Source organism: Phyllostomus discolor, chromosome 6 (genome assembly GCF_004126475.2).
Source record: "Phyllostomus discolor isolate MPI-MPIP mPhyDis1 chromosome 6, mPhyDis1.pri.v3, whole genome shotgun sequence".
NCBI lineage: Eukaryota > Metazoa > Chordata > Mammalia > Chiroptera > Phyllostomidae > Phyllostomus > Phyllostomus discolor.
Genome location: NC_040908.2, coordinates 61,208,727 through 61,493,814, shown reverse-complemented (window position 1 = coordinate 61,493,814; position 285,088 = coordinate 61,208,727). Strand labels below are relative to the sequence as shown.

General features: G+C 48.5%; 6 protein-coding genes, 1 non-coding gene and 1 pseudogene across 15 annotated transcripts; 4 read left to right on the top strand and 4 right to left on the bottom strand.

The window, feature by feature from the left end:
• Positions 1–19,616: 19,616 nt before the first annotated feature.
• SH2D6 (SH2 domain containing 6) lies at positions 19,617–26,746 on the bottom strand. The gene is made up of 15 exons (XM_036028233.1): positions 26,534–26,746; positions 26,109–26,143; positions 25,633–25,703; positions 25,415–25,532; positions 24,769–24,827; positions 24,068–24,128; positions 23,203–23,225; positions 22,703–22,763; positions 22,238–22,316; positions 22,024–22,054; positions 21,877–21,901; positions 21,226–21,281; positions 20,865–20,948; positions 20,536–20,694; positions 19,617–19,895 (listed from the first exon to the last, which is right to left on the bottom strand). Exons 1-15 carry the CDS (start codon positions 26,689–26,691, stop codon positions 19,779–19,781), a joined length of 1,137 nt encoding a protein of 378 aa, XP_035884126.1. The 5' UTR covers positions 26,692–26,746; the 3' UTR covers positions 19,617–19,778.
• Positions 26,747–35,911: 9,165 nt separating this feature from the next.
• On the top strand, positions 35,912–67,907 carry CAPG (capping actin protein, gelsolin like). Of its 5 annotated transcripts, none has more exons than XM_036028229.1 (11): positions 35,912–35,929; positions 52,875–52,930; positions 60,481–60,516; positions 60,647–60,819; positions 60,908–61,062; positions 61,244–61,411; positions 62,560–62,709; positions 63,046–63,138; positions 64,091–64,223; positions 67,059–67,147; positions 67,720–67,907. In XM_036028229.1, the coding sequence occupies exons 3-11, from the start codon at positions 60,494–60,496 to the stop codon at positions 67,783–67,785; spliced, it is 1,050 nt and encodes a 349-aa protein (XP_035884122.1). In that variant the 5' UTR covers positions 35,912–35,929; positions 52,875–52,930; positions 60,481–60,493; the 3' UTR covers positions 67,786–67,907. The 5 variants fall into 5 exon arrangements, with proteins under 5 accessions (XP_035884122.1, XP_035884121.1, XP_028371438.1 ...); XM_036028228.1 differs by lacking the exon at positions 35,912–35,929 and adding an exon at positions 52,089–52,380; XM_028515637.2 differs by lacking the exon at positions 35,912–35,929 and having other exon boundaries at positions 52,873–52,930.
• Positions 38,921–39,486, top strand: LOC114500062 (annotated as a pseudogene).
• On the top strand, positions 53,762–53,864 carry LOC114501221. The gene has a single exon (XR_003684973.1). It is a non-coding gene; the product is annotated as a small nucleolar RNA U13 (small nucleolar RNA).
• A 2,485-nt stretch (positions 67,908–70,392) lies between the features above and the next one.
• ELMOD3 (ELMO domain containing 3) lies at positions 70,393–96,691 on the bottom strand. 4 transcript variants are annotated; one of them, XM_028516817.2, is made up of 13 exons: positions 96,455–96,691; positions 95,804–95,869; positions 92,637–92,923; positions 91,422–91,499; positions 90,857–90,926; positions 87,860–87,928; positions 86,853–86,944; positions 85,461–85,632; positions 85,162–85,284; positions 80,349–80,479; positions 72,190–72,266; positions 71,767–71,894; positions 70,393–71,323 (listed from the first exon to the last, which is right to left on the bottom strand). In XM_028516817.2, the coding sequence occupies exons 3-13, from the start codon at positions 92,688–92,690 to the stop codon at positions 71,121–71,123; spliced, it is 1,197 nt and encodes a 398-aa protein (XP_028372618.1). In that variant the 5' UTR covers positions 92,691–92,923; positions 95,804–95,869; positions 96,455–96,691; the 3' UTR covers positions 70,393–71,120. The 4 variants fall into 4 exon arrangements, with proteins under 4 accessions (XP_028372618.1, XP_028372619.1, XP_035884119.1 ...); XM_028516818.2 differs by having other exon boundaries at positions 85,509–85,632; XM_036028226.1 differs by having other exon boundaries at positions 96,103–96,688.
• Positions 96,692–96,784: 93 nt separating this feature from the next.
• Positions 96,785–115,376, top strand: RETSAT (retinol saturase). The gene is made up of 11 exons (XM_028516076.2): positions 96,785–97,108; positions 102,344–102,526; positions 102,863–103,104; positions 103,620–103,821; positions 104,481–104,678; positions 106,411–106,530; positions 110,062–110,200; positions 110,488–110,597; positions 110,675–110,841; positions 111,050–111,209; positions 111,466–115,376. Exons 1-11 carry the CDS (start codon positions 96,940–96,942, stop codon positions 111,603–111,605), a joined length of 1,830 nt encoding a protein of 609 aa, XP_028371877.1. The 5' UTR covers positions 96,785–96,939; the 3' UTR covers positions 111,606–115,376.
• On the bottom strand, positions 112,694–121,538 carry TGOLN2 (trans-golgi network protein 2). 2 transcript variants are annotated; one of them, XM_036028232.1, is made up of 5 exons: positions 121,187–121,300; positions 120,524–120,956; positions 120,049–120,481; positions 118,302–118,385; positions 113,350–116,978 (listed from the first exon to the last, which is right to left on the bottom strand). In XM_036028232.1, exons 1-5 carry the CDS (start codon positions 121,230–121,232, stop codon positions 116,973–116,975), a joined length of 1,002 nt encoding a protein of 333 aa, XP_035884125.1. In that variant the 5' UTR covers positions 121,233–121,300; the 3' UTR covers positions 113,350–116,972. The 2 variants fall into 2 exon arrangements, with proteins under 2 accessions (XP_028371878.1, XP_035884125.1); XM_028516077.2 differs by having other exon boundaries at positions 112,694–116,978; positions 120,049–120,956; positions 121,187–121,538.
• Positions 121,539–132,767: 11,229 nt separating this feature from the next.
• On the bottom strand, positions 132,768–282,817 carry TCF7L1 (transcription factor 7 like 1). Its single transcript, XM_028516029.2, has 12 exons — positions 282,333–282,817; positions 282,187–282,250; positions 281,823–281,950; positions 151,937–152,020; positions 139,677–139,809; positions 138,729–138,831; positions 138,398–138,481; positions 137,157–137,300; positions 136,355–136,514; positions 136,160–136,267; positions 135,380–135,455; positions 132,768–134,156 (listed from the first exon to the last, which is right to left on the bottom strand). The coding sequence occupies exons 1-12, from the start codon at positions 282,549–282,551 to the stop codon at positions 133,723–133,725; spliced, it is 1,737 nt and encodes a 578-aa protein (XP_028371830.1). The 5' UTR covers positions 282,552–282,817; the 3' UTR covers positions 132,768–133,722.
• Between the last annotated feature and the right edge of the window lie 2,271 nt (positions 282,818–285,088).

Below are 285,088 nucleotides of genomic sequence, written 5' to 3'. Positions count from 1 at the left end.
TGCAGGAATCTTTGGAAGTGTCCTTCTTGAGTTCACATTTCACAGGCTCAGCTACAGCTCATAGCTCTCCATTCCTTCCTCCCACTGACTATACTCACATTCCCTGGTACATCTGTTGAGACAGCCACCCCATCCCTCACCTCCTCCCCCTCAGATCCTTCCTGTCCATTCCTGCTTGTCTGCCACTACCTGGTGCTATCTCCTTTGGTCTCCTAAGACCTTTGGGTCTTCTATTCGAAGCCTGATTGTCTTTCTATGACCGTCATATGTGTTTGCTTCTTATGTTGGGATTTGTCAGAATGAAGGATTGTGACTAGTGGCCCAGATTATAATGATGTTTTTAATATGCACAATGTCATAGAAAAGACTGGAATAAAATAATAACATAGTAACCACAATGGTCTCTGGACTCTGGGCAATTGGTAAATATTTTCCTGCTTTTTAAAAATATTTTTCCAACTTCTAGGCAAGATGGCATCATAGGTAGAAATAGTACTCACATCCTCTCACAACCACATCAAAATTATAACTAAACTACAGAACAAAAATCATTCAGAACTGCCTGAAATCTGGATGAATGGAAGTCCTAAGACCAGAGAATTAAAGAAGAAGCCACATGGAGACTGGTAGGAGGAGTACAGACACAGACCAGGCTGGTCTCACACCCACATGTAATGGATAAAAATTAGAAGGAATATCTTGACTACAGAGGTCCCCCTGAGGAGCCTGGGGTCCCAGCCCTACACCAAGCACCCCAGCCCAGGGTTCCAGTGCCAGGAAGAAAAGCCTCCATAACTTCTGGCTATAAAAACCAGTATGGATTGAGACTCTGAGGGAAACAGAGGGCTTGGAGTCCCAGAAAGTTCCTCTTAAAGGGCCCTAAGGAACACAGACTTAGTCAGGTTCACTCCCTCTGAGCTCCAAAGTCACCAGAGACATATGGGGAAGAACTGAATTGTCTGGCATCAGGGCAAGAGCTGTGGGGACAGCTTTATCCCAGAGAGAAGTGGGCAGGTGGGTGCCATATCTGAGGCTCCATCAACCTGGCCCACACTGTTGATTACCTGAGGCCCCACCTCATCCAACTTTTGAGCCAACCCACGCTGTTTGCAGTGGCTGTCTTGGCTCATGCTCCAGACTTTCCTAAATCCTCTCATACAAGCATCATCTGGCCTCAGCATGCTCCGAACCTCTTGCTAAGTGAACCTCTTGCTAAGTGAACCTAGGCCTGTCACTAACAGCAGCTGGCCTTAGTTCACAGCTCATCCTCACCTGGGCACTTCCAAGCTTAGCGCAAGTAGCAGCCACCTGCAGATCCCTGTGCAGCTCATACTGGGAAGCCCAGGGCATAACACAGTCAGTGGTTGACCTTGGCCTGCACCTCCCAGGAGGCCCCAGAGCCAGCGCACCCAGTGGATAGATTCAGACCATTTAAAAGCTTCACCACCCAAACACCTCCACAAACAATACACTCAAAGGGTGGACTCAGTGGGCAACAGAGGCCTGCTGAAGTAAGTCCTGCTCTGTCAGGTGGGTCACTGCACAGTTGATCCTCCATGGTGGTTGGTGGTCAATGGTAGCAGCAGTCTTTGTAGTTGATTGGGTGGGGGCATAAATCCCGCCCATTGACATGCCAACAGCAATCAAGTCTCAACTACAAGAGGAGGGTGTACACAGCCCACACGGAGTGTGCACCTCAAGTGCCCAGTTTGGGTGATTGGGGAGTCTGTGCCACTGGACCCTAAAGAACACCTACTATATTAGGCCATACTACCAACCCTGGGATACATAGCAGGCCTACCTTATATGTAGAAATAAACATAGGGAGGCTGCCAAAATGAGGAGACAAAGAAATATGTGCTAAATGAAAGAAAGAAACAGGACTCCAGAAAAAGAAATAAACAAAATGGACACAAGCAATCTACTAGATTCAGAGTTCAAAACACGGGTTATAAGGATGCATAATGACCTTGGTGATAACCTTAATAGCATAAAAAAGGACCAGTCAGAAATCAAGGATACACTAAGTGAAAGGAATAATTTATAGGTAATTAACAGTTGAGTAGGTGAAACTGAGAATCAAATCAGCAATTTGGAACATAAGGAAGCAAAAAACACCCAATCAGAACAGCAAGAAGAAAAAAGAATCCAAAAAAATGAGGATAGTATAAGGAGCCTCTGGGACAACTTCAAGCATGCCAACATTCACATCATGGGGTGCCAGAAGAAGGGAGACAACAAGAAATTGAAAACCTATTGAAAAAATAATGACAGAAAACTTCCTTAATTTGGTGAAGGAAATGGACATACAAGTCCAAGAAGTGCAAGGAGTCTCAAACAAGATGAACCCAAGAGACCCACACCAAAACACATCATAATTAAAATGCCAAAGGTTAAAGACAAAGGGAGAATCTTAAAAACAGCAAGAGAAAAAAGCAGTTAGTTACCTACAAGACTGTAAGACTGTCAGCTGATTTCCCAAAAGAAACTTTGCAGGCCAGAAAGGTTTGGCAAGAAATATTCAAAGTGATGAAAAGCAAAGACCTACTAACCAAGATTACGCTACCCAGCAGAACTGTAATTTAGAATTGAGAAATAAAGATAAAGAGCTTCCCAGACAAGAAAAAGCTAAAAGAGTTCATCACCAGTAAACCTGTGTAAATAAAATGTTAAAGGGTCTTTTTAAAGAAGTATTAATAGGAAAAAAATACAAAAAATATGAACAATAGCCCTGACTGGTGTGGCTCACTTAGTCGGGCATCATTCCGCAAAGCAAAATATCACCAATTCAATTCCACGTCAGGGCACATGCCTGGGTTACCAGTTCATGTACGGTCCCAACATATGGTCCCAGGTCTGGGAACATGAGAGAGGCAACTGATTGATGTTTCTCTCTCACATCGATTTTTCTTTCTCTCATTCTCCCTTCCTTCCCCTCTCTCTATAAATAAATGTACAAAATCTTTAAAAATATATGAACAATATGTTAATAAACATATATCTATCAATAATTGGATCTAAAACACAAAATAAACAAACAAGGAGAGCAGAAATAGACTCTTAGAGGACATTTTGATGTCTGCCAGATGGGAGGGGGGTTGGGGAGATGAGTGAAAAAGATGAAGGGGTTAAGTACAAATTGGTAGTTACAGAATAGTCACAGAGATGTAAACTACAGCATAAGGAATATAGTCAATAATATTGTAATAACTATGTATGGTATCACATGGGTACTCAATTTATCAGGGCAATAACTTAGTAGGTTATATAATGTCTAGTCACTGGGGTGTATACCTGAAATCAATATAATAATATATGTCAACTGTGATCAAAAAATAAATAAATAAAATTTCTTTTTCCTATTTTCTTTTTTAAACAATTTTTTTTAGTTTTTAGAAAGACTTTATTTATTTATTTTTAGAGAAAGGGGAAGGGAAGGAGAAAGAGAGGGAGAGAGGGCACATCCCTCTCATACACCTCCCACCAGGGACCTGGTCTACAGTCCAAGCAGCTCATAGGGAATCGAACTGGGAATTCCCTATGACTGGGAATCGAACCAGCAACCCTTTGTTCACAGGGTGGCATTGAATCCACTGAGCCACACCAGCCAGGGCATATATTTTCCTATTTTCTAGGCAGAATACATATTATGCTATAATTATATAAAGAACATAAACTTTATTGTGCTTTCTAAAGACTGAATTGAACCTAGGGAGGGGCTAATACCCTGAAGAGCAGGGTATTGATCAGTAAGGTGTGGTTGGGGGGATCCAGCTATTTGGCCTTGGGAGAATCCAGTGGTTACAGATAGAGACTAACTCAGACCTGGACCTGAATCTCAGTTTTCCTCCTCATTCTGTGACTTGGGGAAGTTAGTGAACCCTCAGTTTATGTTTGCTAGTTGTGTGGCCTTGGCAAACTAATTTAACCTCTTTAAGCCTCATTCATTCAACAACTTTAATAACTGAGGAGCGATGTGCCATGAACTGTTCAAGATGCTGGTGTCTTGCAGTACACGTTTCAGACAAATTCTCCACCCTCAGAAAATTTCATATTCTAAAGGGGAGAGGCAGATAATAGAAAACCAAAAATATTTTTATGTGTACACATTCATGCACACACACACACACACACACACACAATATGCCAAGTTGTGATAAGCGCTATAAAATAAATGCAATGAGTGGCTTTCTTTACCAAGTACGCCAGCCCCTTCCCCCACCCTACCCCCCATGTGTTTTCCTTGCGCCTCTCTCCTAAGCCCCAAGGACTCTTCTCTTGCTTCTGTAACTGGTTTCCTGAGCTCATTTCTTCTAAGCTCACTTCTACCTCTGACTTTCTTCTTTGTTGTTGTTGTTGTTTTATTTTTTAAATATATTTTATTTATTATGCTATTACAGTTGTCCCATTTCCCCCTTCTCTCCCCTCCACCCTGTACCCCCTCTCCCACCCACGTTTCCCCCCTTTAGTTCATGTCCATGTGTCATACTTATGAGTTCTTTAGCTTCTACATTTCCCATGCTATTCTTGCCCTCCCCCTATCTATTTTCAACCTACATTCTATGCTACTTATTCTCTATACCTTTTCCCCCTCTCTCCTTCTCCCACCCCCCCCCCTGCTGCTAACCCTCCATGTGCCTTCCATTTCTGTGGTTCTGTTCCTGTTCTAGTTATTTACTTAGTTTCTTTTGGTTTTGCTTTAGGTGTGGTTGTTGATATTTGTGAGTTTGCTGTCCTTTTACTATACATGTCTTTTCTTTATCTTCTTTTCTTAGATAAGTCCCTTTAGCATTTCATAAAATAAGGGCTTGGTGATGATGAGCTCCTTTAACTTGACCTTATCTGAGAAGCACTTTATCTTCTCTTCCATTCTAAATGAGAGCTTTGCTGGGTAGAGCAATCTGGGTTGTAGGTCCTTGTCTTTCATGACTTGGAATATTTCTTTCCAGCCCCTTCTTGCCTGTAAGGTCTCTTTGGAGAAATCAGCTAACAGTCTGATGGGAACTCCTTTGTAGGTGACTGTCCCCTTATCTCTTGCTGCTTCTAGGATTCTCTCCTTCATTTTTACTTTGGCTAATGTAATTATGATGTGCCTTGGTGTGTTTCTTCTTGGGTCCAACTTCTTTGGGGCTCTCTGAGCTCCTTGGATTTCTTGGAAGACTGTTCCCTTTGCCAGATTGGGGAAGTTCTCCTTTATTATTTGTTCAAATACGTGCTCAATTTGTTGCTTTTCCCCTTCCCATTCTGGTACCCCTATAATTCGGATGTTGGAACGTTTAAAGGTGTCCTGGATGCTCTTAAGCTTTTCCTCATTTTTTTGAATTCTTATTTCATCATGCTTGTCTACTTGGTTGATTCTATCTTCCTTCTGGTCCACTGTATTGTTTTGAGACTCAGATTCCTTCCTTTCACTATTGGCTCTCCTCCGCGTATCTTCCTGCATCTCTTTTATGGTAACTTGCATCCTTTCATCTAAATTGCGCCCCAAATCAATCAATTCCATGAGCTTTCTGATCACCAGTGTTTTGAACTGTGCATCTGAAAAATTGGCTATTTCTTAGTCACTCAAAAGGATGAGTCCTGGGGGACTGATCTGTTCTGTTGGAAACATATCTTTCCCTGTCTCTCCTTTTTTTTTTCCCCGGTCTAGTCACTCTTGTTACGGTGGGGGGCAGAGCCTTAGGTGTTCACCGGGGCTGGGCACCCCAGTTGCTAGATTGTGACGTTATATGTGGGGGCGGGGGCGGGAGCGGGGACGGGAGGGAACAATGGCAGTAGTTCCATTCTCCTGGGCTCAGACCCTTCTCTGGGATCCTGGGCTGCAAGCTCTGTCCTGGTCCACAATCGCTGCCTCACTGGGTCCCCCAGCCACAGCTTGTGTACTCAGGGATCACCGCTGCATTCTTACGCCCCGGATGGCTGTCGTGCCGATTTCACACCAAATTTTCCCCGACCTCCGCACGCCGCCGATCGGCGCCAGCCCCAGGCCCGCCCGGCTCGTCTTCTCCTACCAGTCTGAATGTACGGGTCTACTTCAACTTCTTGGCTGTCCAACTTCCATTCAGATAAATCCTCTATCAGTTCTGGGTGTTATTCTATCTGTAAATTATTGTTGTTCTAATCTTGGTTGTGCGAGGAGGTATGGTGCATCCACCTATTCCTCCGTCTTGCTGGAAGTCCTCTGACTTTCTAAGTACACTTTCTCTTAGAGTTTGAAAAAAAAAATCAAAGGATCTAGAGTATGCAGCATGGAAGAGTTTGCTATCTTAAATAGGGTGGTCCAGGGAAGTCTTGCTGAAAAGGTGACATTTAAGCAAAGACTAGAAGGAAATGAGAGAGCAAGTGCCTGGAAGAGAAAACTGCAGGCCTGGAGGAGAGCTGTGCAGAGGCCTAGAGGCAAGAGTAGGCTAGGGTGTCAGAGGAGCAGCAAATAGGCCAGTGTGGCAGGAGCAAAGTAGGGGGAGTGGCAGGAGATGACACCAGGAAGGTGGCAGTGGGCCAGATGACACGGAACTTGGTAGGCTGCGTCAAGACTCAGTGCCTAGGAGTAGTGGCAGCAAGGGAAGTCGCAGATATATTCTGAAGGTAGAGCCGATGGTATTTACTGATGTATGTTGACTATGAAGTGTGAGCAAAAGAAGCACATCAGGGAAGAATCCTTGAACACTTGAATTCTTTTTTGGCCTGACCACTGGTTCCTGAGCTAGGGAAGGCTGTAGAAGGAGCAGGTTTAGGGAGAAAGTAAAGGTTTGATTTTGGATAGTGTGTTCGCCTGTCTACAAGACATCCAGGTCAAGTGCTGAGTAGGCAGCTCAAGCTTGGCGTTCCGGGAACAGACCAGGGATGGAGATATAAACTTGGGAGCTGTCCCCATAGAGAGATGGGCCTTAAATGTATTGACCTGGATGAGGTCATCTGAGTGTGAGCGAGGACAGAGTAGAGCAAAACTGAGTCCTGAGACCCTCCAGTGTAAAGACATCAGGAAAATGAAGAGAAACTAGAAAACTATACAGAGAAGGAGAGGCTAGTGAAAGAGAAGGGGAACCAAGAAAGGATGGAGACCCAGAGACCAAGTGAGGGTGTTCACCAGCTATGAACGCTTGTGTTGCTGTTGCAAGTATTATTGACGGACTAAGTCCCAGCTACAGGTGGGTGATTCTATTAGCATGTTATCAATAGTTTCTCTGGAGCAATGGTATCATTATGCTATGCTAAAGAGAGACTACCACTTTCAGTGGTCAATGGTTGACAAAACAATTCCGTCTAATTTAATCTAGCAGTCACCCCTCACTCGCAGTCAGGTTTAACTTGGCCTCACATAGGCAGCTGTGGTGGAAATTCAGAGGAAACAAGGCTGTGGAGTGTGGTGAGGAGCAGGGTTTGGCAGGAGGCTGTGGCTGGAATTCCAGGAAGGCAGGTGGGGTCTGAGATCCCACAAAAGTGCTTTGGTCCCTGGAGAGCTTGGTGACAGGTGAGATCCTGACCCCAGACCTGCTGCTGTGGCCTACCAGGATGGTGACATCTTGAGCAGAATGAGAACACAGGAAGGGGAAACAGTTGTGAGAGCAGACGAGTTGTTTTATGAGTAGATTGATTTTCAGGTGGCCCTCTCTGTAAGCCCTGCGGCTTCTTAGATTTGCCCCTCCCTCGCCCCTTCTCCGTGCTCAGGAAGCCCCTCTCTGATTCCAGCACCCCGACTTCTACCGTTCTCCCTCCAGCAGCCCAGCCCTCAGTGTGTCTCGAGTTAGCAGCCTCTCTGGTCCACAAGCCTCCCTGCCAGCCCCTCCCTCCCAGAGTCCCGCATCCCACTGACGTCCTCACACCCACACTAGAACTGAGACTGAATTCGCAAACCAGCCGTGGCAGATACTCGCTGTTCTCAGAAACAAATTATCTCCCCCTTGTTCCTGCTGCCTCACTTAATAGGTACAGCTCATACCTTCTGAAGCCACTGTCCCTTTTTATTACCCTGTTTCCTGAGAATCTAATTACTCTGGTCACTCTATGACCTTTAGAGTGAGACGTGCTTTGCTGAAGGGAGTCTTTACATAAAACATAAAATGGGCAGATGAACCAGACAAACCCCGAGGATCATAGAAGTGGGGGTGGGGAGGAGCAGGGAGGAGGAGAGAGTCACAGAGGAAGTCATCCCCTGAGCTCGAGAACCACACACTTTGCACTTTATGGAGGGAGAGGCTCTTTTTGTCATCTAGTTATAATTTGCAGCACTTGGTACAGTTCATGGTCAAGGAACAAAATGTTTTGCCTCAGGATTATTTGCCCAGAGGGAGCCAGCTGACAACCTTGGCCTTCTGAGCAAGGCCATACACTAAGCCAACCATGCAAGAAAAGGACTAATGAGGTTCGGGCCTGTGGGTCAGTGAGTTTGGCAGTCAGGGATGCGTGTATGTGTCCAGGTAGCAAACTTCAGGGTCTTGGGTGCCCCTGGAAGAACAGCATACCCTCCACTTCTGTCATGTGATTCAGGCCACACCGACTACTGCTGAGGGGGTGCACGGCTCAGAGTCCGGCTCAGAGCAGGTGGCGGAAAGAGTCCTTGACCCTGACCTTAAGATGTTCACATCTCAATCTAGTTATGGCAAAGAGACATTTAAGAATGCAGGTCATTTAGAAGGCAAAGAGAATATAATAGGGAGGTGGGATGATGGGATGGGAAAAGCAGGGTGCCCCAGCTTCCTGTGCCATCTTCAGTCCCCTAACAGCTCGGCTCCTCAGCTTCTTATCTAAGAAAAGGGGCCAATGCTATCCCCTCTCTTCACTTCTGCCTCAAGCATCCAGTGAAGTAACAGGTAGAAGGGCAGGGAAGGGGCGAGAACAGAAACCCGGGCCTGCTGTGGGGAGTTTATCTGTAGTTGCTTCCTGTCCATTCTCAAGCAGAAAAGTTCAGCAACACGTGACCTGGCTAAGTGAGCTGTGATCATCAAACACCACTATATTGGCCCTGACCGGTGTGGCTCTGTTGGTTGAGCATCATCCTGCAAAGCAAAAGGCCACCGGTTTGATTCTAGGTCAGAGCACATGCCTGGGTTGCAGGTTCAGTCCTGGTCGGCGCATAGGAGAGGCAACCGATCGATGTTTTTCCCTCACCTTGATGTTTCTCTCCCTCTCCTTCTCCCTCCCTTCCCTTCCCTACAAATTAATTAATTAATTAATTAATTAAAAAACCCAGTGGTTAATCTAACTTATCTCTGGAAAGACAAACAAGAAACTGGTACACTGCTTTTCTCTGGGGAGGAGGAAGGGCAGCTGAAAGAAAGGCGTGGGAGAGACGCTTGTTTTCTGTCTTATGCTCTTATACTTTTTAAATTTACTACCATGTGATTGTAATCTCTAATATAAAAATAAATATACTTCAAACTTAGAAATGATTCTAGCAGTTCTAGAAATGGGTTCGAGGCAGGGCAGAGCCGGGAGCTGGGTAGATGCTGCTCATCTGGTCACGAGGGCTTGGTGACAGGGTAGATAGGAGAGTCAACGAACAGGTTCGGAGTGCCCTGCAGGCCGGGCCGCATGGCCCCAGAGCTGGGTATCTCGCCTCTGAGTCCTTCCAATAAGAAGGGCACACCTGCCTCCCTCCTCACCTCCAGCTCCGCCAAAGTCTTTCCCGCCAAGCGGAAGCCCGAGTCGGGAGGGGCCGGTGCAGCTAGTACAGGCTGTACCTTCCAGTGGGTGCTGTGTGCTCACCTGCCAGGGAGCCTGGCAGCCTGAACTCACCGGCCTCAGCAGTTGCATCAGCAGCAGAAACTGCCTCTCAGGTTGTGAGGATGTGCGCCTGGCCACCCAGAGAGGTTCAGGCATGGTTGAGGAGAAAGGGCAGGCTCAAGGTGGGACGGGGCAGATGATGAGCAAGGTCTCGTTCAACCCTGTCATCCACAGGGAGGCCAGCGACGGCCGCTGCCTCAGCCCCAGGCAGCAGCCCCAGCCCAGTTGGTGCCAGCCCCAGGTTGGTGTGACCCAGAGCTGTTGTCTGAGTGAGCAGCACTGGCGCAGGGGTGCAAGTCCAGTGCCCCGGGTCCCTCCCCGTGTTCTCTCCCAGAACGTTTCTAGGCCTTCCCAGACAGGCTTGGCCCCAAGCTTGTACCCAAATCCACAAGTCCTATTCTCCCAGCCTTTTGCACCTAAGAAAAGTTTCTGTCTAAACTGGGTCCCCTAAAAGAACACACCTGTGGGACAGGACTTAGGCAGCATGAGGCTGTGGGAAGACCCCGTGGGTGTGACTCGGTTCTGCCACTGGAACTCCCTGGACTCCCTGGACCTCAGCTTCTTCACCTAGGGCCTCCTCGATGTCACAGCGCTGTTGCTGGGATCCCTCGAAGTACTAATTAGTCATGAAAGCACTTTGTAAAAGGAGGCACACGTGTTACCCATGTTATGTTGTTGTTATTATTATTATTATTACCTATTTTAGTAAATAGAAGCTGAATGGGATCCTCATTCCAACAATGAGCTGATGGTGCCCTGAGGGTCCTTGAGAAGGTGGTAGGATCCCAGCATTCCCACCTTAGGCCTGGGCTTCAGGAGTGAGAGGTGAGGGCAGGCAGAGGAAGGCCCACCCTTCTAATGGGATCAGAGGACCTGACTACTCCCTGAAGAGGAAATTGGCTCACATGGAAATAAGCTCCCTCAGGGCTGCCAGGTGCCTAGGCCCTCCATTCCACCAGACAGGCCCCCTAAAGTCAGGGCTCTGGCTTCTCACACTACTTACAGGCTGCCGTGCAGGGGAGCAAGGCTGACTGAGAAGTGCTCAGAGCCACCCCAGTTCCCCATCTTAGGTGGCCCTGCTATACTTCCAAAAGGAATAGAGGTAAAGATCTAGGAAGGCCAAGGTAGAAAGTAACAAACAGGTGTATTTTCTAGGCTGCAGTGAGGCGCAAGAAGCTCTGTGCTAGAGGCAGGCTGAGCTCATCCACCCCCCGCCTTGCATCAGCTGCAGAGCTGACTCCCAGGCCCTTGGAATTAGGCAGGAGGCTCCCAGGGACTACCTGGCCTTACCTCCTGGTCTCAGACAGAGGGTGTCAAGGCAAAGCAGTCAAGCCTGGGCACCCCATTTCTGGGTCACACAGCTGCCTCAGCTTCCAGCTTCCCAGGTAGCAGACGGCCTGTGTGATCAAGAGCAGGCACAACTGAGGGCCCTGGGAGAGTTCCCAGCCTGCCTGCGGTCTCCTTGCTGGAAGCCTTCCTAAAGTAGGTGGCATCTTTCAAGTCAATATGGGAACTTTGGGGCTGATTTCTCTCTGGCCCTTGACATTACTTCTATAAAAACCCTCTACCAACAGCTGCAGGTGCTACACACACGGGTGGAAAGTGTATGGGGAGAATTCCAGTGTGGCCTTTCATCTCACGCTTGATTTATTTATGATTCATCTCAGAATTGAACATGGCAGAAGGTTCACAGACATGCTCCTGGCTCTACTCTTCTCCCTTGAGCCCAGCCCCAGTATTTGGGGTTTATAGCATCCATGAAAGCTGCCTGGGCCCTGTCTGCCCCTGGATCCCCTTAGGACACAAAAGTGTAAGTTCGTGGGGGAGTGGAGTCTGCTCCAAGTGCAATGACAGTCCTTCTTTATCTCCCCTCTTCCCGCAGCTTCTTAACAAGGTGTGTGGAGTTTCCAAGCTCTCTGGAGAGCATCCGTCGGCTCTCCTTATTCTCTGGCTAGTGCTCGCCTGCCAGCCTCCCGCTCAAGCCCACTGGGGCCCATCTGTGATGTACTGAGAGCTGAGCTGTGGGCTGAGGGCAAACAAAAGGAGCCCCAAGAAGGCAGGGAGAGTGAGCAGGCTGGGGAGCAGGACACAGGGTTCCTGATGGGCCTGGGGCCTGGGTCAGCCCCAGTTTCATGCTTCTGGTCTCTCCTGGACTCAGTTTCCAAGTTCCCCTCTATTCCTTTCCATCTCTAGGTCTTAGTCCCAGCTGAGGTGGTGCAAGAGAAAGAAATGTATATAACTCCCACCTATCACAGACTCCTGCTCCCTCCCTGGCTCTTCATTTCCTCATCTGTAACATAAGGAGACAGCACAAGATGGCCTGCGGCTCCCAGCTCCGATGTTCTAAGTTCGTGATACCGTTCTTCAGCCAGAACTTCCATCCCTTTTGACGCTCCCCCTCTCCCCAGTCCCTGCGTTGGTGTTTATTCTTGGGTTTTTGCTCCTGGTCTCTGACGTCTGTTCTTCTGACTTCCAGGCCTGTGTGGAGGCTGGGCTTGATCCACCCCTTATCTCATGACAAACATTAGGCTATTCAAAACCACGTTTGCCTTTTATAAACAGTACCTCCTGGTTTATCATGTAATCCAGAGTACACTGAGGATGGGGCGCTTCTCCCAAGGAGCAGGCCGGAGAGCTCAGCCAAGACAGCCAGCTTTGTGGGGCTGAGCAGAGATCTGTGTGGGTGGAGATAGACAGTGTGGGAGAGGCCGGCCGGGCCGAGAGATACAGTCCAGGAAGCAGTGTACTTGGCCCAGGGCCTGAAGATCTTGGAACATTGAAGCTGGGGAGGCCCTCCGAGGCCATGTAGGCCAACCACCCTGTCCCTTCCACCCCATTTTAAAGATAAGGCTCAGGAGAATCAAGTGATCTGAAAGTATATATTAATACCAAAAAAGGAGGAAGAATTTTATGTCCCTTTAAAGAATGGTTCTTTGCTTCAGGAAAAGCTCCCTCAGTGGGTTGCATGTTTCCTTTTGTTACTGACCGGTGACATCATCATCTTGGTCCATGGTTGCTCTGAGGACCAGACTTGGAGACCGTGACCCTGAAGTCCTGCTCCTGTGCCCCTTTTTCTCCTCAGCCAGATTTGCAAAGCAAAGGAAAGGAACAGCTGGGAGAACTTAGGTCAAAAGCAATTTTATTGATTTTTTAAAAAAATATATTTTCTTGATTATGCTATTACAGTTGTCCCATTACCCCCTTTCATTCCCCTCCACCCTACACACCCTCTCCCACCCACATTCCTCCCTTTAGTTCACTTCCATGTGTCATATAAGTTCTTTAGCTTCTACCTTTCCCATACTATTCTTACCCTCCCCCTGTCTATTTTCTACCTACCATCTATGTTACTATTCTCTGTACCTTTTCCCCCTCTCTCCTCCTCCCACTCCCCTGTTGCTAAGCCTCCATGTGATCTCCATTTCTGTGGTTCTGTTCCTGTTCTAGTTGTTTGCTCAGTTTGTTTTTGTTTTGGTTTTAGGTGTGGTTGTTAATAATTGTGAGTTTACTGTCATTTTAGTATACATGTTTTTTATCTTCTTTTTCTTAGATAAGTCCCTTTAACATTTCATAAAATAAGGGCTTGGTGATGATGAACTCCTTGAACTTGACCTTATCTGAGAAGCACTTTATCTGCCCTTCCATTCTAAGTGAAAGCTTTGCTGAATAGAGCAATCTTGGATGTAGGTCCTTGCCTTTCATGACTTGGAGTACTTCTTTCCAGCTCCTTCTTGCCTGTAAGGTCTCTTTTGAGAAATCAGCTGTCAATCTGATGGGAACTCCTTTGTAGGTGACTATCCCCTTACCTCTTGCTGCTTCTAGAATTCTCTCCTTCATTTTTACCTTGGCTAATGTAATTATGATGTGCCTTGGTGTGTTCCTCCTTGGGTCCAACTTCTTTGGGACTCTCTGAGCTTTCTGGACTTCCTGGAAGTCTATTTCCTTTGCCAGATTGGGGAAGTTCTCCTTTATGATTTGTTCAAATAACTTTTGCACTTGTAGCTCTTCCTATTCTCCTTCTGGTACCCGTAGAATTCAGATATTAGAACATTTAAAGATGTCCTGGAGGTTCCTAAGCCTCTCCTCATTTTTTTGAATTCTTGTTGCTTCCTTCTTTTCTGTTTGGTTGTTTCTTTCTTCCTTCTGGTCCACTCCATTAATCTGAGTCCCAGTTTTCTTTCCATCACTATTGGTTCCCTGTGCATTTTCCTTCATTTCACTAAGTGTAGCCTTCATTTTTTCATTTAATTTGCAACCAAATTCAACCAATTCTTTGAGCATCCTGCTTACCAGTGCTTTGAACTATGCATCTGATAGGTTGGCTATCTTTTCATCGCTTAGTTGTATTTGCTGTGGAGCTTTGATCTGTTCCTCCGTTTGGGCCATTTGTGTGTGTGTATGTGTGTTTTGTTGTGCCTGTTACGTATGAGGGGCGGAGCTGTAGGTGTTCACCAGGGCAGGGCAACCCAGTCTCTGGGTTGTGATGCTATATGTGGGGGCGGGGCCCGAGAGGGAACAATGGTGCTTGGTCTGCTTTCTGTTGGATTTCAGTCCCTTCTGCTGTGTCCCCCAAGCAAACTGGGCCTTTCTGGTGCTAATTCCCATGTGGGCGGGCTTGTGCACATTCTAGGACCCTGTGGATCTCTCCAACAAACTCTCCTGTGCGTCTGAGAGTCTCTCCTGGCACCTCAACTCCCACAGGTGTTTTCAATCAGTGCCCTGAGGCTTTATTTCCCAGTGCTGGGACCCTGGGTTGCTTGCAGTGCCTCACTTCACAACCCCACCTTGCTGGGTCTTCTGGTTGCCATCCTGCACCCAGGATCCACCCACTGCAGTCTTGCGTGCCCAGGATGCCTTATGCTCCCAGTCCCACCGCTCTTTGTGCCTTGACCCCTCTCTGCCCCGGCTGCTGGACTCCGCCCCTCCTGCGGGTCTGGATGGACATGTCTATTTTAACTCCTTGTTTGTCCTACTTCCATATAGTTCAATTTTCTGTCAGTTCTGGTTGTTATTCTGTTTCTAAACTGTTGTCTCTATCTTGGTTGTGCAAGGAGGCACAGTGTGTCTACCTACGCCTCCATCTTGGCCAGAAGTCCCAATTTTATTGATTGATTGATTGAATTTAGAGAGAGGAAAGGAGAGAGAAAAACATCAATTTATTGTTCCACCTACCTCCACACTCATTGGTTGACTCTTGTATGTGCCCTGACTAGAGATTGAATCTGCAACTTTGGCATATCAAGATGATGTTCTAACCAACTGAATCACCTGGTCAGGGCTATCAAAAGCAACTTTAAAATGGCCTTAGTATCCCCATAAATGGTCACAGTGGCCATCAGGGCAGCAGGATTATAGATGCTTACAATGCAGTGCAGGCAGGGTCTCTGCCAGGGTGCCCGGGGCCAGAGCTAAGACTGGCTCCCTGCTCAGCAGACTCTGGCAGGCAGGCAGGCAGGCAGGCAGGTAGATGGATAGGTGGCTGGCTCCTCTCATATCTTTGGCACAGGAGGAGGGCTCTGGGAGTACTGATTCTGGAAAGACAGTGAGTATTCTGGGTTCTGTCTTGGTGGAGAAGAGCTGTTTTTTCTTAATATCTCCTGACTCGAGGGTCCTTGGAGAATGGGAATGAGGTGGGGAGGAGAGCCCTTGAGCGGGTGCTGGAGGAGGAATGAGAAGCTAGTTTGGTATCTGGCACAAAGTGCGCACTCAGTGAATATTTGTGAGTGATGTGTGGTATAGTTCCCGGAGGGTCTGGAACCAGGCACGCAAGTCAGAATTCTGGTTCCACCACTGACTCTGTGCTTTACGTGCTTCTTTAATGATCCCAGACTCCAAGGACACAAGGGCCTCCTGCACCAGGCAGTCATCTTCTTTTCAAATACCAGAGGCCACACTCCCCTAGTTTAGACTTAAAAAGAAATGTCTAGCTCACACAGCTGGGAGGGGCACTGTGGCAAAAACCAGAATTTTGGGGCAGTGTTCAGTGTCTCCGAGACTAATTTTTTACCAGTCTTTGCCTGCCTTCTGCAGACAGGCTCTGTCCACGTGGAGGGGAAGGTAACTGTTTGCAGCCCAAACTCAGGTTTGGAAAGGGGCCTTCTCAACATCAATAAATCCATCTCAAAGAAGGCTTTGATTGGCCCTGCTTTGGTCCTAGCCAGAAGTGGGTCACATGCCTGGTCCTATGCAGGGAGAAGTGGGTGGTGTTACCAGGAGGAGGGGAATGGGAAAGCCAGGTGAGCAAACAAAGCAGCAATCACAGTATCTATAATACCTAAAGGTCGCATGTACATGTGTGTGTTGGGGAAGCCCATGTCAAGGGGAGCCCCTGAATGTGGAGTGCTCAGGTGGGACCAGAATCGGGCTGGACCTACTCACGGTTAGGATTATTACTCAGTGTGAAGCATTTAGCCCCACTGTGTCAGCCTCTAGTTTGGCTAAGTATATCTCATACACATCATGTCTCATCCTCACAACAATCCAAAGAAATAGATGTTATTAGCCCCATTTTAAATGTGAAGAGACAGAGGTTAGGCTCATGCAAGCAGTGAGTGGGTGGGCCAGGTTCAAACCTGGGTCCTTTGGACTCGAGTGCCGGTTTTCCCCAAGGTTGAGAAACCACAGCTGAGAGCTTGCTAGGTGGTTGCAGAGCACACTCTGGCTCCTGCAGGTGTGGTCTTGCAAGGGTGGGTAACTGCAGCTTTCCTGTCCTTTCCCGCTACGCACTTCCTCGGCTCTCCCCAGTCCTACAGATCCTTCCTGGCCAATGGAGACAGGTAACCACTCTCAGTAATATATGGGCTTCTTCAGCAAATGGCATTTCTCCAAGAGTTGACCCCCCCAGTTGGTGACCCTGCCTGGAATTTTCTAAGGTCTGGCCTGCTGGATGAGAGAAGGTGGGGATGAGGTGTGTGCAGGGACACTGGCACGGCAAACCAATCAAGAGTATTGTCTCTCACCTGCTGATCACAGACTTATCAGCAGCCGCTCACTGTCCTCCCCGCTTCTCTGCTGCCCTCAACCCATTCAGCACTTCACAGCCGGAGCTCTCCTTCTAAAACACTGTTCCTCCTGTGCCCCCCTGCTCAGGGCCTCCACGGCTCCCCTTCACTCACACTCATTACAGCAGCCTCCCAGGCTCCTCCAGACCTACCTCCCCACCCTCCACCAGCATTTGCAGCCTACTCACCCACCCTGCCCCTCGCACTTGGGAAGGCAACAGACTTGGAACAGTAGGGTAGCATGAACCGTAAGTGGCTCCTTACATTAATTAAAATTAATTATATTATTATTAAATATTCAGTCCTGGCCCTGGCTGGCGTAGCTCAGTGGATTGAGTGTGGGCTGCAAACCAAAGTGTTGCAGGTTCGATTCCCAGTCAGGGTGAATGCCTGGGTTACAGGCCATGACCCCCAGCAACCGCACACTGATGTTTCTCTCTCTCTCTATCTCCCTCCCTTCCCTCTCTAAAAATAAATAAATAAATAAAATCTTTAAAAAAATATTCAGTTCCTCAGTCACACTAGTCACATTTCAAGTGCTTAATAACCTCTCATGGCTACTGTCCTGGATAACATGGATATAGAATGTTTCCGTCATCACAGAAACTTCTGTTGGGCAGCACTGGCTTTGACACATCTCTTTCCAAGGAAGCCCAAATCAAGGAATGTTATCAGCCCTGACGGGGCAGCCCAGTTGCTTCAAGCATCATCCCATACACCAAAAGGTCGCTGCCTCCAAGCCAGGGCACATGCCTAGGTTGCAGATCCATGCGTGGAAGGCAACCAAATGTCAGTATCTCTCTGTCTCTCTCCCTTCCTCTCTCTTCAAAATCAATACACATAACCTCACGTGAGGATTTTTTTTTTAATTTTTAAGGAATGTTATCAGCCTTAAAGAATCTAGGGTAGATTTGACCTATTCTTTGACTCAACAGACATTTGGCACCTACTATATTCCAGGCTCCGGATGCACAGCAGTGGAGCGAGTGAAAAGGCCATTGCTAGGGAGTGTCCCAAGTGCCTGCGCCCAGGCTGGTGGACCCATGAAAGATTCCTGGAAAAGGAGACATCGAAACACAGAACTGTGGGCCGGGGAGGCAGGAGCCAGGCTGAGTCACTCTCCAGACCATGCTCTTTTTGGCATTCAGGGTCCCTTACTGCAGACAGTCCCCACTGAGGGGACTGCTCCTTCTCTCTTTCTCCCAGGGAGGGAAGGCAAGGAGGCCGGCTAGTTCCTTGAACTTAGTCCCTCAACTGGGAGTGGGTCCTTGTAAAGGCCACTCCCCTGGAGTCAGTCTGAGGAAAATGTAGAGGAGAAGCCACTCCCGTACAGAACCTATAGGGAGCCAGAGCTGGCTGACAGAACTGAGGGGGGATGTCTTGAGGGTCTCCTATCCCCCTGCTTCTGCTACGGCCCCCAGCTGCTAATCCACTCCCCGCATATACGGCAGAGCTCATCCTCCCCCAGCCCTGTGCCAGCTGTTCCGTCCTGATCCTCTTCCTGGAGCCCTAGCAGAGAACTTCCCCCCTGCTGCGACTGGAAAGTGTTTATTTGGGTGAGAGGAGCTAGAGTACTGGGCATCAGGCCGGGCGCAATCCCGGTCCTTTTATGAGGAAAGCCTCACTTAAACTTCCTGACCCTGGGATAATTGGGTGGGGACGATTATCTATCTTCACCTCTGTAATGGAAATCAAGGCCCAGACAAGGTAATTTGCAAGAGCGGTAATGACGGCGGCAACATTCAACGCCCAATGGGCAGGCCCTGATCGAGATCGCTCCCAGCCTCACACTCGCACTCCACAGTGTCCTCGGCCATCTGTCCCGGTCTCCCCAGGGATCCCGCGCCTCCCGCCTGTCCAGAGCCCAGGGTCCATCGGGAGCCATGGCCTGGGGCCGAAGTGGGTAGGAGTGCAGGCCCTGTGTGCCAGCCTGTGCGCTGGGCGCCGCAGAGCCGCCCTTTGTTTCTGCGGAGTCACAGTCACATGGCGCTTCCGGCACCCGGTGTTCTGGGCGCCGAGCCAGGCCCGGACCCTCCCGCCTCCCCAAGTCCTGCCTCTCCCCGCCCCCGCCGCCCATCTCCGAGCTCCGAGCCTTGTTGGAGCGCGCTGGGCCTCGCGGACTGTGCCCTGCCGCCAGTGAAGCCCGGATGGCCTCTCCTGCTCTCGGAGCGCCGCCACTGGGCCACCCTTAGTACTCTAGGACTGGCGAGCCCAGTGTCCTGGGATTTCCTGGGGTCTGCCTGTACTTAACTCCATTCTCACCATTTACGGAGAGGCAGATACACACTGAGCCTCCCTCCCTAATCCTCTCTGACCACTGGCAAACAAAGCAAAACAAAAACCAGCCACCTTGGAGATGGTCCTCAGCACAGACCATGTAAGGGCAAAGGCCCCAGTCAGTGGGCAGAAATAGGGCTGGCCCTATTACCCTGGCCAGGCCACCGCTGCTGTCACTTCCAGCACTCGGCCATGCCCTGGGACACTTGAGGACCTGGAGCCTCATGGAAGCCACCTCTGCTTTGCTCAGCAAATTCAAGAATTTATTCAACAAGTATTTATTGAAAGCAAAATTTGTGCAGGGTAACCAAGTCCTTCCAAGATGCCAGCCCTGTATTAAGCCTTCAAAAGAATGTGAGAGGATTCTTTTCGTGTCCCAGCAGTGCCCATGCTGTCCCCAGGAGGCTCAGCTCCCCTGAGGCCTTCATCCAGAGCCGCTTGGGAAGCCCTAGCAACAGGATGAGCACAGCCATTCCTGGGACCTGGGAATGGGGGCCCCGCCTGACCTTTACTGACCAGCCTTGGGGATGAGAGGCAGCAGGGAGCACAGGGCTGGGCTCTGGGTGAGCACGGTATGGGGCCTCTGGGCAACCTTTTCCGGTGCCTCTCATCAGGGCCTGCAGGAACTGGGACAGCAGACAAGGAGGGCCTGGAAGGGTGGAGACCTTCCAAGGGTGGAAAGGTGAGAGAGAAGGGACATAGCCCAAGGTGGACAGGTGGATGGGGCAGGAGCAGCCCATGGGGCCAGAGGTGGGTGTGGACATCTGCTGGGGCGCATCAGGGCTTGGTGGGGAAGAGCAGACAGGTGAGTTGCCGGCTGCCATTGTGTCTGTCCACAAGGGGCAGGGGGTGCTGCATGTAGTGCTGGACCATGGCCACCACAGAGGAGAAGTGCTGGACAGAGAAGCGAGGCATCGGTGAGTCCCTGTGGCCTCGTGCTGGGAAAAACTTCCTGATGGAACTTCTGGCCTCTGGCAAGAGGGCTTGTTGACATTTTGTAAATATTTTCCTTCCTGTTGGTGTCACAAGGCTCCATTGCCACTGTGCTACCCAACTCCTGGCCTTGTGCAACTTACCTGTGACGGCACCCTGGGGCGTGCTGTTGACCAAATCATGTTTCCCAGGCCAAATGGAAATAACTCTGGGGACCTGCCTCTGCCCCTGTCCTCCAGCATGCGGAGCCGGGTGCTGGGTGACTGTCTCTAGTGTGCAGCCCAGCGAGTCCTGGGCACCAGCTGAGCCCTGGCACAGACAGGGGTCTGGACTACCTGGGCCCTGCCCTCCTCCCAGCTGATTCACTCCAGGTACAAATGCCCCCTCCTAGGCCCTGTGCAGGCTGAGACAGCAAGAGGAAGGGCCTTCTCCAGAGGAAAGTGGACCTCTGGCAACTGTCACTGGCTACTGTCATTTCCACCCACCCCAGAAAAACACAGAATGTGGGTTTTTCCCTAGGCAAACACCCCCGGCTAGGCCCAGGGCACTTCTTTGCTGTGTCCCTGTTACCCTTCAGTCCCCCACCTCATCCAGCACCCACCTCCTCGTGGTGCCTGCCCTCCCGGCCCAGGGCATAGTGGCGCCCACCGTCCAGCCGCCGGATGGGAATGTTGAAGACCCGGCCATGGAGAAGCACTGCCAGGGTGAGGGGCTGGGAGCCACGGGGGCCTGAGCTGGGGCGCACAGTGTAGGCCCCGTCCTGTGGGGGAGACCCTTCCATCAGCCTCATCTTCCACGCATGCACCTGCAGCCCTGACCCTTGATGGCCACCCCCCACGCCTTGCCCCACCATCCCTGCCTGCTCAGCCAGCCACAGACCATGAGCAGAAGAGGTTACGGAAAAGGCCCAGGGGCTCTGAGGTTGCCCACCTTTTGGCATTGGAGCAGAGCACTCTCAACAGCATGTCGGTCGCAGTTCCCTGAGTACCAAGGCTGATCCAGCAGGCCGCTGTCCTACACACACACACACACACACACACACACACACACTCAGAGCCTGCGTGCTGGCAAACTGGAGGGGGTGGGGAGCAGAGAACCCCAGGTGCAGTTATTTGTGTTCACAGCTGCGTTCCCCAGACTGAGTCTGTGCGAGCTGAACAAAGATGTGTCAGTGCCTGGTACCCAGCATGGTGCCACACGCGCGTGTTCAATGCGTGTTGCAGTGGTGGACACAGCCCAAGAGTGTGCCTGGCAGGCCTCCTCCCCCAGCCCTCTCCCAGCCCCTCCTCACCTCAGCAGCTGCAGTGCTTCTGGTGGGGGCTGCAGAGGACAGAGAGGAACTCCTTCCTGCTGGAAGAAGCAGATCATAGCGCTGGGGCTGGGAGGGGATTAGACAAAGGAGGCTTGGGGCCCAGCAGCAGGGGTGGGGGAGGTTGGAGGGGCGTGTGCATAGGGCGGAAACCCAAAGCAGGGCCCCCGGTGTTTCACCCCTCCTCTCCAGGTCTGGGGCTCTGGTGGGACCCACCAGTGAGGCCACATGGGGCCTCCAAGTGAGGGGTGGTCCTGAAGTACAGGCTGGGAGCCTTCTGCGTGTGTTGGTGGGGGTGGTGAGAAAAGACAAAGGAGGAAAATGGAGTCAGACATATGTGTCTTGCTGCGGGCAGCTGACGGCCTCAGGGTGTGATGGATCTGGGGCAGAGGGAGGTGTTCACCTGGGCTGGGCTCACACTCCAGGTAGATGTCCTCTTCAGGTTCCTTTGCAGACCCTAGAAAATGCCCAATTGGGTCTCAGGCTTGCTCTCAACTGGAGACAGAGCTGCGGGCACCCCCTCAGCAAAGTGGGGTGAGTGGGGCTGTGAGATGTCTGTGACTCGCTGGGCTGTGGCTGGGGTGGGAGCTGGCAGGACCCCCCAGGGTTTGTATTGAAGATGTCTCTACTCGCCTTTTGAGATGGCATTCGCGGCTTCCTGGGACACAGGAGGTCTGGTCAGAAGCTACTCGGCCATGCAGGCCTGCTGCTCTGGGCCTGAAGTCCCACCCCCAGTCTCCTTCCCTCCCAGCTCACTTCCCCCAACCACAAGCCTCTTACATTCCAGGCTTCTTGGGGGGCTCTGGTGGGCCTGGGGGGAGGAAATTGGAGAACAGAGGTCAAGGTCTTTACTTCCTTTACAAGGAAAGGCCCAGTGAACCCAGAGGTCCCAGGGTCAGGGCTGGGGAAGCCTGTGTACCTCCCTCTCTCTCTCTCTCACACACATACACATACTCACACTCACACACTCACATGCACCTGGTGGGGCACTTACCTGTGTACTACTGATGTCCTTGGCAGAGGGACTGGGGGCATCGGGCCCTGGGGGCTCAGCGTCTGAGGCAAAGCAGGGACTAAAACAGAGGGCAGGCCCTCCTGGGCTGGGAGCGAGGCTAGAACACCTCACCGGCCAGGGAGGGGCTGAGGCCAGCTGCAGGGCCTGGCCTGCCACTGCCCTGCAGCCTGGGCTTTCTGGGAACCTTCCAACCAGGCTGCAACCGCTGGGCAGTCCCCCCATAGCCCAGGCTCTATGGGGTCCCTCCCCTGCGGCCACTGCGGGGGCCAACCGGGACCAAAGGAGGAAGTATGTGTGCCCCTGCGTGTGTCCAAAGGCGAGCGTGTGTTGGTGGGGGTGGTGAGAAAAGACGAGGGAGGAAAATGGAGTCAGACATATGTGTCTTGCTGCGGGCAGCTGAGGGCCTCAGGGCGTGATGGATCTGGGGCAGAGGGAGGTGTTCACCTGGGCTGGGCTCACACTCCAGGTAGATGTCCTCTTCAGGTTCCTTTGCAGAGCCTGGCACCTAAGGGAGTGAGGGAGGGGTGTGTGGGACCTGCCGTTTGACAAGTGAGTAGGAGGGAGGGCAGAGCCCCCACTGGGGGTGGGGGGTAAACCTCTTTCTGGGAGCCAACTAGAATGATTAAAACTGCTCCCTGGCCTGGAAGGGGGGCACCCCACGATCATCTTCCCTCTCAGAGGTGCTCCCAGGCTCCAGTTCTCAGACTGTGTGTGGCCAGGGGGAGCTCTGGGCAAGGCCATCCCCAGTAGCTCTGGGCAGCACCCCCAGGACAAGTGGCTGACACCCTGCTAGGGGCCTGTGGCCAGCAGGGAGGGACTCAGCTCTGGGCCTTTTTCCTCGGTCTCAGGGACATTTCCCGGCCCTCCCAGGCACCCCACACCAACCCTGCCGGCTCCCTAGCCAGAACCCTAGAGTGTGAGTTGGGGATGGAAGGGCTGCTCACCACGCGGGCTGGTGCAGTCAGCTCTGGGAGGAAAAGGAGAGGAGTGTCAGTCATAAGCGTGGGGAGAAAGGAACTGAGTGACACAGGCTGGAGGAGTGGAGCATCCTTCAATCTTATCCGGGGGTGTCCTCAGAGCCAACACCAAAGCCCTGGTGGGAAGCCACCCTCACCACCATCACCTTACTTCCCAACCCCAGGGTGCTGCCTGACTTGACCTCCCAACTGATTTGCCAGGGTTGGCTCCAAATGACTTTGAGCTGTTCCAAAAATAAAACCCCCATCAAGGACATGAAGGTTTACCAACCACTGAGCATGTAAAACACAAATGTGCCTCAGGTTAGCTGACCTTGCGCAGGAGGAGGCTGCCCCTCCTGGGGCCCCTGTCAGACAATGTGCTGGCTAAGATCCCTCCCTGGTCTGACATCCAGGGCTCTGGCGTCATAGGCCTCCAGGCACTTACCTTAGGGGACAGTCTCTGGATGGTGGAGGCAATAATGACGTGAATGGAATCAGAGGGCCCCTTGGTGGGGGGTGACATTCAGATGTGTCTCAATAGTGAGGGTGCTTCAGGCAGAGCAGGCGCCCTGCGGGCCCCTCACCTGACTGGAGACCACAGCGGACTCTGCTTCTGTGTGATCTCAGGCAAAGCAGCTCGTGTCTGGGGCCTCAGTGCCCTCAACTGCCCACCTTAGCAGGGATCGGCAGGGCAGGTGAAAATAGGGAGCAGCTGGGGGTGTGCAGTGACTGGGTATAGCACGAGACCAACTGCAAGGCCACTCAGCTCTGCCCCTGTGGGGCCAGACTCCCCTCTTCTCAGGGCAGGGGGGAGTGTAGGTCTTGGAGAGAGAGAGGACGTCCCCATTACCTCGCCACCCGGAAGGCTGTCTCTGCCTCACGGCCTCCTGCAGGTTCAGGGCTGACTTCAGCTGTGGACACAACGAGTGGTGAGGGAGAACCGGGTGCGGAGGGGTGCAGAGGGGAAACAGGCACGGGGAGGCAAGGATGGCAGGGCAATGTATATCTATGCCAAAAACAGTGACACCAGAGTTAATGTGCAAAGGGGGTGACCTTCCCTTTGCCTCGATCCTGTGGCTCTTCGTCGTGAATCTCTCCTTGTTTTTCTTTTTGTTCCAATAAAAGTGAATGATGAGAACGGTAGCTTTCAAAGCCCAAAGCAGGATTGTGGAGGATGAGAGCTGGCCATGATTGGTGGCTAAGTAGGGGATTTCTTCCCTCTTCAGTGGGGCAGGGTCCTCGGGCCCTGGGGTCCCGGGAGGGGCAGCAGAGCCTGTTTTGTCTCCTTCCCCCCAACCTTCCCACCTCTGGCCAGAAGGCAAGTCCTGGGTGATGCCGACTGGGAGGGTGAAAGGACCAGGCCGGACAGAGGGAGCATTGACTATTCACAGGGTTCAGGCTTCTGATGCATTTAATTTTTCAGGGGTCTCTTGAATGCAGATGGTGGGGGGGGAGTCTTGCAAATGAGATGCCTCTTAGATTTATTCACAGGAAACGGTAGCCTGGGGTGGGGCAGACGGGAAAGGGGGAGCTTGTACAGAGATTGTTCACCTTTTCGGGCTCAGGCTCCAGTGCTGATGACTTGGATGGGCCCAGGGGGCCTGAGTGATCTGGAAAAGACCCCAAGCATTGTGAGTCACTAGTTCCTCCCAGGTAGGTTCCCATTTTCCTCCCGCCCCACACCTAGCCTCTGTTTCCTCCTCTCTCCCTCCTTGCCCTCCCAGCTCACTGGCTTCCCGACAGTCCTGTCTCCATGGCAACTGCAGACGGCCAGCTTCCCTGCCCCCATCTGGCCCAGCCTGGAGAGCTGCAGGGGTGGGGGTGGGATGCCCGTGGGTTCTCTGGGCACCTCTACCCTTGCTGTGAGACTGTGGGGATCTCTGAGAAGGAACACCAGGCCCCCGGGACTGAGTGGGGCCTCCAGCTTTCCCACTGTTGCCTTGGTTACGCTGCCCCTCCAGACTCCCCTCCCTTTCCCAACTTCCGCCTTCCTTCTCCCCTCCTCCTCTCTTCCTTTCTCCATTTTTCTCTCTCTCTGTCCCTGTTCATTCAAAAGGCCCCAGCAACTGCCAGCTGAGGCGCCCCATCACTGCCCGGCAGACACAGAAGAGAGCAGGTCTTCGGCCTCTGCCCTTGTGGGGACCCTCCTGTCCTGCCCGGCCACCCAAACTTTCTGCCTCCACTTCCCAGCCCTCACCCAGGTACAAAGAGTCCTCTTCGGTTCCAGGAAGGTGGGCAGGGACTAATTTCCTAAGCGGAGCCTCACAGGGGGGCAGCTCATACTCATCTTCCTCTTCTCCCTCCTCTTCCTGAGCCTTCGGGAAGGAGTAATGAGCACAGGGAGGGTGGAAGAAGTGCAGCAAGGGTGGCCCCTGCCTCCCGCACCCCAGCCCCAGGCTCAGCAGCTGGACTTACCCTGTGTCTCCAGGCCCGGGGGGTAGGCAGAGGAGACGGGCAGGAGACCTCTGTTCTCCACCCTGGAGAGTCTGGAGGGGAGACTGATGAGACTGGCCTCATCTCCTCCCAGCCCACCCCTGTCTAGCACAATGACTTTCTCTCCCCAATACAATAAACCATCTGCACTTCCACAGTGGGCCTCAATGCTTCATTCGGCTCCAAGGAACCATTCACGAATGGCCTTTCCAACACCGCAGCGGGGCCAGTGACTCAGGCATCGTGGAACGTCCCCCAGTGAGCTGCCTGCTGCACCTAGGCCAGTCCCTACCCACGTGCTTCTCATTCTGACCCAGGCAGATGGCAGAGCTAGGCCCCAGTGACTCAGCAGTGCTGGACTATGAGGGGCACGGATGGTGAAAAGGCCACTCAGGGGAGACTCAAAATTACAAGGGACCTTGTTCTGCCAGACCCCCCTCACCCACTGTGTCACTTACCTACACATTTGGGGGGTGGAAGGGGTGGTCCCAGCCTGCAATAAGACTGTAGTCAACTCTGCCCAAGCGACCCTTGAGTTTTTGTCAGCCAGGCACTGCACTGTCCCAGGCCATTCACATCCACGACCATGTGAATGGAACCCCTTGGAGCTGCGTGACAGCAGCCTGGGGCAGGGCAGCAGGAGTTAAGACCTGAGGACAGGGCTAGTGACCCTGGGTATACACTTGGGTGAGTTGGTGCCCAAGGGCAGCTGGTAGTGGGCAAGCCCTAGTGCTCACAGGGCGGTGGATGCAGGGTCCCACTGGGTGGGCGGGGAGGGCCCAGGCACAGCCAGCACTGCTCCAACGGCTGCTGTGTCCAGGGAAGGGGTGGCGAGGTGGAGGCAAGAGAAGGGTAGATGGAAAGCAAAGAGCTGAGTACTTACCGGGGCTTGTTCCCCCTGAGCTTGTCCTGGAAAGAGTCAGGGAGGGGGGTCAGGGAGTGGTTGGTTCGGCTGGGTGCCTTTTCCTGCCCAGAGTCCAGGGCTCCCACGGGTGGGCAGGTTTGTGCACCTGGGGCTGCCCCAGAACCAAGTCTCACCATGGCCAAGGTGAAGGAGCTGTGCCTCCCTAAAGTCCAGCTTCTGCCACAAAGGGCTTGGGGACAGAGCCCCTATTGTTCCCATTATTTGCATCTCACAAGCACCTGGAAGGTGGGCCTGCTGTGGCTTCCAACCCCAGACCAACTTCACCCACTGCCACGCCAGGGCCCAGCCCCCGCCCCCACGCTGTGCTCTCCAGCCCCTCCGCCCCACAGGAGGAAGGGCTCTGCCCTCCACACCCAGGCCTGCAAAGTGAGACAGGGATCGGCGGCTTCCCACAGCTCTCTGATCAACTTCCCCTCCTCCTGGAGGCTCAGACTCACCTGGGATCAGCCAGACCAGCCCTTTCCCAATTCTCAGAAGACAGGACATTAATGGGCAGATCCAATTAAAATCAGGAAATTGCCCTTGCAGACCCTTTTCTTAAATCCTTTATACCTGCTGTCACTTGCTGGTGAGTTGTGATAAATAACCAAGGAAATGGAGGTTAGTGACAAGCTCAGAGACATGCAGTCCTATTTACTTTGAAAGCTTCTTTTTCTGATGGGTGTATTTGTTCATTCAGTAGGTATTTATTAAACATGCACTATACACCAGACACTGAGCTGAGGGTGCTGTAGGAAAACTGAACAGCAGGCAGTACACGTGTATTTCCTCAATGGATTCTCACAATAGCTTCACGATGCAAGGACTGGTTTTATCCTTGCTTTTCAGATGAACAAACCAAGTGTATGAGTCAGCTCAGGCTGCCATCACAGAATACCACAGTTGGGGTGGTTTAAACAACAAAAATTTATTTTCTCTTCTGGAGGCTACAAGTCCAAGATCAAGGTGTCGTAACAGTTGGTTTCCAGTGAGAGCTGTCTTCCTGGCTTGCAGACAACTTCTTGCTGTGTCCTCACATGACCCTTCCCCTGTGCTTGTGTGGACAGAGCTCTCTGGTGTCACTTTCTCTTTTTTAAATTAATTAACTTGTTTATTTATTTACTTAAAAATATATTTAATCTTCACCCGAGGACATTTTTCTCATTGCTTTTATTTTTTTAAAGATTTTATTTATTTATTCTCTCAGAGAGAGGGGAAGGGAGGGAGGCAAAGACAGAGAAATATCGATGTGAGAGAGAAACATTGATCAGGCTCTCGTATGTGCTCCAACCAGGGACTGAACCCACAATGCAGGCATGTGCCCTGACCGGGGATCAAACTGGTGACCTTTCACTTTGCTGGATGTTGCCCAACCAACTGAGTCACACCAGTCAGGGCTCTCATTAGCTTTAGAGAGGGAGGAAGGGAGAGAAAGGAACATCAACGTGAGAGAGAAGCATCGATTGGTTGCCTCCTGTAGGTGCCCAGACCAGGGATCAAAATGGCAACCTATGTATGTGCCCTGACCGGGGATGGAACTGGCAACCTTTCATTACTCTGTGATGCTCCAGCCAACTGAACCACACTGGCCAGGGCTGTTGTCAATTTCTCTTATAAGGACACCAGTCCTGTTGAATCAGGGCCTCATCCTTATGACCTCATTTACCTCGCTAAAGGTTCTATCTCCCATACAATCACACTGGGGGTTAGGGCTCCAACATAAGAATCTTGTGGGAACACAATTCAATCCATAGCACTGAGAGACTCTGAGAAGTTGAATGACTTTCCCAAGGCGACGTTAATTAGTAAGTGTGGAAGGTGGGTTTCAACCCAAAGTTTGCCCGGCCCAGAGCCTGTGCACAAATAACTGAGCCACCCTGAGCTTCACCTAGGGTTGGGTTCTGACCCCACTTTCCTGTGATGAACTTGGACACGAGGTACTCGCAGACTTCCTTAACAAGCCCATGACTTCCGGTGCTCTGTAACCTGAGTGAGTTTAGGAACTCTGACTTCTGGGAAGAGTTGGAGGACAAAGAAGGACTGGAGCTCGGTGTCTGATTCTGTTGAAACCAGGGAACGGGGAAACACAGCCCGGGATCACGAATATAAGGCCTTTCTGGGGCACTGTGACTTTCCTGTGTTTGTTATTTTGGGGAGGTCCTGGCTGTTGGCACAAAGGAGAACTGAAGGCCACGGGCTTGCGTCTTTGGAGGCCACGGTGCTGGGGGCTATGCGGAGAGAGTGCCGGGGCTGGGACTGCCACCGCCTTCAGAGAGGAAGACCAGGAGATTCCTGAGACCTGCAGGTGAAAGGCGCTTAAGAAGCCATAAAGAGTCACTGGGGTGGCTTAATAGGGAGCCTATTTGGTGCAGTGGGAAAAGTGAGAAAACAAAAACCAAAGAGACAGTCCAGGCCTGGAGTCAGAGGTGAGGTCTCCTCCCTGACATCCACTCCCCAGCTGACCTTTGTTCCACATCTGAACCATAAGGACAGGTGGCAACTAACCTCACCCAAGGAGACCTCCTATGACACCAGAGTCAGCAAGTCAAAGGATTACTTCCCCTAGGTACCCAGACTGGCAGCCTAGGTATGTACCCTGACCAGGGATCGAACCCTCAACCTTTCTATTACGGACTAGGCTCCAACCAACTGAGCCAAACCAGCCAGGGCAAGCAATACAGATTTCAAGATACTTTACATACCACCCCACTGCAAACACCAAACTGAGTGGGTTTCCTAGTCCATACTGCCTTCAACTCAGCCACACCCTCCCTCCATGCAGGGCTTTGCATAGGCAAATGTCAGGGCCTAAGTGAGCCAAAGTGCCCCAGGCAGAGGGTGGAATCCCCCCCATCTCGGGGCAGTCACTGGCCTGGACAGACCAGGGAGAAGGAAGAAGAAGGAGGCCTGCCTCCTGGCTCTGCCCCCTCAGCCAGGCCTGCAGCACTGCATCCTGCTAGTCACACGGGCACATGAGGACATCCTCAGTCTCCCGCTTTGGCACAGGACTGCTTTGTGCACGACCATGGCTACTCCCTTGGGACGAGTTTACTAGAATTTCTGTAAACCTATTTTGAAGGTGTCAGGGCACCACTGTCTGGCAGCACATGACTCCCTGTCTTATGGTCCTTCCAGAGCACAAAGTGATTCTCCCCGTCCATTATTCAGGTTCTGGTCTCCGTTGAGAAAAGCCCATAATTTAGAGGCCCAGGTCAGTCTAAGTCCACCCAAAGGAAATAAACAGCTACCAGGAGAAGTATTTCCTGGTCTGTGTGATCATAAGAATCACTTGAGGACTTGTCAAACGTCTTGGATTCCCGGCCTTCCTGAAATCGTGAGAACTGGATGCTCCAGGAGAGAATTAGGGATCTAGATTATGCCACGCAAGCATCCTAGATCAATCTGGTGATCAGTCAAGTTTGAGAAAGGCTGTTCTGTGGGAGCCTGAGAAGACGTGACTGCTGAGACACTTCGAGGATCACGTGCACCCTGTAGCTCATTGGGAAACAAGGGTCCCCAGCAGAGAAGGAGCAGGACACAGACCCTGCTCTCAAGGGGCCACTGTGAGTGAGAAAGGGGCAAACCCAAGGATGGGCTTGGGCTCTCCGGGCTCCCATCTCCTCGAGTGTAAATGGGGGTATTAATAAGGCATTCCTCCTGGCAGGGGCCGGGGGTGGGTCTCAGGGCCAAATGACATGACGACATGTGAAACTATGCAGTGTGCACAGTGGATGCCAGCTCTTCCCGAGTGGTGGTGCCATGGCTGAGACAGCTGTCGACAGACAGAGAAGGTGGTGGCGTCTAGCTGGGACCCCTGGTGGAGCGCAGTAGGGAGCACTGTGCGGACAGGTGGTTTCTGAGAAGTTGAAGGGCAGGTAAGCAGGCTATAGCTTGAGGTCTCAGACATGAGGGGTGTGGCTCATAAAGCAGGAGCTGCTGAAATAGAGGTGGCTGGACTCCCAGAGAACTGAGGGGGACATCTGCCTTCCTGCATTTCCTACCTCTGGGCGCTCTCCATCAAGAAAATTCCTTCCTTTCACAGAAGCCAGACGAGGCCTTCCCAGGCTGCCTTGCAGCTGGGGTGCAGGCATTCTGCCAAACAAATGCCCTCATGCTAGACTTTGAATATGAAGCAGGCACAAAGAGGACTCCACCCTGGGAAGAGGTGACAACCATATCCTGTCTCCAGTGGCCGAGGAGACTGAGACCCTAGTGGTCCCGCCCAGGGTCTGGGTCAGTTGTGCTGCAAAAGGTGGTGTTTGTGCTCAGGGGTGCCTCCACTAGGCCAGCTTGGCTGTAACCTTTGGGGCATTGTCCCTGGCTGGTTCTGTAGCCCTCCTGGAAAGGCTGTGAGCTACAGAATTCTTTTAATCAATTATTTGTCAGCCTGAACTAGAGTTCTAATTTAGAGAGGAAAGTGCAGCGTCAGTGAGATGACCCCTTGGAAGCCAGGAGTCTAAACCCTGCAGCCAGGTGCACGCATCTCCCAGGAAGGTCAGACCAGGTAGGACTGTGCCACAGCTTTGTATTTCTAGACTCTCGAGATGTTCATTATGACAAACACTATTTTTATGATTAAAAATAAAAGTCAATATAGATACCTTTCTTTATTTATTTTTACTCTCACCCAAGGCTATTTTTTCATTGCTTTTAGAGAGAGAGCTATGGAGAGAGAGAAACATCGATGTGAGAGAAAAACATTGATTGGTCACTTCCCCATGTGCCTGGACCCACAACCTAGGTGTGTACCCTGACCAGGAATCCAACTCACCACCTTTCCATTACCAACTGAGTCACACAAGCCAGGGCAATGAATACAGGTTCCAAACCCGAGGAAGTGCTGGGAGAAGAATGTCCTAGGGACAGGTGGGGCCCTCGAGATGGGAGGTGAGGCCAAGGGTAGGGCCTGGGAATGTGAGGGCAGCACAGGACAGCCAGGTTCCCCATGGCCAGGGAAATAGAAGGAGAGGGTGCTGAGAATACACTGATTTTTCTCCTAGGGGAGTTAGAATCCAGAGGAGCACGTGGAAGGGGTTGGGTAGAAAGAGGGGCAGGCATGGGACAGGCCTGAACATGAAGGGATGTGGAGGAGAGGCCTGGTGTGAAGAACTAGGTCCTGTGGGGGGTAAGGGAGAACGTGGGCCTCAGGATATTTCTACCTGAGCAGGTCAAGCTCCAATTGAACTGTCTGTGGTTGGGTTAGTGGATGTCGGGAACAATCCTGAAGCAAGGTGGTTGGCAATAGGGAGAGAAGAGGAATGAAGGGAACTGTCGGGGCTGGTTTAGCATAAGCTGGCAGGCCCCTCTTTCTCTGCAGCCCGCTGTCCTCTCAAGCCTGTCCAGCCAGCTTACTCGGGTGGCACCTGTAATGGGAGATGGAGGACTGATGGACAGATGGACAGAGGCCCAGACAAGCTTCCTAAGATGGGTCTCTGGCTCCTGTTCCTCCTTGGTACATGATTATTTATTTATTTATTTATTTATTTTTTGCTGCACCTTCAGAGATTTGTAACAGACCTTCCCTCTCTCTCTCCTGAACGTGGATACAAAAGTTGGTGTATAGTTTGTCTTTGTTTTTCTGGAAGGCAGTACACTAGCTTTCAATAAATTCCAAGGGTTAGGGCTGGGCTGAAAGCTGAGGTTGGCTTTCCCTGGCCTCCAGGGTGAAGTGCAGAAGCTGGCACCACCTGCCCTACTTCCCTCGGCCCCTGCCAGGGCAGTGCACCCTTGTTTCACACCCCCTGCCTCTCCCCTGTTCCGGAACTTTTGCTCTAGCAGACTGTGTCCTGTGACAGCTCTGCCTAAAGTCTTTGAGTGACCACCCATGACTCCTTGCATGGACCCCAAATGCTTCTTGTTGCCTTGTAAGATCAGGCCACTACCTACTTCTCTTGCCCCACCTTCTCCCCTTTTCCCATGGCCTAACACCCACCTTCTCTCTGGGGTTCCATGACTAGAGCCCCAGGTGGCCCATTCTGCACCCTATTGACTTAAGGAAATTTCAGTTGGAAGAATTTAGATCTTTAAAGGAGGGTGCTCTTAAATGTATAGCAAAACACAGTAAAAAATAAATTTAAAAAGGACTCTTCTATATGTACGTTATACTTCAAAAACCTCTGACCACCCCTCCCAAATCCACTCTTCTTATCTGCACCTGGCAATGTCCTCTCCACAGGTGGTTCAAGCACACTCTCCTTCCTCCAGACCCAGCCCTCTCCCCTCCACCTCAGCTCCTTACTATGCAGATCACCATAGCTCCTTTGTTTTTAAACTTGACCCATTGGCCCACTGCCCAGGTTCTATCCAGGAAAGAGCCCAGAGGATTCGGGAAGCCCAGGTAGGGTGCAAACACATGATGTTACATGGTTCTTTCATTCCCTTCTAGTCTCAAACAGGCTTTTTTTTTTAATATATTGTATTGATTATGCTATTATAGTTGTCCCATTTTCCCCCTTTATTCCCGTGTCCTTTTTTAAAGTTATATTTTTTTAATTTATTTTTAGAGAGAGGGAAAAGCAAGGAGAGAGGGAGAGAAACATCAATGTGTGGTTGCCTCTCAAGCACCCCCCACTGGGGATATCACTTGGCTCACAACCCAGAGCATGTGCCCTGATTGGGAATCGAACCGGTGTCTCTTTGGTTCATAGGCTGGTGCTCAATCCACTAAGCCACACCAGCCAGAGTCCCCCTCTGTTCCTTAAAAAGAAACTATTAATCTTAGAGAGGAAGGGAAAGGAAGAGAGTCAAGTATCAATGTAAGAGAGAAACATTCATTGGTTGCTTCCCACAGGCACCCCAACGGGGATCAAAACTGCAACCTTTTTGGAGCACAGGATGATGCTCCAACTGACTGAGGCACCCCGCCGCGGCCAGGCTCCTTACTCAGGGCTGTGTACCTGCCATTCTTCTGCTGATTCACTCTGGCCCTCTTCCTCCAGGACACGGCTTAAGTTGGGGATCCCAAACCAGGGCAGTCTGTCCCCCACACTCTTGGGGCTCCCACCACAGTTAAACCTACAGGTTCATTTCAGGGCTAGACTATAGACTGGTACTCAACTGTAAGCCCTCTAAATGGGTTGCCACTGTGTGTTTGGTTCACCCCCAAATTCCAAGAGCCCAGTCCACAGCTTGGCACAGCAGGCTCTCAAAAAATTATTTGTTATAGCTGTGGATTCAAATCGTACTCTAAGCCCTCCTCTCTGCAAACATTCTTGGTTTCTGTCTTCTGAAAGACCCGTGGCTTTCTCCTTTCTTGTCCATTGGCCACCAGCCCTAGACTGAGCAGTGTCCTGAGCTCCTTTCCCTCCTCGGTACCTGCAGATATCCCCTCCTCCACATGTATATAAATTACCAAGGACTCCTCTCTGGGTAACTCTGACGATCTGCAGACGGCATCCTACTGGGTCCTTTTCTCGATTTACCTTCCAGAGTGTGAGTGGAGGGGCCTGTATTCCTCCTTGGCATTCGACCTCCTCCCCAGGTCCCCTCCCCCAACTCCCCGGGGCGGTTGCAATGTGGCCCTGCTTAGGCTTCCTTCTTCCAGAGCCCGGGAGCCAGGCCTCTCCTATTCCCACTGCACCCTAGTTCCTTTCTCTCAAGACTGGTGAGCCTAGAGAGACTAGAAAACCGGCCTGGCCTTCTACCTCTGCCTCAGGAAAGACAGGACATAGACGTTCCCGGAAGTGCCTCCATCCCATCCTTCTTTGACGGGTGTGGAGGGTCCCGAGATCACCCTCCCCACCTTTACCAACGAAAGCTGGGACTAAAGCGGAAGGTGGAGGCCGGGCCTCCGGCCAAGGCCATCTAATCATGCACACGGGACCAAAGCCCTCAGTCCCTCACCCCAGTCCCAGGCCGTATAATAGGGGCCTGAGCAGTGGTTCCACGGGAAAGGGTGACCCCTGGTGGTGACAAGAAGCAGGGCAGCTGTCCCTCACCTCCGGGACTGGTTGACAGGGAGGGACGTGGCCTGTAGGACTCCGGACACAAGCTTTATTACCTGTTATTGATACAAAGACCTTGCTGCGAAACCTGTGAAGTCCTATACACATGAAAGACTTAAAATATATGTACAAACAATATTAAGACAAAAATTCAACCATAATTTCACTATACATGGAAGGTGTTATTAAAACCATGAATTTTTTTTTAAAGACAGTTTTTTCCCTTTTTATTGAATTTACTGTGGTGACAGTCAACAAAATTACACAGGTTTCAGGTGCACGATTCTACAACACATCATCTGTACACAGTGTTGTGTTCATCACCCCAATCAAGTCTCTCTCCATCACCATTTAATCCCCTCTACCATCCTCCACTTCCCCCCTTTAAATGCCAGTTTTAACAAACTTTTATTGCAAGCATTCATGTGCTAAAGATATCTCTGCCACAGTGGGAATCCTGTAGCTGCACCAGGAAGTGTAACCAGTGTAGGTGCAGGCATTTCCATGTGCAAAGTATGTATGTTCCTGCGTGGCCCCCAAAATACTGAAGGGGAAAGAACCCAACTTTTAGTACACTGTACCCTCAGCCACATTCCCTGCAATGACCTACTAACACTGCCCTGTGACTTTAACTGCACCCTGCTGGCTGTATATTCAGGAAGCAGAGATGGGCATTAAATGGCTTCTGGCACATCACACGCAGGTAACACAGGCTCTTACTCATTCGAAAGTCGGGTGCTATGCCCTGGAATGCAGAAGCTCACTGTGGAAGGAGAGAACAGGCTCCTATTAACAAGCCCAGGAACTGGGGCAGTGCAAGTCTCCAAGTTTCTATGGTATCTATCTTTTGTGTCTAGGGCCAGAGAGGCTACTCCACAAAAGGCTGGTTGTCTGAACAGAAATGCTTGGAAAACCAAGCCTCTGAGAACTTCCCAGACAAAAATTAGCATGCTTAGAGACCACCTGACCAGTTATTATGATCCCAACTCCTGCTAGCAAGGGAATCTGAGCAACCAGCCCATCCTCTCTGGGGTTCCCACTTACTAAATGGAGTATTTCTAGGAAGTAGCTGGTCTTGAACTAACTACAGAAGAATAAAATCTCACCGACATTAGAGGGTCCTTGCTATACTGGGCCTTTTCCTATCAACGCTGATGGTCAGGGGCATAGCAGTGTATGACCAGATCAGAAAGTGTAAAAGCTGAAAATGAGGTTGGAGACACAAAGTCCAATGTGTTGCTGGTCACTGTGGTGTCACTGCTCCCGATACAGGTGTAACCTGAATCCCCACTTGGGAGCCAGAAATCAGCTGAGAAGAAGCCTCTGGAGAGAACGCCCTGGGCCCGGAAAGTGAATGAAGTGGGGCCTCAACACAGCTCATCCCACCGAACAGGCTGGACCCCTGAGTTCCTGGCTTGCACTGAAGGGTTTGGTAAGTCCTTTCTGCAGCGCCACAGAGAATCCTTGGGTAACTTGGGAAGTCAGCACAAAGGTTCTGGCGCCTGACCCTGAGGTGTGAGCCTAGGACTTTGAGGGAGAACATACTGAATGGGAGTGCTCTGGTCCCCTCAGCCTTACCTGGCATTGCCATGCAAAGCTGAAGCCTGGGCACGAACACCCGGACCTACATCCCAGGACGCGGAGAATCAAGCCTTCTTGGGTTTCCTGAGGAGCCCTGCCGGCCACCCAGGGGCCCTAACAGGCTTAGTCCAGCCTCAGGTCGGAGATGCTCCTCCGTCCAGGAAAGGGAGTCCGCTCCAGGAGCTGAAGGAGAGGTCAGGGAAGCGCCCCCCGCATCCCTCCCAGGCGACCGGCCCAAGCCCCCACCCACCATCCCTTTCCCCGAAGCCCCAGCTACAGGCAAGGGCTGGGCGGAGCTCAGGTTCGGGAGGAGGGCTGGCGCCGGCGACCCCACGGGGAACGGTGTATATAGAGCCGGGGAGCCGGGCTTACGCGTAGAGAGGCCCCGCTTCTCCCGTCAGGCGCCCCCACTCGGCGATGGGGCTCCCACCGCGCAGAACCCACCGCGCAGAACGCAGTCTTCCAGTGGCAAACGCCCTCCTCCTGGATTTCCCGTCCCGCAGCCCGCGCCTGCTGGGAATTGTAGTTCGTGGGGGCGGGGCCGGCAGGGGAGCGTGCGTCAGTCTGCGAGTGCGTCCGGAGGGGCGCTGTGACTTGTGACTTTTCTGGGCTCCTAATCAGGTCCATGAAGGTCCACTGGACCTGGGCTTGGCAAGGGGGTCGCAATCCACCCTCGCTGGGATTTTAGTCCCGGCTTGGGAGGAGGGGAGGTCGTACCCAGGCCGAACCCAGAGCGGTGCCATCCTTATTCCTCGTTTTCCTGCCTGCCTAAATCCTAACAGAAGGCCTGGAGCGGGGCTCTCCACTCCAGCGGGCTCCCCCTGGCCTGCCGGCCCTCCCGCCGCCCTGCGATGTATCTGCAGGGGAATGCAGGACTCGCCTCTAGGTGGGCAAACTGAGGCACGAATAGAAAGGCTAGAGAAAATGGCCCAAGTGAGGCTTTGGCCTGGGAGACCCAGACCAAGCCTGATGGGTGAGGCTGGGCTAGGAGAGGGTCCAGAGCCCTTTCAGTTCTTAAAAGTCTGTAATCAGTACTGTCTTAAAATGATGAGCAGCCCCGCCCAGGACTGGCTGGCACATTAGAACTGATTGCTTTACAGGGTTGACAGGTAAAAACTTTTATTTGCTAAATTTGGCAAACCCTACAGAGGGAGTTCGGGGTAGGAGGAAGCATCTTGTGACCAAGAAAACCAAGAGACGGGGCGGCCCTGACTCACAGGCTTGTCTTGAGGGTCAAATGGTGTTTGTGTGTGGGGCTGGGTATTTTGTAAAGGCCAGGGGATGGGTGAGATGTTATCACTAGGGTCTGAACCTGAAGCGCTGAAATAAGTGCTCCGGACCTTCAGGATCCCCACTTTAAAGAGGAAGGTACACTTAATATAGTTACATAAGATGACCTCCTTAGGAGAAGCTGGGTAATAGAGACATGGGATCTCTCTATTTTAAGTGGGGTGCAAGCGAGTCAAGGATGGCTTTGCCTCTCAAATATTCAGAGCACTTTTATTTTTTGTTTGACAGCTTTATTGAGTGTACAATTCAATGTTATTTTTTAGTATATTTCACAGTGCAACCATGGCCACAATCTAACTTTAGAACATTTTCATCACTTCAGAAAGGAACTTGAATCCATTAGTAGTCACCCCCTAAGAACTTCCCCATTCCCTCCAGTCCTAGGCGACCACTAATCTTTCTGTAGGTTTACCTATTCTGGACATTTTATACACATCAAATTATATAATATGTGGTCTTTTGTGACTGGATTCTTTCACTTAGAGCGATGTTTAAAAGTTTGTCCAGGTTGTAGCATGTATCAATACTCCATACTATTTTTGCAACTGCTTGTGAATATATTTTGAATTAAAACTTAAAAAACAAAAACAAAAAACAAGGTATCTAGAGGGTGAGCAGAAACCCAGCTGGCACTGGCATTCAGTGCTGACAGCAGAGTGGGCTTTGGGAGGGGGGGGTGGTGCATCTCCACCCAGCTCCACCTCAGGGGGCTCAGGACAGTGAGGGTTGGGAGGGGAGGCATGGGGTCCCACCACCTAGCTCTCAACCCATTTCCTGCCACTTAATTAGTGTGTCTTGGAGAAGTTATTTTGACCTCACTTTCTTATATGTAAGATGAAGATAATAAGACGTCTGCCTTAGAGGGCAAATGGAGGGTTAGGTGAAAAATTATAAAAAGGACAGTGCCTGGCACATAGTGCCAGCACTTAGCTCTTATCATGACCTTCCAGTAGTGGGAGGATCCGGTGTGACCCTAAGCTTGAGAGGTACACCTGCCCTCCTGTGTCCTCCCTGGGAACCAGCCCCTCCTGCCCCAGTCACTGTGTCCTTCCCTGCCATCACAGTGGTCCTCCTGAGCTCCTCCTGGCCCGCTCATTCCTACTGTACTGGACGGTGCCACTTTTCCAAGAAGTGACCATGGAATTCCAGAGTGTCACTGTCCAGGATGCTTCTGAACATCTACCAGTGATTTAAAAAACAACAAACAAAATGCTTTCAAACCTTGATGTTGGAATTTGTGACAGATCCCTGTCAGCCCCACAGGCTGAAGAAGGGGAACAACTCAGCCTAAACTGCGCTTCTAGGCTGGAGTCAGAGGAGCCAGAAGAGACTGTCCTTGTCTAGCACCTGCATTTTACTGGAAAACTGAGGCTCAGAGAGGACTGTGTGACAGCTTGGGGAGAATCCTTTGCAATTTCAGGAAATTCATGGCCCTGGAAATCAGTTCACAGCCTGGGTCCACGGGCACAGAAGAAAAAAACCTGGCAGTCTTTGGCACCCTCAGACTTTGGCCGGAGCCCAAGCAGCCAAGTCTGGAAGTCAATGTCTGATGCCTTCCTGTCTTGGTTACTTTCAGCCAGATGTTTGTCCTAGGAGTAGGAGTTTATTAATAATAATGGTTACTCATTCCATTTGCGGCCATCACTAAAGCACCAGTGGCCAAAATGAAATTCAGTTCCTTTCTGATTTCTGACCAGAGCAAGAACTGCAAAAGGCATTTCAATGCACCTTCCCACTTAGTCCTTCGCAAGGTTATGTCTTCTTTTTCCAAAGAGCTGAGACAGAAGCACCATGTTTGATCCGTGCCCATCTGAAAGGATGATGTTCGGGTTTTGCGAGGACACTGCAAAGAGCAGCAAATTGGCAAAGTGGTCCAGCTGTACGGAAGAAACATGTCCCCTGCACCAAATGGGTGCAACAGGAGCGCGCGAATGGTGCAGCTGTTCTTGTGGCGCTCCCCCCAGCAAGGTGGTCATCACAAGACTAAGACTAGACAGAGACCATTAAAAGATCCTTAAACATAAAGCCAAATCTCACCAAGTAGGAAAGGAAAAGGGCAAATATAAGGACAAAACAATTGAGAAGTTGCAGGAGTAATCTTATATACAGCTTTCATTAAAAACTGTTAAATGATGATGATGATGATGATAATGGTCACAGCCCTTGCACGTGTCCAGGCCTTTTTTCAAACTGCCTCTCACAGGTTGTCTCAGCGGACCCCCACATTTCCCCAAGGTAGGAGGGCTGGGGTCTAGTCCTTACTTCAAGGGCAAGGAACCTGTTTAAGCAACTCTCCCAAAGTGACAGAGGCTAGAGAGCAGTACTAGAATGTGGGGATTTTGCTCTATTTAAAACATCAATAAAAAAGTTTTGGCCCTGACTGGGTAGCGCAGTTGGTTAGATCCATTGTCCTGATATGCCAAAGTTGTGGGTTGATTCCCAGCCAGGGCACATACAAGAATCAACCAATGAATGTATAAACGGGTGTAACAACAGATTGATGTTTCTCTCTCTTTTTCTCCCCCCACCTCCCTTCCTCTCTCTAAAATATTCAATACTTTTTTTTTTGTTAAATTTTGAAGTGTCTATTACCTGCTGAGTGCTCTGCTGGGTCCTGGGGTCACAAGGGTAACCTGACATGGCCCCTGTGCTGCAGGAGCTAAGGGGTGGAAGAGGCACTTTCTGTGGGTGGTGGTAGTGGAAGTGTTTTATCTCTTGGTAGGGGTATCTTGGGTGACAGGAGTGTTTGCATATATTGAAACTCATTTGACTGTACACTTACGATTTGTGCATTTCACCATAAATTTTACCTTAAAAAATATAGAAAATGGAAATACCCTGGAAGGACTATGCCTACTTAGTAGCTATCTGGAAGCAGGCCAGGGGTTGGCCAGGTTGCCCATGGATATAATTCCATGTTTGTTGGTGGGATTTGGCTGAAAAGTCTTCTGGAGACTGTAGACCCATATGATGCTGTGGCCTTGATGCCCAGAGCATTCAGGGAACACTATGGAAGGAGTTAGGGATCACAACATGTTTCAGAGGAGGGATTTATAAGCTGAGTCTGCAGGTGAGCAGCTGGTCAGAGGAAGGAGGACAAGGAGAGGGAGAATGGTCTCTAAGCATTCCTCAGTAGAGTGTGGTTGCCCAGCATCACCCAAATGGAGAGGGGTAGAACCAAGCTTTGAATTGCTTCCCTTACCCCAGGCCCCATCAGTGGCCCTTGGAGAAACTCATGCTGCTTCAAAATTTTGAAGCTGCTTCCTAAGAAAGGAAAAATCCCTATTTCCACAGTGTCAAGGAACAAGGGCCATGCCCTGAACCCGATGCCCTTTGTCACCTGACATCTCACGTGGTTTGCCCAATGCTCGTGGCTCTCCTCATTTAGAAGCCAAAGTGGGAGAGCAGACCATCTGCTGCCTGACTAACTGCCAGAATGCCTGGCCTCCTGATGTAGACACTGTCTAGCCTATTTCCTCTAAACGAAAAGGAAGCCGGAGAGGTCTAGCACCGCCAGGGTTGGAATCCTGGTTTTACCACTGAACTGACAGTGTGACCCCAGACAAGTTATCTATGTGGACAAAAAGGGGCCAACATACTAACTCTGACAAGCTCAGGAGAGGCCCGCCTGGCAGGCCTTGCAAACTCAGAGACCGAAAGTAACCACATAGGAAGTTTCTGAGCATAAAAATCCCTGATTAAAAGTGAGTCACAGCTCTGTACAGGATTCTAAAGAAACCCACCTAGGACCACCCTGCAGACCTGGACCTGGTGCTCAGTACCAGCAGGGCCCCATTGTGCCCCACCAGCTCTCTGCTTTGCATTGAGTAAACTTGGGTGAGTTTTTCTTAGAATTCCAGACCACCTTGTTTCAAGGTAGGAGGCCCTGATTTTGACCTGTTCTTATAAAGTAAAGAAAAAAAAAATCTTTGAGGTAGCACTAAAGGTTAAGGTTTGAGATAACCCAGGCTAAGAATAAGGGTTGAGATAACTCAGAGATAGGAGGGAAACAATGGGTGACTGGTTTTTAATTTTGGCCTTTCCATTGGAATTGTTTACTGAGAGTCCGAACAAATCGTTTTGCTGGATAAATGAGTCTGAACTTGTTCGGCTCTGGAGATAAAGGGCATTTACTCCCTCCAGCTCAAATTTCAGGTATTCTTAGGTGACTGAGAATCTATGTGGTGTTGTCAGAGGGCACTTCTCAAAATATGCAGGGCCCCATAGGGAATTCCAAAACAACTATAATTGAATGATTGATTCACCTGGGGGCACACACACAAACAGGTTGGTTATATAGCACCCTAAGTCCTCACAGTTGTATTAGCTGGAGTGAGAACAAGACACGCAAAGGGATGACGAGACTAAGGTGGTGACAGCCCCTTGCAGCTCAACCCATGAAGCAGCACTCTTCAACCTACCACCCACATCCCTTGCAATTTCTTCAGACTCTGCAGATCTCAAAAGAAAACTAAAATTAACCTGGGAAATCATGCCACCAAGGCTGACAAGCCCCTAGCCCCTATTTATATCCTTGTAGGTGTATAATTCACAGGGAGCCTTTCCTGCCACTGCTTACAGAAGTGGGAAGATGTATCCAGAAGTAGTATTAACTTAAGATGACTACAATGGAGCTCATTTGACACTGAAATTAATTTTGTGTGCACACAATTTGAAAAAGCCACCCCTAAAATGAAACTGAATGAGTAGGAAGCTTATCTTGTTTGGACATTAGAAGCTTCTAGGAGGAACACAGATGAATTCTCTTCTCTACAGGTTGTTAATCAGAAATTTTAGAGACTGTCTCTGAGCTAAAGAAGGCTCCCCAAGCCGCTCGATGCCAACACCCCACTTCTTCTCCAACTGCCCCTCTGTGCTCTTCCTTGTCCAGACGTTCTCCTTGCCTCCTCCCACTCCTCTCTTTCTTACACCTCTGCCACTGCAGCTCCCTACTGACCTAGAGGACACTCAGAATAGAAAACCCCATGAGGATAGACTAGAATTAAAACACACACACACACACACACACACACACACACATCCTGGCATCTCCCTTTAGAGAAAGGCTCGTCTCAGGATAAGGAGAATCAGTCATAATCTACTCTCCTTGTACTAGGACAGAATTAAGGAATCTACCTGAAGATTTCCCCAACCCTCTCCAGAACCCTGATGGGCTTGCAAAGAAATTTGATTTAAGTCTTGGAACATAAGATCCTTGCTGCTGTGACTTATTCCAATTAAGGCACCTACTGGTTTCTGAGAGCAAAGCAACAGAATTACTGTATTAGGTTTCCTTGGATTGTAAAAAGTTGGGTTATCTTAAGAACAACAGAAAACTGAAATGGGATTTAGAAAAAGAAGAGAAACATTAGCAAGCATAGGACTGCTTCGAGGACTAGGAGAGGGCATTTCCCCTTCTCCTTACTAATACTTGAGGTGAAATTGAAATTACCATAAAAGAGGAAACTACTAAGACCCTTGTAGGTACTGGGGCTACTTTACTTGTTCTTAATCCTACCCAACTCTCCCTGGGAGTAAACTTCTGTACAAATCATACAAAAACTTCTGGACACCTAACCAACCAATATCTGTTTTTAAAAAAGGAAACGCCCCCTTTCAACAAGGGAATGTTATGGGGCAATCTACATTTTTACTAGTCAAATCTGACCCAATTCACCTGATAGGTGAGACTTTCTTGAAACCCATGATGCCCACATATCCTTTTCCCAGAGGGTGAAATGTATTTAGAGCTAAACAAATCAGATATTGAACCAGTTGGAAAAATAATGATTTTAAAAGAATCTCTACAAGAGGAAACTAATCTTGAGACTGGCTGAATGTTTGTTACAGACATTCTAAATGCAACTTTGGGCCTTTTCCAGTACATATATTGGCAAGACTAAGTTTTAAGTTAGCCTCTGCTACTAAAATAACTATCGACAATACTTTACCTCTGCCTAATAGTCACCGACACTCTTTAAGAACCGATGCACTAGCTGGAATTAAGCCCATCACACAAGATTACTTTAAAAGGGGGTTTATAATTCCTTGTAGGAGCCCCTGTAATTCTCCTATCTTTCTGGTAAAGAAACCAAATGGAAAAGAATGGAAGTTTGTACAGGATCTCATAGCTATAAATAAAGACATCCTGTGGTCCCAAATCCACTTACCCTATTATCAGCCATCCCAGCAGACTGCCAATATTTTTCAGTGATAAATTTATGTGGTGCCTTCTTAAGCATTTCTGTAAAAGAAGAAAGGCAGGAAACCCCTCTTTGAGTGTACTTGGACAGCAATGACCCCGGGGGTATATAGAGAGCCCCACCTATTTCTCTCAGATGCTAAACTCTAATTAGAATGATGTTGAATTTCCCAGAGATTCCACCCTAATCCAGGGTGTAGATGATTTACCTTCATGCTCTAGGATGTATTAGACTCCCAAGAGGACACAAGTTACCTATTATAGCAGCTAGCCATAAAGGGACATGGGGTCTCAAAGTGTTGCTGGAGGAAATAAGATTCTTCCATGCTATCACAGGAAATGCATTTCAGGGGTACACACACAGGAGGATTTGAGGTATAGTGGCAAGATTTATTGGAGTAATAATAAAGGAAGGGCGTAGGTGATGTCTCGTCCATGAGCAGGTGGTTCAGCTCTGCCTTGCTGCAGAAGTTTGGCCTCTGGAACCACAGGCCTGCACTTGGGCCCACCACGCCCAGGAGGAGGGCCAGGCCCCAGAGCTGCCAGTGCCAGTAGCTGGGCATCTGAGGCTCCATAGTCTAGCTTAGTCTCTGTTTCCGTCACTGTAATCATTGCTGCACTTTTGTAACAGAACCACCCTGGGTTCTATTGCCCGTCACCGAAAAAAAAAACGTGACTCCCAATGCCAGAGACTTATGAAAAGGAAAGGAACTGTTTATTCAAAAGTTATACAGTTTCAGAATAATGGCAGATTCTGTTTTTAAGTTCCAAAGTCCCTTAAAACTAATACGGCCCCCCGCACCCCCGCCACACACAGTCCTGCCTCCCCTTGCCAAACCAGGCCAGTCAGGGGAACTGTCTCTCAGGAAAAGAAATAGAAGTCCGAAGTTCAGCCAGGAAGATTCCCATTCAGCTTCTCTCAGTCGTCTGTGCTCAGCTAGGATCCTGCTCTTAATCCAAACAAAACTTCATAGCCCCTCTTCCTGGTGGGCCAGGTGGGGGGAGGCGGTCCTTCTGCTTCCTTTCAAGCCATGTGACCAAGACAGCATGGCTGCCCCATACTTGGGTTTAAATCCCAGTGTGGATCTCCCTCCAAAACTTCATTTCCAACTCCTCCCACAAATGGCTACCTCTGCCATTACTCTAGTAGCTTCTGCCTTTTTCTGCTGCCATTGTTAACAGGCATAGCTATTAGCATTACTAAAACACAGGCCAAGTTCTTTAGATGTGCAAATTAATCATCAATGACCCTGCTGCACTTCCCCTAGCCATATTAATGGGGGTTTGGGGGCTTCTTGGCCTGCCCCCCAAGTTCTGGACCTCATCCCACCCGTGTTACACTTTGGCCCACACAGCTGCTGAAAAGAGAGAGCATGAGACTTGCACCTTTGTTAAGCTTTGATTATATTTCTTTGGGCTTGGGAGAAAGTAGGCTTTCTTTCAAACCACCCAGTATTTTTCCTGGATCTTCCCAGGGCTATGCTGGTGTCTCCCCCTATCCAATCTGTTTCCTGAATCTTCCAGGATTTCATGCCCTTAACCTAGATGCTTTGTTTCCAGTTTTCTTTCCCCACCTTTATGGATGCCATTTTTGTTCCTATTGTGCATGCTTCATAGTAAAAGGATCTCCCCTGTGTAATCTGGCTTCTATTGTGCATGTGCCCAGCAAAGGAATTTCCAATTTCCTCCTTAGTCTTTTTTTTTTTTTAAGATTTTATTTATTTATTTTCAGAGCGAGGGGAAGGGGAGGAGAAAGAGAGGGAGAGAAACATCAGCGTGTGGTTGCCTCTGGCATGCTCCCTACTGGGGACCTGACTCTAAACCCCGCCATGTGTTCTGAATGGGAATCAAACTGGTGACCCTTTAGTTCGCAGGCCTGTGTTCAATCCACTGAGTTATATCAGCCAGGGCTCCTCCTTAGTCTTTATCCCCCAACACCCACCATCAATCTAAAGGAACAGGCTGGTTGCTCCCTGGGGAGATTGGAAAATCAGTCTTTTGTGCCTACTTGGGGGTTAGCATCTGTTCCCTGCAGTTTTTGTGAAGCCCCTTCCTAGTTAATCCAGTTTAATTAGGCGTCTGGCTCTCTTCTCTTTTGTTAATATGTAACTAGCTGCCTACTGTAACAGCTTTGATTCTGTTTACCCCACGTTAAATACCTTGGTCATTTAATATCTAAAATGGGCTACTGATTAATCCTGGAGATTCAGAGGAGTAAAATCCTTTCCTCGTCTAAAAACCAACAACCAAACAATAAAAACCAGCTTAGAGGTTTCCTGAGTTTCACTGGATTCTGACACAGTTTCCAAATTTTTCACTAATGGCCCAGCCTCTATATGTCTTATTAAAATCAGATCAACCTGACCCATTGGAGCCCAAAAAGGAAGCAAACTGTAACAGCTCTAAAGAACGAATTATCTAAAATTCTCATGCTGGGACACCTTTTGTAAGCTTTATTTCTTTTTATACAAGAAAATAAAGGAAACACTTTAAGAATTTTACCTAAAAAACACAGACATTATCCTAGACCTATTGTATGTTATAGTCAGCGGTTAGATTCAGTAGCAAAAGGGCTCTCTCCCTGCATGACAGCTGTCCCTGTCACAGCCATGTTATACAAATAAACAGAAGAAATAGTTATGGGCGCTCCTTTATGTATGTTCTGAATCCCCACTGAACTCTCACCACACTAAACACTCCCATCAGTCGCCTGGCTCATGAAGTACTCCAGCTTTTTGCACCTAATATTATTTTAACTCAATGTGAAAACAATCTTTACCCAGCAACTTTGCTCCCTTCTTTGCAGGATGAAGACATCCATGATTGCGTTGTGCTTATTAACAACCTCCTTGTTCCTAGAAGTGGTTTACAGAAAACTCCCAATGATGCTAACTTAATTTGGTTTACAGCTGGATCTTATCTGAAAGATGAACAGGGACATTATCAAGTCGGACTTGCAATAACTTCCATGGCAGACATAACTGAAGGTTCTTATTTACCTGAACATGATCTGGCCCACATGCTGGATTAATTGCTCTAATTCAAGCTTGTCAATCGGCCAAAGATCAAATAGCCAATATTTGCACTGATAGCTTCTCTGCCTTTGGTGTAGCTCCCAACTCTGGAATAGTATAGAAGTAGTGAGGCTTCTTAACTTCCTCAGGACAGCCCATAAAGAATAGAAAACAGGTTGCAGAATCATTAGATGCTATACATCTAACTAAGACAATTGGCAATTATCAAAATTTGAGGACCTTCTAAAGTGGCCACCATGGAAGCAAAAGGAAATAATTTAGCTGAGGCTGCAACTAGACAGGCAACAGTAAGTAGCCAAATTACCTTGGTCAATAGACCTAAGAATGTTTCTTCTTTCTGTTGAAGCAATAAAAGACTCTCTTTTAGAGCTGCAGAAGAAGAAAGGAGGATATGGAAACAAAAACAGGAAACCTTTGACCCAGATAAACAGATATAGTCCAGACCCAGTCAGAAACCAGTCTTACCTACAGGGACTCAGTTACCTACACTTTAACTTGTGTATGAGTTAACGCATTGGGGTCCTGAAAAGATGATTTCATGGAATAAACAATATTACTGGAAACCTCCTACTATAGCTCATAAGGTGTATAGCATATGTTCTATCTGTATAACCCTGGAAAAATCACAGGTCCCAAGGATACTTCCCACTTTCTTTAGGTCTATTTGAGATATGTAATTGGATTTCATCCAAATGCAACCATATCAAGGATACGAATATGGGTTCATTATGAATTGTATGTTTACTCACTAGTTGAGGCATCCCCTTGCAGGAGAGCAACAGCCCTAATGGTAGGTAATTATTAATGGGGAAAAATACCCAATTGGGGAATTCTCTCCGAGTTACATAGTGACTGACAGACTCTCATTTCACTGGGCGAACAATGCAGTCCATTCGTGATGTTTGGCCTAGTCTATAGCATTTTCACTGTGCTTATCTCCTTAGTGCTCTGAATTGGTGGAATGTACAAATGGTACAATTAAAACTCAACAAGGTAAATTTTCAGAAGCTTTTAATCTTCCTTGGCCAAAAGCTCTCCCTAGAGTGCTCCTTACCCTAAATCTACTCCTTTTGGTAAAATATAGCCTTTCTCCTCATTAGTCACCAGTCACCCAATGCATCTGGATGAAGGGACTTATGAACCACCTTACTAAAGGAGACATTCTACATTATTTTCAAGGACTTATTAACCAGCTTTAAAAAATTGATACATTAGTAACCAATTCATTTCACAGTGTGCTCCTGGGAGACGAAGCTTTCAAAGACCGTGACTTACAACCAGATTTTGTCCACTGGAAAAGACATCAATTAAAGACCCTCTGCAACCTTGTGGAAAGGAACCTTATCAGCGGACATCGAAGGCTCTTCAAGAATAAGAACACGAGGCTGTCCACATCAAAGGCAAACAGCTGTTCCAAGCATCCACAAGGCTATCTTCTCACAAGCTGGTGTTGAACTTTAAAAAAAATTGTTTGGTTGTCTTTACCTGTCTGCTAATATTAGTCATCATAATAGTTACACTTGTTCTTTGGGCTTTTCTCAAACCCTGTTCTTATATAGCCCAAGTGTTCGTAACTGCTTAAAGTGTATAACTTGTATTATCCATAGCACTGTTTTTACGGTTTCTCATTTGAAATTTAACAAGAATGTTATTGCAGAAAGAAGGAAAGGGATATGTATGTTTTTGAGAGAAGTTAAAAAGAAGTAGTTTGTCCTAATCTATTGGTTATTTCTGAATGAGTAAAAAGAGGCAAACTGAGAATAAGAGAAGTTACAAAAGGTTAAAGGAAAAGAACACTGAAAAAGAAATTTTATGTAAAAATACTAGAACCCAATTATGGGAAAAGGCTTACTCGCAACCCAACAAGGACTACTAAGTATATTCACTGAGACGGAAGCTGAAGGGTCATAAAAACGTGGCCTCTGCAATGGCTGCTGAAGCACAGGAGATCTACTTCAACACTCTTACTATCCTCCTGGCCTCTGGGCACTTTTAGATGGCAATTGTAATTTACACTGTTGTGTCCTTACAGCTTTAGCCTGATTAACCCTTAAAATTACAGTTCCAATTGCACAACTAGCAGAGATCAGATTAATAATGAACAACACTTCAGTGCTTCCAATGGGAAATACATAGGCAACACTAAAATAACAACAATAATAATACCAATGAATGAGAACCGATCTCATGGTCAGATTGTGAACACCGGAGAGGTGTGTGATGTGCCCTCAACTGCACATAAATTGTGTTCTAGATGCAACACACAGAAAAGTGAGACACATAGCGGAACTTGGATCATGATAGCCTGTAGGTTAGAAATTATCCAGTGTTATTTTTTGTTTTCTTTTCTTTTTTTTATCCTCACGCAAGGGTAAAGTCATTGACTTGAGAGAGAGATAGAGAGACAGAGAGCGAGACAGAGAGAGAGAGAAATATCAATATGAGGTAGAAACATTGATCGGCTGCCTCCCTATGCGCCCAGACCGGGGACTGAATCCACAACCTGGGTGTATGCCCTGACCAGGAATCAAATTCATGAACTTTCAGTGCACACACAGGGTGATGTGCCACCCAACACAGCCACACCACCTAGAGAGAGTGGTTCTTTCTTATTTTTTTTTCAACTTTTTATTTACTCATTTCTAGAGAGAAGGGAAGGGAGGGAGAAAGGGAAGGAGAGAAACACATCAATTGCCTCTCGCATGCCCCCAGCCAGGGACTGGCACTCAACCCAATGAGCCACATCAGCTGGGACAAGTGTTTTGTTTGTTTCTTAGTGAAGGCTCATGTGACCCAACTGCCTCCCATTTACCTGCTGTCAACGTAAGAAACATTCACACCTGTAGAAAATTTTTGGTCAGTCTATTTGAGCCAAATTGACAACAATTGCCAGAAAGCAATACCTCAACAGATGGAGAAATGCTCCAGAGAATGGCAGTGTAGCACCTTATTTTATACGTTAGAATCAAAGGAGAAGCCATAGGGGGTTATAGGAGGTCCACTGTGATAGATTAGCGGAGGCAGGAGAAAGCAAAATGGGGAAACCTCTGGGATGGGATAAAAGGTAAAATGATAGACACATACTTCTTTTACATGGGTGGGTAAGGGATAGTTGACAATCAACAATTAACATAACAATAACAATGAAGGGGGTTTGTGGTCTCAGCTTGTGCCCAAGGAGTTTGGGAATAAAGGGAAGTTACCTTGACATTCCAAAGGTATGTGATCATAGATGCAAAAAGACATAGATAGGCTCAGTTAAGGTAAAGACTGACCTTTGGACAGATATTTTTCCTGCCATAAACTGCTTTCAGTTAATAAATTTTCATTTCAGACCCTCCTTTGTGGTTACTTTAGGTCTCTGACTTGGTAAGGCTGTCTCACAGGCCTCCCCCGAGCTTGTCAGGGCATCACGTGGCCCCTTTTCTTCCACGCTGCCTTTCCCTCTGGAGAAGGTTTCAGCCTTGACTTCTTCTTTTTTTTTTTTTTATAATTTTTTTTAAGATTTTAATTTTTTTTAGAGAGGGGAGGGAGGGAGATAGAGAGAGAGAGAGAAACATCAATGTGCGGTTGCTGGGGGCCGTGGCCTGCAACCCAGGCATGTGCCCTGACTGGGAATTGAACCTGAGATGCTTTGGTTCGCAGCCCACGCTCAATCCACTGAGCTATGCCAGCCAGGGCCAGCCTTGACTTCTATCCAAGGTTATGGTCTTGCTCTTGCCGAGGGACTGTGGGACCGCATTATCCAATCAAGAGGTTGGTCATTAATGCATCTTTCAGTTGACTTATGACCCAAAGGGGAAGTGTGGACGAAAAAGGGGCACACGCTAAACCTGATAAACTCAGGGTCGGTCCTCACGGCAGGCCTTACCTTCTCAGAGACCAAAAATAACCACACAGGATGGTGTGAACATAAAAATTCCTAACTAAAAGAGGACCATGGCAGGTAGTGACGTCCTAGGCCTGCAGCTTCCTAGACAAAGGTCAATCTTCACCTTAAGTGAGCCTGTCTGTTGTCTCTTTGCATCAAGGTTAACATTCCTTTGAAATGTCAGAGCATCTCCAGACCCCTCAGGGCACACCCACCACCAAAGCTGGAGACCACAGAACCCCTCATTGTTGTCCCCGTTCCCCTAAACCATCTCTGTGTGCTGTAAATGTTAACTACCCTGCACCCACCAGTGTAAGAGAAGTATGTGAAAGGACGAAGTCAGCGATTTGCCCAGCAGGTCTTTGACCTGTTAAACATGACTGCCCTTTTATTCTTCTGAGCTTGAAAGCAAGAACAGACGTGACTAACCGCTCCCTACAGCCGCAGGCAGAAGATAACGTGGGAAGGACTGCAGCCTGGGTTACAACGCTCCAACAGCCCAGGGGCCACACAGCAGCAACCCCCCACCCTTTTTTAATCCAATTATAATCCAATGAAAGTCCAAAGCCCCATCCCTCAATGTGGTGTGTCTCTCTACACCATGCCCCTCTCCTTTCTTGGAGAGTGAATAAAATCTTTACTCTCTACCCAGTGGTGTCAAACCTGTAGCCACTAATTACACCGCATGCAGCTCAGGATGGCTGTGAACGTGGCCCAACACAAAATTGTAAGTTTACTTAAAACGTTATGAGATTTTTTGTGATTATGTGTCTCAACCTATCTAATGTGTGGCCCAAGACAACTCTTCTTCCAGTGTGGCTCAGAGACGCCAAAAGGTTGGACACCCCTGCCACACTTTCTTCTCTTCTCAAATTCTTTCACAGCCCTGTCACTGACCACCCTCAGAGTGCGCATCTCTGTTTTACTCTTACCCAGTCTGAGAGATTTCCCTGCTTTGCTTTCTCCCTAACCTACCACCAATAAATTTCATGTAACCCCCCCCTTAATCTCCTGCTTTGATTCCAATGTATAAAATAAGCTGTAAAACTGCCATTTTCTAGATTATTTTCCCAGTTTGTTGAGACTTTGCTTTCCAGCAATTGTCAATTTGGCTCAAATAAACTCATAAATATTCTCTACAAGTTTGGACTTTTCTTACATTGACATTTACAACTGAGCCTCCTATAAGTTTGGACGTTTCTTACATGACATCCACCTTCTCTGAGCCTCCCTGAATCATCTCTTAGGCAGAATGATGGGTGTGAGGACCAGCTGAGATCACGTTTAAAGCAGAAAATACAGGGTAGGCGCTCAAGGAACAGTAATTGTTGTAATTCGATTGGAGCCAAGGCTCCACTGACTGACTGGATTGTGACCCTCATTGTGATCCAGAGAGACCCTCTCAGGCCCTTTTCCGCACAGCATCGCTGTCTCAGCTTTCTCAGTACCTGCCCCAACTGTAGGTGTGTTTCCGCACCTGCGTCCCACGGAGGACGATTGGAGGAACCGTGCGGGCCACGGCTGGTCAGTTTTCAGCAGCGCCCCCGGGCGGCTCAGGAGTCGGGCCCCGCCCTCTGACTCACGCAGGCATCTATTTGCTCGGTCCCGGATCACAGGCGCTGAAGTGCCAGAGGGTCTGCTGCGTTTAGGGGTCTGACCGCCAGGGCGCTGGGGCGCACCGGCTCCCCCTTTGAGGCTCAGCGACGCTTGGCTGCACCGGGCTGTCTCCTCGGGCGCCCCGCTCCCCCTCTCCTTTTGGGGCACCCCCGCGTGACTAATGTCTCCTGGCTTCCCGTAAGGAGGGGCGGGAGAGGGCGGGTCCTTGCTAAAGAAAGCTTTTATTTTACTTTTCTTCGGACAAACGGAGCGTTCCTGCTGGGGGAGACCGGACAGGGAGGAAAAATGTGAGTCTAGGAAAAACAACTTGTAGAATCTTGTACATTGTTAAAGTGTGCTAGATCTACTCCTTTCTCTCTTAATTTGCAAACCTCTTCCCTCCCTCTGTGGTGATGGGAGGGGGGGCACCTTTACCCAGGTAAGGCTAAAGTGTAGAGAACAGTGAGTCCTCATCCTTGTGCTCTAGGTGGGCACACAGAGGCCAGAACCAAGAGCCACCCGGGTTCTGCGCGGGTGCAGAGGAGAGTGGACCGATGTGCAGTGGTGGGAGTGGGGGACAGGGAGGAGGAGGGGCGATCTGTAGTTTAATTCCATTTCTCTGCGCTGGAGGAGGGGCCAGGGGCCTTGCTTCCCAAGATGCTGTGCCCATTTACTGAGGTCCCCTTAGTAAATTCTCAATGTTGAGAAGAGAAAAAAGGCCAGGTTTATTAAGCATCTATTATTTGCTGATTAATTATACAATCTCATAATCTTCACATTTATCTTTATTCTTATTTTACAGATAGGGCACACGGAGGCTCCAGGAAGTTAAGTCACTTGCCCCAGGAAGCGCAGCCAGTAAGTAGCCAGACTGTCCACCTCTTTCCGCTGTACCAGTTTATCTGCCCAGCCTCTGGTTCTCCTGGGGACAAGGCCCTGCTAGAGGTCCTACCCAGATTACCCTATTTTAAAAGCCAGCAGTTTGGTCAGGGAGCTGCTCAGACACGCAGATACCAGCTAGAGTTTGTGTTTCTTTGAAGAGAACATTTAACTGCCCATCTTGCTCCGGTCCAGAAATTTTAACACAGATTGATTTAGTTCCACTGCCCACACCATTTCCTCCTGGGGGCGCCTTGCCCCCGAAGGCTGAGCCTTATCTCTAACTATCCTGCTAACCAGCCCTGGGCCAGGGCAGGCCTGGCTGAGGAGCCACAGGAGTGTCCCTGGGTAGCTGGGTGTTCAGTTTCTCCTGGAGCACACACGAGCTCCGCTTCAGCCTTCCGCATAGATTCAGAAGGGCGTGGAAGCTTCCCTCGCTCTGCCTCCTGCTCCCTGCATGACCGTGGGCAAGTCGCTCGTGTTCTCAGGGCCTCAGTTTCTTCCTCTGGAAAATGAGCAAGCGTGTTGGACCAGCCTACTTTAGGGTCCTATGGATGTGATGTAGACAAGCTGTTTGTCCCTGGGTGAAGCCAGAACTACACTTACTGTTATGGCTGCCCCTAGAGGGCCTAGTGTGGAGACTGTGTGACAGACAGTGAACGTGTGGCGAATGAATGCATGACAGCTGACTGAGAGTAGACTGAAAGGCCTCCAGCACGCAGGGCACAGTATAGAATCAGTAAAGAATATTTCGAGGGCCTTGGGATTGAGCTTAAAAAAAAAAAACAACAACAACCAAATGCATTCAGGGTTCTTATGTAGTTTGTAGAGTGATGATTGGGTGTGCATGCTCTTATGTGGGATGTGCCTCCCTTAGACCTTGTGATGGCATCGGCACGTTACCCATCTGATGGGAAAAGGAAAAAAAATATTTAGCCCTGGCATTATAGCTCAGTTAGTTAGAGCGTCGTCCCAATATAGCAAGCTTAGGGGTTTGATCCCTGGTCAGGGCACACACAAGAAGCAATGGATGCATAAATCAATGGAGCAATGGAAAGATGTTTCTCTCTCTCTCTCTCTCTCTCTCTCTAAAAATCAATTTAAATAAAAAAAATGCATTCAGAGCAAGGAAAAAGACAAGTCAGGGAGGAGGAAAAAGTTACTGCAGAGTCAGTGACACCACCCAAAAAAAGTGACTAACCCAGCAGAGGCTGGCGCTGGGCAGACAGGCCTGCCTGAGGCTGGTGAGTGGGGAACAGAGCCTGTGGTGGCTTTCCTCTTTGTATGTGGCTCTTCTCATTGGTCGCAGACTCAGAGATGCTGACTGACCCTGGAGGAGGGACTGGCAACTGGCTAAAGCCAATGGGGAGGTCCCAGCCAGGGCTGGGGTGGACGTTCAGCTTTGCTGTGGGTGCCTCTCCGGAACCAGCCCCGCCTCAGCTAGAGCTGGGGTTGGAGCAGGGGTGGGGCAGGTGGGTGGAGTAGCCCCAGAGGAGTCAGAAGGAAGTGAGAGGCTGGGGTGGGGCAGGGTGCAAGGAAGTAGAGCCTGCAAAGCAGAAGAGGAAGCAGAGCTGCAGCAGAACGGTGAGAGTAGGCTGGGCAGTGGCTGGCTGGGACTATCTTAGGTGGGCAGGTGAGGGCTGGCTGGACCTCTGAAGGCCCCCAGCCAGCCTGGAAGTACATTCAGATTTGAGGATACTTGTCCCTAAGACAGGACTGTGGTGTGATTGTAGATAAGTGGGCTGGAGTGGTTGGGGCAGGGGCAGAAGGAGCAGGCCAAGCATTTGAATTCCAGTTCACTATTTTGCAAATTCAACAAGACCCCAGCAAAGGGTCTGGCTGGCTGCCTGGGGTAGGATTCGGAGAGGAAGATGAAGGTGGAGCAGGAGGAAGGATAGGGGTCCTCCTTGGTGAGAGAACTGGCTGAAGAGTCTTTGAGTGCAGCCTGTGGACCCAGCTTCCCAGAATGCTTCCCGTCCCAGACTGGAAGGATCAGGGGTCGTTTCTAGTCCTGACACTCACCCCTCTTCTCTCTGGGGGAGAGGTTTAGGGACTGTTTCAATTTCTAACCAGGGACAAATGGGGACTGGGAGGTGAAGGAACCTGTTAGGGATCAATGGAATCAGGGAGCAAAGATATCCACTAGGAACCTTTGTCATTTTGACAGCCCCCAAGCATTGCCTTAAAGGTAGCCATATGAGCAAGACCCCTGCCCCCACCTCCTCAAAGGCCGGCTCCCAGGCAGGCATCCTCCCCTAACCTCTGCCCCAGGAAAGTCTGAGCGGATCCCTAGTCCTGCTTTCTGCCTGGGGCTGCCCTCACCTGTCTCAGCCTGTTGAAATCCTGTGCTCTCAGCTTCCATTTGGTCCAATTATCTGAGCCCAGCAAGTCCAGTTAATGAAACACATTCTCTGAGCACCCGCAGGGTATCAGGCACAGTGTGAGGTTCTAGCTAGATTTAGTCCTTGCCCAAAAGGCCCTCAGAGTCTAGCAGGAAAGGCAGGCAGGCCCACGACTCACTGTACTGTGCAGAGTGGGGAAAGGCCAAGGCTGTGACGGAAGAGGTGCCTTGTGAGGAAGAAGAGGATGGAGAGGGATGCTAAGAGGGGATTTCTGTGCTGTGCGTGTGTGAGAGACGGATGTAGAGTAAGACCAGATAAGCATTAAGGCTCCTTCTCATGCTGACATGTGATTCTCTGACATCTGCCACCCAGAGGAAGTTTGCCTGTGGTCCCAGTGGTTGTGACAGCTCCCTGCTTCTTGGCCCCTCCTGGGAGACTGTGAGCCACAGGTGGTGGTTCTTCATTTCAGTCCGCCTCCCCCCATTCTGCCCAGTGCCACACTCCCTGCACAGACTGTGAATGGAATTGAGTAGAGCCTTTCAGGGGCTGCTTGAGGATTGCAGGAGGATCAGGCATGTCCCCTCCTCTGGTTGAGACTTGAAGGTGTCAGGTCCTACTAGAAGGGAGCCTGCAAGCAGGGACTGAAGTGTGTGCTCCCAGGTGAGGGCTGGGAGAACTCCCAAACAAGGCTGAGGCCACTGTATATTCTGGAATTCTCCTTGGACAGCTGGGACTTGACATGGACCCAGAGAGGAGGAGGCTTTGATGGACGTGAGGAGGGAGGTGTACAGTGAGGAAGCTCAAAGAGCTGTGTGCTTGGGCAGAGGGGCTGGGAGGACAGGAGAGAGTGAAAGGCCAGAGGTGAGGTGGATCCTTGCCTGTGAACTCCTGGAGCAGTAGGCTGAGGGGCAGGGATCCAAGAGGCAGTGGAAGTGTGAGTGTCCTGGAGTTTCTGATTTTATTTATTTTTAGAGAGAGGAGAAGGGAGGGAGAAAGAGAAGGAGAGAAACATTGATGTATGAGAGGTACATCGATTGGTTGCATCTCGCACATCCAATACTGAGGACCTGGCCTGCAACCCATATGCCCTGATTGGGATTTGAACCGGCGACCTTTTGGTTCTCAGGCCAACATTCAGTCCAGTGAGCCACACCAGCCAGGGTCTCAGTCTGATTTTAACTGGTCAGCTATGTGGCCTGGGCGTCGGGACTTTTTACAGCCCTTCAGGTCATTCTCGTGGGCAGGCAACTGAGACCCAGTTCTGCACAGTTAACTGGCAGCATCAGAATCACCTGCAACATAAGTTCAAGGTGCTAGTGCACAGGCCCCTCTCCAGACCCGTGGAATCCAAATCTCCAGGCCAGGGTTTGGGCATCCCTGTTTTCATGAGATCCTGAGGTAATTCTCTCTGGTGGCCAAGGTGCAGGGCCAGGTTGATGAAGGAGCAGGCCGCCCAACCCCTTTCATCAAGACCTTGCAGTGGCTCCCCAGGCCTGGGTCCCCACCTGTGGGCTGCTTGCTTTTGAGTTACAGCCTGAGTTCTCAGATCAGTAACACAGAACGCAAAAGAGTGAAGCTGACAACTGGCCCTCTTGTTCACACCCACTCTGCTCTGAGCTCTCCCCCTGAGGGCTGCTGCCTCACCGCTTTGGACGTGAGTCACAGGCTGGCTGCCCATTGCGGGGGATGTGGGCACAGCATGTGACTCTCTGTGGGATGCAGAAATGTTACAGGTTCCTGCTTCCAAACCTCACCCTTCCTGTCTCCCCCTTTGGGGAAGTGTAGTTCCCCCCAAAATGCAATTGGCTATGTTGTAAGTTAGGAAAGAAAAAAAGTCATAATTCAGGTGGTATCTTATGTCCATCACCACTGCTCCTGTTTCTCCCGCTGTCTGCCGCTCAGACTCATCCCCTCTGCTCTTCTGTCCACCTCCCCCAAAGACTTTCCTTTGCTTCCCCAGCCCCCAGGAATCTGATGGTGCCAGTTCGCCTCTTCACCCTCCAGTGCCCAGGCTCTTATGCTGCACCCCTGGGGCTCACCTTATAAAAATGCTGTTCAGTGCACAGCATAAATCGTGCTGCAGTTTCTGCTTGTATGGGGTCTGCATTTTAAGCTAAAAAAAGAAACCCTCTAGTAATGGGAACATATGAAAGAGACAGTGGGTAGAGCTGTAGCTACTGCATTTACTGAATTTTTATTTTTAAATGTGCATTTATTTTTTAGACAGAGTGGAAAGGAGGGGGAGAGAGAGGGAGAGAAACATCAATGTGTGGTTGCCTCTCAATGCGCCCTCTACTGGGGACCTGGCCTGCAACCCAGGCGTGTGCCCTGATTGGGAATGGAACTAGCGACCCTTTGGTTCACAGGTTGGCACTCAATCCACTGAGCCACACCAGCCAGTATATTTTTCTTCATTTCACTTTGCATAGCTTTCACTTCTTCCTCTATTTTGTGACCATACTCGACCATTTCTGTGAGCAGCCTGATTACCAGTGTTTTGAACTCTGCATCTGATAGGTTGGCTATCTCCTTGTCACTTAGTTCTTTGGAGTTTTGGTCAGTTCTTTCATTTGGACCATGTTTCTTTGTCTCAGTGTGCAAGTTATGTTGTAAGGGGTGGAGCCTTAGGTATTTGCCAGGGTGGGGCGACCCATGTTGCTGCGTTATGACACTGTCTGTGGGAAAAGGGTCAGAGAGGGAACAATGCCTTACTTGGCTCTCTCCCTGCTTTCAAGAGACTGGCAGTTTCTCCTGCTACCACCACCCCCATAGGTTTTTCCAGCCAGAAGTTTGGAGGCTTTATTTCCTGTGCTGGAACCCTGGGTTGCACGGTCTGTTTCACTCCCCAGTTGTTCCTCCCCATTTATCTGCACCCAAATATGGGACCACCCCATTGGCCAGCCACTGCCTTGCCACAAATACTCTCCGCCCCTCCTATGGATTTTGATGGATGTTTCTTCTTTAACTCCTTGGTTGTCAGACTTTCATACAGTTCAATTTTCTGGCAGTTCTGGTTTTTCGTTTTTAAATTGGTTGTTGTCCTTCTTTTGGTTGTGCAAGGAAGCAAAGCACATTTACTTCAGCTTTCTTTTTCCATTCTCAGTCAATAAAATCTTTTTTAAAAAAAGATACTTTTTAGCCCTGGCTGGTGTGGCTCAGTGGATTGAGCACCAGCCTGCAAACCAAAGGGTTGCTGGCTTGATTCCCAGTCAGGGCACATGAGAGGCAACCACACATTTTTGTTTCTCTCCCTCACTTTTTCCCTCCCTTCCTCTCTGTGATAAATACATTTTTTAAAAGATTTTATTTATTTATTTTTAGAGAGGGAAGAGAAGGAGATAGAGAGAGAGAAACATCAATGTGCGGTTGCTGGGGGTCATGGCCTGCAACCCAGGCTTGTACCCTGACTGGGAATTGAACCTGCGACATTTTGGTTCACAGCCTGCGCTCAATCCACTGAGCTACGCCAGCCAGGGCTGATAAATAAAATTTTTTTAAAGATATTTTTAAGTGCTTGCCTTTAGCATTTTTTTCCTTGAATAATTTTTGTCCAAAAGAGGTTTCTGTCACTGACCTAAAGAATAAAGATGTTCATCATCCTGGCATTTAAGGGGGACTGGATATATAGAAAGGACAGCTGATGCCTGGGGATGGGTGAGATTCCTCAGAGGGAGTTTAGACTTAGAGAAGGCATTTAATACTAAGTCTAATGTTAGCTGTAGGTTTTGTTTGTTTGTTTGTTTGTTTTGTTTTGTTTTTCTGGTTTTGGTAGATGTCTTTTCAGGTTAAGGAAGTTTGCTGAAAGTTTTTATTTATTTATTTATTTTGGGGGAGGTTATTGTTTTTCTTTTGCTTTGAAAGTTTTTTAAAAAAATCAGGAATGGATGTAGAATTTTTCTAGCAGCTTTTTCTGCATCTATTGAAATAAAAATAAAGAGATAGATAAATGCACCTACACTTAAAAACATAAAAATGAATAGTTAATAGGGTGATTATACTAACAGATTTTCAGATATTTAACCGACTTTGCATTCCGTAGTTAAATGCCCATTTAGCCACATGTTTTATCCTTTATGTTATTGAATTCCATAAGCTGAAATTTTGGTGGTGTTTTGTGCCTTATGTTCAGGAGTGATATTGGTCTAATTTCCTTTGCTGTAATATAAATATCTGGTCTTGTCATATCAGGATAATGCTGGCAACATAGGATAAACTGAGAAGTGTTCTCTTCTATTTTATGCAAGAGTTTGTATAGAATTGGTGTTATGTCTTTCTTAAATTTTTAGTATGATATATCTGGACTTGGGTTTTTTTTTGTGGGGCAGTACTTTTTAAGTACAAATTTCATTTCTTTAATAGATATTAGACCTTTCTAATCTATTTTTTTCAACAAAGCTCACCTTTATTTTTTATTTTTTTTAAAGATTTTCTTTATTTTTAGAGAGAGGGGAAGGGAGGGAGAAAGAGAGAGAGAACACTGATATGCGACAGATACATCAATCAGTTGCCTTTTGCACACCCCTAGCTGGGGACCTGATCCACAGCTCAGGCCTGTTCCCTGACTAGGAATCGAACTGGTGACCATTTGGTTCTCAGTCTGGCACTCAACCACAGGGCCACACCAGCCAGGGCTCTAATTGATTTCTCTTAAGTGAACTTTCATAATTTATATCCTTCAAGGAATTACCCATTTTATATGTTGTTGTTTTCTACTAATCTCTGCTTTCATTTTTATTATTTATTTTCTTTTGATTATTTGGGGTCTAATTTGCTTTTCCTTTTTTTTTTTTTAATTGTGGATACCCAAGTAGTTGATTTTAGACTTTTGTAATATAAACAGTTGCTGGTGAGAGAGCTATATTCCAGCCTCACGCCATGCCCAGAGTTACAGGTCTGCAAGCAGAAGAGAGGTGGCTGGGTAGTCACAGCACAGGGAAGACGCTGGCCCAGGGGCCAGAGACCTGGTTTCCCCTCACCCCTCACTAGCTGTGTGACTTCGGACTTAGACTCTCTGAGCTTCCGTCTCTTTGTGTGTATAATGGAGCCAGGGATAACCTCTTGGGCTCTTGGAGGTGAAGAGTTGATAAATATGACAGCACTTGGTCACCTGCAAGGGCCTCCCCAGATCAATGTGAAAGGTGGTTGTCGTGACATTTGTAATGACAATGGTTTTTTCTGTCTTTCCAGATCAGGAAGCAGCATGTACGCACCCATCCCCCAGAGGTACGCAGTGCCCCAATCCCCTTTCACCCTCCCCTCCTTCATTTCTAAGGGCTGCCTCTCCTCCCAGCACCCCTCCTCCCCAGGCCTGCTTCGTCTCTCTGCTCAAGGCCGACCCCATCTCCTCCCACAGCAGCTCTCCATTCCCGGCATCAGTGAAGGACCCCGGCCTGCATGTGTGGCGGGTGGAGAAGCTGAAGCCGGTGCCAGTGGCCTACGAGAACCATGGCATTTTCTTCTCGGGGGACTCCTACCTAGTGCTTCACAATGGCCCAGAAGAGCTGTCCCACCTGCACCTGTGGATAGGTGAGGGGCTGCAGGGTAGGGGGGATTGGGGCCCTCGGGGCTGGCGTGGGTCTCATGGGCCTGGCCCTGCCCCCTCCCACCACCCCAGGCCAGCAGTCATCCCGGGACGAGCAGGGGGCCTGCGCTGTGCTGGCCGTGCACCTCAACACCCTGCTGGGGGAGCGGCCTGTGCAGCACCGAGAGGTGCAGGGCAACGAGTCCGACCTCTTCATGAGCTACTTCCCGAGGGGCCTCAAGTACCAGGTCAGCCCACCTTGTGGCTTCTCTCAGCCTGCCCCCCTTCCACCTGGTTCTCACCCTGCAAAAGGCCCAGGTCCCTCGGGGCCGGGCCCTCCCCACCTTTCTGCCCGTCTCCCTGTGGGATGGGGTATAGAGGTCCCTTGGCCCCCTGCCAGCCCACTCAGGCTGGCCATCTGGGCTGCAGGAAGGCGGAGTGGAGTCAGCATTTCACAAGATCTCCCCAGAGGCCACCCCAGCTGCCATCAAGAAACTCTACCAGGTGAAGGGGAAAAAGAACATCCGCGCCACCGAGCGGGCACTGAGCTGGGACAGCTTCAACACGGGGGACTGCTTCATCCTGGACCTGGGCCAGGTGGGTCGGCAGGGTGGGACGGAGCTCTCTGTATGGGCACCGTCTCTAAAAGAACAAGGACCAGGAGGCCAGGGGAGAAGGAGAGAAGCTGAGAAGTTGTAAGTCATTCCAAGGGGGGCTGCTCCAGCCTTAGAAACATCCCTGTATTCAGGACAGAAACCTCCCTCTGCTATCTAGCCATTGCCTCTAGCACTGGAGCCTCCCTCCTTTTAGAGCCATTGGACCTCTGAGTTAGCTGCCTGCTGGACTGTTCATTAATTTATTCACTCCTCTTTTCACTCAGTGAGTCTGTGATGCCTACTCTGAGCCAGCCTGGGGACCGCTAATTGCTTGCCCCGGGGAGGCAGCCAAGACCTGGCCTGTCACTTGCTGTAATCCATGGCAGTATGCAATGAGAGTTCTAAGAGAGGCAGGGACATGTACTGGAGGAGCTTGGGCAGGGAGGGATTCCTAAACCTGAGCCAAAGCTGTTGGTTGTCTCAGGAAGGTACTATTTGACTAGACCTTCACGGAGGGGAAAAGCCATTTCAGGCAAAGGGGCAGGTGAGCTGAGGCACTGAGGTGGGGAAGGGCGTAGACATGCATGTTAACAGCAAGGACAGGGTGCGGACAGGAGCCATGGGATCGCAAATTGCTAAGGATGGGGAGACCCAGGAGGAGACTGAGAAGCCTGGACCACCTCTTGTGGTGAAGATTTGGGCAGGAAGATCAACCCAGGAGCTGTTTGGAAGATGGACTGGAAGCAGTGAGATGGAGGCAGGAGGACCAGCTAGGGAGAGGAGATGAGGGCCGTGCCTGGCAGGGGTGCAGTTGGGATGCTCAGGGATGGCATTCACTCACTCATTCATTCATTTATCCATTCAGTAAATAGTTATTTTGTGCCTAAATATGTGCCAGTCTGTTTTAGCACCGGGTATACAGCAGAGAACAAAGCAAAACAAAACTAAGCACTCATGCCCTCATGAAGCTTACTCTACTCAGGGGAGCTAGATCATGTACAAGGTAAAGATGTTGGAACATATGCTGATAAGTGATGTGGAGGAAAACAGCAGAGAGAGCCGGGGCGGCTGGGCAGAGGAACACTCTTGTGGAGTGTTGTCATTACCGTTCTCAGGCCTTCTTTAACCTGGGCCTCCACTTGCCTGCAGAACATCTTCGTCTGGTGTGGTGGAAAATCCAACATCCTGGAGCGCAACAAGGCACGGGACCTGGCCTTGGCCATCCGCGACAGCGAGCGGCAGGGCAAGGCCCAGGTGGAGATCATTACTGATGGGGAGGAGCCTGCCGAGATGATCCAGGTAGAGGGGACATAGGGGTGGGTGGCCTCTGCTTGGAAGCTGCGGAGAGGCTGTGATCAGCTTGGGGACATGGGGGTGTTTGGTCGCAGATTGTGTGGGGCAGCATCTGGGCCATTGCTTGTACGGTGCCTTGTGATTCTGAGTAAAGTACCCCTGTGGGCAGATGGACCAGTGGCCTGGCAGGTGGGGCGGCTGGACCAGCCCTCACTTACCTCTGCTGGGCACCCTTGTGTGGGTCAGTTTGCCCCGCCAGTGGCCCCGAGTGTAATGGGTTGGGAAGGTCTGGGGCAGCTGCACGGGAGCCCCTGGAAACCTGGCCTGCCCTGACTCCTGCAGGTCCTGGGTGCCAAGCCTGCCCTGAAGGAGGGCAACCCTGAGGAAGACCTCACAGCTGACCAGACTAACGCCCAGGCTGCGGCTCTGTACAAGGTGGGCGTTCTGGGCCGGCCCTGGGGCCCAGGCAGGGGGTGGGAGCCTGATGCACCGCAGGCTGAAGAGGGAGGAGAGAGCTGTGGGCGGTTTACCCCGGGGCTGGGAGGGAGAGGAGGAGGGGAAGTGGAGGGGTGCCTGGCCCTCCTGAGGAGACATACGCTGTTTCACTTCCAGCCCATTTTCGGAGAATTGAAGGAGATATTGAGCTTTACTTTTTGACGTCTTTACATTTATTTGTAATGTGGAGTCCACTTAACTTCCAAATGAATTTGGTGCCTCTGGGCTACAGTGATGAGCGTGATGTGAGGGTGGGTGCTGCCCAGGATTTGCCCGTCAGAGCTTTTCTCCCTGCCCCTGTCTGCTCCTTGGGCCTGGGCAGTGGACCCGGGCTGTGGGGCAGGCGGGCAGCCCCCTCCTTGAATGGAGGTTAGGACTGTGTGTTGGGAGGAGGAGGGTGATCCCACACTGCTCATTTGTGTTAACCTGAAGATATAAAGGCCTTTCAAACTGAGAGGCACCAAGCGTTTATTTGAAATCAAAAGAATAGCTATTCGGGACTCACTGATTCAGGCAGGAGCCCAGAGAGTGTTCCGATCAGCAGACAAAGGCAAAGGGTGTTTGAGAAAGGGAAGGAGGACAGTTACATCAACAGAAAGAAGGCAGTTCTGTCAGAACAGATAATAAAACAGTGATGCTAATTCTGAATGCTTTTGATTTTCCATCTTGTAGTCATCAGTCCAGTTGGCATCATACCTACTTTTTTGTTATCTTTGCAAACAGTTCTTTGAAACACAGAGTTGCTTAGGCCCAGTCTAAACGTTACTTTGTCCTATTTAACATTCCAAAAGTTTGAGGTATGTGTACGTGCCAGGCAGTTCCTCTGGGACCTCAGCTTCAGCTCCTTTTTAAAGTGGCCATGTTTATATTGTTTTGACACATCCTCCCCAAGGTCTCAGATGCCACTGGACAGATGCACCTGACCAAAGTGGCCGACTCTAGCCCCTTTGCCCTTGACTTGCTGATACCTGATGACTGCTTTGTGCTGGACAACGGGCTCTGTGGCAAGATCTACATCTGGAAGGGTACGTGAGGCTCCTGCTCTCCAGCCCAAGACCTGCGCCTGCTCTAAGCCCAGCAGGCTTCCCATTGGAAGGCTGGGCCTGCCTGGCTGCTTTCAGAAGACAGCCTGTGGGAGCTGATACTCCAAACCTGATGTCCAGACTGAGGGTTTTCTCTGTTCTGCTCCCATCCCCTAAATTCTAGGCAACTGTTCTGACCTCTAGCATACCTGAGGACCGAGGGCCTGGGAAAACAGAGCGCTGGACAACCCCTCTCCCACCCGCTCCCATTCTGATTCACTAGGTCTGGGCTGAAGCCCGAGAAGCCCCCAGCACCCTGTTCCTACCATTCTGCCTTGAGGTGTAACAGGAATTTTAGGTACATAGAATCTCACTTTATCCAGTGGGTAGTGCACTGGTAGAACTTGTCTTTCCGAGACATTGTTTTGGTTGGACAGAGAAACACTTGTGCGGAGGCCTGTTCCGTGGTCTGACTGAAGTGCTGAAACAGAGCGGGTGTCTGAGGGACCCTGGGAGCCTCGCGCCTCCTCCACACTTGCCTTTTCACGAGCACGCCTTACCTCCCCGACCAGCTTTTGAACTGCTTGAAAGCAGGAGCCATATCATCTCTAGTGTCTCGATGGTATAATGTGTTTGCTCAGTAAATATCTGTGGGGTCAACCAAGGCCAAGGAGAATCTGCAGCCCTAGCTTGGTCAGAAGACAGAGAAGGGTTAGGTGTTCTAAGTGTGGCGGCTCCTAGGCGATAATACTGTCACTTCAGGGAAGGGCCTGGAGCAGCAAGCAGTGTGGCAGGTTTCTGAGAGTTAAAGGGTATGTGTGTGTGTTTGTGTGTCTGTCTGTCTGTCTGTCTGTCTGTCAAGGGGGGTGGGTTGTGCTACTAGGGCTGCCTTTCCCTCCTGCCACAGGGTACCTTCCCATGGAACCAATTCCAAGCATGGGGGGCGAATGGGGGCAGGGGTGTCCATAGACATGTATTTAACCCCAAGCAAAGACCCAACCATTTAGGAAAGACAAACCAGAGGAGAAGAAATGGGAAACTCCAGCCAGGAAGAAAAGTGTCCTGTGGGTTGCTGGTCAAATCACAGAAAGTATCCACATTAATTTAGTCAGATTGTAGCTAACTGGGGTTTTCAGCCTGGGTGGTATTTTTACCAAGCAAGGGCTTGCTGCTGGACATGCGCAGAAGCCAGTCCTATGGCGCTGGCTTTTGAGAAGAGAACAAAGCTTGATTGGGAAGTCGACTAGCAAGGACACAGGGAGCAAGGCTCAAACCCACCTCCCAGATGGAGGGTTTGGGCTGGTAGGGGGCTGAGGAAGGACAGTCTGGCATCTGGAAGTGTTGGCAGGGCAGGTTTCAGTTGGAGGGCTTCAGCTCCCGACCTTTCTGGACAACAGACCCTTCGGTTCTGAAAAGATCCCCATGATCAAATCCCGGTCACGTCTCAGCCTTTTTTGGTTTCATGAGGTTGGGGGCAAAACTGGTACTGGGTGTTACTGAAAGTCAAAATTTTCTCTGAATGCTTTGTCTGTATGACTTAACAATTTTGTTTTGTTGACCCTGAAAAACAACTCAGTTTCATGTTAGAAAGAGGATAAGTCCTCTTTCTCAGTCCTCAGACTGGATAAGTCCAGTCTGAGCCGGTTCTGCAGTTACAGTGTTAATGAACAAAACTTCAACCAGTAAATTTAAAGATCATGAACAAGGCTGCACCCCAGCCAAGGTACTGAGGAAAGGTACTGAGCGGAGCTGCACTAAGTGGAAGTCTTCTATGGGCAGAAAGAGTGGGGACAGCCCTGGCCGGTAGCTCAGGTGATTGGAGCGCCATCCTGTTTACCAAAAGGTTGTGGGTTTGATTCCTGGTCAGGGCACATACCTAGGCTATGGGTTCGATCCCTCGATGGGGTGTGTGCGGGAGGCGACTGATTGATGTTCTATCTTGCTTACTCTCAAGTCAATAAATACATCCTCAGATTAGGGTAAAAGAAAAGAATAAGAGAGTGGGGTAAAGAAGTGGAAAGAGTGGGTTGTTTCAGGCAAGGCCACTTCCCCTTAGGGGCAGGCAGGGGTCTTACCAGCCAGATTACCTCACTAGTGCTACCAGGGAATTCCAGGCCGGGGTGGTTTTAAAATTCCACTCCTGTGAGAAAATTCCACTGCCATGAGGCTGGGTGTTAAGTCGGGTGAGGGGGCGCCTTCACCACAAGATTCCGTTTTGATATGTTTGTTTTTAGCACTGGGGAACCAACCCCAGTTCACTACATTGTTGCCTTGGAAAAGTGCCTGAAGCCGGAGCCCATTTTGTGTTATAGGGACTGTGTACAGGCGAGAATGGACTCTGGTGTCTTCCTTTTTGTATGCTCTTCGTTGGCATAACTGTTGGCCCTTGTCTGCTACCTGGCATTATGGGAGTAAGACTAGAGGAAACCACCCTCTGTCCTGGTCAGTTGTACGAGGAAGGCTTGATAACAGTGCAGTTGGGGCTCAAGAGGCGAGGGGTCCTGGAGCCGCGTGGTCCTGGGGCCACGGCTCCACGCCTGACGCCAGGGCACACTAGTCCTCGTGACTGTTCCTACGGCCCTGGTCTGAACAGGTTTTGGTGCTTAGAGCAGGCAGGGGAGCGGTTTCCATCTGGCCTGGAGCTGCCGGTTGGGAGAAGTGTCCAGAGGCTGACTTTGCACCTCCAGGGAGCCCCTCAGCATTCTCAGCACCTCCTGGTCCGTTTGTTTTAAAAGTCGCCGGCCATTCTGTGGACCCCCTTAAATCTCCCAAAGAAAAATGGCATGTGGGGTAGAAAGCGTTCCTGCTCTTGTGAAAACTCTCCTTCCTCTGATCCAGGGCGGAAAGCTAATGAGAAGGAGCGGCAGGCGGCCCTCCAAGTGGCTGAGGACTTCATCTCTCGCATGCGGTACGCCCCAAACACTCAGGTGAGAGGACACCTGCTGCCCCAGCCTTCCTCTGGGGCCTCCCCACGGCCTCCTGCCCCTCAGACCAGACAAGAAGGGCAGGAAGGCCTCAGACACGGTTGGGAACAGTCAGGCCTCCCTACCGGACTCCGCATTGGGGAAGCCCTTCTCAATCCTTAAAGATTTAAAAGTACATATTTTCTAAGAGGATGTTGGGCAGCGCTGTCTTGAGAGCCCAGAGAGTGGGTTCGCCTTTGGACAGCTTGTGTGCCTCCCCTGGGCCATTGCCCCGAGCTGCTACGGCCCCTTCTCACCCAAGCTCGGTGACTCCACAAGTCATTTTGAGGGGAGCTGGTGAGGCTCCTCTGTAACTGGTGCATCTGCCAAGCTTCACCTTTGTCCTGGAAGCAGTCTCCTTCAGCTGTGTCTCTGTAATGTTTCTCATCTCCTGTCTTATCTGGAGGGGCACCCTTGTCCTGGACAGCGTGGACACTGGCCGAGTGCCCAGCACCCTTCTCTGTGGCTCTGGCCTTGCCTGGTGGAGGCAGAGATGGCAACCTTGTGAGCAAGATGTCTCCCTGCTGTCCCTGCAGGTGGAGATTCTGCCCCAGGGCCGTGAGAGTCCCATCTTCAAGCAATTCTTCAAGAACTGGAAGTAAGAGAAACATCTCCCTGCGCCCACCTGCTTGCCTGTTTGCTCCTCCTCCTGCTGCCTGGTCAGCGCCAAGGCGCCCCTGCAGCTGTTCAATAAAGGAGACGAGTGTCTTCCCCACTTTCTGCCTGAATTGCTTGCCTTGGACTAATTCTGTCTGCCCTGCCTCCTTGCAGGGACTTATTCTCATGCTGGGGTAATGTGGAACCCAAGGACAATTCCCCGCCCCTGAGAGGCCTCAGCTGGTTTTGCATAATTAAGGCAGGGGGGCCAGGAATCCCAGTGCACCTGGCAGGTTCTGCTGTGAACCCTGTAGAGAGGTGGCCCAGTGCCAGGCCGCAGGATCACTTTCAGCCAGGGGTTCAGATCAGTCTCACGTTCCCAGCTGGGAGGAGGTTATGGCAACAGGCTGGGGATGCCTCTCTGTTCAAGCCAGTATTTCCCCAGCTGCCGTCATAAACCAATGCAAGGCAGCTTCCAAATGACATATGCCCAGCAAGCAAAGGTGCAGACGCCTGGCCTGTCACTTTGTAAGCACATTGCATCAAGTATTACCAATCCGATGAGCCCAGAGCCACCTCTGGTTGCAGGAAAAGCACAAGAGTCATGGGTCTGGTTCTCAGCCTGCCTCCATTGCATCCTGGCCAGGTTGCCTTTCCTTGTCTAGGCCTTAGTTCATGCTCTTTCAAAATTGGGGAGTGGCTGGAATATCAGAGGGGCTAGATAGCTAAATAGGGGGAATACAGAGTAGCCCCAAGACATTCCCATCCTGGAGGGCATGGGTCAGGGGAGCAAGATGGGGATTGTGTCTTCAAGGTCTGTCTGGGCCATGGCTGTCCTCAGTCATGCGCCCTCAGGGCCATCTGGCTTCTGAGCTCTGACATGCTTGATTCTTCCATCCCAAACAGAAATTCTGAACAAGTTCATTGTTGATTTTGTGCCAAGAAGCATAAAAAAGCTCCCTGCATATCCCTTTCTCTCTGCACAGAGACAGCCAGTTATTCATCCACTTGACCATCTCCACAGAGCGTGTACTGGGAATTTAAAAAATATATATTATTTTTAGATTTCATATATTTATTTTTAGAGAGAAGGGAAGGGAGGGAGAAAGATGAAGAGAAACATTGATGTATAGGAGATTTGGTTGCCTCTTGCATGCCCTAGCTGGGGACCTGGCCTGCAACCCAGACATGTGCCCTGACTGGGAATTGAACTAGCAACCTTTCAGTTTGCAGGTTGGTACTCAGTCCACCGAGCCACACCAGATTTTCTTTTCTTTGGAGAACACTGCTCTGCCATCTTGACCAGAAGCTCCAGGATGTCTTACAAAGGGGAATAAGGGCCGCACCAAACCCGTGGCTCTGACATTTTTAGGGCTTTGAAGCATTTTAATTCTCCCATGACAGGCCTAGGGCAGACCTTTACACACCAAAAAATGTAGATCAAGATTTTTGCATCTCAGCCCTGGCTGGCGTAGCTCAGTGGATTGAGCGCGGGCTGCGAACCAAAGTGTCGCAGGTTCGATTCCCAGTCAGGGCATATGCCTGGGTTGCAGGCCATGACCCCCAGCAACCGCACATTGATGTTTCTCTCTCTCTCTTTCTCTCTCCCTTCCCTCTCTAAAAATAAATAAATAAATAAATAACCTTAAAAAAAAAAAGATTTTTGCATCTCAGAGGGCTTTTACACACCTCCCCCAAACAGTCCATCAACAGAACTGCAACTTCACCCCTGGGATGTGTTGTTGCTAGTGTCCCAGGGTGAAGCAGTGGGCATTGCTGTGTGGAGAGCATTGTATGGAGAAGAAAGGACGCCCTCGCCTGGGCCCTTGCTGTGCTGTGAGTATTCATAGTCAGGTCTGCTGAGTTAGCCTCTTGGTGTCAGAGTGAGCAAAAGGAATCTGCAGGAAAGGAACCACTGAACCTGACACCTCATTGTGAAGGCTGAGCTGCGGCCTGTGTTCCAGCCCCGCCAGTCTCCCTGCCATCTGCTGGGCAGCTAAGCACCCTAGGCTGGAAGAAGTGAGACACAGGATCAGTTCAGGTTGGCAAAGGTGACACAGACAAACTGCAGGCTCCATTCACCCTTGAGAAGTATCCTGCTGAGAGCGGTTACAAGGACCCATCCACACGTGGTGGGGGTGTGTCATCCCCACCTCTGTGAGGGGTGGGCCTTGCCTCCTGAGAGTTGGATTTGGAGGCCTGCAGGGGCTAGACAGTGGTCTCCTGTGACTTGAAGGAGGGCAGAGGACAGGAGAGCAGTGTAGTGGGGCTCTCACCTGCCCACCCCTGTTCACAGCTCAGCCCTTGTGTGAATGGAGCAACAGAGCCAGCTTCCCCAGAAACGAATGTAGGAGAAACCCAGTGTGGACGCTTCACACCAGTCAATCTTAACAAGAGTCAGGGGCACCTCGCCCGCTGCCTGGAGTGCACAAGAATCTCTGGACCTGCCAGTGTGGGGTGGATGTCATGTGAACTCAGTGGGAGCTTGTCCAGGGCAGAGCAACCTCTCCTGGAGCCCACGACCAGTGCCTTGGCCCGCTGGAGTGCCTGACTCTAACAGGGCCCCAGGAAGGCGCAAGGCTAGTCTTGGAGGAAAGCACGTGGAACCGTTATCCCAGAACAACTCTTTTATTCAGTAACTGCTGATGTGTGAACGTCCTCCTTCCCTCAGCCAGACTAGAAAACCATCTCTGATGGGAACTGCGCAGGCTCCACGGAGAAGCCCAGCTGGGAGGCGGCTGGGCAGCAGTGGAGACACAACGCAGGGAGGAGAGGTCGGGGATAGGAGAGTGGGATAAATACAAGGTCAGAAACCCCAGGGGGACCCAGGTACTGGCCTGCTGGATGGAGGAGAGTGAAGCCAGCCCAGCTGCAGCCTTGGGTAGCTTGGTCTGGTTCATGCTGCCCCCTGTTGGCTGCTGCCACTGCTAGCTTCTCCCTTCAAATTCTAACTACCCTGTGTTCCTGTCTGGTCCCTGTTATAGCCAGCACAGGCCTGAAAGCCCTGCTTAGGAATGTCCTTCAATGTGGGGATGTGTGAACATCCAGATGGGGCTCTCCCACCTCATGATCCTTTCATTCTCATCAAGATGACCTGGAACCCAACTTGGTAACCTGTGGCCCAACGAAGGTTCCAGCAAAGTTCTTGCTCGGAAGCAGATCTGTAGGGAGTGGGTCAAGTCTGAATGCCCGATGTGTCCTCGGTTCCTCTGACCAGGCCTGGGAGCTGCCTACATCCCTTCTGCTGAGATGGGAAGGGCCTGGCCCAGGCAGGGTGCTCCTGACATGGCCTGCCGGCGGCCCAGCCTTGCAGTCCCTCAGCCAGCCAGCCTCAGGTTGGTCAGCTCAGCCGTGTGCTTTTGGAGGAGGGCGGGGGCAGGTCACACACACCCGTGAAAGTGAGATCCTTGGAGCGAGGGGCCTGTGCCCTATAGCACATCTGCGCTGCCAACAAGGAGGCCTGTCCCTTCGATACGCCGGCCAAGTAGATCTCCAGGGTCTTGAGCAGCCGCCTTGGGCTCTTCTTGGCCAACGCTTCCAAGTCTGGAACAGAAGACATTGGGGAGCAAAAGGCTTAAGGGGGCTTTGGACTGCACAGTCCGGGGCCCAGCAGCTCAAGCGAGTGCACCCAACCCTGAGCCTATGGAGAGCAGGCAAAGGAGACTTATAAGAGGGGGAGTTCACCAGAGGGGGAGATCAAGGAGCCACATGTGCCCCAGGGGCCACACGCCACCTTGGCCAGGACAACGGCAACTTTGAATAGTCAGTCCAGTGTCAGACCCCGCTTTGACTCAGAAAGTAGGATCACTGTGGGTATGAGGGCAGAAACGCAGGGGATGGTAGCAGAGAAAGGAGAACTATCAGGCCCCAGAGGGTGGGCTGGAAGGGGACTGCAGCCAAAACTGGTCTCGCCCCCACCCTGGGGCCCCTGAGCCTGGGGACACTAGCAGTTCAGGAGCAAGGTCTCCCCAGAAGAAAGAGCACACCTTTGAGGACAAAGCCTGAGTCCGAGATGGTCTTCTGCTGTGTCTTCCAGACCTGAGCAAGGTGGAGGAAGGTGGCGGCATAGAAGCTGTTCACCACTGGGATCACCTTCTGCTGCCGATTACACTCCCTGCAGGACAAGGGAGGTCATCTGCTCAGCAGGGGACAAAAGCTGACATCTGGGCGCCCTCCCCCACTATTCTCCCAGGGGAGCTGTTCCCCAGAAGGCCTTCACATCTGAGGCAGGCTTGGGGAGGAGGGATGGGCTGAGGGATGGGCACGGGTGCACGGGGACTTTGCCTAGTGCCCCCAGAAGCCAGCAGGTGAGGAAGAAAGCTGGGGAGAATGAGGCAGGGAGGGAGGGAACCTGGCCCTGCTGGATCACTAATGAGCTGGGCTGGGGGCTGAGCAGTGTGGGGACTCACCTGGAGAGACACTCTTCCCTTAAGGCCTGGATCGCAATGCGGGTGATGTTCACGGACATCAAGCAGAAGGGGAATTGCTGCAATGGAAGTGGTACCAGGTCAGTGGGAGCCCAGGTCTTGCCTTCTGTGTTCTCCATCTTCCACAACCCAGTCTGGCCTGAAGGCCGTGACAACAGTCATGGCCCAGAGGCAGCTGCGATACTATGGGTGCTTACACCTAATGTTCACCATGACCGTCCCATCTTACAGATGAGGACACTGAGGTTCAGTGACCCTGAATATCTCTTCCCTAAGGCACTGGAACCAGGATTCCAACTGAGGTTAATTCACTCCAGAGCTGGTTTGCAAAACTCCTGGGAGAGTTCTCCAGCCTCTTCAACATCTGGATCCATTAGCTCTCGTAAGCCTTCACCAGACCTATCCATGTGCCACCCGAGGACCCTGTCACCCCCTGGGGCCAGGATGAACACAAGAGGAGTGAGGCCCAGGTACCTAACTATCACTTCTTCCCTTCTCTAGGCTTCTAGTTATTTGACTGCGCATAAGCATTTCATCCAAAATCAGAAAAGATGCAAACAGGTAGAATTTCAGCCTTGACTTGCTGGCACATCCCCTCTCTCCTAACCGAGGCCTCAGGACTGGCTGTGAAGCCCAAACTCCCCAGAGGGGGCAGCACGGAGTACAGCCGGGGCACTTCACCAGGTTGGGCCTCAGGATCCCCTGCGGGGGGTGCACTGCAGTGCTTTATTTTTGGAGAAGCAAATTCCTTCCTATTTAATAACAAAAAACTAAGCAGATGAAAAGCTTTTGCATATTACTTGTTAGTTTGCACTGTTGCACACAGACAAGGACATCCACTGAGAGGGACTCAGATCAGTGCATTCCTTAGTTTAGAGCCAGAGACAAAGTCTGTTTATCCCATCTACTTCCCCTGAGAAGAAAACTCATTACATTATGATGTGCTGTGCTGTCCCGTATGGACATTTAAATTTCAGTTAACTGTAAGTTATACAAAATTTAAATGCCACTCTTTAGTCATCCTAGCAATATTTCGAGTACTCAATAGTTACAGCTGTTTAGCTGCTGGATTGGACACTGCAGACCCAGAGTATGTCCGTTACGGCCCAGGGTCCAGTCAGAGAGCGGTGGCTGAGCTGTAGAGGATCTTCGGCTCCTCAGGGTCTGAAGATTTTGCTCAGGGTCTCCCCTGACACCTGGATCCCAGAGCTTGGCCTTGCCACCACCTGCTAGCTGTTGTGTCCTTAGGAAGGCCACCCACACTCTATGAGACCCAGCTTTCCTATCTCGCAAAATCAAGAAGCAAATAAATGCTGAGTTAACGCAGCAGGCCCGAGACTGCTGTCCTCAGAAAGGCCTGCCTAAAGGTTAGCCCTTGGCTAGCATCTGGGAGCTTGGGTTTTGAGATACTACCCCCATTCCCTCAGCACGACTTCCTGTGCCTAAATTCTTTGTGCAAATAATATGGTTTGTGTTAAACACCTGCTTCCCCTTCTGGAATTCTGTTATGGGCTAATTAGATGGGGCCTGTGTGACCAGCCCCCCCAAAACCCTCAGGCACTGAATCTCCAGTGAGCTCCCTGGTTGGCAGCACTTCATTTGTTGCACAGTGCAACACCGGAGGAGTTAAGTGTGTCTGGTGTGACTCCACTGGGAGGGACTCTTGGAAGCTTGCACCTGGTTTCCTTCGGATGTTGTCCCATGCACTTCTTCCCTTTGCTGATTTTGCTCTGGCTGTGCTAAATCATAGCTGCGAGTCCTCCCAGTGAGTCGGAGAACCTGAGGGTTCCTGGGGACCCTGACACCCCGATACAAGGGCCATGCTGGGTACCGTCAAGACACTAATCAATACAAAAATTCTGAGATAGCTTTAATTACCTATGGTTTACATGTTCTGTTGTCCCACAACCTGCCTCACAGAGGTGCTCTAAGGAGCAATTTAGATCACACATGCACAGCATCAGCCAGAGTAGGTGCTCACAAACGTTCATAATTATTAGTGTTGCCTCAGTGTGTGTGGCTGAGGTCATTTATACCTTCATGTATTGCCTGTTTAATTACCATATATACTTGCATAACATCACCCCTTCCCTTGATTTTTTTCAGTCTAAAAATAAATAAGGGAACAAGAATATGGTAGCAACATAATTAACAGAAGATTTAAACCTAGCATTCATTCACTTTCAAGAACATTCTTTTAAAGCCCACTTATTAAAAAGCAGTGAAAATCTGGAATTCAGGTGTAAGTGTCTCCTTTCCCTTGGCAGTTCCCTTGGATCTGAAAAGTGTCCCTTCGCTCTAAAATACTACACTGAGGCTGGGTGTGGGGGACTGACTAAGAGCAGAGGAAACCAGGCCTGGACACTGGAGTTTCCATTTAAAATTTGACTTTTCTAGCAGTCTCCAGTTGCGGGTGTGTGAGAGGCAACCGATGGATATATCTCTCACACCTTGATGTTTCTCTCCTTCTCTTTCTCTCTAAAAGTAAATAAATAAAATCTTAAAAAAAAAAACCAAAATAGAATTTCACTTCTCTTCATGCCTCATGTTTGGGCTTAAACACCTTTGAATACTGAAGAGGAAGACCAGGTTGTCCTTGGTGGCTGCTGACGTGGCCCCATTGCTGGAGATTCCAATTCAGTACTTCTGGGGAGGGTGCTGGGCGTCTGCACCCCCAGGTGTCTCTGACTGGTGTTGCTGGCGGAGAACCGCTGCTGTCAGGGGCCCGCCCACTAGCTGCCGGGAGACGTGGGTGGCAGGCCCAGCTTCACCACTTACGAGCCACCCAGCTTTGGGCAGAAGTACTTGATCTCTCTGATCCTCACACTGCTTCACAGTGAAAAGGAGATTCACAAGGATCATTTCTGCCCTACCCTTCTGTAGGTTTGTCATGCTGATGCGATCAAATACAAATTGTTGTGTGTGAGTGAGTATCACTACAACGTGCGTGCCCGCGGTTCGTCCCCGTGGGCTGCATCTCTTGGTGTCTGCTGCAGCACTCCTTCTCAGGACAGCGTGGGCTGAGCACGTCCACACTGCCAGGGCCCATGGGAGCCCTGGGGTCCATCTCCCCAGCGTTTCTAGTTTGGGGCCAGTTCCCCTTTGGCAGGATGTACCACAGGCACCTGAAACTTTAGTTCTCCCCATCGGAGAGAAACAGGAATGGCTGTTGGCAGGGCTGTATCCCCCAGCTGTTACTCCAATTTCATATCTGCCTCCTAGAAAACCCTGTGTTTTCAATATTCATAGGATCTTTTTTTCTTTTAAACCAAAAAACATTTTATTTTATAAAAGTCTGTAAGACTGGTAAACTGCAAGCTAGACTGATTGAGGAAAAGAGCGAGTGGACATAAATCACCAGCACTGGGAGTGAACAAGGGCATATCACTGCAGAACCTGAAGACCTTGAAAGGATATTAAGAAAATATTGTGAACAACTTTATGCTAATATATTTGGCAATTTAAGTAAAATGGGCACATTCCTTTAGAAAAAATTACCATAAGTGACTCAAGAAGTAGAAAACTTGAATAAAATTTTTATTTGTAATTAAAGATATTCCCATAAACATGCCCTGGCTGGTGTGGCTCAGTGGATTGAGTGCAGGCCTGGGAACCAAAGGGTTGCCAGTTTGATTCCCAGTCTAGGGCACATGCTGCCTGGGTTGCAAGCTAGGTCCCCAGTAGGGGGCGCACAAGAGGCAACCACACATTGATGTTTCTCTCCCTCTCTCCCTCCCTTCTCCTCTCTAAAAATAAATCAATAAAATCTTTAAAGAGACAGAGATAGAGAGAGATTGATTTCCATAAGGAAAAGTTTTAACAATTCCTCTGATACTCTGTACCAGGACCCATCTGTTTCTGTCTCTTAAGCAGGGGTAAGATCCATAGCCTCTTGAGATCAAGTTTTATTTTAAAATCTTGGAATTACTAATAGTTCAAGGAATTATGTATCTAAAAAGCTGAACAGGATATTAGAATTATTTAGGCCAAACCCTTAGTTCATAAAACAGCAAACAGGCATAGAGAGGTTCAGAGACTTGCCTCAAACCACAGCTAAATGATACCTATACCAGCCCTTTTATTTAATAAGCTACTGTTTTTCCATATTTTCTGACATGCATACAAGAGTACTGCGGAATAAACAACCCCCCCCCCCCCCCCCCCCCAGCAAATTCCACAAAGGCCAGCAAGCGAAGGGATGAACAGACTGGTCAGAGTGGTCAGCCGGGGTCCGTGAAGATCAAGTGCCCAGTGCTTCCTCTCTCACCTTGCTGTTCCCTGTCTGGGATGCTCCTCCCTCCCGCGTTTACATGCTTGGTACCCTCACCTCATTCAGGCCTATCCTTGAAAACAAACGAAGGACTCTGAATTGGCCATAACCCTCTGCTCTGGCTTCTATATTTCTGCAGGAAGGTCTTCCGAGAGTCTTCATAAGTCACAAGAAGGGAGAAATTGAGATCTGAGATGATTTATAGGAAATCATCAGCTGTGGGACCGTGGACAAGCCATTTCCCCTCTCTGGGTCTCTATTTCCCTACCTCTAAAATGAGGGCTGGACCAGTGATGGCTAAGATACTCCTCAACACCAGAAGTCTGTTGTAACGAAGCAGAGTCAATGTGAGAGACCACACTGTTTCATAAGCTAACTGGTACAGTTCTCAGACCCGACCCGGATGTCAGCCCCCTGAATCACGACGACCACAGAATACACCCACATTCTCGCTTGTGGGGTCCTGCTGTGTCTCAAGACCTGGGACTCATGAAGTCCCGTTCCTGCCTCCTCCAGTGCTTCCTGCTGTACACGGGGACATGTGAAGTCTTAAGATTTAATGAGTGTTTTTCCCCCAAAACACAGATATATATAGTAAACATTATACATTAAAAAATGCCTACGTGGCAGGAACTGTCTAATTATTTGTTTTATAGTTAAGAAGTTTTGGGTTCGAAGGTCCTACTTTACGAAGGGTGTGTGTGTGTGTGCACACATGTATTTCATGGATTTAAAACACATAAGATATATTTATGTATGTATTATAGATAAGATGCAAAAAATGTATTTTTACTTTTTGAAATCAAATTAGTTTGATAAGTAACACTAACTAAATAACTAATGTGCTTGATACTTCACATAGCTTATCTTTTTTTAAAAGATTTTATTTATTTATTTTAGACAGAGGGAAAGGGAGGGAGAATGGAAGGGAGAGGAACATCACTGTGTGATTGCCTCTCACATGCCCCCTACTGGGAACCTGGCCTACAACCCAGGCATGTGCCCTGACTGGGAATCGAACTGGCAATGCTTCGGTTTGCAAGCCAGCACTTAATCCACTGAGCCTTATCAGACAGGGCATACATAGTTTATCTTCAATTTAGAATAATTTTACAGGGCTGGAGTTACGTTCGCATGTTACAAAGGAAAAAAACTGAGGTCCTGGGACTTAAGGATTAATATGGTCAACAACACCTCAGGCCTGCCCAACTCTAGCCTTATAAGATAAAATGATCTGATTGAAATGCTGCAGGTTGGACCTTCAGCCACTCATTCTCAGGCTCCTCTCCCTCAGGCAGCATACAGGCACACGGCCTGCCTGTTTCTGTGAAGGGCTCCTGAAGACCTCTCCTACCAGAGCTGGGAGTGAGCCAGCAACACACACATGTAACTAGCTCAGTCTGCTGAGAGGGCCTAGAAGGAGTGAGATCTTAATAGCAGTGAGAATGCCTGGCACTCAGATCTTGGTTTCTAAATATCATTCTCTAATTTAAGGAACAAGGGCTCCTTGGAGAAGTGGTTGATTCCAGGGCTGGGAATTATTCAGGGAAAATACAAGATAAACTTAGATCACCTTTTGGTGTCCAGAGAGTAAAAGTTCTCGGGATAGGGCGTGGTGAAAGGGCCACCCTGCGGGAACGTTCAAATGGCCAAAGACAGAACAATTTGAGCAACGAAAGAAATGATAATGTTGGGTTATAACACAGAGGGTTAAAAATAATCCGTGAGTCCACGCTGGTATAAAAAGTAATTGAAGAATAGAAGAGCACAGACAATTCTTACAAATTTTATTAATTCTTATAGAATTAATAAATGTAGGAGGGCGAGGGAAACAGAAAATTGGCATTAGAACAAAGTTTGAGGACAAATAGGATATCTGCATAGTTACAAATTATTTTCCTCAACACGGTTATTAATCACGGAGGGAGAACCAGGGACTTCACAGTGCAGACCCAGCAGCTATCTCCTTACCCGCACAGTCCAGGCTGGCCTCGCCAGCAGTGAGACCTGCTGGCATTACGTGCTCCTGGCACGAGGCACGGAGAAGGGCACGTGACATCTGCAGCGTCCTTACGAAAAGTGCTCAACCTCAACCTAACGTTGGTACGGCAAACTGAACCCTCCCACTTGCTCTTACCTTTTCTTTACAGCTGGCGGCCGCTCTATCTTTCCAGGTGCTCAGATTAAAAATCATCGCTCCTCTCTTTTTCTTACACCCATATCCAGTCTATCAGAAAATTATGCTGGATTTACTCTCTTGAGCCCATACGCTTGAGATCCTATAGCCAGCGTTGGACCGTCTCACACCACCTCCTCTGAGAACACCATGCTCTAAACCGCCGTCATCTCTGGCTTGGTTATAACGCCCTAGAATAGTGGGTTTCGGCCCTTTTCATCTCATGGCACACATAAACTCATTACTAAAAATCTGTGGCACTCCAAAAAATACATTTTTTGTTTGAGCTGACAAAAAAATAGGTATAGTTTGATTCATTCACACTGGATGGCTATTGTTGTGTTGACTGGTATCATTTTCTTACTTGACGGGAAAAAGATGCCAGTGCCCCTGACTAAACAGTCAGGTGCTGCATGTTTTAGAACATCCTGCAGCACACCCGTGTGCCTCTTGTGGCATGCTGGTTGAAAATCACTGCCCTAGACTATTCTCAAGCTGGCAGCTGGTGGGATCCATTAAAAAATTTCAAGCTGAATCATGTACTCCAGGCTGTTGAAAACCCTTATTCTGCTCAGAGAAAAATCCAAAGTCCCTATCATACCTGCCAGGCACTATGCCCTCTAGTCCCTATCACCCGGGGACCTCCTTTCCTCCTGCCCTCTCATCCTCCTTCCACTCCAGCTGGCTTTCCTGTAGCTCCTTCCCATGTGGGACACACTCCCTCTGTGGGACCGTGCAGCAGCTGCTCCCTCCGTGTGGAATGAATGCTCTCCCCCCAGAAACCAGCTTGGCTAACATCCTCCCCTCTTCACGGCCTGTTATAAGTCTTGCTCTCTCATGAAAGCTACCATGACCACTCCATGAAATACTATAACCCCCTCCCCACATTCTCCAAGCCTTACCCTACTTGTGCTTTTCTCCTTAGCACTTATCACCATCAAACACACCCCATAATTTCTGTACGTCTTATGCTTACTGTCTTGTCTCCTCTGCTAGAAGCATCTTAGTTTTGCTCACTGATGTATCTCAAAGCATGAAGAGCAACAACTAGCAAGGAGATGCTGAATAAATATTTGTTTAGTGAATTAATTCCAGGTCCCATGAATCTGGGATAGATGAATGGCAAGAACAGGTCAAATCTGTTTTTTTTTTTTTTAATGGAGGGAGTACCACTTTTTACTAACTGCGGAAAATATCAAACCCAATCCCACAAAGCAGGCCTGGACAGACACCTGGGCCTACAGGAGCCGCTCCTGGCCTGTCAGTACATCCACACGTCACCTGACCCTCAGAGGCAAACTCTGGGCCACACAAAGACTCTCCTCCTTCAGGCTCAAGGATTTCCTCAGGGAGTGTGAGGAGAAACACTAACATCACAATTATGCCTAGTGCTTTTATACATTACCTCGTGTAATTTTCCCAACTATCCAGCTGACGTTTCCAGGATTCCCACTGTGCAGATGAGGAGCCCAAGACTCTGGAACTGAGGTGACCCCTGACACACATGCTAACAAGTGGCGGAGCTCCGATCCCAGCACCGACAGGGGAAGACCACGCCTTCTTTGCCTCAGCTGTCCTAAGAGCCCTCAGTGACCCAAGATTCTACCCAGGAGGCCCGCCTGGCAGCTAAGAAGAGCCCTGTGCCCAGGCCTCAGCTCCCCAGCTCTCCCTGCGGGCTTCCCACCAAAGCCCCACCTGGATATGGTGACGAGACAGGCGGAAAATCTCCTGGGCCATCAGCAAGGTCTTTGCATCCATCACCAGGTACAGCAGATGCAGGAGGGCGAGGAAGCCCACTCCTCTCAGGTCTGTGGCTGGATTTGCTCCTATAACAGAAACCATGAGGAAACATGGTGATAGGGAGCAATGCTTAATGCAACTCCTGCTCCTGTGAGCTTCAACAACTTAGTCATAGGCCAAGTGGAGAGAGCCTAGACTTCCCCTAACTAGAACTAGATGCCCTTAGCGGGGCAGTCAGAAAAGTGGGACTTTTATCCTTTCCTGGGGCTAAGGAGCACCCCTGCTCCCTCTGGGGGTATCAGTGGAAGTGACGTGGATGTCAGTGGAGGCTACATGGGAACAGTGATGAGGCACTCTGGCCCCCACTGGCCAGTGGGTGCCAAGTGGGGTAACTGGGTTTCCACCCTCACCCAGCAGTAGTGCGGTGACATGCCCCTTCCCCACTGGCTCAGTATCAGAGGAGTCTTGCTAAAACAGAAGATTTAAAGAAGACCCAGAGTGTCATTACACAATACCCAAAATGCCTGGGACACTTGTTACACCAAGAACTAGGAAAATCTCAATTTGGACGAGAAAAGACAATCAGTAGATAGCAACACTGAGAGAACACCGAGGTTTTAATTAGCTGGTAAGGAGTTTAAAGCAACTGCTGCAGGCAGAAAGAATGATGGCCCCTCCAAAGACATCCCTGTCCTAAGTCCCAAAACCTACCTGCAGGTCATGTTGCAGGCCAAGGGGGAATTAAGACTGCAGGCTGCTCGTCAGCAGATAAGGAAAGTATCCTGGATTATCTGGGTGGGTGGGCCCAAGGGAAGAAGTGAAAGAGGAAACACAGATCTGAGAGCAGATTCAGGCTCTGAGATGCGATGAAGAAGGAGGCAGGCAGGCGGGCAGCCTCTAGAAGGGGGAGAAGGCAAGGAAACAGAGGCCCTCCTGAAGCCCACAAGAATGCAGCTCTGCTGCCACCTTGCTCTCACCCCAGTGAGACCCGGGTTGAACTTTGGAACTAAAGAACTGACCAGTCTGTGTTGTTACAGCTACTAAACTCAGGATACTTTGTTACAGCAACAATAGAAAATGACCACTGCAGTTATCATAAAAGTGCCTTTGATAAATAATTACTAACACACTTAGAAAACAAATGAAAAAATAAAGTCTCAGTAAAGAAATATCAGATGTAAAGAACCAGACAGAAACTTCAGAACTAAAAAAAAAGAACTAAAATTAAGAACTCGATGGATGGGCTCAGCAGCAGAAGAGATACAACAGGAAAGAATCAGCGACCTTGAAGATGGAACAATATAAATTACCCATGCTGAAAAAAGGGGAAAAACAAAACAAAATGAACAGTACTTTGGAGATCAATGGGCTATAACAGAGATGAAAATAACAACAACAACAATAGAACCTGCGGGACATGTGCAACAGAAATAAAGAGACAGCTTTTGTGTCATCGGAGCCCATGTGGGGGTGGGGCTGAAAAGAGTCCTCCAAGTAGTCACAGATGAACATTTACCAAATCTGGCAAAAGACATAAACCTACAAATTCAAGAAGCTGAGCAAACCCCAAATGGAGTAAGACCAAAGAAATCCATACCAAGACTCATCCTAACCAAACTGCTGCAAACCAAAGACCTCCCCGACAAAAAAAAAGAAAGAAAAAAAGATTTTTTTAAAAAAGGAAGAAAAGAAAAAATATCTTGACAACAGAAAGGGAGAAAAACAACTCCTTAACCAGCAGGGAGAAACCATTCAAATTATAGCAGCTTTCTCACCAGAAATAATCAGGACCAGAAGGAAGCAGCACATTTTTCAAGTGCTGAACAAGAGCTGCCAACCTGGAATTCTATACCCAGAGAAATGACCCTTTAGGAATAACGGGGCAATTGAGTCATTCTCAGATGAAGGAAAAGTAAGAGAATTTATTGCCAGTAGACCTACATAAGGAAATGGCTAAAGGATATTTCCGAAACAGAAAGGAAATGATAAAACAAGGAATCTAGGAAATCAGATGAAAAGAAAGAACAATGAAAAGAATAAATATATGGGTAAATACAATAGATTCTGCTTCTTCTCTTGGGATTTTTAAACTGTTTAATGGTTGAGACAAAAACCAAACGCTCGTGGATTTTCAATGTAAACAGAGGAAATATTCAAGACAATTATAAATGAGGGGAAATAAAGGGCTTAAACATGTCCTCAATACCAGCAGACTACCCATTAATTATGGGTGTATCGAGTATCCTTTTTAAATTAAGATATTTTCCACTTCCGGCAAGATGGAGGCATAGGTGGATGCACTGTACCTCCACGCACAACCAAGATTAGAACAACAACAATTTAGAGGCAGAATAACACCCAGAACTGACAGAGAATTTATCTGAATGGAAGTCGGACAGCCAAGAAGTTGAAGTAGACCCATTTATCCAGACCGGTAGGAGGGGCAGAGACGAGCAGCCGGGCGCAGGTCGAGGCGCACGGAGACCAGGGAGAATAGGGCGCATAAGGCAACCAGGAGCGAGTAAGGCATCTGGGGCGCGCAGGATAGCAGCGGGTAGACCCTGAGTATGCAAGCGGCAGCTGGCGGACCCAGTGTGGCGGCGATTGTGGAGCAGGCAGAGCGTGCAACCCAGGATCCCAGAGAAGGGACTGAGGTCCCAGGAGAATGGAGCTACTGCCACTGTTCCCTCCCACCCCCTCCCCTGCCCCCACATACAACGTCACAATCTAGCGACTGGGGTGCCCAGCCCCGGTGAACACCTAAGGCTCTGCCCCTCACCGTAACAGCAGCGACCAGACCCCTCCCTGCCAAAAGAGAGAGAAAGAGAGAGAGAGAGAGAGAGCCAATCTATCAGATGCACAGTTCAAAACACTGGTGATCAGGAAGCTCACGGAATTGGTTGATTTTGGGCGCAAATTAGATGAAAAAAATGCAGGTTATCATAAAAGAGATGAAGGAAGATGCATGGAGAACCAATAGTGATGGGAAGGAAACTGGGACTCAAAACAATAGAGTGGACCAGAAGGACGAAAAAAACAACCAAACAGGAAAGAATGGAGAAATAAGAATTCAAAAAACGAGGAGAAGCTTAGGAACCTCCAGGACATCTTTAAACGTTCCAAAATCCAAATTATAGGGGTACCAGAAGGGGAAAAAGAAAAGCAACAGATTGAACACATATTTGAACAAATAATAAAGGAGAACTTCCCCATTCTGGCAAAGGAAATAGACTTGAAGGAAATCCAGGAAGCTCAGAGAGCCCCAAAGAAATTGGACCAGCCCTGGCTGGCATAGCTCAGTGGATTGAGCACGGGCTGGGAACCAAAGGGTCCCAGGTTCGATTCCCAGCCAGGGTACATTCCTGGGTTGCAGGCCATAACCCCCAGCAACCACACATTGATGTTTCTCTCTCTCTCTATCTCCCTCCCTTCCCTCTCTAAAAATAAATAAATAAAATATTAAAAAAAAAAAAAAGAAATTGGACCCAAGAAGAAACACACCAAGGCACATCATAATTACATTAGCCAAGATGAAAATGAAGGAGAGATTCCTAGAAGCAGCAAGAGATAAGGGGACAGTAACCTACAAAGGAGTTCCCATCGGACTGTCAGCTGATTTCTCAAAAGAGATTTTACAGGCAAGAAGGGGCTGGAAAGAAGTATTCCAAGTCATGAAAGACAAGGACCTATATCCCAGGTTACTCTATCCAGCAAAGCTTTCATTTAGAATAAAAGGGCAGATAAAGTGCTTCTCAGATAAGGTCAAGTTAAAGGAGTTCATTATCACCAAGCCCTAATTTTATGAAATGTTAAAGGGACTTATCTAAGAAAAAGAAGATAAAAAACATGTATAGTAAAAGGACAGCAAACTCACAATTATTAACAACCACACCTAAAACCAAAACAAAAACAAACTAAGCAAACAACTAGAACAGGAACAGAACCACAGAAATGGAGATCACATGGAGGGTTAGCAACAGGGGAGTGGGAGGAGGATAGAGGGGGAAAAGGTATAGAGAATAAGTAGCATAGATTGTAGGTTGAAAATAGACAGGGGGAGGGTAAGAACAGTATGAGAAATGTAGAAGCTAAAGAACTTATAAGTATGACACATGGACATGACTAAAGGGGGGGATATGGGTGGGAGAGGGTGTACAGGGTAGAGGGGAGTGAAGGGGGAAAATGGGACAACTGTAATAGCATGATCAATAAAATATATTTAAAAATAAAAAATAAAAAAAAAGACTTGACTTTGGAGAATGAAAACACAATAATGTAGACCAATAATGTGTAATAAAATTGTACACTTGAAACAAAAAAAAAATTAAGATATTTTCCTATTCTACACAAGCATGATTTGATGATTTTGAAGAGTAGCACAATCCAAAACCAGGAGAAATCATTTTGTTTCACTCAAAAATAAAATAAAATAAAATTTTCATCCATATTCATGGAAAATTTAAAAGAAAAAACGAGATTCTACATCACATCACTCCGATGGTTCCCAGCTCACTCAGAGAAGTGTTTTACAATGGTCCACAAGGCCACAGCTGGCTGCCTCTCCTGTCACTCTCTCCGCCTGGGCCGCACAGTTTATCGGAGTTCAGCATGCCTCATGTCAAGGCCTTTGCATCCCTTCCACCCTCTCCCTGGATGCCCCCCTTCCCTCAGATACCCTGTCCCATGGTGCTGGCATGACAGGAAGAGATCACTCTGGTCCTAGAATCAGAGGTCCAGGAACAGAAGGAGAACCATTCCTCTCTCTTACCCTGAAAGCCCAGATCTTCCCAGTGATCTCCGAGGAGGGCACAGTCAAACTTGGAGCCCGTCAGCTTCCTGTAGATGGTCTGGAGGACTCGGCCATGCACTGGGTCTTGGCTATCCAGGCCACCTGCCCCAAGACACATGCATGCTCTCTGTTGGATTGCCCTTTGAGGGAAGGCTGAGTGCTTCTCAAGGTAGGTCTAGATTGTACTCAAGACACCCTGTTCTCCCAACGTTTACCCCTCAATTCCTGCTCCCCACACCAACATGGAAAATGCAAGACCCTTGGGGGAGGCTCCGTACCAGGGTGGGCCAACAGTGCTGTCTGCCTGACCTCACCAGTGCACTCACACTGAGCAATGGTCAGGACCAAGTCCCTTTCTTCACGGAGGCCCTGGTGGAGCTTTGGAGGCCCGAAGAGGCAGTGCCGGAGGGCAGCGAGCCCAGTCCGTCGGATTGTTGGTTGGATTCTTTTCTGGGGAGAAAGTTGCAGGTCATGGGCAGTGTGCTGGGTTCATCTGCTTTGATGAACTTATCATCAGGCTGAGTACAGAGACTGTTCTTGCAGAAAGAAGTAGTTCCCCTGGGCTAGTCTCTGGGCCAGGGAAAGGGGGCAGAAGCATGAAGCACATGTGGAATCCCTGGAGACAGGCTCTCCCAGCTCCCAGGTTCTTTGTAACAGAGAGAGAGGACCCCAAGCCTAGGCATTATCAGTCAGTTGTCTACATTTAGTCCTTTGGGCTCTTCCAGAACTAGCAATTCCAGTGACTGTCACAGAGGCTAGAGAGCCCTGGCTGTAGGGACTCCCCGACACGGTCTCGCAAACACCAGACCGGGCTTCCCATCACGGCTGCTTGTATGTAGCCCTTGTGTGTCTGTCTGTCTCTCCACAAAGGACACAGTTTATAAAATCTAGCAGCACTCTCAAATTCCAGGATGAGACAGCCAGTGGGGACGGGAGTTTAGTGGAGACCTTTTTGGGGAGATACTTCTGAGGGGTAGCTAGAGCCTGTGCCACTACTACAACCAGCCCTTCCCAAACCAGCCATGCTGACTTCTCATCACTCAGGGCCACTGTCACGGGTCTTTTAACAAACTGATCTGGGCAGCTTCTGGCAACCTGACTCCTGTCTTCTTAGCCTCTCTCTTGGGCCAGGTTCCAGGTAGAAGATCAGAAATCCCATTCCTCTAAACTTACTCCTGGTCACTCAAGATGCCCCAGAAAGCTTGCCAGCTGTTAGTCTCAATATTCTTTCTTTTCTCAATCTTACATAGTTTTTTAAATTCCCAGATAGCTTCTGATACCTTGAGGGAATGAAGATTTTCTTACATTAGCCACAAATAGCTCAGTTCTCTGGACAGTCTACCCTGCTTCCCCAAGGAACTACCTAGCATTTGACTCCAGACCTCCCCACCCCTATGATGGAAGGAAGAGCAGGGAGCAGCTACAGGGACCTCTGCATGACAGGGTCACACGAGCTCTGGGCTACAGCCCCAGAAAGGCCACTGGAGCCCTGCATAAATACGAGTCTTTGGCAACCATGACCCTGTGCCTAAGATTTTATTTTGGTTAAGACAGGGCCCTCAGCTGGCAGCTTCCATCCTGCTTGCCCTGTGCCCTGTCCTGATGGGATAAAAACCTGGCTCCTGGAAGAAGGTGCTTTGCTTGGATTCCAAACCTCCCTACTGCCATACCTTGAAGGAGGAGAGGTCAGCAGTCTGGAAATGCTGCAGCGCCTCACTGAAGGAGATGAGCTGCCCAGGCTGGTCTGAGCTGGTTTGGCTCCCTGTGGCAAAATGAAGAGGAAGACACCCCAGCATTTACAACAGTTGAAATTCTGTCAGCAGCCATTTACTGAGGCCTTCCAGTGGTCGCCTCTAAACCCAGACCTGGCTTCCAGCTATGAACATCAGACACCCAAAGCTACTAACTAATCCTCTTTCAAGGGGCTGGCGTTGTCTGCTGGGCCTTTCAGACCGCCAACCTATGCGGCAAGGAGAGATACATATGCCCCTCACGGGCTCCCTAAATTCTACCCATTTGTGAGGTGGCCAGTCACTGACTGGAGTAGGCACCCACACAAGAGCGTGCCACAGGTTTGCTTAGGGGTCTTTCCCAGTTTCTACTCTGCTCCTTCTCGTACCCTGCATATGAATGACCCCCTCTCTATCCTTTGTTCCAGTCCATAGGGAATTAACTCATCAATTAACAGTAACATCTCTCCAGGAGCTCAAGTGGGACTCAGGCTACACATGGGTCTTAGTTCTGCTTCCCTGTAGCTCTCAGAAAGGATGTGAGACCATTTTCACCAAGCCCTTGGAGCCTTCCAGCAGACTTCAGCCCCCAACTCCAGGGGCTTCCTTGTACAGTGAACAACCTGCTCAACTTCACACCGAGGCCCTGGTTGCCTGCCTCCACCCTCCTGCCTAGTCTTGTCGCCCTGCGGAGGCAGACCCTGACCAAGGTCCTCCCTGTCTTCTCTCGGCCCTTTCCCCGAGCCATTCATTCCCATTCCCTCCAGAATGTAGTCTTTGGCTTTGGAAGTTTTATTCTTTGTCACAAAGCTCAAATAAGGCCACTCAATAATTCTGTCTCCTAATCCCAGAGTCACAGAGACATGAGCCTCACATGTGAGACGGTGCCTTTACCGGCAGCTGATTACATGGAGATAAAATCAGCTGCTATTTATTCTCACAGTTACCTGTCTCTGGCTGGATGTTGTCCACGGCTTCCCATTCTCCTTGGGCTCTGAGCACCTCCGTGCTCACAACTGCAATGGTGAGAGAAGGAGACCCTCTGAGATCTAGGTAGTCTGGCTCACGGTCAGCCCCCAGCCGCATCCACCTGCCTTGGGTCTTGTTGCCCTCAGGCTCCCTCTTCACATGGCTGCCAGAGTGAGCTACTGAAAAGGCAGATCTGATGTCCCACCTGGTCAAAACTCTCAAGGTGAAAGCCAACCGTTCAGCATAGCATTTAAGTACCTTCACACTCTGGACCCTCCATACCTCTCTAGCTCTGCCCTAGGACACACAGAAGTACCTAGCTCCTCCACACTTCTCACCATCAGGCCTTGGCACAGTTCCTCCACACTTCCCACCATCAGGCCTTGGCACAGACTGCTCTCCCTCTGCTGAGTCGGCACCCCAGGTTCCAGCCCCTCTGCTGCAGCTCCTTCCCATCCCTCCGCCAGTTCTGAGCAGCGCCCTCACCCGGATGCCTCATCATAGTGCTGTGACCATCATTCTCACTGCACTGGGCACTCCATGAGGGCAGGGCTCTCAGAACCCAGCGCACAGCCCGACATACGGTACGTACGTGCTCAGCAAGCATTTGATGAATAATAGCGCAATAAAGGTGGGGGGGGGGGAGCAGAGGAAAAAAAGAAGCAGGACAGGTCCTCTAGAGCCACTACACAGCCCTTGTCTCCAAAGCACAGGTGTCACTCTCAAGCCCAAACTGCCAGTAGCTGTCCTGTCCCTGGCTTTTCCCATTTGCTGGGAGGACATGAACAAATAGTGGGAAGAATGAAGGGCTCCAGTTAAACCCCCGAAGTTGTGATCCCTCTAGCCTCAGTGATAAAAGCAGTTTAGAATTGTTCCTTTCTGTCTTGAACGCTTGGCTGAGGACATCCCATGATGACAAACTATTTTGAAAGTATATTTGCAAATTAAATAAAATCCTACCCCAAACTCAGAACACTAGTGGATAATGAGGAAGAGAGGGTTGCTAGGAAGCAGTAGAGGACGGTTACTAAAAGCACACTCTCGAGTCTAACTGCTGGGGCACGTCTTCCACTCCACCCCTCACTAGCTGTTTTCTCTGGGCAAGTTACTCAACCATCTACCATCACTCATGGGACTAGTGTAAGGATGATGTAACTCCAGTTTCTCAGGGGAGTATGTGGCCCAAAGATAAGTGCTCAATATATATTAGGTAGTCTGGTCACAGTCGTGGACTTGGGCCCAGCAGGGCAGTGAACAGTGGTGGCAGATGAGATGAGTCTAGGGTCCTGCATGTCTGGACCTCTGGGAAATTCAGTCCCGCCAGCCCCAAACTCTGGGTTGGGCAGCAGACACAGAGCCTCAGGGCTTCCAAGCTGGATAACTTCAACAGGATACAGAACACTCAACCATGAATAGTAAAACAAACAAACAAACAAACAAACAAAACTTATTTCTAGCATGTAGGACCCTTGGGAGATAAAAATGAGGGGCAAAGTGGCTGAACAAAACGAGAAGAGTGGAACAGCAGCAGCGAATGCTCGTTATGATGCTGAAGGGGCTCCTCACCCCTCATCCCTGAGCCACGCCCAGGTTCACTGACTCTTTACCCTTCAGGTCCTTGTGACAAGCAACTTGACCAATCTTTCACCCCACACGCCCTCACCAGCAAACAACTCAACAGACTGTGAACAAGGAGCAGAAACCTCGCCAGCAAGGGTATGGGACTTTGCTGTCATAGTAGATTAGTCAATTGGAAGTACAGGTCTCAACCTAGTAACTGCCTGGTAACCTAGGCACCTAGTCATCTGGTGCCTACCACTGGAGACAAATATCCAAACCGTGTAAGAGTGTCTCTCCTTTCCTTTTGGAACCAGGCAGACTCCTTCTCCATCTGAAGATGATACTTATATGAATACTAATTTCCTCCTAACAGAACACACAGGCAACACAAATCTCCAGGGTAATAAACGCAGCTCACTTTAGGTATGGTTCTGTCTTTTTTCCTGTTTCCAACTGCCTCTTTATTTAAGCTCTCCACTTACTCACATGGTAACCAGCATTGCTGATTTAGTCAGCCTGCTACTTTAAATTAGCTGAGCACAATCTCAAATAAATTATAATTGTTTAAAACAATTAAAAATATCTGGCACATAATGCCAACTGTATTAAAATATAAAATATTTTAGCATTTAAGGTAAAAAATCTCTAATAAATGTTAGGTTTGCCACCACACAGTAAAAATAAACTACTATTAAAATATACTTCATCAACTTCCAAATAATTTTTCTGCCTTGGAATATTTTAATAAGCCTCCTATTTTGGAGATTATATTTTGTTTGCAAGGTCTCACTGCGATTTACATTCTGTGTGCTAAGCACTTTACCTTGCCTCATTTAATCCTTACAAAATCCCCATCATATATGTTCTGATACAATCCTTTCTATAGATGATAAAAGTGAGGGTTAGAAAGGTTATGTAATTTGCTCAACTCATGTAGATGGTGGGTGAGAGAGCCAGTATTTAAGCCAAAGCTATTTGGCTCCAGCAGTGGCACTTCTGAATTGGTGACTATGCCTTTCTGTGGAATGAACTTTAAATATAGTAATGTAGGAAAGAACCAAGCGAAGCACGTAAAATAGGATGCTTTTTCAAAGCCTTTTTGCATATACTGTCTCATTTCATTATGATAATATCCTTGGAAGGATAAAAGAGGTATTAATATTTCTACTGTGGACACAGAGATTTCATGATTCGCCCAAAGGCACACAGTGGGAAGTCACTAGCAGGGCTAGTGGGGCTAGATTAGAACTCAGATCTTTTGACCTCCAGTGTTGATTCTAATTCCCCTTGAATAATGAATCTACAAACGTCTGTAGAACAAGTAGTGAGAGAAATTCAAATGATGAAAAGCAGATCCACGGGGGAGCTCTGACGTGGGCCCCACCCAGGCTCCAGGGGCCCGAAAAGGACCTTACCGCCCGGCGCCCATCCACAGGCTTCTGCTGTCAGGGCCTGAAGGATGCGGTGGTTCTTCAACTGTGAGATCTGTGGGGGCGGCGATCTTTAGTATGAAGGTGGAATTGATGTCCCCCCTCCACGTGAACACACCCCACCCACTGTACTGAATGTCTTTGAAGCTGGAGGCCAGACACATCTAGTCTACTCTGATGGGCTGATTAAAGCCAGTCTTAAAGAGAGGCCCCTGGAACGCTCCAACTACGATGAGAAGTTGGGTGATGTGGGGATAAGCGTTTGCTTTCCGTGAACAAACAAACAAACAAAAATGCACACAACTAACTCAGCTGACACTGTGGCATGCCTCTGCTATTCCCGCTGCACTTTATACTCTGCTTCACTATAGCAATGATCTTATTAGATAGAGCTTGTTTTGGCTGTTTGGCCCTACACGCCTTCCCCTGAGTGTGAGCTCCTGGAGGACAAGGCCTATGCCATCCTGTGTCATGTGTTCCTGGCACCACACAGTGGCATGCAACAAAAACTAATACTGGCAGGAGGTACTATGGTGTGGGCAATATGTACAGGAATTTCTCGGAATGCCAGAAGAGCGCTGTTGTCCTTGTCACATGGTGGAGAATACCCAGCAGACACACCTTCAATCTGAAAGACAAACCAGAGTCAATCTCCTGGGCTCATGCCAGTCCCCACAGACAACAGCTTAAGTGTCACACGTTTACCCAGTACCACACACATAAAAACTGGTGAACTCCTAAGACATTAACTACAAAGAATACTATAAAAGAAAGCTGTTTAACCTAGTTTCAAAAACTGCAAAAAGCTGAGTTAATGTTATCTCAAAATTCTTATATAGCCCTGGCTGGTGTGGCTCAGTGGGGTGAATGCCAGCCTGTGAAGCAAGGGGATCACTGGTTCAATTCCCAGTCGGGACACATGCCGTGGCTGCGGGCCAGGTTCCCATTAGGGGGTGCACAAGAGGCGACCACACACTGATGTTTCTCTCCCTCTCTTCCTCCTTTCCCCTCCCTAAAAATAAACAAATAAAATCTTTAAAAAAAATCTTATAGAGATATACAGATTTCTTGGCTCTGCTAAAGGTCTCAGGGCTCTGAGTAAGTGAAGTTCAGTGAGGCAGTCCCCTCACTTTTGCCCTTTCTGCTCAGCCAAACCTGTCCCTTATTAGAGCCTGAAAAAAACCCACTGGACCAACTTTTTGCAACTCATCTCATCAATACAGGGCTAATTTACTAAATATGTTAAAAATTAGCCCTACAAACCAGTAAGAAAAAACAAAACAAAACAAAAAACGCAGTAGTAAAACAGACATAGATATGGGCAGTTTACACAAAAGGAAATATAGTTCTTAAATATAAAGAAATGCTCAACCTTACTCATGGTAAGAGAAATGTCAACTAAAACTACTCTTAGATAGTATTTTTTAGTTAGCATATTATCAAAGACCAAACCCTGCAGAGTGAACTGTTATTACCTCTATTGCTCGACAGCACCTGACAAAATCATACGTGCTTTGCACACTTTGGGGCTGCAGTTGCGCTCCAGGATTCGTCTACCAGACACACTCATCCACATGCAAAATGAGATGCTCACAGTGTCACTTGTTGTAGCGCTGCTACATAGCAAATAATAGCAAAAGGCTAAAAAAATGTAACTGTCCACTACCAAAGCAAAGCTTTATGTTCTCTTGATACCAGCTCTTATTAGTGACGACATATCCCAAACCAACATCTTTTTTTCCCCCAAATAGAAATGCTTGCTTACCTGTCCATTTTTTAATTCTTTCTCATTATGGAAAGAGCAAGATTTTTCATTCATGACTCAAAATCATTTGTTCAAGTGAGCTTTGTCCTTGGGTTCAGAAAGGAGTTTAATAGGGTTTGAGATTAGAAGCTACGGGGAGAGCCAGAGATCCAACTGTTCTACCTTTGCCTTCCTTCTTGGCAGTCATTCAGACGTAGAGCGAGAAAAAGTCCCTACGTGTCATTGCCAGGGTGTAGATTTCTGTGGGTACTGAGAGAAGTCCCTGAGGTCTTTGAAGGCTTGGCCCTCTAAAAAAAGAAAAAAATTAAAAAGGAAACTGGTTTCATTATCCAGTTATGCCTCTGTTGAGAAAAACTGACTTTAAAAATCTTTAAACAACGTCCAGTCAAGATGGAAATGTAGGTAAACACAGCTTCCTCACACAATCACAGCAAAAATTACAACCTTATTACAAAACTATCACCCAGAATTGTCAGAAAATCAAGCTGTATGGAAGTCTGACAACCAAGGAATTAAAGAAGTCATGTTCATTCAGAAGGGCAAGAGGGATGGAGATGCAGCGATGGTCCCACATCGACATATGGTAGATAAACACTGAGAGGGGTATCTTGGGAGTGAGGGATCCCAGCCCCACACCAGACTACCCAGCCCAGGGTTCCAGTGCCAGGAATATAAGTCCCCATAGCTTCTGGCTCTAAAACCAGTGGGGGTTGTGGTGGCAGAACAAACTGCGGGATTCCCAGGCATCTCCTCTTAAAGGGCCTGCAACGAATTTAGGACTTACTTAGACTCACTCTCTTTGAGCTCCAGCATTAGGGCAGCAGCTTGAAGGGCACTAGTGGCATACAGGGAGAAGCTGAAGTGTCTGGCATCAGGGTAAGTGCCAGGGGACAGCTTCCTCCTGGACAAAACTCCAGAGGCCAGGCAGCAACCATTGTCCCCTTTCTGAGCCCTCCCCCACACAGAGCCACAGAGCAGCAACACCATATTGGAGACTCCATCAACCTGATTCATATGACTTGCCCTGCCCTGGTGATTACCTAAGGCTCTGCCCCATCCAACTTACTGGGCACTTTCCTACATTAGGTGATGCTGCTGAGACAGTGGGTAAAAGCAGCTCTACCTAATACATAGAAACAGGGAGGCTGCCAAAAGGAGGACACAAAGAAACAAGGCCAAAATGAAAGAACAGAACAAAACTCCAGAAAAAGAGCTAAACAAAATGGAGATAAGCAATCTATCAGATGCAGAGTTCAAAACACTTAAGATGCTTAAGGAACTCACTGTGTACTTCAACAGCAAAAAAAAGAACCAGGTAGAAATGAACGTTACACTAAGCAAAATAAAGAAAAACTTACAGGGAATCAACAGTAGGGTGGATGAAGCTAAGAATCAAATCAACAATTTGGGACATAAGGAAGAAAAAAGCATTCAATCAGAATAGCAAGAAAAGAATCCAAAAAAAAATGAGGATAGGGTAAGGAGTCTCTGGGACAACTTCAAATGCACCAACATTTCAATCATAGGGGTGCCAGAAGGAGAAGAGAAAGAGTAAGAAATGGAAAACTTATTTGAAAAAATAATGAAAGAAACTTCCCTAATTTAGTGAAGGAAATAGACATATAAGTCCAGGAAGCACAGAGAGTCCCAAACCAGATGGATGCAAAAAGGCCCACTCTAAGGCACATCATAATTAAAATGCCAAAGGTTAAATAAAGAGAAAGAGAGAATCTTAAAAGCAGCAAGAGAAAAGCAGTTAGTTACCTACACAGGAGTGCCCATAAGACTGTCAAGCTTATTTCTCAAAATAAACTTTGCAGGCTAGAAGGGACTGGATTGCTGAAAGGACTGGAGGGTGCTGGGTAGAGGGGGGCAAAAGGGGAAAAACTGGGACAACTGTAATAGCATAATCAATAAAATACATTTAAAAATGGCCCTGGCTGGTGTGGTTCAGTGGATTGAATGCAGGCCTGAGAACCAAAGGGCTGCTGGTTCAATTCCCAGTCAGGGCACATGCCTGGGTTGCAGGCCAGGTCCCCAGTAGGGAGCATGGGAGAGGCAACCACACATTGATGTTTCTCTCCTTTTCTTTCTCCTTCCCTTCCCCTTTCTCTAAAAATAACTAAAATCTTTAAAAAAAGAAACAAATAGAAGTTTATAAACCTAAAAAATATCTTTAAGCAGCTATAAATTTATTCTGAATAAATAAGATGCTTTAGCCAAATACCTCCCTCTTACCACCCAAGCCACTGGATGGAAAGAAGGAGGCCCTGTGGGAGTCTGGGTGCTGGATTCTTGGTATCCAGAAGGCAGCAGCACCACTGTAAGTGGTAGAATTCTGTTTCTGACAATGAAGTTAATGGGATCTGGTACCCCAGATCCCATTATCAAAGGGGTGAGGCTAATGGATGGCACCTTGAAGGGTAGTCTTAGTGAAGTGCTCAGGCTTGGGTCTGGGGGCTTATAGTATTAGATCTGGTTCCCACATTGGTAGAAACTCAAAATGCAGCACAATGCCTAGCCTTATTCAGTTGCCACCAATATTGTGCATGTTGCAGCTGTTTAGCCAGTTTGGCTAATTCAGTCTCTCATTCCATGTGCACCTGAGGAAGACGGCCCATCTATCATCATGGGGGAGCTGGACTCATGGATGCATCACAACAAAAAGCCAGATCATAATGCACAGATGGCCCTCACACAATTTCACAGACTCGGGTGACTAAGGAAAAAGGATGTCATCTGTATGATGTCAGCCTTCCAATGTGAGAATATGATCTGGATTCCCTAAGAACTGGATGCCAGTAGCAAACAGGAATCTCCATTGGGGTAGGACACATTGATTCTAAAACTAAGAGCAGGATTACCTCCTGCTGTTGGGCTGGGCATCTGGTTCACTGTAATTTAGAAGGGAGTGCAGTGCCCCTTACTCATGGCACTGCAGGAACCAGCTAGCTCCCACTATGTCTTCTGGGGCCTCAGCATCTGCTTCTTTTTTCTCCCTCCTCCTTGACCTCCATGACCGCACATGACAAAACACTCATACATAGGCCAGCCTCGGGAAGGTGACAGTGACAGGCAGGTAAGGTGACAGCAATCTCAGGAAGGCCCTTCTGTCACTGTGCATGAAATGAAGCAAGCAGAATAGAAGCATGAGCAGCTTTACACACCTGCTAGTGTCTCTGTTCTGGCGGGAGCACCGCTGGCGTCTTCAACAGTGTCCAGACACTTACTATCTGTAACAGAACGGAAAGAGCCAACACTGTCAACCGAGCAAGTCACTCCCACCAATATTTGGCAAGCTGAACCTGAGGAAATGACCTTCCTATAAAGATGGGTCCTTTTTAAATGAAATAGTTATGATGCATTCACTTTAGGTAAGGGACTTCATTGCGGGTCTGATTTTCTGACTGCTTGCTGGAGTTTAAACTCTCTGAATAGGTATTTACTTTAGAAACCGGGTCCATACCTTAAATACAAATGCGCACATAGGAATGATAGTTCTCTGATCCTTTCATCAGGCTGATCGCTGGACGGCTCCTCACGGCCCCCACGGAGGGAGGTGCCACGGGGACCCAGCCACAGGCCTGGGGACGCCAGGAGGCCTCCGCCGCAGGCAACGCCATTCTGGGGAAGCCGGGGCCGCGGCCCAAGCTATTGGTCTATTGTGGGGGCTAGCAGAAAAGGGGCTCGCCGCCTGCGACGCGCAGATCTCGAGAGATCTCCACCCAACCACACAGCCAGCCAGCTAGGGATGTGAGGGGCTTCCGGACGCACAGATTCTCTCTATCCGGTGGGGAAAATTGAGCAAAGCGACTTGCCTAGGGTCTCTCAGCGAGTCCACAGCCGAACGCGGACCAGAACCCAGGTCTCCGGCCTTCCAGTCAGGGTCCTCTCTGAGTCCTGCAACTTTCAGCCTCGCCCCGCCCAAGGGCCATCATTTGCATCCCACATTTCCCCCTCCTTAAGGTCCCCGGGGCTCGCCCGAGGTGTCCTAGTCGTTCAAGGAGCTTCCCCACCGGGGACTAACCCCTTCGCCAGGCTCCTGTCGCGCATGCGCAGTGGTTTTCCCGACGGCCACTCACGCCGAACCCCAGCAGGCCTGCGGAGACGCTGTTGTTGCCAGGGAAATACGGAGAGTTGGAAGGGTCAATCTGCTCTGGAGTTCGGGCATCTGGCCAAAAATTCCGGGATTGCACAATGGGAAAAGCTGCCTCCGCCTCCTTGCAGGGCGGGTTCAACAGGGTGGAACCACCGCCACGAAGCTGGGCGCCATCAGCCTGATCCCAGTCCTTGGACAGGCGCCATGTGGCTTACACTGGTGTTGCTGGCCGTGCTGCTGCTGGCCGTCCTCCGCAAAGTTTACCTAGGGCTGTTCTCAAGCAGCTCCCCGAATCCTTTCTCCGAGGACGTCAAACGACCACCCGCGCCCCTGGTGACGGACAAGGAGTCCCGGAAGAAGGTCCTAAAACAAGGTCAGCCAAAGAAACTTTGGGGTCTGAAGCTCCGCTGCTTTGCAGTTTCTTTCTGGCCGGGCAAGCTGCTGCCTGATCCGGGCCTCAGTTTCTCAGAATGTAAAGTGCTGGGAGGGTTTGAGGCACGCGGAGGAGCCCCGCTTTAGTTCCGCCTTTGCTTGGGCAAGCTGGAGAACTGTGGACCTATGGACATGGGCACCGTCCTCTGTTTGCCAAGGTCTTGGCAAAACCAAGCAAAGTCAAGTCCAGACCCTGTCATTCATTCATTTGTTTATTTTTCATTTGTGAGAATATACTTTTAGATTTTATTTTTAGGATTTTATTTATTTATTTTTAGACAGAGGGGAAGAGAGAGAGAGAGAGAGAGAGAGAGAGGAGAAAGGAGAAAGGGAGGGAGAGAAACATTAATGTGTGTTTGCCTCTTGTGCACCCCCAAATGGGGACCCTTTCTACAACCCAGGCATGTGCCCTGACTGGGAATCGAACAGGCGAACCAAATCTCAGATCACCTCTCAGTCCACTGAGCCACACCAGCCAGTGCCATTTGTGAGAATGTAATGAACTCCCAATGCATGGCCTCAGGCTACTAGCACACAGGCCCCACCAATACCCTTAATCTTCTCTTCAGCTCCTCTGCTGAAGAATTTGCCCTTCACAATGACAGGCTCCTTTGGGAGCTTTCCCTCCCCAGAACTTTGTATAGCCCCATCGCACCACCTCAATGATGGGAGCAGCTCCAGTCTTGTTTTTGGCAGTGTTGACCCATGTCTGCTCGCTGACCAAGGTCCACAGTCTATCAAGCTTGACAGTGGGGCAGAAGCTCTGGTTCTCTTTAAGTGGTCATGCCTCTTACCAACTTTCCCAAAGTGACCTGGGTGATATTTGTTGAAGTTGATCCTGTGATGATGCAAACTACCAGCATTACCTGGGCCTCCCAGGTGCTTTCTGTACTTGCCAATGTGGCAGATGCTGCCAGTGGTCATGGCTCATGTGACCCTGAAGTTTCTGGGTCTTCCTCAGTCTGGATGGCATGTTGGTAGCTGAGATACAACAAGACCCAGGCCCTGTCATTTAATGTGACAGTGGCTATTACCCAGCTCAAGGGGTTCGCTGCTATTAAAGGATGAGATGGGGATGGATGAGTCAGGGGACTCCTATCCAAAACTCTACCTCACTACTTCTCTTGGTTGTAGAGGCTCACACTGGCAGAGTCACCTCCTACTACAGTTACAGGTTGCTGTTCCTCTCAACCCTCTAGCTTCGGGACTTCTAGAGAACATGGGCTGAAAAGGTCTCTGCAGGGCTTATCCTGCATGTTCCAGGCATGTGGAATTGTGAAAGGCAGAGGACAGGCCCAGGATGCCTTGTTTAATGGTTTGGTTCACATGCCACGACTCAGACCCACTCTGCTAAAAGAGGTTCAGTGTGGTGTGGCCTCCTTGCACCTGTCTCCCAGCACACACCTGAGCAGTGCAGTATTCTGTTCCTAAAGATCCATGACTGCATCTGGCTGTGACAAAACACTGGGCTGCTCCATCTGCTGCTTCCACAGCAGGGCAAGTGTCCAGGTCAGCCCATCCCACCGCCAGTCAGCAGACCCCCAAAGCCGTAGGGGCCTGTGCCCTGGCTGAGCGGGGCCACTCCCCAAGAAGGAGACACAGCTTAGAAGCATCTAGTGTTGTGAATGCAGAGAGGGAGCTCTCTCACCTTCACCTGCCTTACCGCCAGCCACACCACAGCTTTGGAGGAAAAAGGGAGAGCTAAAAGGCTGTTGCTCAGAAAAGAAGCTGAGGTCTCGAGAGTCTGCTTGATTGGGCTCTGACATGAGGTAATGCATGAGTGCACCTGCCTGGAGTCGGTGATCTCATCCTTGCAGATGAGTGGACAGGGAATTAGTAGATTGCTTTTTAAGACCACTGTAAAAGTTTACTTAAAAAAAAAATGCCCTGCCTGGTGTTGCTTGGTTGGGCACCACCCTGCAAACTGAAAGGTCGCAGGTTTGATTCCCTGTTGGGGCACACACCTGGGTTGTGGGTTCAGTCCCCAGTCAGGACACATGCAAGACGAAACCTATTGACGTTTCTCTCCCTGTCTTTCTCCCTCCCTTTCCCTCTCTAGAATCAATAAAAGGAAAAAAAATTAAATCTTACTAAAAAAGGAGTTCATTTCCCTGTGTCATTTCCATGTGGCTAGGAAGCCCATCCTTGCTTTGTTTTTGCAAGTCCAATAAAGCTGACTCAAATTACATTTTAAAAAATGTAGTTTTTCAATACTCCGAGGGTACTTGGCCTATGTTACCACACCTTTGGTAAAATTTCTGAAATCACATCTGCTTACAGAACATCTCTCTGTAGCAATGAGACTCTTTGAAGAGATGTGGCATGTAATTTTTTCCCCCTTATCCTTCAGAGGAAGATCCCCAATGGGAGTCTTATTCAGATAGCTCATAGATAAAACCAGCAATTCTTCCCATGTACCCGAAGCATATGTCTTTGCCTCATTAGCCGTAGCCTAGCGGAGTCCCACAGCGAAACCCTTGCTGCTCAGTCTTGCTTATCCCAGATCACTTCCACTGGGAACCCTGAGCCTCCTCAGTGAAGGTGGTGTGGCCCATCTGATGGGAACCTCGCTGCTGCCCAGGAAACTGCTGGGGTGCTATTCCCATTTCCCATCATGAGCACCACCCTAGCTGCAGGTGCTTCAGAAAGTGCACCCCCTGGATTAAAGGAAGCAGGGTTGGGGTTGCAGAGGGAGAGCGCCTATGTGGTTCATAAATGTTGAAATCCTAGGAGGCAAAGGCACAAAGAATGCCAGACAACCACACCAGAGATCATAATCCAAGGATGTCTTACATCGTCTGGCAGGCATTCCTCAGCCCCCAAGTGTTAGACGGAGGTTGGGCCCTGAATCCTGCCTCCCAGAGACAGTTCCTGCCCGACCAACCAGAAACCAAGTTTACGCCAGAACTGAAACTACCTTTTCGACAACCCTATACCCAAAACATGCATAGAAACACTGATTAAAGTGACCACAGGGACTGACCTACCTGCTTCCCTTCTGAAGTATTCCAGGAAACAGGGTCAAGTGGCCGCTTCTCGTCACTGCAGAGGCAGGCCAGGCAGCAGTTCTGGGAGTCTCCCATAGAACAGATCCTCTGTCCAGTGGAGATGCAGGCCAGTAAGCCCTGGACAAGTTGCTGCTGCTGACTGCTGCACAGGGAGTCCTTTTAGGAGAGTTTCAGCTGGAATTGCCAAATTGGTTACTGAACTCAAGGGGTTCACCACTTGGGGTGCTCTATTCAAGAAGGAGATGTGGTTGTCACAAGATATGTCTCCTTTAAACTACCTTGTGACAACCATGCCTCATTCTCTGCCCCCCCCAAATATTTTTATTAATTTATTTTTAGAGAAAGGAGAAGGGAGGGAGGGAGAAAGAGAGGGAGAAAAACATCAATGTGTGGTTGCCTCTTGCTCGATCCCTACTGGGAACCTGGCCTGTAACCCAGGCATGTGCCCTGTCTAGTGCCTGAGAATCAAACCAGGGACCTTTTGTAGGCTGCCACTCAGACCACTGAGCCACACCAGCCAGGGCACCATGTCTCATTCTTGAACAGAGCACCCCAAGCGTTGAATCCCTTGAGTTTGGTAACATGGCTAAATTAACAAGAAGTGAGAGACAAGAAGAAACCTTTCCCTTTTTTAGCTCTAGGACCTAAACTTTTTCACTAACCTTTCCACATGCACCCAGGGGTGTCGGGGAGCTGCACAGAAATCTCTTTCGACCTGTACAGGAAATTTCATTTTGCCCACTAAGTGATTTGACGGATTATGCCTGGACCCAGCTCATATGGTTGAACCCTGGTTTTGAAACTTTGGGAGAGGCTCGAGAGGGAGCCTCAGGCTCAGAAACCACTCTCCCATCAGAGTACCTTTGCTGTCAAGTTTAAAATATATTTTGGGGTTTCTCCTAAGTTTGAAAGAAAGATTTCTGCTGGTTTTTTTTTAATTGGCTCCCCTGTTTGATCTCGAAGGTCCCTCTCACTTGACAATTTTAGACTTTTGTGTGTCACGTTTTGCCTCACAGTTGGGGACAACACTGTTCTAAGTGGAAGGACTATTAGTCTGAACTTCTGAGGGCAGAGTTTTAGCTTGGACTCTGTCACTAATTTACTGCGTCACCAGTAGCAAGTCATTCCACTTACCCGGGCTGGTCTAAAAACTAGATGACTAGTTTAACTCTTTCAGACCAAATCGTGATCTGTTAATGGGACTTGAAATCAAGTTAGTGGGTTGCAACTAGCATTTTCAAATGCAGTGAAATAGAAAATAATCAGATTGTACCATACATAGTTCTGGTAAGTATTGTATTATGAGCCTTTTGTTTCAGGTATTTATATTCTACACTTCCACATGCTCTGGGTTTTGAAATGAAATATATTTGTAACAATAGGCCTTTCTAAAAAACATCTGAAAAGTTAAAAGTTTACCACATTCTCTTGCATCTTGAGAAGTTCTGAATCTCAATCTTGGGAAGTGATCTTTAAAGAACAGAGCTGGTGTTGGAAGTGCCCATATGGCACCCCTACTGCCCAGGGTGTCCTGTTCGGGTGCTGCCCCTCAGCCCTGCCTCCAGACTTCCCCAGTGCCAGGGAGTGGTGCCGTGATTTCTCAGAGTAGCAGCCTCCGAGCAGCTTGGTCCTGCCCGAGCCTCTGCATCTGGATCTTAAAGGACCACCAACATACGATCAGGCTGCCCCACTGTGCTTGCAGACCCCACGTTTTCCAAAGATAACTGTATTGTGAATGGACAGTCCTGTGAGCCAGCAGCTTGCTCCGCCACACAGTGCTCCTGTCCCCCGACTCCTTGTTTTCTTCCTTCCTTCATTCTCTGTGTCGGCACTCAGGGTTCTCAGCCTATAGTGCTGTCCGCTTTCTGCTTTTATTCCTATAATAGTTTACTGATGTCTTTGAAAGTAGGAAAAGTCCCCGTGTACATAGCAACTTCGGTTAAATCTGTTCAGTTCAAACCAAATCACTTTGTTTAATCTGTCTGGCTGGTCCTGAGCATTTCCCAGGTAAAACATTTGTGATGTTTTCATAAGGAGCTCTGTGCAGAACTGCTCTAGACTTTTCTAGCATTGTATAAGCTAGAGAAGTCTTCTTTAGTTTCCATATCTTTGCTCTTCCGCTGCCCCTGCCTAAGGAGCCCACCCTCCATCTGTCCCCTCTGTTGCAGCTTTTTCAGTCAGCCACGTGCCGGAGAAGCTGGATGTGGTGGTCATTGGCAGTGGCTTTGGGGGCCTGGCTGCAGCTGCAATTCTGGCCAAAGCTGGCAAGCGAGTTCTGGTGCTGGAACAACATACCAAGGCAGGAGGCTGTTGTCACACCTTTGGAAAGGATGGCCTTGAATTTGACACAGGTAAGGTTTATGTGGAAAAGGGTTGGGAGCACAGCTCTGTCTTTAGGAGGCTTGGAGCAGCTGTTGTGGGATGATGCAGGGCATTTCTCTTATTCTGGAGGCCCTGTATTCTCTCTGGGCACTTCTTTCCTTGTCTGGTAGCATGCCCACTGGGAGCTGAAATGGGCAGGGAACCGGTGGTTTATGCCCTAACTCCCCCCCACAGCAAGGGCGGACGCCTCCTCTGGGCGTGGATTCAGCCAGGCACGACCACATCTCTCACCTTGCTTCTCTGTCCACCTCTGCAGGGCTCAGTCCCCTCATCCTAAGGTACCTTGTTTGTCTGTCTCCCCACAGGAATCCATTACATTGGGAGGATGGAGGAAGGCAGCTTTGGCCGTTTTATTTTGGACCAGATCACTGAGGGGCAGTTGGACTGGGTTGCCTTGTCCTCTCCCTTTGACATCATGGTACTAGAAGGGCCCAGTGGCCGAAAGGAGTTCCCCATGTACAGTGGGGAGAAAGCCTACGTTCAGGGTCTCAAGGAGAAGTTTCCCCAGGAAGAAGCTGCCATTGACAAGTATATAAAGCTGGTTAAGGTAACACGGACATGCGAAGGATCCCCTTATTTATCCCTGACAAGGCTGACCTTCCTTGGTGGAATGGCTGGTGGGCGAGGCAGGAGGGGAGGAACAGTCCTGCCTGTGCTGCTCTCAGTCCCCACCTGGGCCGGCCTCTGCGCCCCTGGAGCCTGGGCTCGGCAGCTGCTGCTGTCACTCTGGCCTCTGTGGAGTGCCATGCTCTCTTCCCTGACCAGGATGGTCCGATTCATATGGTTCATATGGTCCGATTATTACCCTTTTTTACTTCGTCTGAGACCAGACTGGGGTTGTTCAAATGGAATTTGGGCAGGAAACTGAAAAGCAAAAGGCTCATCTGAGTGTAGAATGGGAAGAATTCAGAGTACAGATTCTTAAAAATCCAAATTGAGCCCGAGTTCAGGCAGAGGTGAGTGTTGCCAGGCCCTCTGCTGGTGCAGGCGATTGGAACGGTGGTTCTGTCCCGGCAGTTCTAGAAATGAGACCTGTGCCTCCCTCCTCATTTTCTTCCTCAGCTGGTAGCCAGAGGAGCCGTTCATGCTGTCTTGGTGAAGATCCTCCCATTGCCTGTGGCTCAGTTCCTCAACAAGTGTGGGCTGCTCACTCATTTCTCTCCATTCCTTCGCGCATCCACCCAGAGCCTGGCTGAGGTCCTGCGGCAGTTGCCCGCCTCCCAGGAGCTCCAGGCAGTACTCAGCTACATCTTCCCCACGTATGGTAGGTGCTGGCCTTGGGCCTTGGGCAGCTCCTGGAGGAGGAGGTGTGCCCTCCTGGCTCTTAGTCTTGCGTCCTGAATGTGCATGGCTAACTGAAATGTGGTATAAGCCCTTAGGGGTGAGGAGTCTTCCCCCCTACCTGCTTCACTCCCTGGTAAAAATTCCTGCATCCACACACCAGATGGTTTTCCTTTTCAACCAGCACTGGCCTCCTTGGTCTCGGCAACACGGCAGTTTGCAGGGAAGACAGTCCCACTGGCCCCAAGATCTGTAAGGTACCCCATATTTGCATGGAAACCGGCCCTCCAGCTGCCCCAATCCATGGGGATCATTTGAACCCTGGGACTCATGCTGTGTGTTTTCTTTTTTCTTTAAGATTTTATTTATTCACCTTTAGAGAAAGGGGAAGGGAGGGAGAAAGACAGGCAGAGAAACCCCAATGTGTGGCCACCTCTCGTGCACCCCCCCACCAGGGACATGCCCGCAACCCAGGCATGTGCCCCAACCGGGAACCAAACTGGTGACCCTCTGGTTTGCAGGCCTGTGCTCAATCCACTGAGTCATAACAGCCAGGGCATGTTTTCTGACAGGAATCACACCCCTTTCTGAGTGGTGCTGCTGCCCACATTTGCCTCATCACTTCCCTCTTTCCTTCTGTAGGCGTGACCCCCAGCCACACCACCTTTGCCATGCATGCTCTGCTGGTTGACCACTACATTAAAGGGGCCTTTTACCCTCGAGGGGGTTCTAGTGAAATCGCCTTTCACACCATCCCTGTGATTCAGCGGGCCGGCGGCGCTGTCCTGACGAGGGCCTCTGTGCAGTGTGTGTTGCTGGACTCAGCCAGGAAAGCCTGTGGTGAGAGTCCTGCATTGCGCTTCCTGGGCCCTGGGCTGGGTGGGAGAGACCTGGGCTGCAGGTAAAAAGAAGCACTGAAGGCAGAAGGTGTAGCAGAACTGACTTCCTCACAGGGGTTAAAGGCTGGAATCTGTCCCAGAGCAGGGCTCCAGGAAAGCAGCTAGTCTGAAGGGACAGAGGACGCTGGGAGGGTAAAGGATTTCATGGTTTGCAGAGAACAGTACTTAATTACGTATTCAGTAGATAAGAATAGTTATCCAGTAATCTATGATCTCATTGGGTGTAGGGACTGTGTCCTTTTAATCTTTGTCTATAGATTTTAGCACATAATAGTCACTCAGTAAATGCAGTGTTGTTGAGTGATTATGGAACGAATGCATAATCTGGGCACTCCCTAGGGCAGCGTGGAGGCCAGCAGAATACCCTGCCCTCAACCTGTAAATGGCAGAGTGGGGCCTAGAATCTTGTTGTGCTGGCTCAGGTCTTCGCTGTTATCTGCACAGAGGGTCAAAATCCCACTGTGGGAGAACTTTATGAAGGACTCTGGGAAATGGAGCAGGCCATCCATGACTTGTGGGTGCTTAAGAAGCATCAGGGAAGGGGACAGAGAGAGGCCTGAAGAAAATAGGGCTGGTATGACCGTGAATTTAGCAGAGGAACCTTTTAAGGGGGAGGTGGTGAGTCGGTGGCCCAGTGCACCAAAAAAATCAAGGGAGGAAAAGCCATTAGTGATCTCTGAGAACACATTTGTAGAAGAGAGTGGTAGAGAGAAGAGAGCCACCTCTTTCTTGCCAGTGGCGAGAAAGAGGTGGCTGTTGGCAGTGTGAGATTTTTTCTCATCTTCATGAATAAGTTCTCCTTCCAGCCAAAGGGGTCCATGAAGCTAGGTGGATCTATCAGTTCAATTAAATTCGGTTTAGAATATATGTATTTGTGTTTTTCATGTGCTAGGTAATAAAAGATGAAAATAAAAAGACAAGTCCTAATCTCTAACTCAGGAAGTTTCCAGTCTCATAGGGAAGATCACTGTGACACAGTTTAAGTGCCGTATAGAAGTACATATTTAGCACATTGAAGTATGTGCTAAAACTGCAGTTGAATGGGGATGCTAGGATGGGAGCACAGGGAGGGCCTCAGAGTGAAGGCAGAGGTGCTTGAGTCAGGTTATAAAGGGTCAGAAGAAGCTAGCCAGAGGTTGGGGGAGGTTATTCCAGGCAAGGGGAACAGAATGTGCAAAGGCACGGAGGTATGAAAGAGCTGAATATGTTAGGCACCTGAAAATACTAGGTTGAACCATTAGAAACTGCTTTTTTTTTAAATCATTGGAAACTGCTGTTTTTATAAGTACAAAATGTTGACTATCAGCAGGTTGTACTTAATACTTCAGGGAGCGGCTAGGAGTGAGGTGGACACACAGCAGGGACCACATGGTGGGAGGCTGATACAAGGAGTTGGAGTGAAGGGTGCTGGGTTTAGCTAAAGAAAAGGGAGCCCGCGCCGGGTGGGGAGAAAGCTAGGGACGGTGAGCACGGAGTGATGGGGGACACAGAGTGCTTGAGTATGTTCTGTTCATTTTACAGTTTTGCCTGGGGCATGCCCATCTGGCCCCGGGTAGGCTGGACGCTCAGGTGTGAGAAAATGAAGTGTAGTCTAGCAGAGACCTGTTTGGGACATGAGCCTTCCTCTCTCTCCTGGAGTGTATGGAACCTCAGTCAAGTTCTTGTGCCTGCAGGTGTCAGTGTGAAGAAGGGTCAAGAGCTGGTGAACATCTATTGCCCCATCGTGATCTCTGATGCAGGACTGTTCAATACCTACAAGTACTTATTGCCAGAGAATGCCCGCTGCCTGCCAGGTAAGTCTAGGCTGCCTGGCTCTCTCCCAAGTTCCCAGCGTTGCCTGGCTGATGCTTTTCCCCGGGTGGTGGCTGCCCTTTGACCGCCCTTTAGTAGAAAAGGTGAACACGCTGATCTCTGACTTGCTGCCAGCAAGGCCTCTGTGTGGGGGTTGGGAACAACTTCTTTGTGTCACATCACCCCAGAGAGCCTGTGGTCCTTACTTATCTTTGCATTCTTGGCATATTTGCTCCCTCCCCCTTGTAATCTCAACCACTCTGCCCGCTCCTCTCTTCAGTTTCCATTCTGAGTTTCCCATTTCCAGTTTTCCTAGATCTCAGATCATCTCTCTAATGGTTAATGGTGGTGGACAGAGTCTGAAAGGAACATTTCTTGGGTTTTCACTAAGTTTGTCATATGAATTCTGCCTCCTTCCCTAATTCCTCACTTATTTTGAGTGGGAAAGACTGGTCTGACATTACCAGTAAGGGAAGCTAAGGCTGCCGTGGAGGAAGAAGGCTTGGTATAATTGTTGGGTGCCTTATTTGGGAAGCAAGGGTATATTTTTCTGCCTCTTTCAGAGGCAGCTCCTTACTGGGGCTGCGGCTGCAACATACCCTTTTGGCTTCTGTTCCTTGAAACCTGGGCCTGAAATCTGGGTGCCAGGTAGAAAAAAACCTCAGTGCAGTCATCTCTTCTGAGAAGCCATGTGTGAAAAGAAGAGTCTGGCTTTGTGGAGGAGCAGGAACAGGTGGGCACAGTCACGATTGGCCCTGGGTGGGTCATTGTGTTTGACCTTCATAGCTACCTGTGAAGGAGCTGTCATCATCCTGATGTTTACGGCTGGGGAAACTGAGGCCATGCAGGGGAAAGAACTTCTCAAGGCCACCTAACCACAGGTGGCAAAGCTGAGATGAGAATGCTCTTGGCCCCCTCTCCTCTGAGAAGCTTCCAGAGACAGGGCTTCACTAAAAGGGGCAGGGGAGCCGTCAGTATGTGAGGAACCAAGTGGCTCAGCCAAAGTTAGGTGAGAGGTAACTGTTTTGAAATGGACTTTAGGATATCGTGTCACTATAAGCTACTGGAGTGACCTGCGGGAAGGAGGCTGCTGGCCTGGAGGGGCCAGTGACCCAGGAGGGTACGAGAGGGGCGTAGCTAAAGGCCTCTGGCTGGGGCTGCAGGTGGAGATGGGAGCAGCTCTATGTGGTCGAGATGGAAGGGCACAGAGGAGCAGCCCAGAGAGCAGTGGCGGGGGCTCTCCACCCCCGAAATGGGGGCAGTGGCTACTGTTTGAGGAGCTGGAGAGGTGGGCAGCAGAGTGGGTTCAGCAGAAAAGTGAGGCCCTGGGTTCCTTGTGGGGGAGAGGGTGGGTGGCGGTTGTACTTGGCTCCAAGGTATATGTTCTACTGAAAACCAGCCTTCTCATTCCCTTGCCTTACTTAGCTGGGCCTCAACCAGCATCTGCTGCCGGCGAAGGCCTCCTCCCTCAGACTGGGTGAGCTGAGTGGGCTGAGGCTGAGACTGCCGGTGCGGGGCAATGGGGTAGGGCTGGGTGGACTGATCACCAGATTTTGCCTTTGGTACATCCTCCCTCCCTCTCTCCCAGCATCTCTTATCCCTGACGCTGTTCTCTAAGAGGTCCTGGGGTCCCACCCAGGTCTGTCTTCTCTCCAGGCAGCCATGTTACCTTCCCAGCTTGCCTTTTCTCACTGTATAGTAGCTCTCATTGTGCATAGGTAGCTCAGCCCTGAAAACAGGCTAATGGTGCCAGCCCCCACCTGGCTGAAGGACCAATTGCCTTCTTGGTTGGGGGGCTGGATGCTGCCCCAGATAAATCCCAGTTTGAGAATATTTCAGGCAGTGACAGAGATGATGCTTAATTCAGAGATCCCAGTGGTGGGACTCTTTTGCTTCTAGCTGTTGGGGGTAGACGTTTTCATAGTTCTGTTCCCATGTCAGAGATGGGAACCAGGTATCTGCTGGCCTGTGGGACAGGTGGAGCCAGGTGGGGTTGTGGGTGGAGGTGGGATGGTCAGGCGGAGGGAACCTTTGTGAATGAGTGTGCCTTTCTTAAACCTCGCTGCTGAGCCTTGAGGTGGTGACTGGGGGTGGTTCGGAGAGGACATTTTTGAGTGGGGAAGCCTGGTCTTGTCACAGTAGTAAGGGAAGCGAAGGCTGGTGTGGAGAAGAAAGGGTTGGTGTAACTGTGCCTTCTTTGGGACCCTAGGTTATATTTTTCTGCCAGGTATGTGGTTCCTGGACCTCTTTCTTCTAGCTGGGGAAAGGGCAAAGGGGCCGGGTAGAGGTAGTTGCTATTCTAAGGGGCTTCAGAAGGCCTAGGGGCTTTCACTTCTGGGCCGCTGGTTCTCTCTGTGCCCACCCAACCCCACCGGAGAGGGAGTGCCAGCAGTGTGATTACCCCCGGACACTGGGACAGGGTGGTAAGGTGCTCCTGCGGCCCCAGGGTGGTCCACTGCTCCTGACCGAGGCTGCGGAAGCCCACATTCCCCTTCCCCCATCACGGGGGGGGCATCTTATGCCAATTGTCTTACTGTAATTATGCTAGTCCTCCCTTTTGCTCTTAAAAGTGGCCTGTTTTCAGTAGATTCTATGGTTACGCTACCCGGAGCACTCAGTTCTTTGCAGCCTCTATGAGGCTGTCCAGCTTATTTCAGGAAAGTCTTTTTTGGTAGACAGGCAGCAGGTCTGACTCCTTACAGCACCCCCAGGGCCTGCAGAGGGTTCAGCACATTTTGTCCTCAACAAATAGTTGCAAAATGAATTAAGCAGAGCTGCCAGTGTTACCCCTCAAGCAGGTGTTGGGGCTGGGACTGGGAATGGGGACAAAGGATAAGAATTGTAAGAGCAATTTCTGGAAAACCTGTCTGGGGTGGTTTATTGAGAGGTGGGGAAGCCCAGCTGCTTTGGTCCCAGGGGACATCAGATGGCCTCCCTCCATAGTGCTGTTCTCCCCTCTGCCCCCACTGAACCCTGAAATGCCACATGCCAGGAATGTTGTTCGCATTTGTTCCTTTGCATTGCTTACCATTTCGAAGCCTTGTATTGACTGCACTGCACATTATAAATTGTGTATATTCATTTATTAGGTGGCTTGTATCAAAGTTCATACTGGAATTCAGGCTTACAACAAACTACTGTTCAATGTGTGGTCTCTATAGCGTGGAGCCCAGTCATCACTCCTAACTTCAGACATTAGGGGAAGGTAGGCGGCAGTTAGCCTGAGCTGTACTGCAGGTGCTGTGGGCTGGCCTAGGGAGGCTGCGCACCACCAGCTTCTAAGGTGCTAGAGCAGTGGGTGGTGGTGGAAGAGTCAGTCTGGCGCTATATCCATGACGGGGAGGAGGCAGGCCCTGCCAATTAATTGTTATTTCAACAATTACAGTTGAAATAACGTGATAAAAACAGCCCAAGCACTAGGCTGGCAACTGAGGCTAGGCTGCTGGTACAGTGAGCGGCTGCAGTAGGCTGTCCGGGGCAGGTGGCCCTCTCGGGCCACAGTGCGCACGGCCCTCACCAGCTGTCTTTGGCAGGTGTGAAGCAGCAGCTGGAGATGGTACGGCCAGGCTTGGGCATGTTGTCTGTCTTCATCTGCCTACGAGGCACCAAGAAGGACTTGGGGCTGCGGTCCACCAACTACTATGTTTATTTTGACACAGACATGGACAAAGCGTAAGGCATGTGTGTGGGGGGGTGGGGAGCGAGAGTGTCAGCATGGGCCCACAGCCCATGGATGCCTGCTTTCTCCCTGGACACTGGGGAGTCAGCAGCAGGAGATGGAATGGGAGGAAGTGGGCAAGAATTTACCCCAGGAAGGGATTTTTCCACACCTAGGCCGTGCCTCAGCTCCGTCCCTGGGGGCTATGGGGCGTCCCTGGTGATGAACTGTCCTTGGGGTGGTGCTGGTGGCAGTGAGGACCAAGGCCGTGGGCTGGCAGCCACACCCCTCTCACCCTCAGGATGGAGCGCTACCTCTCCATGCCCAGGGAAAAGGCAGCAGCGCACATGCCTCTTCTCTTCATTGGTTCCCCGTCAGCTAAAGACCCGACTTGGGAGGACCGATTTCCAGGTGGGGCTTGAAGTCCCGGGGGGGAGGGTGGGGTGGGAAGGGGCCAGGCAGCAGTAACCCTGGCTTTGCACCCCAAGACCGGTCCACGATGATTGTGCTGGTGCCCACCTCCTACGAGTGGTTTAAGGAGTGGCAGGAGGAGCCAAAAGGAAAGCGGAGCAGCGACTATGAGACCCTGAAAACCGCCTTTGTTGAAGCCGCTCTGTCAGTTGTCATGAAGCTGTTCCCACAGCTGGAGGGAAAGGTAGGTAGACCATATGGTTGTGGGAACTCTTGGTGCCATTTCTCCCCTTTCTTCAGGGCGGGGAAGTGAAACCCTGAGATAACTGAGCTCCGGGGAAGGCAGGGAACCCGTGCAGGCTGTCAGCTCATTCAAGGAGAGCAGAAGAGGAAGACGTGGGGATCTGACAAGGTCTCACTCCCACCCTGTGGCTGCCTTTTTTGTCTCTTAGGTGGACAGTGTGACTGGAGGATCACCGCTGACCAATCAGTTCTATCTGGCTGCTTTCCAGGGTGCCACTTACGGCGCTGACCACGACCTGAGCCGCCTGCATCCTCATGGAATAGTCTCCATCAGGGCCCAAAGCCCCATCCCCAACCTCTACCTGACAGGTACACTGACTGCCTCATCTCGCCAAGAGCTGAGACCCAAGGCCTCCCTATCATCCACAGTCCTCCATCTGGATCTTTGGGCCCTTCTGCCCCCGCAGCATCCTACACCCACCCTGGGCTGCCTCTGCAGGCCATGGATCCTGGGCCTGATCTGAAGCTGTCTCGGGGTGGCCCAGCACTGAGGGATGAACACGAGAGCCCTTACCCTCCCCCCTACTTGGGGGGCTGCTCATGGGTCTCTGCTCTTGTCTCCTAGGCCAGGATGTCTTCACCTGTGGGTTGATGGGGGCCCTGCAAGGGGCCCTTCTGTGCAGCGGTGCCATCCTGAAGCGGAACTTGTACCTAGACCTCAAGAAGCTTGGTTCAAGGATCCAGGCACAAAAGAAGAACAATTAGTCCGGTCAGGGATGAGTCGGAGGAATTTGGCCAGTGCTGTGGCACGGCCGCTGACTTAGCTATAATGTCTTTCAGCATTCGTTTCTGCTCAGATGAAGCACTCTCATTTGTTTTTGATTTCTGAATGGAGATCCAACACACAGGGCTAGCACAGATCACAGTTCTTCAAATGAAGCTCTTCTGGCTGGGGCAGGGATGATCTTTCACACCTTTTATAACATGCTAACCCTAATAAAAGGCCCTGGGGGCCTACTGATTTGGATAGCCTTAATATCTCATTAAGCAGTGCTCAGCACCCCACACCCATCCCTCCTAACTCAGCAATCAAACTGAATATTCTCTGGTCAGGGGGCTAGAACCCTTGAAAATGCTAGACCAGCCGTCTCGAGGCTTCTCCTCATCCACTTGCAGTCTGTGTCGCAGTCTACACCGGAAAAGAAAAAGGTGCCTAGCGAGGCATTGGTCAAAGTTTCATGGGTTCAGAGGACTCCAGATCCTATTTTTGGTGGATTCCAGTGGCTCTTTCAGAGGGTGGAGACCTGTGATAGGTTCAGTGTAGTAGCGGGGGCTGGAGGTAATGACAAGATGTATTACTTAGCATGGTATGTGTTACAAGATAATATCCAATTCGTATGCAGCCAGGGCCCTAAGTTTGTTGTCCTTGTAATTAGGGTGACCCTGGGTTCTCAATGTGCCAGCACCAAGACACACCCTCATGGAGCCTCAAGCCTTATCTTCCAAAGATAGAGCAAAGGGTGATGCTAGCAGGGCAGAGGACCGGAAGGGTGACTTCACGGGGCTGAAGCAAGCTGTAAGAGCATTCCAGGCCAACAGTACAGCAGAGGCAAGTGCCAAGAAGTAACTGAATGAATAATGAAGAATGACTAAGGGCCCAGCTAGCTGCCTCCTAGACCTAGAACGGGCTGCCTGGTGCGGAGGACAAGTGGGGTTGGAAATCGGTCACCAGCACAGCAGGGAAAGCTACAGGATGTATACAAAGCCCAGAATGGCGTTTCCAGTTTATTGGACGTTAGATGAGAAGGTAAATGAAGACTACAGGGTAAAAATAAAGTGATCCATGGCTTTAGTATCTGAAGTTTATTTCAGTTCCTGTGCAATAATACAAAATTACATCAAGTAGCATTCATAGAAGCTCAGTAAAACATTAGGTACTGAAAAATACTTATCATTAGACCAAACAAGCTTTAAAAAATTACAGTTAAATTACAAAAGCTGAAAATATAAAACACTGCAAAACAGTGGCAATCTACTAATTAGGTAAACAAAAAAGCAGGGAAACAATGTCAACAATCATTTAACATGGTAGATTTCTGAATTAAAGAAATATCTATCATATCTTTATATATATATATATCTCTATCAGTGCACAGAGGCTGGCTTTGTTGGCAGCTTGAAACTATACAGCTCAGAGTCAACCCTTTCACAGAGGAATTTCTAACTTGAGATTCAGTCTTTGCTCTGGATATACATACAGTTCAATTAAACCTGAAAATCTCTTCCCAGGATCCTCAAGCAAGGCCATGCTAAACAATCCCCTAGCAAGAGTTTTCAGAAAACAGCTAGCAGAGCTACCAGGTCTGGTATATAACACTCCTCCCTGTCCAAACAGTTCAGCATGTGCAAAGACTCAGCATGTGCAAAGCGTGCGTCCTTCCACACACATGCGGCATTGTGTACCAACTCACCCTGTACAAACAAGAGACAGGCTTCCTTTTATGTTTTCTCTGATTTAATCAACATGAATTGGAGAACAAAATGAGAATCACCATCACGGTAATTTTAAAGGTTTATAATTCTACTACCAAATATTTCATTGCAAGCCATGATGGGAAAAGAAATGTGAAAGTGTATAAAAAACTAATTGGTCTTTCCAACTTGTCTTAGCCTTCTGATGTGACAGGTATTCTGCTCCCAGAGAGTCCAGGAATGGAGTCTGCACAATTCTACGCAGTAATCCTGAAGAGGAACAAGTTCCTCCAGTCCCAACCATGACTGGAGCTTGGATTAGATTCCTCCTGACAGAAACCACCCTTCAACCAAAAGCTGGGGGCAGGAAGGGAAGCCTAAAAACTGTCTAGAGAGGGGTCCCTCTCTTGGACTCCCGTACGCACCCCCCACTCCACAGGCTTAAAGAGATACCTCAGCCAGCTCACCCTCATCCACACACAATCTCTAGAAAAACATGCTTCAAAAAACAAAAACTACCCAGAAAACAAGTTTTCCTTTGGCGTGAGAGATTTCCTTCAGTGCAATTTCTAAATGAAACTTAAATTCTATTGTACTCTTTCACCATAAGAAATACTTCTCAGAGGCTCAAAAAGTGGAGTGTGCGGATTCCACAGCAAAACCAACCCTCTCGGTTCCTGAAACAACCTTCCTTTCTGCTCTTCTCTCTGAGCAAAGTCCATCAGTCAGGGACACCAACCAATAACCAGAAAGAGCCGGGTGAGACCTCAGTTAAGTCACATCCTGAGGTCCCGAGCAGAGAAAACATTTCCTTTGCGAGGAGAAGAAACTGAACTGAAGTACCTGAGAGACGTCACCATACTAGGCCAAAGTGCAGACGGTGCCCGGGACACTTGGGTAGCTTGGTTTTCTTGGGGAGACTGGAGACATCAAATACTGACTGCCTGTTTTGCTAAAGTTTCAAAATTTGTGACTGACATAATATTAAGAGCTGTTACAGGAGAATAAGAGCCAATCCCAAGGTTGGGGAAGTTAGGGAGGTGCATGGGAAAAGCTGAGCTGGGCCCCAAGGAAAAAGTCTGGGGAGGTAAGAGGAAAAAAAGAGAAGGGAGGGCAACCTAACCACAGAATAACTGTGGGAAACCAGGGAATGCAAGAACAAAAAGCATGCAGGCCTGGACAGGATGCAGAGAAAGACGGGCAAACGAGTGCCCATGTGCAGAGTCCTGAATCCTGCAGAGACTATAACCTCGGGTCTCTAAGCCATGAGGGACACAAACAGAAGCTTCAGATCCAGGCAAGTATTTCAGAAAGATCAATCTGACCTCTTTATGTTCATAAGAAAAGATGGACAGGAGAACCAATTAAGGTAGCTCCTGAAAAAAAAAATCCAGGAAAGAGGTGAAATGGGTATGGGACAAGGAAGCAGGGAAAATGGAAAGATTGTAGCTGGAATTTTTTTTTAAATGGATAAGATTTTTGTGAAGTGATAAAAATGGTAAAAGTTTGTAGTTTGGAGCTGAGAGGACAAAAGAATCGGGCAGTTGAGGGAGGCAGTTGAATGGGTAGAAGGAATTCCGTTTCAGTGACGACAGGACAACCGTGCTGGAATATCCAGCACATGACAGGACTGGTTCCTCTGGGAACTAGGCCGAGGACAAAGATTCTGTAGCCACTCAGAGGATGGAGAATGAATGAATTTCTGAGGAGACAAAGGAATACAGAGAACTGCCTTTGAGGGCCTTTCTCCCATCAGCACAGGGTGAGGCCAAGGAGCTCGTGACATCAGGGCAGTATGTCAGAGCAACCACAAGAGGGTAATTTCTGTTTGGATGGTCAATAGTGTCCAATTCTGTCAAGGTCAAGACTAAGTTTTGACAATATGTCTCTGGATCTGAACCTAGAGAAAACCAGTAGAAAGGCAGGGACCAAAGTGAGTTTGTAAAAATTATGAAGAGAATAAATGGCAAAGTAAGGGAAGCACTACTTCCTGGAGAAGTCGAACAGCAGACTGAATAAGATGGATGGTTGCAGGGGGTGGGGCACAGGGTGTCTGTGCGTGCATGAAGGTCGGAGGAAAAGTGCTAGAGAGGCAGGAACAGAAAACACTGGCGAGGAGGAGGAAAGGCAGGGACGGACAGAAAAGGGAATAAAATAACCACGGTCTTAAGGAGTGCTAGGGGAGCCTGCTAGAAGATTCCTCTGACTGCAAGAAAGGTTTCCAACATAAGACTGGTGCCTAAGTAGAGCACTCACTCATCCTCGATCTCCACCTGCACTGCGTGAAAAGCTCAACTCACAGCCAGGAACTGTTTTAAGCGAGGTGGAAGCTAACGTGACAAACACGATGGTCCCGCCTGTAGACTGACTTCTTTGGCAGCACAGAATTCCCCTCACTTCCCACACTCTGTTTCCTGAGGTTGTTTTCAGTTTTTCCTCTGCAGTAACAACTTTTTCTCAGCTCTCTGTAATAGGGTAGCACAGCTAGAAGAGATTTACATAAGACTCTGAACAGCTTGATCCAAGACACTACCCTCAGTGAGCCTGGGGGAACTCTAAATTTCTTAAATTTTCATAACTCCCCCCATGAGACAGAAGAATTTTTTTAACTACCCTTACATTCTGTAGCAGTTGGGAAGACCATTAATTAGATTAAGGTAAAAGAAAGAGTACAGTTAGTTCCTAAATATGTCTATTTTCTTTTAGGCAAGACAGACAAAATAGTGTTTGTGGGGAACCTATTTCATAAAAGACCTCTGAAAACAATGCAGACCAAAACCCAAACCAAAACCCTTCTACATGTGCTCTTGTACAAAGCATGAACGTACCCTATTCTAAAAGTTTCCTGCTATGATTGTAAGAAGGGTGTTTCAATAATCGTAAGTCTATTTTAAAAAATCTGCGACGAGAACAGTGGCTATACAGCTTTAGCTTTACTCCCAGAACTTGGGGAAATTCAGTTTTATGTTCAGTACAACCAAATGGAAGCTGATTCACTTTGTCCTAAGTCATATGACAATATCATAAACATGTGAAGAACTTAAACTAGACAGGTTGAACTTGCAGGTAGCAGGCAGTAAAGCGCTTTTTTAAAGCTGTTTTGGTTTGCTGCTGAAGCCTTTGAAAAAAATTGTGTTCAATGTAGCCCTTTGCCCGAGAGCATTCACATTATTTATCTTTCAGGGCACATCCCCCCTCCAAGTAAGAGGCCCAGGTAGAAAAGTACCTCAGCCTCCCGAGTTTTCCCTTAGGCCTGCAAACATAAATAGTGGCCAGTGCAATGCTATTTTCAAGGGGTAACTTTACTGCAGAGCCAAGGCCCCAGGGAGGACTGTCGGCAGTACTAGCCTGCCTGGGGCTGGGATCTCCCTTTGGTCAAAACTGGGTTCCCACCCGCTCACTCACACTCCCACTCAGGGGGGCAAAGGTGGAAGGCGCCAGCACAGATAATGGGAGCACAGGAGGACAAGGTCACCAAAGTGCAGGTGCAAAACCCAAAGCAATGCCCCACCCCAAACCCCTGCCTCTGCCAGCCCGGATTGCCACCAAACTCTCGGGGGTGTCCCTTAGTTCACAGTACTTTGCACCTGCATTTCTCTTCATTTCTCTTGATTTAGGAACAAATCAGCAGGGAGGACGAGGTTCTCGAAAACAGAAAAATCACATCTGAAATGAAAATAACACAATGCACTGATAACCTTCTTCTTCCAGAGGAATATACCTTACTGCCATGATTTTTTAGGGGGAAAAAGATCTTAAAGGAGTTGAAGCTCAAAAAAACCCCCAGAATTAAGACACACTGACCCTCCACCATAAAAACAGGCATTGATAAAATAAAAACACCTAAAATTATTTTACAAGTAGGTTTGATAAAAATATATACTAAATATACATAAATAAAACATACACTGGAAAATAAACATTTGGTGGAGGAAATTTGAGAATCTTGGCTGCTGCTTTGTACCATTCTATATTGTTTTGAATTGTTTATGTGCCTTTTTTAAAATCAGAAAAAAATTATAAATCAAGGGGGGGTGACAATCCTTAAAGGCAACTATCTGGAAAGGTACTTGGCCAGCACTACACGGTAAAGGTGACCTACTGGGCCAGTCAGCAAACATGTTCTGAGCCAAGTAGCTTATTCTACAGCTGGTACAAGCTGTATGTGTGAACTGTGTTCCCTGTAGGAAGTCTGGGAACAACTTGCAACTTGCAAGTTGGGCCACCAACAACTCTTTACCAATGCCCTTGTTGTTGCTACAGAGAAGGGGAACGGAAAGGTGCCTGCCAGCAGTGAGGCAGTGGGAGTACACTGCGCTTTGACAGCTGCCTTTGAGGAGAACCTTCCTCGGCTCCCACTGCTGAAGGGTAGAAGGAGGTCTTTGCTTTCTGGCAGGGGCATGGGTTGGCTGCACTCAGGAAATCTAGTCAACAGTGCTTAGCAGGGCTGGTCTGGGAAGCTGGAGGCCTATGTTTCTGGATTCCTTTATTTTCAGGGAGTGTAGTCTAGTGCTTTGCTCCCTAATGTGTGGTACCAGCAGCATTTATGCCATCTGGGAACCTCCTGGAAATGCAGGAGCACGGGCTCTACCCCATAGCTAGTGCATCAGGCTGCTTTCTATCACAATGCCTAAGAAAATTTGTGAAGTGCTGACATAGGACAAAAAATACAGGATGGGAGCCCAGGGAGTTGCCATCAGGCCTTGATTTTGCCACATATTTAAGGTGAGAATTTAAGGGGAAAAAAATGATTTCTGGACCTGAGTTTCCTCCTCTGTCAAAGGAGGGAGCTGTTGTGAAGTAATTAAAGGTCTTTTAGCTCTAACCCTATAGACACACACATTTGATGTCTTTACTTTGTGGTCTGAAAAGGGCAGGGGCAAGGGTACCAGCACCCCCAGAACCACTTGCTGTTTCTGTGCCAAATGCAAGCCCACTGCTGGGCCCAGCTGCAGAGCCTTCCCATGGATCTGGGTCTCCCTTCCTTACCTTCTGATCCAAACGCTGATAGTCACTGGCCTTTGGCCGCCGAGTAAGTTTGGATTTTTTTCCTTCCAGGACAAAAGCAATAATCTGGGGAAAGAAAAAAAAAAAGAGTATCATTAACAAGTGATTCTATAATGACATATTTCAGTCTCTGAAATCAGAGGTACTCACCTGGTAGTGTATTTGTTAATAACCCTGACAGTAAAAAGAGCAGTACACCCATGAAGAAGCCTGTTTAAATTATAACAATTTTAAGGAGGACAGGGCTTAGTTCTATTAGAATCTGCTTTAGTATACTGCTAAATAGAAAAGAACAGAGGGAGGAAGGCTGTTCTGTGCTCTAGCTTGTGGGAATCTGTTGATTTACTCAAGAGTATTCAATCAAAGGTCTGCCACCTCTTCCTTGGAGAGCACCAAGATAAGACATTTCTTTCCTTTTGCAAAAATCATAAGCAGCCCTGACTGGCACGGCTTAGTTGGCAGAGTGTGATTCCACAAAGTAAAAGGTTGCTAGTTCGATTCCCGGTCAGGGCACATGCCTGGGTTGAGGGTCTGGTGTCCTACTGGGGCATGTGTGAGAGGCAACCCACCAATGTTTTTCTCTGATGTTTCTCTCCACCTCTTTCTCCCACCCTTCTCCTCTAAAAATGAAATCTTTTTAAAAAATCATAAGCAATTATTTTTCTTTTCTGCTAATGCACACTTTCAGCCTACACTTTGCCTCATCTTAACCATACCACTCTCATTGTATGCCTAAGGTCACTCTCCATGACGCTGGATGTAGAACAAGGAGTGCACCATTTTAACTAAATGTCTTCCCTCATTCCTTATAGCCATAGGCCTTATGGCTGTCATGAATTGAGCTCTCCAGTTTTGACCAGGCTACAGAAACTATGTACTTAATTCTTAAGAGCTTAATAAAGAATGCAATCATTTTGTCACTGGAGTGATTGCTAAGTGACACAGATATTAGTGCACACCAAACCCTGCTAAACAAGTAAAAGATGAGCCCTGGCTGGTGTGGCTCAGTGGACTGACTGAGCACTGGCCTGTGAACCAAAGGTTTGCTGGTTTGATTCCCAGCCAGGGCACAGGCCTGGGTTGCAGGCCAGGTCCCCAGGAAGGGGTGTGCAAGAGGCAACCACAAATTGGTAATTCTCTCCCTCTTTTTCTTCCTTCATCTTTAAAAATAAATCAATAAATCAATAAAATACTTAAAAAATAAGAAGTAAAAGATGCATATATCCATGCACTTTCTGGTCTTTCTTTTAATCAGAAATTCAAATGACTGTAGAAGATAACCCCTGGGCTCTCTGCTGTGGAAGTCAAAAATAGTGTAACTTCCTTCTGCCACTGCAGGTGGAAGACTGAAAACTCAGAAATGGTGCACTGTTTTGAGAGTGGAAACAGGAAAATAAATGCTCTAACTAGTTACAAATTGTCAGTTACTCAGGCCCTCTGAGGCTGTGAAGGATCTAAGTTCAAGATTATAGGAGGAGACCCCAATTCAGGTCAGATTGGTAGTAATGTCCTCACTTAGAACCTAATGCAGCAGCAGAGGGCATTCAGAGGAAACAGACATGAAAATAATTTATAAAACAAGAGTAGAGCCTAGCAGGATCTGAAAACAAAACTGAAATGTCTTGAAATCCCCAGTGCTCACAGGCAGATAAATGATGAATACTAGCGCATACTCCAAGCTTTCAGGGGAGAGGATATCCCATTCCTCTTAAGGTAACTGTTGACTTACCTTCCGCTTGTTGTGATAGGCAATATAGAGGACAGCAACAAGAATGGCTGCTGTCACCAAATAAGCAAAGAAGTGGCTGCTCTCTGCACTGGCACTTCCAAGATTGTCCTTATAAAGGTCATCCTTCTTCCTATTTGTGGAATCCAAAAGTGTCCCTTCGTGGTTCTCTCCAGAGGCAGGGCCAATTTCTTTCTCTTCTTTGGGTGGAGAACCTCCTCCATGCTCAGAACTATCTTTTGTGGGCTGGTGCTCCTGATCCGACTTGTCAGAAGTGTCTTTCCTGTCCTGCTGCTCCTGATCTGATTTGTCAGAAGGGTCCTTCGTGGGCTTGTGCTCTGTCTCTGACTTCTCAGAAGTGTCTTCCCCAGGCTGGTGGTGCTCCTGATCTGACTTGTCAGAAGGGTCCTTCGTGGGCTTGTGCTCCTGATCCGACTTGTCAGAAGGGTCCTTCGTGGGCTTGTGCTCTGTCTCTGATTTGTCAGAAGTGTCTTCCCCGGGCTGGTGGTGCTCCTGTTCCGACTTGTGAGAAGGGTCCTTCGTGGGTTTGTGCTCCTGATCCGACTTGTGAGAAGGGTCCTTCGTGGGCTTGTGCTCCTGATCCGACTTGTGAGAAGGGTCCTTCGTGGGCTTGTGCTCCTGATCCGACTTGTCAGAAGTATTTTGCTTGGGCTGGTGCTCTTTCTCTGACTTGTCAGAACTGTCCTTGGTGGACAGGTGTGGTGTGGTCATCTCAACATTGTCGTTTTCCTTAGGCAGCTGTGCGGGAGCGGGAGAGGAAGAGGGTTTCTCCTTCTTAGACGGATAACTCGGGTAGGGCTGGCTGGGGACACTTTCTGCAGTCTTTCCCTTCTCCCGATTGAGAAGCAGTTTTTCATCGGTTGATGGACGAGAAATGGGCAGAGCGGCTCCTGAAAAAGAGAAACCACTTGGCCCTGAAGCAAAGCAGGCCGGGAAAAAGGAATCCTCAGAGCTAGAAGGGACTGGGGCAACTGGCAAACGTTGGTGGTGAAGGTGAAGGCGATGGGAAGGATGGGTCGGGCAGAGAAGAAGCAACCACAGATGGAGACCAGGCATGATGAGGGTGATGTGTCTCGGGCGAGAGTGGGACTTCTTTTTGGGGGGGCGGTGGGTATCTTACCTGCCGCTGTGACGCTCAGTAGGACCAACACAACCAGGAACCGCATCCTGCAGCCTAAGCTTCCCTTCTCTGCTTGCTCTCGCGAGATCGCGCAAGGATTCGGTACTCACGGCCCCGCCCCTTCCTGCGCCTGTCTCACGCAGCACCTCCCGGATGAGGGAAGGGGTTATGGGAGAGGTGGGGTTGGTGTGTAGTTCCACTGTTTTTTTCCCAGGTGTGGCAGAAGTTCTCAGTGCGGGCGTCTTACGGTCTCTTATGGAGGGTCCATTCACCCGTTTCTGATTTCCTTGCTTAGTAGCACCCGCAACAGACCGCCAATCCCAGTTTCCTTCTTTCCCACCGTGCTTCCGGTCCCCCGGCCAGTGGACGGTCCCACGGGAGTGACGTCGCAGGATGCCGGTGCCTCTTCGCCCCATCCTCTGCCAGCGTTTCTCGCGGTTATTTCTGCCGCAGCACACACATATGCTGTGTTCCGCTCTCTCCCACGGAACAGACTCTATTTGGTCACCTTTGTAGCGGGAGCCTTCGCATCGCGGCTCCCCTCCCAACTCCAGCAAACTGCCCTTGAAGTTGCCAAAGGTCTTTCCGAAAGAGCACGTCCTTTTTGGGGTCATAAAAGTAATTAATGTTCACTGTAGAAAAATTAGCGAACATGTACAACAAAATCCTTGCCACACTCTTCTGGGATAGTCAGTTTTAATGTTTTAGTGTGTTTTCTGCCTTGCAAACATTTAACATTTTTGATTAGGTAATACATTCTTTTTTGTTGTTTTTTTTAATTTTTTTTTTTTAATTTAACTTTAGAGGGGGAAGAGAGGGAGAAAGAGAGGGAGAGAAACGTCAATGTGTGGTTGCCTCTTGCCTGCCCCACACTGGGGGCCTGGCCTGCAACCTAGGCATGTTCCCAGACTGGGAATCTAACCAGTGACTCTGGTTTGTGGCTGGCACTCAATCCACTGGGCTACACCAGCCGGCACATTTTTTTTCTATGCATGTTAATTTTCTCCCAAATTAGAACCAGTTGGTAAATAGTTTTGTATCCCACAGTTTAAAATTACTGTTATGTTATATATGTATATATTTTTAGTTGCTTGAAATCATTTTATCAAAGCACCAGGCTAGGTGCTTTGTAGACAGTGATTTAAAAAATTGATAGGCCCTGTCCTGGCTGGTTAGAGTACCTCCAGATAAGCCAAGGTGCGGGTTCCGTCCCTGGTCAGGATACATACAAGAATCAACCAATGAATGTATCAGTAAGTGGAACAACAACAAAACTGATGTTTCTCTCTTTCTCTAACAAAAAAAAAATTTTTTAAGCCTTGGCAGGTATGGCGCTGTTGGTTGGAGCACCATCCTGTGCGCCAAAGGGTCATGGATTTGATTCCAATCCAGGCATATGCCTCAGTTGCAGTTTCTATTCCTGTGAGTCAGAGTACATGTAGAGAGTCAACTGATCAATGCTTCTCTCTCTCCCCCTCCCCCTTCTTTCCTCTCTCTAAAATCAATAAATGTATCATTGGACTGGGATAACAATTTTTAAAAAATAAAAAACCAGCCCTGGCTGGTGTGGCTAAGTAGACTGAGAGCTGGCCTGCAAACCAAAGGGTCACTGGTTTGATTCCTAGTCAGGGCACACGCCTGGGTTGCAGGCCAGGTCCCCATTTGGGAGTACAAAAGAGGCAATCACATTGTAACAGGGTGCAGCCAAGAGGGGAGCCTCAAATAGGGATCTGTAATAAGATCCAGAAGAGCCTGGAGATAATTGGCTCCACACCACAGGGCCACACCTGCCCAGAATCTGGCAGCTGTAGCCAATTGTGAGAGGAGCTGGAAATGGGGCTTCAGAGGAAGATTGGCGCTGGGATTTAAACCGAGAAGCGGCAGCCATTTGAGGGGGAGAAGTATGCGCAGCCCTGCAAGAGAGAACCACACAGCGTTAGCAGACTCTCTCGGCCCTGAGGGAGAGAAGCATGCGGCCTTGACGGAGTGGAGACGCCCACAGCCCTGAGAAGGAGAACCACGCGGCTCTGGCAGAGTGGGGACTCCCGTGGTCCGGGGAGAGAGGACCACGTGCCTTTGCCAGAATAGGGACCCCCGCAGCTTTAGGAGATACGGTACTCTGGACTGGGCAAAGGGGGAAGGAAGGAAGGACTGTGTCTGTTTGTGGGTGCTTTAAGGGACTTTAGGATTTTTGGTGAAGACATTAGGTCCCTACTTTAAGTTTGTATAGCATTAAATAAACATTTCCTTTTCACAAATCTCTGGCATTGAGAGATGTCTTTCCTCTGGCGGCGGACATAACAGACCTGGGGGCATCTTTATATCGTCCCAGGCCCCCCTTGTTTGTTCTGTAACATCATGTTGATGTTCCTCTCTCACTCTTTCTCTCTCCCTTTCTCCAAAAGTCAAATAAAATCTTTTTTTTTTTTAAAGATTTATTTATTTATTTATTTTTAGAGAGGGAAGGGAGGGAGGGAGAGAGAGAGAGAGAGAGAGACATCAATGTGGGGTTGCTGGGGGTTATGGCCTGCAACCCAGGAATGTACCCTGGCTGGGAATCGAACCTGGGACACTTTGGTTCCCAGCCCGCGCTCAATCCACTGAGCTACACCAGCCAGGGCTAAATAAAATCTTTTTAAAAATAAAATAAATAAAAAATTATAGACTGTAACTTAATGGAACATGTAATCTAGTGGAGCTCACAAATATTAAACAGGTATTTACACAAATGTGTGTGCTCAGAGAAAAAAGTACAGAAGCTTAAACTCTGTTGAGGAAGGACCTTTGAATTGAGGACCAAAGAGTGTAGGTATTTCCCAGGAGAGATTGAAGGGAGGAGGAGGAGAAGCTTTCCTGTCTGAGTGTGCAGGATGAGCAGAGGCCTGGAGGCAGATGGGAACCTGCTATTTTTGTATAAGTCTTAAGATGAGGGTAGGACTGTCAGACAACAAAACAAGGAGAATGACAGGGAGCCCTGAGTAAGAAGTAAGTGATCTGTGAGTTGTCCAGAGCATATGCCTTTATGGAACACTGACAGACCTAGGCAGGCCTAGGAGGAATGGAAAATCACCATTGGAAACTGTTACATGGGAAACTGCCTGCCTGGGAAATGGCCTGCAGACCCTACCTGGGACAAACAGATGCCTGGCTAAGGTTGAGGTCCGGGTTGGCCTATCCGGCATAACAGGATGCAGCTTTAACCCACAGCTGACAAGATGTGTGGTCAGCAGAAGTGGCACCGAGCAACCAGCTCTAGCCAATTAGGCTCTGACACCCCAACCAGTTACCCTTCAAGGGTTTTTGCGCTTAAAACCCTGCCCTAAAAACAACCGAGCAAGTTCTAACCTCCCTTGGGTGGCTCCACTTCACCTCTTATTCCCACTAATAAACCCTGCTCCTTGGCTTGCTGTGTCCGTCTGGTTTCTTGAGCGACTCTGACCTAACAAACACAAAAGGGCATCAGAAAATATGGCCGTTAACTCAGACTGAAATGTAACCCCAACCGAAAAGCGCTACAGCTGCCGGGGGCAATAACGCTTCCCTGTAGCCCGCTGATACGATCTTTGTGTGACATTGCATGCAGTTCTAGGCAGTTGAAATTCCGAAGAGACCATTCATGGCATAAATACAGCTTTCAGAAGTAAGTACTTTATTCCGTTATTTAAAAAACTCTTTAATAAGCCCTGGCTGGCGTAGCTCAGTGGATTGAGTATGGGCTGTGAACCAAAGTGTCCCAGGTTCGTTTACCAGCCAGGGTACAGTGCCTGGGTTGCAGGCCATAACCCCCAGCAACCACACATTGATGTTTCTATCTCCCTCCCTTCCCTCTCTAAAAATAAATAAAATCTTTAGAAAAAAACTCTTTAATATGCTGCTCAATGTTTCTCTGTTGTATGAAAATCTCTTCTGCACACCCCTGATTACTGAGGAGAGAATAAAGATCAGAGAAAAGGGCAAAATCTTCACCAAATTATTTGAGAACCATGATTGCTTTGGTCACAGGAAGTGAGTTGGTAAACGAATCTGTATCTAAAAGAAAATTCTCTCCAAGTCCCATAAGTATGTGACTAACACTAAAGGATGGTAGTTTCGCAGGTGCACATGCAGGGAAAGGAAAGGCAAATTGTTAAGCCTGATCTTGTGTCCACATTACCGGACACAAGGACAGTAAAGAAGGGTCCAAATTCTGCAGTTTGTGAGCCATACCTGGGGCTTTATGTTTTATCTTAATAGTAATGAGAAGTCATCAAAGAGGTTTTAAGTAGAGAAAAGATATAACCCAAGTTGGATATTTTTGAAGATTAATCTGGTTGTAGGGTAAAGAATCTACTCTTGGGGTGGGGAGGGAAGAGTGGATTTAGGAGTTGATTGGTTAGGAGACTGTAGGATTAGCATAGGGACAGTGAGAGGGAGGGGAGAGGTAGGACTTAAAATAAATTTGGGAGGTAAGACCAACAGGCCTTGGACAGGGATTGCATATGGTGGGGGCAGGGTGGTGGTGATGGTGACAAAGGTGTGGAGCAGCAACTCTCTACCTTTTTCATCTCACGGTGAAAATTAATCACTAAAATTCTGCGGCACACCAAAAAAATATATATTTTTGCTAACCCAACACAAAATAGGTATAATTTCCATGCATTCATACAGGAAGGTTATTGTTGTGTTGGCTGTGTCATTTTTTTATTTGACCATCTAAGGGAAAAGAGGTCAGTGCCATTGACTAAATAGTCAGGTAGGGCATGTTTTAAAATTTTTGTGGCACACCGGTTGAAAGTCGCTGGTGTGGTAAACCAGATTTGATGGGGGTTGGGCACGGAAAAGGAATTTGCTTCCGGTGTGAGAGTCAAGGGGAGATGCAAGTGTGAACATGGAGTTCAAAAGTCAAATATAGGAACTGTTTTTCTAACTAATTTAAATGGTGTTCAAAAAACATGATTGTTAATGATTTCATACAAAGTGTTTTATGCCCTGACTGGCGTGACTCAGGTGGTTGGGCATTGTCCCACAAAGTGAAATGTCAAAGGTTTGATTCCCAGTCAGGGCACATGCCTGGGTTAGGTCCAGGTTAGGGTCCGTGAAAGAGGCACCTTCTCGCTCACATGGATGTTTCCCTCCCTTTCTCCCTCCGTTCCCCTCTTCTAAAAATAAATAAGTGAAATCTTTTTAAAAAGTAATTTATGAATTGATCGTAATTTTTGTGACAGTTCCCTTATTATTGGAGATCTGGATTATTTTCAGCGTTCCACTGTTAGTAAGTTATTTCTTGTCAGGTACTATACTGGCTAGGTACATTTTAAGATGAGATAGACCCTCAAAAATATTAATCTTACTCAACCTTTGATAGCAGTGAGTTTTTTAAAAGGTTTTATTTATTTTTAGATAGGAAGTGGGGGAGAAAGAGAGGGAGAGAAACATCAGTGTGCGGTTGCCTCTCGCATGCCCCCAAATGGGGACTTGGCCCGCAACCTGGGCATGTGTCCTGACTGGGAATTGAACCAGCCAGGGCAGCAGTGAGTATTTTTAACCTGCCAATTTGGTAGGACAAAAATAGTCCCTGTTACTCTTTAATATTTATTGGACAAGTAATTCATATGACTTTGGGCAATTTACTTAAATGCTTTAAGTACCAATTTCTTCATTATGAAATGGGAATAAAAGTGTTGAGAAGTGGATAATTCATATAGAGTACTTAACACAGTAGCATGTAATTAAAGCTCACAAAAGTTATTATTATTATCATAGTCATTATACAAAAATTAAAAATACCCCTGGCTGGTGTGCCTCAGTGAATTGAGTGCCAGCCTGTGAACCGAAGGATTGCCAGTTTGATTCCCAGTCTGGGCACATGCCTGGATTGCAGGCTAAGTCCACAGCTGGGGGTGCACGAGAGGCAACCACACATCGATGTTTCTCTCCCTGTCTTTCTCCCTCCCTTCCTCTCTAAAAATAAATAAATAAAATATTTTAAAAATTAATTAGTTTATTTTTAGAGAGAGGGTAAGGAAGAGAGAAAGAGAAGGAGAGAAATATCAATGTATGGTTGCCTCTCACACGCCCCCCAGAGGACACCTGGCCCGAAACCCAGGCATGTGTGCCCTAACTGGGAATCGAACCAGTGACGCTTTGGTTCGCAGGCCTGCGCTCAATCCACTGAGCTACACCAGCCAGGGCCAATAAACAAAATACATTTTTAACAGATTTTATTTATTTTTAGAGAGAGGGGAAGGGAGAGGGAAAGAGGAGAGAAACATCAATGTGTGGTTGCCTCTTGCTCGCCCCATACTGGGGACCTGGCCCACAACCCAGGTGTGTGCCCTGACTGGGAATCCAACTGGCAACCCTTTGCTTCACAGTCTGGTGCTCTATCCACTGAGCCACACCACCCAGGGCAAATAAAATATTTTTAAAAATTAAAAATAAAGATAAACCAAAGTTAGAAAATAAAAATATCCTGTAATCCAGAGCTATTATCATGAAAATTTTGGATCTTTTCTGAATAGGCATCTCTCTGCATATAACTTATTCACTGAAAAAAAAGTAAATTATAAAATCATACGTACAATTCTTGTCTTACAAATTATTTGTAGCTTTGGTGCTACAACTAGTCATATCGTTTATCTTCTGAAATAATCTTTTCTTTTTATTGTTTTTAAATTTTGTATAAATGGTGTTAGACTCCATATCCTATTGTGATTTCATTTATGAAGCAACATTATTGTTACAGTCACTCAGTCCCAACCAATGCTGTATCAAAATACACCTCAATTTATTATATTCCCCTTTCAGTGGACATTTGGTTTGTTTTTAGAATTTGCTTTCTCTCCCTGTCTTTTAGATTTTATTTATATATTTTTAGAGAGAGGGGAAGGGAGAGAGAGAGGGAAAGACCGATGTGCATGAGAAACATTAATCCATTGCCTAATACACCCGCCCAACTGGGGGTCAGCATGCAACTCAGGCATGTGCCCTAACCTGGAATCGAACCCACAACCCTTCAATTGCAGGAATCCAGAGCCACACCAGCCCAGGCCGGTTTTACTCTCTTAATGCTTCTGCAAACATTTGGTGTGTTGGTCCATGCAAAAGTTTCTCCAGAGTGTAAATGTTTTGTTCTTTCGTGGTAACTTTTTCCCATACACCTCTCACCACACCATCGGTGCTCTTCTACTGTTTGTTCTGCAACAGAGGGTATTACCCATGGCTGGCCCCCTCCGGCCTCCTGATAGATGCTCCTGAAAGAGAAGTATCTTTTCACCTGTGTCTCAGGAAAAGCTGTCCTTGGTGACAGCACAGGTGATCCACAAGAGTCCGTGGTATGTTGCAACAAATGCGTTACCATTTATCTGCTTTTGACAAGTGTGAGCCTCTATTTCAATGTGTGTTATGGTTTCTATTCCTTGTGGCATCTTTAATTTTTCACCCCACAGAAAGCAGATTTCAGGTTGGGAACTGGGTGGCCCTGGCTCCGGAAGAGGAAGGATGGATTGAAGCAAACTGGAGGATCGAGAGGAGACTGGGTAGTGTGGCCTCGATTTTGTTGATATTCTAAGAGGCAAGGCAGTCTTTGAGAGTGAGGAAGTGGGAATTAACTCGAGGGCCTGAGGGAGGAGTTGTTTAGAGAGTTAGGAGAGGGAGGTGACAAAGGACAAGTGTAATAACTGAATGGTATCGAAGGCCTGGCTGTCTGGCACGGCGGGTCTATGGTGGCACCTATTTCACGTGTGTGGCTTTTCTCCAGGCACTGCTTTTACCTGGGATAGGAGTAGAGAAGGAACATTTTAGCACTAACTCCTAACTCATACCAATTTTGGTTTAAGGGAGTAGTAGGAGGTAACTTGAATAAATATTAAAATTTCCTTGCACCCCTGCATGGTAAAAAACACTCAACAAACTAGGAAAAGAAGGGAACTTCCTCAGCCTGAAAGAAGGCATGTACAAAAACCTCACAACTAGCATTATACTTAATGGCCAGAGACTGGATGCTTTCTCCCTAAGATAAGGAACAGACTGATGTCTGTTCTTACCACTTCTATTTGCTTTTGTACTGGAAGTACTGAGGACATTAATGCAAGAAAATGAAATAAAGGCATCCAGATTGAAGGGAAGAAGTAAAACTATCTCTGTTTGCAGATGGCATGATCCTGTGTCAAGAAAATCCTGAGCATTTTCTAAAAATTTGTTAGATCAACTTCAGCAAGGTTGTAAGATGTGAGATCAATATAAAACCAATGGTATTTCTATGCACTTGCAGTGGATAATCGAAAACTGGAATTTTAAAGAAATAATGACAGCCCTGACTGGTGTGGCTCAGTTGGTTGGAGCATTGTCCTATAGACCAAAAGGTCATAGGTTCGATTCCTGGCCGGGGCACATGCCAGGTTATGGGTTCGATCCCCAGTTGGGGCACATATGAGAAGGCAACCAATCAATGTTTCTGGCTCACATCAATGTCTCTCTCTCTCTCTCTCTCTCTCTCTCTTCCCCTCACTAAAAGCAATGAAAAAAAAAATGCCTTTGGTCGAGGATTAAAAAACAAAAAGAAAAAAATAATTACAACAGCATCAAAAAGAATAAAGTCCTTATGCATAATTTTTTCAAAAGAAATGCAAAACTGATACTCTGAAAACTATAAAACATTATTGAAAGAAAATGAAGACCTAAACAGACAAAAAGACATCCCATATTCATGGATTGGAAGACCCAATTTTGTTAAGATGACTATGCTCCCAAATTGAGCTACCAACACAATCCCTATTAAATTCCCAGCTGGCTTCTTTGCAGAAATTGACAGACTGATCCTAAAATTCAGACAAAAATGCAAGAGACTCAGAATACTTAAACAGGCTCGAAAAAGAACAAAGTTAGAGGATTCATTCTTCCCAAATTTAAAACTACAAAGCTGCAGTAATTAGGATACTATGGTTCTGGCTTAAAGACATATAAATGGCCCTGGCTGGTGTGGCTCAGTGAAATGAGTGCCAGTCTGTGAGCCAAAAGGTCACTGGTTCAATTCCCAGTCAGGGCATAAGCCTGGGGTGTGGGCCAGGTCCCTTGTGGGGGGTACATGAGAGGCAACCACACATTGCTGTTTCTCTCCCCTCTCTTTCTCCCTCCCTTCCCTTCTCTAAAAATAAAATATTTTAAATAAGAGACATATAGATGAATGGAATAAAATTGAGAGACCAGAAACAAGCCTCTATACATTTATGACCAGTTGATTTTTGACAAGGGTGCAGAATAGTTCAATGGGGGAGAGAACAGTCTTTTCAATAAACGGTGTCGGAACAACTGACTAATAAGCATATGACTAAATGCTTAACATCGTGAGTATTGGGTAAATGCAAATCAAAATCACATGTGGCTCCGCTGGCTGGGCATCTTTCCACAAAGTAAAAGTTGGCCAGTTCAGAGCACATACATGGCCGGACTGTGGGTTCGGTCCCAGTTGGGGAGCATAGGAGGGGCAACCCATTGCTGTTTCTCTCTTGCATTGCTGTTTCTCTTTCTCTATTCCTTACCCTCTTTAAGAATAAATAATTAGCCCTGGCTGGCATGGCTCAGTGGATTGAGTGCGGGCTGCAAACCAGGAATTGTAGGTTCGATTCCCAATCAGGGCACATGCCTGGGTTGTAGGCCATGGCCCTCAGCAACTGCACATTGATGTTTCTCTCTCTCTCTCTCCCTTCCCTCTCTAAAAATAAATAAATAAAATCTAAAAAAAAGAATACAATTGTTTTTAAAAAAGAATAAATAATTAAAATTATTTGTTTGTAAAAAGAAAAAAATCACAGAGCCTGGCTGGACAACTCAGCTGGTTACAGCACACGTAGGAATCAACCAATGAATGCGAAAGTAAATGGAACAACAAATCGATGTTTCTCTCCCCATTCATCTCTCTCTCTAAAAGAAAAAAAGAATCACAAGGAGATACACTTCACACCTAGTAGGATGGCTATAATAAAATAATAATAAACAGAAAATAATGTGCAAGTAAGAATATAGAGAAATTGGTACCCCACATTGTTGGCTGGAATATAAAATACTGCAGATGCTACGGAAAAGTTTGGCAATTCCTCAAAGAAGTTAAATAGAATTACCTGTGACTCAGCAATTCCACTCAGCCTAAAAGTTCCTAAGATCTGTGGGGAGAAGGGAATGGGGGGTTATTTCTTACTAGGTATAGAGCTTCTGTTTGGGGAATCAGTAGTGGTTAGGGATACATGATCTTGTAAATGCACTTAACACCACTAAATTGCTCACTTAAGAATAGCTAAGATGGTGAATTGTATGTTGTACGTATTTTACCACAATTTTAAAAACCTGGCAAATACTCATAAAAAAGAAAAGACTAAACTGTTTAATCAAGGCTTAAAATAACAAATGCAATTCTGATATGTGTAACAACACAGATGAACCTTGAAAACATTATGCTAAGTTGTAAAAGCCAGGCACAAAAAGACAAATGTTTTGGTTCTAATTATATGAACTATTTAAAGTAGGCAGATTCATAGCAACGGAAAGTAGGTTAGAGGTATCAGGGGCTGGGTGGAAGGGGAATGAGGGTTATTGCTTACTGGTTATAGAGATTGTTTGGAACGATGGAAAGTTTTGGAAACAGTTTGTGCATAATAGTGTGCATAATGTATGCACATTATGAATGTAATAATACCTGAATAATTACTGAATCATACCCTTAAAATGACAAATTTTGTCATGTATATTTGCCATAATTTAAAAACATGTTCTGATACATGGTACAATATGGGTGAACCTTGAAAATGCACCGAGAGGAGTCAGTGGGAAAGAACCACACACTGTACTATTGTACTCAGACAGATTGTCCACAACAGATAAACCCAGAGACAGAAAGTAGGTTAGTGGTCACCCAGTTCTGGAAGAAATGGAGGGTGACTTCTAAAGGGTATATATGGGGTTTCTTTTTGAGGTGATAAAAATGTTCTAAAATTGACTGTGATGATAGGTACAAAACTCTGAACATACTAAAAACCATTGAAGTGTACACTTTAAATGGGTGAATTATATGTTATATGAATTATAGGTCAATAGAGCGGTTACAAAAAAATTAGCCCTGGCTGGTGTGGCTCAGTGGACTGAGCATGGGCCTGCAAACCAAAGGATTGCCAGTTCGATTCCCAGTCAGGGCACATGCCTGGGTTGCGGGCCAGGCCCCCAGTAGTGGATGCACAAGTGGCAACCACAGATGTATATTTCTCTCCCTCTCTTTCTTTCTCTCTTCCCCTCTCTAAAAATAAATAAAATCTTTAAAAATTAAGTAAAAATTGTGGTGCTAGGTACTATGCAAAGCAGACGAAGGTCACCCCCCACATCTCAGCGATTCCAGGGCATATGGAAGCAAGAGTCCCTACCTGCAGATATCAGTTACTGATGCTGACTGGTCGCTGCACACTCGCAGCCAATTTGGATTCGTCTAGCCGCGTCCTGCCTGTTACATATCCCTGTCCAGCGAGTGCTAACCCTCTTTGCGCGCCCACAAAAATCTCACACAGGGTGTGATATGAAGAAGAGGGCTTGATTCAACAAAGGGATTAAAACACTCAGAAAAGGTCTTGCAACTGCAATTTTATTTTCTTTTGTGAAAATAAACAGCTTATTGGGAGTTCAAATTGCTCCAAAAACCCCATAAAAACAAAAAGAAATACACACAGAAGCATGTGAGGTGATGGGGGAGGGAGGACGGTCTTCAGAACTTTGGCAGACTGTGCCAGCACGGACCCGGGTGACGGGAACCAGTCCCCGGAGCAGGTGCTGGCCGCCGCTCTGGGACTGTGGGGGGCCGACCTTGACTGGTAAAGGGGTGGAACACAGACTTCATCACTAAGGAAGTGGCAGGCACCTTGAGTCCCTTTAAATGCAGGGAAGAACCACTTCAGAGGACCTTTTCCCCCATCAAAGCTGGGGGCTGGAGGCTAGGGGCCACTGCGGGAAAGGGGGTGCTGGTGGAGACAAACCAGGCAAAGTGTCTTCTCACATGGTGACAGTCTTACAGTGGGCAGAGGACGAGGAAGATGTAGGCAGGAACCCGTGGAGCTGAGCAAAGGAGAAAAACTTGGGTGAGGTAAAAGCTAATGTCCAGGGGCGGGGTCTGACGAAGAGCGACAGGCTAGAACTCGCAGCAGTGGCCGCCATGCAGGCCGGGTGCAGGCCCGGGCACTGGGGGCGCCGGAAGGGGGGAGACGAGTATCAGAGGTAGAGAGAAGGGGGTCTTTGCCCAGGTCCATCCACCACTGCACGTACGGGAAGAATGCCACACTACTTTTCAATTCTCTTTCTTTCAAATACTTTTTTTTGTGAATTTTGTTTTATTTTTTAAAAAAGCCTTACGATCAGCTACTGGTTACATCTACAAAATGTAAAGTACTGTTGTTACCAGTCACTTTACAGAACAGTCCAGAGTGGTCAAATATTGACCAATAAAGTTTCCTTTTTTCTCTCTCTCTTCTGAATCATTACTACTCGATGGGTCACTTGACAGCCTGCATAGGTCACAGGGCAGCTTAGTGAGCAGACTTGGTGACCAAGGAAAGAGGCTGGGCCTGGAGCACTGGGAGGGCCTGGTGGGCATGGAGCGTGGCCGGGAAGGAAGGGGGGGAAGTCAGCAGAGCTGCGGGCATGGACCCGAGGGGGAGGGGCCGGGAGAGGAGTGGGGGCTGGCTGCCCATCTGGGCAGAGGATGTGGCTGCAGCCTTAGCGGACAGGAAGGCAGCTGAATGGAGAGCCAGCTGGGCCCGGGCCTCTGGCTTGGTGGTGAGGGAGAGAGGCTGGGCTTGCTCCGAGTGGGTCGCAGCAGGGGCAGCCGGCGAAGCCAAGGCTGCAGAGGGGGTGGCCGGAGAGTCCAGCATGCTGCCGTGGGATGAGGCAGGGCTGTCACAGGGCTTCTCAGGGGGCAGGTACTGAACACACGGCTTCTTGCTTTTGGAGGCCAGAGTACCTAGGGGGAAAAAACCCAGAGGAAGTGAGCAGCTAGTTTCTCAGTTGAGGTGGAGGCGGCAGGAGAGGCCTGGCTGTACACATCTCTGGAAACAAAATAATCCTTCCAGGGAAGAAAGTGAGGACCTGAAATCATGTCCAAGGCTTTCAGGACTAGAAAGCTGCATTCAAGGACGCCTAGAGCGTAGAGAAGAGGCAAGGCCAAAGCGACCAAGAATGATTCAGTGTCTGACTGGAAGGAAGACAGCTCATCACCTTCCCTGCCTAAATTTCATCCTTTTGAGGATGGAGCTGCATTCAATTTGTTTTAAAAATCTTTAGTTTACAATACTGTCCGAGGTGGTGTAGCACCGGCTAAGCAGCATGCTGTGCAGTGGATTTTGCATCACATACATTATTTATGTGTGCTCATATGTAGATGAATACACAAATCATGTAGAAGGAAGGAAGGAAGGAAAAGAGAGAGAGAAATAGAGAAAGAAAGAAAGGAAGGAAGAAAGGAAGGAAGGAAGGAAGGAAGGAAGGAAGGAAGGAAGGAAGGAGGAAGGAAGGAAGACGAGGAGCCAAAGCACTTTCGAGGGCAGCAGCAGCTTCACACTGGTCCTGGCGTGAGCAGGAGATGGAGGCGTGACCTAAATGCTTGTCACAGCGGGAATACCTCTGTGCTCACTAGGTGCGATTCTGGTGTACATATTTTTGGCACAAAGTGGCCCTCAAACTGAAGCAAACTATTCTGTTGATCGACCAACAAAAAACACTGGAGGCAAAGCTGATTCTGTTGGACTTACTGACAGGTGATATGTCAGTCTCTAAGGTGCTGCCTTCCTAAGGGAATTTCAACTACATTCAGTTTTTACCTCATGCATTGATTTTACAAACTAACCTTCTACTAAGGCGCAATTGAAGTGAATGCAAAAGCTCCTAAGCTTCAAAGTGAGAAAGTACTTGGGACCCAATCTTGCCCCCACCATTTAGCCAGCACAGTGACTGGGAAAATTCCTTAACTTCTCTGAGCCTCTTAATTGGCCGTCTCTAAAAAGGGGGTTAAAAGTAACACTCACTTGAGTATACATGAGGCAGCGGCCCTGAAACATGGCAAATGGCAGCTGTTGGAATCCAGCACTGTCATAGCACCCGTCACAGACCCGGGTGTAATGTGCAGGTGGGGGCAGCCGTGACAGCGGGAAGGCAAAGAAAAGAGGCAGTGACCTCCTCCAGACTCACCCTCTGCCTCTTGGACTTGCTGCTGGGACTGTGTCTGTGACAGTTGCTTTTCTCTCTTTCTCTTCTTTTTCTTACCCTAAAAAATATGGCCAAAGGAAGAGGTCCCTGAGACAGAGCAATTGGCTTTTCAGGGTGGTGTCCAGATAGGAAGTGGGGAGCAATCAGATCAGATGGGCCCCGCCCCGTCCAGGGGTGCCACCCTCCCTGCCCCATTCAATCCTTCCTCTCTAAGTCGGGTGTCCTGGTCTTTGGAGGGCCTTGCCTCTCACTGCACTCAGGCTTGCTTTTCCATCTCTCTCCCTAGCATGGTGGTTCTTGATCTTTTCCTGAGGTGTCCTAGGTCCCACTGAAAAATCTAATACAGCTACAAACCCTCTTACCAGATAAAAGCAAGTAAGAACATACATACAAAAACCTGTGTAGCTTCAGGGAATTATCAGACATGCCAGCTGAGGTGCACGCACTGGTCTCTGGACCCTAAACTAGGAACCCCTGGCCAGGGGCGTTCTACCACCGGGAGCTAGCTCATGGCTCATACTGCTCCCTGAAGTAGGGAGTTGAAGGATGGGTCCAGGCCAACGGAAGGGGCACCAATTTAAGCCTGTTGTCAGGACATCAAAACCATGTCCTTGCTGATCTCCCGAGAACTGAAATGCCTTCTGTATTTCTATAGAAACATGGGCTTCTCCCTGGCCTTAAGAGTCCTCCATCCATGCGGCTGGTTCCCCTCTCCCCCTTCCTCGTGCCTGTGCTGCTCCTGGGGCCTGGGTGGGCACGTACGTAGTTGTCCCGGGCCGACCAGGTGGGGTAGAGCTGGGAGTGAAGCTGCCGCTCCTTCCGGGCCAGTTCGTAGTACTTGGCCTGCTCTTCTCGGGACAGGTTGTGCCACTGTGGGAGAGAGGGCCAGAGAGGGCAGGGAGCAATGAGTGCAGGGGACACGGCCCACACCGCCTGGAGGGTGAGCGCGGATCTTACCTTTCTCCCCAGGATTTGGTTAATGGCTGCGCTTTCCTTCAGGGTGCACTCAGCCACCACCTTGGCCCTCATCTCCTTCATATACAACATGAAGGCATTAAGAGGCTTCTTCACGTGGGGTTTCTTCTCTTCCTCCTTTTTCACCGTGACTGGTGATTTCCTGGGAATAGGTTAGCACGTGTCAGCTGCCATCCAGCTCCCCAGTCCCCGCCTCTCTGTGCGGCTAAGGGCCCACGGCGCTGAGGAGGGTAGATGAGCCGCTCAATGCTAATTCAAGTGGCTGCTCTCAGCACCTGAGCATCTCCCACTAGTAGCTCCAAGTCTCTGGATCACCTAGGCCGTATCTATGAAAGGAGACTTTCGTGATGAAGGAGCAGAGGGTGGTGGTGACATGCACTGGTGATGGTGATGGAGAGGAGGGGGCAGGACCCTTTGGCAGACGCAGGGGAGGGGCTCTCCCGGGCCAGGAGGCACCAACTGGCTGCCCTGCCCTTCAGTCTGGTGCTTGTCTTGGCTCAGCCACAGGTCAACCATGTGACAGCGGGAAAATTCCTTTCCAGAGGGAGGGAAACTAAAAGCTTTCTCTGATTCTCTTGCAGCCTCTAAATCCTGACTGTAAAGCTTTTTTTAATGTGAGAAAAGATGCTTAATGTCTCAGAGAGTCAAGAGGGACTGTTCTTAGGGGAGAGGATTTGCAGAGGGAGGCTGCAGGGCTGCCCTCTGAACGCCACTAGGAGAGAAAAATACATAGCAACCGTCACCCAGAGACTGGCCACCCCAGCCCAGACCCCGGGCTACTCACGCGCTCACAGCTGGGCTCAGGCTGGGGGGCGCCGGCTCCTGCTTGACGATGGGGGAGACGATGGCGGGGTGAGGAATCCCTGAGGTGGGCAGACCAGGATGGGCCGGAGCCACCATGTGAGGGGAGAACCGACTGGAAACCAGGCTGTGCGACAGGTTGAAAGGACGAAAGAGGGACTCAGGCTGAATGCTTGTCACCCAGCAGAGGACTCGGGTGGCTCCCTGCCTTTAGTGCGGAGGCACGTAAACAACTCTGCGATGGCCGAGTTTGAGGGATGGATGGCCATTCATTGACCTTGCTGGACAGAACCAGGTCTGGGAAGCACCCAACAAGCCCCCGCTCCCCTACAGGGTTCCTATTTCTGGTGCTGGAAGCGAGTAGGATGAGAAACAGACAAGATGGTATCATGGGTCCGAACAGGGTACACAATGGGAAAATAGGGGCTCACGTGGGTTGTACTTCCTGTCATTAGAGGTGCTGTTGTCAGGTAGAGCTGGTCCCTGTGGCCCTGGAGTCCCCTTTACTCCCCACTCCCCTGACATCATTTCAGGAAAATCAGTCTCCCAGTCTCTGGCTTTAGTGACTGCACTCAAAAGAGCTTCAGTGGACTTTCCACAGATGCCTCCTTTTTTGGGTATATACATGTGTGTGTACAGCTGTAAAAATCCAATGAGTTGTATACCTAAGATGTATGCATATACTATTATGTTTTTCTGTTTTACTTCAATGAAAAGTGGGTAGTACGATCATCTCCATGAATAGGCCGCAAGAAGGATGCACCAGAAATACTGAGATCCACAGAGCTTCCAAACTCAAAGGTAAGGCAGGTAGTGCAAGCAAGTAAAGCAGGCCAGATGCAATACCATGGGGTATGGTGGTGGGTTCTGGGAAAACTACAGAACCCCTAAGAAGTGGTTCTCAGAGTGTGTCCAGATCAGACACATCAGGAGCTAGGTAAGGAAAAAAAAAAGTTTCAGGGTCATGAAGCTCAGCATGTGGGGACACGTGACCAGCGGGTTAAGTGCCAAGGCTTCGAAGTTCTTATCTTGGAGAGATGGGGAAAAAGTGACCCTGTGGGCATGAGAATCCTTCCCACCAGGGAGGCGGGAGAAAAAGGGAGTCTGGGCCTCCTCGTTTGCTGCCAGGAGAAGGCTGTTTAATGGTCAGCAGTGGCAAGGACACTAGTGGACAACCATTCCCTGCACTGCCACTCTGTGTTCACAGCCCATCTCCGGACTCACCTGGACATTGAGGCGTTCATGGCGAGGGCAGGGTACGGGTGCCGGAAGCCACCAGGAGGAAGGGAGTACATGGGCTGTCCTTGCCTGCAGGGGTTAGGAGCAAGGGAATCTGGTCAGCATATTGGGTAAAATGGGAGTGTTCAGGACAGAGAAGGAGACGGGTTGGGGAGAAAGGATGAGAAACAAATGGCAGGAAGTGGGAAGTAAGGCTTGGGAGGAACCTGGGTGGGTGGGGCAGCTGTATACAGCCCCCATGGGCAGCTGGAGGTGCACAGAGCAGAACTGAGCAGAAGGAAGGAATGAGGGTGAGAAAGGCTCCAAGTTTCCTTACTGTGGGACGAGCCAGCCGAGGGGGTGGGGGATTTGTCCGACAGCTCCGGGAGACAGTGGGTAATATGGAGACAGCTCAGATGGGTGAGGGGGCCTGGGGATTCCTGCTTCCAAAGAGAGATGTGTCAGACCACTCCCTGGCCCTGACGGAGCACTTTAAAATAACATCATCTGGGAGGTTCCGTGCCGTGTCCCTACCCAGGCGTTCTGGAGCCTGGAAGATCTTTTCTTTTGCTATCAGTGCCTCGCCACCTCCCTAGCTCTGCTGGCCAGCTGGTCAAGGACTTGTTCAGGAAGGCCGGACTAATGCAGTCTCTCTGGCTATACGGGTCCCATTTCTGTTGGCAGCGTTAACTCTCAGCTGCTTATACTGGAGTTGGGATCCAAGAGAGGGACAGGAAATTCTGCACTGACGGACCCAAGCTGTCCCCAGAGTCAGTAGCTCACTACTTCTCTAGGAAACCTGCCTCATCTATGGAGAAACAAACTTTGGATTCCAAGTCCACATCTGTCCTCCTTATTATCTGTAAGTTGTAGCAACTGTTTCTCTAAAGAAGGGCCCCCAAATACTTTGATCCACGGTAACTCTGCAGGAATTTCATGAAGACTATGGCGCCCCGGGACAGACGGGTCTGGTGAACAAGTTAAAAGAAGCCAACTCAGCCTTGCTGCTGTACAGCCTGTAGTGTGCTAGATTTCAGGGAGAATAAAGCCAGGCCCCATGTCGCTTAATTCCCGTCCACCCTGACAATAACCCTGGGGTGCAGCAGAAGGTGCAGATGAAAAGAATCGACGTGGTTAAAGTTAGTGGTTAGGGCGACAGCCCAACTGAGAGTTGGTGGCGTGAGTGGCACCCAGGTCAAGTGGGTACTCCCTGACGAGAGCAGCCCGCCCCTGCCTTCCCCCTTGGAGCCCCGCACAGGGCCAGCCCCTGCAGCTGCAGACTCACCTGTCTTTGGATCAATCTCCGGGGAGAGGTGTGTAGGAGGGGAGCCGGGGGAAAAGTGGTCGTTGCTGTAGGTGATGAGGGGTGTCAACGGGTGCATGTGATGTGGGTGCTGAACAACAGGAACTTTATTCGACTGAAAGACGGAGAGAAAGAGACTAGGGACAGTTGCCAAGGAGATGGAGAGTAAAATCAGCTGTTATTTACCGCGTCGAATTTGTGCCAGGGATTTTCCAGGAGACACCCCCCCTCAACCCTCCTACAGCCCCTGAGAGACAGTAGCAGAGGAGGCATTACACCCACCCTCCAACACACGCTCTTCAAAACAGCACGCCCATGAGCCCTCACATAACCAGCCGGCTGTCACTTCCAGGCCGCACAGACACAACCCCCGGGCACTTCCAGTCACACCCCACTCTGCTGACCGAATTACCCCACGGTTTCATTGGAAATGCTGGCGAATGGAAGGGGCATGTACCATTATTTATGTAACTGCTAAGAGAAAAACCCTGGCATATCATGGACATATCTCAATTTCAGAAATGCTAAAAATGGGAAAAACCTGCCATGTCCTAGAATCGGTAAACTGAATCTTTTAAAATGCTTTGAAGTAATCTAACTTAACAATAGGATCTTATAAAAAGAGCTGTAATTTATCCTGCACTACGAGCACAGGGCTAGGTGTAATGCTTGGTCCCTACTATAACCTACCAAAGGAGCTATGATTATTGCCATCTGAGGAGGAAGAAATGAGCTCGGAAAGATCAAGTGCCTTAGCCTGGGACACCGAGCCAGGTGGCGGCAGAACTGGACTCACACCACCACTTTCTCTGTGTTATCGGCCTCCCCAAGAACCTGATCAAAACATCTTGGTCAGAGAGATAGGATAGACATACTTTTTTAGTGTGTCTGTTTAACAAAGAGATTTGTAAAAAGGATGGCAATATGAAGGCAGCTGAAGGGCTTGAACTCCAAACTGCTGTCTTAAGTTTGGACTCTCCATTCTTAGATTCTAGAAGCCCTTTTTCCCTTTCACGTGGTGCCCATTGGGTGCTCACAATGCAAACTCCAGTCTGTACATCTCCTAGGCATCTCTGTGCTGGCAGAAGTCGTCGTCCATTTTCAGTATGTCGGGCAGAGATGGGAAGCTGAGTCCTGGAGCAAGGCCCTGAGCCCAAGGCTCTTGCTCCCAGACCCGCAGATGTGAGGCTGAGAGTTCAGACCTTCTGAACCACAGCCACTATAGGTGGCGCTGGCACCTGACTGGGCCCTGCAGGTACCTGGTGTTGAACAATTTCCTAAGTGCCGCCCGGCCCCCCTTCACGGCTCAGATTTATAGAATGACTACAGCTAAACAACTAAACAAACAAACAAACAACAAAAAACCTCCATGATAAAAAAGACAAAACAGAAGAACACCAAAATACAAAATATAAACAGTAGTTATGTTTGAGTGGTGGAACTATGGGTGATTTTGTTTTGTTTCCCTCTCTGTATTTTCCAACTTTTAATTATTATCTAGTTAAAATGTATACTTACGACAAACACAAATTTTCTAAGAAATAAATGGAAGCTATGTTATAAAGCATTGGAAACCACTATCACCCCAGCCTTATCAAGTCACTGTTAGCATTTTGGTGTGTCTCCATCCAATTAGACATTTTGTGCATGTTTTTTATTTACATTTACTTTACTTACATCATTTGTAGCTATACTTTTAATTAAAAGACTTTTCAGCTTTACTGAGGTATAACTGCCAAGTAAAATTGTACTGACAGTGTACAGTGTAATGATTTTATATATATATATATATATATATATATATATATATATATATTTAAAAACACTTAATCGTAAATCGTATTATGAAATCCTGACTGCCTAAGTGCTGTTGACTTTGGCCTCATCCGGAGGCCAAGCAGCACTGAGTGCAGGAAACTCACAAAGCAGGAAAATATGAGTTACATTTGAAAATGTAGGTATCCTCACTTAAATGCTGTTATTACAGGTCTCCAGTAGGTGGCATCATTGTCCAGAAAATGGAGAGTCACAGAAAGAGTAAGGAAGATACGCTATTCCTTAGTCAGAGTCAGAAGATGTGGCTGGTAAGGGAGGAGGGCGGGCTCTTTAGGGCTGATTCAGGAAAGGCTCTCCTTGGAGGCTACCATCCCAGCAAAACTTCCAGCTCATTTTCTCCTCAGCTGCCTTCAGGACAAGGATGTCCACGCATAATCTCAGGCCCCGAGTAGGAAAGCCAGGAACCACCCTCCACCTCACAGTGATAACCCAGTAGAAACAGCACGCACGAGAAAAGGCATGGGTGTTTGCTCAGCACCACAGCTGAAGCCAGCTTTCTCCAAAGAAGAGCATGGCAGAGCCATCTTGGACCTAAATCCTTTAGTCTAGGCAAGCACACCCAACTCTTCCCTAGTCCAAGTGCTTCATGTCTACTTCAGTCTGTTTCTAGATTTGGTCCAAGCCAAACTTCTTTAAACTCCTATCCCCGAGGAAGCAATGTGTATCCTTTCTCCCACTGTTTGGCACTTACTTTAATTTTTTTTAAAATTTATTGATTTTAGAGAGAAGAAGTTTGGGGGGAGAGAAGAGAGAGAGAGAGAGAGAGAGAGGGAGAGAGAGAGAGAGAGAGGGAGAGAGAGAGAGGGAGAGAGGGAGAGAGAGAGAGAGAGAGAGAGAGAGAGAGAGAGAGAAGCATAGACTTATCATCCCACTCATTTATGCACCCATTGCTTGATTCTTGTATGTGCCCTGACAGGGGATCGAACCTGCAACCTTGGTATATCTGGATGACACTCTAACCAACTGAGTTACCTGGCCAGGGCTAGGACTTATTTCAAGTTCCAAGTAGAGCCAACAGCACTCAGCTCCACCACAGACCGAGGAGCTACCTCTCAGCAGCTTGTGTGAGGCCCTCACGCAGCCTCCTGGCTCCTAGTGTTCACTCACTATTTGCTTTTCTTCCTGATCCTGATTTCAGAGATAAGAAGGACAGGGTTTGTAGCTCAGGTAAAGATGAGCCTTGCCTTGGAGGCATCACCCACAAAGCAGCTCCAGACTGGCCGGCAGACTGTCCAGGAAACATACCCGGAGTTTCACTGGTTTACTAACTAGACCTGATTTCATTTATTTAAGAAATCTTTTCTATCTTCAATCGTCTATTTACTGATAGAGGCAACCTTCTTTTTTCACAACCAGAAGTGTTTTCAAGAGTCTGTGCTTAAACACAAGGCTGCGGGGAAAGGAAACTGGAATTGCTCCTGAAACGCCAGCCCCCTCGCAGCATTGTAACACACAGGAGAACGGGACCTGAAGTGGTCGGGGGCCAGGAGGGGACCTGTTTCCCGCAGTTTGCTGAGAGCACTCGTCTGTGAAAGAGCGAGCATTTCCCAGGGCTCTTGGGCTCCAGCTGCAACGCTCAGTGTGTCTTCAGTTCTCGTATCTGGGACACGTCACGCTGTCAGCTAGGCCAGGCGTATCCCAGTGTTTTTGATCATGCAACTCAATCAATAAAAAATGTTGGTTTTGTCATGTTTTTGTTGGTTTGTGATGTTATTAGTATTTTAAGAATTTATTTATTGATTTCTCTTTTGTTTTGAGAGAGTGAGAGAGGGAAGGGGGTGGGGGGAGAGAGGGAGAGAGAGAGAGATATCAATTCATTATTCCACTTATTGGTACACTCACTGGTTGATACTTGTATGTGCCCTGACAGGGGATCGAACCCCTACCCCAGTGTATTGGGATGACACTCCAACTTAACGACCTGGCCAGGGTAAAACTAAGTCGCCTGTGAATCCACGGAGCTGGGTTCAGGTGACCTGCCCTGCACTGCAGTGTGCTGACAACCAACACGGTTGGAGGCCCTGCGTACCGACCCCTCACGTTGCGAACGGTAAAGGGGGAGTTCTTCCTGATGTTTTAGATGAAAACATACAAAGGACCGTGTCCCCACCCCCAACCTCAATAGGATACCCGTATCTGTGTTCCCTGTAGAGGTAATTAGACTCACTGCTCAGAGCACAACTTCCTTTGCATGTGCCCCATTCCAGCTCCTAGGAAATCCTCACTTACACTCCTTAGCTGCCTTCCTCCTAGCCCCACACACTGGCACATCGCTTCAGTGACTATCCCTTCTACCCAACGAGAACTCATCAAGTATTGCAAGACAGCTGCCTGGTTCCCCGAGGCCTTCTTTTCTGGGCTCCTCTCTTCTGGCCCCCAGTTTACGCCACAGGCACCAAGGTGCGCAGCCAGGAGGCCGGAGGCAGACATGGGCAGAACCTGCACCTCTGAAGGCGCAGCTGAACCGCTGAACTATCTGGCCCTCCGGAATACACATCTTATTTGCATATTTCAAAGTTGCTAAGAGAATAATTCTTCAAAGTTTTCATTATAGGGGAAAAATTCTGTAACTATGTGACTAGAAAAAAATTCCGAGGTGCCTTAAATTAAATTACATCAGGCTGAAGGGTGGAAGGAGGAGACAAGAGAGGTTAATCAGTTCACAGTTGTGGGCCAAAACCGATAAAAGACTGCACCCACCCCAAACTAGCCCCTCTTCACCTTCTCCTACCCCTTTATCTGTAGCAAAATGACCTCCATCTTCTCCCCCAAACTTACTGTACAAAAGAGCCCGTCGGCACCGGAACAGCGCTCATGTCTGCTCTATCAGGCCTGCTGCCCATGGTTCAATTCAGACTGCATGTCCCAGGACCTGGTCCTCGTCTGGCTAGCATGTGGCTCAATAAAATCCTTTCTTTCATAAAAGTGTTCGGTTGTGAAAGTTTTTGTTTAACATATGTATGGTGACGGATGTAAACCAGACTTACTGTGACGATCGCTTGGCAGTATGTACAGACACCCAGTCACTGCGCTGTGCACCTGTGCAGTGCAGTGTGTCAGTGATACTGTAACAGGGTGCTGCCAAGGGGGGACCCCAAATAGGGACCCAGAACTCAGGGTGTCCAGGAAATATTAGGATGTCCTCATCACCCCGCCCCCCACAGGTGTGGGTTGGGGGAAGGGACACATGGAGCAGGGCCATTGAGAGCTGTTTTGCATAGCAACAGCTTTGTAGCTAACCTCTGGTGTGGTCATTTACCATATCTATAACCTTTAACTGGTTGCTTAGATATGTTAAATAGTCGTGGCCATGCTCTGAGCCAGGGGAATGGAAGTAACTTCCCCACCAAGATGTGACTGGAGGGCAGGTCGCCAAAGTTACAGTGCCTGCATGGGAGCTTGGAGAAAATGGCTCCATGACGTGGGGGCCACACCTGCCCAGACTCACGATGGCAGCTCAGTGAAGCTGGAAGAATATGAGAGTGCTGGCAAGTGTAGCCAATTGTGGGAGGAGTCCTAAATGGGGCTGCAGAGGAAGATTGGCACGGGGATTTAAACCCAGACTCGGCAGCCATTGGAGAGAGAACCATGAGGCTTTGCCAGAGTGGGGATCCCTGCAGCTTTAGAAGGGGGAACCACCACCCAGCTTCAGCAGAGATCCCGGTGACACAGCTGATGGTGCTGGGAACCGAGGGAGGCCTACCAGCTGAGACAGATTACTGAGAAGGACCAGGGGCTGTCTGAACCACGGACTTCTATTTCTTTTCCTGAGATACAGTACCCCAGACTGGGCAAAGGGGGAAGGAAGGACTGTGTGTGTTTGTGGGTGTTTTAAGGGACTTTGGGATTTTGATGAAGACATTAGGTCACTACTCTAAGTTTGTATAGCATTAAATAAACGTTTCCTTTCCTTTTCACAAATCTCTGGCATTGAGAGATGTCTTTCCTATAAGGTGGAGGACATAACGAACCTGGGGGGGTTCCTTTCGGTAACAGTATATCACCCTTGGCCACCCAGGCCCCCCTTTGTTCTGTAACACTACCTCAGTGAGTTTTTGTGTAAAAAAATAAAGAAAATACCAAGAACAACAATAAGAACAGCGAGTATTTATGTTGTATTAACTACGGGCCAGGCAGCACTCTAGGTCTTGTGAACGCACTGGAGAATCTTGTCTACTTAGACAAAATACCTGTCCTCACAGTACTTACATTCTAACGGAAGAGGCGGGCAATAAACTAGCTGAATAAATAATATATTAAACAGTGAAAAATGCTTAAGGGGGAAAAGTAAGCCAGGGATGGCAGATGAGAAATGAAGGGGGAATGGGTTGGAAGTTACACAGTTGGCCAGGGAAGGCCTCAGTGAGAAGTAACTTTCAAACAAAGGCCTGAAGGAAGTGGGGAGGGAGCCAGATGTGTGGACAGGTGGGGGAGGAGCATTTTGGGGAAGGAACACGAGTAGAGTGGTTTTGAGGCGGGTGTATGCTCAGCACATTGAGGAACCACGAGGAGGCCAATGGACTGGAGAGAAAGATGAGCAGAAGAGGGTCTATATTAACATGTTACCAAACATTTCCGGAGCTCCTAATATATGACAAGCAGCGTGCTACAGGCTATGAAGGACAGAAAGATCAGTCAAGAGCCTCCTCATCAGGCAACAGTAGAGATAAACTGCTCAGGGCACTGGAGTGCGTTCCGGCCCTTCTAAGCAGCGGTACTTTTGAGGTCTTTGCAAACGACACCAGGCAGAGAACTCTGGGTTGAATCTTCCCCATCAAAGCTCCTCCTTCTCACTGTTTGCTGACATTAACGTTGCAAAAGAGAACCTGACGTTACCTTTGTTTTTGTCCCTTTGTCCCTGGCCATTTCTCCCCCACACATAGATGTTGTGGAGAAAACAAAGAATTAAATCCTTGCAATTCAAATTGTTGTAAATGTCAATGTTCATTTACTTTGTAGAATTCAGGTAAGCTCTTCTAATCTATAAATTCAAGGTTTTGTTCCTGAAGTTTGTTTTGACTTTCATCTGTTGTTGCCTTCTTTCATTGCTTTGGTCTCTCTCAGGAACACTGTCTACAGACTCCCCACCCCCCCCACCGGTTTTTTCCTCTATCCTCTTTTTCAGGGTCATCAGTGCACACAGATTTGACTTGCCAAAATGTCCATTTGGCTCCATACTAAGATTACTAAACTGGGAGACATGAGTGAGGATTCCCCAAAGCTAAATCTCAACAGCAGAAGCTAATGGAAGGAATGACGGAGACAGGTAACCATCAACCTTTCCAACACTCGTGGGTGAGCGTTTGATGAGAAACGGGACGTTCACGGGGCTCCAAGGCCTCTCCAGAGCACTGTAGTGGGTACGCACGGCAGACACCACCAGAACCCAGTGGTCACAGTGTATGTCACCTGAATGGGACACACGGGCACTGCAGGCTGCCTCCCGCTGTGATGCACTCTGCACATCGTCAGTGCAGGGTGTTCTTGCCAAGCACACCCAGGAAACAATCAGATAAACCCAAATTGAGGGACATCCTTGAAAATGCCAGGGTCAGGTCAGGAAAGACGAAGGCAAAGGAACTCCACTAGGTACAGGAGATATGAGAGGCAGAGCAACCAAATGCAATGTGTGACTCCGGGCTGACTCCAGAAACACACACACGTGTACGCACACAGACACACAGCTATAACAAATAGTTACTGGACCATTTACTGAAACTGGAATCTATATTGTGAGCTAGCTAATAATACAAAATGTTACTTTCTTGATTTTGGTAACTATACTGTGGTTGCCATAAGGGAATGTCTTTGTTCAAAGGAAATACATCTAAAGTATTCAGGGTTAAAGGGGCACAATGTCTCCAACTTACTCTCAAATTACTTAAACAACAGAACAAAGCAAAACCCAGACCAGTGTGTGTGCAAGGAGAGCGAGCACGGGCAAGCATTGGCTACAACTTTTGAATCTGGATAAAGTGCGTATGGGAGTTCCTTGTATTATTTTTTTCAGTTTTCCCAGACATTTAAAATTATTTACAAGTAAAAGGGAACACTGTGCGTGCAGTAAGAATTGAAATCAGCACTGGAGGTAGAACAGAGAAGTGTAACGGGCTACGTGGCGAGTTCTGGAATTGTTTTGGGTCTGCACAGGTATACTGGTAGGAAAACAGAGACACTAGAGGTTTAAAGGGAAACTATAGCCAGTGTTTCCACTCGAGGACGGGCACGCTAGGCACTGGCTGCTCAGCTCGGCGGTGGAGCAGCGGGGCCAGCCACTCGTGAGAAGGAGGCTGGCTTGACAACCGCTCACGGGACACGAAGCTTCGAGACACACTTCTGAGCGTGGCCCAACGCGCAATGCCGAAACAGGGCACTTGCTTTCATTGAAGGTCACCACCTAGAAGCCAAGTTACAAGTGCATGTGCACGAACAAGATGGCAATGCTACAGAACAGAATGTTGTGAGTTGTAGGGTGATAGGTCTTTTTCTGTGTGCTTTGGCATTTTCCCAAGGGTTCTACACAGTGCATGAACTACTTTCACGGTTAAAAAAAAGATTTAATATAAAAAAAAGTCCTGATGAGAAGAGGGATTGGACCCAGGGGTAGAGAGGGGTTTTAGGAGGGCTGTATCTATTCTTCCCCAGACCATTTTTTTCGTCTAGTCACTCAACAAATGTCCCCTGAGCACCTCATGTGCACCAGGCATCGTGACAGGTGCTGGGTAACATAAATGTGAAGAAAACATGCAACTGCTTCTCTGTGTCGGCCACACTCTGGCAGTGTGTCTACTTGTTTTGTGTGGCTGGGCAGAGAGCTCCAGGGAGACAGTGGGGGGAAAGACGGGCTAGGCACATGGGGCCACGGCGAGGGGCTGGTTACATATAAAAGATTGTTGTTGCTTAGCTTTTAGAGCTTGTTTGGAAGGCATAAAATCCAAGGGGTAATGACACTTAACTCCATCCCCACACCGGCCCGGTGACGACCTGTGTAAACACATCTCTGGGAGAGGCGGCTGCGACCTGACTCACCGACTCCCTGCGCGTCTCAGGCTGTTGGCCTTGTGTGCCCTTCTCCCAGGGCAACCCTCACTGGAGAATAATTGGCTCACGACTCTAAAATGAGTTTAATAATCAAGTCTTTTCATTTTTCTAATAAAAAAGCCAGTGTCCAAACTTCCACGACTGCTTCAGTAACCTTCAAGTCCTGCCTCTGCCTCTGGCCCGGAGAGTCTGGCCCCCGGTACACTGGGATTGTCTCTGGAACTCCTTCCCCTTCTGCCTTCGGTGTGCAGGCGGGGCAGTGTTTCTCAGCGCTGCCTGCCCCTCAGAACCCCCGGGGAGCTTAAAGCACAAGATGCCAGCCCCACCCCAGACTAAATCATAACTCGGGAAGAGGAGATGCTAAATTCCACAGGCTCATTATCTCTATTACCGTTGCAATCCATCCATTTGATCTGGCACCTAATTTAGGACCTTATCACCTCTTAGACTGCTAATTAAATGGTATTTTAATTGTCTTTCCCCCTTTTAATAACAGCCGTGGTAGTGGTGGCAGCAGCGGTGGTAGTGGCAATAGCAAGCTAACAGTCGCTCACGGCTTACTCTGTGCTAGGCACAATTGTAAATTCATCACAATGCACTGGCTCATTTTTGCTCAACTCTAAGAGATCAGGTCCTTTTCTAATTCCCATTTATGGGTGGGGAAACCCAGGTAAAGAGGGATGAGGCGATCTGCCTGAAGCTGCACAACTAAAGGCGAAGCTGGAGTTTGAACGCTCCGCAGCACACAGCTGCCGCACATACACCGTCCTTCCCATGTGTCCCAGGCACTGGAATGAGATGCTTGGACTCGACAATTTAAAACAGTGCTTCTTCCAACCTGTAGAATTTCAAGTCAATGATAAGGTTTTCTTAATCATTAACCATGATTAACCATGAATGTTCCTTAAGCTTTTGAGGCCTGTTTCTGGTTCCCACATGAGACTACAGAATATGATAACACACAGTTTACTAGAAAATATCCATTTTGCTATCTACGAGGGGATTTATCAACTGTTTGTGCTCTACTCAAAGTAAGAAGCCCCACAACGCTGAATCCAGATCTGTGGAGCACACCTTTTCAACAGCTGGATGTCTGTGTGGCAGGCAGAGCTAAGGATATAGAACCTTGCTTAGAATTCAGGAATTTCATATATTTTTATGTCACACTAAGGTAATAAGTGAGGATGAGCAGCTGACTGATTGAGGTAAAGAGTTTAGCCCTGGCTGGTGTGGCTCAGCGGATTCAATGCTGGCCTGTGAACCAAAGGGTTGTCAGTTCAATTCCCAGTCAGGGCACATGCCTGGGTTGTTGGCCAGCCCCCAGCAGGGGGCGCACGAGAGGCAACCATACAGTGATGTTTCTCTCCATATCTTTTGCACTCCCCCTCTCTGTAAAAATAAATAAATAAAATCTTAAAAAAAGAAAGAGAAAGTGTCTAGAAAGGATATGGAAGCTTAGAGAAGGCAAAGAACTAACAATGGAATTGTAGAAAGCAGAGGATTGTAAAACACTGCCAGGTGTCACGGAGAAGAGAAAGCAGGGAAAATGACTGGACTTGGGTATTAGATGGCAAAGTGGAAAGCTGAGCCAGGCTGCAATGGGTTGGCTGAATAAATGACGCAAGGATGGAGGTGGAAGATTGAACTCTTGTGCAAAAAGTTGGGCAGGAAACATGGGAGTGGGGTGGGGAAGGATAATGTTCACAGGCAGAAGTGATCTGGGCACAGGCCTCTTATTTTATCTGTCACACACGGGTTGTTCTGTGTAGCAGGAAGGATGGCAAACTCAAAGAGTGCACGTGCTAGTTTTAAAGGGAACCCACTTCTCTAAAAGTAGATGGAGATTTTAGACAATGTGCAGAGAGATGGTATTTGGAGGAAAGAGAGGAGAGGGCCCTGCCTTCTCGAGGGCTGGAGTGGGCTGTAGGATGCTGCAGGGTGGGTGGGGGCAGCAAAGACTTGAAACAGTTAGAGAACTGGGCTGGGAGGGAACAGCCAGGTCTGTGGTAGGGTGGATGTGGGATGCCATGTCCTCCACCATGACAGACTCTCGCCACTAGAGGGCACCTGTACTTTGTGCTCTGCCATCTGAAATAGGCATCTGGAGGGGCATTCACCACCCGGGCCTGTTTCTGGGGTGTCTGTTCAGCTCCTGGGATGCCTGCTCAGCGGCTGCGCATGTCTGATGACTAGCCACAGAACCTCTCATGGGCAGCCTGCACCGGACGGCTGGTCCTGTCACTCACTGTTGCCTACAGATACTGGCCTCTCCTAGAGAGCGTGTGGACTGTGGTCTCCAGCTGTCTCCCCGGTGGAGGGCTATGACAGCCATCCAAGAACTACACATGATGGCGCTTTGTAAAGGACCAAGGGCTTGGCTCCCATAAGCGGTTCATGATTACTGGGGATCAGGGACTCAAGGCACCAGTATCTATCTCTATGTATACCCTCTTTCTCCTCAACTAGACGCTAAGCTTATAATGAAAAAGTACTATCAGTATTATCTTGAAATGTCTTGAATGCAAAGAAATAATACATCTGGGATTTGCTTTAAAACCACCTAGTGTGGCAGGAGGGGAAGTGTGGGGGAAAGGAAGAGGTGAAATTTTCCATAATAAAGTTTAAAAAAACATCATGCATTCCCAGGTCTCCTTATCTGTAAATGGCTAGATCATGCCAACTGGGCTTCCTTCTAGCTGCACCTGCTGTGACTCTGAGACTCACAGTACAGGGGTAACACCAGTTAGCTTGTGAGATATGTAGTCTTAAGGCAAGGGTTGCCCTTAAAAGTCCAGGAAAGGAATGCAAGATTCCAAGATCATCTTACTCGCTTTCCATTTCAGTCCAGTGCAAGTGCTGACATGGTCAGGAGACCTGATGGGGCCCCTTGCTCCTGTCTCCCAGGACCATTCAGACTGCCCTCTGCAGCCTGTGTAGCCACAGGGCTTGGAAGAACCTTGGCTGCCCCATGGGTTTTCATGTGCACGTGTCTTACTCCATTCTTTTCCAGAACACACTGTAGAGAAGAACTGCTTTAACTGTCGCTTGCAGCTCCAAGGGAGAAGCAGAGGCTGCATGAGCTCCGACAGAGGAAGAGCAAGCACCACTGCTCAGCGGAAGGGCCAGGGTTACCAGCCAGGGCCAGACGACCTTTCCAATCACACAGCACCCCAGGTGGGATGCTGCTGAGGTGGAAGGGGTGGGGAAGTGCACAGCCTCGCTGCTACAGCCCTGATGGCTGGGCTGCTCACACACCGGAGGCAGTACCACCAGACCCAGCAGCTTCGGGAGGGCAGAGGGGAGGCAGTGACAGAAAAGGTGAGTGTGAGTGTTCATTCCTTGAGCACTTTGAGAGACAGACTTACCAAGTGTGCTGGGGATGGTGACCTGGCGTCTTTGACTGTAGCACTGGAGGGGACATCCAGGAGGGGCCATTTCATCTGCAGGTACTGTATGGGAAACAGAAAACACGAAGCAGCTGGTGAGCAGAGGAGGAGCCCTGTGGTGGGGCTGTGAGTCAGAGATGTGATTCGCTGCAACGGCACATGCCCTGTGCTGCCCAAATGCCCCGAGGCAGAGCATACATGCATAACCACCACTACCACCAACAGCTGTCATTTGGGGGAACATGCACAGCCCTACAGAGACCAAAGTGTTCAAAGAGCCTGTTGGTGAAGGTCACATCCTCCCTGCTGTAGTCCTGGGTCAAGCAGGGCTCACCAAGGAAGCAAAGGCTCTCAGATGGCATTCCTACGCCATTCAGTTCTATGTCCTACAGCATCAAACACAATGCTTCCTAAGAAATCGCCTCTCCAGAAGGATCTGGTGAGTAGATGAATAAAAACCATCTGCCTGGCACTTGCACAGTCATGGGTAATATCTATTCATACTCAAGGTGCAGAACTTACTTCATTATAGTGTTTTTCAACCTTGAAAAGATAATCCAGTACACACCCTGCCTTTTACCATGCACTATTGCAGAAAATCCAAACCAAATAGTGAAACAGCACGTGTGCGCACACACACACACATTCTTTAAACAAACGAAGGCTTCTCCTTAACCCTGGCATGGCACAGTCTTTGGCAAGAGTCCGTGGAGAGAGGCAGAGAGGCCCTGGGAGAGCCTGCCTGCTCGAGGGGCCCTGGAGCTGAGCATCCACGGGTTTAGGGTCTTGCTCTGCCCGGGCGAGTGGTGTGACCCCAGGTGAGCATCATCACCCTGAGTCTCAGTTCCTAAGTCTGTAAAGCAAGGCCATTGTCATTAACTTTACTGGTTGTTAGGAGGATTAGGGACAGTGTCAAGTACTGAGCACGGTGCTTTTCATATGAGAGACCTTTGATAAATGGCAGCTGTGATTTCCACAAGCAAACCATCAGTCTCTGCCAGCAGGGAAAGCACGCATGTTGTCTCAGTGTCAACACTGACACGGTGCTGCCGGGCAGCAGACCAGCCACGCAGACTCGGCTGAATTCTCGAGGCTACGTGGAAAATGAAATCTCTAACAGGAAATGGTGGCTCCAGGAAGAGTTTCATGCAGAGACAAAAAGAAGTCTTCGAATCATCCCTTGCTCTGGCCACACAATCCCAGGAAAAGCCATGGTTTGGCCTTGACTGTGAGCACCAGATCGGATCAAGGGAGTGGGGCGGGCAGGGCTGGGCTTTCAGAAGTGTCCACGGGCAAGAATAACAATCTCAGGACGCGTCTACCAGGGGCCAGGGGAGAGGCACACGGCGGGCATGATGGGCCCTGCAGGCTGGCTGCAGGAGGCCCGGGCGGTGAGAATGAGCGAGGGCGTGGGGCCTGGGTGTAAGGATGGTCTTTCCGCGCCGGGTCCTCCGGCCCCTGCAGGCCCAGCCTCAGGGGCCTCCATGCCCATCCTCTGGGGGTCTGATCTTCTTCCTCCACCCTTCCCGCCCCCACCCACCTCCCTCTCTACCAGGGCTGAGCTGGGATTTATTTAAATGTTTACACGGCAAGTTTAAAAAGCCCAACAAATATTGCTATCATTAGTTAAAACCAATTTTCTCAGTGAATAACAACATTTTTGCTACACTGGCAGTTTTCAAAGCATCCTGACACACATATCCCCATCAGTCTCTGCAGTCACCCCGCTGTGACAAGTCCGGCAGACCACGCCCTCCCCCCCCAAGTCTGCAGGCGAGCTGAGGGAGGCAAACGCAAGGTAAGCAGCTCAGCCCAACTTCACAACGAGAGCTGGGCAGAGGTCTCTCAGCCTCAAATCCCACACTTTTCACCACAACGTGGGTCCTAAAGCTGTTCACGACCCCAGCTTTTTTTAAAAAAAAATATATTTATTTATTTTTAGAGAGAAGAAAAGGGAGGGAGAAAAAGAGAGAGGAAGAAACATCAATGTGTGGTTGTCTCTCATGCAACCCCCACTGGGGACCTGGCCTGCAACCCAGGTTTGTGCCTTGACTGGGAATCGATCCGGTGACACGTTGGTTTGCAGGCCTGCACTCAATGCACTGAGCTACACCAGCCAGGGCACAACACCAGTTTCTTAAATACCGCCCCCCAGCCCCACCTCTACTCTCATGGGCTTTTCTCTCTCCTTTCCTGTCTTGAACAAGGCTGGCCACTCGGGAGCTGAATGAAGCTGAATGAAGACGTACACATCAATGATGTCCTGTAGGGACCAATGAGGGGGACAGAGCTTATTTACCCTTGAGTGTTAAACATCACACTTATTTCCCTAGAAGCAACTACCAAAATATTTGTTGTTTGAAGTTGAACTATAATCACAAATATCAGGCGCTAAAGAAGAGTGCCCCCCACCCCCAACTTCCCTCAAAATACAACAGAAGGCTCCTAAAATCCATCAGCTCTATGGGCACCCGACTTGCTATTTAGAATCGTGAAGATGCATGCTGAGCGTACCTCGTCCCTGTTGGCTTGCAAAGGCTATTCTTACACCATGTGGGGCGGCCCAAGGCATCTGCCTGCACCCTAGTTTGGGACACTGCTAGAGTGTTGGGTCTTATCAGATGACCTCATGGACCATCAGGCATAGAGGCTCGTAGGGTTCTAACACGGGCTTTCTCAACCTCGGCTCTACTGACATTTTGGGCGAACAATTCTTCGTCGTGGGGGGCTGTCCTGTGCATTGTAGGATGTTTAGCAGCAACCCAGGCTTCTGTCTACTAAATGCCAACACCCCATCCTCCTGTCCACTTGTGAAAACCAAAAATGCCTCCAGACTTTGCCAAATGTCTCCTGGAGGAGCACAACTGCCTCCAATGAGACTGCTCTCCTCGGGGTGAGGAGCTGGTACCCAATATACTTTGTGTGGTGTGACGGTCAGTCTGCCAAGGCACCGGGGCTACCAAGGTGCGAACGTATAATAAATCACACACCACCCATAGTGAGGATTTTAGTAATAGCTGCTGTTTTGGGTTATCTATCACGTGCTTGGTGTCTCACCTAACCACCCAGAAGTGTGGAATTCTGGTGGGAGGAGGAGGCCACATTGGCCTCAGGGTCCACTCTCATTCACTGGCTTTATTTTTTAAAATTTTACTGAACTTATTGGGGTGACACTGGCTAATAAAATTATATAGGTTTCAAGTGCACGTCTGTAATACAGCACCTGTATATTGCATCGTGTGTTCACTCACTCACTTTAGCTGAGACCTGGAAGCTTCGGAAGTGGGTGGGAATTTTCAGCTCTGTCCACCTCAGAAGTCTGGTCGCCTTGCAGATCTGTCAGACAGCTGAGGAGAGGTGGTCCTGGGAATACTGTGCGTCTGTCTAGCCTAGGACCCCTCCTGCTCCAGCCCATCCTGGAGGTGGAGGGTGCTGTGTGTGGAGAGGGATACACTCTGGGAAGTAGAGAAATGAAGGGCTGTCACTTCCCCTATTGCACCTTTCTGCCTTTTCAAGATTTTGAAGTAATGAAGGTGGTGGTGATGGGGTGGAGTTGGGGGGAGACAGACGGATAAAAACACTGGTGCCCCCTGCAGCTCAGCCATGAAATGCCTCTGGGTAGTAGTTCTGAGGGAAAGGAGCACTCTAGAGGGACAGCGGACCTTCCCAGAACCAGGCACAGGGGCAGAAAGAGCCAGCAACACCCCTGTTCTCCTCCCCGACAAATTTGTAGGTGATTGGGTAGTTCTGAATCTCCAGGTTAGGTACAGCTCAATGTTCAGTGGAAATAAACTTCTTGATTGCAATTCTCATGTAAGCCAGGCCCAGGATACCCCGGGGGAGCCACTCCTTGGTAGGAGCATGTCCTTGGGGATGAAGACGTTTTCACCATCATGGCCCGTGGGCAAATTAAAACTGGTTTCTCTGAGGCCGGTCTGGGCTCCATCAGCGGGGCCCTGACCAGTGTGTCGTAGCCAGGCCGCAGTATGCAGGAGGGTGGTCCGGCCACCACCTCCTGCGGACACTCAGTGGAATGTGAAACATGGGACCTGTGTGGCAGCGGTGCAACCGACGGCCAAACCACAGCAATGGCCACTGCTTATGAGATGTCAAGGGGATATAAGGAATCTCCCTGATACTCAAAAAACCAAAAAACACCCAGAACTACCCAAATGGCAAGCACACCACCCTTGGTTTACATATGCTGCTCAATATGCTGCTGCGTGCTGGGACTCTGAGACAGGACAGGTGCACAGTCCCCCGATCTTGCAGGAACTCTTTTTTGGAACAGGGTTCCACGGAACACACTTGGGGAGATTCCGCTGTTGTGGTTCACAGTGAGGTAGAGGGAGGCTGTGGTTTAGACCCTGATAAAAAGGCTTCTGCTCCTTCTCACTGGAACCGATTCTGCGTTCCCACAGCATCCAGGAGGTGTGTGTCTGCCCAGGGACGGGGTCCCAGCACGGACACACTCTGTGTTCCCCAGGTAAAAACTATTTGGTCAGAGTGGCTTGTTTGTTCCTGCAGTATTCTGTGGAATGCTGACCGCGAGTGTTTTAGGATTTCTACTTCAACATTCCTAAGAAAGAAAGAACAAAAGTTTTCTTTCTTGTGACATCTTTGTCAAGTGTGGCTTTGGAAGTTATTTTGGCTTTGTGATTTATAAGGGGTGCTGTTCCTCTTACTTAATGTTCTGGGCCCCTTTCTGCATCTTGGGCCCCTGCCCAGGCCCTCCTCGAGGTGGCCGCTTGGCCGGGTGGGCTGCTTCTGTCGGACTTGGGCCTGGGGAAGGGTCCCTGTGAAGGGAGCTCCCGCCAGGAGCCAGAGCCCCCCTTCCTGCAGGGAGGCGGAGACTTGGTCCTAGAGAATTCCCTGCTTAGCTTGAAGACTATACAGCAGATTAATTGCAGCTGTGCCCTGGAATTTCCCCAACACACAAATCTTCATGATGTAAAACAGCTGGGAGGAAATCCCAGCATGCTCTGTACAGAGGCTGAGCTGCCAATGAGCTACGGGGATTAACCCTCCGCCTCCCAGGAGGTAGGGAAGGCCCCTCCCCCAGCTTGCTTTGGTGTGGACAGGACTGTGGGTGAAGACGCCCACATTCTCCCCATTCACACGGTCTCACAGAAAACCCTTTAAGCGAGGCCTATGCAGGAGAGGAAGCAAAGCTTCATGTTACAGAGTCAACAGCAGTGCTCCCCGAAGGGGTGCAGTACAGTGGGAAGCAAGGAAACGAGTCATCCCCAAAGATTCCCAGGTGAGAACACCCCACCCCACAGAATCCCTTCTACTGCTCTGCGGGGGGAGGAACAGGCCTGGTGCAGAAAGAAAGACCCTCTTCTCTAGCTGTCCAGTCTTTCCTGTCTCTCTGGCTCCCCAACAGTAAACAGACTCTGGGACCCCAGAACCAGGACCCCTTTAATAAAGAGAAGCTTTCCCACGCCTCCCTCTCAGAAATCGTATTGTGCACACAGCCTTCCGAGAAAACATCCTAGAAACCCAAGCTCGCAGACAGACAGCTGCCTACCACACAGCCATGAGGACACGATGCTCTCCACTTCTTTTTAAGGCAATTTTTAACATCGAGAATCATTACAAATGACAATGAACAAATGATCTGTTTCTCCTTACTCTATTTTGCCACAACTGGTGATGAAATCATTTCTCACCAAGACTCCTACTGAGAGTTTAGACTTCTAAAAACCAGCCTACCAGATCTCTCCCCTGCTGCAAATGCTTCCTTGGTTGTTTGCTAGGCAAAGGGGCACTTACCAGCCATTTGGCTCACCTACCCTTCTGCTTCAACCCTCCAGCTCCCACCCCCAACACTAGTGGCACTGAAGTCTTTCAGGATAGAGCCGTATTGCTAAGCTGGTCCCCAGCCTAGCATGTGCTTTACTGGTGTGAAACTTTAACTCCTATTTCAAAATCCAGCATCTCGGTCACCTTCCTAGACAAGCCTTCTCTGCTCTCCGTGGGAGTCAGTCGCTCTCCCCTCTGTGCTGCAGCTGTGCTGGGTGTTCCCGTGGCACGCAGCATGCGGCGATGTCATCCATTTACAAGTTCTGTCTGTGCTCTGGACTGTAAGCTCCTCAAGGGTCGTGCCCGCACCTCCAGCTCCTCACCTGGAAACCAACATTCACCATGTGCCTGTCCCACCTCGAGCCTCAGCACGTCATCAGTGCTGTGAGCCTGGTTTCCACGTCCGTGACAGTGGACTGTCTGGCCTCTTCTGAATCCTTTAGAGGTGTGGAGTGTATACAACGGAACCCTTTTCACTCTTGTGTGATTGGTTCTCACATGAATTGGCTTAGGATCGCCAAGAATTTGTAAATGCAGCTTGGAGGTGGTGGCCGCCTTCTCTGCCAGTTCCTAGAGTCCTGTTTAAGATCTTCTATTTTCTGTCAAAATGGACATGCGTTATTTCAAATTTGAAACTATACCAATAATGAGCAATGAACTCATCAGTGAGGAGGTAGAAGGGCGTTCCCAAGTGGGAACAAGGGTTGAGTTTCCAGGAGTCACTGAAGACGACAAACTGAAAGTATTGGGAGAACTGGTTCCCAAACACGATGGCTTAGACAACGTTTCAGGAGCAAATGAATAAACAAACAAGGTTTATGCTCCTATCCTCCATCTCCTTTCCTACTGGTGAGTAGTTTCTGCATGCATTTAGTCTGGGGAAGGCCCCAAATCCCAGACACGATCCCTCTCTTCGTTTCACTCAGGTGTGGAAGGTGGGTTCCTTCTTGGGGTTTTGACTGGGGAATTGTTATAAATAAGTCCATATTGCCCTAAAATAAGCTACTTTTCAATTAAAAAGGACAGAAATCATTTTCCTTGGAAAACTTATTTAGAACCACACTTTTTTTTTGCAGTGTTTTAAACTAAGGAGGTGACTTTTCTCTAACATTGGTCACTGACAGCAGAGGGTCATGTGGTCACTGACAGCAGAGGGGCTCCAAAAGTGTTTCATGGCGAACAGTAGCTCAGAAAGAAGAGTGGGTTGGCTGGGTTTCAACTGCCCCATAAACGCATTTCCTCCTTTTTCTCCCAATAATTCCCTTTCTTTCCCAGATGGCGTCCTAGTATTCTCTCCCCTTCTCATTTTAGAGAACCTGCCACCTTTGCCTGCCAGACCCGACCAAAGGTTTGTCCATAAAACCCTTGGTTTTCTCCTACAGGCCAATTTCCAGTGTTGGAAGAACAGCACAGGAGGCGAGAGACCAGGGTTCTGGGCTCTGGGCTTGACCCTCTCACCTTTAAAACAGGGATATTTTACTTCATCAGCTTGGAGGCAGGGACTGGGACCAGACGGCCTCCTATGCAGAAAAGAAAACCAAGTGCGGCCGTCTGCCCACACCACAGCCGGTTCCTGGGAGAGGGGACTGGGCTGAGGTGTTCAGCCGGCACAGGATCGGGAATCCTGGCTGATGCCCCGTACAAACTGTCTGCCTGAGGAGGCTACCTCACCTCACAGAACTTCTGGTGTCTCACCTGCAGCAGGAGAATAGCAGCACCTACCACCTGGCATGGTGATTATCAAGTATGTCGGCCACTCAGGAGAGAACCAAGCACAGTGCTAAGGCATGTGGTGAGCTCTTAAGAGGTATGTGTTTAGTCACTAAAAGTTATTTTTGTTTAATAAGCCTTTGGCCTGCACCTGACCCCAGGACAGGGAAGAGCTGATTAGCATACAGTTTGGCCACTCACTCATCTCTGGGTGCTTTCCGATGAGTGAGGTTCTGGTTCAGCGGTAAATGCTTAGTAACTGGCTCTTGGAGCAAAAATACAAACACAAACACAAACCCTGCTTTGTAGCATGTGCTGGTATCCTTGGGGTAAATGCTCTACTCCCCCCATGGATGGTTTGAAGGGGCGCTGGGGTGTCGCTGATGGTAGTGTTGGGAAGAGGCACTGCCCGCTGCCCGGGGAGCGGAGGGAGTTGGGGTGGGGCTCAGGGCCTGCATCTGGGACTGCCGGCTCTGCTCATCAGACGGTCCTGGAAGGCTGACACACATGGCCCTCGGCTGAAGCTTCGCCGTGGCTGCCTGGCTCTTCCTCCTCTCCTGCTGATTTGGGCCTTGTCATGGCCATGTCCGGGGTAAGCGGACAGCACGCCCCTCCCATCAGGTGAGACCATCTGCCTGGCCCCTACTGGCCTCTGCCCTGCTCTCTGGCCCGCACATGCGCACCCATCGTGTTCACCTAGCGACAAATGAGCACTGATTCCACAGCAGCACACAGACGGCTGCCTCACCGCGAGAACAGCTGCACCGTGTCCCTCCGCATGGAGCTGTCGGAGTGCTCGGCCGCTTCCATGTTCACAGACAGACAGGTGCTTCCCAGCCTTCCACTGCGACAAATATCCTCCAACACTCGTCCTTTTGTTCATGAACAAGTCCGGTCGTAGGATACATTTAGGTTTTGAGAAGTATTACCTCCCAGTCTACACAGCTACCAACAACACAAGAGAGCTCATTTCCCATAACCATGCCCACCCAGTGTTATTCAACTCATTGATCTTTGCCAAATTGGCAGGTGGAAAACAGTAGCTCATTGTAGTTTCAATTCCCATTTCTTATTGTAAGTGAGGCTGGGAATTGTCAAATGTACATGTTCTAATTTGAAGGCTAGAAAAAAGATGTGTGTGGCCAAGAGGGAGTGGGCTCACAGTCTCCCAGGGTCAGGGATGGGTGGGAATGCAGTCTGCAGGGGTAGGGGCAGGCAGGGCCGAGACACGCTGGGGAGGGGCCCCCGTGGCTCCTCACACCTTCCACAGGACTGGGCAGCCTCTCCTGCATACGACCTTTGCTCAGACGGAAGAAGGGCAGACCGATTGGCGTGTATGAGTTGGGGGTTGGGGGAAGGGCCCCGGCAGCCGTGCGTGTGGCTGGGCGAATGGGGCAGCTGGCGCACAGCTGCACTTTCTCGTTCTCCCTCCTTCCCCGCCCCGTTCTTGCACACGCTGCTTCCACCACCTCACCAGCCCTCACCACTGGCTTCCATTCCAGCGCGGCTACCTCCATTACTGCATGGCCACTGAGGACTGAGGAGAGAGAATAAAGGCACCTGACCTTCATCTGCCAAATCCTACCCGCATCTCTTAGGCCTCACCTTGTTTGGCAGCCCTGGGGAAACACGGTTCCTGCCTGGGAGACCCTCTTCCTCGGCTGCTGTGGTTTCAGGTTCTGTGGGTGGGCCCTCTGGTTGACCAGTGTTTATGGGCCTGAATAAATGTCTTGGGCAAACTGTTCAGTGAGCAAAGCCAGTTGCAGAACTAGGAATGGCAGTCACTGAAACGTGTTCACTGGGTTTTGGCGCTGCGGGCAGTTTTCTTACTTTTTCCTTTGTGCTTTTCTTATTCATCTGAAATTTCTACAATGACCACTGCAACAGTAGGCAAAGCGATTAAAAGTAACCCTCAGATTAGTTATTTTCATTCCCCTAAACCGTGCCTTCACTTTACCCAACTAGAACCCTCAAATCGACCTCAATGTCTTTGAGCTGCCTCCCTCACCTCCTGCTAGCCTCCACGTTCTGTGGATCCTCAGCATCTTTCTAGGGCCCAGGGGCTCGGCCCCTGCCTGTTTCATGTCTGGCCTCTGCAGCAGTCTTCTGTCTGCATCTGGGCCCTTGACCCCAGACTTTCTATCCAGAAAGCTCTTGGGAGTTTGAAGGGGGTGGTAGGTGGTGGGCTGCAGGTCACTGCCTCAGGATGACAAAGTGTCTGCGGTCCACATCAGAGAACAGGGTGGCAGACGGAAAGTAAGGTGTCTCAAATCCTCTTTCGCACCGTCCTGTCTCCCTCCCCACGTGGTCGGCCCCTCCTTCACTTTTCCTAGAAATACCTTTCTACAACACGAAACTGTGCTACTGAGAGCTACTAGGTGGCTTCCGATTCTTACAGAACGGCCTGCTTGCACACAGAACTGATGGAGACACGGCGAGCATGCGGTGCAGGGCACTCCACGCAGGTTCAGTGGGCACCTCCTCACAAGGTGGATGTCGATGTCGATGACATCTCACAGGAAAGACCTTTAAGTGCATGAATAGCTAGAATATAAGCCGGCAAATGACAGGTTAGAGAAGGGAGGGATTACAGCGAGTAGGATTCTCACGGGAAAACCAAAGATTTTATAAAGGGGCAGCATCTGAGCGGGGGAATACAGGCAGGATCCACTTCTACAGTCACCTCACTGTTTAAAGCATTGTATGCCGATTATCTCATTTGATGTAACTGACCCTGAGATATAGGAAAAGCAGGTATCATCATCCCCACTTTGGGGGAAACAGAGCCTATTGGGAGCTCCTGGATTTATACAAGGTCACGAACTAGCTGCTGGTACGGCTGGCAACAGAATGCAGAACTTTACTTTTATGGTATGATTCGAAGGGTACGGGGGGCCTGCTTTTTGTCTTCTAGAAGCTGCAATCTTATCTTTGAATCTTGGGATAGCAAATATGGGGTGTAAGTGCCGCCGCTGCCACCCCCACCCCCTGTACCCCTGACAGCCACTCTTCCCCAGGCATGCTGGGAAGACTTCAGGATCCTCAACCCAGTACACCAGGCAGCCACTGACAGTTGGCTAAACTTGACCTATATGGCACGGTTTTATCTGTCCTCTCCAATTCGAGCTGGAAGGTCAGTAGATACTCCCTCCAGCTGGTGAGCAGAGGCTGCAAGCGGGCCTGGAGCACTTCTCCCCTGGTTGGCACACAAGGACCTCGTTCCTAGACAGATGCGAGGAGCCACGAGGAATGTGGCTGGACAGCAAAACCAGTTATGATTTGCAGCAAACCCATTGACCAGAAGCGGGCCTGGGAATTCTGAAGTGCATGGATTTTCCCCGTGGGAGGAGGAGCTGGAAAGCATCCCAGGTATTGAGGAGAAAGGAAGCAGGATCTGTGTATAATCAATGGGGAGCAGGAAGTGCTTATCTCGGGCCAGTAAAATACACAAAAGAACTGCCAGGCGGCCTGGAGCTGCCTCCCAGTGCTGAGCTCGGAAGGGTCTGTCTCCAAACCCTTCTCCATCGGGCCACAGGCCTATCAGCGGGCCAAAGTCAACAACTCCTGGGCACCAGGAAATGGGAAATGTCTGAGGAGGTCCCTCAATAGACGGGCAGTGCTGGGAGAGAACTCTGACCCAACAGGCAAGAGAGGATGCCGGGAACAGGGTCATGCCAGCCACTCCTACCTAGGGCCATCCCTCCTGATAGAGAAGCCTTTAGCACAGGTTCCTTCAGCCTATCCTAGAGTGTGTGCAAATGCATGCACGCGAGTGGGTTAGCCACTCACGGGGAACCACAAAGGGATTCTGCATTTATACTGAAGTAAGGGCACAGGAAGCTAGGGCAGTGGAAGAAAGCATAAGGAATTAACATTAACTTAGAGTATGTGGGCATTCTCTAAGTAGATACTTTATATAGATTATCACAACACCTAAATTCACTGTCCCGAGTTCTCCTCCCATCGTGAAAAGGTGTTGCACCACATTCCCAATTCCCATCTCACTCTGCTACATAACATCTAATTTTAGTATTTAAACTATTTACTCTAGTAGGCATTAAAAATATATATAATATATACACACATACATAAAAGGATAACTTTGATTTCTTGGATACTGTTGCTTACAATGAAGCTCCATTTGAAAAAGTTTGATTGACTGATTTTTTTTTTTTTGAGAAATGTGGATTTGTTCCACTCATTCCTTCCTTCCTTCCTTCATTCATTCATTGCTTCTTGTATGTGCCCTGACTGGGGATTGGATCCACAACCTTGGTGTACTGAGATGATGCTCTAATGGTTAGAGCTACCCAGCCAGGGCTGAAGCTCCATTTTTTTGAAATGGGAAAAAGTGAGTCAATTCAAATAAAAATATTAAGCAAATAGTATAGGTGCTATGTGGCAAAGATGATGCAAACAGACAATACTTGAGGATCACTGTGGGAGAACCATGTGTTTAGGGTCATCCAGAGGCTGTAGCGAGGCACACTACAGTTGAGTGTGCCTCTAGGAAACGGAAGAGGTTCTACACACTAGCCCAAAAGTCAGCATGTCACTATGTTCTTCCCATATGCTTCTCACCATCCTCTCATGCATTCCTAGGTGAAAACCTCAGAAATCTTTCCCCCCACCCTCTCCCTCTCCGCTTGCTGCCTAGCCAATCACAAAGTCCTGTCCACTGGCTGCCACAGTGTTTTCTCCATCTCTGCTACCCCTGACCTTGCAATGGCTCCCTAACCCTTCTCTCCTTGTCTTAGCTCAGTCCTTCCTCCATGTTGTTTGTACACTCTGCTGCCCCGCTGCCTTCCCGCCCCATCTCCCTCTAAGCTTGGCTGCAGGAACCAAATCTTATGTGTCCCTTGGGTCCCCACAGCCCTTGGCCCGGCACATCATTTGTGAGAGGTCCTCGATGACTATTGCAGGGTGTTTTAGAGTTTACTGAATCAGAGACATAAGTGTCCTAGTCAGCTCCAGGTAGAGATGTAGCCAAAGACCAAAGGCCAAAAGGAATCAGTGGCCTTGCTCTTGGGTTGTCACTGGAGACCCCCTATCTTGCTTGGCTGAAGGTGAGAACAGTGATAACCAGAGCCTTTTGGGAAGACAACCAGTGGAGTGAATAGGCCCGTCCACTGCCAGAGGGTAGTCTATCAGTCAATAAAGACTTCATTTACTTAAACCAATAAGATTGATCACATCAAACAAACATTTGCTGATATCATATCTGCTTCCAACTGTTTAAATATTTCCCCCTACAGTTTATTTATTGATTACAAAAAAATAACCCGATATATCCTAGTTCTTCTGTAGCTGAGGCCGCAATGCTGGGGCTGTGCGGCTCAGCCTTGCTGTGGGATAGAGCATTTCTGAAATTCACACTCTGTCTAATATTGGCATCATTTTGGGGAAGCAGATAAATACGCACAGAAGCAAGGACAGCACACTGTCTGCATAGAAGACTAAAGAGATTTCTTTAAACACGTTTACTGATTAGTTACCTTGTGCCAGACACTGTGCCAAAGTACTTTCATGTGTTATTTCATTCTACCTTCGCAACCTTGTAACTCAATGCTATTATTCTTTGTACTGAGCAGATGAAGAGATTAAGGTCCAGAGAGGTTCAGTGATGCGCCGAGTCCAGTCTTACACCAAAGGCTACGCTAGTAAACCCTTTCATGATACTAGTGTTGGAAGAGAAAAAACCCACATCATTTCCCCAGCCCATCCTGGCATTCCTCAGAGAAAGGCACTCACTCAGACCACTAGCAGAGCTGGGATTAGAACAACCTGGGCGTCCTGGCTCCTAGTTGTAGAAGAGCTGGATTGGATCAGGTTATATTTTCCAACCAACATATAAACTATCGGGGAAAATATAAAAATAATTGGAAGGAAGTAAAATATCACCCTAAGCAAATCAATATTATGAATGACAATCAGCAACTCATATAACACACAGCAAAGGAGTAATTGTATTATTCAAGACATCCTTATGGAGAAACCTTCTGAGTGTGGCCATGGCTCCACATTGCCCCCTGGTGGTTCCCATGCATGCACCGGAAGCATGCTAAGCCAATGATGGGGGAACAAAGGCTCTGGATTAGGACATACGCCTTACTGCAAACCACATTAGGAAAGGGCCACAGATGTCCTAGATGTAGTGGCCTACTGGGTCAGACAGCGAAGATCCTGCAGGGCCAGGCACTTACCCGAACACTCAAAGACAATCTCTGGGATCCACTTCCATTTGTTTGCAGAATTTAGGATAAAAAAATTATAAACTCTAGCCCTCCCTGGCGTAGCTCAGTGGATTGGGCGTGGGCTGAGAACCCAAGTGTCCCAGGTTCGATTCCCAGCCAGGGTACATGCCTGGGTTGCAGGCCATAACCCCCAGCAACCGCACATTGATGTTTCTCTCTCTCTCTGTCTATCTCCCTCCCTTCCCTCTCTAAAAATAAATAAATTAAATCTTTAAAAAAAATTATAAACTCAGTCATGAGTTAAATATTTTCTTTAGTCTGTCAAATTGCCAAAGGCTTTTCTCCTCTTTAATTACCTTGGGCACTTACTTGTTCTTCCCTGCTTGTGGGAGAGTAAATTAGTAAACCTTTCTTGTGCAATTTGGAGGTATGCACTCACTCTTCCAAAGGCTTACCACTCCTGGAATGTGTCCTCAGGAAATAATTAAGGATGGGAGCAAAATATAGCTGCAAGAATGCTCATTGAAGAGCTGTTTAAAATAAATAGCCACAGGTATTAAGTAAGTACATTATACTACAGTTAGGATATCTGAATTTACGAAGTAGATGAATAGTTACAGACATGAAAAGGTGTTTACTACACACTTCAAGTAAAAAAAGAAGATACAAAACATGTATAGAACCCCACTTTTATAAAATGTTTATTTTTATAAATGTGTTGAAGAGAGGTTTGGAAGGATATACACTAAGAGGTGAGCTGCGCTTACCTCTGATGACAAGATTTGGATGTCCCCCCACCCTTTGCTTAAACCTACATTGCCTTTAAAAACAAATATATGCAATGGAAGTCATTTTTACTTATTTATCTTTAAAATTCTTACCCAAGGATATGTTTACTGATTCTAGATGGGGGGAAGGGAGGGCAGGGAGAGAGAGAGCAACATGGATGGGTTGCTTGCTGAACGTGCCCCAGTTGGGGACCAAACCCCTCACAACTGAGGTGTGTACCCTGATGGGATTGAACCGGGATCAACCCCACAACTTTGTGGTGCATGGGATGATGCTCCAACCAAGTGACTGACCCAGGCCAGGGTGGAAATCACTAAAAAAAAAAGTTAGGCCCTGACTGGCGTAGCTCAGTGGATTGAGCACGGGCTGGGAACCAAAGTGTCCCAGGTTCGATTCCCAGCCAGGGTACATTCCTGGGTTGCAGGCCATAACTCCCAGCAACCGCACATTGATGTTTCTCTCTCTCTCTCCCTCCCTTCCCTCTCTAAAATAAATAAACACATAAATAAATAAATAAATAAATAAATAAATAAAATCTTTAAAAAAAAAGTTTATTGATTTTAGAGATTTTATCTATTTATTTTTACAGAGAAGGGAAGAGAGGGAGAAAGAGAGAAATGTCAATGTGTGAGAGACACAATGACCAACTGGTGGCCTCTTGCACACCCCCAACCGGGGACCTGGCCCGCAACCCAGGCACGTGCCCTGACCTGGGATCAAACTTGTTTGCAGGCCGGTACTCAGTCCACTGAGCCACACCAGCCAGGGCTCATTGAGTACTGTTTGAGTACTGTTTTTTGGTACTGCTTTGTGCCAGGCACCATGGTTTGCCACTACATAAACCCTTGACCAGAATACTATGTTCCAGAGTACTGACTGTATGGATAAGGCTCAAAGTGGAAGTTCCTGGTAAATAGGGAGAATCCTCAACCCGAGAGCTGCGCTGGTGGCGTCTCGTAAATCAGCCGTTAGAGGGGGACACAGGAAACGCCTGCACCGCGACTGCTGCTGGTGTCATTGGGCAAATCCACCTCCACGGCCAGCACCTGCACATTCCTCATGGTGTCAGCACATTACAGGCCTCATTTCTGGGTTGTGAGAGGGGCTGCCACGCATTCCCCAACCTCTCCAACCAAATCCGGGGACTGGTCTTAGAGGAATTTCAAGCGCCCAGGCTGGGACTGTTGAGCTAGGGAGGATGGTGCATTTCAGAGAGCCCTAAAACCATTTCTTGAATCTCGTGTTTCCCAGGTGGCCTGGCAGCACTGAGCTTGGGCATGGCCCGTGTACGAGCCTGGTCACAGAACCTAACTTCCACAAGGAGCTGCTGGGGAGCAGGGCGAGAGGTGATCGGGCCTCCCTCAGTGCCTGTGTCGGATGACCCCAGGATCCCACATCTCTGCCACTTTACTTCAGAGACCCAGGTTCTTAATCACTGACTCTGAATGGCAATCGCTGAACTGAGTGACAACTCCATTTTCACATCCAAGGTCGGAGAGCCAGACTGGGTAAGTGTGGCCCATCTAAGGTCACTGACCAAACTCTCTATTTGATCCCCTTTGATTTTCCACGTTGTATTAAATGCCCCCAAACCACTCATCAATTCCGAGGTCAGGGCTGCCCACTCACAGTCACTAAAACACATGATGCATTAAACTCCAGGTCACGGTTCGAGTGGGTCATTTATTTCTTCTCCCTCAACCTCCACTTTTCCCCGTAAAGAAAATCAGTGCCATTGGCCAGAGTCCCACAGCCCAGCGGGCCCCGTGCTGCTGTTATCTCTTCCTTACAGTCTTTTTACAAAAACCCAAAACACACACTGTGGGCCTTTCCCCACTTCTGATGCCTTGAGCACCCTGGCTCCCACTGTTCTCGCTAAGGTTACTGCTGACCTCCTAACTACCCAATTCAATATCATCTTTCAGGGCTCTTCCTTAAGAAGCCCCTCAGCTTCTGTGACACCCCTTCCAGCTGGTTTTCCACTCCCTCCTGCCCCACCCGCAGTGTCCTGGCCTACCCTTGAAGTGCTGGCGTCTCAGTCCTCCTCCCTGTGCAATCTCGTCCACCCAGGCTGGTCACTACCCACACGGCGCACTCTCATCCCTGTGGCTAGGCCCAGCCTCTCCCCGAGCCCCGAGCCCCTCATTTCCAACTGCCTCCTCTGCATCCTGCTGCAGGCAGCTCCATCCCACACATGCTCATCAAAACCCAGCACCGATCCAGTTTCCTAATATCCAACAAACCAGGACTCATTTGAAAAGCAAACATTTTTAACAATTACACTGGATGTGATGATTAATATTATGCGTCAACTTGACTGGACCACGGAGTGCCCGGGTGTTTGGTTAACATTATTCTGGGTGTCTCTGTGAGGGTGTTCCTGGATGGGAGTGACGTCTGAATCGGCAGAGAGAGTACAGCAGATTGCCCCCTGTAAGGCAGGTGGGCCCGCACAATAAGCTGAAGGCCTGAATACAACAAAAAGGCTGACCCTCTCCCAGGTAAGAGAGATTTCTTCCTGCCTGATGACCTTTGAACTAGGACATGGGCTTTCCCCCTGATTTTGGAGTCAAAAAAGAACTGAAATATCAGCTCTTCCTGGGTCTTAAGCCTGTTAGCCTTCAGAAGTTGTTCTGTCCTGGTTCTCAGATCTTTGACCACAGACTAAAAATTAAACCATCAGCTCTGCAAATTGTCGAGTTGTCCTACGGATGTTAGGACTGGCCAGTCCCCATAACTGTGTGCAGACACACACACACACACACACACACGCCTCACCACACACAAAACCCCACTGGTTCTCTTTCTCTGGAGAACCCCGACTAATACAACAGACAACCAGTGTGACCCAGGACAGGTGGTCACCCTGACTGTTATGTGAACTTGGGGATGATTTTGGTTCCTTCTTTCCTTCCTTCATCCCTACATCTGACGAAAGACCAAGCCACTCATTCTAAGTCTGAAAAGTCTCTCAACTCATTCCTCCCCTTCCATCCTCCTCATTAACGTCCTGACCTCTGCAGTGACTCTCAACCCATGTCCCGCCTGCAGCCCTTCCCCAGGCCAGCCCATCCTTCGTGCTGCTGATGGTGTCTGAGAGAGCCGGCAGCTCCCTAAGGCTTGCAGAATAACACCTGCCTGCTCCGTGGGCATTACAGCCCAGGCCGACCCTTTCCATCTGCAGCCACCTGCCCCCAACCCCCAACAACACCCTCCCACCGTGTTCCAGCCACCCCACAGTACTCTGTTCTCTGTGTGTTCCACTGTCCATGTCCCTGAGCTTTTTTGGCAAAAAGCTGCCATGGTTTTGTTTGGGGTTGGACCACACACCTTTGGTCAGTGTCCCAGGTGCCAGCAAGGGGCTCCTGAGGGGCCTCAGCTCTCTCCAGTTGCACTTGGAAGATATATAAATATTACAATGTATGAGAGAGGGGGAGAAAAGGAGAGAAATGGAGAGACAGACAGACAGACAGACAGACACTGAGGCCCTTCTTATACAGAAGAAAGGCCTCATGGTGGCCTCTCTCTGATTTCTGGGGTGGCAAGTCAGGGGTGAGAACAGGGTGCATGTGAAGCCACAGCATGCAGCAAATACCTAGCACTACTCTCCAGTTCCCTGCTCTCAAGCACAAAGCTCCCCTGGCCCCAGGTAGTTCAGTCACCCACGGGAATATACTAGAGGACTGGTTCCAGGATAATGCAGGCACCCACTCCAGGTACCACAACCCACGGCTTCGCTCTCCACTTACTTCCAGGGTTCCCAGGACACCCCACGGCTGCTGGGTATCCCCCATGTATATAATGACTCATTCTTCAGTTGGTTTTCTTTCCATTTTGGCAATATCTTTGGGGAAAAAAAATCTTCCTGGGAGACTCAGAACCTGGATTTTTAATGAGTCTTCGATGACAGTGCCTGGAACCACCACACCTTTACTGGGGACTCAAGGCACACACTTTCTTCTAAGCCACAGCTGCTGAGCTGCAGACTGCTCTCTCCCTTCCTCCACTTGGCTTGTCTGAGGCCCGAGGGAACCGAGAGACATCCTCAGGAGAAGAGGCCCAGAACCCACATCATTTTCTGTTTAGCTTCAACAATAACTACTTCTACTCGCCCTGATTGCTTAGGCTGGCTTCTTTCTGGTCACAGCCAGAGCACATCTTCTCGCCCTTACGTTCTCTGTCTAGACCCACGAGTGTGGCAGAGTCATGTACAGCTCGCCCTCCACCCCTTCCTCTGCATTGCCGCCAGGAGCTGGCTATGGCAGACCCTCAGCAGGCTGGTTCCGTGGGCCTGAGCTCCCGAACTTCATAATCACAAGGCCACTGAGCATGCCCTTTCCTCTAACGCCCATGTGGAGCGTGGCCACGGAGCAGGGCATCCAGGTTTGGTGTGTGTGATGCATCTCCATGGAAACCCAATGCCCCCATATACAGACCAGTGGGCCTTCTGGTACTATAGTTAACCTTTATGGTAGGGTTTAGGGGCTTAAATAAGTCTACTAATATTATTAGAAGTAAACTTTAAAGCTCTGGCTTTGGAGCACACACACACACATACCCCAGCAATAATTTCATACACAGTCAAAAACTGTAACAATGCCCTTGAGTATGCATTCAACTATTACGCAGGAACTCTAAACCGCAAAGATACTAATTTAAAGTGGCGGAAAGATTACTGCAGGGAGGATCAGGAGATGTAACAAGCACATACGATGATCAAGAGTAAGCAAATGCTTACTAATTGTAATAACCGCTCCCCGCCCCCATCCCAGCAGAACCGCTTTTACATCTTAGCATTGAGGACCACTCTATTAGAGGTTTTGTCACTTGGATGTACCTGTTCTTTCTTGAAAGGGCTGAGGTGATACCGAGCTTCCTGAAGGACAGAGGGATTAAAGAACAAAACAAAACAGAAAACTTTTGTATCTGTGGTGCAGATCACTGCACAATATTCAACACGTTTGTTAAATGACCACTGAACCACCTTAACAAATAGCCAGGCCTGAACTTCACATACAAGGTTCTTTAAATGATGAAACCAGAAACATCAACCTCCCTTCTTCAGCTTCAGTTCCAGCCTCCCTACCTGTAAAGCGGAGGTGGCAACTAAGTGGGGCTGTGCTGAGGCTCAGGTGAGGTACCGTGCAGGAAGAAGGGCTGGCTGCTTGCAGGCACTCAACAGCCTTTAGCTATTATTACCATATCTCCTTGTTGATGTTATTATACCACTGTGGACAGAGCAATGTTTGCCTTAATGAATGAGTGTGAGTTTGCAGGGACTGCCCTTCAGGGATGTCTTAGTTCCAGGTGCTCTGATTGACTCCAGGAAACGGAGAAGTGAGCAGGTGGTACTTGGTGAGAGCCCCAGAAGTCTGCTGGGGTGCATGTCCCTCTCAGAGGCCCCTGCTCAGAAACCCTCTCGGCCAGCCTGCCTCTCCCCTTCTCCTGGTAGTCCACAGCAATCCACCAGCATTTATTACTGTCCATTGTTCAGGGAAAAAATGAATCAAGCTGTGACTTGAGGCTCGAATTCAACTTAAAAAATTGTTAGGTTCTAAGGGTGTTATTCATCCAACTATTTTCCAAAAGATTATTCTCTAAGGAAAAAAGAAAACAGAATGGCTAGATCTAAAAAATTTTCAGTCTCCATTATCCCACGGACCTCTATACCCCCTGAGACACAATTTTCAATAGTAAACTGGGCTGAAGTTTGAGGGCAAGGCCTAGAGAAGTTGTTTAATTCCTATCACCAAAGACAAACTCAAATTCTTTCACAATGTTCCCTCAGGCCGCCCTCTGCTTTCCAGGGCCAAACCACTGAAAGAATAAATGAATGCAAAAAATTTGCCTCACAGCAGCTGAACACTAAGATTTGCTACAGATAAATTCCCAAGCAAACCCACCCCAAAGATAATAAAAACGAGGGCTGGGTTTATTGGGCTTGTTAAAGGCTGGCTGCCTGACTTTCTCCAGGGTTTGGATAGGTTCACAGGGAGGAAGGGATTCCTGACACAGCAGTTGGTGAAAACCAACCCAGGCCCCCAGAACACTCATTTGTCTGTAGCCAGCACTGCCTCTCATTCCGCAAATACTCACCGCGCACCCAGCATGCTCACACACCGTGCGAGGTGATGTGGCTCAGGAGGTGGTTTCAGATGGGACTTGTGCCCAGGTGATAAGTGCCACGGAGCACGCACGTTTGTGCAGTGAGGCGGAGAGGTAGGGTTTGACGTGGGCTTTGAAGAATGGAAAGTCCGGGCTGCCACCCTGACAACTCACACAGCAGGGCTGTATTCTAAAACTGATGTATTCATAAAGAAGCAAAGCTCCTCAACTAAGAGGATCTAGGACAGTGTTTTCCTAGAGGCAGCCATGGGGGGGTGGTGTGTCTGAGGTCAGTGTTTGTGCTTAAGGAAGGAGGGGCACACCGGTGGGCCTGGGACATCGAGACCACATGCCGACAACGTATTAAGGTTACAGCTCAAGCTAACCAACTGTTATATGTACTCTTCCTCCCACCTTGACAAATAGACCTTTCCAATAATATGAAAAGGTTAGGTTCAAACTTAGAATTCCTCAACTTCTGAGTTCTGGACTAGAATGTGCTTTCTGGACCTTTCTCTTCCATCTCCAGGTCCATCCTGTACCACAAGGTCTCAGGATCACACACGGGAACTGCTCCAGGCAAGCCAACAGCCCCTGGTCACCCCCAAATCTAGGGGGCTGCACGCCAGGGGCTTGGTCCAAGTCCAGGGGAACAGAAGGCAGGAAGAGACTGGCGCAAGCCTCGGAGTCTCAGAGCCCCATTCCTTGCCTCCTGGGCCGCTTGGATGCTCTGCCCTGTGGGGAAGGCAGAGAGGAGGGTGGCAGAGCAGGCCGCTGAAAGCGAGAATCCCTCCTGCTCAGGCCTAAGAGCGACGGTACATACAGGGAAGGGTACCAGGCGATGCGCAGTGCTGTGCGGTTTTGATTACGCTGGTGCTGGAGGCTAACCTTTGCCCCCCGATAACGAGTACAACAACATTAGTTTTCACGTAATCCTCTCGTCAGGCCTCTGAGTTCAGTGTTGTTGTTATTCCCATTTCACGTATGAGGAAACTAAGATTAGAGATTTTAAATTAACCAAGGCCACACAGCTAGGATTTGAGTCTCATGGCCTAAAAATACTCAGAGGAAAATCATTTCCTGATCCTGAGTCATGGAATCAGAGCCAGAAGGAACCGTGCAAGTCATGTTCAATCCTCAGAACACGGACTTGGTGGTGGGCGGCGTAGCGCGGAGGGATCGGGGGTTCTGCCTGCTGGGCTCACCCACTGTGTCGCAGACACAGGCTCCCTGGGGTGAGCCGCAAGCCACTCAGGGCAGGGGAGGCGGCTAGGGCAGCCCTACAGCTGGCCCCGGGAGGCCTCACCTAAAGCCCCTGAGGCGGGAGCTGCTGCCTGACAACTTACATTCTGCTTCCAAACACCCACGCGGAGCGCACAGACCCATGCCTGTCTGGGCGCTCAGAGGTGCCCACGCCTCTGGGCAGCCCTGTTCACCTTCCCGACGGCTGTGCTGGCCAGCAAAGCCTCGCTGGCCCGGAAGGAAGATACTTTTTCTTTCTTTTTTTAGCTTTTTAAACTAAGGTATAAAACTTATATAGTTAAGTGCACAAATCCTGTATACATGCAGTTCAGTGAAGTTTTAATATGTACATATTATACCATAACCACTACTCAGACCAAGACAGACAATGTTTTAAAAACTGACTGCAAATCGCAGAAGTAACACATGAACACATTTTCCTTGGTAAAGCATTAACACACAACACACAAGCTGACGCCCTTCGAAGCCCCTCCTGGCCTCCCCCTCCAAAGAGGCCCCACTATTACAGTTTAGTGTGACCGGAAGGGGCTTCTCCCTCGCCGTTCCCAGGCCCTCAGGCAGCAAGGCAGCCTGACCAAACAGGTTTGGGATCTTCAGGAACATTCCTTCTCTTACGCCCACCCCCACCCCATCTAAATCCTGCAAGGACAGATAGGAGAGCTGCAGATTCCCGCACGCACCCAGGAGAGCACAGCGGCCTCACTGAACATCCTTCTGAGGCCCGGGGTACAGCGAGTCCTCCCTTCCTCTCAATTTTAAGCAGTCTAACTCTCTTAACATTTGGCTGCTGCACACAAAGGGGGCCCCCAGGCGCCTGGGCTGCTGGGCCAGCACAAGGTAGAGGGGACTGGGGGCACGCCTAAACCAGAAACTGCCCGAACTGGTTACATTCCAGCAAGATTAGCACAAGCCTGGCCTGCTCCTGAGCCCACCCTCCCTCCTCTCCCAGACCATGAACAGGATTTTTAACTATTTCCCTCCTACTTGCTGTCCTGCTTCACAGGCTGACAACGCTCCCTGCTGTTTGCACATTAACCTCCCACTTGCCAGGCAGCTTCTCAGGGGCTGCAGATTAACACCCACCAACCAGACAATGGGCTCCAGACAAAGGCTCCAGGCGCCAGGCCCGGTCAGTCACTGTGAAGCAACCATGGCCCGAGGGACTAGCCAGGGTTGGCTGTGCTCCCTAACACCGCACAGTCCAATCGGTGACTGGGTTCAGGCCTGAAAGGAATCCCCAGCTCCCAGGCGAGGCCTGCAGGGACTAGGGACGACAGCGCAGGGATGGGGAGCCCTCGGGCAGGCCTGGGACACCATGTTCAGCTTTTCTTCATTCTCCTGGCCTAATGGGGTCCTCAGGGGATAGAGCAGGAAGCAGGTGACTCTGGCTCCTGCCCTGAGGCTCCCAGGGAAAGTGCAGCCCCAACAAAAGCCACTGGCAGGCAGGACTCCCCACCAGTGTCCTTTTGTCACTCTCTTGCATGCAGGTGCACACACATGCAAGAACTTGGAGAAAGCAGCAGCAGGTCAGCAGGAGGAAAGGGGAAAACCGGAGCACCAAGACACAGGCCTGGGATTAGTATTAAAGCAGCTCCTCCAGGTGATTCTACCACAGCCTCGTGCAGAAGTAGAGCCTCTCAAAGCAGAAAATTCATATGAATCTGACTGGGGCCTCGTGAAAATGCAGATTCTAGGTCAAGAGGTCTTGGGGCAGGGTTGGGGGGGAGCCTGAGAGGCTCTCAGGTGAAGCTTGTCCAGGGCCACCTGTGTGTACCAGGACGGAGACAAAGGCGGCCCCCAGGAGGCTGGATGCTCTCCATGTTCCAGGTGGTGGTCTGGCTCCAGTTTCAGCCCTTCTCTCTAGGCAGCCAGCCCCAGCTGTGCTCAGCTCTGCTGGGGGTCCTTCTTTGCATCAGGGCGACCCCCATGACAATCTAAAGTCACTCTTCTCTTGACCTGGAAGTTCTGGGCCCTCATGAGAAAACTTCCAGCTTCGCGCCTGCCCTCACCTCCCAGTTCAGGCCAACGAGACTTTTTCTGGTCCTCATTCTGTTCATGGCACTAACACCAGACGTGTGAGAGGGGGCGGGGTGCAGACTGAAAGGAGGCTATTGGGGGTAGGGGTGGGAACGGGCCCCAACGGAAACAGAAACCAGAGTTCCAACCCTGGGGCAGTTAACATACAAGAAACTTAAGGACAATTAAAAAGCAACCACCACAATTAATATGGTTTACACAGGCAAAACTCATTAGTGTGGGTCGGGGTGCTGGAGTAGCCATTACGGGGCAAACCCTTTCTTTACAGATAGTGCAAATTAACTGCAAACAAGACTGCAGTGGGGATATTTAAAAGGCTGTGAAACAACCTTTGAGCCCACAGAGGAGGTGAGAGCGCCGTTGACCTGCGGTGGACACACACAGGCCCTTGCTCAGGGGGCCCTTGGCCAGCCTGGCTCAAACTCCTGGCGAAGTTCGGATGCAATAAACCTGTGCTCCTTTAGAAAGGTTTTATGACTCAGAAGACTTCCTAATTCACAGGTTACGTCCACCCCACGTCGGAATGAATCGCCAGGGCCCCTGGTGCTGCTCAGGGCATCACTTCGTGGTCATTGCTACAGAGGAAATCTGAGTGCGGGCTTGTCTGCAGCAGCAGCAGCAGCAGGTCCACAGGAGGTGCCGGAGGAGGAAACGCAAACAAAGCACCAGCAGGGCTCCTCCCCTCCACCTGCTCCAGGACCCTCAGTTTCCTCAAAGCAAGTGGACTCCCTCTCCCACCCCTGCCACCCCCGCCCAGCCCCACAAGCTTCTTCAGGCTAAACTTTCAGAAGACCCCAGGACTCCTGTTGACACTCCCTGCTCCCTGCTCGGTCACAGACTGGGGCCTGGCAGAGCCAGGACTAATCCCAACTGTTCCCTTGGTCGAAGGCACCTTTCCTGAGTCTCGGTTTCCACTCGTTAAAAAGGTATTATTATAACTCAGTTCATAAGGCTGTGTTGAGGTTTAACTGAGCTACTGTTTACAAAGCACAGGGCCTGAACTAGGTGAGCCCTTATAACGGTGACACAAAGTGGGAACTTTTTTTTTAAAGGTAGGGGAGATGGTTTAACACCCCTCCTCCTTCTCTGAGGCTCCAAAGTACATCACACTTCTCGGGACACTGACCTTTCTCTGCCTTGAGGTCAGTTCTGCCACTGGTCTTGTTGCCCTAACAGAGGGGCAGGCAGACAGCACACAGTCATGGTCTTGGAACCTCCTGCGATGCTCCGCCCACTGCCCTCAATCAGTAGGAACCTGGCCAGTACCTGTGCACTGGTTTTCCAGCATGGACAGTTGGCACAGGATGAAGCACAGACACCACACCAGGTGGGTCCAGAGGCCTCGCAGACAAGGCCCGGCCCCCACGGGAAGCAGGTGGCTCCTGCCCTTAGGAACAATGGTAAAACAGGAATTGCACTTCTGACCTGGAGCTGGATTCTTCATGATGATGACCACCAACACCCTAATTTTAAAAATCAAACTAAACAATATGTTTGCCACTCCTGAGTAATGATAACCTTCTAAAGTTTAGAGGTCTTCTGATTCTTCTTCAGAAACACAGATCCCTAACGTTTATATTCACTGCAATACAGCTCCAAGCGTACTGTTCAAGTGCCACTGCACGGTCCACACATCCTACCTGGTTTTCATGGAAGTGGGTCATCTACCAGGTCGTGACATGCTTTGGGTGGACAATAATGGTCTCTTTTGGGGGTGGCGTTAAGTCTAATTTTAGGCCTTCCGAAAAACTGCTGTGTTGCTCTCCCCAGGCTTAATTTGCTATCGTAGGCAACAAAGATCAAGCTTGTAGGTTTGAAAATCTGAAAGCACTTCTGTTTCCTTGAGCTGTCATCTATTTAGCCCTAGAAGGTTCAGCCTGCCCTTTCGGGCCTTAGCAGAGTAGGACTAAGCCTCCCCATCAGCTGGAAGGGCTGAGAGGGGCCGGGTTAGGGCTCCCTGTATAGGGGTGACCTTTGGCGGAGGCCCAGGGTTTTAGGGGCGCTTGTGGTACAGGCTACTGGGGACTCACTGCTTAGTGAGATGACACTGTTTGTGTGCAGACAGTTCTGGAACTGGTTTTCAGCAACGGGCTGTAGGAATAGTAGCTCCATTGCACACACCACTCTTTCCTGGCCTCCTCCTTTCCCCTCTTGGCTCTTGTTCTGCCACTACCTCCCTGGAGCCAGGGACTCCCCAAACTCCCACGGAAGAGCTATGAAGGGGCTGGGACCTCTTGCAGGGGTCACACTGAGACTCGGGTCAGGGTGTGGCAGGAAGTGAACTCATTCTGTGTTGTCTGTCTGGGGAGCTGTCTGTGTATTGTAACAAGGGTGTAACCGCCTGCAACGTGGACGAGAGTTATCTCACAGCTCTGTGCCTGCGCAGAGGCCAGTCCGCACAGCTGCCAATTCAGGCCGAGGCTAGAGCTGCAATAGAAGGGAACCACTGGAAACCAGAGGCACAGCCTAACCTGGGGGCTGGTGGGATGGGGACCAACCCTAGGGCTTCCTGTTACCCTGAGTGACCACTCACTCCCCTTCAGGCCTTTGTTATACTACCTCCTTCCAGCCCCTGGTCACTCCCCTCTCCCCGCAACCACACACGCAACTGGAACACAGTGGGAAGCTTCTACAGTTTTTCACTGCAACTGGAACTAGAATGGGAAACTCAGCTAGTTTAAGTGGCAAGCAGTATGTAGCTGCTTCTTATGGCATTTTTCCCCCAGATTTTTAATTTTTGAAAGTATTTTCAAATATCTTTTATTGATTATGCTATTACAGTTGTCCCAATTTCCCCCATTTGTTCTCCTCCAGCCTGGACCCCCCCCTCCCACCCGCATTCCCCCACTTAGTTCATGTCCATGGGTCATACGTTACAAGTTCTTTGGCTTCTCCATTTCCTACACTATTCTTAACCACGGCCCCCCACCCCGCCATCTATTTTGCACCTACTGTTTATCCTTCTTATTCCCTGTATCTTTTCCTCCATTCTCACCCCTCCCCCCTTCACTGATAACCCTCCATGTGATCTCCATTTCTGTGGTTCTATTGCTGTTCTAGTTATTTGGTTAGTTTGTTTTTATTTTAGGTTCAGTTGTTGATAGTTGTGAGTTTGTCATTTTACTGTTCATTGTTCTGATTTTCTTCTTTTTCTTAGATAAGTCCCTTTAACATTTCATATAATAAGGGTTTGGCGATGATGAACTCCTTTAACTTGACCTTATCTGGGAAGTACTTTATTTGCCCTTCCATTCTAAATGATAGCTTTGCTGGATAGAGTCATCTAGGTTGTAGGTCCTTGCTTTTCATCACTCTGAATACTTTTTGCCAGTCCCTTCTAGCCTGTAAAGTTTCTTTTGAGAAATCAGCTGACAGTCTTATGGGAACTCCTGTGTAGGTAATCCTCTGCTTTTCTCTTGCTGCTTTTAAGATTCTCTCTTTATCTTTAATCTTAGGTAACTTAATTATGATGTGCCTTGGTGTGTGCTTCCTTGGATCGAACTTCTTTGGGACTCTGAGCTTCTGGACTTCTGGAAGTCTATTTCCTTTGCCAGATTGGGGATGTTTTCCTTCATTATTTGTTCAAATAAGTTTTCAATTTCTTGCTCCTGTTCTTCTCCTTCTGGCACCCCTATGATTCAGATGTTACAGGGCTTAAAATTGTCCCAGAAATTCCTAAGCCTCTCCTCATTTTTTTGAATTCTTGTTTCTTCATTCTTTTCTGGTTGAATGTTTCTTTCTTCCTTCTGCTTCAAATCGTTAGATTTGAGCCCCAGTTTCCATCTTTTCACTGTGGGTTCCCTGTACATTTTCCTTTAATTCAAATTTCATAGCCTTTACTTTTCCTCTACTTTGCGACTGTATTCAACCAATTCTGTGAACATTCTGATTACCAGTGTTTTGAACTGTGCATCTGATAGGTTGGCTACCTCTTTGTCGCTTAGTTGTATTTTTTCTGGAGCTTTGATCTGTTCTTTTGTTTCGGCCATTTTTTTTTGGGGGGGGGGGTCTCATCACACCTGTTATGTTGTAAGGTGTGGAGCCCTAGGTGTTCATTCACCAGGGTGGGGCAACCCATATTACTACACTGTGATGCTGCATGTGGGGGAGGGGTCCAAGAGGGAACAATGCTATTTGCTTCACTCTCTGCTGGTTTTCAGTCATTTCCTCCAATACCCACAATCAAATTGGGCCCTTCTGGTGCTGATTCCTGGGTGGGTGGGTTTGTGTGCATTCTAGGACCCTGTGGGTCTCTCCAACAAACTCGTCTGTGAGGCTGGGAGTTTCTCCCACTGTGGGAACCGCCACAGGTTTTTTCGGTCAGAGATTTTAAGGCTTTATTTTCCTCTGTGCTGGAACCCTGAGTTGCACGGTCTGTCTTGCTCCCCAGTTGTTCCTCCTGGTTTATCCGCATGCAAATGTGGGATGGCCACCACTCAGGTCGTCCAGCCACTGCCTTGCCACACATCCTCTGTGCTCCAGCTGCCCGTCTCTGTCCCTCCAACCAGTCTGGATGAATGTTTCTTTAACTCGTTGGTTGTCGGACTTCTATACAGTTTGATTTTCTGGAAGTTCTGGTTGTTTTTTGTTTTTAAATTTGTTCTTGTCCTTCTTTTGGTTGGACTGTATGAGGAGGCACAGTGCATGTACCTACATCTCCATCTTTGCTGGAAGTCCTTACAGCATTTTTCTGAATCAGACGTCAGTCACAGGGAACAATCAAGAAGCAGAGACACACAAGAGAGATAAAGGGTGAGTGTCTCACACAAAGCTATTGTCTGATCCTCCCCTGTTAGCTGTCTGTCCAGCTGGCCCCTTACTACACACTGAGAGAGGAAACCAGAACCAGGCAGGGGTCAGAGCCTTGGCTTTGGTCAACTGTGCCCAGACAAGCAGTGTGACTTAGGCAGGTCCCTCCCCTTGCTGAGCACAGCTACCAGAAAAAAGCCTTTACTGAAACACATGTATTACTGTATTTTTCAGACTATAAGACACACAATCCCCAAGTCTGAGAGGAAAGGGGGTGTGTGTCTTATAGTCCAAATGTAGCTTTCCCGGCTCACTGTGTGAGTGTGGTGGTGGCGGTGGAGTGGGGTCACAGGTTATTAAATATTTTACCACATTTTTTGCTTCAAAAATTTTTCCCCTATTTTCCTCCTGTAAAACCTAGGTGCATCTTATGGTCTGGTGTGTCTTAACAGTCCTAAAAATATGGTAAGCACCCATTGTTTAGACTAGATACACTACACAATTAAAGGCAGAGATTTTTTTAAATCTCTTCCCTACAAGCCTTCTCATTCTGTGTGATCAGAATGAATGTTGATTATCACTCTAGACAAAAATTCTACCCAGATATGGGTCATTAAGTGGGGCAATGACTTCCCTACTTGTTACACTATCCTCTTCTTACATATTCCAAAACATTATTCAGATGCACAATAAATTTCTTTATTTTTCTTTCTGCTCCTAAGTTGTTAAATTAGACTCAACCCCCAAACAAAGAAACCAACCATACAACCTCCTAAACATGAAGTAGGACATCTGTTTCACTCCTGCATGGGGGCTGGCGGAGCTCTCGCCCCCTGCTGGTGGCCTCAGGCCATGGTCTCTGCATTTGGCCCCTCACTCTCACCTCCTGTTTAATTACTTCTTTAGCACCTTTTTGCTGCTCAGACTGAACAATGAGTACCCTTCAGAGACCCCAGTTTCTGCTTTCCATTTTGCAAGTGGCTCTGAAAGGTCTCTCAAAGGTTATTTATCTGTGGCCCAGATGTGCCTAAGTCCCTGCATTTAGAGCTTCCTTTGGAGAGGACAGAACAACTTGGGGCTTTTAACACACACGAAAAACACAAAACAGTGTACTACAAGGTTAGCCAGGCTTATTAAAAACCCCACTTTTGAAGTAGGCTATGTTTAAGATCTTATCATGGAGTGTTTTTTAAAAGGCCAAACTACCCATTCATGCATGCGGCAGTGGGAGGAGGCCAGGGGTGAGGTTTTCTGCTATCACAGATGCCTCTCGGGAGACTGGAGCACCCCGGCCCTGGTTTCCCAGCATCTCTTCCTAACTCGGCCTTCAGGGCTGCCCTGTTGCTTAGCTTGAAATGGGCTGCAATAGGAGTACTAACACCATGAAAATGACAAACACTACACAGTAGGGCACCCCCCACCCCCAGAGCAGGTTGCTAAACATCTACGAGCCCAACACTGCTTGTAACACCCCCATCACTGACTTAAAAGAAGCATTTATTGAGCATTCATTTAGACACTGGAACCCAAAGAAGAGCTGAGTAAGCTCAAAATAAAGAAAAATAATGCCAACACTTCACAAAAACATTATGTCTTGTACTGTCTTTGCACATGCAGACTCACTCAATCCTCACAACAACATGGTGGGTACAGAATTCGTGTGTCTCTTTTTCACAGATGTGGAAACTGAGGGCTCTGCTCTGTCCCGGGACCCTACGAGTTTTCTATGACAGGTCTGGGCGAGGCCCCTGTGCAAAAACCTCAGGACAACGCGCCAGCAGAGCTCAGACTCTGAAGTAAATGATTTTATGGGGCTTTGTGCCAGGAAGGGTTCCTAGAAGTGACAAAGATTATGTAGGCTTTGAGGAAGGTTTCCAAGACCCCAAAAAGGCAGCTGAAGGACAGTTCAGGGTGCTGAAGAAGAGGGTTTTTTTCATGCAACAGGCCCCTTGTGACAACTACCCCAACCCCGCCTGGCACACTTCGTCAAGCCAGGGAAACCCCTTGCACTTCTGGAGGGGAGGACAGGAAGGAGGTGCAGTATGCAAGTATGAGAACACAGTGCATCCTTAGATCCTCACAGTTGAACCATCAGGGAAAACCCGACTCTTAAACCCTCAAACAGCAAGGACATGGGTGTCACCAGAGCAAACACCCCGAAGGTCTCTGCTCACACTGCACAAGAAACAGGCCCCACACTGCCACGGGACTATGAGGGGCCACTTTCCCAAGCGTCATTCTCCTGCTGGGTTCCACGTTGGAAATTCTGGAGGGAACTGCTTCCTCCCTTTGGCACCCAAAGAAAGAAATTCTGTAATTACTGAATAACAAAAATTAAACTTTAAAAAAATCCTCACCTGAAGACACGTTTATTATGTTCATTGATTTTAGAGAGAGAGGAAGGGAGAGCGGGAGAGGAAGCGAAGGGGGCGTGTAGGGAGGGAAATGTCGTCGGTTGCCTTCCGTGTGCGCCCTGACTGGGGATTGATCATGGAGCCTTTTGGTGCATGGGACAATGCTCCAAGCAGCTCAGCCACCAGGCCGGGGCAAAAAAAAAAAACACTCAAACTTCTTAATGCTATTTCATAGGATGAAAACAGCCATCCTGCAAACAATCAGACACAAGGCTGGGCCTTGCTTGATTATACTTGGGAGACACCGAAACCCAAGTCCACTCCCCTTTTCCCTTCTTCCTCCCGCCCCCCTTTTCTGTCCAGGGAATGAGTCAAGTCAGTCAACAAGTATTTATGGAGCGCCCGCAGGATTGCAGAGCCTGGGAGGAGACAGAGGCTGCTGGAAGAGGCCCAGGACCATTCTCGTTTGAGACAGTAAAAGGAAATGTCAGTGCTCAGGCCAGGTCTAAACAGGGCAGTGAAGAACTGACTACCACAGGGGGTGGGTTGATTCCAGACCAATCACTCACTCCAGGCTGAGTGGCCTCAGTTATCTTGAGGCCAAAGTGGGTGGATCTGCCATGAGCCATAATCATGCACATTTTTGGAAAAATGTAAGTACAATGCAACAATCTTGATGGTTTTGGGGTGGGGGTTGGGAGCTGACTGAGACGTTCCCCAACTGAGATGCCTCTAATTTCCAAAGGGCCCCCCAACAATCAAAATTAAACAAATGTTGTCAGATGTTCACCATTTTCTCCTGTGCAAAGGTAAATGTGTGGGAGCTGGAGGGGAAAGGGCAGGGAAAATCTAGGGTCAATAGATACAGTCTTCTGGGGGGCCTGACCCCTGGAGTTTGGAAACTGGGTCGAATTACCGGGTCTACAGCCTTGCTCCTCCAAGTGTGCTCCCTGGGGCAGCAGACTCTGTGTCACCTGGGATTATGTTAGAGATGCAAAGTCTCAGGCACCACCCCAGACCCCCTGAAGCAGAACCTGCATTTCAGCAAGCTCCTCAGGTGGCTCCCACATACAGGCACGTGTGACACACAGCAGGCCAGATAACCAGGCGACTGTTTGTCCTCAAAGCCTGTAGGTGCCCCACAGCCATGCTTGGGGAACACCTGTCCTCCATACCACAGGGGACCAGCTAGCAGGCTCCTAGATTTTCTGTTCACACAAAAAAGCAAGTATCAGTAAAGCCTAAAGATTTGGAAATATTACTCCTAACTTAAAAATAAATCACTTGGAAGGATCCAGATCAATTGCACATTTATCTCACTAACATGGGAAGCCTAACAGTACTAAACGCAACCAGCCTCTAGCCACCTGGTTTCACATCTACAGCACCCTCAGATAACAGTGCACCCTGGCCTGGCCTAGATTTTCTTCTGCTTTAAATATTCAAGTAGGTTTGAACAAGCTTCACGGTTACAGTTAGGGTCACTGCACCTGGGGAAGTCACTGCAAACCCCTACACATAAATATGGTGATTTTAATAACAAATAACACATTTGGAGACTGGTATGTAAGTCTGCAGGTAGGTGGAGGGAGTCACTGAAGATGTTCATTTGCATGTTCACAAAGGAACAGAATCCAGCTGCAACATTAATGCTTAATTTGCTGGAGCCACGGGGCACAGAGGCAGCCGCACCACAGGCACGCTCTTTACTTAACGCTGGTTTTCAAACCCTCGCCGTGTCGACTGAAACTTAAATTTAGCCACTTGAGGAGACTGGATTTTATTTTAGTTTTTCCTGTAAAACAGTGCAAATAGAAAAAGTCCATGTTTAAGTTTTGCAAGTTAAATACAAGTATCTGAATAGATTTGGTGCAAAGGTTCTCAAAATATTCCCCTTGGCACAGAAAAAAATGAGAAAAGAATTGTCTAATTGGAAGAGATTTCTTTTCATCAGGCACTGGAATTTAAAGACTTCATTGTAACTCAGCTGTTGCTTTCTGGTCTCCTATATGTGTGTTCAGTGTTTAAGGTAAAATATGAGAAGCATCGTGGCCTTTAGGAAGATAAATCTTCTGAAATAGGACATATGGGGTGAATGTGCGTGTGTGGGGGAGAGACTATAATAGTGGTCATATTCCTAGACTACAGTAATATGAATTCTATAACGTTTCACATGCACTATACTATGTGTAATATGCTGTAATAGCAATAGGTAGTGTGTGAATCTGGACGTCGCTGGGGAAACAAGGTCCTGGGAAGCTCTGTCCACTGCATCAGTTTCCCTGGGAACGGGGGAGGGGGGGGGTCTGTTGAACTGCCCACAGCACATGGGCTTGTGGAGCCCCCTGTAGGGGTGCAGACCCAGTGCAGGAGCAAGCAAAGAGAACTTGGTACTAGCGCAGTCGATTGTGTGTTGTGAGAAAAAGAGCTATCGAATCCTCCAACTTAAATGGCATGTACCTCACTGCAGGGCTGGCATTCACACCTTTGGTGACAACAGCCGCAGAGCAATGTTCCGGTCCTACAAGTGACCAAGAGGGAAGGAAGGCTGTTAGTCACCTGGATCTATGGAGCAGATGACAGTCAAACTCTTCTAGGGGAAGCATGTATCAGGTAACGACTGGATGGCATGATTTCATGAGATTCAAAAATACCCTGTTAAATGCTTGGGAGTCCTTAGGATTCCGGTTCTACTGAGTCTTTGGCCCATCTGTTATTAATAAACGCCAGTGGCAATATCTGTGAATATACTTGTCAAAGGGGCTACTTCCTTTCCTCTTCCCTTTGCAGCCCCACCCCCGGCAAAGGCCAGATGTCGAAATGAGGAGACCGGGGTTGAGAGCCTGGCCCTGCCCGGGGCGAGTCTGCCACCTCGATAAGCCTTAGTTCACTGTCTATTAAACAGGAGCAATCAAACCAGCTTCACTTAATTCTTCAAACTTTTCTGAGGATCAAATGAGATAATGGGTCCCCAGGTATGTCAACCAGCCAATAAGCCAAGCATCTACGATATAATCTGGGACGTCTGTGGGTGAGGCTGCGCATGTTGGGGGTGAGTCTCCTTCTTCACTGTCGTAAAAGGCATGTGACACTCCTCGTAGCACACCCCCATCCCTGGCCCCCGAACAAGCTTGCCTTTAAACTTTTACACATTTAGAATTCATTAAGCAATTAAATCCATTTTGATCTAATTGAGTTTTCCTTTGAGGGAAGCCTAAGGTTCCTCTAAGCCTGTAAAGCTTATTTGTAATTGGAAGCTGAAACTCCACCTCACTCCCTTGTGTTGAAGTGTCCATCATCAGTTTTCTTCCAGAGCATGATTTAAGCTCCCTGGATGGCTCTGTTACATCTGGAGGCCAGAACCAAGCCAGGCTCCACCACTAGCAGCAGCAATAATAACACCACTGCATGGAGTCAACAGTGTGGATGGTCCTGCCCTAAGCCACTAGTCAGGAGGAACACCTGACTGCCACACAGACGGAGCACTTTCTGTGGGAAGGCCAGCTGGCCAGTCACTCAGTAACCAAAGCCAGCACTGCGTTGCCCTCCAAAGGTTTCCATCTGACGAACCCCCTTCAGCGTATGGACAACCGTCAGTTCATATCAAAGAGGCCTGATCCTGCAACTCGAAGATTCGCCACTGTGGCTCCTTGTCCTCTATGGCAATGACTCTTGAGGATGGTGATGAACTTCATTTATTAAACCCTCACCTCATGTGGCCCTCCAGCAGCACCTGGCTCAGGAGCTGGCTTCCTTGGCTTCAGGAACTCCGGGCCCTCCGAGGCTCCTTCTCCTTCTGTAGCTGCTGCTTCTCGCTCCCCTTGGCCGGTCCCTGCTCCTTTCTCTGAGGTGTAAAAGCTGCAGGGCTCAGGGCTCAGCCTCATGGCTTTCCCTCCCATCCACTGCTGATGACTCAGAAGTCTCTCCCATCTGGACCTCTTCCCTGAAATCGACTCAGTCACCCCGCTGCCCATCACTGTACCCACAGGGTGCCCAAAAGCCACCCAAATGCTGCTATGTCCTGAACAGAGCTCCTCCTGGTTGTTTTCTCCCCAAATCTGTTCCTCTCCAGTTTTCCTCATTTTAGTTAATGGTACCTGCATCCTTCTTACAGCTCAGGAGATATTCTTCTCTTCTTCCTCTTGTACCTCATCATCCAATCTTGCCACTTCGCCTCAGAAACAGATCCGGAATCTGATTTCTCCTACCCCCATATTTCTACTGCCACCATCAAAATCACCCTGTCCCCCAACTTGCCTCCAATTTTCTTCCCTTGCCCCCTTAGTCCACTGCTATCGCAGCAGCCTCAGAGCTGTTAAAATGTGGATCAGATCACGTCACCTCTCTGCTCCAACCCCTGAACGCTCCTCATCTTGGTCAGAGCACAGACGGAGGTCCTCACCCCGCTCTGCCAGGCCTCTGTGACTGGCTCCCTGGTTCCTCTCTGACCACATTTCCTTCGCTGTTTCTCCCACAGGCCCTGGCCCCTCAGCTCCAGCCCCACTGGGTTCCTTGTTCCCTTGAACAAGCCACGCCTGATCCTGAAGGCCCTTGCACTTGCTGTTCCCTCCGCCTAGAATGCTCTTCCCCCAGGTGTCTAGACAGCTGGCCCCTTTTGATTTTTACTGAAAAGCCACCTCCCAGTGAGGCCAGTAAGAGTTAGTTAAATGAATGAATAAACAAATGAACTGGCAGGTTTCATTCTGAGCCCTCAGTGGTAGGCCTGGTTCCCCATCACTGGCCTGTTAGTTCTTTCCCTGGGGCTGGATCCTGAGCCCTCTGCCACCACATCTCACACCTCCACGGGGTGCTGTTCGCAATGGTCCACGACAGGCAGTGCTCCGTCCCTGGGACCGACTCTGCTGGCCTGTACAGGTCCTGAGGACAGGGAGTGTATACGTGTATTTGGCTCCTCATAGGTGCAGGGCACACAGAGTAGGTGGCTCCATATGTATCTACTGAATGAATGAGTGAACCAACATGGACTCACCTTTCACACTGGATAAGAATCCTGCCCTCTCAGACCCCTAGAGCTGGGCCTCGGGCCGCCTCTTTGGCCAGGTAGCTCTCCTCGCCCCACCTCCATCCCAGACATCTTCCCTGGTCTCACTCCCTCCCTTTCCTGGCTGAGCTCCCCGTACCTCTTAGGCTGCTCAGACACAGACAATGATTTCACAGGAGAAATGAGTTCTCTCTGCATTCAGTTTCAAAAATAGCTGGATCCTCTGTGAATAATGTACACACACAGCTTCCCCATGTAGAGTCACCAGGCATGCCTCCAGTCCCTTCTCCTCGCACAGGCACAGAGAAGGGCATGATGTCGCATGATGCTTCCCACGAGTCAGGCACAACATGACCCTTAGGAACTCAAAACAAAGTGTGGAAGCCCCATCTGAGTTATTAAAAAGCCTACATTTAGCTTCACCTTTCCTGGCAATGAGTTACAGTAGCCAAATCTTCTGGATCGCCTCTGGGTGGTATCTTCAGACATCGCTGTGTTCCCTTTCAACAAAACACAGAGGCAGCAAGGGCATCTCAGCACTTAATGCCACCAAGGAGTAGCCATAACACGTTATAAAATTAGTTCTTCTGAAATAGCATGCCAACTATGAAAATAAGCTGAGGGTGGAAAAACTGGAGCTGAATGCATAGCAATTTTGCACATGTTAACCAAGATACACAAGGCTCATCTAGAAATCAATGTAAGTTATTGATTATGGAGTAACTACTACGTACTGATACTTGGCTGTGCTGAGGACTGTAAGATTTGTAGGAGGTGCCACCTCGACAGGTCAGTAATCCAAATGGGGAAAGGGAAGAAAAACATGCCTGTTCACTGGAGAGTTAAAAAAAAAATGCAGCAGCATACCAGGAAAGTCTGAGGCCAAATAGCTGCATCTAACAACAGGGAAGCAGAGAAAGAGGGGAGACAGAAGTGTCAGGGGAGACTTCTTGAAGGAGACAGGGACCGGAGATGTGCAGAGGAGAAATGGAGGAAGCAGCACACCCTGAGTAGCCTGAGCGGAGGGTGCTGCAAGCCAGGAGGCACAGGGGAGAACGTCTTCAAGAAGCTTGCGCCTGGGGAACAGCGCTGGCCTCATGCTTGCCATCTGCACACTGTCATTACAAACTGCAACGCCGAGCCCTATTGAAGGAGAGGGAGGCCGGCTGGAAACACACCTCAATGGCTGCTCCCTAGAGGAAGAGTGGACACAGAGCAGAGTGCAGCTTCTGAGGCCAGAAGAGACAGTGTTTGTCTCCGTAGAACGGCCGTGCTCATGCTTGGACGAGGAAGTTAAGCTGTCAAAACCTCAGGGCAATGTAGGATCGGGTCATTCTTTCTTTTTTTTTTTTTAGGCATCCCACAGAACAAGGGAAAGAAATCCTTAAGTGCCAAGCAAGCTCCATGTGTTCACAAATGGACAAGCGTGCATTTGGCTGGGTGCTGACATTTTACCAGCTGGTTCTTTCTCTGACACGCATTCTACGCTGGCAGGTGGCAGCCCGGGGCCAGTGGGAATGCCCCAGGGAAGGCAGCAGCCACGATGTTTCCAGCTTCGTGGTACCCGTGGAAGAAGTACGGGAACGAGTCAGGGATGGAAAAGACTTGCTGGGCGACATCTAGGTCTCCCTTCCCTGGGGTCCTATAGGGAAATGTTTGGTTTGATTTGAAATGGCCCAGATAGTGGAAGAAGTTTTCATCAGCTTCTTAAAGCTAGATGTTTTTAGAGTCCAGGTAATTAAAAAGATTCCCTCCATAGGAAGAAAAAAAAGGAAAAGAAACCTAAAAGGAATATTTACAGAGAAATACAAACAAACTATTCCTAGACCCATGTGGTTCATCTGGCCCTAAAGCACAAATAAGAATCCTAACAGAGACTTTAATTAAAATACTAAAAACAGTGGCTGTATTTAATTTTTTTTCAAGTTTTTAAGGGAGCCAATAAAATAAAACTACACCTGGGGCCTGAATTATCTTACACGAATAAGGACTGCTTAAAAACACATCCAGTCCTCTGGGCCAAAGAAAAGGGTGAACACCCTCCCTCCTGCTCCCCCTCTTCCAGGCAGCTCTGTGAGTCGGTCAACAAACTTTCACTGTGTGCTACCACACTGAAGGCCTGGAGGACAGGGCATTCACAGGGGCAAGTAAGAAAACCCTAGTGTTCCAACTCTGGTTCCCACACTGAAAAAGAAAGACCAAAAAATGCTGAGCTCCGAAAAACGTGCTGTATAAGAACGTTGAAAAGGAAGACAAACCCTTTAAAAGGGTGACCTTGGGCGTGCCCTTCCCAATCGAGTTAAATGTCACTGCTCTGAGAACTTGTACTTTCTGATTTCCTGATGTTGCAGAATCCAAAGCTAGCATAACGAATTAAAACCCTCCAGCTTCCTTCCTTTCTCCGTTTCCTTAAAAATGAAAACAAAAGCCACAGATTTAATATTTCCATTAAAATACAACTTAACAAAAAGCATCACATACTTTTATTGTAACCACAGTTAGAAGAAAATACCTTTCTCTTTCATTCTTTGGCGGAAGATTACTTTTTCAAATTTCAGTGAGACACTGAATTCTGCCAGCACATCTTTATTTAGTCCATATAGTTTAGGCACTATTTTAGGCAATTTGTGTTTTTATAAAAACAATTTATTTCTTCCTTTCTAGAGAGAGGGGAAGGGAGGGAGAGATCGGCTGCCCCCACATGCCCCCAACCAGGAACCTGGGCTGCAGCCCAGGCATGTGTGCCCTGATGGGGAATCGAACCAGCGACCTTTCAGTTTGCAGGCTGGTACTCAACCCATTGAACCACACCAGCCAGGGATAACTTGTGGTTTTAAGTGTCTGCTATGTTTCTCGACTATCTCCGTTGTTGTTAGAATCAGGAGGGAAATTCCCCATTGGCCATTTTACTCCCAACCACACCTTTTGGGATGAGAGCCTAAGGTTTATGATCAAATCTCCATCGCAGCCCCCAGGCTACCTCTCCCACTAGCCCACTGGAGGGAGGGAGGTGCAGGCACATTGTGCAGATGACAAGGGGAGGCTCCCGGAGCCGTCACTCACAGGTGGTTTCTGAGCACTTGAACTGACAGCGCTGTGCATGTATAACATGTAGGAAACTTAGTATGGAAAAAGAATGTGAAGCTTCAGTAATAATTTTTATAGTGATTATATATTGATAAACTGGGTTAAATAAAATACATGATTAAATTAAGTTACTTGTTTCCTTTTAAGTCTTTTTTAATGTGGCTATTAGATAATTCAGATTACCTCGGTGGCTCACGTCCTATTTTTAATGGGACGGCACTGCCCAAGAGGAGCCGATTCAAAACCACGCAGTGGGTGTGAGGCCGACACGCGCTAAACCCACTGCTCCTGCTGCGTTTGGGGGACACAGATTTCCCAGAGCCTGGGGAACCGGGCAGAGCTCTGCCCACGGCAGGGCAGGGCTCTACCCCTCCCAGCAGCAGGTGGGAGAGGGTACAAGGACCCCAGGGAGGGCAGGGCCCCCCACAGGCTGGCACCCCAGCATGCCCAGGGGTGGCAGGGGATCCTCAGCCTGGATGCTGGGTGCGACGGAGGAGGTGGGCTACACATACCTCCCAGCAGGCACACAGACCTAGTTCCTGTGTTTTCCTTCCACCCCTTTTCTGTGCAGTTGGAGAATTATTTTAAAATTTATGCCAGAAGTCATACCCCCTCCCCTCACCCCAGCTGATAATCCTCCAATCAGTTCACCTGTACTTAGAATAAAATCCAAACCCTACTATTTGATCTGGCCTCTCTCCGGTCTCATCTCCTACCTCTGCCCTCACTCCATGGCCTTTCACCTGCGCCCTCTGCCAGGGACAGCCTCGCCCTGGATCTCCTCACCACTGGCTGCCACTCCCATCTCAACTTTCCCGTCTCCTCCTCGGCAGCCTCCCTGTTGCTCCTCAAATACTACCACGCCATCCTGTTTTGGTTGTCTGCACGATCTGTGTTGTTTTGTTTTCACTTATTTTTAAAATCCTCACCGTAAACAGAGGGAAGGGAGAGAAATAATCATCGGATAGGGTGCCTCCTTTACACACCCTGACGGGGGATTGAACCTGCAACCTTTTGGTGTTCCATAGACTGAGCCACTACACCAGGCCAAGGCAGAGTTGTTTCATTTGTTCGCTGTCTGTTTCCCGAGTAGAAAGACATGTCCCTGGGGTCGAAGAGCTGGTCTATCAGGTTTTCTGCACAGACCTCAGATCCTGTGTCAGTGAGTGGCTCCCAGGAGGCAACCCCTAAACCAGTGCTGAATGAAGACTGAATAAAGGGACCCTGTGGAGTGGCCCCCAGCAGTGCAGGTGGACTGGTCCCACCACAGGGGCTAGTCCTCACTAAGATGCTGCATTTATCACATCCCACCCTAAGACCTGCCCTCCTGATCTGCATTTCAGAGGAAAGTGAAGTCCAACTCCACAGTGCCTGCAGGGCTGAGGTTCAAGCCCTGGTCTGGCTCCCAGGCAATGCTCCTCCCTCCACTGTCACTGTCCAGACTCTTTGCACCAGCCCTTCCCACAATACCTGGAAGGCACATCCCAGTGAAAGATCCTCAGCCCTCTTACCTCTCTAAAGCTTCTGCTGCCGCTAACAAGATGACTTCTGGGCTCCGCCCCTCCCTCCCAAACCCCTCCCAGGACAGAAAGGGCCAAGACAGGGGCCATTTCGTCTCCACTGGCTGATGGACTCTTTGTAAATAGGGCCCAGTCTTGCAACTCAATCTCCACTCCCTTGCATCTACCACTGCATAGAATGGTCCCAGGTATACAGGAGAGACCTGATAATCGTTTGCTGCTTGAACAAATGACTGGGTCAGGAAGAAGAGCCTTTCTTCACGTTCACCCCAATGGTGCCCAGGTGAAAAGGTCTCATCTGGAATGCAACCACCTTCCCTGCCTTCCCACATCACCTTCCTATCAGTCAGATAGGGCCAGACTGTTTACACTTTCTGCAACTCGGCATCACCCCTACTTTTGTGAAAAAGTGTGTCCTCCGTATGTGAAAAACCTGGTGGCCTGTATATGACAGTCCCCTATGCTCTTGCCCGCCCCTCCCCCCAACCCCTCAGAATCCTCAGAGGGCCCCCATAGAGGCCCTGGGACTGGGCAGCTCCTGCCCACAGCACCCCTTATCCCCCATTCTCCTAAGTTTCCGAGGGCTGTCTCCCCTTGGACTGTTTACACAGCTGCAGAATGAAGGGACACTCATTTCTCCCCTCCCCAAGCTCAGGGTTAATATGTGTATTTCCGGCAGCCCTACAGCTTGAGGCGATGGGAATGCTCCCAGAGCCCAATCTCCTGTAAACAGTCCCTATGTCGATAATGGCAGTTTTGGGGGACTGGAAACGCACGCTGAATGGCTTCCAGTGAATGACCCCATGGCCACCTCCGCACGCAGGCTGAGTGGGGCTCTTCTGCAGCCCAGACGGGCGCACCGCTCCACAGTGCCGTGGGCACCGCATCCAGCAAACGCTGCACGGTGGCCACGTACAGACTGCCAGGTGACAGGGGTTCCAACCAGGGACAGTCACAATGGGCGTCCTCGTTTTGAGTATCCCAGAATCTAAGAAGATCAAGTACTGTGGGCAAGTTGTAGGAAATGTTTTAAAATCCCCACTAAATAAACCATCCAGTTTGAGCAAATATCTTAGAACTAAAGACTCTGAAAGTATTTTCAGACTCTCCAATCCTAAAAAGTGCCCTAAATGAATTACCTCTTCGACCACGCTCCAGGCCAGATGGGAAAAACCAAACCCAACATCTAGAAGCACCATGCGCTCGCGGATGAGCGTAACCGGTGGCTCCCAGACCAACGTGGACACCGTGAGATCAGACCACCTGCACTCGTAACAGAGCTCACGGCGGTGCCTTGTCTGAACAGCACAACGTGGGTGAAGCTGATGCTCTGCAGTCCCCATGGTAGTTGACAGCTTTCGGGGACACGCATTTGGGAATCTCAATCATCACAGATGTCCCCTGTAGTCAGCCCCTCCTCCTCCCTCACTCTGCACAACACGTGGAATGCAATGGAACTTTTGAGGCTTCTGCCTCTAAAGAAGGAACTTTACCTTTGCATTCTGACTAACTTTCTTCCAGGACCTCGGACTGGGGCTCTTGCTACCGGTGTTCCCAGTCCCTCCAGGATGACACACTGCCTGAAGGATACATACACACAACACCCCCTCCCCTGGGCCCCCACAGGTGTTAGTCCTGCAAGAACCAAAGGTCACTTTCCTTTTCCACTTATGGAATGAAAACTACTCTGAGAGACTACCTGACTTGTCTTATAGGGTGGCCCCAGCCAGAAACCCGACGAGCCCAGCACCTGCCTGTCAGCTCACTCTTACACCCTGGACTCCAACGACACGCAGGTGCATACCATAACCCTACCTTCACACCTCAGAGAGGAGCCCCCAAGGTCTGACCCAGGCCCGGGGAGCCTCTGCGAGACAGTCTGGGGAGGACAGGTCTGATCTGGTCTCTGATGTCTTCAAGGGGTCCAGGACAACCACGATGGCCCGAGTCAGCTCAGAGCAAAGGACGGAGTCTGGGAAAAAAGTCTACTTGTAGGAGGAGAGCAGGGACTAAAACACTTGCTGACACAGACTGAGCCTGAGCTGAGAAATCACTTCAGGGTTACTGAAGCCACTGTGGCTGACCTTCGAGGTTGTTGTGTGGCCACGATTTTATCACAGCCAAAGGGCTGCACTTGGTGGAGAACCTCACAGCTACAACGTCCTGGCCACATCTTCTCACTGAGCTTCACAGGCTCCTGGGTTTCAGGGAGAGCATGCGCTCCACCGTGGGGAGAGGAAACGCGCCCGTGGTCACAGCGCAGCGACTCCCAGTCAGGGTGCCTGCCCCCATCCCACAAGGCCCCTGGGAACAGCTCCCAGACGAGCCCATCCTGCCACACATGGCTGAGTTCTGCATCACAGGGCAGGGGAAAGGCTTGGGGACAGCAGGCGAGGACAGGCCGCACCTCTGATTACATCAAACTCGCAATACCCAGTGCTGTGGATTCATACTGGTGTGTTAGTTCTATTGTACCTAGTGTGGACCCAGGCCCAGACCAAGAGAAAATGAAAACAACCTTGACAGCCATTTCCTCGCTTTCTTTCTCCACCCAAGAGGCACCAGTGGTTAACAGTATGGTGGCAACCAGTGGGTCAAAGGCCAGCCCCTCCGCAGGCACTGGTTTCCATGGAGACGGGGCCCATTCATCCAGCACACAGAGCCTCTTCACAGCCACTTACACACAATTGAGCTATTACTGAGAGCCCAGGAGAGCCGTGTCTGGAGCACAGTGCACTAGACAGGGCAGGGTTTAATGGAGCTGATTAAATGGTAGTGGGGGAATTATCCCAGAGGAGGATTTGGGAATGCCCTTCAGAAACAAGCAAATCCCCAGGCCTCATCCCACTCCTAACACTCCTCCCTTGCAGTAGAATAATACCCGAGTCTACGCACTGCCGTTCACCTCCCCGTTCTTCCCACGCATCCAGAGTTCAGAGGACAAACCCTGTTCTGAGATTCCTGGACCTGTGCTTGGTATTGTATTTCTGTGCTTCAGAAAGATACCAACTCAAAGACACAGAATGAAAGTTTAAGTAGGGATATACTTCAGGAATACAGTAAATTCCAATGGATGGAGAATATGGCTCAAAACCAATATTCTTGGAGGTGAGAAATTTTTCGATAGTTGCTTGGGAATTCTCCATATCCTTTTTTCTGAAAGAATGAGGGCATTCCTTAAAAAAAGTACTGCGTCACCTGTCATTTATCAGACAGATTCTCCCCAAATTCCCACAGCTGTGAAATCAGAGTGGAACAACAGAGGCACACTGTAAAATTACTAGAAAAATGAAAAGGCTCTTTCACGCAAAAACATTAGGTGGATGTTTTATATATATAACCACCCCAAACTGAAAAGGACCCCAGAGTCCTTCGGTAGGTGATGGGTCCGCAAACACGGGCTCACGCACACAACGGGACCCGCAGGGTGCCGGGAAGGAACCGCTGACACGCGCAGCGACCTGGACGAATCGCAAGTGCATTTTAGTGAGTGAGTGAAGCCAGACTCGAAAGGCTACACACTGTATGAATCCACTCACATGTCATTCTGGAAACGCCTGACTATAGAAACAGAGATCACATCAGTGGCCGTCAGGGTCTGGAACAGACTACAGGGGAGGGGCTGCTACAAAGCAAACTCCAGGGGAATGGCGGGGTAGGGGGTGGGCGGTGACTGACTTTTTCTATTATCATGTCTGCAGTGGGTTCTATTTGCCAAAGCCCACAGAACTGTACTGCACAAAAAGTGAATTTTATGGTAGATAAAAAAATTATCTGAATTTGCTTTCAGAGAACAAGCAAGGAAACCATGTGCTGACCCTGCAGGCCAGGAAAGAACAATACAGAATCCACTCTGTTCTCCTGAATTTACCTGCCAAGTTGTGAGTGTAGTCCGTTCCTTCCATCCCCGTGGCTGTGATCTCTGACCAAGTTAAGGCAATGATGACTATACCCAAGAATTAGAGCTGGATGGATAATGATAACTACTTTGATGACAACCAGGTGAGTGAAGAACATCAATATTTATATTTTTTGAGGCCTTGCTCTTTCTGAGTATACTATGGGAAGAAAAAAATAATAGTGGAGATGTTCCTTCATGAGCAGAAGAGAAAATAGTGGAAGGAAAGATTAAAAGATTGCTGTTATGATCTGATGTGGGTTAAATGGCCATATGCTGAACAGGCCTGAGCAAATTCGAGTTCTTCTTGAAAAGGGTCACTGCAGCCTCACGGCAGACGTGCAGACTGGGGGACAAGACACAGACTTCACCCCGTACGCGGCATCACCAGGACGCCCACGTCGCCGCTGTGGCCCCCGCCGCAGAACAAGGGCTCCACAGGAGGGGAGAACCAGAGTTTGTTGAATGACAAATAAGTGTGAGGGTAGAAACTCAGAGGAGAGGATCTGATTAAAGAGAAATGAAAAAGAGATATGTGGAAGATCTACTCAGATCATTTCGTCAAGCTGAGAATCACAAAGGTCTGAGAGAGATTTAAAACAACAATTACAAAACCAAACACAAGTCAAGCGAAAAACGAAAACACAAAACTCCCTACAAAATAAACCCTCCAAGTAGAAGACTGAAAGCCAGAACAAATGGCACCGAAGCCTTAACTCTCCAGCCCTACACTGTGCGGCCTAAACCCGTCTGCCGTGCTGGCTGTTGATCGGGGACCCTGGTCAGACCTGGAGGGACACAATGAAGATCCCAAGGAATCTCTACAGGGCAACAAGACCAGATAAGGGCCAACATGCCATGTCTTACATCACCAGGCACTGTTCTAACTGCTTGACTAACATTAACTCAGTCCTCACAACAACCACCTGCAGTGGGGGCTGTTATAGTCCCATTTTACAGAGGAGAGAACTGAGGCACCAGGAAGTTATCTGAGGAGCGCAGAGTAGGAAATGAACCTACCCTGAACCTAGGGTCTGCACGTATAGCCCCTACAGTACTTCAAAAAACTGAGATAAACCCATAAAGATGAAAGATAACAAAGAAGAAGTCCTGCACCCAAAGACATCCCACCACTCAGGGTGAGCATGGGCATGGAGAGGTGGACAGGGCTGAACTGACAGCCACACAAGTGATGGTATCTTTGGGGAAGTGAATTTTGCCCTGTGAGTGCCTGAAAAAGAAGCTGCTTCAAGAGACCACCTCTTCCACAATGCCCCAAAAGGCTGTTCTGGTCTTGAAAACACCCTTCCAGGCAATTCAGAGTGGCACAGCAGGCTGAGGACATTCAGAACTACGCCATCTGGCGCCGTGCAGTGTGAAAAGAAGACAGCACAGGAAGGCCGTCTTCGGCAGAGTGAAAGGTTGTCACACGAACAAGCAGGAATTCCATTTGCTCTGGGCTGCCCTCATCACTGCAGGTGTCCAGGCAGAGGCCAGACAACAAATTGTTGGGCCAGATAGCCCTGTGATCTTAGCCAACGATGAATTATTCTCAGATGTGAAGGTCTCCAAGAGAAGTGTGGGAATGGAAAAGCACAGTTCCAACTCAAAGGAGAAACGCAAGCAAGGCTGCTGGGAAGAAGCATCGACAGCAACACTTGTGTGGCTGGAACAGGCTGCAGCCCCGGGGCCCAGGGCACCTAACCGGCCCCATTTCCCACTGGCAGGTGACCATTCCAGCTGGCGGCAGGAGCTGCTCCTTCTGGTCAGCTTAGCAACCTCGACCATCAGCAAGATTCTTGCAGATGATTCAAAGGATTTTCAAGTACCCTATAGAGCTTCTTGGAACATTTATATGTTCTTACCCTCTAAATAGAGCATTAATCCTGAGGGAACTCAGATTCAAGAAGGGGACTAAGCTGTGCAAAGTCTATGACAAAAGGAACAACGTTTATTCCTTTAGGACAAACTAACAGCAATTAAGAGGCGATCCACCCACACCCTCAGACTTTTCCACTAGCAACACAATCAAGCTGACTGAATCTTGTGTACAGTCTGGAAAAAGGTGACGACTTGAAGCTGTTATTTGTTTATTTTTAAAGATTTTATTTATTTATTTTTAGAGAGGGGAAGGGAGAGAGAAAGAAAGAGAGGGAGAGAAACATCAGTGTGTGGTTGCCTCTCGAGTGCTCCCTACTGGGGACCTGGCCCGCAACCCCGCATGTGCCCTGGCTGGGAGTTGAACTGAACGAGACCCTGTAGTTCGCAGTCCAGTGCTCAATCCACTAAGCCACACCAGCCAGGACCATTACTTTTTTTTGAAAGGACTTATACTTCTACCGTTTCTGTCCCACAGAAAAAAGAGTGCCATGAGGGGTACAGGAGGAATGGGTCCTCTACGGTAGCCCTGGATATAAACTGGTTCAGCCCAAAGCTGGGAAATTCAGCGATGTGATGAACAGCTTTAAATGTTCCTCGCCTTTCACTCAATGAGCCTATGTCTGTCAATCTACTCTAGGGCAATAATCCTAAGCTCAGAAAAAGCTTCATACATGAAAGACATGTACTGCACTATTATTTATAGAATAAAATATCAGAAAAACCCAAGTTTCTATGAATAAGGGAATAGTTAATATGTCAATTACAGAGAACACTATGATAGAATATCATGTGAAAAAGCAAGACACCAAATTATACCTCAATATGAAGATACTGACATGTGAAAAGAGAAATGAGTACGCAATTTACATGCCTGAGACAAAGTCTGGGAGAAACCGGGCCAGTAAGTTGAAATAGTTATCTTTGGGTTACAGGATGATTACGTGACCTAATAAAAAGTTTTCTCCCCCACTCTCCAAATTGTCTTTAATAAACATACTTCTCTCTCCCTTTCTCTCTTTTCTAATAGCTCGACTAACATAAGGAAATATCGCCCTGTACTGCTTTCCCCAGTCTGGTGTGAATCTTCCCCATCTTTTTAAAAATTTTTTTTTTATTCCCACCCCAGGACACGTTTCCATTGATTTTAGAGAGAAGGGAATGAAGGGAGAAGAGAGAGAGAGAAACAGCGATGAGAGAAACATCGAACATCGATCGGCTACCCCGACCAGGGATCAGAACCCGCAACCTGGGCACGTGCTCTGACTGGGAACCAGAACTGCAGCCCCTCAGTGCACAGGATGACGCTCCAAGCAACTGCGCCGAGCAGTAGGGCTCCCACCTCCCTTTGTGAATGCACAGCCACATGTAAACATACACGTGCATGTTCCCACCTTCCCCTCCCTCCCTCCTCCCCGTTACCTGGGCAGCCAGTATTTCAATACTTTTCCTTGCTGCTTCTGACTAACTTCAAATGATTCTCAACTCTTTTGGAACCCCAGGTCAAGTAGCCCACCTTGGGGGGCCCCAACCCCGTCTCCCCCTCTTCCTTCAAGACACCCCTGGGAGCCAGGCTTCCCTAGCACCATGTCCTTAGCTGTAGCTGGACACTGTCTCCCTCGCTTGAAACGCAGCCCCACCAGGACGGGGACCCTATCCTTTTCTATATCCCAGTCCCCGACACATTGACAGACTGCTAGGAACTGCTCAGTGATTATCCGTTGAATGAAAAACAAGTAACCAAATACCCCATACTGTTTATGGCTGACTTGAAGCCAATAAAATATTTACTGAGAAAATTCTCAATAAAGACATTCCAAATGGAGACAAATGTACTTGAACAACAATAAAAAAATTAAATTAAATTAAAATAAAATAAATAAAAACATTTTATAGTTGGGGGAAAGCAACTGTGTTTACATTCATTTAAAAAAAGAAAAAGAAAAAGAAAAAAAAAGACATTCCAGGAACCCCAAGTGCTTACAATGAAGATGGGAAATAAGTCACATAGGTATTCAAAGGTGTGGCTCACATCAGTGGTTTCTGTTGAAATGGCGGAAATAAGGACTAAGAGGCAAAGCGTTCCTAAAGCTGAGTGTATATAATTTGAGAAATCCAAAGATGCTCGGTAGATGAGTTTATATACACAGCTCTTATAAGAAAGATTCTGGAAAAGCACCAGAACAGCTTTGGAGTGAAAATCATGTACTAACTTATTCTGGGATCCATGAGCTTGTCTTGACCTGGGCACCTGAGGCATGTTTTCTTTTTGTTTTTCCCCCATATCTGACCATCCTGAAGTCCACGTTTTGTAGTGAGAATACCATGCATTAGGTCCAGGGTTAAAAAAAAAGTGATGCAGGCGGCATTTAAACCCCAGGCAGTCACATCCCTAACCGTTGTACTCACTGCCTAAGATGCAAGACCCCAGGTTCATTGTATGGTCAATACAGATGCGTTGGAGGTTTGTAAGCAGCAGAAAGTAGTATATTAGAAAGATTTTAAAAGGGGGCCCCGGCTGGTGTGGCTCAGGGGACTGAGCGCCAGCCTGCAAACCAAAGTGCTGTTGGTTTGATTCCCAGTCAGGGCACATGCCTGGGTTGTGGGCCAGGTCCCCAGATGCAGGAGAGGCAAGACACATTGATGTTTCTCTCCCTCTCTTTCTCTAAAAACAAATAAAGTCTTTTTTTTTTAAGAAAGTTTTCAAAAAGGGATAAACTGAAAAGGGAAGAGTGGAGTCAGGGCACTACTGCAGTGAACCAGACTTGAAGTCCCCAGACGGAGGCTGTGTCCTGGAGAATCAACGGGGCCTGGGGAACAGATGGTGACTGTGGAGCAAGGGGGAAAAGGAGAAGCTGAAGACAGCAAGCGTGGGTGTCAGGACAGTGAGAAGTATGGTAGAATAGAGGAGCTGGAAGGAGAAACTTTTATAATAAGTCTTCCATTTCCACCAAAACACGGAAGCAGCACTGCCATCAAGAGGGGCAGCATAATGCAATGGTTGAGAATCCAGACTGTAGGTTTGTCAGGTTCAAAACCCAGCCTTGCTACTTACTTACGGGTAATCCCAGGCAAGGAGTTTATCTGTGCCTGAGTTTTACCAAGTGTCAAATAGGCCTTACACCAGCACATCCCTCATAGGGGGCTGCTTTAAGGACTAAAAGCCTTCATATTTGTAAAATCCTCAAAAGTGCGTGCTGCGTAGTGTTAGGTCCCACAGTCTCCCACATTTCACGGTCAGTGGTCCCTTGTGCACTCTTGGCTGGGCTCTGCTTCCTTCCCATTGGCCCTCCTTCCCATTCTCAGCACGCCTAAGCCCTAAGCCCCATTTTATTGGGGAAGCCACACCCACACACTGCTCCTCCGAGACCCTTTTCCTGCCACTCCCCAACCCCCCCCCTGCCCCCCCCTGCTCTTTGCTCCCTCCCGATCCCGCTGGGCGCTGTTCAAATACTCAACTGTTGGGCAAGTACTTCAACAACTACCTTGGATTCTTCCAGGTGAATAAAAATAAAATATTTAAAGTTTTTAATTTGGTAATTCTCAAACCTACACTAAGGTAGAGAGAAGAATATAATGAACCTGGTTAGGACCTCCCTCATGTTCCATAGCTAGTTCGTGGCTGATACCGGGGTTCATCCATCCCCATCTATTCTGAGCCCCAAACTACACTATGAAACAAATCCCAAACGGCTTCATTGGTAATTATTTCAGTGGGTGTCTCTAGAGGATAGAAATTGTAAAAATTCCTGTGGAATGATTATTTTGTCTTTGTAACTTAAAAATTCTCTATTATGAAACATCTAGTTAAGCTTTTATATTTATTTTCCTGATATTATAAATTACCCCCCCCACCTCCCAATTTACTTCAGTTAGGCTCCAAATGTGGTCCCGGCCCAGACACTCATATAGGTCTCTCTCTCTAGCCTTTTAATCTCCAGGGGGTCTCTCACTTTCGTCCTTCCCCTCCCTCTCTCTGTATTATCTGCAGAAGAAACCAAATTACTGGTTCTACAGTTTCTCTAGTCTGGATTTTGCTACTCACATCCCTATGGTGTCATCTAATATGTTCCTCTGAACTATTTATTTCTTATAAATCAATAATTAGATCTAGAGACTGATCAAATTGAACTTTAGCATTATTTTACTTTATTTGGGGGAGAGGGAACAAGACTCTTTCTCCCTCATTAGCTGGGATACTTCTGTAAAGAAAAACTTTCCTAACTATTTGGTGACCCCATGACAGAGAGCACATAGCTCAGCCAGGACAAACGTCTGATCCTTCTCTTTACCAGGTTTAAAATAATGACTTAAGTCCCTGTTACCCTCCCAAGGAAGCCAATGTTATTGCTTGTTTGGTTTTGTTTCTTAGAGCCATTATGCGCTTGAAGGTTTAAATAAACATGATGTTATTGACGCTCAAATGATTTCACCTTTCCCTCTTAGGCTGGCTCTTGCGTTGTTCTGACCTAGTGGTCCTACCACCCGAGCCCCAAGAGTGGACCAAGTCTCTCGTGGTCTTGGATCGCTTTCACACTTTCCTATGTAACAGAATACTCTAGGCTTATCTGGTACAGTAAGTCAGGGATCCCTCTTAGGAGCCCTGTTTTAAGTGGGGAACGGTATGAAGACAGCACAACCTGAGCACCAGAGTTGGTCATTGCTATGAGATTATTGTTTCTAGGCCTTTTCAGTAGTCAGAGCTAGAAAAAACTATCTTTCTACATATATACAATACAGTATGAATTTCTATTGGTCCTTCCGATTAGCATTCAGGACTAGGACAGTACAAGATTGTTTCTTAGCCTCCTTGGTCTTCCATCTGCATCTTCTTTCTCCCACATTGAAGATCCCTGTTCTCAGTGACAATAACATAATTACTCATTTATTCCCTTCATAACACATAAAGACTCAGAAAAACATCATACCATCACTAAAATGGTTAATGAAAATAGTTTAAGAGGGTTTTTTTTGGGGGGGGGCATGCACACTTTTTGTTATATTATGTCCCACTATGGATCTACAAATAATTGTGTTTGTACAACTGAGCTCTGCCTAGCTCTCCTGATTTCCAGTCTGGTTCTATCCTTGGGACTTCAGCTTGCCCTACCTATAGCTGAGGCGTGACATCCTGCCTGCGAACGTCCGGCCCCAACCCAGAGCCAGACCCAAAACCCAGGGCCAGACCTGGTGCAAACCCAGTGCAGAGAGGTGGCCCAGGCCACAGCAGACATGAGACTTCAGACTGCACTCCTCTAGAAACTCCACACGCTCAGACTGGCTTGGATCTGGGCTGGGACGAGGCCTGAGTGTGCCCTGCCCTTTTGGCAAAGACTTGGGTGGAGGGCTGCTCCTCACGGGGGCCGGGCCAAGAGCTGACTGGTTGCCCCATGGTCCTGTTCACTCCCATATTGCTCTGGGAACCTCTGAAATCCCAGCATGCCGTGAGATGACGCCTGGGTGGGCGCCTGGCGTGTGGCTACTGCACAGAAGGAAGTGGTCTGCAGTTCTTTAGGCACCGAAACACTTTCTAATAATAACTTTTCATTTAAAAGTGAAATCAAATCACTTACCTACTTCTCTGTAGTTTTTAAAAATACTGTTTTATAGAACAAACTCCATAAATAAAACTATATATTTAAAAGTAGAGGAAATAAATGGAAACACTAATGTACCCATTACTCATATTGAATAATGTAACATTTCCCCACAGTGATGTCGGCTCTCCCCTAATTTCTTTTAACAAAGAAAGAGAGTACTGCTGACATGGCGGAAGAGCCCAATATCAGCCATGCACCTTGCCACCCTCCCCAGAGGTGACCATTGTCCAAACGTGCTGTTTATCATACCTCTGCGTGTCTCTACACTTTCATTACAGATGTATATTGACAAATTACAGACTCGACCTAAGTGTTTTCTCCAATTTTTTATTTTTTTAAAACTCCAACTTTATTGGACAGTTATAGAACAATGAAAACTCATCTGTCTTTCAACCAGACTTACCATCATCATGGTCCCAAATTTGCTTTATGTTTACTTCCCCCCCCCAACACACATGCACTTTTATTTTGGTGAGCCATTTGAAAGTAATTTGTGGATATTGTGAAACCCTACACTCCGCTACATAAGTACCAGAACATTCTCCTGTATGACCACAATACAACTATTTCCTTGAGAGTTTTAAACATTCATATGGTGACACATTAGATATTCTTTAGGAACTTGCTTTTTCCATTATAGTTACACTGACTTTTAAAATATATTCATGTTAACACACATAAATCTGATTAATTCACTGTATTCTACTATGTGGCTGTATTGATTTGCCTATTTACGTTAATATACTGCTGGCCACAAACGTTGTTCCAGTTTAGGCCACTGTGTGCAGTGCAGCAATGACTATTCTGGTTCATGGCCCTGTGCCACGTGTAGATTTGCTGGGTCATAAGATATGCACATCTTCAATTTTACCAGATACCGCTAAATCTTTCCTCAAAGCAGGAAGCCTAAGTTAGGCATCGCCAACACCTGTACTCTCAGACTTTAAATTTCACAATCTCATTGCTCTTTAAATTAGCATTTCCCTGAAATAGAGAACACATTTAACCTTTTCTAAACACCCTAGGTCAGCGTCATGACCCTCCATTATAGAGCAGCCTTCCGAGTTGTTACTTCATGTCGTTCCCTCATCCTAGATGGGCAGCTGCTGCTCAATCTGCAGGTGACCAGGCCATCCGATAACCGAATAGCCTAAAGCCAGCCCGTCTATCCTTGTCATAGGTTCAGGGACCCCTCCTATAAAGAGCAAGAACTCTAATAGAGGACCAAATGACCAATTTTTTCAGTTGCTAGTTCTGTATTTTAATATGCATGTTTGAAACCGTTATAAGTCTAATACCTAGATAAGTAGCACAATCTCTCAACTCTGGGAACCAGAAAAAATGAACCAGACAGAGGTCGCACCTTCGCTCAAGAAAAAGGTGAGCAGCTCCCCAGCACCACGTCGGTCAACTGCAGGTGAAACAAGGCAGCCTTACTTCGTTAGTAAAGAAGTGGACAGGATGGAGGGAGAAGGTGGGCAGAGGGCATGTGATGAGGGGAAACAGACCCAGCTGGAAGTTAGACCTGGCTGTTGGTTCCAGCTCACTTTCTTGCTCTGGAAAAGGAGCTAAACTGACATTTTTTGTTCTTTCAACTCGAACATTTAATAGTTTTACAACACCATAAAAGCCTGTGAAAATTCATTTCATTTCATTCCTATACAAATTGGGGTTCAAAAGCTGACCCTGGTTATCAACAACAAAATGACACCAAACCAAAAAAAAAGACACTTACTTCATTATTCAAGAAGTTAGAAAAGTGTAAGTTGCACTTTAGAATATTTCCACCCAAAAAGTGGCTAAAGTTAATTTTAGTACTTGCAAAAGGGAGCATTTATTGTCTGGAAAGCCAAATTTCTTAAGGGATAAATGACACATACGTGAAATTGCTTCCCCATAAATACAACAGGGAACATTCTCAGGTACTCTTTTAGGCTTGGGGCAAGAAAAGCACCATTTCTGATCCCAAGGGATTCATGATCTAATAGAGGAGACAAACAAGAAAACATGTGTCTTAATATAAACTGGTTGGTGTGAACTTAATGCCAGTGTCGGGCTCTGCGGGGAGGGCCGCATGACTCAATCATGGTCAAGAACAGGAAGTTCACAGGCTCCCTTGGTCAAGTCATTTAGGAACATTTACTACTGAGTGGAAATGCCCACAATGCACAAGTGTGTCCCAAGTTGAAGACATCAGTGTCTGGACATGGTTAGGGCAGGAGGTGTCTGCATCATGCTCCACACACTTGGGAGCTCACCTTCTGAATAGAGGATGGTTAGCCTCTCAAGACCTCTGGGACAATGGGGCCGTTGGGAAGGCATCTCCCCGCCCCAGGGGGCTTCCAGTCACAGGAATTAAGGCAGGCTAGTGATTCTCTCCTAAGGTGAGGCTCAAACACCTTCTTGCCAGGGCCTCCCCTCAATCTGCTGGGCTAGAGCTACTCTTTTTTCTCAGGTATTCCAGGTGAGGTTCTATTCTGCTTTATTAGCCACTTGTCACATGTCATGTAAGTACTGCTTCTCCTGTTTGCTCCCCCACATTTTTAGCTCCTGAGGGCCAAGACCCTATCATATTCTACTTGGTAAACACAGAAGGTGTTCAGTAACTGTTCACTGGACGGACGATGCATGCGCATCAGGCATTCTTCCAAGGCAGCAGACAGGGAGGGAGGGGGCTCATAATGTTGGTCTGATTAATTTCACAACATGGAGGCATTCTGGAAGAAGAAAAAAAAAGCATGGAAAATGTGGGCTGGTATGTTTGTTTTGTTTTATTTTCTGAGGCAAAATGAAGAGCGTAGGATGAACCGAGTTAATTTAACATCACTAACCACTCACTGAAAGTTGTTTGGAATCCAGTTTCCAAAAACTCCAAACACAGCAGGGCGCAAGGTTCCCAGATGGCAAGTGGGCTATTGGGACTTCATGGGCAATGGAAACAGGCAAATTGCATTTTGTACAGTCACATACCTCCTCAACTGATCCCAACTATTATTTCTGCACCAGTCAAGTAATTCGGGGGTGGGAGTGGGGGTGGATAAAGGTGCCTGGAGCCAAGGTGAGGGGAGGCTGGGCAGAGGGGCCCCAACGTGTGCAGACTTTGTTAGCCTGCTTTCATCCTTTTTGAATAAAATCTGCATTCCTTCTCTCAGAGAAGGGCAGCCCTGAATGTGGTGGACTCAGAGCCCCTCAAGCCAGGCTCCCGCAAGGCAGCTGAACCCAGGCCAGCATCAGCACAGGAGAAAAAGGGAGATTGTCCCCTTTGCCCAGCTCAAACATTTCATTCTCTTCCTAGGCCTCAAAACCCTAATTTGACCACAAAAACCTGGCCTCTGGTGTTTCTGTTATGAGTATCAGATTCCTTGGCTGAACTTGGCTGTTCACTGCCTGAACAAATTACATTAACAATACAGAGAAATGTATACAGGGCCTTAAAAACACTGCTGAGCAGGGACCAAAACAAAGGCAGCGGTGTCCTAGCAACAAACCTACCCGGCCCCCCCCCCAGCCCGCCCCCCCAGCAGCCTCCAGCCCTGCCAGGGATTGTGAGCCATTGAGCTCCTCTCTTCTCTGCAAACAATTAGGGACAGAGAAGTCACAATTACAGATGGGATTTACAGCCAGAGGAGCAATCTATAAATCACGGAGCTCCCACCCCCAGCCATTCCCAGCCAGATAATCAGAGCCAGATGTTCACCACAGCTGCTTTAACGTGGGTACACTGTTGTCCAACTTGACCATGCCCCTACTCTGAGAACCAGCAGAGGCTCCAGCCAAAGCGTCCTGCCAAGTCCGAGGGGGCCTCTGCACCCTGGAGCCAGCCCAACTGCAGGAAAAGTTGGGTCGTGTGGGAACTGCGGTGTTAGAGCCACTGCGGAGGTGCGAGGCGCTACCACTGGTGAGCCTCGTGGACCCTGGGTCCCCTCGAACCCTGCACAATTTGGAACAGTGACAAGCATCGCCAACACCTGTTGCGAGGTCCTAAGCACTGAGCTGAGCACAGGTACTCCCTCGCTGAAGAACACTTTTAAGATATAACCCAGTTCACAAAGAAACAGCCTTATTTAGCGAGGTCAACGGTTTTCTGGAAGGTCAGTGAGGGTAAGCGGCAGAGCAGCAACTCAAAGCTGGGTCAGCCTGACCTTGATGCCCCAGTAATCTCATAATAATTAAACTGTGGAACGGAGAGACTCAGATTTAGGACGTGGGGCTCGCAGTTTCCAAATAGCTCTCACGGCCAGACTTGGAGAAGACTTCTCATTCATTTATTTCTCCATAGGTGGCTGGCCTTTTAAATTTCTGGACTGACCAAGTCCGAGTTTTAGGACCTGGGGCCCATGGGACACCAAACTCCAAGCGTGGCAATATCTAGGCTGTTCAAATACTGCCAAGGGGTTTCTCTTTACAGACCACCTTATTATGCATATGAGTTCTTTATATTTATTTACTGATATAACATACAATGCATGCACACATCTAAACATACAGCTCCATTAACTTTTACACATGTATAGACCCGTGTCAGATCAAGATATGGAACATTCTAGAGGGTCCTTGCATGTGTCCTCCCTTGCCCCTCAGGTATCCACTATTCTAACCTGTTTCACCCCAGACAGTGTTGCTTGTTTTTGAGTGAAACGAATCACACAGTGTGTTGTTGGCATGAAGACATGTTTGTGCAGCTTTGGTTAACTGCACTGTCAAACCAAGGCTCTCGTTTCAGAACTACAAACAACGACAACGTGAGATACCACAACTAGTCCTGCCGGCTACATCAGCTTTGTGAGACTACTCCACGGCCGCTAACTCCTCTCCGCAGGCCCCTGTTCGTGGTGTCGGGGACACCCTGTCCTCAAGGGGTGGACAAGGCCCTGGCCATCTGTCTTCGAGCACTGCCTGGTAACGGAGCCTGGGAGTAACAAGCTGTGTTTACCCCACTTGTCACCCTCATCCTTTACCCGCTGACAGCCGCCATCTTTCACTCCTCAGGAAGGGCAGCAGGGCACGGTGGAGGATGTGACGAGGCTCTTCAGGGGACGAGGAGGATTACACAGGCTGGAATGAACGCCTGGGCTCCAGTGCTCTCCAGGTTCAGGTTCAGGTTCAGGCTGCTGAGGCAAAGTGCTGCGCTATTGCCCCTCACACCTCTCACCACCCTGGGAGGTCCTCACTGGGAGGACCCCGCCCTGGCAAGGGGAGGCCACCCACTCACCATCCACGCACAGCAGGGCCCCCTGTTGCACTGGGCCTTTCACTCAGAGATCTGGGCAGAAAGCTGTGCGAGGTGGAGGTGAGTGGAGTCCCAACAAATTTCAGTTGAGATGGTGAAAAACAAACAAACAAACAAACCAGCAAAATAGGAAGCGATTCTGAGAAAAGCAAACCTGCTCCTGATACTGGGAGGGGCTCCCCCTAAAGCACAGAGCTGCTCACCGGACCTCCCTGGCACTGCCCCAATTTCACTTCCCAGGGTGGCTATTTTTAGCTGCACCCAGCACCTGTTTGTTTCCATGACTGTCTTAAAATTCTAAATCTGTTGGCATATTATGACACCGGACACCTCCAAAGGATCTAATGCTACCAGCCGGAAGTGGCAGATCCTCAGGAATTTATACTCTCATCTAAGTGTTTATGACCGACACATAAATACAGTGACCCTACCTCCCAAACATGACACTGGGGCATGAGATTCCAGAGATTATTTTTGGGTATGACTTCTGTGTGTGAGAGACCATCGAAGAGGTGTTATTTAGATGTGGAAAGGGTGGAATTAGAGCAAATTCTTGATTCTTGGGGTTATATTTGTGATGAGAACTCCCAGAAAATCTCAGAACTTGACATTGACGTAGGCACAGGCCATGCCCAAGTTCAGCATTTCAACCAACGCAGCCTCCCATCATTGCCGCTAGGGTTCCCAAAGGAGCTGGGGTCCGCTCTCACAGCCAGCCCTAAAAGCCTGCTCATGCCCTACATACCCGGAAGCCCTGGACACTGGGAAGCTGGGGGCCTCTCCTTCCTTCTCTACATTCTCCAGTTCAAGGATTCTTCTGGGCTCTCGTTGGGTCACCCCATTTCCCCAGTCTCAGCCTGTGTATCCCCTTCTCACCTCACTACCTACACCTCACCAACTACTAGGACTCTTCCATTCAAATAGGGGAGGGGTTTTGACTACTCTAGTCCTGAGGGGTTCTAAAGGGCAGCCTATTTTATTTTTTAAAATATATTTTATTGATTATGCTATTACAGTTGTCCCACTCCCCTCCCCTTTATTCCCTTCAGCCCTGCACACCACCACCCACCCACATTCCCCCCCGCCTTTAGATCATGTCCATGGGTCACACATAAGTTCTTTAGCTTCTATATTTCCTATACTATTCTTAACCTCCCCTTATTTTCTACCTACCATTTATGCTACTTATTCTCTGTACCTTTCCCCCTCCTTCTCCTCCTCCCACTCCCCTGGTGCTAACCCTCCATATGATCTCCATTTCTGTGATTCTGTTCCTGTTTTATTTGTTTGCTTACTTTGTTTTTGTTTTAGTTTTAGGTATGGTTGTTAATAATTGTGAGTTTGCTGTCATTTTACTGTTCATATTTTTTATCTTCTTTTTCTTAGATAAGTCACTTTCACATTTCATATAATAAGAGCTTGGGGATGATGAACTCCTTTAACTTGACCATATCTGAGAAGCACTTTATCTGCCCTCCCATTCTAAATGAAAGCTTTGCTGGATAGAGCAATCTTGGATGTAGGTCCTTGCCTTTCATGACTTGGAGTACTTCTTTCCAGCCCCTTCTTGCCTGCAAGGTCTCTTTTGAGAAATCAGCTGACAGTCTGATGGGAACTCCTTTGTAGGTAACTGTCTCCTTTTCCCTTGCTGCTTCTAAGACTCTCCTTATCTGTAATCTTGGCTAATGTAATTATGATGTGCCTTGGTGTGTTCCTCCTTGGGTCCAACTTCTTTGGGACTCTCTGAGCTTCCTGAACTTTCTGGAAGTCTATTTCCTTTGCCAGAATGGGGAGGTTCTCCTTTATTATTTGTTCAAATAACTTTTCAATTTCTTGCTCTTTTTCTTCTCCTTCTGGCACCCCTATGATTCAGATGTGGGAATGTTTAAAGATGTCCTGGAAGTTCCTAAGTCTCTCCTCATTTTTTTTTTTTTGAATTCTTGTTTCTTCATTCTTTTCTGGCTGGATGTTTCTTTCTTCCTTCTCGTCCACATAATTAATTTGAGTCCCAGTTTCCTTCCCGTCACTGTTGGTTCCCTGTACATTTTCCTTTATTTCGCTTAGCATAGCCTTTATTTTTTCATGTAATTTGCGACCAAATTCAACCAATTCTGTGAGCAGCCTGATCACCAGTGTTTTGAACTGTGCATCTGATAGGTTGACCCTATCTTGGTCACTTAGTTGTATTTTTTCTGGAACTTTGATCTGTTCTTTCATTTGGGCCATTTTTTTTTGGACTTGGTGGGCCTGTTACTTAGTAAGGGGCGGAGCCTTAGGTGTTCACCAGGGTGGGGCAACCTACAGCACTAGGTTGTGACTCTGTATGTGGGGGAGCAGTTCGAGAGGGAACAATGCCGCTTGCTCCACTCTCTGCTGGATTTCAGGCACTTCCCCCACCTACCCACAAACAAATTGGGCCCTTCTGGTGCTGATCCCCAGGCGGGGGGATTGCGTATGTTCTAGGACCCTGTGGGTCTCTCCAGTGAACTCTCTCCTGTGAGGCTGGGAGTTTCTCCTGCTGCTGCTTTAACCCCCACAGGTGTTTTCAGTGAGAGGTTTGAGGTTTTATTTCCCTGCGCTAGAGCCCTGGACTGCATGGTCTGCCTTGCTCCCCAGTTGTTCCTCCTGGTTTATCCACACAGGAATGTGGGACTGACCAGTTTGTAATTTGCCGCCTCCTTGGGTCTGCCAGCCTCTGCCTTGTCCGCCCCAGTCCTCTACCACTGTTGTGCCGTGAGTCTGCTCTGCCTGGCTGCCCGTCTCTGCCCCTTCTACAGGTCTGAGTGAATATTTCTTCTTTAACTCCTTGGTTGTAGAACTTCTATACAATTCGATTTTCTGTCAGTTCTGGTTGTTTTTTTGTTTTTAAATTATCGTTGTCCTCCTTTTGGTTGTGCAAGGAGGCACAGTGTGTCTACCTATGCCTCCATCTTGGCTGGAAGCCCGGCAGTCTATTTTCTGATCCTGTAAATGACACAGGAAGGTCTTCTGACCCTTCCCATGACTCTGTTTGGACCCCACAGTGACCCCAACCACAGTGACTGCTGCCTGCTCAGCAGGGTAGTGCTGTGGTCCAGAGACCTGTATGTGCCCAACCTCGAAGTGAGCTTGTCTTTCCACAGGGGCCGGAGATAGTGCACACTGGGGCCCAAAGCTATCTGCAACTCACGCCAAAGCATCTGGGTAGAAAACTCTCAACCAGTGATAAGAAGAGTGAAAATGTTTGCAGCCACTTAAAGTACCTCACACTTTTCTATGTCCCAGCTTTGCTGTTGCTGTTCCCTCTTCCTGGCTTTCTCTCTTCCCTCTGCTAGATCAGGTCCGATTCAAAATAAAAACATCAAGACCCCAGACTGTGATGAGCCTTCCTTCCTGGGTACCACAGTAAAAGACGTGAATGCTTCCCAGGGCCAGACAGAGAATACTCGTGACAGTAATAGCAGTACAGTAATACCTGTATGCTTCCTAAGAGGTGGGCCCTCTACCCAGGCCTTTGCATGGGCTCACCTGTGAGACAGGCACTGTCACCGCCCAGACCATATGGAGGTCAGGTGCCTGCTCAGAGTCATGCCCACTGCTGAGTGGCTGGGCCACCAGGGTTTGAACCTGGCCCTTCTCTTTGTCCCAATAGGACACAGCTCTCCAGACAGGGACAGTGCCGCCCATGGAGGGACCGCTGTTACCACACAGGAATTTGAGTCCAACTTTGCTACACCTCTGGTTTTTTTTAAGAGAAGCTGGAAGTCTGGATTTTACATGACCTTTTCTAACTTTGTAAAAATCACTACTCCAGCCCGAAACCACATCTAAAAGGGGCGTTGGCCAGTGGGCCCAAGTCATGCCCGCAATGAATAATGCATCACGTACCTGACCAGGCACTGCTAAGTGGGGTCTCTCCTTCTGTGGCCTGGAATTATGATTTAAATGTCTGTGATTTCAGGCAGTCCTAAAATTATAAGCTAAGTGAGGACATGGAGCAGGTCTTAGAATCCATCATGTTTGTGAAATCCTGCATAGCCTCTTGGCCCCCTGCGAAGAATGGGAGAGACTCACCTTCACATAGGAGACCCTACTACATGGCAGCACTGTTCTAGAACTTGCCATCTATCAGCTCCTTTAACCCTCACTTGCTGGGGTCAGTAGTATTGACCTAGCTTCTTTTTAAACAAATGAAGGCAGTGAAGGGTTAAGTGGAGTTAAGTCTCTTCCTTAAGTCACGGACTTTGGAGGTAGCACCATGCACACTCCTTTCAGCTTACGGAGCCATTGTAAATAATTGTTGATACGCTCTATCTCAACAGTTCCAGGCAGGAAAATCAATGCTTAAATTAATTAATGAGGGAGCTGTTTATGTGTGAAAGGCTCTCAGTAAATAATAAAGCACTTGGATCCCTGGATACCTAAACTCACAGAGCTCTCAGGGCTCTGTTGTCTGCTTGAAGACTGAGCGCTGCCCTAGAGATAAAGCTTATCCGGCAATGTTTACCGAGCCCCTGCTGCAGGTGGGGGTGAGGGGCAGGGGCTGCAGGGAGGCAAAGGTGAAGGCAGTGCTGGTCGTAAAGTGGAAAAAGCAAAGCTGTCTCGGGGGACTGCCTGGCATGCTGGGTGGCAAGAGGCAGTAGAGCATCGGTGGGACTGGTGCGGACTCCTGGGCTCCACCGCTCACAAACTGTGTGACCTTTGGGCCAGGTTCTTGCTTCTCCACATTTGGGTTTCCCTTCCTGTAAGATGGGAAAGATGAGTACGGTACTAACAGATGTCACTACCTCCCAGGGCTGCGGGGAGGATTAAATTAGCTGACATACGCTGGCCCACAGCAAGCATGCTGTGAGTGGTATTATTTAGAACCCCAAGCTCTGGCTCCGTTGTCTTTTCCCCTTTAAAGGATGAGGTCCTAACAGACAAAGACACAGAGCCAGGAACAGCCTGGATGAACCAAACCTCTACACTGTCACCTGAGCTTCCACCACTGGCCTGATGAAAACCATCCCTGCCTTGGAGGAGCCTCAGGATGTCTCACTGTTTACGGTGGGTTTTCACTGGAACCTCTTGGGTTTTCCCAAGAGTAGACAATACTCTGGGAAAATACTTGGGTAGACAATATACAATGATTGTTTTTCCTCTTCCAATCTTTGCCTTGGCTACTGAGAAAATGCAAACACCCTTGCCCCTTTCCTAGTCCTCTGCATTTGTCCTTTGCTGAAAAGAGAAGGCCCATCCATCTTGTCTACCTGGCAATGACCTTGAAGCATTGCTAAAAATGCCTGCCAAGGGGAGAAACTGTAGGGCTCCAGCAGGGACTGCAGCTGTGCTAGGCAAGGCCTCCCCAGCATGGCTGGTAGCACCCAAGAGAAGCTAGAATGGAGACAGTGACACTCAGCAGGTATGGGAAAGGGAGCAGGTGGGAGAGAGGGCCTCTCAAGGGGTAAGGGGAGAGAGGTAGAGCTAGGGTCACTCTGAGGAACCAGAAATGGTCATATTATTGGGAGTGACCCCCATGAGGCCTCACACAAGGCTGGAACTAAAGAACTATCAGAGTTGGCCTGTGAAGATCATGTCCTGTCCCCACAGGTACAACCTAGGACAGGCTCTTCTAGGTCCTCCTCCAGGACTTTACGTATATGGAGCACCAAATGCTGGACTTTCTTACCAAGAGACACCCATGTCTCAGAAGGAGGTCGCTTCAAGAAAGTAAACAGTTTACTGATTCATTAATTTTCTGACTGAATTCCCTGTCTGGAACCACTCTGCATCGGCTAAATTAGACTCCTTGGTAGTAGTCATACAGGATGCATCTTGGGGTGGGAATTGCCCCATAATCTGAAGTGCAATATTTGCAGCAGTAGGTTTCTATGCAGAGGTGCTGCCCCCATTTGCAGGGCCTGCTCCCCTGGGAGACAGCCCTTCAGTCCCAATGCTGCACTTCTCCTCGGGAGGACCCAGCATTGTGTATTTCTATGAGCACCTGGGGAGATTCTGAAGCAGAGCTCTATAGAGCACTCGTTGAGACTCACTGCCCTAACACACTTTGAAGCTTCTGAGCCTCCTCCTTGTAGTCCCCCTCTTCCCCTTCTGACCCAAGAAACCTCTCTGGACATTCGGGGCTTAAGCAGCTCCTTTTAGGAGCACCAGCAATGGCAGCCACAGGACAAGCAGCAGGCTTGCCAGCCACCCCTGGCACTGTACCCCCTTGCCCGACCGTGGAGGATGGGAAGGGGCTGCAGAACATCCAGTTGAGCCCCCGTTTCATTCATGTACCCAAATAAGACAAGTGCCAATGTCCTCATGGGTATCTGTGTTCACGCCTCCAGCAACGGAAGGTGAAGATGTCACTTGGGCCCCTACACCCCATGGGCCCTTCACTGCAGTCCCCAATCCCTTTCCTCCTTCGGGCTGCTCCTGGGATGTACTCCTTATTCACGATCTAGATCGGCCCTTCGTGGGCGGCCCGCCTGCTCTCTGACCTGGATGTGGGTGTTCACCTGCCCCACTTGGAGAAACTCTCGACACCAGACTACCCTGTCTTAATGTGGCAACTTTTAGATTAAGAGAAATATTTGACCCTGTCATTCAATGAGAACTGTAAAACTCTAGAAAAGATGCACAGCAAAAAGATGATTGACATGCAAATATGGATAAACCTGCCAAGCCCAGAATATTCTAAAATGTAACTTTGCTCTTCTTAATTTCATATTGACTCCTAAGGAAAAGAAAATCAATTTTTTATGATTCGTCAGTTCCTCAAGATAAGACAAACGGAACTGAAGATACAAAAACTGTGAACATCCTTTTCTTTTCTCCCTAGAAGTGTCCCTTCCACAAAAAAGGCAGCTCCTACCAGTCCAAAGGCACCCCCTCCAGTGGACTTGGAGTATTCAGCTCCAGATGTGTGGCAAAAACAAAAACTGTGCATATGACAAGATAAGCACATACCTAGAAATCAGCATGAAAACATGGAATGGCAAGAATTTAGCTTTTCCGCCATGAATTAGATATGGCTCACTCCCTGACTTCCTCCAGGTCGCTGCTCAGACCATGAGGCCTTTCCTGACACCCACGTACAACAGCCCGCCTTTGCCTCTCTGTACCCCTTGCTCTGATTTATTCTCTGCCTCGCCCCCCAACACATTGTCTCTCCCCAACCAGAGGGTACGCAGCTTGAGAACTGACATTTTACTCGTGACCATCTACCCAGTAGTTTGAAAACACCTGTCATATCATTGCACTCAAGTATTGTTCAGTGAAGGAGCCCATCCACCTGCCCATCCGTCTGTCAGTCCATAAACCCACCCAAATTTCTACCTAGAATTTAGTAAATGCTAACCATGATCTAGCCACCATGATGGATGTTCTATAAATGGGTAGAAGACAATGGACGTGGCTTTTGCTCTTGGAGAGACAGATACCAGGAGAATGTGTGTACACAAAATGCAAAGCTATGTTCGAGCTGAGGAGAATGGGCAGAATGCTGTGAGAAAGGAAAGGGAAGGCCTGTTTAAGATTAGGGGCAAACGGCAGTTCTCCTGAGTAAGGGACATTTAAGCTGAGGCCTAGGGGCTGAGAAGGAGTTTCAAGACGAAAAGTGGAGCAGACAGGAAACAGGCGGGCAGGCCCAAGGAGGGAAGAGCTGGGTAGTCGGGAATGAGGGTGAAAGCAGCATGAAAGACAAAGAGTAGGCAGACCACACTTGGCTTCCTATCACCACGGTGATGAGCACCCAGCAGACAGGCAAGTAACCTGACATTGAATCAGTGACAATCCAGCATAGACTTTGTTTACAAGATTTATAGACTCAAGGGACAGACAACTTGAATGTCTACTCCCATACCAATTACAGGAGTACTAAGAATAATTATTAAAATATGGATTAAAATTCCCACTAGTTTCTTTATGGATGAACAGGCTTCTATTAACGTCTGAGAAAACCTTGGTAGGAGTAAGTATTGCCAAAACATCTTTTGGTGGCAGAACCCCTACCACACAGCCCCCTGACACTGTCATTCAGAACATTTCTGACTAGAGTCAGCATTCACCTTCAGGGGCCTGGATTTAATGTGCATTGTCCTTAAGACAAATCCTTAGGGGACTGAATTTTCTATTAGAGCACTAGATCTCCTATAAGTTTGTTTCTTGGGATTTATTTTCTCCTCTCAAACTTACAATACAGGAAACAATTTTATGCTGCATGAAACAAATGAGGGTCTCCCTGTTGAACTCTAAGCTCTTTGAAAGGAGGCACCGTCTCTGGATTCTCAGCACTAAGGGCAGTGGCCAGCCCGTAAGAGATCCTCAAAACGAGTTTTAACGAAACAATGGGGGCTCAATTTAAAGGTTTTGCTAGTTTAGTTTATCACAAGTCCCACCATCAACCCCGTGTCCTCCATAGGCTACCTGTAGGATTACACGCTCTGGAACTGAAAATTTTCCAGAAAATTAAGTAAAATGATGACTTATGAAGAGTAGCCGTTCTGAAGCACAGGACTTGGCAGTCAGTCAGCAAGTGGCTGGTATTACCGGTTTGTCTCTAAAATGCAAGCAAAACCTTCATTGTTCATGTAGATTTTGCAGTTATCTTAACTGTCTTTTTTTTTCTTCACAGTTTGGTGTTCAGTCCACTAAGCCACACCAGCCAGGGCATTACTGTCTTTTATCAGAATCTTAACTTGGCATAAAGCCACTACCCCACTGACACATTCTGTGGTCACTCAGCCCCACAGGGCCAAGGAAAACTGCAGAGCCCACCTGTCAAAAACCAACACAAGGGGTCTTAGGAATAAAAGGGCCATCAACAAGGCAAGGTCAGTGTTGTGTGGGTGGAAGAATAGCCACCAACCAACTTCTCCACAAGGTAGGTGGCAACCCAGCAGGGCAGGCACTGCCCTAGGCATGGCCACTGCCCCAACCCTTCAGGCAGGGAACAGGGGCCCAGCAGGAGGGAGTTAATGCCCCCACTGTGGCTGAACACTCGGCACCATCTTTCTATGTCAATAATAAAAGGTCAGCCCGTGAGTTACAGATGGACATCACACCAAGAAAAGAAGTGCCAGTCAGATCTTGGTAATAAGGCTCTGAAGAAAATATCCAAGGAGATGACAGTCCTTATCCATGACCTATTCAAATGGTAACATTGAATTTTCACACTATGTGTACTATTTTAAAAGTGTACAGGAGTGGAGAAAACCACTTGGAGATTATTATACGGACAAACGTAAGCAAAGGCCGTTAGCTGACAGGCACTCCCGCCTGCTGCCCCAGAGTCTTCTATCAGTATATCAGTCTCCCCAGGTGCACACAACAACCTATCGGCACATGAATCCATCATTTCAAGACTCCAAACACTTGCCCTTTAGTTGACCACAGGCCTTACAGGTGTGGTGTCACTACTTCAGGAAAACAAAAGCTTGTAATATACACCTCACGTAGGCCAGCTCTGTACTGTGCGAGATCGGGACGTATAATGAACTACCCTTCAGGGATGTGTGTGTGTGTGTGTGTGTGTGTTTAAGATTTTCTTAAAAAATACTGTTTTTCAATTTACAAAATCAATATATATTTATTATTTTAAAATAATCCAAAACACGATAGTAAAGGGTAAAGGGGGCCAAAATCTATGGTGACAGAAGATGATTTGACTTTGGGTGGTGGGTACACAGTGCAATGATGTACAGATCGTGTATCATAAAAATGTACACTTGAAACCTATATGATCTTTTTAATCAATGTCACTTCAGTAAATTTTTAAAAAGAAAAAAAAAAACAAGCCAAAAGTTACTCAAATTAGAAAATGAAAAGTTCTCCTAAAACCATTCCACATTTAGTTTTCTATGCAGAGATTAAAGAAAAAAACCTAGGTAAAACCTTTCTTACAAAGCTTTTATTCTGCTTATAAAGCAAAGCAAAAAATGAGGTATAATTTCTGCCCATTGCATTAGTTTAAACAGAAAAAGGCCGGTAAGGGTGCAGTTGACGGTGTCACACCTGAGGACTACCCAATCCTACATTATGAGAATTTATGACTATGCTTCCTCCTAAGAGTTTTGTAGTTTTACCTCTTACATTGTAGGTCTTTGATCAATTTTAGGTTAATTTTTGTATACAACATGAAGTAGATTTCAATACCCCCCAAAATTAGGGGTCCAACTTCATTCTGTGCAAGATAATTTTATAATCTTAGCAGGTTATGAGATGTGGGGGCTGCAGCCCACTTACTGTCATGGTAAAGAAGTTGAGATACTCCATGGTTTCAACTGAGGGGCAAACACTGACCCTACAGAACAACAGGAACCTAAAATACTTCTCTCGTGAAAGGTTTGAGTGGGTTCTCCATGGTGTCAGTGAATTGTAATAGCATTTCTAACATCTGAAAGCTAGAACTTATCTCTTACATATTATGTAGATTTTAACACCAGATCAGCTAAAATGACAAGAATACTGAATGTCTCCACTACAGATGAAATGCCACCTCAGTATCATATTTTTAAAGACACTAAATTTTGAATAGACAGTTGAGTATTTGAAATGTGAGTTGAGGCCCTGGATGGCGTAGCTCAGTGGATTGAGTGCGGGCTGGGAACCAAAGTGTCCCAGGTTCGATTCCCAGCCAGGGTACATGCCTGTGTTGCAGGCCAGAACTCCCGGCAACCGCACATTGATGTTTCTCTCCCTCTCCCTCTCCCTCTCTCTCTCTCTCTCTCTCTCTCTCTCTCTCTCTCGTTCTCTCTCTCTCTCTCTCTCCCCCCTCCCCCTCCCTTCCCTCTCTAAAAATAAGTAAATAAAATCTCTGAAGAAAACAAGAGGAAAAAAAAAGAATAGATTTCCTCAACTTTAAAAAAAAAAAAGAAATGTGAGTTGAGATGATGTATATATATCAGATTCAAACTAAATGGAAAATTGCCATGAAAGAAAATTAATTCCAAATGTATTCAAAAGTTAGGAGGTTAGAAAAAATTAAAAGACACCTTTAAAAGTTTGGTTAGAGTATTGTCCCGATCATCAAGGCTGGAGGTGTGAGCCCAGGTCAGGGCACACATAAAAATTCTTGTATGAATGCATAAATAAGTGGAACAACAAATCGATATTTCTCCCTCTCTCTTCCTTCCTCTCTCTAAAATGAATCAATAAATTTATTTTTAAAGATGCTAAAGCATCCTATAAAGCCCCCAAAAGGAAGATGATGCTATAATAGACCAAAGGAACAGAACAAGAGAACTCAAACGAGCTCAAGCATATAGAGAGGAAGTGGGTTTGGAAGTGGGGAGTTTGACCCTTCCTCGTGCCATACTCAAGTTCATCAACTGGATTAAAGATTTTATTTCATCCCTCTTTTTACACTTACTAGAAATGCATGCTAACTATTGTTAAACATTCCAACAATACAATGAAATTCTATCTTTAAAAAATATTTTATTTATTTATTTTTACAGAGAAGGGAAGGGAAGGAGAGAGGGAAACATCAATGTGTGGTTACCTCTTGCACGTCCCCCACTGGGTACCTGGCCTACAACCAGGCATGTGCCCTTGCCCAACCTGCGACCTTTTGCCTTGCAGTCCAGCACCCAACCAACTGAGCCACAGCAATCAGGGCTAAAAACCCAATTTTAAAATATCAAAGACTTGCTGTGGCTCAGTGGATTGAGTGCCAGCCTGAGAACCAAAATGCTATGGCTTTGATTCCCCGTTAGGGTACATACACAGGTTGTGGGGGTTGTGAGAGTCAGCCAATCCATGTTCCATGCCCTCTCTTTCTCCCTCCCTTCCCGTCTTTCTAAGAATAAATAAATATTTTAAAAAATATATCAAAGACTTGAATCAACATTTTTCTAAAGAAGACATACCCATGGCCAATAAACACATAAAAAATGCTGAGAACATCATCAGCCATCAGAAAAATGAAAATCAAAACCACAGTGAGACACTGGTTTATACCCACTAGGATGGCTACAAGCAAAAGGACAGACAAAAATAAGTGTGAACAAAGGTGTAGAAACAGGAATCCTCACACACTGCTAGTAGCAACATAAAATGATGCACTCACTTTGGAATATAGCCTGGCAGTTTCTCAAACATTCAGTTACTCCACGACCCAGCAATTCTTGTCCTAGTTACATACTCAAGATAACAGAAAATGTATGTGCATATAACAGCATTATTCATATTAGCCAAAACATGATAACAACCCAAATGTCCACTGACTAATGAATGGATAAATAAGTGGTATATCCACATAATGAAATATTTATTCAGCCATGAAAAGAAATGTGTGCTGCCCTGGCTGGGTAGCTCAGTTGGTTGGAGCATCATCTGTAGACCACAAAAGGTTTGTGGGTTCAATTCCCAGTCAGGACACATACGTAGGTTGTGGGTTATATCCCTGGTCAGGGCACGTACAGGAGGCAACCAATCAATGTTTCTCTTTCTCTCTCACTCCCTCCCACCCTTTCTCTATCTCTAAAATCAATAAACATACCCTTGGGTGAGGATTTAAAAAAATAGAAATGTGTGCTGATTCATAAAGCAGTATGACTAAACCTTGAAAACTGTATGCTAAGTGAAAGAAACCAGCCACAAAAGGTTACGTGTTGTACGCTTCCATTACACGAGATGTTCAGAATAGGCAACTCCAGAGACGGAAAGACCAGTGGTTGCAGAAGTTGGAGGGAGGAGGAGCCCAGGGAGAGTGACAGCTGATGGGTAAGAGCTTCCTTCTGGAGTGATGAAATGTTTTCGGATTAGAGTGGTGATGGTAGCAGAACTGTGAGTACCCTAAAACCACTGAATTGTTTAGTTTAACAAAAGGGTGAATTTTATGTATGTACAGTATATTTATTTATAATGTACATTATATTTATTTATCTGAGATAAATAAAGTATATCTTTAGCCACTAAAGAATAGGGAAAAAATGATTGCACAGTATTTCTGGAAATAAGCCTGAATCTCGACTCCAACTGGCATGCCCTAAACAGGGCTTCCAACCCTGGCTGCCCTGTGGAATCGCCCCGGGAACTTTTAAAAACACGCAGCTGCCTGGACCTCCTTCCCTGAGATTATGATTTAACTGGTCTGGGGTGGGGCTTGGGGACTCGTGTTTTTCAAAAGTTCCCCGGTTGATGCTCATGTGCAGCCAGAATTGAGAACTGCTGCCCTAGAATTTGAGCTTTTAAAAGAGTCCCTGGTGTTGATTTAGATATCTGTTATTTTATCCTTTCTCATAAACATGAGACAAACACAATTTTAACCGGCTCACAGTTTCTGGCTGTTAGAACTGGGATTTTATTTTATTGTTTCTTCCACATTTTTTTACAAAAAGATCAGCAGGTTGCCATTTTATACACGGAGCATCTGAAGTACAAAATGGCCAAGACGCACACCGAGGTCACCGCAGTTAGCTGGGGGGAGGATCGGATTACACTTAGCCCCTGGGAACCTAACTCACTTCTCCCTCTGGTTCCTTCAGCTGAACCACTGGGAACATCCACGCAGCAGCAGCAGCAGCAGCAACACAAGTGGTGGGAAGCGGCCATGGGCCCAACAGGCAGAAAGGCTGGGTGGAGCCTCAGTCAGGGAAACGGCAACATCTCAGGCCCACAAGCTTCCCCTTAGACTTGGTAAAATGGGACCACCCCTCCACCTCCCCTCAACTTGCAAATAACAAACCTGTTTTCCTGACAGGGCTGGAAAGCCAAGGTTGATTTTGCCTCCTGTCTCAGGTAAGCCACCCCCCAAAGTGCTCACTCATCTAGAACACCGCTTGTCTGATTTTCACCATTTTCCTCTAAGCTGGTGAAACCCACATGGGGTCTGCATTAGCATCCACAATCATTTCGGAGCCCCGAAGCTGTTTCCAATTGGCAAAGTCACGGCCAGTGCATGTTGTTCATTAGTGTATTTGCGGGAGGCTGTCCGAGCCCCAATCCAGCCGCTGCCTGTGGGAAACTTTCCCCCAGACCAGAGGACCCAGAAGGCCCCTAAGACCAGAAGTGAGGGAGCTACCAACACCTCTCCCCCGCCCCTGCCCGCACGCCTTCCCGCGGCACTTGAACACACACAGGCAGCGTTGTTCGGGTTCTGGTTTTGTTGCGTAATCGCTCAAAGATTTTCTATGCAGTTCCCTGGCTCCTCAACTCCACTTTCTCTCTCACTCAGCTGTTTTATAAGTTGAATTCTAATCTGGGTTTCTTCACAAAGTCGCCTTTGACTAAAAGCTAATAAAACCCCAAGCGGGAAATTCAGGAGTAGTGGAGATGCCACGTGACTGTAACCTAAGGTTGTTGGTCAACTGGATTTGGTTTTCAAGCTTGTATACCACCTGGGGGCTTCAGTCCCACCCGCCTTTCTGGTAAGAAAGACGGTCTTTGTCTTTCTTCACACTGAATATGCGCAGCCCGAACCTTTAGGAGGAGCCTGGAAGACAGCCTTACATCGCTCTATAGAACAGCTGCAGGCCAGGCCCTGGGCAGAGGCACCCAGCCCTGCTCACCAAAGTGGCTGCTCAGGCCCCAGGCAGACTCCCTCACAGAGCTCTGCTTGTACCTGGCTCCCTAACCAGGCCAGGGCCCAGCGCTGCATAACCAGGAGGCTTCTCAAACCCTCCATGCAGGAAACCTTTCTATTAATGAGCATACAAATCCTTGACATAAAAATCTGATAAACCAACGAGAAGAACAAAAAGGTGTTTTGCTGTATCCTGAAACCTGTGGTTGTGGTTGAGGACTGTCTCATATCAGCCACATCATCTAGTAATTGATTCCTGAATTTTGTTTTTAACTGCAGAGAACTGAGAAAAATCTTGATTTCCACAGGTAAATGGTGGCAAATGCTTACAGGCTTTTGGGATACTGCCTTTTTATCTTTGGATGGTCTCTAGTTAAATTGGCATTTCTTGCCTTTCTTTCAGTACTGCCCTCACCAGGAGCCTTGGTAAACATTTTTGCCTAACTCTGCTCTCCCCCCACCGTCAAATCTTAATACCACAGGTATCCTGTGTCTGGACAGTGACCTCCTGTAGGGCCGCACACCACTGTCATGGCTACTCTTTGGGCCCCCTTTGGGGACAGTACCACTCTGGTTGAGAATGCATGAGATCAATGGATCCAAAGCTTGAAATAGTTGTAGAAAATTTTCGTTTCAAAGTAGAATCATTAACATAATGATTAGAAACAAGAATGGAAAATTCTTAGTGGTAATTATTTGTCAGAGACCTTTCTAAGCATTTTACCTATGTTGACTTGCATAAGCCTCTCAGAACTATTATTACCCTCATTTTAAAAAGAGGCGCAGAACAATGATTAAAATAAAAAAAAATTAAAAAAAAAAAAAAAGGCGCAGAGAGGTGAGATGACGTGACCAAGCCCACACAGGTGGCACGTGACAGAGCTGGGAATCAGGCCCACAAGCCACACCCACACCGCTAGGCAACACCACCTTCCCATGCTGCCGAATAACTGACGGCTCATTTTCCTACCACAAATACAAAAATCAAGCAAGATGCACCCAAAACTTGTGATAAGCCTAAAACCAGCCATCCTAACACAGTTCCACAAAGCACAACATTAGCAAACTGGCCACCGAGTCATGAAGACACCCCAAACCAGGCCCACAGGGGCACACACGAACATCTGGATAATGGCATGAGAGACTATGAATGCCTGAATGTGTAGCAAAACTGATGCTTGGCTACGAGCTTCCTAACCAGTGCCACAAGGACACAAAATGCCAACCCAGGCAGAAAGTGTCGGGGGACTTCCTCACACCTCAGTGTGAGCCACCCTGGCAGCTCCAGTTAGGTCTCCAGTACGTTGAAATGTGGGACATTAAATCAGACATGTTTTATTTTGGTTGCACGTTTTTACACTGTGAAAAGAGAATTAAAAACAAAATCAAGTCCAACATTTGAGAAACCCCCAAAGCGCTGGACCCATAGTAGAGCATCACCCAATGACCTTTCCGGGCTCCTTGTCCTGAGGGTGCCACCCCCACAGTTGAGACAGCCTCAATCCAGCCTCCCGCAGGGTCCCAGCACCTGGCTCCTGCTGCAGCCTCCCACCCCTGCCCCTGACCTTCTGGCCCACGTCCCTCAGCCTTACCCCCGCCTCCCAGAGACCCAGTCGACCCAGTTGGCACTGGCCCTTTGGCTCCCTGGGTGATGCCGGTGTGCAGAGGCCTTGAGGCTGCTGTCTAGGCCTGTTTGCCATCCCCGCTGTGAGAAGGCAGCCCCAGCTCTGGGCAGAGTCACGCCCAGCCACAAGCCCCTGACTTGCACCTGAAAAACACGCCGCTTTTATGTCTGTTCTTTCTCCCCGCCACTCTCAAAGAAGGGAGCGCTCCTGACTTCCGCGTATACATGCGAACTGTTACTTTCTTCTCATTCGTCTCTTCCTTACCGCGTGCCTACTGTGTGCCAGCAACTGGGGAATAGGAGCAGATAAATACCGAACACATGCTGTTTCTAGTATTTCAAAGCAAAAAAGAACAGGGGCCCAATTTAAGGCAGGGCAGGCGAGTGGAAACTGAGGCGTGAACATTCTAGCAACATTCCAGGCAGGGCAAACCCCAAGCAGGGCACCCGGAGAGAGTGGACTTGGGGCCACCTGAAAGCAGGCCCCGAGGAAGAGGCAGGGGCTTGCTTCCCCCTCCCAATCGGGGGGGGGGGGCGGGTAGCAGTGCTATCACTGCAGTTAGGGGAGCGGGCAGGGAGGTGAGAGTGCCTCCCTCACTGCGACTTGGTTTCCTATCTGTAAATCAGGAGCAATCAGAAATAACTACAATCCCTACGCCAGGTGGGGGTGGGGATGAACACAGCTGTCCTCTGATGCCGTGCTGCTTGCCCCTGCCTATAGGCTGGACATCCACCCGACTGGCAAAGCTCCCCAGGTGATTCTGGTGCACAGCGGAGGTGACAGCCACTACCGCTGAACATGGGCAGAATGACGGGCTCAAAAAAAAATGAGCTGTTACCAACAGTGGTGTCTCCAGTCCTCCCTCCCAACCATCTTTTTAAAAAATATATGTTTATTGATTTTAGAGAGACAGGAAGGGGGAGGGGGAGAGGGGGAGAAAGATTCATTGATGTGAGAAAGAAACATCAATTGCTTGCCTTCCAGACACGCCCCGGCCAGGGATCGAACCGCTAGCCTTGTGGTGTACAGGATGACACTCCAATTAATTGAACCACAGCAGCAAGGGCCCTCCCACCCATCTCTGCAAACGCTCAAGCTCTCGGTCAAAATCATCTCTTAGCCCTTCTACCGCATGCCCACACAGGCAACTTCTGTGACAAAACTATAAAACATGCTTGACAGTGAAATTCATACAGATACAAAGAAGGAGAAATGGAGAATTACTGCTTTTTTTGAAAGAAAAATATTATTGTTTTAGAGAGAGAGTGAGATGGAGGGAGGATGGGTGGGAAGGAAAAGGAGAGAAAGAAACATCGATTTGTTGTTTCGATACACTTATTTATGTATTATCCACAGGCTGATTCTTGTTTGTGCCTTGACCAGGGATCAAACCCATAACCTTGGTATATCAGGATGATGCTCCAACCAACTGAGCTACCTGGCCAGGGCAGGAGTTACTGTTTAATGCATACAGAACTTTAGTCTGGGAAGGTAAAGCCCTGGGTATGGATTGTGGTGAGAGTCTCATAATGATATGCATGTACTTAACTGAATGGTACACTTAAGAATGGTGAAGATGGTAAATTTTATGTTGTGTCTATTTTGCCACATTTTTTTAAAAAGCTGCTAAAAGTACTGTTTATTTATATTCAAAATGTCTTTCAGTTTCCACATTGAAACAGGCATACCTCGGAGACTGCAATAAAGCCAGAGGTAATCTTTTTGCTGGTGGAGGGTCTTCTGTGAAGCACAATAAAGCAGAGCAACAAAATGGGGTATGCAAGTAGAAGAAACAATGTTAACCTGAAAAATAATTAAAAGAATACATTGACATTCTTCCATTTCTAAGAATCTATTCAACAGAAACACCACATCTGTATAGAGATACATGTGTGTAAGTATGTTCAGTGAGGCAGGTTGAAATGGGACAAAAAGCATAAATGACCTACAAGTTCATCACTGGGGAAGTAGTTAAAAGTCAAGGTCCACCTTAGGAATCCTCTGTGACCACAAAGAGTGGGACAGCCTGTTTCTGCAGACACTGCCGGCTCACAGGAAGAACATCCTGCCTCAGGGAGAATTAGGCCCTGGGGCGCTGGGACTCCTTCCCTGGGAGTCGTGCCCCTGTGGGTCCTGGTGGGAGGTAGGGGCCGCCTCCCTCTCTGAAGCTGCAAACAGGGCGGCAGCTCTCTCACCAATCTGGTTCTGTGGCACAGTTGCCGCCAGGGTCTGGGCTGCTGCCTGGATCCCACTGTCTGAGTTCACAGCCTTCCCAGAGTCTGGGAGCCCACCCTTGTGTCCCTTCAAGGAATTCCTTTTCTGCTGCTATCAGTCAGCTGACATCTGTGGCTTACAACCAAGGACCCTACTGATAAAGCTGTTCTGATCTCGACTCTGGCTGTTAAAGAGAAAACAGGCCCTTATATGTCAATGGATCACGATAGCTAACATTTCCTGAGTACACGCTGTGTGCAGGCACTGTGCTAAGCTCTTTTCTGTGCCAACTCATTTGGTCTCCACAACCCTACCAGGCCTGTATGATCATTTCCATTTTACAGATGAGAAACTGAAGGCACAGAAAAGGGTAGATAGCTTGTCCAAAGTTATTAAGTTTGTATGTAGTGGAAGTGGTTCCAGAACCCAGGAAGTCTGGTTCCAGAACCCACAATCCCAGCTACAGCAAAGGGGATAATGCAAACACTTGGGAAAAAGACTCAGGGAGACCAACTGTCCACTCCCATCCCCTCTGGGGTGGGGCTGGGACTGAAGGAGGCCTCTGATATTTGAATATTTTGCAACAAGAACCATTCATGGGATTTCAGATAAAGCTGTGTTTTTGTAGGATTGAACTTGAACCTGGGTGCTGGCAAACTAAAGGCCCTTGTAGTTGAGACTCCACTACCCCTGCCCAGGCTTCCTGCTGCCACTGCCCCTTCCCCCACCCCCTGAAAGACTTGAGGATCCAGCTCAAGTCTGTCCTCATGCCTGGGGTTTCCTCCCGGTCCACTCCTGGGGTGTCTACTGTGATGCGGCTCACTCAGCTGGGTGAGGAAACCACAGGAGCTATCACCCTGCTGCGCTCACAGGCACCTGGGAGCCCACACTCCCTCAGTCTGACTGGCCTAAAGCGCCCTGCGGTCCTGCTCATCCTCATAAGCTCCTCTTACCTCTCCACCCACCCATTTCCACTCTCCAAGGCCCTAAGTAGAGGTATTTCTCCTGGCAGCCTGGGTTCCTCTCTTTTCTGTCCTCCTAGTTTCCGCAGAGTAATCCGTTGTAGGTGGAAAGGTACCTCCCCTGCCAGGGGCCATTTCTTTCTCATCCATTCACCCTTTCCTCTTTTACTCAGCAGGTCTTCATCCCTCTACTCCTCAGGTCACTCCTGGGCGCTCACCCCGACCTCTCACGCTAATCCCGCCCCCGCCCCCACCCCCCCACGCTCAGGGGCAAGTCTTTCTGGAAACACCGCCTCAATGACCAGTTTATTCTGCTGTAACTCTGATGACCAACTGTTCTTTTCACATGAGCCATAGCCACATGAGGATTTTTAAAAATCTTTTTAATTTGAAACAATTTCAAACCTACAGAAAAGTTCCAATAGTAAAATGAACTGCCTTCACCTAAGTACCTCAAATGTTCACATTTAATTTGCTTTAAACTTCTCCCTCCATAGTTTTTTTCCTCAACCATTTGAGATTACACTGCACACAAGATATCCCTTTACCTATAAATGCTTCAGTGCACACTTCCTAAAAAAGAGACTCTCTTACATTACCGGTTTAATTACCTGATCAGGAAATTAACATCAATACAATAATATCATCCAACCTACAGACTTTATTCAAATGATGCCAATGGCGCAGGAGCCAATCCAGCTGAACACTGCTTAGATGGAATCTCCCAGCTGCCAGTCATGTCTGGAACCCTTGATCTCCTCTGTGGATAGAATCCTGGATAGAGAACCACCTCATCTACCAAGAGTGGACCAGTCGCTCCCCTCTCTGGGCTGCACCCACCATCACCCATGAGGACAAAAGGACAGAACAGCCCGACTATTCTGTATCGAAGTATGGCATAGCCACTGGGGTTACAGCTACTGTGGCAACGGGCTTCCCCCAGGCACAGTCACACTCATTCCGCTGGAAACAGGAGCTCATTTCACTGTGTGATTACCAGGTGTCAGAGCCCTACATGTTCTATATATGTCACCTCATTAAAGTCCCACAGTTTCCAATGTTATCTCATTTTGCAGATGAAGAAACTGAGTCTTCGGGGGTTAATTTGCTCAAGGTCTCTCCAAGGTCTCTCCAATGCTTACATTCAGGATTAGAAATGAGGGTAGAAAACACACCTTGTCATCACAGTCCTGCCAGTCTCCTCTAGGCTGAAATAAGGCCCCTAGATCAGAAGGAAACAGAAGCTCCAAAAGAGACCACTGAGCCACAGTGGCCACCAGGCACAGGGCCCACATGGCTGTGTGACCCTGGACACTCTGGTCTTATGTAGCACAGTCCCCTCAGTAGAAAAGTGGATTCTGCAACCACAGTGGAAGCAAACCTGCAGTGCAGGGTTAGTGCAGTCGACCTCTCATGCACTAAATAACTGAGTACTAAGCACACACTATGTGTGAAGAGCCAACTAACCCTCTACAGGGTGACATCCCATTTTACCACTGAGTTCTGTGACCGGCCCAGGTCTGCACGACCTTATGTGGTGTGTGAACCTTATCAGAGAAGCTGCAGGGACCGGATGCTTTAAAGTCAGCATCTTGTTAAGCAGCTCCTCATCCCTCCATGGAGCAAATTGACTCCTGCCTTGTGGGTTGCGACCACCTCCCCAGGTTACATGACACTGGGAAAGCTCTGGCCTTCTGTCCTCTTTACAGAGGCTGCCGCCACTCTGGAAACTGCCTCTGTGTTTGTGTGTTATGTTTCCCCAACTAAACTGTGAGGCTCTCAAAGACTTCTTAAGATGTCTACTTTTTGAATGCCGTGGTCCCAATGAGGGTGTGTTTCCTTTTCTTCCTTCGTTCTTAACACTTAAAACTGAGGTAGAAATTAGGACAACTTGGTTCGCTACACCAGCGTTGGTAGCAGCCCTCACTTTAGCCACTCAGAGCTTGGGCCCTTCTCCCCACTGAAGCTCTGCCGCTCACCTTGGGAAGCCACTCAAGCATTCCACTGGTGAATAATTCTTCCCACTGTACAGTGCTTAAGGCACTTGTACTGCATATGTGCATACATTCATTGTACAAATATGTGTGTGTACAACAGTCTATAGCTTAAGTCCAACGAAGTGAGGACACAAGCCAGAGCTGAGAGCCAGAGGCTTCAAGGGTACCGGCTGCCGGACGACACAAGGAGCCATGTCCATGCTCCCAAATCCACACCCTCCACCAAGTGGTTCCGACTCAGCCCGAGGCACTGACCTTCCTGCAAATGTAAGGCCGAGCTCTGCAGGGCCTCAGGCACTACCCACATAGCCTTTCACATTCCAGATGTGGGACCCTGGCCCCACAAAAGGCCACTCCATGGCCACTTCCCACCTTGGAAATGTGCTCTGCCCCTTCAGGGTCAAATCTATTGTCCTTCCGAACATGAGGTGACCCCACTTTTTTCAGTAGGCTGCCTGACCCTCAGAGGGGCCCACACCCCAGAAGCAAAATACACTATATCCCCTTCGAAGGAATAATAAAGCACATCGGTGCACCCTGGGCCTAAGGGGGAGGTGCAGCAACTTAGTTCACTCAGTCACCAGCACTGAGTGCCCCAGGTATGCAGGACTATGAAGATAAAAAAGACAAGATCTCTGCTCTTAAGCAGGGCATCAGATGGGTGGTACGCAAAGCTGGAAGCTGAAGGTCAGAATCAAAGATAAGCTGGTGCAGGCCCAAGCTTGCACATTCCTTCCTCCCTGTATGGCATTCCCATCCTTCCCTTCCAGAGCCCCCAAGTGCATGGAATGAAGGAGCCCCAAGTGACTGTCCGGAGTCACCCCTCTGGGCTCACTCCTAGGCCCCGAGCTCTGCCAAACAATTGGGGGCTTCTGGAAGCAGGCCGAGCAGGCACATTCTCATGTGCGGGGCCCGCAACACCCCTCTCAGCTGATTGTGTCCAGGCGGCCGGGGTCTCTGAGGCGCATGAATGCTCCTGAATGGGCCCATTCAGGCTGATGGACAGGAGCTGAAAGCTGCACACACACAAAAGGCACTGGGCAGCAGGGAGGGCTCCAGCCCGGGGTTCGCCCACGGGAAGGGAGGCTGTCCCACCACAAAGGGCAGTGTGAAGGCTTCTCTGCGCATTCAGTGGCATCCCCTGGGTGCCAACTGCACAGCACCCCATACCCCAAAGCAGGAAACAGCAGCAGACAGTGGCACTACATGCAGAAGGCTGAGAGGACCAGAGGCAATTAAAATCCAACAAACAACACACAAGCAGAATACCTTTATCTTTCCAGTAAGACACGGCTCTGGCCAAGGAGCTGATGGGTGCCTCCGTGTGCCTATCCAGTACATGATTAGGGCTGCATTCCTGACACCCATGGTGACCTGTAAGGACTCCGACTGACCTGAGATTGTTTAACATGCCACCAAGAAAAATGATCTCGAAAGGACACGGCCAATATTTAAATGAGGGTTGGAGAGACATGGTCGCATTCTTATGTCACTCAGTATTTTCCAGGAAAAAAAAATCTCTGAAACGACATTTGTATTTTTAAATAGAACCAGGAAGGGGAGAACCACCCACCTGGAATTGTTTTAACTGCTTCAAGGGGAGGGCAGGCTCTGCTGGTCAGAGGAGCAGAGAAGTCTATTTACACTGTTGCACACAAATATTTTAAGCTCACAGTCAGACGGCTACTTTGGAAAGGATGTTCTCAGCTCCCAAGATCACACTACTTGAGAAACACCGCCCCCCAAAAGATAATTAAAGATAGTTCCTCCTCATAATGCAACACTATAATGAGCAATTAAAGTTAAATTAGTTTGTCATAATAAAAAAGATGGATTAGGTTCTTAGGCTTCCCAGCCCAGAGTCAGTAATTCATGGGGAGAAGCCTGTGCCTGCGCACCAGCTCTACTGAAGAAATACTAACTGTCCCGAGCAATTCTGTGAGCAGATCAAGAGAGCATGGAGACACACATGTACCCTGGCACAATTATTAGTTTTGTGTATATTTATTTTATTTTAAACAGAACAATTTAAGCATATAAAGAAGGACAGGAAAAAGTATAAACATCAATAAATCCATCGTTCACAAATGCTAACCTTCTGTCCTATTTGCTTCGGGCCCTGTTCTTTTCAAAGAAACTGTTATGGAACAAGAAGAAGCCACTGCCCCCTTATACGGAGGCAACCACATATCCACAAATAGGTTTGCCATTATTACTGTGACATAAATAGACTATAATGCTATTTTGTGTTGTATAAATTCTTTTATTTTGAAATAACCATAGATTCACAGGAAACTGAAAAGAATGTACAGAGAGGTCCCACGAAGCCTTTACCCAGCCTCCCCTAGTGTTACCATTTTACGTTTCTATCAAAAACTACACTACAGACATCGGCACAACCCACACAGCTCATTCAGATTTTACCAGTTTTTCAAGCACTCCTGTGTGTGCGTGCACGTGCACGCACGTGTGCAATTTTATCTCATGTGGAGCTCTGTGTAACTACTCTAGTCAAGATACTAAACTGTCCTCTCTCCACCAGGCTCCCTCATACTGCCCTTTTATAGTAACACTGGCAACTGCTAATTTCTTTCCCACCTCTACAATCTTATTATTTCAAGACTGTTACATATACGGAATAGTGCAATGTGTAACCACTGGAGAGTGGCTTTCTTACTGAGCATAATTTCCTCAAGGCTCATTCATGTTGTTGTGTGTACTGGTGCTATGCTCCTTTTTCACTGCTGAGTAGTATTCCATGGTGTGGGTACACCAGTTTGTTCAACCATTCACCACTGAAGGGCCTCTGGGTAGTTCCTAGTTTGCAGCTATTTTGAATATGCTATAAAAAGCCCACATAATTATGAAAAATAAAGGAATCTTTCCTTCCAATGTTAAGATTATATAGCTTCAGTTATTCTGGCAGCATGGTGATGATAAAGGGATAAATAACACACAGAACGAAGACACCTGATTTCTACAATTCACAGAACACCAGGGAGAGCCTTTTAACACATCTTCTCCTCTGGTCTGTCCCACATGACTGAAATTCCACTAGGAGACAGTAATACCTTTGGCTCAGGGTCTCATCCAGAAAATGCCTTTGGGAGAGATAAGAAATGAAGTTTAAATCTTGCGGTGAATCTGAGTATCAAGGCCTACTCCTCTCCAGCTGATAGCTGAGAGGAGGCAAGTAAAAGAAAAAGACACTAAGCATGTGGAGAGTAGGAGGGTGAAAAGGAGTAAGGGGAAAACATAACATTCTCACGAGTTCCACCTACTTGATAATGCCGAGGTCCACTCTTTTGAAACTTCTAATTGGTTCAGTACCACTGGTAGTGGTGGTGGTGATGGGGTTTCACCAAACTACCCCACCCGCCACAAGCAGACAGTCACACAGCTGCTGACAGACCCACACGCAAAGACGAGGACATTGTGTGCGGAGGTCTAAGAGGGTGCAAGGCTGCCGGCGCTTCTTCATCAGTATCTAGCTCAAAATGAAGAGTTTATATTCCAAACAGGTGAATAGTATGAACAATGTATTTACTACCTACCTAACCTTTTCCTTCCTGGGTTTATTATTTTTTTTATGTGACTATTTTATGGACTACTTAGGCAAACGCCTTTTTTGAAACTTGTTTTTAACTCTGTGCAGCATGGTTGAGGAATGGAGTATTCTAGTTACAGACATATTGTGCATATTATCAACTTGCAAAGAATCAAAACCAATTAAGGGCTTTTAACCCTAAAACTTTGTAGAAACAAATTCATCTATGCTAACTGGGAAGGTGCAATGGAAGCCACGTGGTCAAATTTACCAAACTATAAATCTGTGTCATGTAATCTGAGAAATAAGCATCATGGGAACAACTGGAGTGAAAATTTTAGATCCAGGAAGTGTGGTCCCAAGATGTCTATGCTTGGTTTTCCCCATCCACAGAGCCAGGTTCAGAGAGGAGTCTCCACAGCACCCCCTGAGGGCACGGAGGAGCCACAGCAGCTTAGAGCAGCCCTCAGCCTTTCTGTGTTTTCAGTGAGCCCTGAAAAAAATTTCCCATGTTTTCTCTTGACTGGGAGCTAAACCTTTACCTACTGGATGGGCTGCTCAGAGTTAAAACGAGGCTACAGAACACACGAACATAGCAGGAGGCAGGGCCTCAAGCAATCTGGGCCACACGTACAATGAGGGCCCCCCCCAGTTCTGACAATCTTCCTTTTTACCAGCTTGTCACAAAACCCACCACAGCCTTCGTTCAGGGTGGCACGTCAGGCTGAGACAGTCATTCTCCCACTGAAGGCAGCCTCCTGAGAAAACTCAAAAGCACAGAAGAGAACCACTCTCCCCAGAGCTGAAGCCATACTGAGCCAGGACGTGAGCTCCTGAGAGGTACACAGCTGCCCCACGGTTAAGTGTAAGGGCTCCATCGTCTGCCTCCTGCTTGGGACTGGCAGCCCACTTAGCCTTTCCAGGCCACACAGCTGCCTCTTCTGTAAAATGCAGTGGCACAAACTCAGGAGGAGTCCATCGGCAGGCCTGGCAGGGTAGACCTTCGGTACAGGCTGTTGTTACATGATTGCAGTTCTCGTTCCCAGTGCACAGTTACCTAAAGCCAACTTCCTGATTGTCCCTGTGCAGGTGGTCACATTCTTAAGGAACACAGAATTCTTTACCCAGAGCTATGTAAGATCCTGTATGCTGCAATGAGCTCCAGATGTGAAGTCAGAAAACAGACACGGGCAGAACCTGTCACTCAACTTCATGGTGACACCTTGGGGCAGGCCCTCGACCTCTCTGAGATGGTAAGAGTCTTTTGCCTCGCAGGGGTGCTGAGAGGATCAGAAAGGAGGACTCACGTGAGAGCCCAGCGCAGCTGGCTATAACAGGAGCTCACGGCCGATCAAACAGTGAAGGCCACGGGCAGGCCGGGCAGAACAGCAGTCTGGGCTCTCAGATGGAGGGGAGTGCAATCCCTGAGCCCATCTTGCCCCACCCCACCCCCATCCACAAGGGCATGTTCTCTCCTGACTGGGAAACAACAGGACCACCCTCTCATTCCAGGCTGAGCAGCAACTACTGGGAGAGGGTTCAAGCTCTGCAGTCTAGTCCTTACACTCAGCAAGTCAGGCCCAGAAGGGGATGGGCTGATGAGGTCCTCCTCCACTGCGATCGCCAGGTAAGGAGGCTCGGCTCCAGCCCTCAGGCTCTGAGGCTTGGGGTTGCATGGAGGCCTCCTCACAGTCTCCACCACACGGGTGCCGGAACTACCAAGGACTTCACAGTCAGGGGACCTTCCTCCCACAAGCTGGCTCTTAAGTGTGACCCTTGTCCCACTCATTCTCCTCCAGCACCCGGTCGGGGCACCCACCACCGAACTTCTAAAACCACCTCCAGGTCACCTTCACCCTGGAAGGTCCCACAGCCCTCAGCCAGACTCCTTTCCAGAATGCTGCCTCTGCCAGGCCTGGTCCAGGCCCTTTCCCTGGCTGCCAAGGCTTTACTCAGGCCTGTTCCTCAGGCCTCTCCACAGTGCCCCGCTCTCAGTGCTGCCGAGGACGGGGGTGCCTTCCCCTGCTCTTATTCTCCCCAGCTACGTTAGACATAATCAACACACCGCACTCTGTAGGTGGGGTGTGGAGCCTGATGGTAAATGCACATTTATATTACAAACCCTCCCCTCCTTCAATCCACACAGGTCCAGCCTCATCCTCACAGCCTGGCTGAAGACCTGTTCCACACGAAAGGCCCTCCCAGACCACTCACCCACAGAGACCCCCTAGTTGATTTCTTCCTGTCAATTTCTCTCCCAAAGACACGGCTGGCCTTAACATGGAAACGGCCAAACTCGGGTGACTAGTTCTGGGACCCGAGCAAGGCAGGCGTGCACTGTGCTTTCGGAATGTCAAAACACTTCCAAAGTTCTCCTTCTGTACCGCCAGTCAAAGACCCGGCTCAGTCCCTCTAACAGTATCCCCACCCCGGGAACCACACACTACCTCGACTCTCTTCCCACACCCACAGCCAACTTTGCAGAGGTCATGATGGCTGACACACCCCATCGGCCCCCCTTCTCCAGTGCAGGGCCCCCCACAGACCACTCACTATCGTGTATGTGTCTGTGTGTGTGTGTTTAGTCCTGGTGACACTGCAGCTGCCAGAGCTAGGCCTAAAGCTCCAGAAGTGGGCTGAGTAGTACAGTTGTCAGGGCAACTCTATCTTGAGCTAGGCTCTATAATTTGACAACTGGCGAAAACACTTGCAGTCTTTACTCAGCCCTCACGTGGGTTGCCTTGGCCTCTGTGACTAGATAAGTTCACTGAAAATGGCCTGGAGCTGTGTTGTCTTGAAGCTTCTGAATGCTGAAAGCAGACAGGTAGGCATAAGGTGTCTGCTGACTGACCTACTGATTTTGCCCCAAGTCAGTCCTGAATTATATCACATTCCTATTCACCACGGCCACAATTCTGATGTCCTACGTCAGTAGGCAGGGTTATCAGGCAACGAAGTTGAAGAAGGACACCACCAATAAGGAACTGGGAACACCCAAAGCAAAGTCCAGCACGCACAACAATTATCTGACTACTGTTTGCAGCTTTCTTCCCTAGGCCCAAGACACAAGGCTGGACCAGAGATACCATGGACCATCTATCACAGCAACCTGAGTCTCAAATGACTGCATCTGAACTACATGGGGGGACAAGCTGGAAATAGAGTAATGAGCTCCATTAAGGTCCCGCCTTCCTGAAAGGCACATCATGAGTAAATGCAAATCCTGGTTAACTTCCTCCACACATTTGGAATCTAGGATTTCAGGCAGAAATCAGGTGTGACTGGGATCTGTGCTGCCTCGTTTCACTGTGGCAGAGATGATGCCACTGTATCTTCCTCCTGGGCCGGCAAGAGGTTCCCTGGGAGTCAGGTGGAGCCACTGTGACTGACGTCTGCCCTCGGTCATCCCTCATCTCCTGCTGGACGAAGCAGCGCCTGTGGAGAACTACAATGCCCCAGTACAGTGGGATTCACAGTGCAGCCCCTGGACCAGTGGCATCGGCAGCGGCTGGACCTGTTAGAAATGCAGTATCTCAGGCCGACCACCGTGAGAGTGGGGCCCTGCAATCTGTGTTTTAATAAGCCCTCGGGTGATTCAGACACCCACTCAACACTGGGAACCACTGCTCCAGAAGATGGCAGAAGTCCTGGATAGAAAGATCTGGGTCCCCGAATGAATGGGGCAAGCGTTATGGACCTTCACTAAAGACAGAAGTAAACTATTATGCTCAGCCATTTGAGGGTTATTTTGGAAAGCAGGTACTCTGTCCCAGCTGAAACACTAATAACCACTGGGCTTCAGGTCTAGTCCACTCTCCATGGCCATTTCCCACCTGGGATTTTCCTAATGTCAAAGGCTGGCAGGGCAAGCTGTCTGGAGAGCTGTGAGCTGGGGTTATTTCATTCTGGCTGTGACGGCCTGCACAGGAACCCTTTCTACCCACTCATTCATTCGTTCACAGTCTGGTTGGTATGTTAACAATGGGGGAAGCGGAAGTCACCGCGGGGCCAGGATCGGGTAGCAGCCAGCTGCTGGTGTTAACACATTCCTGCCGCCCTCTAGCACTCCCTCCCGCCTGCCGCAGGCTGCCAGGCCAGCACCTGCCTGCTTGTCAGTTAAGGGCGTCCAGAGCTGGCATCTGGGCCCAAACTCAGAATATCAGGGATCCTGTGCCTGAAGCTCCCACAGGGCAGCAGCTCTGGCTACAAAACAAATCAAGTCCCAGGCTGTCCTAATATGTCCTAACGTCCATCTTTCCATCTGTGACCCGCAGGTCCAGTTGTGAGGGCCTTGTCTCTCCTTGCCATCTTTCCCTTTCCTCTCCAAATGAAACCCCACTTATCTCCCCAGCACCACACCCTGCCTCTTCCACAGCCCACTGACTGCTCCCTTCTCCTGTGTCCTCAGGCGCTCTCGGTCTGAGACTCTCAGTGTGGCTGGACATCACAGGGCCCACCCCATGCGGGTTAATGGCTTTACGCAAAGGTATGGGCCTCCCATTAAAACATAGCTCTTAAGGGCGGGGCCATGTTTTACACGCCCTCCACACCCCCCTAGCCTTGGCAGCAGACACAGGCACTCGCTACACTGGCACTCACTAAACACTTGCTTACTGACTGGTGAGTGAGGGGCCTGAGAGGCCGCCGGCAGCACCCAGTGAGCACCCTAATGATCCTGTACGCACACCAGCAGGGCCAGTGGACCAAGATCTAAAATACAGAGACACAGACCATCTTTGCTGGGCACACACTTGGGCCCCAGACTCCCTCCTCCAAGCAGAGTTCCCTTCCCTCTCCTCCAGTGGCCTATTGCTCCCCCTATGATTATTTGGGCACAAGAAAGAACACTTCCCCTAGGCTCTGGGAGCACCTGGGTTGCCTTGCTGTGTTGAACTCTCTTCCCACCACGTATTCTTTTGCCATGGGCTATTATTCCCTTTGCTGCTGTCCCCAGCAAGTGGGGCCCAGGGCCAGCACAGAAGCACAGCAAGGCTCTGTGAGCCTCCCACACCTTCCAAAGCAGGGCCTTTCCCTGGGCAGTTTTAAAGACGTGGCTGACTTAAACTTAGTTCTTGGCCACACGCCTAACTGGACAAGGAACGAATATACCCCCTCCCCATGCTCTCCTGCCCCAGGCCATGCTGGCCACTCCTGTGAGGGAGGTCTGCCCACCAGGTGATCTGGCCCTCTCTCAGATGCCTCCTGCTCATTGCTCCTCTCCCTTTTGTTCATCTCTTCCCCAACCCCTCAAAGAAGCCCCAAGGCTTGAAACCACCAGCCTCCCCTTCTCTTCTTTCAGCGGAAGGTGCACATCTGTCAGGAGCCCCCAGCAAACTGGGACCTGGGCTGGCCCAGGGACCCTGTGCTTTATACCAGCAAGATTGGAGGCAGTGTAGCTAGCTACTTGTTACTTGTTACCCATGTGGTGTTTAGCAAATCACAAAAACTGCACAGTGCCTCAGTTTCCCCACCTGTAAACAGGGCTAATAGGTACTAACCTCCTAGGGCTGCTGTGAAGATGGGAAGAGCAAATAACCACAGACGCTGGGAACACGCCCAGGTGCACAGGAAACACTCACTCCCCAGGGGTCAGCTCTTGCTATTATTATGGAGGTTAGTTCTCCCAGCCGCACTTCGGGAGGTCCCTAACATCTGAAGAATGTGCAAGACCAGAAGCACAGACCATTGTGAGTTAGAAGATACCCGCCTAGGGGAGCTCAGGGCCACAGAAACTTCCCGAGCCCAAGACCTCCATGGAAGAGCATCGGGAAACCTTCATGATTACGCCATGGGGCAGAGCCCAGTGCTACTGAGTCCCTCGCTGGGACCAAGTACAGTACTGATAGACTATGCTCAAAAATATATATGTATGAACATATACACATACATTTTTAAAAATACAAAGATGTGCAACATTGAATGAGTAAGTATTTAATCAAATCTAATGTTTCCTTAAATGGCTTCTAAGTGTGAGGCCATCGTTGCCAGCGTAGTCAGTACTGTACTCAGTCCCGGCGAGGGACTCAGTAGCACTGGGCTCTGCCCCATGGCGTAATCATGAAGGTTTCCCGATGCTCTTCCATGGAGGTCTTGGGCTCGGGAAGTTTCTGTGGCCCTGAGCTCCCCTAGGCGGGTATCTTCTAACTCACAATGGTCTGTGTTCCTTGTCTTAGATGCTAAAGAATGCTGCAGTCTGAGAGAAACCAAAGGACCTGTCTCCTTTGCTGGGGACACAGGGGACAGGATTTTGAGGAAGGCCCGTTGAAGTGGTCAGCACATGTGATGGGTGGGCTAGAAGGGTTGCTGGCATCTAGCAGAGCCCCTCACATTGTCAATGTGCAACAAGAACACGAACCTTTTGCAGCAGGAAAAGCAGAGGAATGGGCCAGGCTGAGGAAACAGAGTCTGAGCAAAGTCTGGGTGGGGTGGACGCACGTGGTGGTGAACAAGCGGGACGGAGCCTGGGCTGGCCGCACCGCAGAGGACATGGGAGAAGGCGGAGGGGAGGCCAGGGCAATCGTGTTGGCCAATGTCGCACGTGAACTCAGCAGACACGTGCTGGGCTCCTTCTACGTGGCAGGCACCGGGGACCCGGTGACGAACATGCAAGGCAGGGTCCCTGCCAGGTGCGGCCAATGTCCTCCGAGGGGCGCCGGGCAGACCAGCTGCGTGAGGGCCCCAGATGTGCGGGTTCAGCAGGTCTGGGCAAACCCCAACCCCCAAAACACTGATATTTTTAAAGTACCCACATGATTCTGATACACATTTGGAAAAAACCCACCTGGACCCATGTAAGTCTCAAGAGGGCCCAGATCCCTGAATCCCAACACGCCCCCGTGAACCTAAATCCCTCCGGAGAAGGAGGGCTGCCACCTTGCACACCAGTGCACTGCAAACTGTGAAGTGTCACACAAAAAATAAGCTTTATTATTCTGACATTGCGTTGTTGTCCCACCTTCGGACAGACCTGACCTTTGGGCTGTTCCTGCACAGTTCTTGTCCCCTCCCTCTCCTTTCTCTTCTGAGGTCAGCCAAGTGCCACCTCCTCTGGTAAGGTTTAGGACCCTGTGGTATCCTGAAACGCCCACCCCCACAAGCTCCGGTTGTCTAGGTGCCTTTAAAGCCGGACCCAGTATCCCCGAGGCGGTCTACTGGGCTAGAGGACACTGCAGCCACTCCAACAGCCCTCCCAGACTGGGGCCCCGTTCCCTGCTCCTGGCCTCAGTGTCCCTCCTTCACAGAGGAGGCAGAGACTTTGGGAGGCTTCTGTTTTTTTCATCACAATGACATCATGGGCCCAAGCATCGGGAACTCGTACTCAAAACAAAAAACTAAAGAGCCCATTTATTGTCTTCAGTTAAGTTTTTCAAACTCAACAGATCTTCTAGAGCTAAGGAAAGTCAGAGAAAATTGTTTAGAAGAACAGAACAGTAACTGTCTTTTCATTCAGGATATAATAATAGTTATGACTCAAGAGAAAAGTTGTATTTCTTTCTCTCAAAAAAGGATAAGACATCTTTTTTATGCACTTACCATGGAAAACGCTTAGCTCTTCAAAATCCACATGCAAAACAAGGAGCTGCACCAACACTGCAGTGCGGCCCCGACTGCACTGGGCAGCGTGCTCAGCCCAGTTCTGATCCCTACTAGATCCCCACTACGCAGGGTGGCAGGCACGGAAGGGTTCCTCCGGGGAGGGGTGGGCAGGGCCGGGGGCAAGGGCAATTCAGAAGTCTCCTGACAGGCTGAAGAGAAATCCTCTTTAGACCACAGCTGCTTGTTGGTTCTGGGGGTGAAGATAGGAACAAAGGCTCAAATCTGAGAGGTGCTCCTGGACAAAGGTTCTCAAAGGTGCAGTCCCGGGCCACAGCACCGGCATCAGTGAGAACTCGTAGACATGAACATTCTCAGGGCCCACCCCAGACCCACCAAATCCGAGACTCTGGGGGCGGAGCCCAGTCAAGGGTTCCCAAGCCCCGCAGGTGATTCGGATGGATCTGAGAACCGGATGCATTTGAGAACCATTACTTCGGCACTGAGGTTGCGTTCCATTCTAACGAAAATCAGAAATGGTTTTGTGCCCATTTGGCAGGAACAAACTCCAGGTGTTCTCCATTTCATTTGAAAGGTCAACGTCATTTTGAGTTCAAGGTGAATGGTACCATTGATTTTAACATGGCAACGAACGCAACTACTCTTTTTGCTGTTACAGAGGAAAGAACGCAGAACACAGGCAGCTTTGCAGGGAGCACTCAAGGTGTTGTCAGCCCAGCCTTCTAGGATCCCCACCTTTCCCAGCAGGGACCACACCTCAGCTGGTGGCCACTTAATCTCACTTGGGGTTAACCAGCTCCTTTCTCTCCCTATCAACTCTCTTCTTGACTGTCTCCTCCACCCAAGCCCCACCCACCCACAAAAGGCTGCAGCCAAGAGACCCAAACCCCAGCAGGGCCAGCTGAGGGTCTGGAGTGACCCCTAACATGAGATGCCCCAGACACCATGTTTAAAACTGTAGCCCTGCCTGTCAGTCTCCGTGTTCTCTGAGCTCATGCAGGATGGGTGGCAAACCACAGCCGAGCAGGGGCGCAGTGAGGCCACAGTGACCTCTGATGCTAGTGACTCAACTAGGTCCCTATCTCCCTGTCTATAAATGGACAAATAACTACCTAGTAAGTGCTCATCAGATGCCAGCATTCCTGGCCTGGAGAGAGCGAATCCTCTGGGACCGTGGGTGGAAGCATCTAGATGCTGGGATTCCAGCACCCACTGCTCTGTGCATGCAGCACCCCGTTCCCCTCAACCCCCACCTTCCTTCACAGCCTCTTCTGGAATCCTGAGGGCACAGCAGAAGCTCATTACATGGAGTATATTGAGGGGAGAGAGGTGAAAGGAAAGACACTCGTGAATGTATGACTCAGGCAAAGGCAGAAATGATCAGTGATGATATTTGAGGGGGATAGAAAATTGCTACACAAAACAAACTGTGTTTACTACCATAAAGGAAGCCAAAACAGAACCAGCTAATATGAAACACAGTAAATTCTGAAAAGGGTACAAAAAGGGCACTGTACTCTCTTTTCTTCTAAAAGATTAAAATGGCTTAAAAACTAATTCTTTTCTCCTATAAACAGCACCCTGTCCAACACTTGGAGAGGGTCCTGGGAGCACCAGAAGGTGGCCCTACGTCCCACCCCCTCCTTCCCTCTCCCCACGGAGGTCCTCTGCCTTCTCTCAGGGTGGGGGCTAGGACATCACTGGTCCATCTAGTGAGATCCAGGCCTTGTCCGTGTCGCTGGTTAAGAACTGAGCCTACGACTGTCCACAGGACGAGGCGCAACCATCCCAATGCTCACTGTAGCCCCAAGAAGTCTGTACTCTTTAGTCTTCAATTCGAGGTGCCCAGAACTGGGGAAGCTGTCGTACAGGGAGTGCGGCAACCACCAAGACTCTGTGTCCACTCCCATTGCAATGACACCGTGTGGGGTCATCAGGACGAAGACGAGGGAAACCTTCCAACGAACACAGGTCTGTCAGGGGATGAGATCATCACCTTTCTTATGTAGTGGGGTAGATATCGACTCTACACTTTAAAATTTAAAAAATATATATATACGCGCACACACACACAGGGTCTGGCAGAAGTAACTGCTTGAGTGTGGTTTAGGGTAGTAACACAGATGTAATAACTTACCTGAAATGTCATATGGTGTGCTTGAGTATGATATTGTTATGTCATAGAATTACATACTTACGGTTTTGTAAAAGATTCTGTAATAAAAAGGGGGTGTTACTTGTGCTGGAATATATATATATATGGCTTCCAGGATCCACTAGTCATCCTCTGCGATATGTAGCTTGCCGAAAGGCATTACTTTGCCAGGATGGCGAGTGGTGAGAAGTGCAGAGCCCATGGCAGGACCAGTTACCCTGAGACACCAGGACCTCATAGCCAGGACCATGGAAGAGGGTGTGACGTACCCTGGGGGCTCCAGAGGGAGAAATGGGGGAGATGATAATAGCTGAATGTAAGGAAGAAATGTTCCCACAAGTGGAGCTGTCCAATGCCAGAAGTTAACTGCCACGCTCTGATCTCTGACCACGCAGAAGTGTCGAGAGGGAAGTACTGACTAGTCGTCTACCTGCAGGAACCGGTGAGCTCCGGTGCATCCAGATCCCACTTTCTGACACTATGCGCTGCAAGATAAAGATGTGGTCAGCCCCGGCTGGTGTGGCTCAATGGATGGAGCACTGGCCTGCAAACCAAAGGGTCACTGGTTTGATTCCCAGTCCGGGCACAGGCCTGGGTTGCAGGTGAGGTACCAGGTAGGGGGTGCGAGAGAGGCAACCACACACTGATGTTTCCCTCTCTCCCTCCCTTCCCCTCTCTCAAAAAATAAACAAATAAAATCTTAAATTAAAAAAAAAAGATGTGATCAGTGGAGGATGGAGCCACAAATCCAGGCTGCCCAGGGCCTGGACCATCACACCAGAGCTTCCAATCCCATTGGTGATTCTCGGGCCTGGAAATGGGCCCAAGATAAGTACAGAGGCCCCAGAGGGTGGGCTGCCTCCAGCCTTTTCGTACACCCCAGTACACCCTACAGATATCATTGTTTTACACCCCTGTCATGAGGGAGGAAGGTGAAAAGCACTCCTTCCAACAGCAAAGAAGAAGACACAGCTTCCTACAAAAAGTGGGAAATATTTTATCAGAAAAGTGTCTTCATAGGAATTGTCCCATCTAGCCTTCCAACCTCTGACTCCAGTTCTCAGAGATCCATCTGATTGTTTCTTTTTCTTCAGGAACAAAAAAGCTCCCCCCTCCCCCAAGACTGACCCAAACACACTCGGTGACAGTGAGACGGGAGACGAGCCAAGCCAGAGAAAGCGCCGAGGGCCTGCACGGATAGTCAGAAGTACTTGGTCACGCTTCCACATCCTGGCTCATGTTACAGCCAACTTTTGTTTACTGGCCTACAGATTCTCTTCCTGCCCTTCCCAGCTTCCTATTTTCATTTTCTTCTTTCTCTAGTTACTATTATCTCAGCACACAATGAACACAGACAACAGAGAAGCAGTGAAAAAACTCAACTAAGTCACCTGCTAATGTCGATTACCTGATCCATCTGGAAAACAGAGAACGACAAGCTGACAAAGAATGGGGCGTACCTCATTGCTATTGCTTTGGTTCTCTCAAGGCCCCCTCACCCCCATTCCTCTCTGTGGAGGTTCAAGTCTGTGACCTGTAGCGAAGGAACCAGTTCTCAAAGGTCCCACTGAAGGGAGGCTAGGCACTGGATGCCACTCTGTGGAATTTACACAGATGCACATGGTCAGAAAAAAAAACCCAGGATTTAATATCGGATCAAAAGTCAGGTTATTTTTCAGCCAGTTCAGCTACGCACTTTCAGGAATTAACAATGGGAGGTTAAAGCAGGATCTGAAATGATTTAAACCTGATTCCCCCTCCCAAGACCATTGTACAGCTGAGCAGGTGCCTCCATTCACACATTCCACCATCTAGAGTTTCATGGCAAAGGCCTCCCGACTCCCACACACCAAGCCAGCCAGCACTCAGAGAGCCCCGTGTGAGCTGCCCCGGGCGGCCCGGGGACAGGGACGGTGGGAGACACTGTCCGTGCTGTGCTGCAGGTCTGGTTAGGTTGCGGCCATAAAGCAAGACAACATCAAAGAAGCAAAACCATAGCAGTAAACAAGAAAACATACACGTACACAGAGGTAGCACTTTGAGGTGATAATTTCAAAGGCCTGAGGACCTGGCCTAACATAAGGGTCCTGAGGAAGAGGTGGGTCTGGGCAGGGACGGGAAGTGACGACGGAAGTCCCGGTGCCTGGCAGAAACAGCAGGCCGGGGCTGGCGGCAGGTCTGGGAGGCAGACTGTGAAGAAACCTGTGGATGGGAGACCGGGGAGAAACGGGGGTTACGGAGCTCAGAGTAGACTCACAGGTCAGGAGGCGAACCCTCGAGAGCCTCACACTGTACACCGGGGCAGAAGGTCCGCTCTCGGAGTGGACAACAACCAACTAGTGAGATGTCCGCACCTCTGCAGACCCTCGCGCCCACTTGGGAGGTGGCAGCATCGCCTCCGTTTCAGGAGTGCAGAAACCCATTAGCATCAGGCCTTTCATTACATTGCAAAACGACTCAATGGTAGCCAAAAGGCAGAAAGAACCCAAACGTCCACCAGTGGATGAGTGGATAAACAAAATGTGGCAGAGCCACACAAGGGAATATTATTCAGCCACAAAAAGCAGTAAAATGCTGATCCATGCCACGCCGTGGACGAACCTTGAAAACATTATGAGAGAAGCCTGTCATGTCAGCCGAATATTGAATGATTCCATCTATGTGGCATGTCCAGAACAGAGAAAGAAATTTGGTTAGTGGTTGCCCAGGGTTGGGGAAGCAAAGAATGGGGAGTGACGATGTCCAGGGTGATGAAAAAGTATTAAATTTACATAGTGGCGATGGTCGCACAGCTGTGTGAATACACTAAAAACCACTGACGCGTGCCTTTAAAACAATGGATCTTATGGTACGGGAATTATAGCTCAATAAAGCTGTTACTTTAAAAACTGCCTTGATGTAAATTTCTCTAAATATATTTGCTAGTCCCCCATTTTCATAAATGAAGTATATTTGATTCAACTTTATCAACAATTCAAGGTCACTGTTTTCGTTATCAGTCAGTGGGCACCATTCATTAGAATTAAAGTCACGTGCCCCTCACTGAAATGCTTCTGAAGACCTCGCACAGGCCCTTTTTGGTCCGTCTCTTGCCTTCGGTGCTCGCTGTCAGGCCGCCAGCCGCCGACACCTATGACACCCACCTGCCACCGGACGCCTGCGCCCCATACCGGGCTGCGCCGGGGCAAGCCCGTGGGTGCGGCAGTGTTCTGGGGCAGCCGTTTCAGACAGACACCTGGTGAGGCCCCGCTGCCGAGGCTGAACAGAAAAAGGTGGGGAGAAGATAACTTTGTTATCTTCATTTCCCTTTTGAAAGGAAGATTTATTTGACAAGTTTAATCTTTCTCTGGAGACAGCATTTGTGTGGGGGAAGTAGGCAAGTTTGGATGTAGGGGACAAAGAGGGCTGGGGAAGGGGGCCCTAGAGTTGTCAACGGGGTGGTCAGGGAAGGCCTCACTGCGGAGGAGACAGTCAAAACCAAGGAGGGGAGGGAACAAGCTGTGTGGTCATAGGAAGAACATTCAAGGTGAAGCAAGCACAGAACAGGTGCAAAGGCCCTGACACGAGAGAGCAAGTGAGGGAGCGGAGGCCAGAGTGGTCACGGGGAGGTCAGCTCAGGTAGTAAGAACTCTGGCTTCAACCTGAGTGACAGGAAGACTATTACCTCGTTATTACTGCAATGTCACCTTGTTACTGGAACACCACTCATTATCTGGTGTCTGTCATGTAACCCTGCTGCGTGGACTTCGCTGGCCAGAGAGCTGAGTGTGGACACAGAGCTGAGGCAGGAAGTGTCGTGGGGGTCTCCTGGTGGGTACGTGCCTGGAATCTGCCTTCTGGAGGCAACATCAAGGAGATATTTCAAACAGGTTGTGAGGGACAGCACTGCCCGCCTCACAGGAAGGTGCAGGGGGACACACAGAAGCAGCGAAGACTGAGAAACTGGTCTTCCCAAGGTGCTACCAGCACTCAGGCAGTAATAAAGGATGTGTTTTAGAATAAGAAGTGGGGTGGGAGGAAATGGGAAGGTTATCCCAATAGGATAAAAACAGCAGCTGAGTACCAGAGACACAAATGTGGGATCTCCAAGCTTTCCAATAAGCTGGCACAGGTGATGTCACAACCCCCATTCTACGGCTGACAAGACAGAGACTTGGAAAGGCCCAGGGACTTGGCCAAAGCTGCAAAGCCAGCAGACAGGCAATGCTGAACTCCAAGCCCAGGTCGGCCTCACTTTATGGCTCTTTCTAGGGGCCCAACTGCATGGAACTGCTGACAGCAGTTCCTTCCGAATGGCAAGAATGGCTGCTTCGTCTGGACTGCATGGGGAGGCCTGACACTCCTGGTATTTACCCACAACAGAGGCTCTGAAGGTTCTCCATGGAGGCAGAACTTCTCGTTAAGGTCTACTGCAGGGTCCTGTGAGTCGGGAGCACACAACAAGGTTTCCAAGCCCAGCTGTCATCAAAATCACCCCAGGATTCCTTACAGATGCCCAGTCCTGGCTTTCTGGGTCAGAATATCCAGGGGTGAAGTCCAGGAATCTGCATTTTAAAGCAGAACCCCTGCTCTCGGCCACATATCTTTCTGACACAACCCTTCCCACAAGGAAAGTCTGAAAAACCAACTGCTACACTACTCCTTTGACAAATGGAAACAAAACTAATTTCAAGGTGTGCATTTTCCAAAATGTTCCTAAGCATGAAAAGCCAACGGAATTCTCTGTGCACAGGCCACCTCCCAAGCCCTCTGCCAAGGCCCCAGCCAAGAGCGACCACAGAAGAGCCACCTCTATACCTACTGTGTGCAGGCTTCCTGCACACGGAGAAAGGGGAATTGTCAAGGCTCCGCTCTGGGCAAGTTTCCTAGGCACCATTCTTCTTTCTGGAGACGTTCAGTGCTAAGACCTGCATGAGAGAGAGGCTGCCCCGGTTACAGACAGACAGAAAGGACGAATCAGGGAGAGCTCTCTCGTTCACTAGAAGGGGCATCTGGAGAGCAGCGGGAAGGTGGCAGTAAAAGCCACCAAGGAGGAGCTGCTGACTCTTAGTGGAAATCCTGGCTTGTGTTGGAGCCGGGTTTGATGGCAGCCAGGAACAACCCAAGATTTGGCATTAAAATCAGGAGCAGAGTTATTTGCTTCTTAATTTGTTTTAATATCTCAATTCTCTTATGTTGCTCAATTATCTTTTGATGAATAAATATGTCCCCCCACCTCCCACTGGGCCAACTACCTTAATAATCTTTAGTCAGATTGCTGCTCACTTTGTTGAAAATGCTAGGCTCCATGCTTCTGAAAATGAGGGCCACCTATAGACATGTGGTCTCTGCCTCAACCCTAAGACAGTGCGAATCTGCTCCCCTCTCCACACAGAAGGGAACACAGTGTCGACACCACCACTCACTGGCTGGGGCAGCCCTTTCGAGAGCAAACCCTTGGCCCTTGGGATCTCCTCCTCCTCTCTCTGAAATACTCATCTTTAAAGTCTGCCTTGTCAAGCTCTACAAATGGTTTCCGCTACTTCAACTTTTAATTACAAGAAAATATTATTATTTTTCTCCAATCTGATATTTCACAGTTATCTCAAAATAAGTTTAACTGATGATGTCACGCTAAAGTAAAAGCTAACCATTGGCTGAAATATCTTGACTGCCAGGCCCTTGCAATCCAGGCCAGTGACTATTTATCGGGGAGCCAGTAGTTATAAACTCCAGTCTACTTTGGAAGGGTCTGCAGAGTAAGAACCCTGACCAGAGGTGCCGGGCATTTCACGATGGGAGCTGGCTGAAGCCACCCCTCAGCTGGTGCTGATGAACACGTGCATGGCCACTCCGGGTGCCCAGGGTGGACCTAGTCAGGGAGAAAAGGCTACATGCAGAAACAGTTCGGGGACAACACATGTTTCATCTTGTTCACATATGGGTAACACATAGGAGTGATAAGGCAGTAATTCCACTCTGTAACAAACCAATTGTGTTTGCCTGTGAGGTACATGGGAGAAACCGTGCCAGCGGGCTAACGTGGAGTTCGGGTCATCAAAGCCAGTGCTGTTAGAAAGGGACGGACTGTGATGGGGCGCAGCCAGGAAGGGGAGCAGACGCACACGGGTACAGGGAAGGGGTAGGTTCAGAGACTGTCGAAAGACGGGTTCATCCAGCGGGGTGAGGCCAGACATGGGAGGCCTTGCAAATGTGATCTGGAAGTTCAGACGCGGTACGTGACGTGAAAGGGGCCAATGGCTGATTCCCCAGGAGTGCTGTAAGTTATAAGACAACGGTGTTTTTGGAAGCTGAACTAGTGTTCATGGGCAGGGCAAGCTGAACGAAGGAAATGGAGGCAGGACGTTATCCCAATGAGATTTCTGTCTCAGGACGGTCGCAACCCTGGCCCCTTGACACGAGTTTAGTTTCAAAAATGGTATCTGCAAACAGATGTGAGGCCCTCCTCTGATAGCCTGCCTGGGGCTGCAGCTCCTAGGTTCTGCCTGCGCTCCAGGTTGGCCAGTCGTGAACGGTGCTCTCACCTGGCAGCGCCAAGGCTTCCCCAACGCCCCGACACCGTGCTGGCCCCAACACTGTGCTGGCTCCGACACCGTGCTGGCCCCCTCGCTGGTGACCTAGGTTCTCAGAGCCCCATTTCAGCCCCCACAAGGACTGCGGGGCCTTGCAGGGTAAACTCCTCTCAGGAGAATTCCCTTCCTTCCTCTACATCTTCAGTCTTGTGTCCTAGCACTCGCTCTTGGGAGCTGGTGGTCTTCGGGTCTTCGTACCACATACTAGCTCTTGCCACTAGGCAGCCCACGTGGCTGGAATCAGCCAGGAGCACGGGGAAGTGTGGGGTGGGGGATGACAGCAGGTATGAAGCAGGGTGTTATTTCTGACTACAAAAATTAAATACCTTGCTGAAAACCTTAATCAAAGAAACAGAAAGAAAACCCAGCAAATAAAAAATAAAAATAGACATGTGCACTGACACCCCTAAACGGATAAAACCAGGCATGGTAAAGCGCGGTTATCCCTCGAGGCTGGAGACCGGAGTGTTCCGCTTAATCAGATGTCCTGGCTAACCAGGAGGTGGTAAAGACACAATAAACACGTGACTGGCTTTAGGAAAAAAGTCACCTTAGTTTTAGGTGTGCTCTGGGATTTGTATCAAGTATCTTCCCTTCTACCATGGTAATCGGACCACATAACAGCACGGGCAGCGGAGCAGCTATCATTCCCATCCGGCAGCTGGAAGCCAGGCCCAACAGAGTGGGCACTAGGCACAGTCAGCTCACGGGTGCAGGGAAGGATGGGTGGGGACCCTGGGCACCTCTCCCTACCACCCTGACCACATCTGCCCAGACCCAGGCCTGGCATCTCTACTCCCTATTTGTCCCCTCATCTCTTGTGAGGCCTCAAGCCCTGCCTCTCCCTTCACTCCCCTTCCCCATCCCAGAAGAACACTCTCTTCCCAAGCCCTGGACACAGGGTGCATTCCTGCAGAATGCGAGCGCCATCGCCCCCCGACACTCCTGTGGCAGGGCTCCAGGTCCAGACCAGACCTTGTGAATGGCGACAACACAGCACCAGGGCCCAAACACTGCCCGGGGCTCTGAACTCGCGAGTTTGCTCCCCAGCCCTGAAGCTGACGCACAGTGCTCCGACAAACAGAACAAGGGATGACAATTCGCCATGCTGCGGTGCCTCACAACCAAGTTCAAACACATGCTCTGTAAACAGTTCTGTATTGCGACTGAGGTGGCGGCTACACAAAGCTCCACATGGAATAAAACTGCACCGGAGAATGCAAACACATGCACAGTGAAGGCACGTGAAAAGCAGTGGGAACTGAGCAAGGTCTGTGATCTGGGTAACAGTGATGTCCCATTGTCAACACTGAGCTGGAGCAGCACGTGGGAAACTGTGCGAAGAGTTCCCAGGACTCTGATGTACTATTTTTGCAACTACCTGTGAGCCTAATTATTTCAAAGGACAAGTAAAAAGCAAGCAAACAAACAAACAAAACCCCAGACCATGAACTGTCCAACTGTCTACACTCAGATCACTTTCACATCCACGAGGGCCTGCGCGCTGTGCATTTCTCCACCTGAAACTGGTCCTCGGAGCCCAGCTTTCATCCCTAACACGGGTGTCTCAGGCATCAGTGCAAGGCTTGCACACTTCCAGAGTGACCAAGAAAAGCAAGTCCCAGCATATTTGGCTCTGAGAGAAGCAGGCGGAAAACTGGTACTAGTTTGCCCACACAGAGCCTGACAAGACTGGAAAGGGAAATTTAGGATGGGTTTCTTCTAAAATATCTACTAATCTTTGACATCTTTGAAAAGAAGACATGTGCAAGTCCATGTGAGTACACATGCATACACATAGACATAGACGTGCATATACACACATGCACATGCATGTGTGTCCAGATACACACATACAAACACAGCCTACACACCCAAGGAGCAAAACATAAGTTACAAACATTAACTAAGTCAGTGATTTTCAAGACTGTAATCTGGAATTATCTCCATTTATGGGGACAGGAAAGGGTTATTACAAACCAAAGTTTCCTCTTCAGGGCCACAACCCCCTTGGCAGCCTGGGAAAGCCTATGGCACCCCCTCAAAATGCTATTAATGGCAAAAGTTAAATACAGAGCATTGCAAAGGAAACCAATTACAGCAAAATGTTGTTTTCAAAATGTTTTTGAATTTGCTGCTATGGTAACACTTAACAAATGAAGTAAGACCTAGCAGTATGTTTCATAAGCACCTTAATTCCGAAGAAGTGGTGAGGATAACAATACCTGAGACACCTACAACAACTCTTAACAGGCTGTAAAAAGTCTCAGCAAGTCAGTTCCGACTGGTGGCCAGCACAGGTCCTACTAAATCAGTGTGCTTTGTTGTCTGCATTCATAATCACAGGAAATGCAAATTTTCAGTTAGTGAAAATTAAATGTAACTTTTTTCCGTCTAAGTTTTTGAAGGTCCCCTGAATTCCTTCTGTGGGTTGACTCATGTGAAGAAGGTCTGGAGCCCTGGCTGGTGCACTCAGTGGATTGAGTGCCGGCATGTGGACCAAGGGGTTGCCAGTTCGATTCCCAGTCAGGGGCGTGCGAGAGGCAACTGATCAATGTCTCTCTCCCTCCTTTCCCCTCTATCAGTAAATAAATAAATAAATAAATAAATAAATAAATAAATATCTGGAGTTCAGCAGTCGATCTACAACTTCCGTGGGAACAAAACCTGCTTCCTCTCCGCACGTTACCAATGACGTGTACACTCCAGAGGCACCATCACCTGCACAGCCCCCCACCCACCAGTTTTCACGAGTCCACTCCAACGATGTTTAGCATCAGTGCCTGACGCAGGCCTTCATTTTGGGCAAGGCAGCCCCTCCTCATAGCTCACCTCTCCTTTCAGCCTCCCAGCAGCTCCTGCTACTGTGAGGGAATTAGGGGAGCTATATCCAACTCTGGGGGGGGGGCCTGAACTTAAACCATCACCCTCTAAGTGCACCCAGAACCAGAGAGCAGATGTCAGCATGGTGGCACGTTGGTGCTGCGTGCCGACAAGCAGCGGCCCTGGGCCCCATGCTCAGAGTGCTCTGATGCTGGGAGTGGGTGTAAAGAAAAATCCGGTATGTGGCTCCACCCACTGAGGTGGGAGCTTGGATGGCTTTAGTGAAACACTGAGTTGTATGCCCCACCCAGTAGATAATGTATGTGTAAGTCCTAACCCCAAGTTCCTAAGATTTGACCTTATTTCGAGACAGGGCCTTTACAGAAGGAGTCAAGTTAAAATAAGACTTCATCAGAGTGGCCCTAACCTAATGACTGGTGTCCTTATAAAAAGGGAAAACTTGGGCACAGACACACGCAGAGAAAAGCAGATGTGAAGAGAACCGAGAAGATATCCACAAGCCAAGGAGAGGGGTCTGGAACAGAACCTTCTCTCGCAGCCCTCACAAGGAACCCGCCCTGCCAACGCCTTGGTTTCAGACTTCTAGTCTCCAGGCTGTGAGAGAATAAATTTGTTATTTAAGCCACCCAATTTGTGGTGCTTTGTTACAGCAGCCTTAACAAATTAATACAACATTAAAGTCAAATACATGGCCTGAAAAAAGAATATCTTTTTTCTCTTTTTTTTCTTCCCCACCTGAGGATATGTTTATTGATTTTAGAGAGAGAGGAAGAGGGGAGAGGGGTAGAAGGGGGAGCGGAGAGAGAGAGAGGGAGGGGGTGGAGAAAGAGAGGGAGGGAGAAACATCGATCCATTGCCTCCTAACTCAGGATTGAACCCAAAACCTTGTAGTGATGCTCCAACCAACTGATCCACCTGGCCAGGGCAAAGAAGATCTTAACTCAGGGCCCATCACGCTCTGTCTCCTTGTTTGCCATTCATCAGATTAAAATTAGATCCTGTTCAGTCTGCTTCTGGCCTCTGGGCAGGAGGGATGGTCAAAAGCCAACTCTCTTAGATGATAGGACTGGCTCAGAGAGTCCAAGGCGCACTTCTGGCAGCCCTATCACCAGCCCACGGTCTCGCTGAGGGCCCAACACCTCACCAGGCAGGGGCGTTTCAATCCTTTCATTCAAATATTCAGTGAGGAGCTGGGGACCAGAGCAGTGCTTCACACACAAACTTGGCTGCCTATCAAGAAGCCCCTGGGGAGCTTTAAGAAAATTCCTCCCGAGCCTGAGCCCCACCCCAGGCCAGCTGGATCAAAATCTCTGGGGGTGGGGGCTGGGCACGAGCATTTTTTAAAAGCTCCCCAGATGATTCTAATGTGCAACCGGGGTTGAGAGCCACTGGACCCTCTGACCTTTGAGGGCCTTGCCTTTTCAGAATTCGGCGAGAGTGCACTTTGTGTTTATCTTACTGGTTCTCAGGAGCGTGCTGGGCCCCGCCTCGGCCTGGTCTCTTTCAGGTCCAGTCTACAACGGCCTGGACTGGGGATGAGCGGAGGAGTAATTCTGACAAACAGGCGAGATGACGGCAAAGAGGGGACAGTTAAAAATGACTTTTGCCCTTTCGCTAAAACACCAACTGACTAAGCATTGGTCCAAAGTGCTAGGAATTCAAAGATGAGCCAGAAACAAATACCTAGACCTCCAGGAGCTCAGTCTCAAAACTACAACTGAGGAACACACAGCAGCAGGGAGTCAAGCCACCACCCCACAAGGCAACAGAAGGTGACTCCAGAGATGATCTTAAAGGAGAAATAAGAATGCCTTCCATGAGGGCAAAAGAATATGAGAAGGCTTGATCCATGATGGACTGAAATGATTTTGTTCAGCTAGAAATAGAGATGATACGACTGCAGAGACCAAGATCACATGAGAACCACTGTTCCGTGAATGTGGTATTTACCAAGGGTGGCCTGGCCCGGGTAAGGCAGTGCTCCTCATTGCTCTCGAACCTTCCAGCTGGGGCTGGCTTCTGCCTGTATTTGCAGAGGGCCTCCAGATCCCACTGCTGCCGCCACAGGCCAGGGGTGGGGGTGGGGTGGAGGGATGTCTACATCCTAGCTGTGCACCCACTTTTAAAAGGGAGATTTTAATAAATACATGTTCTGGGGCCCCACAACCTAGAGATTCTGGGCACAGGGGTCAGGCATGTGTACTTTAAAAAAAGCTCAGGCTATGATAGGAAATTCTCAACCTTTGGGGTACCCCCTGGGCTTTTATCTCCCAATCTGTTCCTGAGGGCAGTCCACCAGGCCTGTGGTCCACCCCTGGCTGGTCCACCAGCTCTGGTTTGTGCTCCCAGGCCAGGGTCCCGGAACCAACCTGGCCAAGAAAGGGGCCACCCTCAGAGTCCAGGGCCCACCACAGCTGAGTCACCACATGTCCTCAGCCCACAGTGTGGAAAGTCGTTCTCACCCTTTCACACGACTGAACGTGCACAGGGTACGAACAGGGACTTCTTTCATGTCCCATGTGCTTCATGTGTTAACCTCACTCTCCAGACTGAAGGCTGCAACCAAAGGGCGCATTCACCCTCTGCACACAGCCTGTGTCCTCATTCCCTTCCTCTTAAGTCTGTGCCCAGGACGCAGGAGGGGCCAGCCCTGGGCCCCCCAAAGAGCGAACCGGTGCACCCACCCAGGCGCACCTCCTCTCACAGCTCAGGACCCAGCTTCTCACCTTCAAGAAAACTACAGCTCACAGACCGACTTCTGTTCCCCTCACAAGGGCCAATCACTTTGAGTTCTGGCACCGAAAACCAAGCGCCCAAGTCACATTTTATAGACTTTATTTACCCTAAAAAATATCCTGAGTTCATTCATACCTCCAAACCACCAGAGAATCAGAAAATTTACCAGGAAACCGGGCAACTGCAACTTGTCCCGAAGACTCAGGAATAAACACTTCATTAAAGGAGAAAAACCTCTCTCCTGAGTCGGAGCTGTTACTGTACTCAGGAGCAGGTGGGCAAGGGAAGTGGACTTTTTCCTGAGAGCAAGGTGAATGGTGAATCCTCAGCTAAATGGACGTGAGCATATGCCCCAAGCCACGCCGCACGTCTGTGGACCTAACTCTTCCAAACCAGCAAGGGGAGCCCCGTCGGATCTTGACAACCACCACTCTTACTACAGTTAAACGGGAACAATTTGTGGGTTCTTGATGATCTACTGGAACAAAAATGAAGCCTCTCAACTCTTTTTTTTTAAAGATGTACCAGGACTTTAAAAGATGGGCCCAAATCCATTGTCAAGAGTTTCCTGTACACCTTCTTCCAACTCATCTTTCTCTCTTGGTAGGGTTATTATTAAAGACAGCATTCCTTGCAACTTAGAATTCATCTGCTTCTTCCTGTAACACACAATTCTGAACACTGGGCTAAGAGGAGTGTTTTCACTACGAGCAGGGAAACGGGGATGAAATAGGTAACCTACTGCACCGCAGACACAGCTGAGGGGATGCCGAGGAAGGACGCTGGGTTAAGTCAGCTGACCTATCTGTAACGAAGGAGGTGTCAGAGCTCAGCACAGTTAGACTAAGGGGTGAAGGAATGTGGGAGGTTCTCAGGAGAGTGAACTTGATTTTTATGTTTTTATCTGACACTAATAGGTACCAATAAAAATTTGTGAGACGATGCACATAATGCGGCCAACAAATCCTTGGGGAGAGTTGGAGGACAGAGCCATAGCTGCCAAAGGACAAGAGGTGGGAGGAAGGGCATGACCCCAGAGGGGTCAGGAATTTTAGGGACTTGAAACTATAATGGTCCTTATACAGATGTACATGTTAAAACTCATAAAACTGAGCACCAGAGTCAATTTTCCTGTATGTTCATTTTTTATTTTTTAGATTTAAAAGAAAAAAAAATCAACAATAAAGCCTTTAGAGGAAGAAAAGTGCTGACTGGAGACAGGACAGGGCGGCTAACGCCCTTCCTCCCTGTGACAACGCGGCCGTGTCCTGGGGCTCCACCTGGGCCCACTCGGCAAGGCTCTCCTCAGGCTGACAGGCTCTGACACCCAGAGAACCAAGTGACCATCAGTCAGAGCACCTGGGGAGGGCTGCGTCACAGTGACAGACGTGCTTTGGGAGGAAGCTGGGCCCCCTAGGCAGCAGTGAGCAAAGAAAGATGTTGTGAGGAGCAGAAGGAAACTGGTGTGACCAGAGGGGGCTGCCAGGGCAGCATGACCAGCAGGATATTTGCTTCGGAACCAGGCCTGCTGCGAGGTGGCCTTGAAGAGCCAGATGTCACACTTCTCCTGAGCATCCCCTTCATCAAGGCTTCCACGGGCCTTGGGCCAACAAGGCCTGAATATGGTCTGTAATTTCTTCAGGGCTCCTCCCATCTCTGATGTTGAAGGGCCTATATAGGAACAGACCCCAAACCAGCCAGGGCAGGCAGTGCATGGAAAGCCATAGGAATGGTCACACCCGTCTCCCTTCACCTCCCACCAGATCTTCCAGAGAGAGAGCAGGCAGCTACAGATGACCCTCATGGTCTCCAGGTTCATTCTGGAGGGGACATCGCAGGGGCAGCAGACAATGACTGACACATAAGGTGCTGAGAAAAGACAAAGCAGGTGGTGGGGAGGAGGGGGTTCCTGCCTGATTGGTTCCTGAATGACTAGAGCAGCTAACAGCCAGAGCTGGCAGGCTGCGAATGGGCCTCACATGGGGCAAAGTGGGTCTTTGTGGATGACAACGGGGGTTCAGAGCTGGTCCCTGAGGGTCAGTGGTTGGTCCAGGGTGTTCTGGGAGTCAGGACAGCTCCAGGAGAAGAGCAAGCTTGGCCGAAGGCCACACGAAAGGACAACAGGGTAGAAGCTGCAGAGGCTGCAGAAAAGCCAGGAAGAGTTTCCTGTCTTGAGCGCCAATCTCTCTCATTCCAGGAATCCCCTTTTCCTGAAGCTAAAGCCTGCTGCTATTTATTTACACAAGACTGAACCCCACCTTCCAGGGCGCTTGCAAAGCCTTCCTCCACCACAAAGCCCAATTGTACTACCACATCCTCACAGCCACTTGGAGACAGAAACTGGCCCGAGGAAGACAATTTGTACCAGAGATGGAAACGGTCAGATATAAAGGCCCAGCTGGTCAATAACTGGGACCTTCGTCAGGGTGGGAACAACCTTCCTAGGGACAGTTGGAAAGGCGTGGCAGGGGTTCCGGCCTGTCTCGGTGCCAGGAGGCCCTTCTGCAGGTGAGCTGTGGCTATTTGGTTTTGGGCCATTTCCAAAGAACCAGGCCTTACCGCAGGCCCAACCGAGAGACAAATCAGCCTGCTATTCTGCTCAATTATCCACTTACAGAGAGGCATAATAACATTTTATTGAAGCAGGACACATGGATGAAAGATACATCCACAGCAGAAAACCCCAGAATTTTTTTTTCCAAGAGGAGACAGGAAACTTTATCATCCCTCAAAACTAATCTAGCCTAAACTACAGTGATTTTGGCACTTCAAACACAATTTTTCTTAGGACTTGAAATGTGGGCTTTCTTTCTATGTTCCTCAAATATTTCTCAGCAAGAGATTTGGTCATACATTATTTCTTAACAGGCTCCTATCTCCCCACAACAAAAGACACCTGAAATGTGCTAACACAGCCCACGGGAAAGTGGGGGCCTCAAAGCTCTGGACAGGTTTTAGCTGGACACGGAACATGTAATGGTCCCCTGGACACCAAACCCAACAGGACAGAGGGGTCTCGGACAGAGGGGAAGAGATTGCCTGTGTTCTAAGGTGCGCACCCCAGAGGGGGCACAGAAGCCAATGAAGTCCGTCTGTTGGCTGGTTGGTGCCTGAGGTTTGGCGACAGGGGCAGGAGTCCTGGACTAGGCTGGGGGCGTCTCTCCGCCAACGTTGTTGGCCATGCCTAGCTTCCCACAGCTCCCCCAGTGGCTGCCCCTGCCTTCTGCTCACACAGCTAGGGCTGAGCTCACACGGCTGTGCAGCTGGTTCCGTGTGTATACCTGGGAGCATCTAAAGCTGACTTCTCTAGGAGGTGACTCTGAGCCTTCCCTCCGTCCCAACGAATGCTCGCTTTCCTCCGGGCCCTCCATGCAATCCTCTGACGAGTTCCCAGCCTCTCTCCATCCCAGAAAGCACTTCTAAAGCCATGCCTGCTGTCTGCACAAATGATGAGTAATTACCACTAATTGCCCCTCACCTCTTACTAACCCCAAGACCTCCCCTGAGCAAGGAAGGAGGGAGGAAGGAAGGAAGGGAAGGCAGGAAAGCCAGTCAGGGTCTCTTCTGTCCAGCCCCTTCCAGCTCCCCCTGAGCCCATGCAAGTCAATTTGCCACCACGTTTCCTGCTCTCCACCCAGATGCCTCCTCAGCAGGTGACATGGACTCACCCAAGGTCGGTGAGGCTGGAAACTGCAGGTTCTATAGTTCTGGGCTTCTTAGAGACAAAGTTCAGGCATTACCAACCATTTACAAAGTGGAGCCTAAGAACACAACTACTGAAAAGAATCTTTGGGTCACCCAATTCATCATCTTCACCTGTGCAGGCCACAGCCCTCGAGCTCACGCAAGCCACCAGCGTGGCCCAGGGAGGGACCCAGGGCAGCAGCTGGGCAAGTCTGTGGATGACGCCTGTCCCCGCCCTGGACTGCTGAGTGAATGCAGGCGAGGGTCTTGGCCTCTCTGAGCCTTGATTTCCTCTAGAATGAGGCGGGAATAACCACTGTCCCACCTGCAGGGTCATTTGGAGGATTGAATGAGTTTCTGTACCCAACACTTCTCTGGGACACAGACAAACACTCAGAGAATAAAACTGTTATCGCTGCAAAAAGTACTGTTCAGAGAAAGGAGAGACTCAGGTACCAGTCCTGCTACGTTTTTCACCAGCTTGGTGACCTTAGACATTCTCCTCACCTTTCTAGGCCTCAGTTTCCTCAACTGTAACTAAAACCCAACGAGTATCTCTAATGTCCCTTGTTTACAAAAAAGAGACACACATGTAATAATACGATGCGTACTGTGACAGAGTGAAGAGGTAAGCAGGATGAGAACAAGGGAACTAAATTTCTGTGTACAGAGCCCTTGCAATGTGCTCCTGGAAACTTTACGGGGATCGAGACTACAAACATACACAGTACTCTTGAGCTTCTTTACATCTGTAAAATGGTTACTGTGCTCGTAAAGACTGCCTGCAGACTTAATTTGGCTTATACATACAGAGTCCCATTTAGTGCCTAAACCTGCCAGGCCCCGGCTCCCAGCTCCAGTCAAGAATGTGCTGGGGAACTTGGCCGGGGGAGGAGAACACAGGGGGATTCTGTGTGCGCTCCCTCCCCAGCACAGGAACCCTCGCCTGGAGCACTCCGAGGAAACGGAGCCGCCTCGGGCAGCAGGCCGCTGGGGGTCATTCCTAAGAAGAAGGCATTTTGCCAAATGTGTTAGTGGGTTTGACTAAACTTCTATTTCCCCAGTTCAGAAGACCGAGTGACTTGGAGAACGAGGCTTGCACACACAGACAGGAGACCATAGGTACGTATCTACCAACCTTGCTAATTTAATGCAAAATGAAGAGTAATCACAAAAATGGAACACAGAGGTAAAGGGGAGATGAACATGTGCTTCAAAGACAATGCTGTTTACCTCGAACTTTTAAAAACAAGAATCTTGAACTCCCTTTATAGCTCATTATGACTTTTTTAACATTTGTTTTTAATTTATCCAAGATCATAATCTTCACTGAGGACACATACGAGCCAAGCTTGAACTTGAAAACCAAGCTGGGCCTTTTGTTCTGCCTTTGTTAATTAGTATACAAAGAGGCATCTGATTCCCCCTCCCCCAGTCTTAAACACTGATTCCTATTTATGGAGAATGGGCTACAGCTGGGCCTCTGGGTAATGGGCCCTAGACAGGTATCAGGAAATTAAGGCCCTAATACTGGGTGATTCACTGCGGACCACTGAGACAAGTTATTTCAAGCACTTAGCCTCATCTTTAAATACACTGACGGTTCCCTGCTAGCTGGAGGCACTGAGTAAATTAAGCAGAATTAGGAAGATCTACAGCATTCTAATTGTTCACACTGAAAACGATGTACTAAGTAAGGCAGTACCACAGACCAATGAACAATTCCCAAGGTGGGTTTTGTAGAGCACTGATCCCAGGAGATGCTACTTGGAAATAAAGGGTCTGTGGTTCCTTCACTCATCAAACCAATATTTATTAAGGACCTTCCGTAAGCCTGGTGCTGAGAATACAACGGAGAACAAAACAGACCATCTCCTTGCCTTCTTCAGCAGGCTCAGGATCCAGAAGAAACAGAGTGTGTATCAATATGATAATTATTAGGCCACGTATTTACCAGCAGTGAAATTTGCTCCTGTGCAGGAAGCTGAGAATTTGCAGCAGGAAACTGCATGTAAACTGAAGGGCAAGGAGTATGAAGTGAGACTTCTCTACGGGTAGGGGTATGGCGTGGAGGGCAGTATTCTAAACACAGGAATGCTGAGGGGCCCTACACAGTACACTCCCCTCTAAGAGATTCACAGTGCATGGGAAGCTCTGCAGAAATGAGGTCTAGGATGGCCTGCCTATTGGGTTGGCCAAAAAGTTCATTTAGTTCTTTTTTCTGTAAAAGACAATTTTCGTTTTCACCAATAACTTTATTGATTTGGGTATTTTGAGTATGTCGGCTATCTCCCATGTTGTATAATTCTGATTGTTTTAATTAATGTCTCGATTTGATCGTTATCAATTTCAATTGGTCTACCTGACTGTAGAGCATCGTCCGGCAAGAAATCTCCAGCACAAACTTCAAAAACCACTTTCGACACATTCGATCTGTCACAGCTCCTTCTCCCAAACACTGCACAAATGGTTTTTTTGTGTGTCAGTTGTACTTTTACCGTTCATAAAATAATAAAGCATAATATCCTGAAAATGTGTATTTTTTCCATCTTTAATTTTAAAATGGCTACACAAAAATTCACCAATTTTGATGTGTGTGTTTTTTAAAGCACCTGATATGACAGCTGTCACAATACAATCTAACAAAATCGTTTCGAATGAAGTTAAAGACAACTGAGCACTACTAGAACCATCTTATGGAAAAACCAAATGGACTTTCTGGCCAACCCGATATTAACATCCCAAGGATGTCACTCTGGGAAATGCTGATAGAGGCACTACTGTTCTCACAGCCTATATGAAACTTCTGTATAAAACAAAAGCTCTTGTTCATGTAACCGGAAAACTATCACGTGTCCTCTCAGAACAGCCAAAATACCTTGGAGTTGCTAATGTAATTCTGAAGTGTTTTCCTTGGCACAGGCCTCTAAAACATATGGCATCCACATCTCCCACTACCATAGATGAAATTAAGTCCACAGCTACAAACTAGTGAGCCAGATAAGAAGTTCTACCTCTAGCACAGGCATCTACTTTATTTTTAAAAGTATGTATAAGCCTTAATACTGGCATGAATTGAGAAAACTTTCATGAAAAGTATAACAAAAATGATCAACCATGAAGATTAACTTATCAAAGATTATTCCCTAAAAGATACTAGAAGTAAACAATGATTTCCCGTGCTCCCCTAAAAATGTCCAAGAGGAAGACAGGTTTTTGCTGTTTATTACATACTATGCATTAAAAGGGGGAATGTAAATAAATAATAACAAGTATTCATACACACACAGATTTTACGTGCAAGGCACTGTGCCAGAGGCAACAGAAAGCTAAAGGAAAATATGACAGCGAGTCCCAAAGCGTATGGATCCCAGAGACCTAGAATTCCAAAACTAAATATGAGTAAGTGCCCAGGGAATGGTGGAGTATGGAGACTAAACTTTAAAGGGGCTAGGGAGATCCTGAAAACCCGGAACCACTAAAGCAAATGATAACTTGACCTTAACAAAGCCCCTACTGTGTACCAGACACTGTTCTACATGCTGTGTATAACCTTGTTTAATCTTTGCAACTATGAGGTAGGTCCTAGGTATATATCAAAATACGGCCTCCGACTCAGCATTCCATGGAAATCTGCCACTCAACAATGGCTCCAACTTGAGAGACCTGGGCTTCTAGCTGACCAACGACCATGTGGTCAGAGGTGACCAACATACCTCATGAATGTGACCATGTGAGAAATAAGGAAACAAAGTGTGTTGGATTTGCTGCCACGATCTCAACATGCCCTCTCAAAAACAGGCAAGTATTCTACATGTAACCTGAGTGAAAATCTCCTTATGAGCTTTATCTGTTCGAATGCTATCAGCTGGCAGAAGTATGTGTGTATTTTAATTAAAAGAATAAAATATAAGCATGAAAGATATTAATTTTATATAGAAAGTAACTAATGTACAGTTATTAAATAAAGAGGATCAATGAACAGTACATTTAAAAAGAGATTATATACTTTTAGAGCAAAAAAGTGTTCTTTTAAATTGCAACTGGCACATACTCTACAGTTAACTTGAACAACGCAAGTTTGAATGCGTATAAATAAGTAGACCCGCCCAGTTCAAACTTGTGTGGTTCAAGAGTCAACTGTACTTCTAAACTCTACAGGAATGCTGGGTGTTATCATAATAGTAAACAGAGTACCATTTAGGAGCAGTGTAGGCACCCCTACTGTTCAGACTATTGTTTCTAAGTAACCTATTTCATTAAAAATGGAATCAGAGTTCTTTCTAGAAAAGTCTGGCTCCAGGTCTGGGGCAGGAAATGCATGGGTGATAATCCTGGCACGACCTGCCATTCCAGTAAGCAGGGAACATTGAAGACCACGAGGATTCAGGGGCCAACCCGAAGGAGCTTCCACTAAACACAGGGCAATTTGAGTATCAGTAAGGGTAACTATAAATGGATGAAATATATAATACATAGATGTGGGTACATCAGTTTATACTTCAAAAAATAACTTCATGGGTTACCTTTGAAGGGTAACAGGAAACCAACTGAAAACCGGTAAGTAAATAAAGGGAAAGAATCAAGCACTTCCGTTGCTTTTTCCATATGATGATCTAGAGCACAGGTCAGAAAATGTTTTCTGTAAAGTGCCAGATCTTTTCAAACCTGTAGGCCACATATGGCTTCATCGTAACTACTCAACTCAGCCCTTGTAGTGCAAAACCAGCACAGGCAAACTACAAATGAATGCACGTGGCCGTGTTCTCATTAAGCTTTACTTACAGAAATAAGTACTGAGTTGGATATAGCCTGTGGACCTTAGTTTTTGCTGACCTCTGATCTAAGGTAACTATTGGATTGGCCAAAAAGTTCATTTAGTTTTTTTTTTTCTTTTTTAAAATATATTTTATTGGTTATGCTATTATAGTTTCCCAATTTTCTCCCTTTGCCTCCCTACCCAGTACCCCCATTTCCTCCAGCAACCCCCCCTTAGTTCATGTCCAGGATCAGGCATACATGTTCTTTGACTACTCCATTTCCTATATTGTTTTAACATCTCCTGTGTATCCCGTATCTACCAATTTGTACTTCTTAATCCCTGCTCTTTCCCCTCTTGTTCCTCCCTCCTCCTTCAGGCTGATAACTGTCCAAATGACCTCCATATCTATGATTTTGTTCTGTTCTGTTTGTTTGCTTAGTTTTTTACATTCAATTGTTGATAGTTGTAAATTTATTGCCAATATAATGTTCATGATCTTCATCTTCTCTTCCTTAAATAAGTCCCTTTAACATTTCATATAATAATAGCTTGGTAATTGAACTTCTTTAGCTTTACCTTATCTGGGAAGCACTTTATCTGCCTTTTGATTCCAAGTGATGGCTTTGCTGGATAGAGTAATCTAGGTCATAGGTCCTTGCTTTTCCTCACTTTGAATACTTCTTGCCAGTCCCTTCTAGCCTAAAAAAGTTTCTTTTGAGAAATAGGCTGATAATCTTATGGGAACTCCTTTGTAGGTAACTCTCTGCTTTCAGATTCTCTCTTTATCTTTAACCATTGGCGTTTTAATTACGATGTGTCTTGGTGTGGTCCTCTTCATGTCCATCTTGTTTAGGACTCTGTGCTTCCTGGACTTATATGTCTATTTTCTTATGAACTTAGGGAAGTTTTCTTTCATTACTTTTTCAATTAAGTTTTCAATTTCTTTCTCTTCTCCTGCTGGCACCCCTGTGATTCAAATGCTGGTATGTTTGAAGTTGTCCCAGAGGCTCCTTAGCCTATTCTTGCTTTTTGGATTCTTCTTTTTTCCTTAGTGTTCTTACTGAATGTTTTTTTTTCTTATGTTCCAAATCATTGATTTGATTCTCGGCTTTATGCACTCCACTGCTGATTCCCCGTAAATTTTTCTTTGTTTCACTTAGTGTGACCTTCATTTCTGCCTGAGTCTTTTTTATGTTGTTGAAGTACCCAGTGAATTCTTTGAGCATCCTAATAACCAGTGTTTTGAACTCTGCATCTGATAGCTTGTCTTCATTTCATTTAGCTCTTTTTTCTGAAGTTTTTATCTGTTTTTTTTTTCATTTGGGACTTGTTTCTTTGTCTCCTCATTTTCGAAGCCTCCTTGTATTAGTAGAGCTACTTTGACTCCCTGTCTTAGCAGTATGGTCTATTTTTTAAAAGTGCACCAGTAAGTTGGATGCCTTTAAGTAGACACCCTGGCAGGGCAACCCACATGAACCAAGTTGATGGAGTCTTAGATATGGTCCCACAGCTCTGTGGCTTTGTGTGGGGGGAGGACTAAGAAAGGGGACAATGGCTGCTGCCTTGCCTCTGGAGTTTTGTCCAGAAGGAAGCTGTCCCCCAGCACTTGCTCTGATGTCAGACACTTCAATTTCTCCCTGTATGCCACCAGTGCTCTTTAAGCTGCTGTCCATGCTGAAGCCCAGAGGGGGTGAGTCTACATAAGCCCTAAGTCCGTTGTGGGCCCTTTAAGAAGAGATGCCTGAGAATCTTGCAGTTTCTTCTGCCACCCCAACCCCCTCTGGTCTTTACAGCCAAAAGTTATGGGGACTTATCTTCCTGGCACTGGAACCCTGGGCTGGGTGCTCTGGTGTAGGGCAGGGATCCCTCACTCCTAAGGGATCCTCCCCATTTTTATCTACCACGCCTGGGTATGCGACTGCCCATTCCCCGTCCCCACCCCTCTATCCATCTGGATGAATGTGACTTCTTTAATTCCTCGGGTGTCAGGTTTCCATACAGCTCAATTTTCTGATGATTCTAGGTGATAGCTATTGAGTATTTTAGTTGTAATTTTTGCTGTGGTTGTGCAAGGAGGTGAGCCGTATCCATGTATCTCTCACATCGATGTTTCTCTCCCTCTCTTTCTCAATAAAATATATTGATTTATATAATATATAAATCATTGATTTATTTTTAGAGAGAGGGGAAGGGAGGGAGAAAGAGAGGGAAAGAAACATCAATGTGTGGTTGCTTCTCGAATGCCCCATACTGGGGACCTGGTCCACAACGCAGGCAGGGGCCCGACTGGGAATTGAACTGGTGACCTGATTCACAGGCCGGCACTCGATCCACTGAGCCACACCAACCAGGGCTAAATAAAATATATATTTTTAAAAATTGGTGAATTTTGTCTTGGCTGCTGTGGCTCTGTGGATTGAGCTCCAGCCGAAAGGTTGCTGATTTGATTCAGGGCACATGCCTGTGTTGTAGGCCAGGTTCCCAGTTGGGGGCGTGTGACAGGCAGCCAATCAATGCATCTCTCACACATTGACATTTCTTTTCTCTCCCTCCCCCTCTCTAAAAATAAATAATTAAAATCTCTTTTAAAATTGGTGAATTTTTGTGCGGCAACTCTAATATTGAAGGCTGAAGAAAACATAAAACATTTTTTGCATATTATACTTTATTATTTCAAGAAAGGTAAAAATGCAACTGAAAAGCAAAAAAAAAGATTTGTGCAGTGTATGGAGAAGGTGTTACGACTCACTGAACATGTAAAAGTGGTTTGCAAAGTTTCTTGGTACTATTGACATTTTTGCCACATAATTCTTTGCTGTGGGGCCGTCTTGTGCATTGGAAGGTGTTTAGCGGCACCCCTGGCCTCCTCCCACTAAAAGCCAACAGTGGGAGATAGCTGACATACTCAAAATGTCCAAATAAATAGTTACTGGTGAAAATAAAAAATGTGTCTTTTATTTTACAAAAAGACTAAACAGACTTTGTGGCCAATCTAGTACAATAAGAGTTGATGAAGGGTAGTTTCTTTTAAAAACATCACAGCTGATAGATGAAGGAATGATGCAAATAGACTATCACCATTTTCGAAATTGCTAACGAAGTAATGGATGTGGTTGATGATCATCAGCGGCTGCTAATATTAGACAACCTAATGCTAAGTGTCTCCTGATGTAAGTCTTGAAAGTCTTGAAAAAAATAAATGTAAAAGGAGAGATAAAGAGAAGACCCCAAAGCTTGATCAAAAATATAAATCAGGCTAACACTTTTCAAAAACTACAGGGGACAGAAAAACATGTTGAAAGATATCATGGGGTTGCATTTAACAAAATCCAGACCGTGAGAAACTCCACAGGAGGCATCCGATAAAAAACTGAAAACCAAATTAGGAAGTTCTTTACATCCTACTGAGAATGCAGAGCTGAACGTCAATTTGCTACCTCAATATTTTACAAGATTTCAAAACTATGTATCATAACTTTGTGACAAACCATCTTTGATTCAGACATAATAAACACTATAAAAATCTATACAAGAAACTTTTATTTAAAAAATGAGGGAGCAAATTCCTTCATCTTATTTAATATTCACGAACATACTACAGAGTCACAGAAACAGCCCAGCAATTTTCAGAACCCAGAAGTAACTGTTCCTGAACTACAATGCCAAACTTTAAAAATCCGACCATTAATTTGGCCACTACCACAGAAATAACCGGTTCTGGCAAGAAACACCAATGAAAACAAAACCAGTGGGTGAAAGTTTGGTGAGAAATAGGATATCCATATACTCACAAAGGAGCTCCCCAAAGGATACATATTAATTACAAGGAGGAAAACTAGAAATTTCTTTTGCAGAAAGTTGGCAAATACTATTTTTACCTAGTGATCAAAAGCAACATCACCTGTAACAGGAAAACTGCTGGCTCCTTGGGAGAAACACTTGGAAGCCCATCGCATCCCCACATCCACTCTGCAGTGTTCTTGCCCAAAATACAACCACCTGAATCTGCTCGTGAAGGAACATCTGAAAAAGGCAGAATTCAGTGTCCTTTACCAAATCAGTGGTTTGCAATCTCCGAAAGTCAAGAACAGAAGAGATACATTGGGGCAGGAAAGAAAAAAAAACTGTCCGAGACCGAAGGAGACTAAAGAGACAGTGAAGCGGAACATGTGCCCCGCCCCCGCCACCCCCCATCCCCCCCCCCCCCCCCCCACCGAAAGGGTTTGACGTTTCCTTGTGCTACAAAAGACAGTGGGAAGACAACGGGCAAAACCTGCATAAGGTCTGCAGATGAGACAACAGGACTAGCTCTGTGTTAATTTCCTGATTTTGATAACGATATCATAGTAAATCTTTGATTTTAGAACATACACATGGGAGTTGGGGGGTGGTCAGGGGGTAAAGGGGGAATAAATGGTGACGGAAGGAAATGACTCAGGGTGGTGATCACAATACAATATACAGATGATGTATTATAGAATTGTACACCCCAATCTTATTAATCAATGTCACTCCAACAAATTCAATTAAAAAAAAAAAAGCCCTGGCTGATGTGGCTCAGCAGACCGAGTGATGGCTTGCAAACCAAAAGGTAACTGGTTCAATTCCCAGTCAGGGCACAAGCCTGGGTTGCGGGCCAGGTCCCCAGTTGGGGGCATGCAGGAGACAATTGGTCAATTATGTCTGGCACACTGATGCTTCTCTCCCTCTCTCTCTAAAAGTAAATAAAGTCTTTAAAAAAGAAAAAAAGAACAGATACATGAAGTTATCTAGGAATAAAGGGGCACTGAGCCTGCAACTTATTCTCAAAAGCTACAGAAGGTTAGAGAGATAAAGGAAATGTGGTCAACGTTAACATTCTGGGAAATCTAGAAAAAACTACATGGGAATTCTTCATATTATTTCACATCTTTGTCTGAAATTGTTCCAAAATAAAAAGTTAAATTAATTCCTATAGATTCAGGGTGGGGCACAAGTAGGTTTGCAGCTGCGAGTGCGCAAAACTGTTTATTCTTGTGTTATTATTTACTAATTGGTATATTGTTTCCCATACAGACAGCGGCAAACCTACTTGTGCCCCACCCTGTACATGCACAGCTGACCCCTGAGCATGGGTTTGAAACGTGCAAGGGCAGCTACACACGGAATTTTAAAGTTTGCAACTGTGCGTTTCCTATCCGAGGACTCAGCCAACTACTGACTGAAACCGGTATTTTCACATTCCAATCCGCAGTTGCAAAGGACCAACTGTAGTTAAGTTTCTGGGGAGTCAAATGTTGTACCTGGACTTATGGCTGGGTGGGGGTCTGCACCCCTAACCCCCCGTGTTGTTCAAGGGTCGAATGTATACAAGTTCCACATATATTGAATTAATTGTGTATATATATATATATATATGTATATATATTTATCATTTTGTTGATAGTCAATTTGATCAAGAACTTGCAGAGCTCTGACAAATACGGCTCGGTTGGTTGGGTCTCATTCCACAAAATAAAAGGTTGCCAGTTCAATCCTGGTCAGGGCACATGCCTGGGTCGCAGGGTCGGTCAGGGCATGTATGAGAAGCAACCAATGGCCCTGGCTGGCGTAGCTCAGTGGATTGAGCGCAGCCTTTGAACCAAAGTGTCGCAGGTTTGATTCTCAGCCAGGGCACATGCCAGGGTTGCAGGCCACGGTCCCCAGCACCCGCACATTGATGTTTCTCTCTCTCTCTCTTTCTCCCTCCCTTCCCCTCTCTCTAAAAATAAATAAATAAATATTTTTTAAAAATCGTACACAAACTGGCCATTCTGTTACAGTGATATGTGTATCTTTGCAAAGGGAACTGATAACCATGTAAATTTAAAACCTGCACAAAGTACTGAGGCTGGTGCACCAATTACTTTTATTCAAGTACTTCTGGTTTCCCCTGACTATGCCATTCAATCATTTCTTATAAAAACATTTTTTTAAAAGATTTTATTCATCCATTTTTAGGGAGGGATGGGGGGGGAGGGGGAGAGAGAGAGAGAGAGAGAGAGAGAGAGAAACATCAATGTGCGGTTGCTGGGGGTTATGGCCTGCAACCCAGGCATGTACCCTGGCTGGGAATCGAACCTGGGACACTTTAGTTCCCAGCCCGCGCTCAATCCATTGAGCTATGCCAGCCAGGGCTTATAAAAACATTTTAAATGCTGCAAGAAAATATCCACTTATTAAAATATTGGCTTAAATTTGTTGGTCACCAAACATCTTAATAAAATGATAATAATTCTGTACATTATTTTGATGACATTTATTATTTTTTATGTCCAACAGATTTGTTCTACAATGTTGATATTTGGCTTTAGCCTTGGACAAATCCTGGTTTTAAAATGCAGCCCAGCCCTGGCTGGTGCAGCTCAGTGGATTGAGCACGGGCTGTGAACCAAAGGGTCACTGGTTTAATTCCCAGTCAGGGCACATGCCTAGGTTGCAGGCCAGATCCCCAGTTGTGGGTGTGCGAGAGGACACCACACATTGATGTTTTTCTCCCTCTCTTTCTACCTCCATTCCCTTCTCTCTAAAAAAATAAATAAAATCCTTTAAAAATAAATAAAATAAAATAAAATAAAATGCAGCCCATACAGCCAAAATGTTAATTCAGTGACCCTCAAATATTAACACTATCTCCATTTTGCAGAAGACAGCCCTGGGGTGCAGAGCCAGACCATGGCTGGACTGGGATTCAAGGGCCTGTGGCCAAACCTGAGTCCCACACCCCTTGAATACACTGGCACCCCAAGGGAAAGGGATGGCCTGTCAGTGGGGTATGCTATGCTCCTCATCCATCAGGCCTTGGGCTTCTCTCCACCCATTTCCCCTCCCCTCTCATTCGGTGCAACTGTTTATCAAGGGGCCCCCAACTCCAGACTCTCACCACCTGCTGCATTAACTCTCCTTAGGAGGGCGTGAGAACACCCTTTCGAAGACAACCTATTTCCCATTCCAAAGCTTCAGCACCAGCGTCTCTCTCCCTGACAACATTTTATAACAGAAAAGCTGACATTGTAAAAGAAGTATAAAGTGTTATCTCACGTATCTTTAATATTCCTCCCATATGCATCTCACCTAGAAAACAGTTTAAATAGATAATATAATTAAAAAGCAATGTCTTATCCAGTTTACATATACTATAATATTCACACCTGTACAAGAAAGTGGGGCTGGGCAGGAGTAGGAAGTAGGCAATAGACCAAGTCAACAGGTGCACATAGAGTATTAGATATTGGCCCTGACTGGCGTTGCTCAGTGGGTTGGGTGTTGTCCCACAAACTGAAAGGTTGTGGTTCGATTCTGGGTCTGGGCGCTTGCCTGGGTTGTGGGCCGGGTCCCCAGTAGGGAATGTGCAAGAAGCAACCTTTTGATGTTTCTCTTTCAAATCAATGTTTTTCTCCCTCTCTTTCTCTCTCCCTCCCCCTCTCTGTAAAAATAAATAAATAAAATCTTTAACAAAATAAATAATATTAGATATCATGGTATCTAAGGAACCAAGTTTACCATCTCAAGATGTCACAGGAAAAACACAAGGGAAATTGAAGGGAAAATATAGATTAAATGGAGCTGCAGAGCACAGAAAAGCAAAGAAAGATGAAGACTGCAATGATTGCCATCTCTGAAACTGTAAAGAGACTAGCCATTAAAAGGGTCTGACTCTAGGCTTGGCCAATGAAGCTCAGTTGGTTAGAGCATCATCTGATAACTGAAGGTCACGGGTTCGATTCCCGGTTAGCACATGTGCTTAGGATGGGGGTTCACCCCAGGCCAGCATGCATAGGAGAGGCAATCAATGTTTCTCACATTAATGTTTATCCCCCCTCCCTTCTCCTCTCTCTAAAAATCAATAAACATGTCCTCGAGTGAGGATTACAAACAAAAAAGGGGGTCTGACTCCACCCTGGGCAGAAGCAGGGGTGAAAAGTGCCTCCTAAGTGAAAGGGGTGGAAATGCCACAGAAAAGAATGAATACAGAGATGTTACTCAATAGTCGTCTTTTACCGTACACGTACATGCCATTTCTTTGTGAAACTTTCAGTAGAAGGGAAATTGCATCATTGTGGCTGGAATGATGGCTCTGCCACCTTCTGGAGAGGTGACTCTAGGTCCCTCACTTACTCTCTCAGTCTCAGCTTCCCCGTGGGTAACACAGATTGTAACCGCAGATGTGCATGTGTTCAATGTGGGAAACAGTCGTGCACAGTGTGATACGGTGCCCTGGAACACTGCAGGTGCCTATAGGGCCGTTTTCAAAAATACTGATGCTTGAATATTCATGCTGTCAACATTCAACAAATGTCTGTGAATCACTTATCCCAGGTCATGTGTTACAGTTTAATAAAGTACTTTGTGGGAGACCACATGGCAATGGAAAACAATAATAAAGATTATATATATTTTTTAAAAAGAAGTATTTTGCGGTGCAGTTTTTCTGCAGCACTGCTTTTTGCCAGGCTCGCTGCGGGTTACCCTAAGTGGCAAGGAGGGTAATGCTCCAGGGAGCACAGCTGGGCTCCAGTCCTGTTCCCACCACCAATAACTGTGCGGCCAGGGGCAAGGCCACTGTCTCCCTGAGCCTGTGCTCCTCACCAGTGGGTGGGCTGGACGGTCCCCCTTCCGGCTCTGAGGGCTACAGAGAACCCGTGCTGGGACCTTCATGGGACCTTGTATAAGAATCTCAGGGAGGAACATTCAACCCACCCCCCAGGAGGTATGTGCTATAAAATCCAACTGATTTTAGTGATTATGATATATTCTTTTTGGAATTTATGAAGAAGAGTATAGTTCCAAATATCAGAAATCACTACAGCCAACAAATTTGGACTTGTAAATTGATCGGCTTTTCACACCACTCATTCTTACTTCTTTTGTTTTTCTTCATTATCATCAGGTCCATCTGTTTCTTTCTTTTCCTTTTGTTATCCTCACCCAAGGACATTCTTTTCATGCTATCACACCTGCAACCCGAGTATGTGTCCTGACCGGGAATCGAACCCCTGACCTTTTGGTGTATGGGATTACGCTCCACCTGAGCCACACCAGCCAGGACAGTACTTATGTCTTTAATAGTCAATTTACTAAAGTAATTCTAAATGATTGGGACTGATTTTTAACTTAGAGAACTTTTAAAAAGCAACCGATTTATAAAATATAAATATAAATATTTTTAAAATATTTTTAAATATAAATATAAAAATATATATTTTATAAATATAAAAATATAAAATATAAATATTTTATAAAATGAACAATAAGAAAATGTCTGTACACTTGGTTCCCCAGAGCTTGGTTTGTTAACCAAACTATGTTGCTATCCAAACTGCTGAAAGAGAGCCAGCTGGCTCCTCCCACCCTCTTCCACACCAAAAACACACGTGAGCATTCTTCCAATGCACTGATTTCAACAAGGAAAAACAGTCCACAAGTTCAAAAGAGGTCAAATATTAGTAGATAACCACTTATTCCTCTAAAAGAGGATAATGTGGTGAAGCTCCTGGGGCCACCACTAAAGTGGTAACTAAAAGTTACTTCGCTCCTCTACTACTAAAGTAACTAAAGGTTACTTCGCTCCTCTGGAGTATAGTAGTGGAAGAACAACTTAAACCACAGCCACTTGCTCACTTACACAACTGTTTATTTGGGAAGGTACATTTCCAGGTCCACTTTGTAAAGCGGAACAAATCCACCCCCCTCCCACCCCAACTGGAACTACACCAGGATTTCTGAACTGGGAAACAAAGGTCAGCGGCCCTTCTCCCAAGGGGAGGAGGAGCTAGTTATATCAGACATTTGTGTAAAGTCACAAGGGTGGAATGTGAAGACATAGACTTTGGCCTTACAACCAAGTTCAAATCTATGCACTGTCAATTACCAATAGTGTGACCTTGAACAAGATGCCTGACCTCTACAAGTCTGTCTGCACAGCAGTGAAATGGGAATAAAAAGTATCTACTTCCTAGCAGGTCAGAAATAATGAAAATAATGTTTTAGTAGCAATGCATTGCCAAGTGCTTTCCAAAGAACTTGGCAATGCATTGCTACAAGAACAGCAAACGAGAGCACCCACTTTACCAAACATTTGCCAGCATGCAAAAGTCTTATTAAGACAAACTCTTTGTTAATTTGGTGGGCCAAAAAGTGATTCTCATCTTTATTAGCATTTTTTTATTACCTGGGAGATTGAACAGTTTCAAGTATTTGGAAGTCATTTGTAGTTTCTTCTTTTGTGAATCTTTTGTTTATATTTTATGTTTACTTTCTACAAGTACGGCGAACACTTAGGACCTTGTTTCTCCTCTTAAGATTTCTGAAATGCTGTAACAGCTCCGAGTATGAGTTCATTTCCCGTCCTGAGGACTCCAGGTAACTAGAGGCATTACCCCTCATTACTTCCACAAAAAATCCTGAAAAGGCCATGTTTAGGAAAACATTTTTATAATTGTCAAACTTTGAAGTGTATTTCTAAGCTAAATGTTCATTTTCCAGTGAAAATCTCTGGGCTATGAACATGATGAAAAGGAAAGATTTAAAATTCTGAAATTTATTTTAGAACCTTAAAGGTATCTGTCAATGGAGGGAACTCATCACCTCCAACACCCAACTCTCAGAAAGAAGCTGCACTGCACCCCTGGGACGTCTGCCTGCTGAGCGGCCCAGGGGACGAGTCCCAGGGGACACGGCCCCGCCCCCCACTCCCCTGACGTTCTCTTCACTTCCGAATGCCAAGGTTTTGGAGACTGCATTTATTTCATTGTTCCCTAAGTCCAATCCAGCTTGAGAAAAGATAATAAAACAGCGAACTTATAAAAACCTCCTCCAAAAACACATTATTACCCACTTTGGGGCAGTTTACTACATGATTTTAAGCAGCCAGTCCTCCCTTTCCCATCCCAGATTACTTATCACATCCCAGTATCTGCCGCTGACTGCATTCGAGTTGTATTTTGATTCCCATCTCCGACCACCTTCAAAATCAGCCAGCTCCAGACAATAAAAATAGGAAAATTTTCCCAAGTATGTCATATCTTTCAACCAATGCACAAGTGTTTCGTTACTTAACATGTAGCTGAGCGATGCCCCCCATTTTCAGACTTATAATGGGAGTACAGAGAAGGGGCCTGTAGTCTCCCTACTACAAACAAAATTTCAAGACCTCCATCCAAGCCACCTTGGTTTTGCTGAGAATCTCAAAGCCATCCACTATCCAGTGCATCCCCCCTTCAATTTCTGACAACCCCACCTCTGCATTTTTCTACACCCTCACCTTCCACTCTTGGGCTGCTCTGCAAAACTGGGAGAACACCTACTGTCAAGCATCCTCATCAACAAAGGAAAACAACTACCTTCTTTCTGAAGTTCTCCATCTCCTCTCCTCTTCTCCCTACCGCTTCCTCCATTCACCTTCCATGCTACCCTACTGCCCCTACAAACTCCACCCCAGCTTCCTAAACATACTTTCCAAAGCCTGTGGCTCCTCCCTTCCCCCCTCTATGCCACAGCCATTCTCCTTAAATGGTTGTCTGACATTTGGGTTTTCAACATCTTCCAGGTTATGGTAGGACAGAAAGTGCAATGTGGAAGGTACAGAGGGGTAGGGAGCAGGCTGCTCGCCACTGCGAGAGTCTGGTCTGGCGTTCTGGCTGAGAAGCGAGGGGTGATTTACACTGAGGACCATTCCAATGCACAGCCTGCCCGGCACTGGATGGGGAAGCCCTGAGCTGGTATCTCTGCCTCCCTATCTTTATCACCACTACTTGCCTGGAATACTTCTCTCTGGTGGGCACCAATAACTTCCTCATTAGTGAATTCCCAAAGCTTCTCTTGACCCCTCGATCTTCTTGTCCCCTCTGTGGCATCTGTCACTGAAGACACCCCTCCCCTTTGTTTTCCCTCCAGGTGCCATGATGTCACAGTACCTAAGCTCTCCTCCCACCTTGGCAAGTGCTCCTTTCCACCCTCCTTCAGTGACTTCCTTCTCTATCCTGAGCATCCTCTCTCCTTCTTCTCATTCCCCAGCATCACCAGTTGCTCCAGTTGCAACTATTCCCTCAATATCCCCTCAAACCAATGAGTCTCCAATGAAACCTAGCAGTTTCTCTAAGTGAGAGCCTTTCACAGACCATTTGGGCACTGACATTGCCAAGAGTCAAGAGTATCTGCCCAGCAGCAAAGACAGCAGGCCAGGGCACCGCCTGCAAGAAGTCATTCCCCCAGGTCCCCAGGGCTCAGACCCCAGTTCATTGGGATAACAGCCACTTTCTGCCTATGGTATTGCCCTCCCTGCACAAATTCAACCAACCACCCCAGTTTCTCCCATCCTTTTTATTTGGATACTCTGAAGCCATTTTCATCTCACCCCTGGACTCTTGTGAATCTTCTAACTCTTCTAGCTCCTTCTAGGCCCTCTCCCTCCACAACCTATTACCTTTCTAAGCATATGTGAGTCATATCACTTCCCAGCATAACTTTCAATGGCTTTCTGTTGCTTCTTGAATAAGACCCGATTCCTGCACTGGCATTCAAGGTCTGGCCCCTTATCCTTCCAGGCACACAGGATGGCTGGCATTGCCCCTGACAGCCCTGAACTTGCCTCCCCGCTCCCAGCCTCTGCTCTCCCCGTGCTGGCTCCAGCCTCACTGTTCACCCTAAACACCTCTGCACTCTTTATGTGTTTCATTACTAACAAGAATTATTTTTAAACATATTTTTAAATGTTTTTCTAGTAAAGTTGACATTCCATGTTATTTTATATTAGTTTTAGGTGTACAGCACAGTGGTTAGACGATCAATAAGAATTACTCTGAATTACAGAATGAGTGAGTTTTGGGAACAAGTTTAAGCAACTTCCTCTACCTGTTTTCCTTGATTTGGCTGTCCCCAAACAATCTTCCTATTCTCTTTATTCTCAAAATTCTTCTCTAGACTTTATGGGCTCTTAACGTAGACTTCGCATTACAGTGGTTTGTGCTAACATTACTTCCTCCTAACTCATTTTTTTCAAGACTTTTGAGTATTTTTCTAGACAATCATGTCATTTTCTTCAAGATTTTATCTATTTATCTTTAGACAGAGGAAGGGAAGAGAGGAAGAGAAACATCAATGTGAGGTTCCTCCCGTGCACCCCCTACTGGGGACCTGGCCTGCAACTCAGGCATGTGCTCTGACTGAGAATCTAACCTGTGACCCTTTGTTCCACAGGCCAGTACTCAACCCACTGAGCCACATCAGCCAGGACTCCTAACTCATTTTTTAAAGTTGGGTCTAATGCATCCAGTCTCCCACAGTCCCTTAGCCATTGTCCATGACGGGTCCTCAATAAACATCATTTTAGGTTGAGGAGTTACATCTTAAGGATGCCAATCTAAAGTTCCCCAATTTAGCAAGTAAAAGTTGGCTCTCAGTTAGAATATAAGTAGGATCTTTGCATTATAGATTTTTCTAATGAGTTAATTATTTAAATTCCTTCTTATGCACAATTTTTTTTGTTAACTTTGCACATCATTGTAAAGGCTGGGATACTCTGTTGAAGGTTAGCGTGTGTGCTAGCCTACTTTCTCAAGAATCCATAGAAGTTAGATCAATGAAGACTGAGACCAACCTCTAACTTTCTAAAATTATAACCGAGCAAGCTGATATCCCCTGCCAGGTCAGCCCATCCAAATAAAAGACTGACAAAATTTGAGTCCCTCCACAGGGTTTGTCACAAATTGTCACCCCAGCAATCCAAGTGCCAAAACTTCAACAACGTAGGCTGGGCCCTTGAAAAAGCTTGTTCCATGTGGAAAACCCTCATTAAACCCTGGGTTATATTTAGAAAAAAAATGGAACAGAGTTATATTTAGGTGAAATGGCTTAAAAGAATTTTCACCAAAAGCAGCCTGATCTTCCATAAGAAAAGGTTTGACTTAGCTTTTACATACAACTCCTAAAAAGACAACTGCTTTAAACTAACCCAAAGATTTCAGCTTAGATTCTTTGTTTAGAAAGAAATCAGGAGCACCCAGCATATCCGCAAGATGACCCACAAAAAGCAGTGGTATAGGAAGGACTTAAAAAGAAACACAGGTTTGGGGAACAAAACATTTCATACAGAAACTTGAGTTGAGATGGCCTGAGAAAGGTGTGAGCGAAGTGGTGCTTGAGCTGTGTGAGAGCTCTTAAATTTATAAACTGGATACAAAAACTATAAATTTCCCTAGCAATCTACCTAGAAGTGGTTTGCTTTTCCAAAATGTCATTAGCACTCTCATTGTGGTCACAGTCAAACTATCCCTCTCACTTTGTAGCTAGCTCATGGAACCACAGTCAACATTTTCTTTTTGGCTCTTATTAGTCAAACTATTTTTGACATCCACTTTCTTCTGTGCTGACTTACATTTTCCTAACAAAATTCTAGTCAACAGCACAGAGGTGGTTTAGTAAACTTGTGAAGCCTTTTCAGGAATGAATGTTTCATTTCAGGATGACCATTTGAAGAAGTGAAAGATGGTTTGTGACAGTTATTCCTCTCTTCCCAGGCCACAGCGTCCCCAGGGCTCCAGATGGGAAAGAATCACAGCTCCGAGGCTTGGCGCACACCCCCAGTTAAGGGGACATCTTCTCTAAAGAACCTCAGGAAGAGGTCACTTCCTAGCCTCCCAGCCAAACCAGAGTGGAGGGCAAAGGTAAAGCTTGGGGCGGAGATGGCCGGACAACAGGACTGCCCAGCCCCCAGTCATCCCAGCAGGAGTTATGCCAGTGGTAAGGGTGTTGCAGCTCTGCTGCTTGTTATTCCCGGGGTCAATTAACACCCTGAAAACACTCCAGCTAATCCTCCCTTTTGCTTCTGGCTTGGTATTTCCAGAAAGTGTTAGAGCGACAGAGAACTGAAGTCACCAAATTTTATACCATTCACAGGCCTTAGAGCAACAAAGCCTAAGGCTGTGAAATTTAAAGATGAAACACAGACCTAGACACAAAAGAGAGACCATATTATATTTTCCAGGCACTTCCCTCTCCCCCTTCAGCCACTTCCCTCCCCTTCTTCCACCCTGTATCATACATCCATTTTAAGAGGATGGGACCCCAACAGAGGGCCTATAGTTTGCCTACAGTGAGAATCTTATTAGCTACATTAATATAACCACCCAGAGGAAAGCATCACCTCAACCTTATATAGTCCAGACAAGTGCTTAAGGGTTTCCTCAGTTGCTTTCGCTGCAGCCCATGATGCCCAAGGATAGGGTCAAAGAGCAGGTTCTATTGAGCTGACTGAATTGCAGAAAATGTCCCCATACATCAATGAACTTTATAAGTAGGCAGGCCTAACACAGTGATAGGCATTTAAAGAGCACAGAAACAATGGGGGAATTGAACTTCTGCAACGACAAATCACCAGGGAGACAGAATGTAGGTATGAGAGTGGGCCAGGACATACTAAGTCCCTTATGAAGCGGCAACACAGAGAGGGTGAGTGTCCTCAGAGGCTTGAAACAGGGTTGGCGACATGGGCCAGGGCAGGGAACAGCTGCAGAGGTGAGCAGGGGCACAGAGGGGAAAGGTCAGCTTCCCTAAGGAGGGCTCCGAAAATCCCACACAGGCCTGGATTTAGTAATCAGGCATCCTTCTTATCACCAAGAACGGGTCTTGGAAGTTTTTAGGCAAAAGAACATGTAAGGTGGTAGAAAGAAGGAAGGGTGGTAGAAGGAAGGAGGGGACTGACACAAACGGAGTATCTGTCCCACTGGATCTCTTCCCTGGACACCAGCAGTTGTCAGAGTCACCATTCGAAGAGAAAGACTCCAAATACCCTAATGAGAAATGGGTAGGTTGAAGGAAGAGCCCGCTGGAGGGAAACAATCGGTCATATCTGGGACTTGTCTAGTGACTTTATCTGCACCAGGCCCTGGATCAGTGCTCCCCCACAGAGGCTAATGCCTCCAGACTCCTCTCTTTCCAGACATCCAGTGGGAAATGGGAAAATGAGACTCTGGTAGCATAACCCTGTTACACACAAGATTGCAGGAACTCCTCCAAAACTTCCGGAACTGAGCTACATCTGGGACACCTGAGGGAATCAGTGAAAACCTAAACAAAGTTGCTATAGCTTGTACCGCTCAATTTTTACACCTTTCTTCTTTGAATATGAACAAGAGTAACAGCCAGAGATGCCCATATCCAAATTATATTCAGGACTTTCTGGGATGCTCCAAAGCAGGGCCAAAGTCACAGGTTTTCCCTGCTTGACCAGTGAGGGCTGTGTGGTCCCACTCCCCTTTCAGTTGGTCAGAGCCCCCCCCCCCCACGCTCCCACATCTCAACTGGCCAGTAGAGCGCACCACTGAACCCACCGCAGAGGTGTCTGCTCTCCACCGACCGTGATGGCAGGGATCGTCCATTTAGCACCCGGCCTATCTCAGGTAGCCCGTTAATCTTGATCATTATTTAAGGACAACTTGAACACAAAATGAGTTTGTCTGGCCCTGATCCTGAAGCTCCAACACCTCTCGCCCCCCAACTGAAGGAAGAACTGGAAGGCACTGGGGAGGCTGGGCGGTAAGCAGAGATCCACTACCGTGCGTGGCGCCCAAGGGGCAGCACGCAATAAACAACCAGCACGTTAGATAGGCGCTCATCGGAGCTAGCACCTGGGCAGAGGCCCTGGGTGGGTGGCTCGGGGGACACAAAGCCTAGTCAGCCCCGCGATTTGGCGGGCGGGAGTTCAGAGCCAGCGAGAAGGAGAAGGAATCCGCCCTCATTTGCACGGCGTCTGGGGCCGGGTCAATTTGCTTAATCACGGCTCTAAATGCCAGCGCGCAGCACACAATGCGCGCCCATTAACAGGTTTAAAGTGTCGCGGCGCTCGCTTTAAATGAGAAAAGTCGGCAACAAAGCGGGGGAAGAAGCCAAGTTCCTCAACTTAAAGAATGCTGCGCGGGTTGCCCTCGAGTTTAAAATCTCGAGCTCCACAGAAAAGCTGAGGCCACCGTGCGAGGGTTGATGGTGGGGAGAGGGGTGTGTGAATAACCAGCCACGAACACTGCGTTTCTTAGAAACCAACTCGCAGCGGCCTTGTGAAACTGAGGGGGAGGGGGGCAACGTCGCCAACCCGGCTCCCAGGGCCCATCGCCCAACTGCCAGGGAAAGCTGACCCACTTCCAGGAAGGAAAACGAGACCCACCCAACCCCCCAACCCCAAAGCCGGCAAAATTCCAAGTTTTTCCTTAGTGGGAGGCAAATTATTTTGGAAGTCAAGGAAGACCCCAGAAGAGCACTCCCAAGCCTCTCCCCAGAAAAACGGGGGAAATTTAAAAGAATTTTACTTTCATCCAGGCACTGGCGAGCGCAGCCTAACGTTCAGCCACCACGGAGTCGTTCAACTCCGCAAAGGAGTTCTGCCCCGGATCCTCCCGGACGAACCCATCCCCCACCCCGTCGCCAAGCGGGGGGCGCATCCCGCCGGCCGGGCCTCCCATTGGCCCCGGCGCTGCAGGACAGGCGCTCACCGTGCGCGCTCCTCCGGGAGACAGGGGTCCGTTGGGGAGATACGGGCTGCTCAGGTCCGGGATCATCAGGAACGGGTATCCAGGGTACGGGGGACCCTTAAAGAACGCGCCGTCCTGGGGCCTTCTCACTGTGGGCAAGATCAAGGAGGGGTAAGGCCGGGCCCCCACGACAACGCCACGGCAGGGGCCCCTGGACGGGGACAGGGGACCCGAGCGCCCCCATGCGCGCCCCAGGACCGCTGCCGCCTAGAGGGGCGGAGAGCAGGGGCACGGCTACAGGAGCGCGGAGAACCGGGAACTGCCTGAACTGAGACTCAGGGCACCGCGAGGCCCGGGAATGGGGACTGCCTGGGCCAGCACCTACCTTCGGCGAAATAGTCCCGCGGCTTCGGGAACGCGTCCCGAGAGGGCTGCGGACGCCTCTCCGCCTGCAGAGGAGACACAAAGACGAGGGCGGGTGAGCGGGAGCCCAGCCGGGGTCCCTGGGGTCGGCCGCGGGAACCACCTTACCTCCGAGTCTGAGCTGCTGCTCTGGTTCTCAGACTCGTTGACCAGGGACGACTTGACCTCGTCCAGGTCCCGCTGCGCCGAGGCGCTGTCGCTGCTCGGCTCCTGCTCCTCTCCTCCTTCGTCCTGGAAGGGGATCAGCTCGTCGTTCGCCCCGAGGTCGTCCCCTCCGCCGGCCGTCCCGGCACCCGAGCCGCCGCCGCCGCCGCCGAGCTGGGGCATGGTGGGGCCGCGGGCCGGGGCCGCCGCTCTTGGAGCCCCGCGCCGCCCGCGCCCGGCCCGGCCCGGCCCAGCGCCCCTCCCTCCCGCTCGCCCGGCTGCTCCGCTCGCCGCCGCAGCGGCCGCAGCAACAAAGTTTGACAGGGCGTGGTCCGGCGGGAAGCGGGGCCGGCGCGGCCGGGCCGAGCGGGGGCGGCTCGGCTCGGGCCCCTCCGGCAGCGCCGAGCCCAGGGCTCCCCAACTCGCCGCCGCCGCCTGCTTCGCCGGGGCGTCCCAGCACTTGGCCCGCCGGGGAGGGGCGAGCCGGGCAGGAAGGAGGGCCCGCCGGGGCTGGGCAGGGGGGCCAGAGGGAGGAGCCGGGCTGCAAGCTGACACCCGCGCGGCGCGCGGAACCCTGCCAGCTCCGGCGCGCACACACATACACTAGCATTCACACTCGCACACCCGCTCGCTCACACCTTCCGGGGGCTGCGCCTCCCCGCTGCGCGCCCCGCCCTCACCCCAGACTCTCCCTGGTCCCCCTCCCTGGCGCCCCACCTTCGCACCCCCAGCAACCCTCCCCCACACGCCCGAGTACCGCTGGAGTCCCGCCCCTACCCCTAGGCAGCCCCTAACTTTCTTCCCAATAACCCCCAGAACTCCGCACAGATTCCACACCCCCTCCCACTGTAGCGGCGCGCTGGCGGGCGGCACTGCCCCCTGTGGGAAAGCTTGGGACACACAAACCCGCTGGCGACACTGCTTGGAGTTCCGAGCGCAGGAAACCACCCGGCCTGGTCACCCTCGATGGATGCACAGAGCAGAGGATGAGGAAATTTTATGGCACTCCGGAATCCACAGGACGGCCTTCTGCTCCTCTTTCCTGTGGGGTTTCACCGTGCACCCTGCCCTAGTACAGGTTTTTCACCTTGTTCAGGTGTCCAGAGTCACCTGAACCCAAAAACCACTTTCACCCCATCGTTCTGCACTAGGTCCTTAATCAAGTAACGCATGGTCTTGACTTCAGAAAGGGTTTGGATTTGGTTCTTTGAAAGGAAAATTCTCTGCGGGTGATCTCTGAAGGCATTCACAAAGCTGCCTCGGTAGCCAATGTGCATATATGAAAAATGCCCAACCAGCCTCATACTTAAAGAAATGCCTGCTACAACATTAAAATAACATCTCTCTTTAGCCAGTTTGAAAAAGTGGATCTTGTGTCATCCATAGTGGGGAACTATACAGGTGGGAACATAAATTTGAAACGCAGACTAGAAGGCAGTATGGGAAATATCTGAAACTATTTTAAACACAAGTGGCAGAGGAGTTTTCTACAGCGATCTCCCAACATGTGGACAAAGTCACACATACAAGAAAGTTCAAAGCAGCAGGGAGGTCTGCAAAATGAATTCTGGGACTTTCTTACTACTCCACAGTATGAGGCCCCTGTGCACATGGATCCTGGAATGATTTTGGAGAGACCCTTTAAGGAAAGACAGTATATATGGCATCCACTCTTACATTATTATTTTTAATTACAAAGATACATTTGTTTCTGTACAGGAAAAAGTCTGAGAAGATGCACACCAAGTTAGTGTCCATCTTTGTGGGAAAGGGACAGGTCAAAGGAGAGGGGCAGTTTTGTTTTCTACTTCCTCCGTATTGTACAATAAGCAGATACACCTTACCTAGTTTTTTACACAGCACATGAATACAGTTTTAGAAAACTTTTTCAAGCAATATAAATGTATTTCAAGTACTATCTTAAGCAAAAAGTAAAATTTCCTTTTCCCCTCCTCCTATTTCTCCCTCCAGTTGACCTCCCTCCTGTTACTAGTTTGGTATATATCCTTTCAAACATTTTCCTAGGCAGTTATCTACACATGTAAACACATACACATACATTCAAATTTACTTTCACATAAAGAGAGTTAATTATACTGTTCAAATTATTGTGTGATATTTCACTTTTATAAAATTTTATAAAGCAAGCATCAGCTGGCTTCAGTGAGCCCCCAGCTCCGATACTTCTTGCTATGTGGTCTCAAGCCCAGCACTAGCAGTAGCCAGCCTAGGTTCACAGCTTGGCTTTGCCTGGGTACCTCCAATCCCAGCACAAGTAGCAGCCATCTGCATATTGCTCTATAGCACAGTCAGGGTGACCACAGGCAAAACACAGGTTGGGACTGACCTTGGCCAACATCACTCAGGAAACCCCAGGGCTTGTGTACCTGGTGGGTAGCTGCAGACCACATCAGAATACTACCACCCTGCCCCTGCACAGCTGATCCTCCACAGAGGTGGAGGTTGATGGTCAATGGTCACAGCCAGTCCTTGCAGCTGACTGGCCTGGGTAAATCCCTCCCATTGACCTGCCAACAGAAACCAAGGCTCAACTACAAGAAGAGGGTAAAGTCAGCCCACATGAAGGTGCACCTTGAATACCCAGGTTGGGTGATAAGGGAGGCTGTGCCACTGGACCCTATAGGACACCTAGTACATTAAGCCATACTACCAAGAGAGAGAGTTGTAGCAGCTCTACCTAATACATAGAAACAAACACA

Bases quoted from the DNA above. Each gene is read 5' to 3' on its own strand.
- SH2D6 (XM_036028233.1), bottom strand. From the start codon at position 26,691: ATGGTGAGACTTGGTTCTGGGGCAGCCCCAGGTGCACAAACCTGCCCA. The intron at 25,704-26,108 runs GTAAGTGACACA...TCTCCCCTCCAG, and splicing joins TCCACCCCCCAAATGTGTAG to ACTCTCCAGGGTGGAGAACA. The intron at 21,282-21,876 runs GCGAGTAGAGAC...TTCTTCCAGCAG, and splicing joins CGCGAATGCCATCTCAAAAG to GAAGGAGTTCCTCTCTGTCC.
- CAPG (XM_036028229.1), top strand. From the start codon at position 60,494: ATGTACGCACCCATCCCCCAGAG. The intron at 63,139-64,090 runs GTGGGCGTTCTG...ATCCTCCCCAAG, and splicing joins AGGCTGCGGCTCTGTACAAG to GTCTCAGATGCCACTGGACA. The intron at 64,224-67,058 runs GTACGTGAGGCT...CCTCTGATCCAG, and splicing joins CAAGATCTACATCTGGAAGG to GGCGGAAAGCTAATGAGAAG.
- ELMOD3 (XM_028516817.2), bottom strand. From the start codon at position 92,690: ATGAATGAAAAATCTTGCTCTTTCCATAATGAGAAAGAATTAAAAAAT. The intron at 72,267-80,348 runs GTGGGGCTTTGG...CTTCCATTGCAG, and splicing joins TGTCTCGTCACCATATCCAG to CAATTCCCCTTCTGCTTGAT. The intron at 71,324-71,766 runs GTGTGCTCTTTC...CTTCTGTTCCAG, and splicing joins CTCAGGCTTTGTCCTCAAAG to ACTTGGAAGCGTTGGCCAAG.
- RETSAT (XM_028516076.2), top strand. From the start codon at position 96,940: ATGTGGCTTACACTGGTGTTGCTGGCCGTGCTGCTGCTGGCCGTCCTC. The intron at 103,822-104,480 runs GTAGGTGCTGGC...TTCCTTCTGTAG, and splicing joins CTACATCTTCCCCACGTATG to GCGTGACCCCCAGCCACACC. The intron at 106,531-110,061 runs GTAAGTCTAGGC...TGTCTTTGGCAG, and splicing joins GAATGCCCGCTGCCTGCCAG to GTGTGAAGCAGCAGCTGGAG.
- TGOLN2 (XM_028516077.2), bottom strand. From the start codon at position 121,232: ATGCGGTTCCTGGTTGTGTTGGTCCTACTGAGCGTCACAGCGGCAG. The intron at 120,957-121,186 runs GTAAGATACCCA...TCTCTTTTTCAG, and splicing joins ACTGAGCGTCACAGCGGCAG to GAGCCGCTCTGCCCATTTCT. The intron at 118,386-120,048 runs GTAAGTCAACAG...TTCTTTCCCCAG, and splicing joins CCTATCACAACAAGCGGAAG to ATTATTGCTTTTGTCCTGGA.
- TCF7L1 (XM_028516029.2), bottom strand. From the start codon at position 282,551: ATGCCCCAGCTCGGCGGCGGCGGCGGCGGCTCGGGTGCCGGGACGGCC. The intron at 282,251-282,332 runs GTAAGGTGGTTC...TCTCCTCTGCAG, and splicing joins GCAGCAGCTCAGACTCGGAG to GCGGAGAGGCGTCCGCAGCC. The intron at 139,810-151,936 runs GTAAGTCTGTCT...TCCGTCTTTCAG, and splicing joins CACCATCCCCAGCACACTTG to TCGAATAAAGTTCCTGTTGT.